Source organism: Cricetulus griseus, chromosome 4, assembly GCF_003668045.3.
Source record: "Cricetulus griseus strain 17A/GY chromosome 4, alternate assembly CriGri-PICRH-1.0, whole genome shotgun sequence".
NCBI classification, from domain to species: Eukaryota; Metazoa; Chordata; class Mammalia; order Rodentia; family Cricetidae; genus Cricetulus; species Cricetulus griseus.
The window spans coordinates 170,143,432-170,380,106 of NC_048597.1; the positions used below are offsets into that span (position 1 = coordinate 170,143,432).

The 236,675-nt window shown below is 41.9% G+C and overlaps 2 protein-coding genes across 5 annotated transcripts; one reads left to right on the top strand and one right to left on the bottom strand.

Moving 5' to 3' along the window:
• Window positions 1-27,593: 27,593 nt before the first annotated feature.
• Nptn (neuroplastin) lies at window positions 27,594-97,086 on the top strand. Of its 2 annotated transcripts, XR_004769624.1 has the most exons (10): window positions 27,594-27,920; window positions 62,589-62,936; window positions 67,840-68,008; window positions 70,603-70,697; window positions 84,820-84,953; window positions 87,500-87,773; window positions 88,074-88,166; window positions 94,605-94,626; window positions 95,499-95,573; window positions 96,079-97,086. XR_004769624.1 is itself a non-coding variant. In XM_027414907.2 (9 exons), the coding sequence occupies exons 1-8, from the start codon at window positions 27,830-27,832 to the stop codon at window positions 95,557-95,559; spliced, it is 1,194 nt and encodes a 397-aa protein (XP_027270708.1). In that variant the 5' UTR covers window positions 27,594-27,829; the 3' UTR covers window positions 95,560-95,573; window positions 96,079-97,086. The 2 variants fall into 2 exon arrangements, 1 of the variants encoding a protein (XP_027270708.1); XM_027414907.2 differs by lacking the exon at window positions 88,074-88,166.
• Window positions 97,087-97,152: 66 nt separating this feature from the next.
• On the bottom strand, window positions 97,153-180,416 carry Rec114 (REC114 meiotic recombination protein). Of its 3 annotated transcripts, XM_035443743.1 has the most exons (8): window positions 180,261-180,416; window positions 154,210-154,299; window positions 108,336-108,419; window positions 102,392-102,589; window positions 101,587-101,606; window position 101,441; window positions 99,091-99,159; window positions 97,153-97,315 (listed from the first exon to the last, which is right to left on the bottom strand). In XM_035443743.1, exons 1-8 carry the CDS (start codon window positions 180,414-180,416, stop codon window positions 97,157-97,159), a joined length of 777 nt encoding a protein of 258 aa, XP_035299634.1. In that variant the 3' UTR covers window positions 97,153-97,156. The 3 variants fall into 3 exon arrangements, with proteins under 3 accessions (XP_035299634.1, XP_035299635.1, XP_035299633.1); XM_035443744.1 differs by lacking the exon at window positions 108,336-108,419; XM_035443742.1 differs by lacking the exons at window position 101,441; window positions 101,587-101,606 and having other exon boundaries at window positions 99,091-99,177.
• Between the last annotated feature and the right edge of the window lie 56,259 nt (window positions 180,417-236,675).

A 236,675-nucleotide genomic window follows, 5' to 3' on the forward strand; every position in this document is an offset into this window, starting at 1 on the left:
GAAAGGGTTAACTCGGCAGTGAAGAATTCCAGAGTTGCTGGGAGCTCTCTATAAATACAGTGTTGTGGGCGCCTGAGCCAACCGCAGGGCAATTTCCACTGAGATGGTTTTCCTCTTTTTTCTTACACCCACGGACACCAGACCAACCCTGCCCCCCCCCAGCCCCATGCCAGCTGTTGGCCAGTCCAGGTTCAAAGGGAAGAGTAAGCCTGGCTGGCCCCCAAGTCCCATAATTGCCACCTATCCACTCCCACCCCTGTGGACCAAGTCCTTAAAAGATCTAGCTTCAGCCTGCTACAAGAAGAGGACAGAGGGGTGTTTGAGCCTCCCTTGTGCTTGGATCTGTCCATCATACAGACAGGAAATAGCAGCAGCGTAGAGGGCCTTGTGAGGACTCAAGTCTAGGCAGAACCGACTTCTGTAGATCTTCCCAAGGGTCCCACCAAAGTAGATATTATTTCCATTTTGCAGATGAAAAAAAAAAACTGAGTCTTGGGGATGAAGAGACTCTAACCTTGCACTGTTGCCAGACTTACCACCAAGTGACAGCAGCTATCAGAAACGCCTCAGAAATATGCATGAATCCATGTGAGTCTCTGCTTGTGTCTGCTACTATTTTAAGCTCTTCACAATTTATATCATTTAATCTTCAAAATTCAGTGAAGTGAATGCTGTTATTCTCTTTTTTTACAGATAAGGAGATTTAGACACAAAGAGATTTTATAGCAACTTATCTGAGGACACCCACCTAGTAAGGAAAGAGCCAGAATTATTCTACATCTTGGAGTTTATGTGCTGAGGTCAAACATAGCTATATCTATGCTTCTGGATATAAATTTGGCATTTCAAAGGATGTGTGTGTATATTCCTGCCCGTGTACCACAGCTCTCATGTGGAGGTCAGAGGATAACATGGCTATAAGTCTTTCTTTGACTTTCACCTTGCTTAAGACAAGACATCTTTGGGTTTTTTTTTTTTTTTTTTTTTTGTTTTTTTTTTTTTTTTTTTTTTTTTTTTTTTTTTTTTTTTTTTTTTTTTTTTTTTGCTGTGTGCACCAGGCTAGCTGGCCCATGAGCTTCCCAGCTCAGCCATGATAGGTGGAGAAGGAACACTTTATACTGAGGAGGTTTTTCTCATCCTTGCTCAAGAGCACCATCCAAGAGGGAAGAAAATGGACCACACCTCTTCGAGTACACTGGATCCAACTTGCTTCGTTTCAACTGACACTCTGGCCAGAACTTCTGGTACTGACTTCAATCAACACAAGAACTTCAATCAAGATAAGGACTTCAACCTGGACCTTCAATCAAGCATCTTCCACCGGACATGGACTGGATATTGAAAGACCCCCGAAGAGGCACTTTCGTAGAGGGAGACCCACACACCCAGGAATCAGCGAGGCCACGAACTGGATGCAAAAAACAAGAGGCTTTATTGGAGACACGGGTACCGGGGCGACTTAGCCTTTGTGTGGCTAAGCGCCCCGAGCCAAGGGAAAGGGGTCCTTATATAGGGAAAAAGGCGCAAGCTAGGAGCAGGGATTCTATTGGATAATTCTAATGAGGCATTATACAGAGCTATTCCCATTGGTCAATGTATATGAGGCGCTATACAGGGTTATTCAAATAAGGCAAAGTACAGAGTTATTCAAATGAGGTGAAACACAGAGTCTTTCAAATAAGGCGAAATACAGAATCATTTCCATTGGATGGTTCAAATGAGACACAGAGCCATTCCAGATCAGCATATTCTCAAGGTCTGGTGTCTGGTGTCTGGTACAGCAGACTCAATTCCCCCCCCCTTCCTGATGGCTGACCTTGGGGGCGGAGACCTTGGGACGGAGTGTTTCTCTTCGGGCGGGGCGGGGGCTCAGGGGCAGGGCTCCAGGCCGGCTCACTCGGTGTTTGTTCTCGTGCTGACCCACCTGGTGCTCGCCCTCGTGCCGGCCCACCCGGTGCTCGTTCTCGGGCTGGCCCACCTGGTGCTCATTCTCGGGCCGGCCCCACCCGGTGCTTGTTCTCGGGCCGGGCGGGGAAAGGCCACCGGGGGTGGGGATCGGGGAAGCCGCCGACAGGAGGAAGAGGAGACAAACTTGAGAAAGAAAGGGCTAAGGGACAGGGGTCTTTCAATATAACCCATTCAGGACTTTCATTACACTAACATTTCTTCCCACAGGACCCCACGAGGCTGTCGTCATCCCAGTGCATGCCTATCCACCTGCCTCCCTGCTGCCAGGACAGTCATGGACTCTACTACCCTCTGTCCTTGAAACCTGTCCTCATTCCTTCTAAAACCAAGAAGAACCTGAGACCCAAACCAGGACTCAATCTATCCTGTTCTTACCTCCTTACAGTCAAAACCCAGACAGACCCCAAACATCTCCAAAATCTGTCCCTCCTCTTAATACCTTATCCCCTGCTCACTCTCTTCTGGGTCCCCAGTATTCCTCACTGGATTGCTGTGGGGTCTCTTCACTGATTCTCCTGACTTGACTCATCAATTCTCATTTGCCAGAGGTTTTTCTAAAATATAAATTCTCCTACAGTGTTCCTCTTCAACTAGCAACAGTTCCCCTGTTCTTATTTGTCCTTAGGCTGCTAATTGTCACCTAAGATTTATTCTCCTCTTCTTCCTTAAAATTGAGTACAGTTTTTGTTCTCTGAAGTTCTAAGTCAGGCTTGTGGATGTAGGTAAATTGACACAGTACTTGCTTACTGTACACAGAATCCTAAGTTTAATCCCCAGCATTAGATAAAAACCAAACGCCAGTCAGGGCAGTGGTGGCACACATCTTTAGTCCCAGAATTTGGGAGGCAGAGGCAGGAGGATGTATGTCAGTTTGAGGCCAGCCTGGTCTACAGAGAGATTGTCAGGACAGTCTCCAAAGATACAAAGAGAAACCCTGTTTTGAAAAAACATAAACAAAAACAAAAACAAACAAACAAAAAAAGCCAGCACTGGTGGGGGAGGGGATCAGAAATTCAAGGACATCCTATTCCTTGGGATAGCAAGTTTGATTCCCATCCTGGAATACATGAGATCTGAAGAGGAGAAGGAGGAGAGGAGGAGGAAGAAAGAGTTCTATACCTAGCTAAAAATGTTTCTTTTCTCAGACTCCCTTGCAGCTAGAAGTGAGCATGTGACCCAGTGTAGCCAATGAGATGAAAGAAGTAGGTTTGTATTTTGGGGGAAAAGTTTCTTTATCAATGGAAATAGGATTACCATAGAATCCAGCAATTCCACTTCTGAGTTTATTGAAAGCAGAGTCTCAAATCAATGCCTGTGTATTCATGTTCACAACAGCATGGTTCACAATTGCCAAAAGCAAACCACATTTCCACTGATGGTTAAATGGGCAAACTAAATGTCATTCCACACTGCGAAACCCACTCTTGTTACTTTCCTCAGATACTTTCTTTGAGAGCTTGAATGTCCTAGAAATGTCCCTATATTAAAGGTTTAGCCTCTGCCTTGGCACTATCGAAAGTGATGAAAACTTTCAGAGATAGATCATGTGGGAGGTTTATATTCATTAGAGGCAAGCCTGTGAAAGTGATAATGGAATTTCCTCCATGCACTTACCACCATGATATGCTGTACACAGGGCTCAAAAGCAATGGGCCAATTGACTATGGACATAAACCTCCAAGACTATAAGCCAAAATTAACCATATATCCCAGGCTGGCCTCAAACTCCCAATCCTCCTGCATCAGCCTCCCAACTGCATACACCATCACACCTGGCAAACCTTTTCACTCTGTAAGTATCTCACATGTTTCTTATGGTAACAGAAGGTTAACACACCAAGGCAGGTATTATGAGTTAATGGTGAAACTACGAAATAGCTTCCCTTGGCATCACATATCCTTCAAAAGGACAAATACCTCCCTTATCTATTTAAATTTACTTAAACAAAAATGGGTTCCTTTACCGAGCTTTAAAGTGAAGGCTGTAAAGATGTTTCTGTCTCTTTAGAACACCTAAGAATCCCACCTTTATTTGTTTGGTTGGTTGGTTGACTGTTGGTTTTTTGAGACAAGGCCTCATATAGCCCATGCTGGCCTCAAACTTGCTACGTAGCCAAAGATGACGGTTAATTTCTGATCCTCCTGCATTTGCTTCCTGAGTTCTAAGATCACGGATGGGCATGTGTCAACATGCCCAGTTTTATGCAGAGCTGGAGAGCAAACCTAGGATTTTGTGCATGCTGGGAAAGCACTCTACTATTGAGCTACATCCCAACCCAGAAGCAACCCATCTTAAAAAGTCTCAGTACTCAAAATCTATTTGTTTTATTTGCTTCTATAAGAATGTAAAATCAAGCCTTGGAAATGCCAGAGCCCAAGGCCCTGTCTGGGCATTTTCTAGAGAATCACTGTGACACTTAGCCAATAACTTGGCCCTGGCCTCCAAACTCAGCCTGGAGTTGTTTATATTTTCAGGCCCACATCCTTGGAGTTTTGGCTGGCAAGGGCCACCACTCCAACCTGTCAGCTCAAGTAGGGCTCACAGGACTGCCCACCAATGTCCAACCCAGACCAAAACAAACATATTTCTCCAAATGACCAAGCCACTGCAGGCTCCTTCTTTCCGGCTTTCTATTCCTGGGACGTGAATCTTGGAAAAGGCTTCAAGTGTCTTGATCCAAATGCTTCCAGCTGAAAGCAGCTGGAAGGCAAAATAGCAGGAACAACCTCAAGAAATAACTGATCTACAAAGAGGATCATCTGAGACACTCCACTCCACCTCAGGACATACACTCAAAACAACAAACTATAACCCAGCTCATATAACTAACTGCCTCCATCTGACTCACACTATCCCCTCTTCTTCCTTGTTCACCCTCTTCTATTCTGTCCTTCCCCATCCTCTGTGAAACCAATCATTCAACTCTCTCTTGCTTTCCCCGAGAGTTTTTCAGAGCCCAGGATGACAGCACTCCCCATACCAGGAATCTATTTTAGAATATCTTAGAGGTTCTAGCACTGAGGGCTTAGGGCATCCTCCAAATCAGAGGCCTATGACAGCGTTTTAAAAACAAAAGGACAGGGGCTGGAGAGATGATTCAGCTGGTTAAGAGTTTGCTGTGTAAGCATGAGGACTTGAGCTTAATCCCCAGCACCTACATGAAATCCTGGGGACAATATTGTACACCTGTAATTTCAATGCTAGGGAGATGGAGACAGAAGGACCCCTGGGGTTTGTTGGACATTCAATCTAGATTAATCACTGAGCTTCAGATTAAACAGGAGACCCAATCCCAAAATATAAGCTTGGAAGCCAGACATGGTGGCACACACGTTTAAACCTAGCACTGAAGAAGCAGAGGCAAGCAAATATCTATGAGATCAAGGTTAGCCTGGTCTACATAGAATTCTAGGCCAACTAAGGCTACAGAGTGAGACCCTATGTCAAACAAAACAAAACATAAACAAACTGTCTTAGTTAAAGTTTCTATTGCTGTGAAGAGACACCATGACTACCACAACTCTTATAAAAGAAATATTTAATTGGGGCTGGCTTACAGTTTCAGAGATTTAGTCCATTATCGTCTGGCAGCATGCAGTCAGACATGGTGCTAGAGAAGGAGCTGAGAGTTCTACATCTTGATCAGCAGGCAACAGAAGTGAAAATGACACTAGGCCTAGCTTGAGCATCAGAGACCTCAAAGCTTGCCCATGCAGAGACACACTTCGTCCAACAAGGCCACACCTCCTAATAGTGCCACCCCCTATTAGCCAAGCAATCAAATACAGAAGGTGACTGATATTGATCTCTGGCCTCCATTGGCATGTGCACACAAGTACATGCACAACCCCATGCATAAACATACATACACAAGCATGTACACACACAAATACAACCAGACCAAAGTGAAGTCCATACTATGGTGCAGGGATGAAGCTTCCATCTTACCACTGTTGGTTTCTAGTAGCGTCTATGAATGAGTGGAGTTATTTAAAACAGGCTTCTCACTTGACCTGAAAGTGAGAACCTTCCTTGATTTTGAGTTCTAAGGGTTCTCACTTACTTCACAGTAGTCTTGCCCTTTTTCTTGGGATTGATCCATTACAGGATCCAAACAGACAGCACAGACCAGAACAAGACTAAGACCAAGTGGCTTGGAGAACAGAGGTCTAGCATCTGACACCAACAATGGTGATCCTTTTATAGAAGGCAGTGGGCAAGCCACAAGAAATCTAGAAATTCTGACCTCAGGCCAGGTGCTGGGAGCTCAAGGGCTACTCTTGCTGTGTGTGGAGTCACGGGGTCCCTTTGTGTTAGCTGTTTCCAGATAGGTTTGAGATATTGTGCTGAGGCATCTTTGGACATCTTATCACAGCCTTGGCCCTCAAAGGAAGGCAAAAGTCTATCCTAATTGGGAGAATACTCCTAGTCCTCTCTAATGGAACACTCCTAACCTGCCAGCCTCACACACTTTCCCTCCTACCCTACTCTGCCACCAGCAGTGGGACTCTCTGCTCACTTGAAGTTACCACTGCAGATGTGGGGCGTTCGTACTTAACTGCTTCTTCCACTGTTGTGGTTAGCAGTTTACAATGAATAGACTCTTATGCTTGTTTTCTTAAAACATAACTTTTAGCACAATAGTGAATTTGGCATTTCTTCCCCTTTCCTCATTTCCCATGAGATCATCACAAGCATACCTTCTAAAATTCTTACAGTCACTCTTTCAGAGGAAACAGAGCACTCCCCCAGGCAAGCAGTGGGCTTTAACTGTGTTGGACCTTTCTCTCTTAGCTCTAGACATCCCCCAATTAGGGAAAGAGATGCAGCTCAGTTGGAGGACTGCTTTAGGGAAGGCCTGAATTCAATTCCAAGCACTGCATAAACCAGATTGCTAGCATGCCTGTAACTTTGGCACTTGGCAGGAGGATAAGAAGTTCCAGGTCATTTTTGGCTACATAGCAAGTTGAAGGCCAACCCCTTTCACAAAAAAATCCCTAATCAGTGTCTCAATACACTCTTGGCATCTGTATTGCTGTCACAATGTGGCTTTTCCATTATCCCTCAACATCCATACCCCACCATAAATAACACAGTCCATTTCCTCTCCTCTCAGGGAGGAAGTCTATCGTTGGGTAGTCTCACTAGCTGGATAAATTCACTCCCCTCGCAGTCTTCAGGGCACAGGTGCTGTAATGCTACTTGTAAAAGAAAGCCTTTAATTGAGATTACAACTTCAGAAGGCAGAGTCCACGGTGGCAGTGTAAAGGCATGGTGGCAGGAGCAGCTAGAGCTCACATCTTGATCTGAAAGCCAAAGGCAGCAGTGTGTGGGGGAGCACCTCAAAGCCCACCCCCAGTGGCACCTCCTCCAACAAGGCCACATCTCCTACTCCTTCCCAAGCAGTTCCACCAACTCCTTACTACATAGTCAAACTCACGAGCCTACAGGGGCCATTCTCATTCAAACTACAACAACTCCTAAGTTTAGTTCTGCTCTGTTAAGATATGTTTTGTCCAGGGTTTTCTGTTCTATACTATTCATGTGGCTTACCTTTCAGCATTTTTATTTATTTATTTTTTGGTAAAGGTCTAGACACATAGTTCAAGATGATCTTGATACTCACTATGTAGCCCAAGTTGGCCTCAAACTCACAGTGATCTTACTGCCTCTGACTCTTAAATACTGGGATTACAGGTGTGTGCCAGTATACCTTTTGGCATTTTAATAATCTCCTGAGGGTACTGGGGCTGGCAAGATGGTTCGGTGGGTAAAGCTGTTTGACATTAAGCCTGACAACCCAAGTCTGATATCCTGAATCCACACGGTGGAAGGAAAGAACTGACTGGCAAGTTGTCTTCCAGATTCCACATGTGTCATGGCACAGATACATGCTTACATACTAGTACATGTGCTCCAATCCAAACACACACACACACACACACACACACACACACACAACTAAACCACTAAATAAATACATAAATGTTAGAAAGAAGGAAAGAAAAGAAAGAAAGGAAGGAAGGAAGGGAGAGAGGGAGGAAAGCCTTGAAGGCAGGGACCCTGGCTCATCTCCTCCATCCTCACACTCCACTGTACCCTTCCCTTCCCCACTGCTAATGCTGAAGCTGCCCAAAAGCTCAAACTCTGGAGGGAACACCCTATCCTTGGCTGGTGGAAATAGAGTGGAGGGTAGGTGGTTCAGCAGGCTGGAGACCAGGGTAATGGGCTCACCTCTCAGATCTGCTATGGAGGAGCTACACTACACGGTCAGGAGAAAGAAGTGGCCCAACTGTTCTGGAGCCCTGTCTCCCTTTCTTTTGTGCATTCTCCCCAGACTTGCCTACAGCCTGTTGAGCCACTGACCATTTCTCACCAAGGGTACCAGGAGGGTCTTTTTCTTGGCCCTGTAGTATAAGACCTAAGAAGCAGGGTAACACAGTGGGCAGGAAGCTTGTCAGGCCAGGACTAGACTAAATTTGCTTCTACCTTTCCCTCCAAGTTCTTGCCAAGATTGACCAGGGCACTAGCTCCTGTGAGTCCCCTAGTGGTGATAGGTGGAAATGCAGCTGAAGAGGGCTCTTTCTCACCCAAGTGTTGCTCCTTGCTCCCTCAATCTCTTACCAGCCACTTGAGATAGTCACATCTAGACTGCAGCACTTGCTTGCTTTTCCATTCACCTTAGTGGTAGCTCCTTCTAGTTTCCTACACTGGGCTCTTCTCTCCATAGTCTCTTAATGTTGGGGAATGAGTACTCAGATTTCATTCCTTCTGGGGGTTTTGCCCACTTCTTTGTCATCCTGTTTGATGGCTTTGATTGAAGTTACATGAGACTTCTCTAAGGAAAATCTCCAGCTAAGACGGAGTCCTTGAGATTTGCACATCTAAAGACCTACTTACACCTTCACTTAACTTTTGTCTCCCACAACTTTCTTCCAACCACTGTCCACAAAACAAAATGAGCCATTTGCAGTGATTCTTCCCTGCCTGGCGATGGAAACCCCATTTTTCCAGCAGCTCAGACTAAATATTTTGCAGTCATTCTCACAAATGGCAAATTCTCTTTCTTGGCAAACCCACATCTGCCACTGTACCTTAAGACTCTTAGTGGAGAAGGGGTGTGATGATTAGCATATAGGTCATGACCCAGGACTGGGAAGAACCTCTCCTTCCATGGGGTAAAGAGAAGGATAGAAGATGGGTAATAGAATACAAAAATGGAACTTAATGGATACGAATGGTAGCTCCTTTTCTTCTTTCACCTCCGTGACATGTAAGGTAAGATGATCATCTATTAAGGTAAGATGATCTTCTATTGAGAGCAAAAGACAATATAGGTTGAGATTGGGAAAACATGAAGATTTGGGGTAGCAGTTCTAAGAGTGGAAGAAATTGATCTTCCACTATACATAGCATGTTCATTTTGTTTTGTTTTTCTGAGGCAGGATCTTGCAATGTAGCCAAGATTACTCAAATTTACTATCCTCTCTCCTAAGTCTTCCAAATTGCTAGGTTGATAGGCATGTGCTACTGTCCCATCTCATGGCATGGGTGGTTGTATGGGTATTTTTCACCCATGCCTGTGCCCAAGATAGCCAGATTGCTTGCCTAGCATTCAAAATACATAATTTAGTGCTGACTCAGTCTCAGCACTAAAAGAGGTAGCAGGGGTAGGGGGGAGGGACACATTTTATAATATATGAAGACAAAAATACTAGTAATGATAATGAAAAAAGAACATTATAGGCTGAAACTTGATGACTTGGAGATTAATAAATCCAGTACATCAACAGTCCACAAAAGCATAAATCAATTAATAGAGATAGCATTAATGTAGATACATTCAGAGATTTAAATAAGTTAGAGGCTTTTTTCTTTGTTTTTAGATTTATTTTGTGTGGTAGTTTGAATGTAATTTGCCCCATAAGCTCATAGTGAGTGGCACTATTGGGAGGTGTAGCTTTATTGGAATAGGTGTGGTCTTGTTGGAGGAAGTGTGTCACTATGGGGGTGGGCTTTGAGGTTTCCTATATTCATGCTACACTCAGTGTCTCAGTTCACTTCCTGTTGCCTGAGGATCAAAGGAGCAGAAATCTCAGCTCCTTCTCCAGTACCATGTCTGCTTTCAGGGTACTATGTCCCACCATGATGATAATGAACTGAACCTCTGGACTGTAACCAAGCCACCCCAATTAAATGTTTCCTTTATCAGAGTTGCCATGGTCATGGTGTCTCTTCACAGCAATAGAACCCTAAGATATTTTATATGTTTTGATGTTTTGCCTGAATATATGCATGTTCCTGATGCCCATGGAGATAAGAAAATGTTATTAGATTCTCTGGAACTAGGGTTATGGATGATTGTAAGCTACCATGTAGGTGTTGGGAACCTAACCTAGGTCCTCTGCTTTTAAATGCTGACCCATTCCTCCAGCCCAGCTTCCCCCACCCTGCAAAAAAAAAAAGAATTTCAAGGATCAGTAAGGGCTAGAAACGAGTAGAACCTGGGGTCATTAATTAGAGTTCTGTTCCAAAGAGCTGGCCAGCCCTTCCCTTTCCTGCCCTTCTGTTGGGCAATCGGCTAGAGTGTGACCAAGACTGAGCAGTCTCTACTCAGATTGGAGACTCTGCCTGACAGGCAGTCTTCATCAGCTCTTGAGACCAAAAGAGCTGAATAGGCCCAAGACAATTCTGTGATTTCAAAATATAAGTGGCAGAAAGGAAGAAAGAGGAGGGGGCAGTTCCTCCCCTGACTGACTAACATAAAGCACTTCCTTCTCTGTAAAGCTGTCCCCTTCTCTTCACACACCTATTGGGAGCTTAAGGACTGCTTCTGACTGCTGAGAGCCCTCCCTCAGTCTTGCAATTAAGAAAAAATTCCAGTCACAGACCTGGAGCTTAAATCATTGAGAATGAATCAATGGAAATGAATTATCAGCCTAGTCTGACATGTATGAAATATAATGGGTGAGGACCAGTAGATAGCTGGGTGTCATGCCTATCATCTCAGTGCCCCAGAAGCCAAGGCAAGTATATTGACCCAAGTGTGAGACCAGCCTGAACTATACACTGTGAGTTCCAAGGCAGCCTGAGCTAGAGTGTAAGGTCCTGTCTCAGAAAAGCAACAAACCCAGAAGTGCAGCCAACAGTTTAAGGTAACCAGAGTACAAATGAGAAGAACCAGGGTGAATGAGTAGGGTCCTCAACTTAGAAAGACCCAGAGCTAATTCAGTGAAATGAAGAACTTTTTTAAAAAACTTTTAAACTGGGGTTGGAGATGTAATTCAGTTAGTAGAGCACCTGCCTATCTTGCATGAAGCCCTCGGTTCAGTGCCTAGCAGTAAATAAACCAGATGTAGTGACAAATGTCCGTGATCCTAGCATTCAGTAGGTAGTCACAGGAACATGAAAAGTTCAAGGTTGTCCTCAGTGACATGTCAAGTTTGAGGTCAACCTGATACACATGAGACTGACTCAACAAAATATTTTTAAGAGAATTAATATCAGGGAGAGATTTGAGAGGAGCTTGCTTCTATGAAAACGTAGTAATGGGAAAACAGAGGAAATACTGACATTTATAAAGTGAATTGCCTAACTGACCTAGACCTGTAATACCAGAACTTGGGGGAGAGTACAGAGGCAGAAAGAGTTTCAGCTAGTCCATATAGCAAGCTCCAGATTAGCCAGGACTACACAGTGAGTCTATGTCTCAACTCCCCTACCCACTACAAGTAATTAACAGATAAAATTTAAGGTTAAGTATGAGGGGTCAATAATATAATAAAAAACAGGACTTGGTAGTACATGCCTATAATGCCACACAAAATTTGAGAGTTGGAGGCAATAGATGAGGAATTCCAGGCTAAAACCAACAGACAACATGCAAACAAACCAAACAACTGGGCATGGTTGAAGACCAACTGAATGTCTGATGGTAAAGCCAAAGACATCTCTCAGAATGCAGATCATAAGAGCTAGAGAGGTGGCTCAGAGGGTTAAGTGCTTCTTGTCTAAGTGTGAGGCCCTCCCACCAGGCAACATCCTGTTGTTTGTTTTACATCCAAACAATGGAATTTCATTCAGCCATAATGAAGAACAAAATTAAGTCATTTTGAGAAGATGGATGAAACTGGAGATCATCATATTAAATGAAACAACTTAGCCTCAAATATTACATGTTTTTTTCTAATTTGTGGAACCTAGATTATGTATATGTGATATTATATGTATTACTCTATATACATAAAGTACAATATATATGTCACTTTTCAAGACTGATGTTTTAGCCTTCACAATGTCGTACCATAAAAATAAAAAACAAGCCAAGAATTTGTGGCACATGCCTTTAATCCCAGCACTTGGGAAGCAGAGGCAGGCAGATCTCTGTGAGTTCTAGGCCAGCCTGGTCTACAGAGCGAGTTCCAGGACAGTCTCCAAAGCCACAGAGAAAGCGTGTCTCAAAACAACAACAACAACAAAATTAAAAAACAAATCAAACCTGAAATACCCTCTAATTTTATTATATTGTTTTCCATCAAGTATATGTGTGTATGTATATATATATGTATATATATATATATATCCATTAATGTAAGAATTGACACAACCTTTTATATTTTTGATATTTTCTTTATTTTTATTTTTATTTTATGTGTATGGGTGTTTTGCCTGCATATATGTCTGTGTGTCATGTGCAGGCAATGCCTGCAGAGTCCAGAAGAAATCTAATCCTAGTACTTGTGTGATGGAAGCAGAAATATCAGGAGTTCAAGATTAGCTTTGGTTACATAGCCAGTTTGAGGTCAGACTGGCCTATTTAGTGAATACCAGGCTGGCTAGGGCTACAAAGTCAGATCCTATCTCAAGGGGCTGGAGAAATCACTCAGCAGTTAAAAGCATTGTCTACTGTTGCTGAAGACTGGGGTTCAATTCCCAGCACCAATATAATGACTCACAACTGTCTGTAACTCAAGTTTCAGAGGTTCTGGTGAATTCTCCTTGCTTCTGTGGGCTCCAGGCACATATGTGGTATACAGATGTAAGGAAAGTGCCCATACACAGAAAATTAAATTAAAATTTAAAAATTCCATCTGAAAAACAGAAGTCAAAGGGAGAGAAATGGAGGGAGGAAAGAGAGAGGAGAAGAAAAGTTAAAAGAACTGTATGTTCTCTGTCCTACTTTCCTCCATTAATTTTCATGTCCCTAAAGTTAGTTATAGGCAAATATTTTCATGACTTCAAAAAAAAGATAATCTCTATAATATTTATACTATACTAATGATTTCCAAATACAGCTACATGCCTGATTTCCTAGGTCCACATTTATGTACTCATTTATTGATTGATTAATTGTTTAACTTTTAGTGCAGAGGGATTAAACCTAAAACTTATGTAAATCTACTACTAAACCACACCCTTTTCCTAGGAAATGTTTTAAAAATATATTTACTTCTTGGCTTCTCAAACTCAGTGAACTAAAAATCTCCAAAATTTGGCCTGGGAATCTTTCCCTTAGGATCTTTTAATTTCATTTCAGAAGTTATATTTAGTGATTATTTTAAAAATTGAACAATGTGAGCTGGGCAGTGGTGGCACATGCCTTTAATACTAGCATTTGGGAGGCAGAGACAGGCAGATCTCTGTAGAAAGAAGTTTCCATCCCACCTGGTCCTGCAGCCATTTAATCCCAAACAAACACACAGAGGTTTATTTTAATTATAAATTGTTTGGCTGATGGCTCAGGCTTCTTATTGTTAGCTCTCTCTTAATTACTAACTCATTTCTATTAATCTATGTTTCTCTATGTGGTCTTAGCTCACTGGAGAATGTCCAGGTATCTTACCTTCCTGGTAGCTACATGGCATTTCCTCATGACTCACTTTCCCTGTTCTTTCCAGTATTCTCCTAGTCTGATAGCCCTTCCTATACTTCCTGCCTGGTGACATCCTGCCTGTCCATTGGCCAAAACAGTTTTATTCATCAACCAATAAGAGAAACGTATATCCACAGCATATAGAAGGACATCCTACATCAGATATCTGTAAGTTCAATTCCAGCCTGGTCTGTAGAGTAAGTTCCAGGCCAGCCAGGACTGCACAGAGAAATACTGACTGTCTCGAAAAACAAAACAAAATGAAACCAAAAAAAAAAAAAAAGGTACAAGGAGAGAAGAGATCTTTCCATAAACAACTTCCAGTGACCGCTGCCCCTGCTACCTCTTCTCACACAGAGCTCAAACAGATGGGATTAAGAAAATTAAAGTTTCTAGGTGGATGTCCTGATTTCATTTCTGTTGCTGTGATACAATAGCCAGTCAAAAAGCAACTTATGTGAGGAAGCATCTGACTGTCTTACAATCCTGAATAATAGTCTATCATCGTAAGAAAGTCAAGTCAGGAACTTGAGATAGCTAGTCACATCATATCCAAGAGCAAACAGAGAAGAAATACATGGGTGCCTTCTTGTTCTCAGCTAGATTTCCCCACTTGTACACAAACCAGGACATATTGCCTAGGGTGTTGTCCACACTGGGCTAGGTCTTCCCACATCAATGAACTTCTCCTGCTGCCCCACAGACAGTCTAACCCAACTGTGGTACACATCACAATGGACACATATATTTCAGAATAAAGCCTTCTCCTTTTTGAGGCATTCCCTGTGTGAGTAGAATATTGTCTTGTCTGTCAATGGATTAGATGAGACAGAGTTCCATTTTAAACAGTTGCAGCAGACTAGAGAGGTAACTCAGAGGTTAAGAACCCTTGTTGATCTTGCCAAGGACCTGGTTCAGTTCCCAGTACCCACATCAGAACTCACAACTCTCTGCAACTCCAACTTTAGAAGATCAGACGCCCTCTTCTGGCTCCATGAGCACCAGACACTCATGAGGTGCGCATACATACACATAAAATAAAAATAAATAAATCTTCAAAAAATTGTGAAGAAGCTACTTTGCAGAAATTCAGGCCTTGCCAGGTCAGCTCTTCTTGGAATCAAAACATGCTTGCTTGATGGTTTCCTAGAAACCGCACTGTGTTGTATTAGGTCAATCACATAAGAATGTAAGGCAGAGCTCTGACTGCTCAGGGAGGCACAGGACATTTCTTGTTAGGAATAAAGACTCAGAGGGACTCCTGTGTGTGCTCACTCAACTGAGTGTGATTAGAACTTTCCTGCATAAATAAAACATTTTTCCTTGTCAAAATACTTTGGACTGTGTAGACATCTTCTGGAGATCCCAGATCCACTTTTACACCATCACCATTCAACCCCAGTGCCACTCTTTCAAAAATGACAAACCTTAATCAGAGAACCTCTGGGCAGTGTTTTCCTTACAGTGATGTAAGATAAAAAATAGAGCTAGACTTATAGAACATATAAGGAATGCATACCATCAACCCAGGCAAATCAATGTGGCTTCTCTTTTGTAAATGTAAAACAACAAATGTAAACCACTACACAGACAAATAAAAGAAAAACTCTATATTGAAAAAACTTAACTTCTAGCCCAAGAGAAATGAAAAATATGGAGAATGGAAAACCTTTACACATTCTACTTCTAGAAAGATTTTAAAGTGATAGCATATCTACAAAATGGCACAAACTGTTATGCTAAAAGAACAGTAATGGAGTAAGAAATTGCTCTTAGAATTTTAGGAATAACTGCTGAATTTAGAAATTTCTCTGGGTGGTGGTAGCGCACACTTTTAATCCCAGCACACGGGAGGCAGAGGCAGGTGAATCTCTCTGAATTCAAGGCCAGCCTGGTCTATAAAGTGAGTTCCAGGACAGCCAGGACTATTACACAGAGAAACCCTTTCTCAAAAAAAAAAAGAAAAAGAAAAAAGAAAAAACAAGAAATATCATAGAAGAAAGGGTTGCATCAGTCAGTGAATATACAGGAAACGGTGGCCATTGCAGCCAGAGGCAATCTCATCAACTGTCAGTGAGCCTGGTGTTGGATGGCCTTGAGTCCCTCAGGTCAGCAGGTGGATCAGCCTCTGGATCCCCCATCTGCTGTTTCCTGCTGCAGAACCTGAAAATTCAGAAGCTACAGTGGACTACTTGATATCCACAGCTGCATCAATCCAGCAGGGCAATTAACATTCAGTGGGTTTTGAAAGCACGGAGAAAGGTTCACAACTTCCAAGAACCATGTAATACAATCAAGAGACCAAACCTAATAATCTATGGGACAGAAGAAAGCAAAACAAAACAAAATTCCTATAAGCACAGTGAATCTGTTTAATGAAATTACAGCAAAAAGTCCCAAATCTATAGAAATAGACACATAAACACAAGAAGCACTTAGTGTCCCAAATACGCTTGACCAGAGACGAGCCTCTCCGTGACATATGATAATTAAATGTCAAATAAGCAAGCCTCCAAGATTCTGGTTTAATTGATGAGGTGTAGGGATTGAGATTGGTTTTGGTTTTTTGTTTGTTTGTTTTTCCAGACAGAGTTTCTCTGTGAAACAGTCCTGACTGTCCTGGAACTCACTCTGTAGACCTGGCTAGTCTCTGCCTTTCAAGTTCTGGGATTAAAGGTGTGGGCCACCACTGTCCGGGAGATTGTTTTTAAAGACATAGACTATATTTTATTTATTTATGTGTTTGTTTCTTTGTGTTTGCATGTGTGGTCTATTGCATGTGTATGCATTTTCATGTGTACATTGTAAAGGCCAAAGCAGGATACTGGGTGTCCTGCTCTATCACACTCAGCCTTATTCCCTTGAGACAGGGTCTCCCACTGAAACTAGAGCTAAGCTGGCAGCAGGTAAACCCCAGAGCACCTCCTGTCTCTGCCCCACAAAGGTCTAGGGTTACAGACATAGGTGCATTCAATGTCTGGCTTTTTATGTGGATTCTGGGGATCTCTTTGTTGTCATTTGTCTAATTACGTTTTTTAATTTTTTTTTGTTTTTGATTCATCCTGATTACAGTTTCTTCTCCCTCTACTCCTCCAGCTTCCCTTCCCACCTCCCCCCCCAGATCCACTCCTCCTTTGTTTCTCTTCAGAAAAAGAGCAGACCTTCCGGGGATATCAACTGAACATGGCAGAACAAGTTACAAAAAGACTAGGCACAAACACTCATATCAAGGCTGGGCAAGACAATCCAGTAGGAGGAAAAGGATCTCGAGCAGACAAAAGAGTCCAAGACACCCCCACTCCCACTGTTAGGAGTCCCACAAAAATATGAAGCTAACAACCATACCATGTATGCAGAAGACCTAGTGCAGACCCATGAAGGCTCCACGACTTCTGCTTCAGTCTCTTGGCCCCTATGAGCCCTGCTTAGTTGAAATCTGTGGGCTGTGTCCTCCAGATGTCCTTAACCCCTCTGGTTCCTACATTTCTTCCTCCCCTTCTTCTACAGGGTTCCCTGAGCTCCAATGGGAAGGGCTCAAGGGAGATGTTCAATTTGGCTGTGGGTCTCTGCATCAGCTCCCATGAGCTGCTGCCTGCAGCCTCTTTGATGAGGATTGGGGTAGGCACCAAGTTATGAGTATATAAGAATATTGTTGGGAATCGCTTTGTTGATTTTTTTCTATCATAGTTCTCTGGGCTATACAGCCTCCAACTCTTGGTCATCCAGGTAGGGTTGGGCATGGGCTCCCTTTCATGGTGTGGGCCTCAAGTTGATCAGTCATTGGTTGGTCACTCCAACAAGTTCTGTGCTTCCATTGTCCCAGCACATCTTGCAGGTGGGATAGATTGTAGATCAAAGGTTGGCAGCTGGGCTGGTGTCCCAGTCCCGCCTCTGGAAGCCTTGCCTGGTTATAGAAGATGGCCAGTTCAGGATCTGAACTAGGACTTCTCGACAGGGTCACCCTGGTAGAATCCTGTAGGATAATGTTCTTGTTCACTGTAAAGATTTGTCACTTGTATTGGTTTAATAAAACACTGATTGGCACTTTGGGTGACTGTCCAGGTAGCGGATGTCTCTGTCAATTCTAGAGTTTATATATTGTCCTTCTGTGGTCTTTGATAGAGTTGAAGACAGATAGTTAAGGTTATAGTTTTCTTCAGTTATTATAAAAGATAAGTTATCCTTTTATTTAGACAGAAAGAGGAGATGATGGGAAATGTACTGTGTATGTTTATCTTATTGATTGTTAAATAAAATACTGTTTGGCCAATGAGATAGCAAGGTAGACGGGACTAGGAATCAAAGAGGATTCTGGGAAATGTAGTAGAGAAGTGGTGATCCAGGCAGGAAGTGACATAGCAAGGAGACTCATATTTAAAGAAGCAGAAACAGGAAGCATCCCTCTTTTCCCCTCTGCTCCTGCTCCAGCGGCACAATGTGATCCATTGGCAAGGAGGGACACCAATAAGGCGTCTGATAAGTTAAGTCTTATAGAATATATAGGTTTATGATAGTTAAGACTGAGCTAAAAGATGAGAATCCTAGTCATTGGCCAAGGAGTATTGTACCTAATACAAGTTTCTGTGTATTCATTTGGGCCCTAATTCAGGCGGGTGGTGGTGGGGCTCAGGCGGCTTTTGTCGGAAAGATTTATCGTAACAGTTGGCAGCTGGGCTGGTGTCCCAGTCCCACCTCTGGAAGCCTTGCCTGGTTATAGAAGATGGCCAGCTCAGGATCTGAACTAGGACTTCTCAACAGGGTCACCCTGGTAGAATCCTGTGGGATAATGTTCTTGTTCATTGTAAAGATTTGTCACTTGTATTGGTTTAATAAAACACTGATTGGCCAGTAGCCAGCCAGGAAGTATAGGTGGGCTGCCAGATTAGGAGAATTCTGGGAAGAGGAAAGGGAGAGAGGCAGTTGCCAGTCAGACACAGAGAAAGCAAGATGAGAATGCCTTACTGAGAAAAGGTGCCAAGCCATTTGTCTAAACACAGATAAGAAATATGGGCTAATGTAAGTTGTAAGAGTTTGTTAGTAATAAGCCTGAGCAATAGGCCAAATAGTTTATAATTAATATAAGCCGATCTATGTTTATTTGGGACTGAGCAGATGAAGGACTGGGCTGTACACAGAAACTTCCACCTACAGAATCCTGAGAGTTCTACTGGACTAGGTTTTCACATCACCCGCACTCCTGAGATGCCCTCCAATTCTAGTCATCTCTCTCAGTACTGTCTCTCTCCACCCGCAACCTTCTGGTTCCCATTCCCACCCGCCCCCAGTCCACCCACAAATATCTATTATTTTTCCCTTCCCAAGGAGATCCATGTGTACCCGCTTGAGCCCTCCTTGTTACTTAGTCTTTCTGGGTGTGTGGATTATAGCATGATTAATATTAATTTAACAGCTAATATCCACTTATAAGTGAATACATACCATGCTTGCTTTTGGGGTCTGAGTTACCTCACTCAAGATGATTTTTTTTCTAGTCCCATCCATTTGTCTGCAAATTTCATGATGTCATTTTTAAACAGCTGAGTAAATACTCCATTGTGTAAATATACCATATTTTCTTTATCCATTCTTCTGTTGAGGGGCATAAGGTTCTGTTAGGTTCCAGTTTCTGGCTATTATGAATAAAGCTGCTATGAACATAGTTGAGTAAGTGTCCTTGTGGTGTGATGGAGCATCCTTTGGGTATATACCCAGGAGCAGTACAGCTGGGTCTTGAGGTAGATTGATTCCAGTGTTCTGAGGAACTGCCATATTGATTTCTACATTGGCTGTATGAGTTTGCACTCCCACCAGTAGTGGAGGAGTGTTCCCCTTGCTCTATATCCTTGACAGCATGAACTATCAGTTGTGTTATTGATCTCAGCCACTCTAACAAGTGTAAGATGGAATCTCAAAGTAGAGAGGACATTGAACAATTCTTTAAGTATCCCTAAGCCATTTTTGTTTCTTCTGTTGAGAATTCTGTATAGAACTATACCCCATTTTTTAATTGGATTATTTGTTTTCTTGATATCTAGTTTCTAGAGTTCTTGGTATATTTTAGATATTAGCCCTCTATCTGTTGTGGAGTAGATAGGTGAGAATCTGTTCCCATTCTGTAGGCTGCTGTTTTGTCCTATTGATGGTGTCCTTTGCCCTAAGGAAGATTTTCATTTTCAAGAGGTCTCATTTATTGATTGTTGATCTTAGTGCCTGTACTATTGGTGTTCTGTTCAAGAAGTTATCTCCTGTGCCAATGCATTCAAGGCTATTCCTCACTTTCTCTTCTATTAAGTTCAGTGTGTCTGATTTTACATTGACGTCTTTGTTCCACTAGAGTTTTGTGCATGGTGATAGATATAGTTCTATTTGCATTCATCTATATGCCGACATCCAGTTACATCAATACCAATTGTTGAAGATGATTTCTTTTTTTTCATTGTGTATTTCTGGCTCCTTTTTTGAAAATCAAGTGTCCATAGGTCTGTGGGTTTATGTCTGGGTCCTCAACTTGATTTCACTGATCAATGTGTCTGTTTTTTATTATTGTTTTTAGTTATCCTGTTTTTTTTCCCATATGGAGTTGAGTGTTGTCCTTTCAAGGCCTGTTAAGAATTGTGCTGGGATTTTGATGGGGATTGCAATGATGATGGGGATTGCACTGAGTCTGTAGATTGGTTTTGGTAGGATTGCCATTTTTACTATGTTGATCCTACCGGTCCATGAGCATCCTTTCTTGAAAGACTTGAAGTTCTTTTTTTGTTTTGTTTTGTTTAATCATACAAGTCTTTGCTTTCTTGGTTAGATTTACTCCAAGGGAATTTTATATTGTTTGTGGTTATAGTGAAGGCTGTGTTTCCCGATTTCTTTCTTGGTTCACCTGTCATTTGTATGTAAGAGGTTACTGATTTTTTAAAATTTTATCTTGTATTCAGCCACTTCACAGCAGGCACCCTTACATACTGAGCTATCGCCCCACCCCAGGACTGAAATTGTTTTACAGTTCTCTGGTTGTTCTAAGATGCATCAAATGTTGAAATGCAGAACATTTGCACTATTGAACATTATAAATTATTATTAAACTGGGAGCCACCCCAGACAATGGAATTGAAATCTCCTGAGCCTGAGATCTGAATGTTGGTGTGCCTATCTCTTTTAGTGCTCTAATTTTATTCATGCTCCCCAGTTGATTCTAATGTGTAGCCACAAAAGATAATTTCATTATTGTAATTCTCATGGCTTCCTTTTACTCAATTTTCCCACTGTGGGCTAAAGTGAGGTTTCTGGTAAGCCATTGTGGGAAGAAATTGAGCAAGTTTGAGACCTGCTACCATCAGAGGATATATACTTGTTTGTTTTTGCTTCTCCGTCATTCCCAGGTGGTAATGGGAAACTTAGGGTTTTCACTGCTGGTGCCTGTGAATGTACATATACATGGCCACATTCAGGAGCAAACTGTTCGTTCGAAAGCCAGTGTGGCTAGCAGACTACTGGTAGTTATCCAATGTAGCCTTTATAAGGGAGATATTTTAATCTCTATAGGCATACACATCTATGTCTTTCATTCAAATTATTTCCAAATCTGAGCAAGGATTAACCCCTAAGATCTGGCCACAACCACAGAGAGCCTATCCCAGCTGTTTGGTTACCCTCCCTCATCCCTACATTAGTCATCAGAGTAGGTATGGTACCCAAAGTTCTTCCTAAAGAAATGATAAACATCTAATGTCACTGTGAATAAACATTGCTCTAACCTTAGCAGATCCTGAATGAAGAGGTTGCCCAAGGAGGTTCCTTTACTCAGGCAAAATTCATGTTGCATGAAGAGGGCCATTCATTGCAAGAAACTATCTTCCTCTACATCAGTGGTTCTCAATCTGTGGGTCATGACCTCTTTGGAGAGGTCACTTAAGAGCATCAGAAAACATAGATATTTACATTTCGATTCATAAGAGTAGCAAAATTACAGTTATGAAGTAGCAGGGAAAATAATTTGGTGGTTGGGGGTCACTACAACATGAGGAACTGTGTTGAAGGAATGCAGCATTAGGACGGTTGAGAACCACTGCTTTAGGTTGTGTCTTAGTCATCCTTTGGGTTCAAAAGGACTTTAATTAGAATTCTACCTCCATTTCGGGCCAGGTAAGAGCTGAGAAGTTATTCTCCTTCCTAAGCTCTTGTTGTCTTATGAAAATGATCATTATTATAACTACATAGGATAATATCTCTCTCTCTCTCTCTCTCTCTCTCTCTCTCTCTCTCTCTCTCTCTCTCTCTCTCTCTCTCTCTCTCATTTTCCAGACAGGTTTGCTTTGTGTAACAGCCCTGAACTCTCTTTTCAGACCAGGCTGGCCTTGAACTCACAGAGACCCACATGCCTCTGCCTCCTGAATGCGCATGACACATTACCTCCTTTGGGTGCTAATTTTCATAATAGAAGGAATAATGTGAAACTTATACCTAAAGGATGAGAAATAGATCAGGTACAGAAGGTGGAATGGTGTGACTTCCATGCAAAACAAACAAACCAAAATATACCAAGGCTTCAAGGTGGGAAGAAGTAAAACAATGACAAAGAACTGACAGGGAGTGGGGTGTGGGGCGAGGCAGCTCAAGGGTTGTGATGGACAGCATGGAACCACTTGCCTTCAGGGGACTGTGTGGATCTGGCAGTGCACACATCAGTAGAAACCAAATTAACAACAACAAAAAAGTAAATGTCAGGGCTGAAGAGATGACTCAGTTGTTAAGTTGTTAAGAGCAATGCTGCTCTTCCACAGGACCCCATTGTGATTCTCAACACCCACAAGGGAGCTCACAATCAACTGTAACTCCAATCCTAGGAAATCCAATGCCTTCTTCTGGTCTCTGTGGATACTGTATTCACATGGTGCACAGACCTACATGTATGCAAAGTATCTACATGCATAAAATAAAAATAAAAAGGTAAATGTCCTACAGATTGCATAAAAATCAAGGAATAACCAGGACTGGTGGTGCATGAATGTAATTCCAGCATTTGGGAGACTGAGACAGGAGGATTGCAAGTTAGAGACCAATTTACAGAGCAAGACCTAACTTTTTTTTTTTTTTTTTTTTTTTTTGAGACAGGGTTTCTCTCAGGGTAACAGCTCGAGCTGTGCTGGACTCACTTTGTAGATAAGGCTGGCCTTGAACTGACAGAGATCTGCCTGCCTCTGCCTTCTGAGTGCTGGGATTAAAGGCATGCACAATCACCAAATGGTGCAAGACTGAATCTTTTTTTTTTTTTTTTATCGTTTTGGTTTTTCGAGTCAGGGTTTCTCTGTGTAGCTTTGTAGACCAGGCTGGCCTCAAACTCACAGAGATCTGAATGCCTCTGCCTCCTTAGTGTTGGGATTAAAGGCATGTGCTACCACCTCCTGGCTTGCAAGATTGAATCTTAAACTGCCAAACAAAACAAAATAAACCAAGCCAAACAAACACATAAACAAAAAAACTGGTTGACAACTTCAAACCATTGAATGAACCTATCAAACAGAAACTCAGGAATTGCTTATTGTCCTATAGGAAACAGGGAGGAAGTCTCATAATGACCAAAATAGAATCTCTTGTTTTCTCAGCAAACGGTTACTTGGAACTGATTAAATTTGACTTGGGATGGGGTAGAAAATAAAGCATTCCTTGTATGTGATCACTGTGGGTGCAAATTCAGTTTACCACATATGGAATAGGTTTGCTGGACAAGGGTGAGTGCCATTTGGAGGTATGAGATTGTGCACAGAAAGTAGTTCAGAGTCTGGAGAAATGGCTCAGCCATTAAGGGCACTGTTGTTCTTTTCAAGAACCTGGGTTTGTTGTCAGCACTGACCTCTTGGCTAACAGCCACCAAGTTCCAGAGAATATGGCACCCTCTTCTGGCCTCCATGGGCACTGCATGCACATGGTACACACAAATGCACATAAAATAAAATAAATTAAAAAATATTTTTCTTGAAAAAAAGAAAATGAAACCATGTTCAGGTGCAAGCATGAAGTCTCATTTCAGACGTCAGTTCTCATTCAGATTGTGGTTGTCTCTGGACATTACTGGAGGATGAGACGGGGAAGTCAGTGGTCCTAGCCATGAACCATCGGCTCCATCCCAACTTGACCGAGAGGGAAAAGTAGAATGGAAGAAAGAGAACTTGGTGGGATTTGTGAATCAGCAGTCTCGGTGAGGTTGAAGAATTATAACAAATGGGGTACTAACAAGGGAACCAAAGTGTAGGTGTCAATTTGTAGAGTAGAGCATTACACTTCATAGCACCCTTCAAAAAGGATGATTAAAGTGTTCACGTAGAACCTCGGTTGTTCCAGGGAGAAGGCTGTTGGAAATGAGAAGATAAAAAAACCGAGACACCAAAGTACTGAAGAGGCTGTCAGCATGGTTGTTGGATTCATGTATGGAGTTCAAAGACGGTGCAAGGAGTTGAAAAGGTCAAGGAAGGTCAGATGGACGCAATCAAGATGAGTGGGAAGTATGTATGAGGAGAAAGAGACCTGTGCAGGATCAAGAGAGAAAACCACTAGGAAGTTTAAGGTCATCTCTAGGAACCCCACTACTGTGTCTTTTTGACCAACCTTCCAATGACAACAGAATGAACCAGTCAAACCAAACCAAAGGAAGCCTTTCAGTTGGGAATTGCAGGCCTTCCCACCAGAGGGCGCTACCAACACTGGGAAGAAGACCTCCAAGGGAGTCCCTGGAGGCCAGGAAAGTGTTTCAGCATGAGCTCTGAGGTCCCCTAGGGTTCTTCCGAGGTATTACAAGGAGCTTAAAAATGCCCAGACATGTCTGCAGTTGTAGTTTTCTTAGTGTGTACAAATAATTATTGGTTCTGTTTTAAGACAGGATTTCACCTCTGAGGCTTAGCCTGACCTTGAACTTGGAGCGATCCTCCTGCCTCAGCCTCCCAAGTATTAATGTGAGCTATTATGCCTGGTTTTAGCTAGTTTTTAAAGCCACAAACAACAATAAAACCCCCACATTTCTAAATTCCTTTAACACAGTTACTGAATCAATAGGAGATTTTAGTTATGTATTTTAAGACAGAAGGAAACCAATAATACTGCTACTGTCATGTGCAACCTGATGGCATTTTTTTCTAGGTAAAAGGGTTCTTCATAGCTGAGTGTTTTGAGAGTTGAGTGGTAGTACTCATAGTTACAAGGTTGTTCCTGATTCACTTTCTGTAATCATGACATTGCAGCAGTGGGGAGGGGAACTGTAGGCTGGAGTCTGAGTTGTAGTGGTGTCATGATCAACATTGGAGTCTTGCCATACCAGAAATGATTTGAAACATTGCAGACAAACTTAGCTAGTTTTTCTTATCACAGTCTTTTGAGGTTGCAATGATCACTGTCCCTATTTGATGGATAATGTCAAGAGAAATTATTAGGTCACTTGCGCAAGGATGCCTGACTTGTAGATACTAGTGATACAATGTGGGTGGATTTGTTCAGGTTGTGCTTTAAGAATAACCACTGAAGGCTGGAGAGGCAGCTCAGTGGTTGAGAACACTTACTGTTCTTGCAGAGGACCCAGGTTTAGTTCTCAGCACTCAGAAGCTTAGAACTATTTGTAACTCCAGTTCCAGGGGTTCCAGCACTCTCTTGTGACCTCCACAGGTACTGCATGGTGCACATACATACATGCAAGCAAAACATTCATACATGTAAAATAAAAAATGTTTAAAGGGGAAAAGAACAAACATCCTTGACGGTCAATAGTTTAACTCAAGAGATGTGTGGGTGGATAGGAGAGTTCAACTTATTGTGCTAACTCAAGGATCCAAGTGGCTATACATTTCCTGTTGACATGTATTTTCACTGTCATAATCACTACTCATTGTTGCCAAGGCAAAAAAAAAATTGAAACCCTGGAAATAAATGCTTCAATTGGAAAATGATGCATGCCACTTCTCAAATTTCATTGGCTGAGTCAGTCACATGCCACTCCCAAGTTCAAGAGGCCCAGGAGATTTGCTTCTAAAATAAGCCTAGAAGCAAGTAAACTAGACTGCCTGGCAGCAACAGTTAAGCTTGGAGACCCTGAGCAAACCATACCATCTCTTAGCCTCAGTTTCCCCTGCTACAAATGATAATGTTATAAGGATTCCTCATTGTAAGGATAAAACATATGTTTCTTATGGTTTCTAGGAGGCAGAATGGTTGCATTCAATCAAAATGTCCATCAACTGAGAAACTTGGCTTCACTAGTGACAGCCGGTAGTTGTTTTTACAGGATGGCCGCAAGAATGGCCTTTGTTAAGAAAAAAAAAAAAAAAAAAACACCAAAAAACCTGCTTAAAACAACAGCCTTTCCTCTTTGTGCATACCACAGTTGTAGCCCTAGCCCTTACTGGAAGACTCAGTCTATAACCACTAGTTGTCTAGTTCCCAGGAAAGCTGGAGAGGCTGTGAGGATCTCCTTCCTCCAGATTCACCAAAGCCTTTGAAGAAAGTCAGGTCGGCAGGCCAGTTTACCATTCCTCATTTTTAAGTCATAGACACACCCGAGGATGCCTGTTCTGACTCAGGGATGACCTAAGCCACAGAGAACACTTCTTTGTTAACCACAAGTGCTGAGGGTGGTACAGGAAAAAAAAAAAAAAAAAAAAAAAAAACAATAAGCCAAGTCCCCCAAATCTGTGTTTGTGTGTGAGCAAGCCTGCATGCACTCGGAGGCCAGACGGCAGCTTCTGGCTGTCTCCCTTAACTACTCTCCACTTCAGTAGAGTGCAGGGTTTCTCACTGAACTTGGAGATCACCAACTGGCTAGGCTGGCTAGCCAGCAAGCTCCAGGTCCTCCTGTTCTCCACCTCTCCAGCCTGTGATGAAAGCCACAGGCCTGATGGCCATCTTTTCCCTTTTATGCTGGGGAAGGTCTTCATCCTAGTGCAGCAAGCATTTTTACCAACCATGGCATCTCCCCAATATCCTCCTTCTCCCAAAGGAGGCATTTCTCAAATTTCCATGCAACATGGCTAAATTCCCCCCCCCACGCCCCCCGGCCTTTTTTTTTCTGGCCCCTTTCCTATGGGTCATTTGACTCTTCCTAATCCACTGTGAACTGACTGGAAACTATTTTCTACAGGTTTCTCTACCAAAGATTCTGTCTATCACTTGACATATGACTTCCTTGTAGAATTTTTTCTATGGCCCTACAACTAGGCTAGTTAACTTCGGGCCCTCAGAGTCTGTGAAGCTAAAATAAGGCCAAAGGGGGGTGGGGATGGCACAGGTAGGGAGGAAAAGGAGGACACTTGAAGGCAGAGGGAACAGATGTCCGCGCAGGAAGGCACAGCAAGCGTGTAACACTGCCCGGGAGGGGAAAATGTGGCAGAGAGGTTGTGGCCAGATAGCTCTAGCGGTCTCTGGTCAAAGTCCAGAAGCAAGAATAGCAAGTTCTTGATAAGGGACGATGACAGGAAGCTTATTAGCGGGGTCTGGTGTATCCATTTCTGAAGTTTAGAGCGGTAACGCTTGAAAGGCAGTATGGGTGGAGGAGAGACAGTTTACTCAATGCTTCCTCTCATTTACGGGCACTAGGATTCCACCGAGGGGAAAACTGTACTCCGCCGTGCTCTCTGACGGCCTCCCCCGCGGGAGAGCGGGCGGGCGGGTGGAGTCCCCGCCTCGCCCCATCACGTGGCCAGAAGCGCCCTCTGCATGTGAGCTCCCTTGCGCTAGGCCAATCAGCCTCCGCAGGGGCGGGGACTTCGGGCGCGAGCCTCTTCTCGCGAGCCTTGCCGCCGGAGCTCCTGGACCGCCCACGGCCGCCAGCGGAGGTCTCGCGAGGCTTGGGCGCTGCGGCGGTAGGAGGAGGACGGGGAAGGACGGAGCTGGGGCGCCGCTGCCTCGCTCACTCACTCCCTCGCGCGCTCGCCCGCCCCCTCCCTCCCTCCCCTCCCTTCCCCGGCCCCGGCCCCGGCCCGGCCCATTCGCTGCGCGCTCTCCGGCTCGGGAGGATGTCGGGCTCTTCGCTCCCCAGCGCCCTGGCCCTCTCGCTCTTGCTGGTCTCTGGCTCGCTCCTCCCAGGGCCAGGTGCTGCTCAGAACGGTAAGCCGAGGGGCCGGGGGCGGGCCGGGCGGGGGCGCCGGGCTCCGGCAACCAGAGGGGCCGGGCCCAGGCCTGAAGGGGATGCCGGAGCCGGGAGCGGGCGGCCGGGCGGCCGGGCTGAAGCGAGGAGGCGCTTCGTGGAGAGTGGAGGCGTCGCTGTGCTGCGAGCCCGGGGCGCTGGAGACAGGTCCGCGCGCGGCGTGGGGCTCTGCGCTCACCAGGAGCTGGAGTAGCGGGGGCGGCTCTGGAGAAGGCGTTCGAGTTCGAGCCGGCAGAGGGGTGTTGGCGGCGAGGGAACCGGGTTCTGCAGGCGCTGACACCGGGATTCTACGGGGGCCCCGGAACCCTAGTGACATCCTGGAAAATGGGAGGAGGGGGAAGCTGGGGTGAAAAGGATCCTGAAGAACACCTAGCGGGAGCCACTACTTGAGTCTCCAAGGAGAGGGGTTAGTAAGGGATTCGGGGAACCTTGGATTTGGGGGTAGAGGGAAGGTGGGCGGAAAGATGATGGAGTGGGTTGACTGCAGTGGGGGACCTGGAAAAGAGAAGCAGCAGTGTCTCCAAACGAGCTGCTGGGGGAAGAGGGCTGGGTTTTGCCAAAGAGGGTGGAGTGCTGGGCATTCTAGGGTAGCGGTTGGGAAAGCAAAAGGGAGTTTCTAAATAAGGAGAGGAAAATGAGCAGAGGATGGGGGGAAAGCATTAAAACTGAGGTAGAGGAAGCATCAGAGAAGTAAAGGGTGCCTGGGTATAGAGGTGGGTGTTGGGGAAGACGAAAAATAAGGGAAGGGAGTAAAATGCAGGAAGTCGGGGGTGTAATGTTGCTTTGCAGCGTGGTGGATACATTAGGGAGGGGATGAGTTGTGGCAAATGCTGTATGATGTAGGTTTGGCCTTTGGGGAGGGCTGGGACAGTTACATCTGCAGTGGTGGGATTGAGGGCAGTTGAGTGATGGCAGGGAAATGGAGGAAGTGGGCTTTTGAGATTTAAAAGTTTCAAGACTGAAAAGATGTCATTTCTGTGGAATATGAATGTGGCCTCTGGGATGTGTTTAAGGTACAGTGGAAGCGAAAATTGGGTTTCGAGCTGAAGCTTTTTAGAGAAGATGATGAAGGATAATAGGCATGGGGGAGCTAAACCTGACGGATTCTGATTGACAGCATTGCCACAGTTCTGTTGCTGAACTGATCTTTCAGAAGCAAACTTAAAAGGATAATGAGCCTATTTCAGTTATTGTGGAAACAACTATTAAGAGGTTTAAAGATTTTTTCATATGAAAAAATCATAAGAAGTCGGTTGGGGTAGGGAGACATAAATTAGTTTTAATCTCCTCATTCTTCGTTGTTATACTAAAACAATTAAAATTGCTCTTGTCTGAAATTAAAATGGCTTTCATTAAAACAAAATCACGCAGAGTCCGTGGAGTTGAGGGTTCTGAAGAGAAACCGACCTTAAAATGCTAGAGGTTACAGCGAAAATACAGTATTGAGACAAAAAAAAAAAAAAGCGCTATCATTCTACTTAGGGAATTTTATGCCCTATGGCTTTGTTTCTTCATGGGTCAAAAGGGAAACATTTTTCTGTCTCTTACATTGAATATCCTAAGGATGTGGGCACCCCCACCCCATTTTCCTTAAGTACAAAGCTGTGGAAGGGAAATGGTAGAGTTAGCCTGATTTGCTTGCTCTACCAGTCATTTATGTGATATGACTTGACTCTAATTCTGATTTCAGTTATTTGTGGAAGTAGCAGTTTCATTTTGTGCTGTAGGTGAGAGATTCTTGATGGTAGATGTTTAATCTGTGCTGGCATAAGTTGTTTTGGATGATTTATAATATGGTAAATTGTAGTTTCTTAGCAACTAAGGCAAGGCTTTTGGATAGGTCTACAAAGACTCATCTGGCTGCTCTTAGTGATAATATGTTCTAAATACAGCATAGTACAGCCTTTCCCTTGAAATGAGCTTGGATTTAGTCACGTGACAAGACTAGTAAAGTGACGATGAGTCCATAGTTGACCCAAATGAATGTAAATTGAATTCAATAAAGAAATGGTTACTTTTGAGTTTATATGGTTAAGGATGCCATTTTAAAACTTTCTGTAATGTGTCTCAGTGGAAATATTTAAGCTTTCTGTTGATAATAGTCTTGCAATAGTCTGATTTCATGTCCTAAAGGTTTTACTTTTTGTACAGTGTTTCAGAAAGAGATACCATGTTCCATATGATATTGAAATGTTAGACATACAGATTATCTCTTTAAAATAATGCTTTGGAAAATCAGTGGTAGAGTCACTGCTTCTGGACGGAAAATGTGGCCGTTTAGATTAGGAATGTAGAACTTTCTGAAAAGGCTTCTGTTTTCATTAGTCCTCAAATGAAGATTTTGGTCTAGATGACCCACAGCATCTCTTTTAACTCCAAAAGGATTCTGACCCATTACCATAGGGATTCAAGTAGACTTCATTTTTCATATAAATATTTAGATTTGTAAGACCACAGTTTTAGGTAAAACCTTTTTTTTCTTTTTTTGGGTATGTATGTACCAACAATACAATTCTAAGGCAAAAATTTGAGATATTCAAAAGTGTTAGATTAAAATTGAATATTAAACCAAAAAGTAAAGTGTGATCTAGAGCATAAGCTTTAAACACAGATACAGCTAATTTTTTTTTTTTTTTTTTTTTTTTTTTTTGCTGTGTGTATGTGCGCGCGCGCGCGCCCGTGAGTGAGAGACAAGACTGTGTGTCCGTGGTTGGTCCGAGGGTTCAAACCTTTGTACATACGAGTATACTGCCATTGAGCTATATCTTCCCAAGAACTGGGTTTGAATTCTAATTCTGCAGCTCAGTGACCTTGAATAAGATCTGTGCAGTGAGGATTACAGTGTTAGTCCCTTAGGGATGATGTAAAGATTAAATGAAGTAATGAGGCTAGTTGGATTTCATTTTGGCAATATTGCAAGTCTCAATGTTAGCCATTACTATTATCCTTAAAAAGTAGCATGATTGTTCTTCCTGTGTGTATTAAACACTTGTTAAGGCTTCTGTCATCATGCCAGCCATATGGCTGCAATTGAAATTCTGGTGAGGAAGTTCATATTTCCATTTGTTGTCTGGGAGATTTCATGACGTTCATTTCTCCTGACCCCCACCAACCCAGCAAATGAACACATTTTCATAAAATACCATTGTTTTAAGAGAAGTAGAATGTAGTACCTGGAAGATACTCAAGAGCTTTACAGATGTTAGCTGAGTGCATGAGGGTGGATGGAATGTAAAACTGTAGTATGTTCATCCTGAAACTTATCAAATTTGATAATTAATACTGTTCAGTGGGGGCGAATAGAGCATCTAATGAATTTTATTGTTAACAGCTGCATTAGGTGATTCTAGATAGCTGTGAACATTATGTTAATAACAATGTAATATCTGCACTAGGTGATTCATGAAACTGTCAAATGCTATTTGCTTCTCTTGTTTGACAATTTGCTATTGACTATCTTCGCACTTAGGGTGAACTAAAATGAACAGCAGAAAAATAAACCCCATCAGTGGTAGCCATGGCACAAATGATATAACAAATGTCAAGCAACAGATTTAAACATGATTCAAATATTATTTGACCAGAATAAGGAACCTGCTTTTGAATAAAGCCTTTCCTAAGGAGACCGTATGTCTTTAATCTCTTCAATGACTGAATGGAGCACCAGACACAAATTTGCCAGGGGTCTGGGAGGAAAGACCATATGACTACTGTCATTTAGATAGTAGAACTTATTTAGATATCAATTAGATATCAATTAGAACTTATTTCTTGGCTTGTTTTATATAGTTACTGGGTCCATGTTAGAGAGACAGATTTTTGTGTGCATGTGTTGGCAAACACAAAGCTTAACCTGTAAGACAAAGTTTAACAGAAAAGTATAAATGTGCTCCGCAGTTAATTTACTTCCCACAAATTAAGATTTGATTTTATTATAGATTGGATTTTGCATGTATTTTATTTTCCTGAGAAATTAGATTTACAAGAAATTTCTTGCTTTTATTTCAATATAGTTTTGCTGTGAAACATTTCCTTGTAAGCTTTAAGGCAGTGGTTTGTGGGTAGCAACCTCTTTGGGAATCACATGACCCTTTCACAGGGCTAACTGTGTATCTGATGTCTTTCATATCAGATATTTACATTGTGATTCATACAGTAGTAAAATTACAGTTATGAAGTAGCAATGAAAATAATTCTATGGTTGGAGGTCACCACAACATGAACTGTATTAAAGGGTTGCAGCATTAGGACGGTTGAAAACCCTGCTCTAAGGTGATGTTACTGTACTATCATCATTTTCATTTTATTAAAAATTTTTTTAGTGGTGGTCAAACCCCTGATCATATTTGAGACTTTCTTGGGACTGGATTGATGGTTCAGCAGTTAAGAGCACTAGCTCCTCTTCCAAAGGACCCATGTTCAATTCTCAGCACCACATAGCAGTTCACAACTATCTGTAACTCCAGTTCCAGGGGATCTGGCATCCTCACACAGACATACATGTAGGCAAAACCCCAATGTACATAATACATAAATCTAAAAAAAAACTTTCTTACACTTATTTAAGTGTGTTTCTGTGTATATGTGTGTAGATATTCCTTGGTACACCTGTGCGAGTCAGGGCAACCTTCAGAGTTAGTTTTCTTCTACCATGTAGATGTCTTGGGGATTGAACTCAGGTTTTCAGTTCTGGTGGTTTGATAGCAATGCCTTTACTCTCTGAGCCATCTCCCAATTTTACTTTTTAAGTAAGAGTTTAACTAAGCTGGGCAGTGGTGCTGCATACCTTTAATCCCAGAACTCAGGAGGCAGAGGCAAGCGGGTCTCTGTGAGTTCAAGACCAGCCTGGTCTACAAAACTACACAGAGAAACTCTGTCAAAAAAGTTTAACTTGACTTTCAAAGATGTGATTGAAAAAGTGCTCTGTGAGTTTGGGTGTTTTTAATTAAAGTGTTCTTTGGAATTGGGAGCTAGGTAAAGTGTTTTCCCTTTGTTTCATTTTGCCTTTTTTTTTTCTTTTTTTTTTTTTTTTCTTTTTTTGGCGACAGGTTCTTGCTGGGCAACCTAGTCTGACCTTGAACTCGTATCCTCATACCTTAGCCTGAGTGCTAGAATAATGGAAAGATTTGTATGCTTTGGAAAGGAGATGGGTGCTGTTACCTGTTAAAAAGAAACAGAAAAATGAGTGACCATTTTGGATACCATATAAAAGGTGTTCAGTGAAATTTTGGTAAATAGTTTGATAATGAAATTACACAGTGAAGCTTTGGAAAATGGAAAAAAAGCTTTGTGAAATAATTTCTGATGTTTTAACTCATTCTGTTTAACTCATTGTTTACAACGAGAGCACAATCTGGATAAGATCAAACATAATGAATGAGGTTTGAGAGAAAGGAAAGCCAGAGTCTTGCACTAGGACAAGGAGAAAAGTTAGATGTACAAATAAGGAATGGATGGATCTTCATTTGAGGAGTATCTGGAGTGATAGAAGCTGCTGAAAGAATAATAGGATAGGAGCTAGAGAAATGACTCAGCAATTAAGAATGCATACTACCTTGATCCCAGCAGAGGCAGGGGGATCCCTGTGAGTTTGAGGCCAGCTTGGTCTACAGAGCGAGTTCCAGGCCAGCCAGAACTAAGGGAGAAACCCTGACAAAAGAGAGCAGAGCATACTGCTCTTCCAGATAATTGCAGTATCTCACAACTGCTTCTGACTCTTACTGTAGGGGATTCAAAACCTTTGGCTTCCGTGGGCACAAACCCCATAAAAATAAGAATAAATCTTAAAAAAAAAGAATAGTAGAGACTTTTGAAGTAAATTGACACATCAAAATTGTGTAAGTGGTACAAAAAAGACTTCCTGTTGAAAACTTGATTTTAATAATGACTCAGTGAACAAAATTTACATGCATGAACAAATGACATTGATACTGTGGAGTTTAATTTTAACAACCTTAGATTATACATTTTAAAACTCATTTGTGAGGCTTTTGATGACTACCTTTTTAAAGTTCCTAATTTTAGTTGGTAAGCATTTGTTTCAGGAAAACAGGAAACCTCCCTATAAAAATGAATTGTTTATAAACTGGTACATTTTATAGGCTTATATACATAAATAAATCACTTATTTAAAAGTGATCATGTGTAAAAACATTATGTCTAAATTTAGAAGTGAATACGTGGCTCGATCTTCTAGTGATCTTTTTGTTTGCCTTTTCATATCTACAAAGACAAGACAAACTATCTCCCACCTTTCCCCCCAAGCAGGGTTTCTCTGTGGCTTTGGAGGCTGTTCTGGAACTAGCTCTTGTAGACCAGGCTGGTCTTGAATTCCCAGAGGTCTGCCTGCCTCTACCTCCGTGCTGGACTAAAGGCGTGTTCCACCACCATCCGGCTGACAAACTGTACCTTAAACCTAATTAATTAGAGGTTAGTTTGAACTGATTCCTCAGAACTTTTAATTGGTATGTGTGGGAATGAGGTTTCCTAATGTTTAAAAGTGTCTACATTCTTGGTCAATATAGTAAGTTAGGGAACAGTATTTATGTTCCTTAGTACCCAGTGACTTTTTGTTTTGTTTCTTTTATTTTTCAAACTGAAACAAAACAAAAAAAGCTCACATCTGACCTGTCACTTAGAATATGATCTACTTTATGGTAATAACCTGTGCTAAGTTTCTTATGCTAATAAGTACTAAGTATCTTTGCATGAAAAAGTTACATAATATGTTTAAAAACTAAGCTTACTAAACAATGTTAACTTTTAGTGCTTTATATTTTTTCAGGTGTGTATCAATTTGGATGTGATTTTTTTTCCTTTGTATAAATATTCTTTTAAATTGATCAGACATACGAGATGATGTGAAATCACTTATATAAGATTATTTTACAAAACATTAAATATCAGATTACACCAACAGTAGTTTTAATAACATCCAAGCGTATTCTTACATTCTAAAAATAATTTAACAAAATACATGTCAAAACCTCAAAACCTTTTCTGATACAATGCTTGACAGTTACACTGCTGCTCATACAGAAGAGTTACAAGTAAAACTATAAGAATGTTGCATGTTTGGGTTATTGTTACTGGTTCTTCTTTCCTTCACTGCCATGCTTTTTAGATTGCTGGATTTGATATCTCAACTGTCTTCCAGTTCTAAAAATGACTCAGTTCTGTTGATTTTTGGGTGTAGGTACTGCCTCCAATGGGTTTTTATAAGCTTTTAGAAACTTCCTTTAAGGAAAGATAATAAATACTAAGACATGTACTGTTTTGAAATCTTACTTTCTCCGAGTATACTTCAAACATTACTTGCAGTTTTTGTTTTTAAGGAAGACAGGGCAGTGTCTGTTGTAGAGATTGCAGCTTAGTGCAGAAATTGCTGGTGTGAGTTAAAAACAATTAAACAAACATTCTTGCCAGGTAGGTATTTTGCATTCCTTTCTGTTGGTTGAAAACTGTTTGGCTAATGAAGAGACAAAGAAATAACACTTAACTATTGTTATTGTTTAATGTTATCTTTTGAGGAGGTCTGTTTTTATATATGACTTATTTTCACCAATTATTTATATATCTAAAATAGACCCAAAATCTCTTTGTTGTGGGTGATGATGGTGACCCAAATATTATCTGAATTAAATCTGAGGAGATTCCTAAGTTAATAGGCCTAGAAACAACACATAAAACTTAAAAAAAATAGTATTTGTGTGTATGCACATGTTTAATGTATGTTTAATGTGCATTTATGAGCACTCACGTGCGTCAGTGTGTGTGTTCAGGTCCGAGAACAACTTATAGGAATTGTCTACATTCAAGTAGATTTCTGGGATCGAATTCAGGTTGTCAGGCTTGTTGAAAGTACCTTTACATACTGAGTCATCTTGCCTGTCTAAAACATCAAATTTAAAGGATACAGTTTACCACCTTATTTATCATGCTTGTTAGGTCTGTTTCTTCTTTTACATTTTTGTTAGAATTCTAAACATACAAAAAATAAACTACATGTAGTGGCACATGCCTGTAACCCCAGCAATTGGGAAATGGAGGTGGGAATATCAGGAGTCCTAAAATCTTCCTTGACTATATAACAAGTTAGAGACCAGCCTGGGCTCAGAAAAACAAAATCAGTTCAACAAACAAACCAAAACTAAAAGAGAGCATGTAGTAAACTCCTATGTACTGAACTAGTGACAATAGTTGTCAGCCACATCTTTGTTGTTTATTAACTGAAAATAATCAAAGAAATGCAATTTTACACTATAAACTAGAATTTTCATGATCTAAAATATAGTTAGGATTTAATTTGTAATACAGCAGTGTATTTGGCTCACAAGATGTTGAAATAACTTTAAGATTGTACAAATTACTGTTGGTAGGCATGTTGGTATATGTTTGTAATTCCAGAATCCAGAATTGAGACTAGCCTAGGTTATATAGCAAGACTCTGTCTCCAGGTGTGTGTGTGTGTGTGTGTGTGTGTGTGTGTGTGTGTGTGTGTGTGTGTGTCTGTGTGTGTGTGTCTGTGTGTGTGTGTCTGTGTGTGTCTGTGTGTCTGTGTGTCTGTGTGTGTCTGTGTCTGTCTGTCTGTCTGTCTGTCTGTCTGTCTGTCTGTCTGTCTGTCTGTCTGTCTATGACTCAGAAGAGAAGTTTATTAGGCTGGTGAGATGGCTCATCGGCAAAGTTGCTTCCTACCAACACTAGTAACCCGAGTTCCATTCCCAGAACCAACTCCTGCAAACTGTTCTCTGACCGCCACATAATGTACACTATGGCACACATGCCCCCTCCCTCATGCATGCACCCACATAAATAGTATAATAAGTTCACAACTAATGCAGTATATTTAACATCTGGTGAAGTAGTATCTTGTAAGAAAATTGTAGTGATCGCCTCAGTTGATTTAACAGTTCATTAATGAGCTATGACACTCAGTTTGAAAATAATATTTTCAGTAGAAATTGTGCCTCCTTGAATACTGTCTTTACTTGTACTCTTCAGGACATCAAGATTCCTATATATTTTAGAATATAATAAAGCAGATGTGGGTTGTGTTTAATGAATAATGCATTTGTATTTGTGCATATTACTTAAAAAATCTATAGTTTCTAGGGCATTGACTACTAGATTTTAAATATTTTCTCTAAAATACTTAACAAAATTATAAACATAATCTCCATCTTTTTATAATATAAAGAAGTGATGAACCCTTCCTAATTAATAGTGGTAGAATGGTAAATATGCATTTTATAGATCATAGACTACAATTTCTTTTGTGTCTTAAAAAAAATAAGTGAAAAGGATTCTAATAGTATAGGATATGTGTGCTTTTCTTTCTTTTTAGGAATTTTCTTCTGAATTCCCTGAGGAAATTTTCTGGAATCTCAGAATTGAAAGAGACCTGAGGTTCATCCAGTCTAACCTATTAAAAAATGCAGGCGTCCCTTTTCCGAGGTTGTCTTTCCACCTTGAACACTTGCAGTGACTTTATAAGCAGTGCCTTTATTGTTAAACAGCTGTTAGGAAGGCTTCTTAATGGACTTGATCCCTCCCTCCCTTCTTCCCTGTAACTCTGTCAGCTCTGTCCTCCAAGAGAGTGTTAGAAGGATGACTCTTCCATCTTCTACCACACCTCTCTTACTAGCTGTTGACTACTTTGCTGAAGTGATTTACAGAAGGACTTGTTAGACACATTGTCTCCACATCTAATGAAATCCAAGGTGTAGTTACAAACTCTTAATTTACCCTCATGTATGTAGAAAAGGTATCATTTAATATTAATGATGCCATAACTGAAAACATTGGGGAGATGGTATGTGTTGTTGTTGGCCAACTAGAAAACCTGTTCCTTTGCTTTGTGGTAGTTTGTCCCTGGCTTGAGCAGCCCACTTTCTTTGGTGTGTACCAGAAGAGGGAGTTTCTGAAACTTTGTTCCAGAAAGTGTTGACTAACACCAATATTTGGAATAAATACAGGAGCAAAGCACAACACCATAAATTACTTTATAGTTACAAACACCTAGTGTGGGAAAAGCACTGGACCTGATTCTGTGGTGATTTTACCTCACCTGAAGGGAAAAGCCTGTCAGCCTTTAACTTCTGTGTGAAAAGTGACATCTGAGATGTGTGTGTATTACAGGAATGTCAGCACTTGCTCAAAAAAACAACTTTGGGAAAATAGTGATAATAGGTGACTTTAAACAATGTCTTTCAGTTCAGGAGATCTCTAAATATAGCTGTAAATTTGGGGTTAATTTGGCCTTGTATATTGGCTCTTTAAATTCAGTGGTTCTCAACCTGTGGGCCTGGACCCCCTTTGGGGTCGCACATGGGATATTCTTCACATCATATATTTACATTACGATTCATAACAGTAGCAAAGTTATAGTTTTGAAGTAGTAACTGTAAGGATAAGTCTTTACTTCATCCGCCCGAGCCCCGCCACCACATGGGCACTTTCCGCCAGCCACCTGAGTTCTGCCCTCCCCTTTAGGGCCTCAAATAATACACAGAGACTTATATTACATTATAGTGCTGCTGGCCAATTGACTAGGATTTCTAATACGCTAGCTCAGTCTTAATTATCATAAATTTATGTATTTTATAAGACTTATCGAGCATGTCCTCTTCCTGGGATCACATGGTGGCTCCGTAGAGAAGAGAGCAGGAGGAAGAGAGAGCAAGAGCAAGAGAAAAGGAACAACTTCCTGTTTGTTCCTGCTTATGAGTCTGCCTGCTATATCACTTCCTGCCTGGATCACAACACTTCTTTACTACATTTCCCAGAATCCTCCTTGACTCCTAGTTCCACCTAACTTGCTTCTTCATTGGCCAACAGTACTTTATTCAACACTCATTAAGATAAACATAAACAGAAGTACATTTCCCATCAAGTAACTAAATAATTTTATGGTTGGGGGTCACCACATCAAAAAGAACTGTATTAAATGGTGGAAGCATGGGGAAGGTTTAGAACCACTGTTTTAAATGAAATAAAGATTTTTAGTGCAAAAAAAGTCAGGCTTGGAACTTTTTATCCTTCTCCATTTCTTACCCCCCTGATAATTTCAGAAGTATGCTACCCCGTTAGTTTTGTGTATTGTTTGCTTGTTTTTTCAGACAGCAAAGTGTTGCTGTGTAATCTAGGCTGGTCTCAAACTTGTGTGATCCTTCTGCTTTAGCTTCCTGAATATTGGGATAACATGGATGTCCCTTCATCTTTTATTTATTTATTTTTTAAAGATTTGTATATTTCTATTTTATGTGTATGTGTATTATGCCTGCATGTATGTCTGTGTACTGTGTGCATGCCTGGTTACCCACAGAGAATTCCTTGGACCTTGAGTTACTGCCATGTGGAATACTCTTTTAACTGTGGAGCCATCATCCCATCCCGTTTTTTATTTTTTATGTGCCATCTTAGTCTTGAACAGTCTGATGATTTTCACAAGGCATTTATCAGTACTATCAGCACATACAGTTTCTAGTATGTTTCTGGTAAAGGATTGTAAAAGTTGGGTTTTCTACCCTCCTTTATTTGGACTTGGGTCTGGGAAGGTAAAAAGTGTAGCCATAATACTTTGAGTATTGCAGTGAAAACATAACTTCCAGTATGTTTAGTTGTCCTTAAGTTAGGGTTTGTGCTCCTTGCTCTGTAGCACCCCCGCCGTTTTGTTAGTGATTGAGTGCAAGACTGGAAGCACTACTGTCTTTTGAGCTGCATGCTCACTGGCTGCTGCTGCAGAGAGGCAGACAGAGACAGATGGGCACCTTCAGTTGTCATTGAAAGGTCTTAAGTGGAGGATCTTTTTCTTCATTTTAGGTGTTGTTAACTTGTAGGGGGAAATACAGTAAGATGTCCTCTCTTCTGTTGGGAGCTGTCAGTGAAATGCTTTTCAATGTATAGTTTGAAGGAATGTGTTAGGTTTACCTTTTTTTTTTTTTTTCTCCTTCCCCGAGACAGGGTTCTCTGTGGCTTTGGAAGCTGTCCTGGAACTAGCTCTTGTAGACCAGACTGGTCTCGAACTCACAGAGATCTGCCTGCCTCTGCCTCCTGAGTGCTGGGACTAAAGGCATGCGCCACCACTGCTGGCTTTAACTTCATATTTTTAAATTATACAAGTTTAGCTAGTTAGGGGAACATTACAGGGCAGCAGGAAAAAAATAGCACAGCAGTTCCAGCATTGAAATTATATTCATTAATGTTGTCTCTCAAGTCTTTCACCAAGGGAGACGAGTGAATGGCCTTAATGCAAACCAGGAAACTGCTACCTGGAAAAGAGCTAGTACAAAGAGGTTTCAAATAGCTGGCAGTGAACTGTCATTGAATTACCCTTAGACGAGCAGCATAGTGACCACATAACAAAAAGATGGTACAGTAACAGAGAAACTGTTTTCTTAATAAGATTTAACTACAAATAATTAAGGATACCTTCTAGACACATTAGGAGAGAGTGTGGATAATTCTGCATTGATGATAGTTTAAGATTCAGGAGCTAAACTTAGGAAAAGGGAGCACTAGGGGGATGTGGTTGTCTATTAATACCTTCAAGGTAGCAGTGTAAATGAAGTAAGGGAATTAAGCAGTCTCCAAAGATGGATGGGCCGTATGAAAGGGCAAAGGCCTAGAGCTTGGGGAAGAAAAACAGAGGTTTAGTATTTGATGGTTTTTTTTTTTTTTAAGTGAAACTAGCAGAATATAGTTATTTGCACTTATTATTGCAAGTAGGACAAAGAGCTGCTTGAAGGGGGCAAGTAGTATTTGTTTTGGAGCTCAGTAGGAGAAAAATAATAAAAATAAAAACTGAATATGAAATGAAGTGGGCTTTCCCAAAAATTTGAAGGGTCAAAAATCAGTTCTAGTTCTAAAGCTCTATGCCTGTGAATTCAAGAAAATATTATTAGTTTGTAGGAAAATTGACAGTATATAAAAACAGGATTTTGTTTAAGCAACTTTTTTTGTTTAGTTACCTTGTAACTTGATTTGTGTGTGTGTGTGTGTGTGTGTGTGTGTGTGTGTGTGTGTGTTAAAGAAATCCTGTCTGTAGGTGGTCTCAGCATTTGTAAGGAGGCAGCCAGGAAGATTAGAAGATCAAGGCCATCCTCACTTTTGTATATGGAGTTAGAGGCCAGCCTAGTCTACCTGAGACTCTCAAACAAAACAAGACCAATCCAGAAAACTCTCTAAAGTAGATTAGTATGGGCCAAATTATGTTACATTGAATGCTTTATATGAGAAAATACAGAGATATAATCATGCATATTTATTTAGGTTACACTGTAGTTCTATATATGTTTTCTTTAGATACCTTGTTTGACAGAGTTGTTAAATTCTATGAAAATTAAAGCTGTTTTCATGAAGATAAGCAGACCTCAGTGAGCTCTACCCACACTCTACCAATTCTGTCTTTTGCTTACCTAAAATACTTTAAAATTTAGAACAGTATTGCCTGAGTAGTTGATAAGGCTGCTTCTGGGGCTGTTGGCTCAAAGCTTGCCCTTTTTCATATTTTGTATAGAGGTTGAAACATGCCATATTTATATTACTGACTTGGAGAAAGAAAAGGTTTCTATATGTGACTGATCACACCCCTCTTCTTTTTGAGGGTACAGAGTAATTTTTACTTGCTAAAATATAACCATCTGATCTAAAGAATCAGAGAAAGTGGAGTTAGCTCTTGGAAGACTAGGAATGTAATTTCTTTGTAGTTAAAATTAACAGCAAGAGAAACTTTGGTTTCTGAGGGTGTGTGTGTGTGTGTGTGTGTGTGTGTGTGTGTGTGTGTGTGTATAGGGAGGATGGAGTTGGTCTTTGTGGTATTGGCCATTGAGACTAGAGGCTTGCATATATGGGTGTATTTTCCTCTGAGCTGTATCTCCAGCCCTTAATGGTGTGGTTAGTAAGGTCTTTTTGAGTAGTGGCATGTCACTGTATGTCAGGACTCTTAAGATTCTTCTGGGAGCCAGGAAGAGAACGGTGAGTATAAGAGTAAGTAACATAACCTTTCAGGAAGAGCAGAATTCAGCTTAACATGAAGCATAATCACAGCTGAACTTACACATGGTTTTTTGAAATTTACTTAATGTAGTTTTAAATATTTAGCTAAAATTGTGTTTTCATGAAACTGGGAAATTATATTCAAATTTGTTGTCTAAACTTGGGCGACAGTGTTATAGAATAAATAGGTTGATACACTCCATGATCATTGTAAATACAACATAAGTTAAGAGTTCTGTCAAGAAAGATCAACCCGTGAGGCCAAGTGAGCTTGAGTAGAAAAGGCACCAGGCAGGCATGGTAGGAGTCTGAAATTTTCTTCTTCACTTTAGTTTCTACGTCACTTAAAACAATTAGTATAATACATAGTCTATAAAGATTTGTTAGAGCAAATGATAGTGTATAGAAAGGTACTTGAACCTCTCTGTGTTGTGATATGGCTTATTTGTGTGGTTTTAAGATTTAGGTCCTGGTAGTTATAGCTCTCCTATGTCTAAGTTCACTCTAATGCTGATAGCTCAGAGAAAACAGTGTATTAATGAAAAGGACCAGATTATTTCATTGTTTGTGTTTTGAGACTGGGTCTTACTATGTAGACCAGGCTGGCCTCAGGCTTGCACCAATCCTACTTTTGCTACCACATCTATTTTTTTTTTTTAAAACAAAATGGTGATGGTATAGGGGTACACATTTTAGATGGTTGTTGATAGACAAATAGACTTTCCATTGGATTATTATCAACTGAGAAAGGTTCTTAGGATTTTTTTGCTTGTCTTTGAGCCAGGATCTCTCTACGTAGCTCTGGCTGTTCTGGTACTCCCTTTGTATACCAGGCTGTCCTTGAATTTACAGAGATCCATATGACTTTCAAATGCTGGGATTAAAGGTGTACACCACCTCAGCCTGTATGAATGTCCATAATCTTCAAAGTATGTCTGCTGTTGTTATGTCAAGTTAAATGTAGTTCTTCTAAAGACACACTGCATTGTCCTTCTCCCCATATTTTTCTATCATCCAGGTATGTACAAAAGTAAAATCTCAGGCATTTGTCTTTTATCTTTTTTTTTTCTTTTTTTTTTTTGGCCAGTTTGTGTATAGTTCCCTTTTATTATCATGAAATAAAATTCATGTTTTATTATACCTAGATTATTTTTTAAAAGCCAAACTATATGATATTCTATAAGGGAGACAAACTTAAAAGATTTAGACTAATCTTTCTTAAATACACACACACACACACACACACACACACACACACGCACACACGCACACACGCACACACGCACACACGCACACACGCACACACGCACACACGCACACACGCACACACGCACACACGCACACAGGCACACAGGCACACACAGGAAAACAAAGGTGGCAATACCAACTGTGTGCTAACTGATACAGTTGTGCCCTGATGGTGACTTACATTCTACAAGTAGCATCATTGTTGATAATGTGATTTTTTGTTTCTTTCTTTTTTTGTGTGATAGTCTTGACCTCACCTCACTCAGGAATTTTGTTCCTGGAAAACTGAGTGATGATTAAAACCAAGCAAGAGTACTTGTATTTAAGACAGGGGTAGGGTCTAGGCTCCTAGCAAGGTTTTCATCTTCTTGGCATTCATTCAAAGTTGTCAATAGTAATTTTTTGTTGCATAAGAGGTTCCCCACCCCCAGCATGTTGAGGATCCTTGAGGAATGTCTGCAATTAAAAAAAAAAAAAATCCCACACTTTCCAAAATACTCTATAAAAGGCAGAGTGGGTCCTATTGATAATTAACTATTTTGTCCCTGTATTTCTAAGTATCTGCCCATGTAAAAATCACAACACCTAGTCCCCTGCACTGCCACTTGTCAAAGCTATACCTTTTTTAGGAACAGAAAGACAAGGATAGTTGTTGTTTGCTTGTCTTTATTCTCTTGGTAAACTGCAGTGAAGTAGAAATTGCAAATTCATTTATCTTGGGATCAAAACATAAATGCCATTTGATATGTTGGAAAGTGCTTGCTTTGACTCAAAGTATAAGTTAGACTTTGTCCTGATTTTTGATAAATTCCCTAATCTCTCTCTGATTCTTTTCTGACATACTTATTAGGCATGATGTACATTTCATTGGATGGTAAAAATAATAGTATATACATAAAGTACCTTGCACAGTGTCTAGTACACGTGTGTGATACTTTCTCTTTGCCACTGGTAATGCTTTTTTATTTTTTAAAATTAATTTTTGAATGCTAGCTATGTGTTCCATAGGGAAATTATTAAGAAAATTTGAGGGCTGGAGAGATGGCTCAGTGGTTAAGAGCACTAACTGCTCTTTTAGAGGTCTTGAGTTCAGTTCCCAGCAACCTCATGGTGGCTCATAACCATCTGTAATGAGAGCTGGTGCCATCTTCTGGCCTGTAGGGACACATGTAGGCAGAACACTGTGTACATAATAAATTTTAAAAAGGAAAGTTTGACAATTTAATATAGGGAGTGTTAGTCACTCCCATTTAAAAAATTAATTTAGAAGACAGGGTCTCATGTAGACTAGACTGGCTTTGAATTTCCCACGTAGTTTTCAAATTTTAACAGCAGAAATTTTTCTTTTTACTTCAGTAAACAAGACAATGATCTAAATGATAAAAGCAATGAACACATTTAATCCTTGTTTTCATAGTTCTATTGTTCATTCTCTTCCACATGATTTTTGAGCCCTATTTAAGAGCTTTCTGTGCCTTAGTTATGAGTATATTTTATTTTTTGGTTGAGACAGGATTTCCTGTATTGTTTTGGAGCCTGTCCTGGAACTGACGATGTAGACCAGGCTGGCCACGAACTCACAGAGATCCGCCAGCCTCTGCCTCTCGAGTGCTGGAATTAAAGGTGTGCATCACTAACACAGGCTATATTTTATTTTTAAAAGTATTTTTCCTATTTTAATTTTCTTTACCCTTTCCATACTTAAGCAATTCTTTTCTGTTATTTTCAGTCATTTCTAGGTAAGCACTTGGAATTACTTTTTTTTATTTTATTTGGCTGTTTTAGGTAGAAGGTGACATGTATTACAATTGTAACAAACATTTAGTTTGCATCTTTGGATTTTTTTGAGTAGAAGGTAACATTGTACTATACCTGTAACAATGGTTTAGTTTACAAGATTGGGTGTTTTAAACAGGAATGTTTGGGCCTTGAGAGTTCACTTTATTTTCTGTTTTGTAATGGGTTTTTAATACTTACTTTTTTGGTACATATTTTTCTAACATACTTTTAATCTTTTAATCCCCACAGGGTCATAATGTTCATATTTCTCAGAAACAGCTCAGCTAGTCTTCGAGGCCTAGTCACAAAGAAAATTAATTCCTGATGGAACTAAGGACATCAAGGCAGAAAGAATTCCAGGCAGGCCGCTAGAAGTGACTATTGATTGTGAGCTGTGAGGTACTTGCTGTGGGCTGGTCAATTATAGTGTTTTCCTATAAGGTCACTATATACTGTACTGTGAACTGCCTGCCACATAGCATATGATTTGCTACCTGTGGCAGGTAGATGCAAAAATTCAGTTATGGGATGGGGTGACAAAGTAACCCACTTTTACAGCTGGAAGGAAAACGGGGCAAATTCTGGTTTTCATTAGAGGAAAGAAAAATCCCCTGGAGTGTACAGAGTGGTACTTCTTGTGCAAATAATCAGAGCTGAGTTCTTTAGCATTTGTATTTCAGTAGCAAGTATGTACATTTTAGCTTCTTTCCAAAGCCAGAATGGAAAGAGTATATGGATGTTTTAGTGGTAGATACTAAGGTGTCATTTACCCTTCTGTAACATAATATCTGTTTGACACTGAAAGAGCTCAAGAATTGTATCAAGTCTTAAACTCTTAAAATAACACCACCGGAAAACTTGACAGACCTGGCAGTACCAGGTGAGCTTTAGGTAACAAGATATACAAGCTTGCCATTAAATTCCGTGCTTAGAAAGAACTCTAGGGTTTCCTAAGGGTGAACTTTTAGAGTAGATGGAACTAACTGGAAATATTAACAGACAGCAAGGATGAACCCTTCTGCATTGAGTAGTGGTGAAACAAACTTTCAACATGGAATTATTTCACTTTTTCAAAACAAAGGAGAAAGGTTATTGGATTTCTAAAAATTATTAATGCAAACATAAAAAATTCAACATGGAACTTAACAGGGAAAACTGCTAGTGCTTACAGTGAAATAATTGAACTTCTCCACTTTCCCCTCATTACCACTCCATGGGAATAAACTTTTGCAGTCTGTTGTATGTGCTTACAAAGCTTGTTCTGTGTTGACCTATTATTTATATTACATGATATTTTATATTTGGTAGTATTAACTATGTCTTAGTTCATACTGTTACATATAGTATTTTGAATACAGATTTGGGGTGATGTATACACACGTACACACATACACACACACATATACACACACAGGGCAACTCTAGTATACTATTACTGAAAGGGAATTATGTTGGTGAAGAGTGCATTCTTAATACTGAAATTGGCCTACTGAGAAGGCCTTTAGTACCTCAAGCAGAAAGGCTTCATTTATTGGAAAAAAACAATATAGTGCTCTGATTTTATTTGTACTTTTGGGCAGAAATTTAAATGTTCATTCACACATAACTTAGCTATGTGAATAATTTCTGGGGTAACTGCTCATTTTTAGTAAAGACATCCTAGAAAATATGCTGTTCCTTTTCAAAAGAAACAGTGATATTTTGCTTATGCAAATAATATTGGTCATAAATGATCAGAACTGAAAGTTCCTTGGGTTTGTATTTCAATAGCAGGTATTCATGCCTGGGACACTAGATAAGTAATGCAGCTTGACCATCTACCTCATTGTAGAGGTAGAGAGAGATTCTAGTGTGGTGATGAATGAAGTAGTGAAGTCCCAAAACAAGTACAAATAAGTAATTATGAAAGAAATATAGACTTTGGTAGTTGACTGGGTTTGGAGATTCCCAATGAATCCAGGAGTCAACAGCAGGTTTTAGTACATTTAGAATGTTAATGAATGAGAGTATTTAGATGTTATGTAGGGTTTTACAACTAAAATAGAACCTGGGCACTAGGTTTTCTCTAAATATTAAACCTTTAGAGTAAAAAGTGTTTTTTTTCTTTATTTTATATAGAATTTCACTTTGTTAGATAAAAGTATATTTGTGGTATTATAGTGTTCCAGAGTTTGAGGAATTGGACTTTTTAATTGTAGAAATGATAACTCCATCGCAGACTTACTGTAAAGCCATTGGACAAGGATGTTTTATATTTGGTTTATGATCTGCTTGGTCAGTCTTGATGCCTTCATTGACATGGTCATAGGATATTTTTGCAAAGTCAGTGGTTAAAATACTTATGTTTATGAGAACAAAAGGGTAAGACAGACCTTTAAAGCTAAGGCAGAATCTATAGAATAGCATGAAAATAATCTCATGCAATGGATTCACTACATTCGTTTTAAATTTTGGTGATATTGTAGATTTAATTTGAGGCCTTGCACATGCTAAGCAAGCACTCTTATACTGCTAACCTGTGTCCTCACACTCCCTCCTTTTATTTTAATTAATTAGTTAATTAATTTGGTTTTTCAAACAGCATTTCTCTGTGTAGCTTTGTAGACCAGGCTGGCCTCAAACTCACAGAGATTAGCCTGCCTCTGCCTCATGAGTGCTGGGAGTAAAGGTGTGCGCCAACCCTCCCCCCTCCCTCGTGTGTGAGTCTTTTGTTTTAAACTTTAAAAACTAGAGTGCTTGAGTGCTTGTTTGAGTTCGAGCATGTGGCAGTCAGAGGCAATTTTATGGAGTAGTTTCACTCTTTCCACCATAATGTGGTTTTTGGTATTGAACACAGTACTTGCATGGCAAGTACTTCTACCCACTAAGTCATTTATCTGATTGGCTTTTTTTTTTTTAAAGATTACTTTATATGTATAAGTGTTTTGTGTGTTTGTATGAGCACCACATGTGTGTAGTGCTTGACGAGAGCAGAAGGAGGTATTAGATCTTCTGAAACTAAAAAGTAGAGCTGCCATGTGGGTGCTAGAATTCAACCTGGGCCCTCTGGAAGCACAGTCATTGCTTGTAACTGCTGAGGCACTGCTCCAGCCCTATTTGTTTTTTAGACAGGTTCTCACTCTTAGCCCAGATTGGTTCCAAATTTACTTTGTAATCCAGAGTGGCTTCAAATCACAGTGATGCTTTAGTGTCCTAAGTGTTGGAATTATGTGTGCGCTATCATGCCCACTCCCAGCCCCTATTTTCTTGTTTTTGAGAAAAAGTTTTGCTAAAGCACTTGGGCAGGCCTTGAGTTTGTTGTCTTTGGCTCCCAAGTAGTTGGGATTCCAGGCCTCTGCCACCAGGAATGACCAACCTGACTTTGAAATCTAAGAATATCCACATGATAGGAGACTACAGAGACATATTATTAAGTCTCTGCTTGGGAAAGGAAAGAGATATTATTTTTATCCTTTCTTAATGGGAAGAAAATCATTGTGAGTATACTTTTGGCAACTTTCTGGGAGATAAGCCAGTAAGAACTAGATGGAGATCTAACTAAGTTCTAGTTTACTGGTTAGGAACACTGGTTCAAGAAAATTGGAAATAATTGGTAAGAGGGCATCTGAACTCTTGGAGCTAGAATTATAGGCAGTTGTGACCTGCCCAGTGTGAGTCTGGGAACTGAATTTCGTCTTCTTGAAAAGCAGCAAGTACCCCTAGTTGTTGAGCCAGCCCTACATAATGTTTTAAAATTTAGATAGATAGATACAATGTTTTAAAATTTAGATAGATAGATAGAAAGAAAGAAAGATAGAGACAGACAGACAGACAGACAGACAGACAGACAGAGGTGTGTAGTGGCTTCACTCTTGTAACCCTAAAGCTTGAGAGGCAGAAGCAGGAGGATCATCAGAAGTTTAAGACCAGTCTGGTCTACATTGTAAATTTAGGCCCACTAAGGCTATATAATAAATTGTTGTCTTAAAGAGGAAAAAAAAATAATAAGGGCTAGGGAGGTGGCTAAGACAGTAAAGTGTTTGTCAAGCAAGCATGGCAACCTGAATTTGAATTACCAGTGGCCAGATATAAGTCTGGTGTGGGAGCATACCAGTAATGCTGGGGAGGCGGAGTCAGGCAAGATCTAGCTCATTAGCCAGTTGCCCCAGCTGAATTGAACAGCTCTAGGTTTAGTGAGAGACCATATCTCAAAAATTTAAGGAAGAGACTGATTGGAATCATTTTCAGACTGGCTTCTTCCAGTTAATACTACACACTTAAGATTTCTCCATGTCTTTTCATGGCAGCTGTTTTTCTGTGCAGCTCTGGCTGTCCTGAAACTCGTTCTGTAGACCAAGCTAGCCTTGAACTCAGACATTCTCCTGCCTATACTTCTTGAGTGCTGGGATTGAAGGTATGTGCCACCACTACCCGGCTGTATTTAATTTTCTACAAGTGTATTAAGTTTTTAAGGAAGTGTTATTGTCTCTAGATTTGAGTAACAAATTTTGCAAGTAGGATCTGTTTAATTCTTTTAACAGTAGGATGAACTTTTGATAAATTCATATTTAATAAGGATGAAATTGTTTTATTCAAGCAGGACTTGCCATATTACTGAATGAACTGTAATTATATAAATTGATGAGGCTGAAATTGTATATACTTTATTTCTTACAAGTTGAGAAGATTTGTAGCCCATGTCTTTATTCTCAGCACTCAGGAGGATGTCTGTAACTTCAAAGCTAGCCTGGTCTACATAGCAAGTTCCAGGCCAGCCAGGGCTACATAGTGATATCCTGTCTTTAAAAAATAAAACATTTCCAGAAAGGAAATGCTTTTCTGAGAGCTTAAGGATTCTTTATAAATGCTAATTATCTCATCATGTATTCTACTTAGGGGAAGTTCAGTGTTGTTTCCAGTTTAGATAATAGGCCTTATATCTAGACATGGGCATCAAGTACATGAAAAGAAACAGAAAAAAAAATGTAACTTAAGTTATTAAAAGTGTTGTCCAGAAAGGTAATTCTCATTTTGATGTACTTTTATTCTAGAGAAAGTATTTTGTATTTAGTGGTGAATCTTTGTTTGGAAAGAATGGCTATATAAAAGTTCCATTCTGTATTTCTTTTCCATCCTCCCTGTCACCTCTGCTGATGGCTTCAGCTGCTGCTAGAGCTGACCATTTGTTAGCATATTCTCGACTGCTTCTGCATTTTAGGTCCTTTCTACTACTGGGCATCTCTGGGATAACTTGTCTTACATGCCTCCACATAACCCTCAGCCTCCCTTCCTTTACTCCATATATGCTATAATGTTCTATTCAGTGCTCACCAGATTCATTTGATTCTGTCTTGTAAACATCTCTCACATTTCTTATCTTCTTGACACCTGTGCAGCTACTCTTAATTTAGTTGTGACTTTTTTTTTTTTTTTTTTTTTTTTGAGACAGGGTTTCTTTGTAGCTTTGGAACCTATCCTGGCACTCACTCTGTAGACCAGGTTGGCCTTGAACTCACAGAGGTCCACCTGCCTCTGCCTCCCAAATGCTGGGATTAAAGCTGAGCGCCACCACTGCCTGACTGTGACTCATTTTTTTCATTTGGATTATTGAAGGAGATTCAAAACTTTTGTGGCATTGTTCTTCATTTTGACATATTTTGTGTTGTCACCATTCAGATCAAAATCTTTGTTCTTGGGAAGTAATTTCAGGCTTTCTTCATATTCTACAGGATGCTTTTATTCTTATTTCTGAGTAACAACAACTAACAGGTACTTGGGATGTGACAGCACTCAAAAAATGATGACCCTTTGCCACCTTTCTTTAAAACTGGACATCCCTGATTCCTTTTAACACTGCTCATGCTGCTATCTCTCCTCAAGTCAGTCTTACGTCTCTGCACTGACAAGGCGCCACTCAGATTTTATCACATTTAAAATTAAAATCTTGGTTTTTTTTTATTACATACACTTATTCTAAAATGGTCATTATCTTTTGTATCATATTTTGATGTGTACTGTGTAATGTAGAATTTTTTAGACTTTTTAAAAAGTTCTTTTCATAGTTTCATAGATGTGTACAATATATTTCAATTGTATCTACTCCTAATTCCCCTCTTCTACTCTCCTGGTATCCCTGGTGTCTCCCTCCCACTTTTATGTCGCGCCCCCCCCCCCCAACAGTCCTCTGAGTCCAATTGGTGCTGCTAGCTGGAATGTTGAATGATAATGTTGGCTTGATTTTATGCAGATAACCATAGTTTCAGTGAGTTCATGAGTTTGATAGTTCTATCTTGTCCAGAAGACAGCATTTCTTAGCACTCCTCCCTGTCCTCCCAACTCAGACAGTCTTTCCATCCTCCTTGGGGGGCCATGATAAATATGTCCCATTTAGACCTGAGCACTCAGCAGTGAATCTCAGTACTTGGTATTGTAGCATGTAAGGTTTACCATTGATGGCTTTTCCCCCCTAGCTTCTAGCACTATGAAAGCTAGTCAGTAGGAAGCAAGTTTTCTCTATGATTTGTGAACAAAGTGTGTTGAGTCTTTAGCAATAGGGTCTTACCTTACCTAGTTATGGTAGACAACCAAGACCAATAATAATAGCCTGTGTTGTTTTGGAGGCCTCTGGGTCCCCTCTGGTCAATATGTTATAGGGCAGTCTCCCACACCTGGCACTGAAGTTTTCATTTGATACCTGTGTCTACCCAACCAAGCAAGGTACTTGTGTCCAAACTCCTTTTACACACACACACACACACACACACACACACTCTCTCTCTCTCTCTCTCTCTCTCTCTCTCTCTCTCTCTCTCACACACACACACACACACACACACACACACACACACACACACATTTTTAATTGACTTGAAAAGTGATGAGCTTTCATAGGGATTTCCATAGCACCTGACTCAGCTATCTTCAGCAGTTGGGTTTTCCTGTCAGATTCTTGGGTAACATTGGCATAGTCTGTGATGATGAGCACTTTTTAAAATGTTTATTAGCCATTTTTGTTTCTTTTGAGAACTCTGTTCGGCACCATGACCTAGTTTTTTTTTTTTTTTTTTTTTTTTTTTTGAGTTGTTTGTTTTTTGATGTTAGGTTTGACTTTTGTATATTTGAGATACTCATCCTCTGACAAATAGCTGGTGAAAATTTTTCTCTCATTCTGTAGGCTGATTGGCAGTTGCCTTTGTTGTACAAAAGCATTTTGATTTCATAGTATCCTAATTATTGATTACTGGCCTCATTTCCTATTCCTGAAGTCCTTATCTGTGCCTGTATCTTGAAGTGCACTCCCTATTTTCCTCCTCTAGCGTTGTCAGAGTTTCAGTTCTCGTTTTGAGGTCCTGATCCCTTTGGAATTGACTTTGTGCAAGATGAGAGTTAAGGATTTAATTTCATTCATATATGTAGATGATACTCAGTTTTCCTGGCATCTTTGCTAATGTGGCCTTATGTCTAGGATTTTTTTGGTTTTTGTTTGTTGTTGTTGTTGTTATTATTATTATTATTATTATTATTATTATTATTTTCTTGAGACAAGATCTATCTATGTAGCCCTGGTTATTCTGGAACTCACAGAGATCCACCTGCCTCTGCCTCCCAAGTATTGGGATTAAAGGTGTGTGCTACCATACCCTGTTATGTCTAGGTACTTTATTCTGTTTCATTGATTCATGTATTTGTGCCAGTACCATGGTATGTCTGTAGTAAAATTTGAAATCAGGTATACTGAATCCTCCAACAGCATCCTTTTTGTTCAGGATTTCTTTTGCTATCATTTGATTAGGATTACAATGAATCTGTAGATTGCTTTTGTTAAGATTTCACAATTTGTGAGCATGAGAGGTCTTTATCTTCTAGTGCTTTCCTTAATTTCTTTTTTCATTGTTTTAAAGTTTTCATTATAGAGTCTTTCATATTTTGGTTAGGTTTATTCTACAGTTTTCATTTTTGTTTTTGAGGCTATTGTGAATGGGATTGTTTCCCTGATTTCTCTTTCAATTTGTCATATTTATTTTTGAGACAGGTTCTCACTGTGTAGCCCTGGCTGTCCTGGAACACATTATATATTATATACAGACTGGTCTTAAACTCAAAATATATCTGCCTCTGCCTGCAAGTGCTGGGATTAAAGCTGTGTTGCCCTGCCTGGTCTCTAACAGAATTCTTATGAAGACAGACCAGAGTGATCAGACCTTACCTGAGGCCTGGTAGAGGATGCTTGATCATGTACTATGTCTTGGCAGATGCTGAAGATAGGTGAATTTTTTTGGTAAACTAACTTAGCAGAATTCTTTGCTAAATGAATCTTAAAAGGACACAAGGATGTACATAGATGATCCTGGAAGAATCAGAAGTGTGTTTTAATGTTAGTCACGCAAAAAATTGTCAAATTGGTATATTCAACTGTTAAAGTATATCATTCACATCTTGCTTTTAATAAAACCTAACCACAGGCCTAGGTGAAGTTTATTTAAAAAATGCTCTTCATCTGCAATTTTTTCCTTTGTTTTTAAATTGCTTCTGTTTTCAAAGAGCACCAATTTGGTCCATAGCTATATTTATTGGTCTTTTGGAATGAAAAAAACTTTTATGATAAGTATAATATGTGAGCCAAACCTTTCATTATGAACATTCTTTGGCTTATTAACAGATCACAAAACAAGCTCTGCTGGGCTCGAGTGTACCAGCTGCTTGAGAGTTATTTGTGAAATTAAAAAATGAATCACCTTTCTGCCAGGTGGCTCACACCTATAATCCCACTATTCAGGAGACTGAGTCAATAGGATGGTGAGGTCAAGGCCAGCCTGGGCTAAACAAAACAAAACCTCCCAAGAAAGTGGGTTGCTTAAAGTTTCCAAGGGAAACTAGCTTGGCAACTGCTTGTGGTTGCTTCATTTTCCCACCTGGACATGTTTTAAAAGGCCAAGATCAAAGTCAGATAGGACCTGATTTATATTTGGTCTCCCTTTCTTTGATCCGATTTTCTTTGTTTTCTGGGTTAAAGAAGACTTGTTTTTTAGTCTCAAGGTGTATGAACCTGTGTACTTGAAGACTGTAAAAGCCTAGACGAGGTGCCTTTGCTGTTTTGGTAACTTATTAAGGAGAACATTCATTCTCTTAGAACCCACACCAAGGCTGTTGGATATTGAGGTAGCCCTTGGAACTGTAGTTATAAGAAAAATGCAAGAGGTCACTCCAAGCTTCTGATTCTTATCTTTGTTATTAAAATCTTCCAGTTCAGCTACATGTAAAGCACACAGGTAGATTTCCATGAATTCAAGGCCAGCCTGGTTTGCATAGTGAGTTCCAGAGGAGCCAGACTACGTAAAGAGACCCTGTCTCAGGAAAAAAAAAAAAAAAAAAAAGAAAGAAAGAAAGAAAAGAAAAAAGAAAAAGCCCAAACCAATTCACTCTTTTCCTTAGATTTGGTGTCAAGGCCTTTATTTTTGACATTTTATTGTTTATGTATATTGGTGGTATGCCTCCATGGTTGTCTGTGCCACATATGTGCCTAGTGTCCATGGAGACTAGAAGAGGACATTGGATTCCTTGGAACTGGAGTTATAGACAATTGTAAACATCCATATGGGCACTGAATAATTGAAACAGAGTTCTTTGGAAGAGTAGCCAGTACATTTAACCACTGAGCTTTCTCTCCAGCCCCACAAGACCAAAAAACAAACAAACAAGCAAACAAACAAAAAATAGCCAAAAATGATTGTTTTTATTTTTACTTGCAATCTTACTTGATTTAAAGTTGGCCAGTTTCTGTTTGAAACATGTTGGAATTTTTTTTTTTTTTTTTTTTTTTTTTTGTTCTGGTGGCTTTCAATGCTCTTTTGGAAAATTGAAAAATGAAATGATAGTCAGGCCACTGGGATGGCCCAGCAGGTACACTTGCCACACAAGCCTGACAACCTAAATTTGATCTCCAGAACCCTTCAGCTGAAGGAGAGAACTGACTACTCAAAGTTGGCCTCTGGCATTTGTGTCATGGTGTTCACACTCTCAAACACACACTGAGTAAAGGTTAAAAACATTCAGAGTTGGGCATGTTGGTGCATGCCTTTATCTCTGCATTCAGTAGGCAGGTGGATCTCTGAGTGAGTTTGAGTTCAGTATGGTAGATAAAGCAAGCTCCGGGCTAGCCAGGGATACATAGTGAGGATCTTCCACACAACACAATCAGATAGTCTAGGTAAGTTTCCCCATTCCCCAGTGAGTGAGTCTTGAGTTAAGATTGCATTCTTCAAACTTCTTTTAAAGTAACTCCACAGAATACCTAGGACTGGTTTGGGCTATTCTTTTAAGTTATAGAGTAGAATGTTTGTATAATATGCCATTTTATAATATATTTGTAGCTTCCCATGTTACAGATACTTTATATACACGGTTCATGTGAACTTCACTTTACCATCACAGTTAAGATAGGAATTATTGCTCCCATTTTCCAGATGAGGAATTTGAGATTGAAGAAATGGAAGACTCCCATCCATTTTCCTATAAGGTGAGCTCTTGGCTTCATAGAGAGACCTCTAGATGTCCATTTATCTAACAGTTGTACAGTGTAGACTCAGGGTGTCAAGCCTTGTGTCTGTAACACTACAGAAATTATGTGCTTATATTTTTCTAAGATGAGAGAAGCCTGTGGTCTTTTAGTCCTACTTGTAACTTTTTCTTTGTTAGTGACTTTTGTTTTATTTTGTTTTGACAAAGGGCCTTATTGTGTAACCTGGTTGGCCTAGAACTCATTATGTAGACCAGGCTGTCCTCAGACTTCCAGATCTGCCTGCCTTTGTCTCCTCAGTGCTGAACCACACCTGGTTTGTCTTTGACTTTTTTAATCCCACAGATCTCAGAAGATTATGCTTGCCTTGTCAGTGGGAATACTTACTGAAGATCACTTCTTTTCAGTGCTTTTTTTTTTTTTTTTTCCCTTGGAGTTATTTAGGATGTGCATTTTCTTTACAGTTTTACAGAACTCTTCCACAAGTTACATGATCTTAGCATCATCCATTTTGAAGAAACTGTTACAAGTGAAGAGGATTTACATTGTGGAGACACTAATTTAGAGTGTCACACTGTTTTCAGGCTGAAGTTAAACTAACTGATCTGAATAAAAATTTTACAACTCTGATTTTTATCTAAGGTTTTTGTGAATTTACAGTTTGGCTTACCCAATGTCCAGTGTTTGCCTGTATCTCAATTGTGAAGTCTACTTGTAATTAATAGGTCTTGTTCTGAGTTGATGAGATGGCTCAGTAGGTAAGACGCTTGCTTCCAGGTCTAATGACCTGAGTTTCAGACCTGAGAGCTACATCACAGGACAGAACTCTGATCTCCACGTGGCACATGGCTGCCAGCATATGCATATTCCTGCATGTATATACTCAAGAGAGAGTGAGTGTGTACATGCACACGCACATGGGGGAGGTGTTTATATGTGTATCTGTTGTTACCACTCTATCAAGTCTAGTTTGCTCTAAGAATAGGAAGGATTGAAGAATTCCCTTACTTTACATTGTCTTTTAAACATTTCCACAGTGATCTCATTTTATTTGAAAAGTTACAGCTAAATGTTTTTAAAGTTGGATTCTAAGTTAAATTTGATATATGTGTGAAGTTCTGTTTCCCAGGCTGTTGTAAAGCAATGGGGAAGGTTGCTGTATGTGGCCTGTTCAGCATTTATTTCTTTGGAGACATACAATAATAGGTAACACTATTGAGAGCTCAGTATGTGCCATGTGCTGTTGTAAGCTGTGTCATTTTGTTTAATCCTCACAGTAACCCTCTAAGGAAATTGCTATTATTAGCTCCTTTTTAACAGATTAAGCAGATGAAACTCAGAGAGGTTAGGGCACTTGCCTGAGGTTAGACAACCTGTTAGTAACAGGACCTCTTGTGAACCCAGGCATTCTGATTTTATTGTTTTTTAAATTTAATCACTACACTGTGTGGACTTTTTATTTTTTGGCATCAACTAGATTTTCCCTATTTAGGCTAACCAAAATCTGATATTTTGGCTGATAGAATTTCAGAATTAAAGATGGGCTTTGGCTTATAATGATCTTAATACCCATACTTCTGACATGTTTGCTTGATTGAAAGGCACAGGCTTGAATTTGGAAATGCTTTCTGATGATTGCCATCTCTACCTAGTACTAGTGACAATCCAAGAGTTCATCACCACTCCCACCTTCCCTAATATCTTCTGTTGCAGAGAACGAGGTTGTCCTATTTCTAGTGCTTTGAGGTCTTCAGGACTGCCTTACCCTTGGTTGGTGTATACGGAATTAGTGCCTGTGGACTTATGATCAGTTTGTTGTTAATTGATAGTAATACTTGGTCTGCTTAATTAACAGTAAAGATAGGCAAAGCTATGTAGGCTTAAGTCCCATTTCTTTTACAGCAATTCCATGCAGATTTGAAATACTCATTCCCTGTAACCACATTGAATTCTCAGTAGATCTTGCTCAGTATTTTTGAGGTAAATGATTTGAGTTTGTGTATGTGTGAGGAGAATAAAGTTTCTTTAATCTTTTGCCATCATTTCTTTTTATTTTGGGATAGGAAAGAGAACAGCGTGAGCCACACACAGGAATCAGTGGTAGAGGGGCTTGAAGGGAACAGCTATCCCCCCCCCTTTTCTCTCTTCCCCTCCCTCCCTGGCAGTAGTTAGCTAAGGGAGAGAAGTTAACGTTACCTGTACTGTGGTTGCCTTGAAGAAAAGTGAGAATTTGGTCGTAAAAATTTCCTTCTTTCTTAAGGTGTATGTGGAGATAGTTTTTTTGAGATTGGGTTTAGCTTGGCTCTTCTGTGTTCCCTTTCTCTTTACACTGTGCTCATATCTACACATCCAGTTTTTTTTATTACACTTTTCTGGATTTTACTGCCTCCATTTTTATCCCACTTTAACTCCAGTTTCTATTCCCTCTCGCCCTAAAAATCTTGTATCATTGTTCAAGTAAGTGCTTCTGAAGGTGGTCCCTAACTTCAGGCAGTTGTGTACTTTCATGTTGAGGGCACAGTTTATTTGAAAACCCTTGGTAATGAAAGGCAGGGCAGTGAGTCAGGTTCTGAGCTCCTTCTGAAAGCTGGAGCTAATTTTGGGTAGATAATGAGGTGGATGATTGCTAATAACCTTCCCTTACTAATTGTGATTTATTTCCCAATGCTGTATAGAGAAATTCTTTCCCTCTGTTTGGAGGGGAAATATTTACATGCTTTTTTTGATAAGTGTTCCACTATCAAGGAATCTTGTAGTTTCTATAGAGGCAGTACACTTTATGGGAAAGAGCCTCAGAGTAGTAATATTAGACACTTTAATCCTAGGTACACTCTGGCTTAGCCACTAAAGTGATCTTGGTTAAGTTATTCTAGTAGATGATGTCTACTATTTTTGTGTACAAGAATTAGCCAGCTAATTTACTAAATTAAATGATAAAATATATCTTTAATTTGCTTTTAAATGATTATGGAAACTTGTCTAGCCTTGTAAGACACATTGGCTGCAATTATGGACAGTGTTAAGAGACCATGCTTCGACTTTGAACATATCTGGGTTCTATGCTAGACTCTCATGATGATGGGCAAAATACCCTTCCCCGGCTCTTCGTGCAAGGGATTCAAACCCAAGCAAGGGTTGTGTATACTCTTAACACAACTACACCTGCAGCTTGTAACACTTAACTCTTTTGGGACTATAGTTCTGTTTTTAAGGGTTTCAACAATACCTATCTTATAAAGTAGGAAAGCTGGGTGTGGTGGTGCATGACTTTAATACCAGCACTCCGGAGTCAGGGGCAGGCAAATCTCTTAAGTTTGAGGCCAGCCTGGTTTACAGAGTGAGTACCAGGACAGCCAGAGCTACACAGAGAAACCCTGTCTCAAAAACAAGCAATTGGGAATAATGCAGATAGAATGCCTGCAATATAACACACACTTAGAAAACGTTGCCTTGGATCAGGGAGGAGCTCATAAGCTTCTGTCCCTGACCAAGGAATTAATGAAAGCTAATGGCTTCTGGAGGAGAGAAAACCCCTTGGGTTTTTGTTTGTTTTAAGAGTGTGGCCACTTGTTAGCTGGACCACACTCCAGTAGATGGCCCCACATCCATAGTCAGCTCAAAGTGGACTCAGTGGGGGTATTAAACAAGAGGTGGAGATGGGGTAGGGTGGGTGGGTGCTGGAGAGATGGCTCAGCAGTTGAGAACTCTGGCTGTTCTTCCAGATGACCTGGGTTCAATTCCCAGTACCCACATGGCAGTTCACACCTGTCTGTAACTCCAGTTCCACGGTTTCTGATACCCTCACACAGACATACATTCAGGCAAAACACCAGGACATAAAATAAAAAGTGTATAAAATAAAGAGATAGGGGTGGAGCTGGGAGATTTAGGGAATACAGTGAGGATAGGTAAGTAAGATTAAAATGAAATTTTCAAGGAATTAAAATATTAAGGAAAGAAAACATTGCCTATTAATATGTCTTAATAATAAATTATGATAATAGTGGCCTTAGACTGTAGAAGGATATCCCTTGTTGTGGGAGATTTGTTTATGTTGTCGTTCCAAGACTACAAGTGGAGTGGACCATAGAATTTTCTGGCTAACTCAGAAGAAGATAGAGGGATACTCAGAAGGAATAAGGAGGGCTTAAAGAGACACAGCCACTTCTATCCAATACTCTGTGAATCCTTCAGGTTTATTCCAAGACTTTATTTTTAATATAAGAATAAAAGAAGCCTCTATAAATCCCTTGTCTGTTTTAATATAGTTGCATTTAAAAAATTATTTTATGTATATGGATGGTTTTGTTCACATGTCTGTACAATATGAAAGTGCAGTTCCTGATAAGGTCAGAAGAGGGAGTGTGATTCTCTGAATTCTCTGAAACTAGACCCATTTGGTTCTGGGAACTAAACCCAGGCCCTCTGCAAGAGCAACAAGTACTCTTAACCATTGAGCCATATCTCCAGCTCCTTCAATTTTGTTTTTAAAATTTTGCTTTTAAAATTTTGCATCTTATGATTTACCAGTTCAAATAATAAATTTAACTTGAGCTTGATTTCATTGATACAGATAATTTTTTGTTTGTTTTTCTGATATGGGGTTTCTCTGTGTAGCCTTGGCTGTCCTGGAACTTGGTCTGTAAACCAGGTTGCCCTTGAACTGAGAAATCTGCCTGTCTCTGCCTTCTGAGTGTTGAGATTAAGGGCATGTACCACCAAACCTGGTTTAAGCCTGACCTACAGGTAGGCATTTGAACTAAATTAGATTAACATTTTTCCCCCCCATTGGTGGGAAGTCTTGCCTGGGGTGGCAGGACCAGGCTGAATAATTTGCTTTGTTTTGTGCAGTGGGAATCATGTTTATATCCTTTTCTCAATACCTTTGAATTATGTAATATTGAGATTTGAGATTGCATTGGAGTTTCATGGGTTCTTTTTGGATCATCCTTTTTATATTACCTTGGTCAACAGATTTTTAAGCAGGGTTTAATTTAATAACTTTGTGCTATTTAGAAGAAAGTAGGAAATATGCAAGACCAATAATAGTTTCTAGGACATTATCAAGTACATAATTACAGTATCTGAGGGATATAAGAGCCCCATGTTAATGGACAGTGCCAGAATAAGATGTGATTTCTATTAAGTGGTCAGGAATATGATTAAAACAATCTTTACAGTGTTTCAAGAACTTAATGATAACTGGTTTTCACTGGTGATTACACTAATAGTAAAAACCATCTTCCTTAACCTCTCCTCTTCTATTTGTAGGCATTGACTTTTTGACAGTAGCAGTTTATGAGGCTGACTGAGACATGGCCGTTTAGATCAGCATTTTGTCTAGCAGTAAGCTCAGCTCTATTCAGGACCTTTGGGGTTCTTTTCTATATTTATTCAAACAACTTCTGTATCTGAGACTGATTGACATTTGTTTGGCCTGTTAGGGCTTGTATCAGATAGTTTATTACAAGTAGTAAATCCTTCATTCAAAGGGGAAGTTTCAAATAGCATATTCAAAGTACATTTAGTCTGAGCCTGTTGATTACTCTGAAAGCTAGTTGAAAGGCCATAATGAATTTAGAGGTCTTTACCTGTACTTAAATATAGCAGTCAACAACTCCTTAATATTCTTAGATGCACAGCATGGGATTCATTTCCAAAGGTAGATAGTGTAGTGGTTATAAACAGGAATGTTTCTACTTACTAACCTCCATTTTTAGTTAGCTGATTAGATCCCTGGTTTCTAGACTTTAGAGAAACTTTCATTTTTGTTCTCCCTGTTCTCCACAGTGTTCTTAAGTCTAATATGGTAAGATTCTGACCTGGTAATTTGTTCATTGCAGGTGAGCATGCTTAGTTCATGAGCCAAGCCACTCAGAATGCCCTCCTCTAAATTCTTGACTTACACTTTAGGACATTGCCTGATTGGTAGAAATTCCAACACATGGTGTCTTTCTCACTATAGGCCTTACTCCAGGTGTTAAAATAAGACTGGGTGATGATATTGATTAAAACAAAACAAAACAAAACTCTTTCTGCCATTACTAGCTTGCCTTATAGACAGCAAGTTATGGGCAGGCAAGTAGATGTAGGCATCAGCTCTAGTTCTGAGCAGTGCCTTGAATACAGGTTGAGACATAACCTTCACCCTACAGTTCAATTCATCAGTGTCATTTCTCATCCTTTTTGGATTAGCAGCCAGACAAACACCCTTTGTAGGGAGAACCTGTCAAGAACTACAATTATTTCAAAGACTGGTTGTTGAGATTTTACTAGTAGAATTTATAGGATCATGAAGAGCATTGTCCCTCTTTCACTGGCATTGACTGGGCCGCTATTAGTGTTGGTTTAACTCTTGAGCTGAACTCAATAGTTCTTGCAGTATGAAGTACAGACTGTGCCTTAGTTTTCTCTTCCTGAGGGTCTGTATTCAGATAGGTGATGTAGACAGCTGGGTTGTTTGTTTACTAGGTGCCCTAGGAAGATTAAGAGATGGGAAAAGACTAAGCTAAGGATAATATCCTGCATATGAGAATTTTGCTGACCTTCAGCTAAAATTTGGACTCTGAATAACAAGAGAAGGTACCAGTACATTAGTTAATACTTCTTGTTGAGGCTTAGGATACTGCATTTCTAATGAAATGTTTACCCATTAAAAAAAGATCCTGACTTGGCATAAAAACCCATTACCACTTCCTGTTATCTTCCATCATTTGCCTGAGTTTGGAAGGGTAATGGTTTTGTGCTCTATGGAAGGATGCTCTTCCCAAGACCTAAGGCTTTTTCTCATTTCCTACCAGCTGGGCCCATTGCTAAAATGCTTTCCAGTGGGCTTGCTTCTGCCTGGCCAGCACCTGGGCTGCCCCAGCTTGTAATTGGCCTGCCTTTGCTTCATAAGCTTCCCAGGGTGGTTCTTCTTCTAAAAGCTTGTATGAATTGCTATTACTGTCTCTTTATAGTTTAAAAATGAATCCTTTTTTTTGTTCTCTGCAACTCATTTGCTTTTTTTTTCTTTTCTTTTCTTTCCTTTAAATTATTAACACCTGTTGATTCTTTTGTTTTTTTTTTTCTGGTTGGCCTGTCACTGCATTCCTGCTCCCCCTCCCTCTAGCTGGGTTTGTCAAGTCGCCCATGTCAGAAACTAAGCTCACGGGGGACGCCTTTGAGCTGTACTGTGACGTGGTCGGGAGCCCCACGCCAGAGATCCAGTGGTGGTACGCAGAAGTCAACCGGGCAGAGTCTTTCAGACAGCTGTGGGACGGTGCTCGGAAGCGCCGTGTCACCGTAAACACCGCCTACGGGTCAAACGGCGTGAGTGTGCTGAGAATAACCCGGCTCACCTTGGAGGACTCTGGGACTTACGAGTGCAGGGCCAGCAACGACCCCAAGAGGAATGACTTGAGGCAAAACCCTTCCATAACATGGATTCGAGCCCAGGCCACCATAAGCGTCCTTCAGAGTGAGTCCAGCACCCTACAGTAGTAGTACTGTAGTCTTTAGAGGTGGCCCAATGACCCTTCCCTTCTGCTGCCTTTCCCTCTACCCCAGTATGATCGCTTACCCCACTCCTTGTCTTTGTTTTTTCAAATTCATGACCCTTCTGGTTGTAGTGTATGAAAACATTTGTGGCATTTTTTTTTTTTTTTTTAAATTTGCTGTCATTTCTACTTCCCTTATCCCCAACCCTTCTCTGTGTCTTTCTCCTCAGGAACAAAGAACTTGAGGAAATCCATGACTGTCCAAAGTCAGCTGCGCTGGGAAGAGGTTGGGAGGGAGAGCTGGGGAAGCAAATTTTTTTAAAAAGCACAAATGCCAGGCAGTCAATGAGGGTAGTGTTGAAACTGTTTCTTTCCCTCCTCTTGAATTTTGTAGTAGGTTTCCTGCTATCCTCTTGCTGATTGCTTCTCTGGTGCCTTTCTATTTTTGTTTTTCTCTCCACTCTAACTACTTTTTATTTCCCCTGTTCATCTGTGGAAGTTCTCTGAATAGCTAGTGGCCTTCACCTCTGTGGTTTTAAGTTTGTGTCTGCCCAGCCTTTTCCCCCTCACTGTGACTTGGTGTTATTCTGTTCTGTTGATGGGAATGTTGCCATGGTGCAGTGTGGTGGCGTGTGTTTTGTTGGGTGGCATGTAAGCTTGGATATTCCATAGCTCCAGCTCTTTTTCTTTTCTAAAGCAGTGGCATGTGCTTCTCTGACAGCAGCCCTCCAATGCAACAGCACAGTTCTTACTGAGTCTTTTTTTCTTAAAAATAGCTTCCTGAGATTCTCTCCCTTAGTCTTGCTATCAGGAGCTAGGTGGTCTGAAGCTGCAAATTATATTGTCTTTAAAACTCTTATCACATGCCTGGAGGTAGTGGCTCAGGCCTTTAATCCTCTAGGCCGAGTGCAATGGTACTTGCCTTTGATCTCAGCACTCAGCAGTACTCAAGAGGCAGAGGCAGGCAGATCTCTGTGAATTCGAGGCCAGCCTGGTCTACAGAGTGAGGGACGGGACAGGTTCCAAAGCTACACAGAGAAACCCTTTCTCAACAAACAAACAAAACAAAAACTTCAAAAAACAAAGCTTTTATCGTGATGTGTTGAAAGTCAGAATTGCATTTGATTCCTGGTCGTAAGCAACTTGACTGATGTTTGCCAGAGTTCGTTATCCCAGTGGATGATAAATCCCAAGATAAACCCATTCACAGTCTCTGTTTTTGTCTTCAAAAAAAAAAAAAAAAAAAAAACAAAAAACACATAGATGCTAAATCCCAATCCCAGGTCTCTTGAGTCCTTTGTCTTTTGTACAAGTTAGGTTTGGGTGGCCAGTTCTTTTTCTGAAACCTGAATGGTAGAGAACAGAGAGCCCACTACAAAAATCAGTGCTCTCACCAGGAAGGGTTCTAGTCCTGCATCTGACTGGTTTATGACTGAGGGACCTCTTATACTGTTATATGATCTTGAATGGCTCAGTGAGAGATGTGTAGCCATTTTTAGTTCGAAGTGACTGATTTAGAGGGAATGAAGTTTAAGTAGTAAAATATGCATTTTTTGTGAGCAATTTGATGATAACCCAGCAATAGGAGAGGGGCTCTGAATATATATACTTATAATAGAAAAATAGCAAATTAGTGTCTGTTTTGTATCCACTTGGAAAACTGGGGGTGGTGTGTGAAAGGAAGACAAGAGAGGCTGTTGCAGTTGGCACTGCTGAATCAGAGAACCTGCTCTGTGAAGGGGAAAAGAAAACCTGTTTATGTGGAAATGGGGAATATTAACCCAGCAATTTTTTCTTTTTTCTTTTTTTGTTTAACACTCCCCTACCCCCCCCACCCCCCACCCCCGCACGCCTCCTTCTCCTGCCCCCTTGCTCCTTTCCTTAAACAAAAAGCAGAATTATCCAATTGGCCACAAAGGTCTGTAGAAGTTTATAGTCATAGGCTGGGCATTTGGTAGTTTTACTTCCAAGAACCTTAACTTGTAGATAAAAAGACCATGTCTAGGGAGTATAAAAGTAGGACTTTGGGGTTACCTGTGCATACCTAAGAGCATACAGACTTCCCAGTTTACTTAGAAATAAGTTTATTAGCTTATGGGTCTCTACATATACTTGAGCCACAGCCTGCCTAGTTAGTTTCTCCCTGGATATCCACATCAGTTGGTTAACACAAATTAGCTGTAACATCCTGAATTTAACTTTAATTGTTTTATGATCTTAGATCTCCCTAGAAACATTTCTCCACAGGGAGGTTGGAATCTTCTAAGACTGACATAGCAGTAGTACTTTTCCCAAAGGTCTTTGAATAATGTAAACCAGAGAGAAATGGTTCTAGAGTTTAGGCTTTCTTTGCCATAATATGTTCTTTACGTACACGGTGGCTAATGTACGGGTCCTACCTAATGCTTCTAAATAGGAGTCAGTGACAGGTAAAAGTAATTGAATTTCTAAATGTTCATCTCTCTTGGACTTTTCACTGGGTAGCACTGGGCCACAGAAATAAATGTCTCACCTTCATCCTGGTGTAGAATACAAATGGAGTACAGCATACAACAGCCAAGGAACTCAGTAACCATAGGAGTCACCCCACCTACAGTCCTCCTCTGATACAGAATCATATTTAAAGCTAATCAACTTGCTCCCAGCTGACTCTCACCTGGATCCTTAACATTTAAGGGAAAAAGTACTTTCTTTTGCCTTCTAAGATTTCTTGGCAGAAAGTCTACCAGATTGCTTTCATCACCTTCTTAATCTCCCTGAACTGCAATGGTCATTTGCATCGTCACAGGTAAGAGTAGCATTTACTTTGCCTCCTTGTATATAAACATCTGGAAACTCTTGGCCTCATTCTCAGAGTTCACCCTTTCTCAGTGCAATCTGAGAGGAAGAACCGGGAGATTCCCAAGTGGGACAGAAAATGAAATTGGACAATAAAAATTCAGTGAAAACTTGAAAGTGTGTTTGGGTTTAATGTTGCTTTTGATATATATATATATATTTTAATTTCTGTGGAGTACTGGTTCTATCTTTTTCTCTTCTGTTTTTGCTTGGTTTTAATTTTTCTTGGAATTGTGATGCTTTCTGCTGATGGTGTATGTACGCCTTCCATTGCAGGGTTTGCAGCTGTTCTGCTCAACTTACTAAAGCCCAGGGAATTGGCTTCTGTCCAGTGTGTCTTGAAATCATGGGACACCACTGCGCTAACATGTTTACATGCATCTGCTTTTGTGTTAGTGGCTGCTATGCCTCCATTATTTGTATATAGAGACCCTGTTTGGTGTTACTAAATAGGACCAGTACTGAATGGAAGATAACCATTATCCTGTTGTCAGAATTGGAAATAAGTTAGAACCAGTTTGTTAATTGAGGCAATTTCAAGATTTGCTTTATCAACAGATTATAAAGATACTACTAACAATATAAGCAGAAATGTTACATGGGTTAGGAAGTCATTTAGGCATTACATTTTCCAAGTATCTTGTGACTTCTCTATCCTTTTCCCTCCTCTGAACTATAAAAAGAAGCAGTTTCAGAAGAGGGAGGCAATTCTATCCTCAAGATTTAGAACCATTCTTTATAAAATGATGAGGGAAGCTGCTGTGGAAATATATACTAGAAGTAGCCAGAGACAGGGATGTGGGAAATCACCCATGGGTGTTTGAGAATGGGTGTGGGGAGGAGTCACATAACTCCTAATGTGAATCGGGAAAGGTGATTGGTTGAGACTTCACCTGAAAAAAAAAAAAAAAACATTTGATCCAAAGTAGAAAAAAAAAAATTAAACCTAAGAAAAGATAAAAAAAAACAAGCAACATAGTTCTGATTATAATATAGAAATGAAAATTTCAGAGTTCTTTCAAGATAAATCTTCCAGAAATGATTCAATGTGATTTATAAATTTTCTGCTTAATGGGTTCTATTTAACTAATTGTAGATCATTTTTATAGACAAAGTCCTATCTTAAGTTGTTCAAGCCCAGAATAGAATAGTCTATACCTTGTGTTAAGTGAAGGTTGGGAGGGGGGGCTAGCAGGTGTTTGGGAGTGGGGGACAGGATAGGAAACTCAGTCAGTTATAGAGACATTTTTGCCACTGCTGGTAACTATGGCTTTTGTACAAGTCATTTCATGTTCTAGCCCATAGAAGAGAGGAGTAAAGTCTAAGATCTTACAGTTCTATAAGTTTCTAGGAGCCCACATGCCAAGACATATTACACTCTAGTATAATTGTGTTGTCTTGCAGTGAGTGTGTGTTAAAGTGCAAATCTGAAAAGTTTGTTTGGGAATATGGGCTGGAGAAGGTTCTTTAAGAAGTTACCCTCCTCAGAATTTGAAAGAGTGCAAGAGACTTACAATGGGAAGTTTACTTTTAAATCTAGTACCTTTTCTGTATGAAGGCCATGGTCGGTTTGCTCTAGGTTAACATTCCAATGAGAGAACAATCATACATGTATTATGTGTTGCTGTTCCAGTGACTCCGTAAGGAGTCTGTCACACAAATGACACACTGCCTTTGCATTCAGAACTGCAAGGTAGAGCTCCATTTTTTTTTATAGACCCTGAATTGGCTGGTGGTTCTTCATAAAATTGTGATATTCAAAACTGTAAGTGGATTGTTGCCAGTGCAAGCACATGTAATACTCCCATTCTTTCACGTCTAGGCCAACTGGTCTTCAGGTTGTTGTCTGCGCTAGTGGTCATTTGCTTATGATCATTGTTTTTCCTTTTTTAACTTCCTCCAAAGTGGTAAAGTGAAAGTCCTAATGTAGTCCTGTCTGCCTTCCCTCTTTTTCTAGTCTCCCTGTCCTACCCCATCCAACTCTCAGGTCAGGGCTGCAAACATTGGAAAGCTATGGCACTCTGTCATTGTGTACTCTAATTACAGAGCCAAGAATTGTCACCAGTGAAGAGGTCATTATTCGAGACAGCCTCCTTCCTGTCACCCTGCAGTGTAACCTCACTTCCAGCTCTCATACCCTTATGCACAGCTACTGGACAAGGAATGGGGTAGAACTCACTGCCACTCGTAAGAATGCCAGCAACATGGAATACAGGTGAGAGATTCTTAAATGATTCCAGTGGGCAGTCATGTTGAGAGAGCCATAGATGGTTCTCTCACAGTGATAATTAAGAAACTTACACTGACAACAACAGGGAATTATTTGCTCAAGGAGTCAGTATTAGTTAATAGTTGAGTCACAGTCAGAATATAGACCTCTTGACTTACTTCAGTAGTTTGAGAAGCAAATTAAAGTCAGATTTGAAACTCAATTCTTGGGACAAGGACTCATTCCTATGGATAGATGTCCTAATGAATTGTCTTCTAGTAGCAACACAACCATAACCTAATTAGGACCAGTAGATAAAGTGAACTTTAGTGATCTGGGGGGAGGTTGGTAACCTAGACATATACCCTCTGAATAAAGGATATTACCTGGAACTCCAGTGACTTGTTGCCTTTTAGAGTGTTGAGAACATTTGGCAACTCATGTTTTAGAAAAGTTTGTTTGTAAAGAGACCTGGAAAAGGATCAGCTAATCCCACTTGGCAGGATGATACACATATAAAGAAATAGTACTGAAGGGAGACCAGGAAAGCCTGTGGACTTAGCAGCAAGGACATTCTGTAGTATTTCACATCACTTAGATTTTCATGTCCCTTATTTAATTGATCTACATGAGTTTGTAGGTCTTCATCTGTTTTTTAAGCCTCAGAGACTGCCTTTAAGATCCAGTATTACAGTATATTTATTTCACTACCAATGTTAGAATCTGCATCTAATTTGAATTGTTTCTGGAATACTTTCCTGCCTACACTTAGTGGCAGCTTAATATCTCCACTGTGGTTTCTTCTGATGATAATTGAGAATTTAGCCTCAACTGAATTTTCATAGTTTGCAAAGTGTTAACCAACCAGTTGGAGCTGTTGGGGGTATTTACTTCATAGATATTTGAAGGAAGCAGGTATCCAGTAATCTTTCCCTGGGTTTTGTGTTGCCCACAGAGTTGTCAGCTGTTAAGTAAATGAAGTTTCTGCTTGACTTTATCAGCTGTCTTTTGGCTATTGCTCCCTTTTGTCTTGGTGAACTTGGTATTTTTCAGGTTATGGAATAGCCGCTTAAATATTCTTGGGCTACTCAGGAAGTCAGCCATTGAAACAGCTTGGGAGTCTTCTCCCCCCTCTCCCTCCCAGGTATTGCTTACAGAGCTTAAAGTCAGCCAAAACCTGATTGGGCTGTTGCTTAATCCTAAGACTCTGGAATACTAAAGAACAGCTGATTTGTTTGTGTTTTCCTTTTGAGAGCATAGATTCAAGGTGGGATATTTGTGTCAAGTTGAGACATCTCGACTGCTCCTTTTAGAATATTGCACTGACATAGATATGCTGAGTCAGTTGTTATGTGTGGTTTCTTGTGTTTCTTTTTTTGTAAAAAAAATGAACAATAAAATGGGTAAATTCATTGGATCAATAAATAGTTAAGATTAGGAGGTTTTTTTTTTTAATTAAACAAAATTTCCGCAGTGGAGGTTTGGTTATCCTTTAAATTATGTTCAGAAGAATAGTAGTATAGCCCTGTATTAGCATTTTTTTTTTCTAATCTGGGAGCAGTTGATTTTTTTGTTTGCAGCAGTTAATTGCTGTCTTCTCTGTGTGCCCGCCCTAGGTCATGTCCCGTGACACACACACACAGTCACACACACAGACACACAGACACACACACACACACACACACACACACACACACACACACACACACACACACACACACAGACACAGACACACACACACACACACACACACACGCGCACGCGTGATGGTGTGTATTCAGGCTGTGTACCAGTTACACAGTGTCTACTTGTGTAGAACTTGGTCTGTTGTGGATATCAATCAAGCAATATCATAAATACACGAATACGCATTGTGGCAAGTGTTATGAAGAACCAAATGTTATAGTAATGGAGGAGGAAATTTAGATGGGGTGGAAGTGAATGTGAGCCCAGACCTGACAGCAAAGCACTTACCTGTGTTAGGTGATGATGGGAAGAGCAGTAAAGGAGCATTGTATGAAGATTTTGAGGTAGAAACAAGTTTAGTATATTGAAACATTGCAGAGTGCCTAACAGAGCTAGAAAATAGCATGGCTTTTTTTTTTTTTTTTTTTTTTTTTTTGGATCTCAGTAGGTTTGATTGTTTGGCTTTATAAAAGAAAACTATGCTTGGTCTCTTTCTGTGTTGACTTCCTGAAATGCATGCTACAAAATCAGATCTTCAGAGAAGCTCAGAAAGGCTTATGAAACACCTTACCCCTTTTTCTGTCTGAAACCTCCAGAAGGGCAAATTTTTATTGATGGTTCTTCTATATTTCAATATAAATTGTGCTTGGTGAAGCCTTCCATTTTTGATTGCTTGTTTGGTAGTTTCTGCCAATAAAATGTAGCATTCCATTTATAGTACTGGCACCTAGCAGGGAGTAAGACATTAGTATTTGGGAGTATATAAAGGAAGGCTTTTATGAGGAAGAGGTGAGTTATACTGAAGAGCAGGATTTGGAAAGTGTGGTGTCATCTTGTTATCCATTTGAATTGCCTTCTGTTATATTTTGGCCATTTCCATTTGTCTCATTTCACTTTTCTTCTTATCTTTTCAGGATCAATAAGCCAAGAGCTGAGGATTCGGGCGAATACCACTGTGTATATCACTTTGTCAGCGCTCCTAAGGCGAATGCCACCATTGAAGTGAAAGGTACAACCTATCAAAGGCTTCAGTGTTGGCCACTTGTTTTTCTTGAGATACTACCTTGTTCTGGATGCCTGGTCTTCAAATTCTTTTTATTTCCATTTTGAGGAGCATTGTAATTTATGGCTAAGAACACAGGATTAAGAGCCTGGCTGCCTATTTTTAAATCCCAACTCTATTATGTACTAACTGTATATTGGCAAGTTCCTAACTTCTATGCTTCCATTCCCTTATTTGTAAAATAAGGATGTCAGTTGCACTTGATACATTTGGTAGGAGCATTAATTATAGTATACTGAATATATGAAATTACTGTTTCACATGTCAAAATATTTAAATAGTAGCATTTTATATAACCCAACATTGTGTAAGCTCTCGAACCATACCTTATAGGTGTGACTACATAGGTCTTCAGTGGGCCAGGCCACATTTGTGAAGTACATTGTGCAAGGTTAATATAAAGCTATTTGTTTTTAAGGAAATCCTGTGGGTGCATGGCATCTTAAAGATGAGGTTATAGCAGAAAGTTTTATGGGCAGACAGAACTATACAAGTTGGAGCTACCTAATGACATTAATCTCTGTTTTCATACATTATTCACAAGGAGAAGCTGAGACCCAAAAAGTGAAACCATTGTGTCCTGTAACGAGTTTGTGTCAAAGCTAGTCTATAGCCCAGGTCTTGACTCTTCAATACAGCATTTTCCCCATTGTTATAATGTCTAAGAAGAGGCAGAACTACTGTTTAAGATCCTATTTAGGAAACAGGGTTTTAATTTATTTTATTTTGTTGAGGAAGGACTATAAAAAGACAAACTTGTTCTGGAAGGACAGATTTGGGAAAAAGAAAGACCTAAACAGCTACTTAGCTCTTTCTTAAAATATTTGGAAGATTAAAAATGCAGATTGAAGAAAGGGTTGCCATGTTCAGATCCACTGAATATAAAGGGAAAATAGTGTTGTGATGAAGTCCTGACTTAGGAGCTGATAAAAGCACTGTAGATTAAATTCTGACTTGTAGAGTTAGAATGGTTACAGCAGGTCATAACAGGCCAGGGCTTGTTGCTTGATTCCATGCTGCTTTTGAAGAATTCCACAAGAGGATGAAGGTGTGGGAAAACATTTTCTCTATGCCAGTAATGGATCTTCCCAACTGCAAATGAGCTGAGCTATGTGGGAAGACTTTCACTCTGTAGTTGAAGCCCTGCATCATTCCTGTTGAACTCTTGGTAAAGAGTCCCAAGAATTGTGGGACAGGAGAGTATATTTAGCTGGTGGTCCTCCTCATGCCTTTGGGGTAGTCACACACAGTTGCAAGTATTGAACAACTGCAATCTTTATGGATTTGGCAATAATAATTTATAAGCAGCATTTCAAAAATGCAAAAGAAAATTTCTTTTCCTCTTTGTTTAGCCAGCTTAGGTGTAGGGTTCAGGACTGGTAAGATGGCTGAATAGATAAAATTGCTTGCTGTGCTGTGCTAGTGACCTGGTTCAATCCCCAGAATCCACATAAAGTTACAAAGAGTGCACCAGCTCCACTTACCATGTTCCCAATGCACATAACAAATACATAGTAGTAAATAAATCTTTTTTGTTGTTGTTGTTGTTGTTGTTGTTGTTCTGTTGTTTTAAGGTGGGGTTCATCAGTCCCAGAGATATCCCCCTTCATATTTCTGTAGCAGATAATGAAGCAATAGTGAGGAGGAGCAGGACATAAGAGGGCTGCTGGGTTAGTGTTTTGAGACAGAAGTTACAACTTGTAGGTTTGGGGAGGGTCTCAGTACAAACATGAGGATCTGAGTTTGACTCCCCAGAACTCAAATGAAAAATGGCATGACTCTGCAATCCCAGCTCTATGGAGGCCAACACAGCAGGATCCCTGGGCTTTGATCCTGTCTCAAAAAATGATGTGGAGAGTAGTTGAGGAAGAAGCCAACATTGACTTCTAGCCTCCACTTGCATGCACACACTTGGGCATGCATCTGCATGTAATTCTGCATGTTATTTCATGTGCTGTCATGTTCAAGTTGTTGACTTCACTGTTAACATTTTTACTGAACTATATCCCTGTGAGGAAGACAGATGGTAGCATCCTGGTTTAGAAGACTGAGACATTTCTGTTATGTGAAATTCTAAGGCATTGTCTGTGACTACAGTGGCTAGATAAATATATAATAAACAACCCACCAACAGTGTATCAGAATTCCTAAGGAGTTTTAAAAGTTTTGCATTCTCATCGTTATGGATAGAAAACAGAGTGTGTAATATGTTGTGTTTAAGGTTGTTGATAATTTGGTCTGGTAAAGATTAGGAATGTTGAGATTTTCCCATTATAAGTTCAAAAAGCTTTGAATAAACCCAGGATCATATTCTAAGCTGGCTTCGAGTTGTGGTTAGGTATGAAAACTGACTTAAATTTACAGAGGAGTGTGCTTTAATTCTAAACCACTGTCAAGTATACTGTGTTTTTCATCAGTGCCTCTGGAGTAGGGTTAGAAATAGTTGCTATTTTATAGCTTTAGAGGTGTGAACATCTGTGGAACAAACAATAAAAGATTATTATACTTGAAAACCTCAAGGTTTGGGGGAATACAAGTGATTTCCTTGCTGACAGAATTTCTGAGGTTCTTCGTCATGCACGGATTTAACTGAAACCAGCACTTCGGAACAATGGAATTCAGACCACACATAAATATTTGTTCTCTGAATGACAGTCATTTTTCCTCACAATAAAGGAAGGAAATATGCTTGGGTGACCATGCTTTTTTTTCACTCTAGGACTCAGTGGGTAAAGTGCTTGCTGCATAAGCATGAGGACCTGAATTTGGATCTCCTACTGTACTCATATAAAAAGCTGGGTGTGATAGTGTGGATCTGTAACCCCAATGCTGGGAGATGGAGACAGAAAGATCCTGGTCACTTGTAACAAGCAATTCTATGCAGTCAGCAAGCTCTAGGTTTAGTGAGACAAACCCTGCCTCAAAAAGTAAGGTGAAGAATTATAAAAGACAATACCCAGTGTTGACCTCCAGCCTCCATATTGCTAATGTGGACATACACTGATGCATACATCACCTACACCCAAACACTCAGATACACACATACATAATGCATCCCCCCAAAGTAATATTTATTGCATCTTGAACAAAAACAGCGTTTTCATGGCCTTTCATTCAGGAGGCTGCCCAGAGGTATCCTTTAGGCTGCATTGATGGAAAAGCTGGTTTTGACTCCTAAGTTGTGTCTACATGAGAAATCTTTGAAGGCATATCATAGTATCGCTGTGGCGTTAATGAGCATCATCTTCAGCTCAAATAACAATTTCTGCTCTACTCTCAGCATTCTCTTGACCTTTCATAATGTTGTATACTTAACTGTGTGCCAGGCATACAATAGTGATTGTTTCTCTCCTCTCCTTTGGTTCACAAGTGTATGGAGTAAATATCTATTAGCCATGTGAGAAAATGGATTTTTTTTTTTTTTTTTTTTTTTTTTTTTGGTGGGATTAAATCACTGGTCTAGTGTGTCTGAGTTAACTGGTAGAACCAAATTTTCACCCAGGCTATGCTGCCATGTTCAGCACAAGATAATTGACTGAGAGAGGAAATGAATTTTAATCTTGTTCTGTCATTAAACTACCACAAGGTTGACCAGTTCACATTTCACCTCTGGGCCCCAGTTTCCTCTAGTGTTAGATGAAGTAAAATTAAAACAAGTAACCTTTAAGGTTTCCTTATGGCTTTCAAGTCTGTGGTGCCCTCACTTGGACACAGGGGAGAGTTTAATACTGAAGGAAATGAATTCTGATCCTATTTTCCTCCTGGCAATAACTAGCTTCTCAAGATGGGGAGCACTTACCTCAGTGTACCTTAAAACTTTACCTGTCTAATGGGACATTTCTTTCTTATAGTCCTAACTTCTAACACTGGTACCAGAAATTATTTTATTTTTATTTAATTATTTGTGTGTGTGCACTGTGAGTGAGGGGTAGACAGATTCTCATGTTAGTTTAGCCTCTAACTCCCTGTGTAGTGAAAGATAACCTTGAACTTGTGATTCTCCTGTCTCCACCTCCCACAGTGCTTAGATTATGGGCATTCATCACTGTACCTGGTTTTAACGTGCTTGAAATTGAGCCTAGAGCTTCATGCATGCTGAACAAGCAGCCTGCCGAACTATAACTATTAATAAGGAATAGTTAGACTAGTGTTCTCAAACTTAATTTAGTTCATCTGAAATGCCCGGACATCAGACCTTTTAAAGCATGCTGAGAAGCCAGTCGTGGTAGCACATGCCTGTAGCCTGAGTTGCTTAGGAGGCTGAGGTAAAAGAGTCACTCAAGTTTACCAGTTTGAGAACAGCATGGGCAACATAGTTTAAAAAAAAAAAAAAAAAAACCAAGGTTGAAGAACCACTGTCTTAGAGTGTGTTATCTCACTGGTGTTTTAGAAGGCAACACAGACCCTAGGCTGGTTTGAGTCTTCATACCAATAGAGTCTAATGTGGAGAAGGCTGGTTGGACTAAAGCCTTCATCTTTGCTTCCATGGGGGTTCTTGGCCTTAAGTTAAATCTTAACTCTCCCTCTGCTTTCTGTCAAGCCTTTATTTTGCTTGTGGCAGAGATAAGATGTTTCTGGGATTGGTTGGATAGGCTGCATAAAGGAAGCAAAAAGATTGTTTATGTAGAAAGAATGTGTTTACTTGGAAACAACTCATTCATTGACAATACCTAAAAGTAAATTGTCTTTGAAAATGAGCTCTTGGTAGGTTAAAAGTTTACTTTGAAAGGAGAATATAAAAAGGTCCTATTTATGTAGCCTTATACCTTTCTCAGGTCTGTTGAGTTAGTTAATGTGCATCTCATCTAAATGTGCTTCCATTGCCTGAATTGACACTTTTCTCCAGCCTGCTAACCTAATATAATAGAGAACCTGGTTGTCTTACTCTAAGATCAGGCAGGTTGGGCAGCAAAAGATGCGAAGAAAGGTTTGCTTTCTATTAAAGGCACAGACTACCAAGGTAATGATATCATGGCAAGTACTCTTGGGTAACTAAGTCTCTTTTGAGACCCAGTAAGTAGAACATGTGACTAAGAAAGCAGAGAGAAAGCTAATTCCCAAGTTGGGTCAGAAAGCTTTTCTAAGGGAGTTTTTGTTGCTTTTTTCCTCTTGATTCTTGCTCCTCAGTTTATACTCACCTCAGACCAATAGGAACTAGTTAAGTATTATTAAATGGCAAGCTCATATAAGTAAGATACTACAATAAACTGCAAAATACTCCAAATACTACAGTAGTTTGTCAGTGTCTGGCTGGAATAAATTTTATTAGAGCTACAAAGTCCTGTTTCTGTGAACGAATAGGAATAACACTTAAAACTAGCATCTCTTTCATCTTGCTAATAGTAACAACTCTGAAGTCCAAGGCTTGGCTTTTTCTTCTTGTAATGATAGTTCAGTCTAAGGGATTTTTTTGTGCTGTTGCTCTTTGCTTTCTGGTTTTGGAGACAGGGTCTCATTATGTACCTTAGTAGCTTGGATATTTACTGTGTAGACTAAGCTGGCCTCAAATGTGGGACCATCCTTTTGCATCTGTTTCTCAAGTTCTGGGATTATAGGCATGCACCATTATGCCCACCCTTAGAATTTATTTCTGACTGAGTTCTCACCTTCTGTTAGGTTATTGTAGAGATGTGATTTAATCTTTTCAAGGCCTCTGTGAAATAATGTGTAGGTATTGGTTTCAGGAGGAAATGCTGAAACTAGAAAGATTTTAAATGACCCATGTTAGGTTGCTCAGTTAGTAAACTAATAGAGGCTTGGTAGCCTCTAGGTATCTTTGATTTCCAAATTCAAAACTTTGCTTTTTATATTAAGTGTCGTAGTTAAACTCTGAGAGGTTAATCAGTTTCACTTTATATTCAGAATATTTCAGCATATATACAAGTAAGAATAATGTCAGAAATTGGTTTTGCAGTTTCACTTATTCATATAATATATTGTAATTTTTGTAATACTCTGTTTTGGTTTTCCTCTCAGTACAGTACAAAATGCACAGTCTCTGGAGTTAGTCATGAGTTAGATTCTAGCTTTGCCTTTTACTAGCAGACAAATTGGAGACATCAAATAACTTCCAAACTTGATTTTTCCAATTCATGTATATATTGTATGGGGTATAGTTGTTATCTGTTACTTGTTCTGGAGTTTCCTGAAGGCTTGACTGAATGAGACTTAAGAACTGTTCTCAGAGTGGCTCACTCACATTTGTTTTCCACAAATGACTATTCCCTATCATGGCACTAGTGCCCCCACCCTCAGACAGCAAGCAAGGAGAAACACTGTGCCATTTGTAAGTAGTTTATAGAACTGTCTACCTTACTAGAAGGGAGTCATTAAACCCAGTCCCAGGTTCAGCAGAAGGGAAATGAAATTTCATCTCTTGAATGGCAACATCTGAGAGACTTGGTTGGGCCTGAATAGGCTCTCTCTGATACTCTCACAGACTACTTGGGTGTCTTGCTGTGGGTGTACTATCCTGCCCAGCAGGTGAAGCTGAAGCAGGCTCCCTTATTAAGTTGGCTCTATAAAAGATAAGTGATAGGTCTTTGTATTGATCCAAGGTTAAAGTGAACATTATTATAGTAATTGCCTTCAGGGATAGAATGGTTTAGATTGGATTGACTTTCTCTCTTCCCAGTGTAGTAGTGATGCTTCTTCCATCTAAAGGGTGAATAAGGGCCTTATTCTTTGGAATACATTTTTATGCAGTAGTCTTTTGTAAGATGAGAAGAAAGCAACAATAGGTCTAACCATTAAACAGTCTTTTTTAGTAGGCTTGTATCTATAAACATGACCAGTAAAGCACAGTTGGGGTAATAGCCTTTAAAGTCATGTTCCCACGTGTAAATAGAAACCTCTATAGAATACCCTTACTAGGTGAATGAAACAGAAAGTGATACTGTCCTTTTTTTAAACATGAAGGCAGAGTGAAGACCATTTTTATCCTTCTTCTGTTGAGACCATTTAAGTTTGAGGCCTTTCAGAACTGAGATTTGATAAGAGGCTGTGGAGCTATCTACCAAATCAACTTAGTCTTCCATGTCAGTGGTTCTTTACCTGTGTGGGTCATGATCCCTTTGGGGGTCAAACAACCCTTTCACAAGGGTCTCATATCAGATATTTACATTATGATTCATACTAGCAGCAAAATTACAGTTATGAAGTAGTATTGAAAATAATTTTATGGTTGGGGGTCACTACAACATGAGGAATTGTGTTAAAAGGTCACATCATTAGGAAGGTTGAGAACCACTGTTCTAGATGGTTTTGATATGTTCTTTAGAAATGAGTTCCTGTATAGTTATTTTTGTGTGGCTGTAACCAAAATCGCTCATATTTTCAGAGGAATTTCAGTGCTTCATGACAGAGAAGTCAGGGTAGATAGTTCCATTTGTGGTTTTGCAAGCTTGAGGTATTGGCTTGTTCACATCGTGGCACACAGGAAGCACAGTATATAGGCCAGAACCATGGGTGGTTAAGCCCCACCCTTAGTGATCTATTTCCTCTAGCAGTGTGTCCTAAAGTGTAGCCTTCAAAATAGTGTCACAAGCTGGAGACTGAACATTCAGAACATGAAAAATATGGGGAATATTTCAGAATCAAACCACAGCAAAATCACTGAATTCACATATCTAAGGGTATTAGGCAATATAGACAATAATGGTCCAGAGCGGAGACCAAGTCAAAGATGAATAAAGATGATAAAGTAAATATATCCTGCTTTCTGATATTTGTCTGTCTTAGATCATTTCCATAAGCACCCGAAGATCCTACTTGATAACTAAGTTTGGATATCTTTAACAAATTTTAATCTTGAGTTCCTGGTTTTCATCATCATTGTTGCTCTCTTCCTCAACATAGCAGCAAACATAAAACAAGTTTCCTCCTATGGTCTTCCTTACCATAGTAACTGGCAGCTCTGTTTATAGAGTTAACTCAGGGCAGAGATCTTGGCTTTACCCTGAAGCCTTTTTTCTGATGTCCCACATTCAGTTATTAACAAGTATATGAACTCAGCATGTAAACTATACCAGAGTCCCCTACCTATCCCCACTTCTGCTACCACCATCATGTGAATCTCATTCTTGTCTGGATGCTGAGTACCCTTCTGATTGGTCATATATGCTCTTGTTTACTGTAAATTGTAAACTCTTAATGAAACAAGTATATACCTGCCTCAGGGCATTTATTTTTTCCTCTACTACAGTGTTTTTCCCCTCAAGATACTTATGACCTATCCCCTAATTTTTTTCACAGTGGTGCTAAGCAGAAAGGTCTTACTTGACTTCCGTAAGACATGCCTTGGACTTGTAGGAGGTACTAAATAAGTGTGTCCAGTCAGCAAAACACAGCTGGAGAAGATGGTAGCCCTTCTGCTCCTTATATATGTTGGTCTCTCTGGTGGTGTCTTGGTTGACATATCTATTGATTCTTCCTTGCCTTGGAATGCTTTTTTATTTTTCAGCTTGTAATTTAATTACAACATTTCTTCCTTTCCTTTCCTCCTTTAAAGCTCTTCCATATAACCTTCTCCACTTTCTTTCAGGTTCATTAATTGTTATTGTATACATATGTGTATTTGTATATCATATATATATGTATTCCTAAATATAACTGGTTGAGCCCATATATTGCTACTTATATGTTTGTTTTTAGAGTTAACCATTTAGCATGGACAATCAGTTAGTGTGCTTTTCTCTGGGAAGGACTACCTTTCCAGCTTCCAGTTTTACTCAGTTATCTGTGGTTCTTTGTGTAGGGTTGAGGCCTTGTGGGCTTTTCCCCATCCAGTTTGGCATGTTCGTTGGTATTGTCCTTGTTCAGCTTAAGTTTGGGTGATCATGTTGGTGAAGACTTTACAGTTACATCTTTTGATATTCTTAGGAGACACAATATCATAGCAAATTCCCTGATCCTCTGGCTTATAGAACCTTTTCACACCTTCTTCTGCTATGTTCCCTGAGCCTTAGGTGTGGGAGTGTTTTGTAGATGTATCTGTTGGAACTGAACTCTACGACTCTGCATTTTGATTGGTTGTGGTTTTCTGTGATGGTCTCTGTTGCAAAGAGGTTTCCTTGATGAGGGGTGAGAGTACACTTACCTGGTTAGACCCTGGAGGAGGATGTGGAAAGTCTGAGTATGAAGTTGGATGGTGGAGGTAGCACAGTTGGTCTTGTGCATGGATGCAGGTCCTTAATATTTTTTGACTGAAAAAGAATCTGTGAGAAAGAGTGGTCAGTAGACCAGAGAAATGACAGACTTAGCTGTGGAAAAGTGGAGCAGTAAAGACACCTGTTACTTTTGGGTAGTGAAGAATTTTTCATGGAAAAACAGACATTTCCTTTATAATATCCAACCTAGAAAGTATTTCACAGAATAGTACCAAAGCAGACTTGGGTTTGGCAGGAACCCAACTCAGTTTGGGGCCTTACTTATTCTATTCACATCCTAGGTGCCTTTGAAAGTTGCAACCAAGTCCAATCTGTCTGGGAAGCAGTCTTTGTACTGTAGGACTTCGAATTGTTCTTAAACCAAAAAATGCCAAGCAGTTCAAAGATGGTATGTGGTATCAGACCATGAAGTGATACAGTTCTCTAAGATTCTACAGTGTCAGTGGATATTGGACATCTTACCTACCTGTTTAAGACTACTGGGAACTAGGGAGGTGCAAGAACTATCTCCATTTGATAAGTATAGATCAAAGCATAGAAGAAAGCTTCAACTCAACTGGAATTTGGATCAGTGCCTTTTGATTCTTTTTCCTAACCTGGCCAACAAAGAGATAGCTGGCCTACTTTGAGTTTTATTGCTTTCAGATGTCTTGTCATGCCCTAGTGGAAAATATAATTAGGATAAAAGAAGTTTAAATTTAAAGAATTAGCTCCACATCAGGCTTCTTGGATCCTTAAAGCTGATCTGAAACAGTTGCTATTTATTTCTTAAGTGAGTCCTAAAAGTGGAGAATAATAGTCTCTAGCATATCTAGATCTTGAAATTCTCCAAATATTGGGCTTAAGGTTGTTATAAATTGGCTAGACGTGGAGAGTCATCTTTGTTTATTTGTTTTTTTTTTTTTTTTTGCTTTCCTTGCCCAACATGTTCTCATGTAGTTGAGGCTGGCCTCAAATTCCTTATTCTCTTCTCTTCCATTTCCTAAGATTGCAAACATGAACCACCATACTCAGTATTAATATTATGTTTTGTTAGTTTCTTTTTTAAAAATTTTTCTGAGATTATAATTATGTCATTTCCCCCTTTCTCCTTGCTTTCTTTCAAACTCATGGCCTCTTTTTTCATTAATTGTTGTTATATACAAGTATGTACAGATACGTATGAGTATATATTCTCTCTATATATATCACACACTCACACACACACTTGCATATATAAATACACCCTATTCAGTCTATATAATGTTACTTGTATGTATGTTTTCAAGCCTAAGCATTTGGAATAACCAAATGGTGCTCTTTTCCCGGGGAAGGTTATTTCTCCCACTGTTAGCATTCCTTACTTGCCTTTAGTTCTTTGTGTAGGGTTGAAGACTTGTAGAATTTTCCCATCTACTTTGGCATATCTGTTGTCCTTGCTCAGCTCGTGTTTAGGTAGTCATGTTTGTGAAACTTTATGGGTATAGCTTCTGGCATTACTATGGAACACAGTCTCAGCAAATTCCTTGATCCTTTAGCTCTTACAATCTTTCTGCTTCCTTTTCTGCAATGATCCCTGAGTCTTAAGTGCATGGGTGTTTTGTAGATGTATTGGTTGGGACTGGGCTCCACAGCTCTGCACTTTTATCAGTTGTGATTTTCTGTAATGGTCTTTATCTGTTGCAAAGAGAAGTGTCCTTGATGAGGAGTAAGGACTACATTTATCTGTAGGTATAAGGACAAGTGAAGTGGTAGTTGTGGGTTCTCCTTCAAGACCCATGACTTCACTAGCACTGTAGGTACTTAGCTAGGTCTCCAGTACCAAACTCAGTGCTCTTGTTGAGTAGTTCTTAAGCCTTATTAGAGAGTTGCTGGTTAATGCTAAGCCACCACTGCACCCTTATGGTTAGCTTGCCATGCTGGTTGTGTTTCATAAATATCATAGCTGGGTAGCACTGTTAATGGAAATTTGCATGGTAGGCTAATTTTGTAGAGAAACATTCAGGTTAGTTCCAGCTCAGGGGCCTCTGGGCCTTGTGTATGAAGTCTATCTTCAGCAACAGTCACAGAACTTCCACTTCTGTGGGACAACGAAGAGCAGTAGCCATAGCTTATATATGTTTTGGGAGTCACTTGGACAACCCTGACCTCATGTCTGGTATTGGAGTTAGTCTTAAGTGATCTTTCACTTTTGGACGGAGAATTGTCAGCCCAGGTGCTAAAATTTAATTTAAAGTATGTATGTATATTTAGACTTACATGTATTACAGTTGTTTTTGTTTGTTTGGTTGGTTGGTTTTGGTTTTTTTGAGACAGGGTTTCTCTGTGTAGCTTTGGAGCCTATCCTGGCACTCGCTCTGGAGACCAGGCTGGTCTCAAATTCACAGAGATCCACCTGCCTCTGCCTCCTGAGTGCTGGGATTAAAGGCGTGTACCACCAACGCCTGGCTTGTATTGCAGGTTATTTAAGGTAGTTTAATATTATGATTTCTTACAACCTTTTCAGATATCCTTACTATTATTTTACCCTCCTCCCTCCTTCTGTATTTATCTCCTTCCTCTCTAATTAGAATGCGCCCCTCTTTCCCATTTCCCTGATCATTATCTCCCCCCCCACACACCCTACTGTTCCCTACCTCCTTCACCACAATGGTCCCTTTTTGCTTTTCTGATTTCTTCAGTTACTCTGGGATAAGTCCTCACATCTGGAGATGTGGAGCTAGGAGCTTCCAACGAGAGAACTCATGTGATGTTCTCACTTAATAAGATCTTTTCTAGTTCTATCCATTTACCTGCAAAGTTCATGATGTCATTTTTATTTACAGCTGAGTAGTATTCCATAGTATGTATGTACCACATTTCATTTTTGGTCATCAGTTAAAAGACATTTAGGTTGTTTAGATTTCCTAGCTGTAGTCCATAGAGCAACAATGAACATGGCTGAGCAAGTGTCTATGGAGTAGGATATCAAATTCTTAGGGCATGTATGCTAAGGAGTGGTTTTGTTGTTTTGGCCAGCCAGGGTCTTCTGTGATTCTATATGAATGCTAGAACAGTTTTTGTTTGTTTTTAAACTTTATTTAGCTGGGTGGTGGTGGTGCACGCCTTTAGTCCCAGCACTTGGGAGGCAGAGGCAGGCAAATCTCTGTGAGTTCGAGACCAGCCTGGTCTATAAGAGCTAGTTCCAGGACACTAGAAAACCACAGAGAAACCCTGTCTTGAAAAGCCAAAACAAAACAAAACAAAACCCAACCAAACAACAACAATAAAAAACTTTATTTAAATTCGAGCATGTGTGCATGTGTGTTGGGGCAGTCTGGGAGGCACTGTGTGGTTCTTTACTTCCATTATGTGGACTGCAGGGATCTAAATCAGGCTGTCAGCCTTGTTTGTTTCCTTTTTGGAGAGAGGATATTGCTGCTCGTTAAATTTCCATATACCTGCCTCTGCTTCCCAGTAAACATGTCTCAAGTCACGTTTTTATTCTGCTATCAAAACCTTTGGGGATGTTGGTTTGAGGTCTATGATTATTCTTTACCTCCTTGTTAAGCCTAGTGGGCTCAATGTTGGTTTTCTAGGAAGAGCTCTGGTCCTTGGTTCTCAATGAATGATTAAGCTCTTGAAGCATTCACTCATTTTCACATATCTTATATAGTAGTTTGATCTTTCTTTTCCTTAAGAAAATATATGACATTTGACATTATGTATAGTTACTGCAGATGTTTGAAGAAGAAAACTTGGACTAATATAAGTTAGTCTGTTTGTATGTCTTCTGAGTAAGGTATTTGGGCAGTTAGGATAATTGAGCTTGTGTATATTTCCAGTAGATTCTACACTGGTAGAAATTCTTAAATCAGTAACCGTGATATTTTCTTGTCGCTTTGGTAAGTAAGGGTAGGGAATGGAATTGGTCCTTTTACCCAATTCTGACCTGAAAGGCTCTTTAGACACACCTTCATATTCAGCTTTGATAAAAACTGATAGTTGTTGTGGGATATTTTGATCACACTCTGACACTCCTGAGACTGCTAGTAAAGTTTACTTTGAGTCAGAGGACGGAGCCATAGAGATTTTGGAGGACTGAGGATGTATAGACACATGAAGTGTAGTAGGTTGTTAAGATTTTCTGTGTCTAGTCTCAGTCCCACTGGATGGTTTCTCTCCACCCAGTTGGGTCCCTGCAGCCAATATGAAATAACCACCCTGAGACTTAGAATCTATCTATAATTGTTTAGCCATTGGCTTGGGCTTCTTACTGGCTAGCTCTTTTTTAATTATTAACCCATAACTTTTTTTAAAAAAAAGATATATTGATTTATTGCATATACAGTGTTCTGACTGCATGTATACTTGCAGGCCAGAAGAGGGCACCAGATCTCCCTATAGGTGGTTGAGAGTCACTATGTTGATGCTTGGAATTTAACTCAGGACCCCCTGGAACAGCAGCCAGTGCTCTTAACCTTTGAGCCATTTCCCCAGCCTCCTAACCTGTAACTATTCACCTGTATCATCATGTGGCCTTACTGAAGAATACCTGGGCATCCTACCCACCTATTACCGTTCTGTATCCCTGTTCTGGATTTCCCACCTGGCTAAATCCTGCCTGTCCATTGGCTGAAACAGCTTTATTCATCAACCAATAAGAGAAACATATTCACAGCATACAGAAGGTCATCCCCCATCAGTAGGGAATGGCTTAGAAAAATTCTTGGCCTTTTAGATTGAGAGAGGTTACTGGTCACTTCTCTTTTACCTCTTTGATCAGTCAGGTTCTTACCTTAATATCTGACTCCCAAGTTTTTATTGATAAAGAATAATTAAACAAATGCTTCAGATGATAGCATTGGAAACAGGGATTTGAGCCAGTAGGTAAGACCTTTGGTATCTTACTTAGGTGGTAACATTTTAACACCTTTTTACAGCGGCTCCTGACATCACTGGCCATAAACGGAGTGAAAACAAAAATGAAGGGCAGGATGCCATGATGTACTGCAAGTCAGTTGGCTACCCCCACCCAGAATGGATATGGCGCAAGAAGGAGAATGGTGTGTTTCAGGTGAGTAGGAGGTAGTCCTGTACCTATACCTAAATTTCTGTGCTTACTGGAGTTTTCCTGAGGATTTCCAGACATCTGGACTAGTTAACTACAACAACTATTTCTTTGAATGTAGGATGGCTTGGGCCATTGTAGAGTGAATTACCATGAACATGAAGGTTTGTCTGTATCCAGCATTGGCTGGGTACATGATTTGCTAAAGCTGTCTGGTAAGGGATTAGATTGCTTGATTTCACAGTGGAACACAGAGCTAAAGCTAATCTGTTTTGCTATGATTCTCAAGTGGGTTTTTGTTTGTTTTTTAGAAGAAAAGGGACCAAAAGATACTAAAAAAAAAGTCAAAGAACATTTTTTTCCAGTCTGCGGAATGATTTCTTCATTTATTTATTTATTTATTTATTTATTTATTTAGCGTGTGTGTGTGTGTGTGTGTGTGTGTGTGTGTGTGTGTGTGTGTGTGTGTGTGTGTGTGTGTGTGTGTGTGTGTGTTTACGCATTTGTGTGGGTACCCTCAGAGGCCAGAAGAGGGTGTCAGATCTCTCAACAGGAATACAGGTAGCCGTAAACTGCCTGTTGTGGGTGCTGGGAACTGAATTCCAGTCCTCTGCAAGAGCAACAAGCCCTCATAACTGCTGAGCCATCTCTGCAGTCCCAAATAATTCTTAAGCTTTTTTGTTTGGGGTGGGTTCACCCACCTGTGCATGTTTGTGGCGTCAAAGAGGGTGTTAGGTATCTTCCTCTATCAGTTTCCGTGTGTTGAGGCAGTGCCTCTCCCTGATCATGTTTTCTTGGATAGACTGGAAGCCAGTAAGCCCCACAATCCTCCAGTCTCCACCCCTTCTCAGCTGGGGTTACAGGTATGTACAGGATACCCAGCTTACTACATGTGAACTGGCATCAGAAATCTGATTCTCATGATTGCACAAGTGCTCATAACTGCTGAGCCATCTTCTAGCTCCTGTGGAACAGTTTTTGACAGTGTTTAAATAGTGCCTTGGAGTCTTTTATTCTCTGATTCAGTGATTTCTAACCAATTTCTTTCCTGACAGAGGATTTTCATACATCCACTTCAGCTTTTATGTCCAGATTATACTTTATAGACAACTTTTTTATTACCATCCCTCAGAGTCAGAAAGGACCTTGTAGTTCACCTAGTCCAACTTCTGTGGAAAAGTAAAATATTAAACAGCATAAATTATTGGCAAAATCAAGGATAATATGTACTTTTATTTCAAGTCCTGTATATTTCCCACCTTATGTCTTTTTGATAGCAAAATGTGAAGTATTGATGACTGTTTTGTCAGCAGTGATTTAGAACTACCTTAGTAAAGAGGATCAGTATGAGGAGCTGGGAGGTGAAAATGCTGAATATTTTCAGGGAAAACAATTGTGTTTTCAAGGTGCTAGGAATATGTTTCTCTTCTGGTCACTGGAAAGGATGACTCTGGCTTTTGCCAAAATTGATTGTAATTACTTTGTATTTTCATCTCTTGAAAGATGAAAGTTGGAATTTCACACCCACAATGCAAGCAGGCTGTAACTGGGATAATATGAAAGATGATCTTCTTTCTCTGTGATATTTTTATATATTGTTAGTTGTTGGTGGTGCAGGGTAAAGATGCCTCGAGTGTTCCATACCTGTCACAGCTATCCTTCCTCCATGACTCTGTACTAAGGCCAGCTCTTTGAAGCTCTTCCTGACTTTCCTGCAGTGGCTCCTCAATACCTCACAATTCGCCATCCTGCACTGGTTTTTGCTCCCCCCCTCCTGTTTTTTGTTTTAAGCCATGTCTTCCCTACCTTCTCATACCATTTCACACATATTGAGGTCAGAGGACAACTTTTGGGAGTTTGTTCTCTCTTGACATCCTAGGTTCCAGGGATGGAACTCAAGTTGACAGGCTTGCATAACAAATGCATTTGCCTATAGTGCTCTCTCCTCCTTTTTGAAGCCAGATTTCTAGGGTATTTTTGTGTCACAATTTTCCAGGTGTATCTTCCCGTTAGTAGGATATGGGATGTATAGGTGTATATTGATTAGTAGGTTGGTTGAATACCTTTTCTTTAATCCTAGAGTCTTGGAAGGGAAGTTAGAATTTCTCCCTGCTCCCTCCTGAGAGCATTGCTTCTGAGAGAAGTTAAAAGACTTGTCAGGACTGATCAAGTAAAGAAGTAAATGTACTGGTTCTGAAGTTACCAGACAGGCCTGAGGATTCTCAGACATGCCAGACAATGGGTTTCTTCTTCCCAGCTTCTTATTGCTGCAGTTTTTCTCCCTCCTGTTTGAAGCAGCATTTGTTAATTTGTCTGTCTGTGGGGGTTTGCAAGCAGCAGGCCTCTCTATTCAGTCTGAAAGTTGGAGAAGTTCAAAGGATCAACAATAATGGAAATTTATACCCCGTGTCTACCAAGTGTATTGAACCCTGAAGGGGAAGCCTTTGAACAAAGATTGTGTCTCATTCCAGTCATTATCCTGATAAGAATGAGGACATTGTCATTCTCCCTTGGGTAGCTCATCTACTCTGACCTGCCTTTTTCCCCCCCAGGAAATTTCCAATAACTCTGGTCGATTCTTCATCATCAACAAGGAGAATTACACTGAATTGACTATTATGAATCTCCAGATCACAGAAGATCCCGGCGAGTATGAATGTAATGCCACCAACTCCATTGGCTCTGCCTCCGTTTTCACCGTCCTCAGGGTACGGAGCCACCTTGCCCCACTTTGGCCTTTCTTGGGAATTCTGGCTGAAATCATCATCCTTGTGGTGATCATTGTTGTGTATGAGAAGAGGAAGAGGCCAGATGAGGTTCCTGATGGTAAGAGCATCCCAACAAAATAGTAAAGTTGGGGTTGGTTCCTTGGGTAGTTTCCAAGTACTGAAAGAGGAATATAAGGAGCTGGTTTAAGTACCAAAAGGAAAGAAAGAAAGACAACTTTCATACTGGTTACTAATCTGTGCTTCCCACTCCCCACAATTTTTTGTATTAGCCACCTAGAGTATAATTAGCTCTCTCCCTGTTTAGGTGTTCTCCAAACCCTAGGCCTTGTCCTTCAGGCCATGTGGTGAATGGGCAGCTGTCAAACTCTTTGTTCAGCTCTGTCCTCCTTCAATACAGATCATCAGGCAGATTGAGCTTGAGGAGAATCCAAGTCAAGCCTAGAAGCGACCCCAAGATCACAGGCCACCTGTCCTTTCAGGCAGATTTAAGGTATATAATTGGTTGTCACATGATTGCCTGGCATAGTTCCATGTAGGTAACTGTCCCAGCCCAGTCTAGACTGTTCAGAAAGCCATATGAAGAAGCCAGACTTTGGTTCCTTTTGTTGGTCTCTTTGATAGGTCTTCAAGGCTCTCTTCTGGCTTTTCTGTTTGATGTAGCTTACTCCCTAGGTTTAAGAGTGCTAAGTGCTAACTCCTCAGCCCACACTCCAGGGCATGTTCCCCAGCTGGCCCAGAGTTATAGAAGATACAATGGGAGTAGAACCACCTCAAACCATTATTAGAAAGCATAAAACTCAAAGTGGGATATGCTTAAAATCAGGAAAGCTTTGGGGAAGTCTTGTATATTTGGTTATAGATTTTTCATTTCTGACTGTAATTAGAACAGAGAACTTATAGAAGCTTGTATCACTAGTATTTCAGATTCCTAAAAAGCTCCTCCTCCTTACCCCTATGGGCTCAATACTGTATCAGCAAATAGAAATTGATTGGTCAGCTAGCCATAACTACCCTTTGTCTGTCACTGACTAGACTATAGGATGTACCCCAAGCTCAGTGCACACTGCCTGGGGCAATGGTGGTGCTAGCTACCATCTGCACTTGTGGTACAATGTCCTCCCCCAGGGTTGATGGAACCATATTGCTGAGCAGTAGGACTGCCCTCTCTCAACAACATACCATATCTGTCAGTAGACAGCACCAAATAAAATCTTGTACGCCCTTGGAGAGACTACAGCCTCAAAGGCATGGCATGGCTATAGACTCTGAAAGGACATGTTTGAGAGCAACAACCACCTTTCTTTCTTTTCCTTTCTTCTCAGCAGCTCTAAATCTCTTGCCTGGACTAAGTAGAATCTAAGTAGAGTGAGTACTGAGATTGGTTGGCGATCTTTGGACTCATCTCTGCTGGAAGACCTGGTGGGCTCCCCTCCTGATGTACTTTTCTTTAGTAAACTGCTCAGAAAAATGGGAGAGACTTGAGCTGGAAGCAGAAGGGGCCTTTGTCCAATTCCTTGCATCAAAGAATGTCCGCAGTTTAGCTTTCTCATTCTGTAATGTGAACCTGCATTCTTGGGATTTTCATGTATCCCTGATGCCCCTTTCTTCAAATTTTTCTTTTTCTTGTTAAATGTTAGGACTCCCAACATAGAGTGCTGTACCTGTATTTAGACATGAGAATAAGGGAGGGAGAAGGATGCCTACCTTCCATATGTGTACAGCTTGGCTATTTGGGAAGTTACACTTCATTCCTAAAAGGAACCATCATCCCCTCAGAATGTTTCAGACATTGCCAGTTAGGAGCCTAGGGGCTTCGATTTAGGTCAGTGTTAGAGCCCAAGACCTGGAGTTTGTTCCTCAGCCCTGAAAGGGCTGGGATCCCCAAAAGACCAGAGAGACTGAGACAGACACAGCACTAGCTGTGTCAAATGCCACCTTCAACTTCTATAAAGCCGAGGAGCCAAAAAGTTAGCTAAGAAAAGGCAAAGATAAGCTTTGAAGCCTGGTTTTTAATTTAAGGCAAGGATGGCTTCCATTTTCACAGCAGTTATACCTGGGTCTAGCCTGTCCCCATCAGAGGCACCAGTCTTATAAGCCACTTGCGTCAATGTTTCTGTCCCAGCATGTTTCAGGTTAAACTTTAGAAATGATTAGTTAGTGGTGGTTCTGTCTGACAAGCAGATGCCCGTGCACGGCAGCAGCTGCCCTCGTAAGAGTTCCTTGGTGGTTAAACTGAAGTAGGGGGTGGGCAATGGCAGCAGAGCCAGTCTTAACAGCTTCCTGAATGGAAAATAATAAGCTAAATTTCTATATATAGTGAATGAATTCTACACAAAACAGATGACTGCAGGGTAAGTGCAAAGTAAAATCTCCTTGCACTGGTCTCGGGAGAATATCATCATGCAAGCAGTTTTTACTTCTTTGTTGTTGGATTGGGTGGAAATCTGGGATTCTGAAATGATTGTAGTATTCACCATCTCTCCTTTCCTGACAGCCAGTATGGTCCAGGGTCCATTTTCCATCACCACTTCCCTAACCCTGACTTCCAGATTCTTAGATTTCTCCCTGCTTCCATCTTCCCTTCAGTTTTTGGCTTTTCTTCTGGAAGAGAGTTGTATGTTGATCTTCAGTGAATTTTCCTTATGCTGTGGCCTTTTCTTTGTTAAGTTTCTCCTCGACTCCATCTCAATTCATGAGGACAGCAAACTCACTGATAGGCTTTCTTCCCGTTTGCTCCTCCCTAAGTTTACTTGTAGATGCACACACACACTCAAACACACACACACACACACGCGCGCGCGCGCGCGCGCGCTCGCGCACACACTCTTCAGTCTGTTGAGGATGAATGAAAAGGTGCACTCTATCTGATACAAACTCAGAATGTTTCTGTGAAGAAATCTTAGCTATAATGTCTGTTAGCCTATTTATGCCACTATGAAAACGTGAAGTTTTTGTAGGTCTGGTGTGCTTTTTCTTTACCCAAGTAGGTGGTTTATTACCAACATCTGTGGTTGATTTGAGCCACAGTGAACTCTCTAAATAGTTATTGGTAACTTTTCTCCTTAAGTAGAAAAGCATTCAGTGAACAGTGCAGCAAAATAAGAACACAAACACAAATTAGGAAAGCATGTGTCCCTTTAGATTTCTCACACTGAAAAAATATATGGTTGAGGTTAACTGCTTTCTTTAAAAGCAGCTTTGGTCCTTTTATCTGAATATTCTGGCCATTTCACAGAAGAAATCACAGTCCTTTAGTCCCCTGTTAGATCTTTCTGAGGACCAGTGCCACATAAGTTATCTCATAGGTAGACTATTTACACACAGACTTTCACTTTTAGTGTTCTTAGTAACAAGTCAATAATAAAGTCACATCAGAGCTTTGCCTTTTCATTGAGAGTATACGTGTTAAGTAGTGCAGTTTTCCTTCTGTTACAACTGGACTCCTCCTTGGAGCCACATTTGTGTTAGTCCCTTTCTGACTCAGGTCAGAGTGCAGTTAGTGTGCCCCTCCCAGGATTCCTTCTGCCCACTGGGAGATAGAGGCTGGGGTAAACCTGTTCAGTCTTGGGGCCTTCAGCTCTACTAGATATTTTGGTGTCCTCCCAGGCATTGAGTTAAAATAGCTGATTTAAGAAAAAGAATATTAGCATCCGAGAATCTTCTGTTTTCACACTGGGGTAATTTTGTAAGTTGGCCAAAAGGAGACAGTACTAGCAAGTTTGTGAGGGGCAGAGGAGGGCAAGCAGTTTTGTAACTATAATCTTAGTTCTTCTAGACACATTGAACTGAAGCGTTGTTCTGATAATCCAAAATCTATTAGCTGATCAAAGTATTTGGTAGCATATGGAGCTTCACAGCAGGCTGGAGATGCTGGAAGAGAGATGACTTTTTAAAGTGACACCAAAAAACATTCAGCTCAAATAGAGTCAGTCACAAGTACCTTACAAGAAAATACAGATAAAACATGGAAAATGATTCAAAGAACCACATCTCTCTTGGGTTTAGTGTTAACCCTGTTGAAACCAGGCAAAAATATAAGTGGGTTTAGAAACCATAATAAATTCTAGCACTTGAGGTAGGATGTGAGTTTGATGCCAGTCTAGGCTAACTAGCAAGTCCTTCTGCCAAGGGAGGGGAGGGTGGCTGAGGATGCTAACTTACTGGGTAGAGGGCTTGCCTGGCAGGCATGGTTCCAACTTTGATCCTCAGCAACTTATAAATATCCATGGCAGTGCATGCTTTGAAGCCTAGCACCTAGGAGGTGGAGGCAGGACCCTAAGTTTAAGGTCATCCTCAGCCATGTAGGGAGTTAGGCCAGTGTGGGATATAAGATCCTATTACCCGACCCCACCAAAAAAAAAAAAAAAGAAAGAAAGGAACACACACAACCTACCCCCAGTGACGTGATTGAAGTGGCACAGGGGCTTTGACCAGAATCAGCTCTTGACTGTTTTGAATCTAAAGCCATCACTTTATGTTGTATAGTGGGTGCCGTATATTATTTACCTTATTATGAAATGTGTGTCAGGGTAGGGGCCTCAAGAGCAGTCATACTTCAGTAAGGAAAGAGCATGAAGGCAAATCAGTATGTGCACCACTCCATCAGGAGTTTCATATTCATCAGGTGGATTCCAGAAGCATCTTGTTTCATTCTCCCTCAGTCCTCTTCCTCTCATCTAGCCAGTGGCTGTGAGTAATCCCCAGGTGGAGAGAACAGTCTTTGTTTAAAGCAGCTTTGACCTGAGGGTTTGGGGGTATGTTGATATTTGTCGGTTACTGTGACTTCTTTTTTTTCCCCCTTCAATTGCATCAAACCCTTAAAACATGGTGGTAAGTGAGCGATATGCATGCTTTTGGAGTTTGTTTAATCTCCGCTTCAGTCTATACAATGCACAGTTCATAATGTTAACACTTTTCTTCAAGTTTACTTCATTCACTTTCACAACTAATTTGGATTTTTAGTTTGCTGTTTAGTCCTCATTTACTTTATTTTGTGCCTTTCTCTGTAGCTCTGTTCTCTCCTGACCTTCCTGTGGAGGTCAAGTTGTTCTTTTGTCTGACCTGTATGGGAGAGTGATGCTGCAGGCAGTGGCTCAGCACAGGAGAGGAGGGGGGGCGTGTCCTCTGCTTTGTGGTATCCAAGTGGATTTGGGAATGAAGCAGGGTTTCTGAGATTTAGACACAGTGTGAGTCACAGCTGCTCCCACTTTCAGGCTTGGCAGCTGCACCAGAAACACTGTTGCTCACATACTCATATGCAAACCCTTGCATGTGGCCAGCTTGTTAGGTTGGAAAGTGACATTTAGACACCAGGGTACACCCCATGCCAAAAGAAAGGACTGTGGTGTGAAGTGTGCTTGGGGTAGTCTAGTGTCCTATTAGGAGAAGACTGGCCTTGCTATTGTGATTTCCCCCCTCTCCTGTCTTTTAAAGTTGGGAGTAGATTTGGCTGTCTTGCATTAGAATTTCGTATTTTGGGGTGCACACTAAAATTAGTTTGTTCCTGTGTCGTCTTTAAATTCTCAAGGTGCTTAGCTTCTAGCATGTTATCTGATTGGCCTGCCCTGGGTGCTGAGCAGTAGGCTGTGGAGAGGGGAGGGTTCAGGCTGGGCTTGTGTGTCTTAGTACTTGGTATGTCCTTGTATCTTTCCACTGCATATACAGCAAACAGATGTCTTGGGTGTCCTGAGTCCTAGTTTGTTCTCTGTACCTGTGTTAATAGCACTGTTAGTAGTGGACTCCTATGGACACTGGTATGTTGCTAGCCTCTTGTTTTGCTGATGAGTCATTGGTTTGTGGTTAGTTTTTTTTTTTTTTTTTTTTTTTTTTTTAATCCTGTTTTGTTCCAGTCACTGTGTGCTGGCGGTGGCTTTGCGTTGCCTGAAAGGAACAGGTGGAGCAATGTCTCCTTGACAGACATTACTCCTGACATGTGCTCCTGCAGATGCCTACACCAAGATTGTAATCTCCATAACTGCTTCATGTGCACCAAGCCCCCTTGTGGAATCCTGCTGAGAGTTTTTCTAGATGCCTTCAGTAAAAGCACACAACTGTTGTACAGTAAAAACAAGGGTGCTTATTTGTGCCCTCCCCTTTGTGGGTTTTTAAATAACTTTCTCAATGTATGCATATCTACTAAGAGAACAAGATGTCAGGATTATGAAGTATAATTAATAAGACTTCTAAACACTAATAACAAAACTTTTTTTAATTAAAAAAAAACAAACATCTCATGGCTTTTCTTGTTTTGGCCAGGGCACAATAACAAGCCCATCTTTTCATGTAGTTTTTTAGAGGGGTGTCACTGTTTAGCTGTCCCTGTGATGTCAGAATACCCTCTGCTTCTCGTGTCTCTTGCTGGCCAGCCAAGGATTAGGTTGAACTATTATGGCTTCATCTTCCTCAGTCTCATGCTTCCGATCAGTGACCTCATAAAGATTGTAAAACAGCAGGACAAACAGTGCCCTCTGGGGAAATGAGGATGTGTGGTTAAATGTATATAAATGTACACATCCATTTACATTGAAGAACTGCATACATTCTCCACAAGAAAACAAACAGCAGGATTTTACAACTGAAATGTTGGTTTGTCTTCTCATCTATTTATGAGTGAACCACTGGAACTTGGGGACAAGATGAGTACAATGATATTGCAGCCTATCTGTCCGCTACAGTTGCAGTTTTTCATGATGAGCATTCAAAGTGTTAACTAAAACCATTGAAAGAACATATCTGCCATTAAAACTGAATCTAGAAATAACTTCATGAGTGTTTTGCACCTCCAGATGGAATGGCCTTTAATAAATGCTATGAATAGCCATGTTTGCCACTTGCAGTTTACTGTCCTATTCATTCTTATGCAGAGTCTAATGGTTTTCTCCTTTCTTTTATATCTCATGGATTATTAAAAACTGAACACCTGATGTAGATGATGAACCAGCTGGACCAATGTGAGTACTTCATTGGATATGATTTTACAGTTTGATTGAATTGCGTTGTGTTTGCAGTTTAGTCAAAAGGAATACTAAAGATTGTAAGAGAAGGCAATTCCCTTACAATAAAAGTTGCAGTGTATACTTTTTAAGCCTGACATAATTCAACTGGTGACTTTGATTCTTAGGCCAGGTCTTATTTTTAGCCATACAAGTAAATAGTATACAAAAGAAGTTGAAAAGAGTTTATGTATTTGACATGCTTAAGCTGATAAACTACTGTCTAGTTCTATTAACAATTGCTGACAAGAGATGGAGCTGTATCATGGAATGAGTCCAAAGCTACCAGGCTTTCCTAGAGTTGGAGATTATGAGAAGGCAGAAGGGCAGCTGGTGGGTTAATGGCCAAAGGGGTCAGCATAGCTAGTTGCTGGTCATCTTTTAAGAAATTAAGTGTTCAAAGGATTAAGTCTCTTACTTTTGTAAGTAACTATAGTTTGGAAATCTAAGGGAGCTGGGTGTTGGTGGCACACACCTTTAATCCCAGCACTCGGGAGGCAGAGGCAGGTGGATCTCTGAGTTCGAAGCCAACCTGGTCTATAGAATGAGTTCCAGGACAAGCTCCAAAGCTACAGAAAAACCCTGTCTAGGGGGAAAAACTAAAGAACTCTAAGGGAATGTTACCTGTGTGTTTTCTGCCTTGGGAGTCTGAAGAATCTAATCATTGAAAGTAAGAGGTACTTTATGTAAGGAATGTTGTTACTTACTAGTGTTAGAAGTAGAGTTTGCTGCTACACCAGGGATGGAAGTGAAGAGTCTCTGTTTCCATGTGTTGCATTTTCAAACAATATGACTAGTTGAACTCACACAGTGCAATTTTTCCTCCAAAGGAAAACCAACTCTACCAACAATCACAAAGATAAAAACTTGCGCCAGAGAAACACAAATTAAGTACTGCTTATAATGTAAGTATGGCCTTCTTTAGAGATTTAAAAGTTCTATTCCAATGAACTGTGCCTCTGCTCACCTTGCTCCAAATTCAGTAGTAGTTATGTGGTAAGACCTTATTGTTAATTTCAGAATAGCTAATACTGATGGAACAAATTCTTTCTGTTCACTACAGTGTATGGAAAGGAATGTAATTCAGCATATTTATATGTCACATATTTGTATTCGGTTTGTTTCACAATAAATAACCTTGTATTGTAGTCTACTTTTAAGAGAAATAAATTATTATCTTCTTAGGTAGAGTATCCCCAAAGGCCTATTAGTACCATGTGTGATCTCCGCTGAAGGCAATACATAGACAGTGGCCATCAGGCAGCATACTTACACACATGGAGATCAGAATTTCATACCACATCCCTGAGCATGTTCTTTGAACCAAAGCTTTATTTGATGTGGCACTGACATAGCTGTAACAGTAACAGTGTCTATTCTCTTAATTTCCAAATATTTCTTTCTTTACAGCTCTTTAGGTTCCTGAAAATGGTGGCAACACGACCTGCTAAATTTTCTGCTTGGACCTCTTTGGTCTCTCCCTTTCAAGTGAGCAACACCACAATGACCGTCTAAAGCATGCCTTATTTAGCCTCTCCTATAAGGGTGACCTAGCCAGGTACATTTTAAACAATGCTTCAGTGTAGAAGGTGTAAACTATTTTGGGCTTGATGTGCTGTGAATGTTGCTTCCCTTCCCTTTGTTAAAATATTTAAATAGAAGTGGAAAGGTCCTCCAAGGATCAGATCATGCATGCGCCATTTTTTATGCAGCTGTTAAATTGGCAAAGCTCTAAATGCACTGCTGCCATCTAGTGATCATTTTGTAAAGTACAGCAAAACATACAGATATATACAGTATATAAATATATATATATATTTATATTTTTGGGGGTGGGAGAAATCCAAAATAAAGTAAATGCTTGTTTCATTTTTAAGCTGCTGATACCCATTCCTTATTGTCTGTTGTCAGATGAGGAAGCTGCAGTTCTGTCTGGTACATAAAGATGAGAGTATAAACTTAAGTCTGTCATTCTAAGGGCTTACCCTATAATTTTTAAGAACCTGGAACAGTCCACTGAACGACTATAATGAATTGCAGTATATATGTATGATTGCTTTTTAAGTGACTATTTTTCTTTTGTCAAATCATGTAAATTCTGAAATCTTTTGCACTGATGTGTTGAACCTTATTCTTGTATATTCAATCAAGGCAACTTTTATAATTTCCCTTTTGTTTCCAATGACCCTGAAATGTTAATAGCATGGTGATATTCTATGCAACTCTAGTTACACTTTTTGGTTTGACACTGTATTTTTCACATTGATTTAATGATTGATGATAGATTTTATAACCTGACTGGGTTCTCATGCGGTACTAACTGTAGATGCATGTACTTGTGTAATTATTGAAGTGCAATGGTGTACAAAAAAAAAGTGGATTCACCTGTTTTTAACAATAAAACATTGATAAAAGGTGCTTGGAATAATATTCTTTATTCAAATACCTTCAGTTCCTTAATTGCATGTGTGTACAGGGCTTTAGTTTCTTAACTCTGTGTGATCTTTTTAAGTTCTTTCTCCACCTCTTCCACAAACGCTGGGAAGTTTTGATCCATGAGGCATAAGCGCAGAAAGGGGCCCAACTCTTCTGCTCCCCATGAAGATTGTTCATAGGCTAGGGGCAGCTTCTCGGATGCCAGGATAGTCTGCAGAGGTGCCAAAAGAGGTAGGAGTTGATTGTAGGTGGGAACACTATCCCAGATGATATAACACAGGAAACAATGCCTTAAAATTCAGAAACACATACTGAAAACTGAACTGTTACTGGCTTTATAAAAGTCCTTTTCTACACATAGGTTTCACTTTGTTTGTTTTGATTTTTTTGTTTTTTGAGACAGGGTTTCTCTGTGTAGCTTTGGAGCCTATCCTGGCACTTGCTCTGGAGACCAGGCTGGCCTGGAACTCAGAGATCCACCTGCCTCTGCCTCCCGAGTGCTGGGATTAAAAGCATGTGCCACCGACGCCCGGCTAGGTTTCACATTTATAATTTTGTGTTTACATTTCCTTCTCCCCCCCCCCCAAAAAAAAAAACAAAAGACCAAACCAGATGACCCAGGCTGTCTCAAGTCCATGGTCCTGCTTCTGTGTCCCAAAATACCTGTATTATAGACAGGTACTACTTACTGTGCCCAGCTCTACATTTTCTGGATATACACAAAGTGAGATAAACTTGGATCCATTAGGAGATAGATAAAGTTGAGATCTGGATAACAACCATTATGCTACTAACATTCTTCATTGGAAGTTGGATTCTGAATGGAAGAAATAGCTGTCTACCTGGGGATGTAGCCTAGTGGTAGAATACTTGCCCAGCATGGATAAAGTGCAGAGTTTGATCTTTAGCATCACCAACAATAGCAGGATTGGGGGAAGTCATTGTAAACGGACCATCTAAAGGACAAAAATCATGCACTTTTTTTGGGGGGGGGGTTTGGTGGGCATCTGAGTAATTTTACAAAAACACGCAACCTCTCCTATAGTTAAAACATAGGATATTTTATGTTCTAAAAAAAATCTCTTGTGCTGCTGTTGATTGTTGTCAAACCCCTAAGGCTGGATAACTATGAGTCTCTCCTCCAACCTTCACATTGTCTTTTCAAAAATGTCATTTTGTATGATAAATCATAGTGCAAAAAACCATAGTGCAAACAGTCCCTTTTTAATGAGTCTCAGTCCCTTAATTTCTTGACAGTGGAATAAAAGTAATATGTATTCAGTAGATATTGCACTTCAGCATTTGTCCTTTCCTTAGACAGCTACATGAGAACTCTCTCTGGTGATGCAGACAACGTGGTGAGCTCTGGCTTCCTGTCCCAGGCACAAAGGCCAGCAGCCTGTACTCCACGCTTATGGTGCTAAGCTATATTATTCCAGGGTTAGATGTTCGGAACATTTTAGCTATTTCATCTTAGAATGACTTGTGGGCATGCAGCTCATAGTAGGCTTTTATACTCCTCTGTGCTTGAAACTAGGATGTTCATAGTAAATGTTCTGGAAATGGTTCCAGGGCCTTCTTTACCAGAGCCCATGTTTAGAAAAATAGCAATAGGGATTTTTTTTTAATGTCTTCCTACTTTCTAAAACTCCATAGTTGAGACTGTAGCACTGGAAGTTGACCCTGCAGGAATTGTAGAGTCCAGATTTGATTTGGTTATTTGTTGGAGAATAATTTACAATCTTAATTCAAAAATTAAATAATTTCTTTTATTCTTTTGGGGAGGTGGTGATTTAAATTCTTTATAGCACAGTAAGCCAGTCTCCTTCATTTCCTTAGGTAGCAGGCAGTCTACACAGTGCTCCAAGGGCAGGGTAAATGGTATAACCCATCCTTACTTTATGTTCACTAAGCAAGAGAAAGAACTGAGGAATACAAATTCTTGTGAACTACCATTTTTAGGGACAAACCCCAGCACAGAAATACCTGAGCTAGATGCATCACTGAAGTCCTTCCTTCCAGAGTGCCAGTACCCGCTGCCACACACATCTGCTGCTCAAGGTTCAGGTAGGACTGCAGAGAAAAATGCAGTTAGAGGAGGGGGTTAGAGATTTAGCTTAGTGGTGGTGGGGTCCTCAGCTCTAAGGGTTCACCTTCAGAGACAAATATATAAAGAAAAGTAGTTATTAATCACACTTAGGGACAGTCCTGGTGAGGCCTTACTTGATCTACCACAGCACTGGGCGGTCTCAGGCTGATAGGCAGTCAGGGCCTTGGTAGCCTCCACAGCACACTTCTGTCCAAAAGACCCATGCATGACTCAGGATTGTCACCCAAGGAAGCAAGAGTACTGTGTGCTGCCCTGGGTGTATCCTGTGGGTATGGAGCCCCTTGGGTTTGTTCATATGAATCACAAATGCAAAACAGGGAACCCCTGTATACTAAGAGAAGAATGTTCCTGTACTAGGTGGGAACTGAGGCTGTAATAGAGAAAGGGAACAAATTGCTCTCTGAGGGCTCCTCTTGTCCATCACAAACATGTCTGTCTGCTAGAAGTAGGTTGTTAAGCCTGCCTTCTGTTCTATGTGGAAGCTGACTTGCTAGTGAGTTGGTTATAGAAAACCAGACTTGGAAGTACTCCCTCCCCTCTCCAAATAGGGATGGATGCACAATGAGAACTAGTGGATACCAAAATCAAAATGAGAAAAGGACAAGGCGGGTGTGGGGTGTGGGTGGGGGATGGGATGGGATGGGACTGTATAGTCAGGAGCCCTTAGGTAAGCCTGGTTCACATGTCCCGTGTCTCTGTTACAGAAGTCAAACTCTGGTGCTTGATGACCCCCCCCCCCCCAATCTCTGGTGTCAAAGCTTTCCTAGCACACCTATCAGTTCAGCTCACAGGGTGCTGTACCAGTGAGAAAGGTCAGCCAAAATACCATTCTCCAACTGAAGAGCAGCTGAGGGTGGCCAAATGCTGTAATCTGCCGGACTCTTGGACTCAGGTGGTCCACCTCACCAGTAGAGACAAAGGCTTTGTGCACATAGTAACACTTCATTCACCGATATGCTCACTAAGAGGAAAGGCCGTAAGAACTACCCTTTCCTGTCTGCCCCTGCTCCCTGCCCAGCCCTCTCCTATGGTCCAGTGGGTTACCTCAAGAGCCCTTGGGTTGAGAAACACCTGGTGAGGCCACAATGGACAAAATTACAAGGCTGAGGGAAAGTAAAATCTACAGCATAAGCCAAGAAATGACTCAAGAACTTTAAATAGAAAAGACATAGAATTATCCCTGTCTCCAAAGAAGGGAACAACTACCTTCGGTTAAAAAGACATGGTATTGGTGGATGATACACCTGAATGCAGCAATAATCTGAACTTGGCCATGCCTCAACTTTTCAGGTAGACTACGCATGTATCTAGATTTGTGTGTCAGAAGTTGCTGGTCAATTTGGGAAATGTTTGTTCTAAGATAGGATTGCTCTAGGCTGTGCTTGTGCTCAGTGGCTTTGCCTTGCCTTCTGCTCTGCTGCTTCAGTGTGTTTCCTGTTCCTTCTGGGTTCTGGAGGTTCTAATCTTTGTGCACTGGCAGGAAGAGCACACTGAGACAGTAGTTCTGCTGGCAGCAGTGGTTGTGATGGACAGTGTGGTTTCTGTTTTGTTTGCCAGGCACTGTTTGGTGCTCCCAGCATTTCTCGCTCACCACAGAGGAAGTTCATGGCTTGTATGAGATCACAAGGCTACCACAAAACCGGGTCAGAACTCTAACCCAGCTCTGTACAGATACCAGAGCATATGGCTTTTGCATAACATCAGGCTGTTTCAACTATCCAGAACACCAAATTATAGATGAAACGAGTCTCTGAAAATAGACTTAGTACTTTTAGGATGTTTCTACCTAGACAGTCTGGACCAGCCTTTAAAGTCAGCACACTGGAGACTTCACCTGCTATCCAGCTCACAGCCAGAGTCTGCATGTGTCCCCATATGGTGTAGCCATAACTTGCCTTACTTGTTTATATGTACATAGGCAGCACAGACCGAACCGTAGCAGTGAACTTGAAATACCTGACACCATAGCCACTTATTTTGTACTTGGATCATTCTTCTCAGCTATTCAGAATCTTTAGGCACCATGCATTAGTCAGCCTATAGATATTGGTTCAGTCAGCTACACCTTCATGTGAACCAGCTACACATTCTGTCACTTGTTCAGAAAGGGTAAATCTTTTGGGTCAGGAAAGCCTGACACCTGTGTGATACTCAAGTTTTCCAAGATTCTAATTGCCACTTAGATTTTAGGCCCAAAACACTGGCACAACCCTGTAATCTTAGCACTCTGGGGGCTGGGACAGGAGGATCACAGGTTAGAGGGTAGGATCCTAAAACCAAAACCGTGTCCTGTTACTGTCAGGAAGCAATGTCCACTGTTGCCTGGACCGAAGGGCCTACCTTCTCTCTGAAATGCTCACTAAGAGCTGCACTGCTCTGGATGCCTGTGGCTCTGGGAAGCACATGGCTCGAGGGCAGAGGCAGTGTGGCTGCCAGTGCTGTGTCTTGCCCGGTGCTTTCCAGAAACAACCAACACTCGTCCAGTGTGGGCCCTTGTAACTCTGCATGCCTTGTGAAGGAAGGGTGCAGCACTGTTTGGCTTGTAGTGTCAGGAGCCTGAAACTCCCCAAGTCTTTTGGTCCTATCAACGCAGACAGTAAAAGTGGCAGATAATGTTTTACTGTGATGAAAATGGTCTTGACCTTGAAGGTCCCAGGGATCAGGCTTTGAGAGCCCCTGTTCTGTGATGACATTGGAATATAACTAGAGCTCCCTGTCTTACTTCTTCACATTTTAGGCAGGTAGTTTAAAAGTATGAATCGAATCTTGCTGGGTGTTGGTGGTGCACGCCTTTAATCCCAGCACTCGGGAGGCAGAGGCAGGCGGATCTCTGTGAGTTTGAGGCCAGCCTGGTCTCCAGAGCGAGTGCCAGGATAGGCTCCAAAGCGACACAGAGAAACCATGTCTCAAAAAACCAAAAAAAAAAAAAAAAGTATGAACCTTGACATTAAAAGACCACTCGACATTAGATACTTTTAAAACTGCGTGCCTGCATGCATGTGTGAGTGCGTGCGTGTGTGCACTCAAGTGTATGTGAGTAAGGAGGCTAGGAGCACATACTGGATCTCCTGGAGCTGGCGTTGGAGGTGACTGAGTAGCCTGGTGGACCTGACAGTTCCACCTACATCTTCACTGCATTAAGTCATGTTCCTTGTGTAGCCAGCTCATGACACTCACCCCTTGCTGCAATGGGTCCTTTTCTTGGCTTTCGCCTGCCTGCAGTGGGCCCGGGCTCTGCTGAAGCTGCTGGACGATGCTGTCAGGTGCCTGAACAGTGATGTACTGGGCCAGGGTCTGCACACAGCTGCAGCAGTGCTCCAGCGCCTCTTCCTTGGACTCCCCACTGAACTGTACACGGAACATGCGGCTCTTGTTCTGTGGGAAAGTCAACTATCATCACTGAGTGTTGTTTGCTGTGGGGTCTTGTGGTGAATGTGTTCTTGCTTGTTGGGGGCAAGCAATTACAGAAAAGCCAGGAACTTGTTTCTGTGCCTTGTTAGAAGCCTTTCCTCATGCATTTTCCTCAGGCAACCGACACTAGCAAACTGGATGGTCACTCTTCTGACTTGACGGTAGACTGGTGTTTTGTCTTGTTTTCAATACAGATTTTACAGCTGATATTTTTTAACTTTTAGGATAGCATATAAAATAGTAAGTCACAGCATCTAATTCCTTAAATAGGAAAATCTGAAAACAATATACGACAATCTTGGTTCAACATAATGTTTCTGAATGAGAAGGGAAGAGCGGACAGACTGGGGGATGACTCTGTGAGTAAAGAGATCGCCGTGCAAATGTGAGGACCCACACTGGATCCCCAGACACTGCAGCTCTGCCTGTAATCCCTGCACTGGGGACTGGAGGCTGGAGGATCCCAGGGTCTCGGTGGCCAGACGACCTGGCTGAAATAGTAAGCTCTGAGTTCAGTGAGAACCTGCCTCAAAAAAAAATAAGGTGGAGAGGGACTGAGGAGACTGAGCTCTGACCTCGATGAACATCCTGTACACCTGGGTGCTTACACAGGAGGGAAAGGAGAGGAAGCTGGCTGCCATAGTAAGTGGGGTAGTGAACTTCCGGGGAGGAGGGCACAGGCAGATGCTCAAAGCCCGTGCACCTCACTAATAACTCTAGTGCCCTTTCTCCTTAGGATACCTGACTGCTACACAAGTCACATAGGGGAAAGCCTTTCGTTTCCAATATGAGTCACATCCTCCAGCAAAGTGACAAATGTGGGACAGGTGTAACTATAAACAAACAACCCTCCCTCCCAAACCTAGATGTGACAGTTCATCAGAGTTAGGATGGTAAGCTTAAAAACAGACCTGGGTTGTAATAACATGAAACCATTAGTAACAGTTTCCTTCTTCCAGGCTAGTATTTTGTCTGGATGAATCAACCTGCATAAAGCTACTGAATGCATTTGTTCAGCTTTTTTTTTCCATAAAGAAAGCAGGTGCTGAGAGGAACACCCTTTTTACTATATGTAAATATGTAAAACACATGTGTTAGTGTGAAAACACTTCTGACCTCAGCAAAATTATGAAAGTTCCTATAAGCCAGTTGTTGCTTTTCCCTGGATCAATTTATTCTGTTTAAATAAAACTCATCAAAACAGAGCCAAAGTCTTGGACTCTAGGGGGTGTGTAGCATGCTCTACCCCTCACCACCCTGCTTCTATTGGTATTTCCATTTACTTTCTGAGTGTGAGCTAACTGTCATCACTCCCCTTGGACATCTTATGAATCCGGATCTGTTAGAAGACATCTTAGAGCTCTCCTATATAATACATAATATACAGGTTGTATTTTGTGCATATTTTTAAGCTACAGTGCTGTAGCCTAATTTTCTATTCAATGGGTGTATAAAAATAGAAGTATAGCTCTTTACTTCTGAAAGCTGGAGCCTATCCCTTTATTTAACTGGCCTCCTACTGACAGATATTCAGGTTGCCCCAGCCTTCCCCTATCACAAACCACACAGAGAGCTTTATAAACTCTCAAAGTGTCTTGTATTAAAATTGCAGACTTGTCCATGTGCCTATTCCCTGTGCATTCCAGCACTGAAATATTTATTCATTTTCATCACATACTAGGTAAACAGATTTTGAAACTTGCATGTCTCTGGTTATAAATTGAGCTTGAAGATTTTTCTTAAACTTCCTAGCTAATTTGTCTTTTTCTTTTGTGTGTGCTTATTACTGCTTTTAGCCTTTGAGTCTTTTGGGGTGAATAATTCCCAAAGTATCAATTCATTAGAAGCAGCCTTCCGTGAGGAAAGGAAATGGTATGTTAGCCACCCGGTTTCTCACTTGGTTATTTTGAACTCTTCCTATTCTAGGTGCTGTAGGAAGATACCTGTGTGATCCTTTACCCTAAGAGTCACAGGCACCAAACCCAGGAACTTTGTAACTGCTGAGAAGCTGCAACATAAACACAGCAAGTGAACAGGCACAAACACCTTCAGCATTTGTGACTCTGGATGGAGCACATGCAGGAACCGGTTTAGACCCTTAGGGCTTACTGAGAGGGAAGACCTTATGAGTGATGTCAGTGCCTGCCTTCCCCATCTACATCTATCAAGTTCTCAGGAGGAATCCGAGCTTAGTCTGGAGCCAGAAATGCACCTCAGTGCACATAGACCCAAGCTAAAAGCAGCACACACCGGGGAGACTGTTAAAAAAAAAAATCAAACAAAAAACCCCTCACCACATCTTACATCCTCACTGCCAACTGGCCAACCAAAAGGTGTGCTAGGATGAGACTCTTCACATTTATTTTCAAGGATCTTTCTGGGAACAAAAGGGTCTTTAAAAAAGTTTGTGTAAACTGGGCATTAGTGGCACACGCCTTTAATCCCAGCACTTGGAAGGCAGAGGCAGGCGGATTTCTGTGAGTTCAAGACCAGGCTACAGATCTACAGAGCAAGTGCCAGGATAGGCTCCAACGCTACACAGACAAACCCTGTCTCGAAGAAACAAAAACGAACAAAAAGTTTGTGTATACACATCTCTGTGTGTGTGTGTGTGTGTGTGTGTGTGTGTGTGTGTGTGTGTGTGTGTGTGTATGTGTTTGTGTGTGTGAGAGAGAGAGTGTGTGTGAGTGTGTGTTTGTGTGTGTGTGTGTGTGAGAGAGAGAGAGAGAGTGTGTGTGTGTGTGTGTGTATGTGTGTGCGCGTGCGCGCTCTTGCACGTGAGCCCACAGAGGCCAGAAGAGGGTTTCAGATCTAGAGCTGCAGTTACAGTAGTTGTGAGTGAGCAGCCTGGTGTGGGTGCTGGGAACAGAACTCTGGCCCTCTTCAAGAGCAGTAAGTTCTGTCTACTGAGCTATTTCTCCAGCTCCAAGAAAAACATTCTTAAATTCACAAACTGTCAAGACAGTCTCTGCTGTCAGTCACCTGGGGAATTACAGTATTTGAATTGGTTCTGATGGGAAGTAGATGGTTTCAAGTTAGGTAATAACAGAAACTCCACCTTCCACAGACCTCCTGAGGACAGGAAGTGAGGCTGAATGCTGGCTGTCTCCACTCAGCAAAGCAGGGGCTTTTCTTCCCAGGAGGGAGCGGGCTCAACCAGTGCTGACACCCTGATAAGCCACTCTACAGCAGCTAGTTGTCACCCTGCCGGGATGATGTGCTACCCCAGTGCCACACAGAGCCAGGGAGGCATCAGAGCGCTCACACACCCATTGTACTTTCCTATGAGGGCCTAAAAATACAAAGCCACTACCAAGGACTCTGACCTGACTGAATACCTGAACTGTCAGAATGTTCAGGAAGACAGAAAACTTCCATGCTGAGGGATCATCTGTTCAAACTGCAGCCTGGTCTTGAGGCCCAAGAGGTCAGACACTAACCCTGGAGTGTTGAGAGGTCAGGCCTTTAGGAGGCCATTAGATTACAGGGAGAGGTTCTTGCACTGTACCATTTTGAGACATTTTTCAGCAAGAGGGCCAGTCCCTTGAGCCTCAGAGACTGCAGGCTATATAAACCCTTTTTCTTCATGAAGTAACCTAGCTGGTTATTTCATTATAGCAATGGAAAATTGACTAATACATTCCAAGAACAAGTTTCAGTGCATTTGCTTTGAAACCTCAAAGCCCTGGCTTGACAAAATCAACAAAATTTCTTTAGTGAGTCACTGGGATGAGAAACAAAGTCCATACTGGTTTAGACTGACTCCTCTTATCCAAAGTGCCCTCCTTCTATAGGAATTAATGTCTGCTGTAAGCCAACTGGCCATTATTCTCTCTAGTGATCAGAACTGTTCACTGGAGGGAGACCCACCTCACAAGCCTATTTTAGTCTGTATATCCTGCCCGAGGAGAGAAAACAATGTTTACTATCTGAAGAATCTAAATAATGTTAAATTTCTGCTACAGGAGTTTGACCTTTACCTCTATTTGTCAATTTAAACAATAGTACATATTGCATAGTACTTAGGAATTGAAGTGATCCAAAGCAAGAAGCCAGCGAAGACAGAAGGTGGAAGTCGACAGTTGTTATGTGACATTAAGGCAGCAGAGAGGAGAAAAGAAACATGATTTTGCTAAGTGCAAAAGCATTTGGGGAGGCCTGCAAGATAGGTTAGTGTAAAGGCACCTGCTGCTAATATACCCAAATGATGCTCCACCACCCCACAAGGACACTTGCTCAACTATCTTCATAGCAGCTCTATTCATAAGAGCCGGAAACTGGAAACAACCTAGATGTCCCTCAACAGAAGAATGGATAAAGAAAATGTGACACATGTACACAGTGGAGTATTACTCAGCTGTTAAAAACAATGACATCGTGAAATTTGCCATTGGAGTGGATCTGGGAATGAGGGAGAGAAACTGGGAGGAGGGGAAACTATATGATGCAATACATGAGAGAATAATAAATAAACTGACTCAGAACACTACCTGTGAACTGGTCGTGTGGGCTTTCTTATTAATGTAAAATGTTAAATGTCAGGACTGTAGCCATCTTGAGGTACTATGAGCATAAATGACATCTGAGATGAACAACTGTACTGTGACAGGGAAGTATTTGTAAGTCCACTGTGGGAAGTTCCATACTATGGCAATTTGTCAACCAGATCACAGCAGAAAGAACTGACAAGTTAGAGGTCACTGAAAATCCCTGTAGGTTCATAGACCCCCTGAAATCTGTGAGGCTTTTTGGGGTCTGTGCTCTAGGCTAAGGTCTGTCCACTAGATGTTCTTGAGCTCTCCTTTAATTCCTAAGGTTTGTGAGTTACGTGAAAATTAGCACCTTTCCCCTAGATGTCATTATTATATGCTCAGTGGATGTTAACAAACTGGTTTCCATGGTCATTTTTGAAGGGGCATCATCTAGGTGATGAGTTTGCATGTTTCTCTCCCGAGGATTAGCCTTCATGTTTAACACAACTAGCAAACAAAAAGGAGTTTTAGGTTTTAAAGATTTACTTGAATTATTTATTTATGTGTATACGTGCGTGGATGCCCACAGAGGTCACAAGGGAAAGTAAGATCCCCTGGAGCTAAATTACAGGTGGCTGTGGTCTGTCTGGCCATCCCATGGGGGTCAGAGTGTATCTTATGGGTGTGGGTTCTCTCTGTCCATTTTATGGGTCCCACAGATTGAACACAGGGTATCAGGCATGGCAGCAAGCACCTTTATCCACTAAGCTGTCTTACTGGCCAGGGACTTTTTTGTTTTGAGACAAGGTTTCTCTACATAGCCCTGGCTGACTTGGGACTCACTATGTAAACTATGTAGTCTCAGAGATCAGCCTGCCTCTGCTTCCTGAGAGGTGGGATTAAAGGTGTGCACCACCATACCCAGATCTTATTTTTTAATATTACACTGAGAAAAAATGAACATACATATTCAGTGGAATGTCAAAAATACTGCTTTAAACATCTAACTCACCAGACACATAGTGCCAACCCAGTGCTCAGAGCAGAGAAGCTGCATGGTCCAGCGCCTTACCGACCGGCCAGGCAGCCCTGGGCAAACCTTTCTTCAACACGTCATCTTCCCATCACTGGTTCCCCCAACCCAGAAGCTCCCTATACCCAACCCTGCCAAACACACAGCAACAGGAGGAGTGAGATATTAGTGTAAACACGGCTGGCCATGCTCTGGGTCATCTTACCTTTATCGTTGTTCCAAACAGAAGACAGTCCACTCTTCTTACAATCTTCAACCAGCTCTTGCTGCCAATGAGTGAAAACCCTTCCTGAAACAGCAATTAGGTGGAGTTAGTGACAGAAGCTGAAAGGGTCACTGGAGATACAGCGTTGCTGCTTCCTAGGAACAAGCTGGTGCCTGTTCTTAATTCACACCCATGGAAGTGACGCCACCAAATGCTGAGGTGAACACCCCACCAGTGCCATTTAAAAAATGGTTCTTCACCCCTTTGTATTAAAACAATACCAGAGTAGCAAACATTACATTCATACTTGCTGTAAAACACATTTCTAGGCTTCTGGCTTTGCCTGAACCACCTCCTATTCCCAAGAAAAAGGCTTTGCTATTCTTGTTTTTGAGTTTATCAGACCCAGTGCTACCATCATGGTGAGATTCCTCATCATAACAACCTTATTTTCCCAATAATAGAAAACATAAGGCCATTTTTTTGAGTATTTACTTCTTTTTTACATATAATAGGGGTGGCAGCAGAGGACACACAAATCTCAGAATGCTGAGAGGGCCTCGCACTGTCTGCAGAATGGACATCAAGCTCTTAACCCTGAGGTAGAAAGAACAAAAATTCCTGTGGACAGTTTCTTCACCTGAGAAAGTCAAGAACTTAAAGGTCAAGTAAACAGAAGAAAATGCCCTTGGTCATTCCAGCCTCCTCAGTTTCTCTTTCAAAATCCCTAGTGATAAAGTTTCCTTGGAAAGTCACCAATATTTTCTTTTTAAAATCAGAACAGGAAGTCAGGCAAAGCATTTATGGTTTCCCCTTAAAACTTCTTCAGTCTTGCATGGTGGTTCACACCTGACATACTCAGAAGGACTGAGTAGGGAGGGTGGCTACAAGTTTGAGGCCTGCCCAAGTTTCATAATGAGACTCAGTTTCAAAATAAAAACAAAAATTCTCAGATTAGTAAAAAGAAATGTGTAATTATGACATCCCAAATGATAAGCTGTTTCAGGCGGCAGGCTGTGGAGACGGTATAGAGTACATATTAGTTCAGTGCTTACGGGGATAATTTGATAATGCTGATACTGCAAATGTGTTTGTCCTTTACCCTAATAGTCCAAGTGTTGAGGACACATTTATAGGTCAGCCTGCATTCATTCTGACATGATGCATGGACAGGATAGGCATTACTGCATTAAGATTGATTATATTTATTTATTATTTAATCTGGCAGGAGGGAGAAGGTGGAGGGGGCCATCATGCAGGTGTGGAGTTAATTACAATTGTGTGGCCAATACTCAGATCTATTACTGGCTACCTCTAAGAGGACATCTTGCAGGGATCAATCTCCTTCCAACGCGTGGGTCTGGGGACTGAACTCATGTTATTAGACTTAGTGATAGACACCTTTGCCCACTGAAATTTCTCATCAGCCCCTGCTGCATTTTAAAGGTTTTATGTGTATGAGTGTTTTGCCCGCATGTATATATGGGCATCACATGGCTGCAGTGCCTACACAGTCCAGAAGAGGGCAATCAATCCCCTGGAACAGAAATTAAAATAGGTTGGTTGTGAGCCTTGTGAATGCTGGAAACCAAAACCCAGTTCCTCTGACAGAGCTGTAAGTGCTCTTAACTGCTGAGCCATCTCTCTAGGACTTGTCCTCACCTGCATTTGTAAAAGGTAAGAAACAACTCAAGCATACACCAAAGATAGACTGATTGAATTGTGGATGCTGTGTAAGGTAATAACATACAGCTATAAAAAAGAATGAAAACTCCATCAGTGCTGTCCAGTAGAAACAAAATTTGAGCCACATATGTAACTTAAATTTTTCTAGTTATTATTTTAGAAAGATACTGATATATGTCATTTTAATATTTTGTTAATAATTTGATTTATTATATTTTACATAAAATATTTAATAATTTAGCCTAATATATGAAAACGTCAAATATGTAGAAAAATAAACAGTTAAATAGTATTTTTTAAATAATTAAAATTGGTCTGTGAAATCCAGCATGTTTCTTTAAATAATTTATTTGACCTTTATTTTATGTGCATTGGGGTAAAGGTATCAGATCCCCTAGAACTAGAGTTACAGACAGTTGTAATCTGCCATGTGGGTGCTGGGAATTGAACCTGGGTCCTCTGGGAGAACAGTCAGTGCTCTTAACCACTGAGCAATTTCTCCAACCCAATCCAGCATTTTTACACTCACTGTGGGTACTATATATTTTTCTTTATTATTGGTGTGTGTGTGTGCACATGTGGAGGTCAGAGGTCAGCCGACAGGAGTGTTTTCCCTCCTTCCACCTTTTACGAGGGCTCCAGGGGTCAAATTCAGGTGGTTGGGCTTATGCAGCAAGCCCTTTCCTGCTGAGCCACATCACAGCCCCAAGTTAGTAATGTGAAATGCAGCTCTAAAAACAAGAGTTTAAAAGGAAAACATTTTATATCACATCCACTTTTAAAACTATATATTGAAATTAAATGATATTTGAAAGCCAGGTCTTTTTGCTGTTGTTTTGCACTTCATATCCAGCCTGTCTGCAGCACAGAATGGAGGGGCAATCTCTGGCCTGTGCCTGACTCTCCCCTTGGTCCCTTCACACTCTGACCACCTTTATTTTGCTGGCCTTGGGCAAAGTATCCCAGAGGTTCTTTGGCTAGAACGGCAGTGGGTCCCAAGGGGCCTTACAGTGCCCATCACTGTAAGGGCAGTTGTACACAGTGGCTCTCCTGCATGCTGTACTGTGCAGCTCATTTCCAGACCCCCCCAAATCCCACCTAATACTTGCCATGGTAGATCATGTCATAATCTGAGTACCCGTGAAGCTAAGGCAGAAGGATTGCCATAAGCTCAAAGCCAGCCTGAGCTACACAGTGAAGTCCACAGTGAGGCCCAATCTCGAAAAAGTCAACAATAAAAACTCTCCATAAACAAAGAGGAAGCCATCAAGAGAGGTAGCAAAGGACCCAAAGACTTGGGTGCTGAGTCCAGCTGTGAATAAGCTAAGTCCAAGGATGGCCACAGGAACACCTTTGTCCTCACCCTCCCGTGTTTCTTTCCCTCACTGAATGCCCCACCCCGCCCCTTTCCAGGGTCTTCCTATGTAGCCCACACTGGCCTCCAACTTGAGGTCCTCCTGTCTCAGCCTCCCAAATGCTGAGATTACAGGTCTGCTTCTCCACACAGCCTCAGGTGCCTCCTGGCTCCAACTTTTCTGACCAGTGTAAGCCAATTGCTACTCAGGAGGACGTCATGGCAGGTAGGGTCACTGGTACTCAGCAAGATAAACCAACTTTAAACCCATGACAAGTGTGACTTGATGAGCTTTGAAGTGAACAGGGCACGTCACTTTCAAGAAAATGATAAAGCATTCCCACCTGCTACAAAGACCCTGAATCCGAGGAAGCAGCATAGAGACTGTAGTTACAAAAATAGCTCGATGACTAACCGCTGGTAATCCTCTCAGTTCCAAACTCTGGGTGCCAAAGGCTTCCTGATGAAGGGGAGCAGGCATTTAGGTGCCAGGGAATATATTTTAAAAATGAGATCCTGCCGAAGCTTCGGGGATATGTTTCTACTCACTTAGGAAGCTCCTAGTTTATGAGGTTCAATTTACACTGAAAACAGGAAAAAATATCCACATAACAGAGTCTTTGTAGAATGCAATGTGAGGGAAGGAAAACAAAGCAAAAGGAATTTGGGTCCTAAAAATGTATACTTTCAACAGTATAACCAATGATTATCAAGGTAATAAAAAAGAGCAATGAGATAGGCAATAAAAACAATTTGTGACTGAGTCAGGGTTAGATTTTAGTCTAAGACTTGAATGTGGATATTTCCACTTCATTAAAAAATTTGCAATGTTGTGACAGAGAAGGAATAACGGTCTAATTCCCAAGGGCCAGCCATCCCATACTTCCCACGAAAACAAACTGCATGCCTCAGACTGATGGTTACATCCAAGCTGAGATGCCACACAGGAACCTCCTGGGTTTGGATGCTGTGCCTGATGTCTCTGTCTCTGTCTCTGTCTCTCCCTCTCTCTCTCTCCCTCTCTCTCTCTCTCTCTCTCTCTCTCTCTCTCTCTCTCTCTCTCTCTCTCATCTATCTATCTATCTATCTATCTATCTATCTATCTATCTATCTATCTATCTATCTATCTATCTAAAACCAGTTGGTCTCATGCTGAACTACAGACAATTTAAAATTAAGATAAATAGTAAATAGCAGCCACAATATAAGGCCCACTACGTGGCACTGATTACACCAGTCATTCCTGTCAATTATTGGACCATAGTTAAGAGGCTGTTGTCATAAATACCTACCTGCTGCGCATGCTTACCCCAATAAAGCCACCAGCTATGCCTCTGACTGGCATCACATGGTAGGTTGAACCAATCAGCTCTCTCTCTGGTTCTCCACAGGCTGTGTCCACAGGCTTTCTTTCCAAGCACCGTACAAAGCTTTTATCTTCCCTAATAAAGCCTGGAGACACCAGAGGCCCCTTGCACTGAGAGTTTTCCAGACTACAATCTCACCCTTGTTTATTCCCAAATGAAACCTTTTGCCTGGAGATCTATTTTCTGTTTGCATTTTTTGAGACATGGTCTCATCACACAGTCCAGACTGCCCTAAAACTTCCAACCCCTGGTCTCCACCACAGATTCTTTTTTTTTTTTTGTATCCTGTAATGTAAATTTTCAAACATGCATACAGGAGTAGAGAAAAAATAGCACAGTAAAGTGATCTTCTGGCTACAACTTCATCACACAGCCCATGTTACTTCATTTACACCCACTCGACAGCCACCCACTCCCTGGATCATTCTATTCTGAAGCTAAGACAGATATCTGTAAATATCACACAATATATATTTCTTCAAGGCTAAGGTCTCTTCTTAAAACATAACCACAAAACCAATCCTTAAAAATTAACAACTCTGCCAGGTGGTGGTGGCACATCTCTTTAATCCCAGCACTCGGGAGGCAGAGGTAGGCAGATCTCTGTGAGTTTGAGGCCAGTCTGGTCTACAAAGCCAGTTCCAGGATAGCCAAGAACAGCTAAAGCTACATAGAGAAACCCTGTCTTGAAAAAACAAAACAAACCAAAAACAAACAACAAACAAAAAAACCAACCAACCAAAACCAAAACCAAAACCCAAAAAACTCTTTCCTGCTATCAAATGCCTTTGATACTTTCACATTTCCCTATCTTCTGGGGTTTTTTTCTACATTCCTTCATTTTCTAAAAAGGTATCCAAAAACCATCCACACACTGTGACATGGGAGAATACCATCCACACACTGACACTAAGTGACATAGCATCCACACACTGTGACACTGGGCAGAATACCGTCCCATACTGTGACATGGGGCTGATGTGTCCTTTCAGTCTTGCAGACTTCTCCATGTCTTTTCTCATCTTCCCTTGCAACCTTTGTTGAGATGTTGATCCCCAGGTCTCTAGATCAATGATTAACAGCCCTGTAAAGGGCTGCTGAATAAATACTCAAGCGTGTGGGTCTTGCAGTCTTCAGGCCCCATGTGAACTCAGGCCTGTAGTGAAAGCAGCCACAGGCAAACAAGTGTGGCTGCAATCTAACAAGGATTTAGCCAAACACTGAAATAAGAATTGCATACAATTTTTCATTGCTCACAAGGTATTATTCCTTTCTGAATGCTTTTTAACCACTGGGAAATATATAAAGTAGGGGCTGTATAACAATTTGATCATGGGGCTGGAGAGGTGGCTCAGAGGTTAAGAGCACTGACTGCTCTTCCAGAGGTCCTGAGTTCAATTTCCAGCAACCACATGGTGGCCCACAACCACCCGTTATGAGATCTGGTGCCCTCTTCTAGTGTGCAGATATACATGGAAGCAGAATGTTGGATACATAATAAATAAATAAATAAAATATTTTAAAAAAACAATTTGATCATTAGAATCCACATAAAAAGCCAGGCACAATGTTACATTATAACCCTAGTCTGACAAGAAGCAGACAAGTGGACCCCTGGGCTAGCTGCCCAGTTATTCTAGCCTAATCAGCAAACATAGATTTTTTGAGGTAGTAAGACACCCTGCCTCAAAATTAAAGTGTATGGCTCCTAAGGAATAACAGTCACGGTTGACCTCTGGCCTCTACCTGCAGATGTGTGCACTCACACACATTAACACACATCCGCACACTGCAGAAAACAAAGGCCACTCAGCCCACTGTTTGTCACTTCCCTAGACTCACTCTGTTCTTGTACCTCCATGGATGCTTTTCACATATATCCTATCTCCAATATTCTTTATAGATCAAGAAGTCTGAGCAAATTCGGGCTTATCATCTTTCTTTGGATTTTGTTACTACAGACACACCATGTCTGTCCTTGTGTGTGTGAATTAACAGTTATTGTGAGCACTGCCTATACTCATTCATTCTTCAGAATCTGAAAAAGTGGTATTTTTGTTCCTTCTTCACTTACGAACTTGAATATCTCTGATGAGGAACTTTCAGCCCAGCATGGTGGTGCACATCCATCATTCCAGCTCTCCAGCATGTAGAGGCAAGGAGGGTTTCAGATTGAGGCCAGCCTCCGCTATATGGTGAGACACCATCTCAAAAATCAAAACCAACCAAACAAAAACACAGAAGAAGAGATGAGACCTGTGGAGATGGCTCAGACAGGACAGTATTAGTATTAGGACCTGAATTTGATCACCAGCACCATGGTGGTGTGTGTTTGTAATACCAGTGCTGGGGAGGCAGAGACAAGGGGTTCCCTGGAGTTCATTGGCCATCCAGCCATCCAGCTGAATCAGAGCGCCTCAGGTCCAGTGTAAGACTCTAACTCAAAAAGTAAAGTGGGTATCTTTCAAGGAAAGAGACCCAAGGCTGACCTCTGACCTCCACATGCACACATGCAAATGTATGCACACATATATACATTTTCAGAAGAGTCTTCATCAACTATTCTGATATTCTAGGTAATGACAGGAAAGGCAGGATAAATGCTTACTTTATCTCTCATTTTTGTTGGATTTCAAGATAATGGTTGTGGTTCCTTAGTATTCTGCAGAGAGCAAGGACTTCCACACTCTGAAACAAAATCCAAATATAACTGCTGTTTCAAACCACTGTAGTTATTGATGCTCCAGTGACCTGTGTGGTTAATAAAGACCTTTTCAGAAAGGTTGACTCCTGCATCCTATGGGTGTGACTTTAGTGACCTCAAGGTATGGGAAATTCAGCTGCCTCTGCTGCTTCCTATAAGCGATGACACAATGCAAGTCTTCTAGCTGTCAGCGATTTGATTCATCCGCTCATACCTGGAGAGTCACGGGAAGGCCAGGCCATCTAATTGGTTGAAGGCATAGGTCTTTTCATTTGCAGTTTCACTGACAAACTAGTAGAAATTAAAATGCTATCGTGCCATTTCTGCCTAAGAGGGACAAGAGGGTCACACATTCTACTCATTATAAACAACTTAGAACTGAACAACTGCTGGAAGCATTATGTATATACAGAGATGACAACAAGTGGAGCAGGATGTCAGGACCTGAAAGGGAAACAGGCAGAGTGAGTGAGCCTACGCTCACTAAGCCTTGTGCTCGGAATCAGTTTCCAGACTAAAGCCAGGCATGCTGGTTCACATCTGTAATCTCAACACTTGGGAGGAAGGAAGATCGGAGTTCAAGGTCACTCTTGCCTACTTACCAACTTCAAGGCCAGCCTGTGCTACATAAGACCCTGTCTCAAATATTTTTTTTAAAAAAAAGACTGATAGATTTTATTTTATGTATATGAGTGTTTTGCTTGTATTTATCTGTGTGCATCATGTGTTATGTCTGGTGTCCAGAGGTCAAAAGAGGGCGTCAGAGCCCCAGGAACAGGAGTTACAGAGGTTGTGAGCCACCATGTGGGTACTGGAAATCAAACTTGGGTCCTCTGTAAGAGAAACAAATGCCCTAAACTCCTGAGTTGTTGCTCCAGCCAATCCAACATCTCAAAAACCTTTAAAAATAAGAAAAAAAATTCAGACTGACAAAGAAAAGCAGAACCTACTGAGCTTGTAGCCTTGAGTTGAGAAAAAAGATGGGGAAAAGACTGAAGTGGCTAGATCTGGCTACAGGATTGCTGGAAGAGCAGACTGCTCTCTGGCAGAGCTTCAGAAACCTGCCTCAGAGGTCCTAAAGCCTCTGGCTGATCCGCAGTCTGGGGACTGCAGATGTGATACAAACCCTGTTCAAGAGTAACCTTTCGGTGAGAAACAACACCAGGGAGACAGCCAGGCAGTCCCAGAGTCCCACAGGCTAGAACTGTTCTGCAGTTAGAGTTGAGCAGCTTCCCGGAATGCAGAGGCCATTCAGGATACAGCACACCTCAAAATGCTGCTGAATTAGCTGCAGGGTGAAGGCCTCTCTACACCCACCCCAGAGAGCATCAACACTAGTTTACTAGTTTCCAAACCGTCAAACTGATAAATACTGTAACTACTTGCCTAAAACCCCCCAGAACTCTTTTAAGGGGCGCGCGCGCGCGTGCGCACACACACACACACACACACAACACACACACACACACACACACACACAAAAAAAAAAAAAAAAAAAAAAAAAAAAAAAAAAAACCCAGTTAGCACTTCACAATGATCAGAAATCACTGACAAATGAAATATCAGATAGCTTAACAGGCTAACAACAATTATTCAGTCAAAGAAAATTGAGCCAACAACAAACTGAAATTGTAGTACTGAACCCATAGACAGAGAAGGGTGCTTAAAAAGCTACATGAGCTCAAGCATTAAAAACAAACAAAAGGTGATTGTGGTTAAGAGGGCTACAAAATGCAAGATCTAAAGTGTGTGTGTGTGTGTGTGTGTGTGTGTGTGTGTGTGTGTGTGTGTGTGTGTGTGTGTGTGTGTGTGTGTGTGTGTGTGGTGTATGTGTGGTATGTGTGTGTGTGTGTGTGTGTATTTTGCTGCCTTCCAACTTGGAAAGGGTTACCTCTGAGGATAATAAATTATTTATATTGCTGGTGGGGTGGAGGGCACCCAGATGACTTTCAGTATATGTAAATTAGACATTAATAAAGAGAAGCTGCCAACATCTTCCCCAAACCCTACACTGTCATTTAAAGGACAAGTGTAAGGCCTGGAGTGGGTGAAGGCAGATATGACTGGGAAAGTGCAGGGCACCCCACATGGCTGTGGTGCAGGCTGAACAGAGAGACGTTTCTCAAAAAGGCTTCCTGTTATGCTAAAAGGTTTTAGAGACCAAAATGATATCATTTTTTTCTATCTTCTGACAATGTGATACAATATTTTTTAAGTTTTAAATACTAAGTTCATTGACCCAAATTTGTCTTCAAGAGTACCTTGTTCAGCTCTATAAATAAGTAGCAGAACGCACAGCAGATTAAGTACAACCTCCCAAGGATGAGAAGTAGACCTAGTGCTCCTAGACTACAACAGCACACACAACCATGTTTCCTTTGGGCCAAAAAAGAACGCACAGAGCCCATGCAGAAGCAAGTGCTCGAACGCACTGGACTGAAGGATTTTCACAACAAAATGAACATTGTTGGTTTTGCCTCCACAGCACATACCTTTCTTTATAGGAACATCTTTCTTTTCCTTTGGGAAATCAGCTGCCCCCATTATAGGCTCCAGACAAGGCTAGGTTCTTGCTTGCCCTTGCTGCAGAGGTAGATGGGTGACTGTCAGCATATGTAACTGCTTTTGACCACTGGGCTGAATTTATAAGGAGGCATATAAGCTAGTAAATGTTGGGACCTTTGCTACAACTGTGAAGGAGAGGTTCTTCCCATTAGGGTTGTTTGTTTAAAGGATCAATAAACCAGCCATTGCTGGGCCCCACAGGAGCAAGCCTTCCTTACAGGAAAGCAGAGCTGGGAGAGAGTGATAATGTGTGAGCCCCTGGGTCCGCTGTTGAAAACCACCCCAATTTCTGTATATTGCAGTTTTGTGAGGCAGTCAGTCTTACTTTTACAGTCTTATAAACTTTCTGTTTACAAGAACAGAAAGAAGATGGGTTTGTGTTACTTGCAATCCAGTGTTTACAGCTTTAGAAGCACAATATCCATCCAAATTTCCCTGTCCAACTGCCACAGCATTTTCAAAATTCCACATCTCATTTAACACTTTATCGCAATTATTATTTTTATCTCTTCCTCAATACCATGGTAGCAGCATAGCTGACCACTTGCCCGTCCTGTCACAGCACTTCTGTCTTGGCTTCTGTGACTCCCTTGCTCCCTTACTCAGTGTCCTGTCTTCACCATACCTCAGGCTCAGTCACAATTTAAACAGCAGGTCTCCAACAGAGCTTTCTAACACCTTTAAAGAAGCCTGAGGCTAACAGCAAAGACCAAAGAACTGATGGGATAGACAGACATCCTGCTTGAGTGGCTCAGAGCCACCTCCAGCTCAAACCACCTATGACCAGAGCCGTGGTCACCACACATACCTGCTTCCAGCCCTGGCTCTTTTCTGAATCCCTAACCACCCAGAATAAGGGAAGGAGGCCACCTTTGGAAGGCTGAAGAGACCAGAAGCCTCACATCTCTCATACCTCAGACTCATTTCTGAATTGCTGCTTTCCCCATAAAGCCCTTTCACTGGTGTTGACACTGTCATTTTCTTTCTTGATTTACTGAAGTGGCCTTCTCCACCTTCCATAGCTCTCTTATGTCCTCTTGCCCACCCCTCCTATCCTTACACAACTTCAAAAGGTAGTGTTTCTTTCTAAAATGTAACAGGCTGTCACTCACTGGCTTTGAATCTGTCCATAGCTTCCTATTTTTCTTGATAAAAATAAAATCTCTCCTACGACCTGCAAGGGAATACACACAAAGAACAAAGTAGATGAACCCTGCACACCTAATCAAAAATGGGAGATGTGGCGATCATAAACTTCCATCAGATCCCAGGAGCCTTCTCAGCCTGATATCGCTTAAGACAAGGAAGGGCCAAGGTCACAGAACAACAAGTCTAGTGCTGTTCTCAGTTCCCAGAAAGAATGTGAATCTAAGGGGTAGTCTCATAAAACACCAGGGTGTTGGCTGTCAGCATCTTCCAGCACATTCCCCCGGCACGACTTTCCTGGTATTGAGCTCTCCACCTGCACATTCTCTAATGCTCTGTACTGACCTTGGTTTACTTTCTCTCAGGCAACCTGAGAGCAGTCTGACCTCCTGGGGAGACCTTTCCCTATCTTGGCTTTGACTGTTACGGTTTAGCACTCCCATGGAAATCTAGTTTTCTCCAGACTTCTAAGATCATAAAAGTTCATGGTAGGCTGTTTTCGGGCTAACTGTGAGTGTCTATCTTAAAGCCCTCAGAATCAGAAACCTATAATCAGAATGCTAATTCTGTTTGTAGCTTAAAGCTATAGAAAGCCATCTTTATGTTCAATTAATTCCTTCTTAGTACACAGATTGGGGGAGGGGACTGGGAAGCTAGCCCACTCATCAGTTAAGTTCTTGCTGGGCAAACAAGAAGATCTGAGTCCAGGTCACCAGCACTAACTAACTACATAATAAGGTGTGGCCGTATGCAACTGTAATCCTAAGACCAGGAGATAAAGACAGGGGGATCCCTAGGACTTTCTGGCTACATAGACAGTCACCAGATTTAGTGAGAGATCCTATGTCAAAAAGCAAGGTGGAGAACAATTAAGACACCCAAAATCAACCTGTGGTCTCCACATGCACACATGTCCAGCTCATATACATGGATATGCACATATACACAAAACAAACAAAAAGGATTGTGGGAAATATAATAGTAGATATTATTTGCCCTTAGCAGCATTTTATATTCATCAAGAATTGACAACACTTAGTTCAGTGGCTGGGTGTCTTAGATATGTTTCTATAGCTGTGATAAAACACCATGACCAAAAGCAACTTGGGGAGGAAATGATTTATTTCATCTTGCAACTTGTAGTCCATCATCCAGGGAGGCAGGGCCTTAAAAGCATGAACTGAAGCAGACACCATGAAAGAGTGCTACATACTGGCTTGCTCTGCCTGCTTTCTTATAGCACCAAAGCCCACCTACCAGTGAGCTGAGCCCTCCTACATCAACAATCAATAAAAAAAAAAATGCACCACACAGGTTTGCCTGAAGGCCAATATGGTGGGAGTATTTTCTCAATTGAAGTTCCCTCTTCCAAAATGATTCTAGCTTTGTCAAGTTGACATAAAAGTAGCTAGCACACTGGGTATGCCAAAGGCATTTCTTCTCATGGTTCTGAGGGCTGAGACATCTGAACCAGGAGCAGGCAGGCTATATGAAGGTCTAGTAAAGGTTGACCTCTTGACTGGTGGACAGCTACCCACTTGCTGTGGTCATATGGTCTTTCTTGGTGCATGCTTGAGAGAGTAGAGTTCTCTCTCTCCCTGCAAAGTCACTAGCTTCATTAGAGGCTTCCTTTCATGACATCATCCATACCGAGTCATGTTCCAAGGTCTGACCTCCAAATACCATCACACTGACGTTTAGAGCTTCAGTATATGATGAGACCTGATTCAGCTCATAACATTCCCTAAAAGTCAAATGCCAATAGACCTTTAGCAATCCAGCAAAACTACAGATCTAACTATATTTGTTGAAATGTGGAAACATTATTAAATTTAAAAATATAAACATAAGAACTTGTTTTAAAAAAGAAACTCCAAGAGCTAACTCCAAATATACCATATATTAATGTATTAATATATTTTTAAAATAATCTGGCCACCTCCAGACACACATGACCCCATCACACAGGAGTGCTATAAGCCAAGCCACAGCCAAGAGACCCTGTCCCTCTCCTGCTCTGGAACTCAGCTATTCAGCCCCTGGATCCCAGGGGCCCTATGTGCATCACACTGGACCCCAACCCACTCTACCTCTGGACCCTTATGCTCCAGCTGCTCTATGCAGATGCTGTTGCCCTGGACCCAGACTCAAACCAGTAAGAAACACCACCCCCACTCCTGCACTGAGGCTCCTGCCCCTTGACACTACCCCCAGAAACTCCCCAAAATACCTGTCCCAGAATGTGGCCCTGCCTTCAAAATCTGGGACATAAATTCACATCAAAAGACAATCAATATTCTAACTCCATATGTCCAGGTTTCATAGCAAAAATACAAACAGTATGATAAAATAAGACAATATATCGGCTGCCCAAATCACCAATCGCACAGTAATGTTCCTCAAGGAGAACAATTTAGACCAAACTCAAGACACATAATTCAAAAGAACAACTGTAAACATGCTCAATTCATTCAAAGCATTCAAAGAGGGCACAGACACCAGAACTGATTTTAAAAAGATGGGAATAAAATGATTAAGGGCCAAGAGAATTAAAACAAACAGCTGAATGAGGCAGTAAGGACAACCCAGGAGTTTTCAATCAATTCAATAGAGAGATAGAAAGACTAAAGAAAATGCAAGCTGAAATGAACCAAGGGGTGAAGGACTCAGTAAATCTAATGAAAAGTTCAGTGGAAAGAGTCACCAACAGAACAGAGCATGTGTAAAGCAGGCCTGAAGGCCTGAAGACTGTGTATAGAGAACTCAAGGCCTGAAGACAGGGTATAGAGAACTCAAAGAAAATGATTGTTGCTTTTAAACTCATGAACAAAATATGCAAAAACTTGGTAGTACTATGAAAAAGTCAACCTATGAATTATAGGCATAGAAGAAGGAAAGAATTCTAGGCCAAAGGTATAGTTAATATTTTGAATAAAATCATGAAAGAAGCAGGGTGGTGGGGGCTCATGCCTTTAATCCCAGCACTCAGGAGGCAGAGGTGTGTGAATCTCCTCTGTGAGTTGGAGGCCAGCCTGGTCTACAGAGTGAGTTCCAGGACATTCAGGGTTGTTACACAGAGAAACCCTTTCTTGAAAGCTCCCCCTACAAAAACAAAAATCATGAAAGAAAATTTCCCAAATCTATAGGAAGAGATACTCATTTAGGCAGATAAGGCCCACAGATCATCAAACAGAACCAGAAAACAAGCCTCCTACAATATACTATAGTATAAATATATAGTATAGTAATAAAATACTAAATGCACAAACTAAACAAAGGGTTCTGAAAGTTGCAGGGGAGAAGTGCCAAATCACATATAAAGACAAACTCAGAGTAACAGCTGATAATTTAATGGAAACTTTTAAAGCCAGGGGTACCTAGAAAAAAGTGTTCCAAGTTATAAAAGATCACAACTACTAGCCCAGACTATTATACCCACCAAAACTATCCACTAAAATTGAAGCAGAAATAATGTCTGGTGTAATGACACAAATCTTTAATCCCAGCACTCAGGAGGCACAAGCAGGCAGATCTCTCTGTGTGTGAGTTCAATACCAGCCTGGTCTACTTAGGGAGTTGCTGGCCACCCAGGTCTACATGGTGAGACTCTATGGGGAACCAATGAAGCTCTGAGTAAATGTATATTATTGATATGGGAAGGCCGTGTCAATGACCCAATGCCTCAGATCCAAGGAAACGGCAAAGCCATCCCCCAGGCTGAGGCTCAGAGGTATGGTGTCTTAGTTCTTTTCTATTGTTGTAACAAAACATCATGACCAAGGCAACTTATAAAAGAAGGTGTTTAATATTGGGCTTAGAGTCTACGATGGTGGAGAAGAGACATGGTGTCAGGAAGAGCTGAGAGTTCACATCTTAATATGTAAGTAGGAAATATAAAGAATTAAAATTGGCACAAGTCTTTTGAAACCTCAAAGCCTGTCCCCAATGGCATTCATACTTCCTCCAGCAAGGCTACATCTCCACCAACTGGAGACCAAGTATTCAAACCTATGAACCTATGGGAGTCATTCTCATTCACACCATCATATACTGCAAAGCTTTCCTCTGGTTCGAATTTGAATGTTGACCATGTGTACAAACACTAGCAACCACAGCTGCCTCCTCCTACATGGCTGAAACCTGAGACTGCTCCCCTATAGAGACCTCCTATCAAGACTAGCTAACCCCTCCCGATGTGCTGTGTGTAATGAAAGTGCTGAGGGTCCCAGTTTTTGTTGCTTAGTTGATACTGCTCCATTAGAGCCAGCCCACTCACTCCCACCGTTTCTGTATGTGTTTCTGTCCTTTCTTCATTCCCTCACCACCCTAGGCAGGTTTCCGGGGCCAAGCAATGCAGGACATGATAAGACCCTACCTCAAAACAAACAAAACAACAACAAAGAAACTGAAAGAGAAATAAAGACTTGCCATGATAAAAACAGACTAAGTTCATGTGGCCATTACATATATCCTTTACAGAGGATATTGGAAGAATTTTACTTTTTATAAGTTTATCCTTCTTTCATACATTACATCCTAACTGCAGTTTCCACATTTCCACTCCCCCCATAACTCCCATCCCCCCACCCCCAAGCCTCTCTTCCCCAGATCAACTCCTTCTGTTTCCTTAAAAAAAAAAAAAAAAAAAAAAAGTAGGTCTCCCAGGGATATCTGGCCTAACAAGATACAATGAGACTGGGCACAAGCCCTCATATCACGACTGGATGTGGACCAGTAGGTATTAGGAACTAGGTGTTCCCTTAGCCTGCCTTCAGCCACTCAGAGCTAGCAGTCGCATCATCACCAGCCACCAAATTTGACACATTTAAAAAGTCCCTGTCATCACAGCTCACTCTCTGTCTCTCTTGTCTGTTTCTCTTGTCCCCAGAGGCGGCCTTTCAATCCCTGTCCAATAAATCTCTTTTGTGAGATCTGTTGTGTGGTGTGATTTCTGTGGCATTCCTTGGCCAAGGTACTCTTCTGCTGCTAAACCCTAACAGTAGTAGAAAAAGGTCTCAGGCACAGGAAGAGTAAAGACACTGAGATATTCCCCCACTCCCACTGTTAGAAGTCTCACAAAAACACCAAGCTACACAACCATAACATATATTCGGTGATCTAGATCAGACTCATAGCGGGTCTGTGATTGTCACATCAGTCTGTGACTCCTTATGAGTCCTGCTTAGTTGATTCTCATGGTGTCCTTGACCCCATCTGGCTCCACCTAGTGTTTGGCTGTGGGCCCCTGAATCTGGTCCCATCAGTTGCTGGATAACATGCCTCTGATGACAACTGGGCTAGGCACCAATTTATGAGTATGGCAGAATATCATTAGGAATCATTTCATTGACTCTTTTTTCCAGTCCTGTTTAGCTCTATCCTGGGTCTCTGGGCTGTCCTGCCTTTGGGAAGGGGAAATAGAATAGATTTTTTCAGGTGGGTATGGGAACAGGAGAGATCATTCAGGGTTGGGGGGTGGAGAGGAGGAGGGAGAGAGTACTAGGAGAGTCTACTGGAATTGAGGGGCTCTTGGAGACAATGCAGAAACCTAATACAGTTGTAACTCCTTGGTACCTATGAGAGTGACCCTAGAAAACTCTACAAGGGGTGATATAGAGCCCAAACTGGCCATCTTCTATAACCAGGCAATGCTTCTAGCAGAGGAACTGGGACACCAACCACCAACCTAGCCACAAAACCTTCAACCTACAATCTGTCCTGACTGCAAGATGTGCTGGGATAATGGTGGCACAGAACCTGTGGGAGTGACCAACCCACGACTGCTCCAACCTAAGGCTCATGACTCGAGAGGGAGCCCACGCCTGACTCTGCCTGCATGGCCAGGAAGAAATTCTTCAGACTAAAGAGAAGGATAAATATAACCAAGAGGCCACAATAAAAATAGACAATGTTGGGGCAGTTAATAAAAAAAGATATAAGAAAAACACTACAAATTTAACAGAACAAGAATAGAGTTTTTTACATTTGTGTGTGTGTGTGTGTGTGTGTGTGTGTGTGTGTGTGTGTGTGATGCACACATGCTACAGCATGCATGTAGAGGCAAAGACACAATTTATGGGAGTTGGTTTTTGCCTTCTATTACATGGGTCCTGATCCAAACTCAGGTTTCCAGGTTTGCCAACACATGTCCCCATCTACTGAACCACCTCACTGGCCCAATACTTTTTTTTTTTTTTTTTTTGAGACAGGGTTTCTGTGTGTTAACAGCTCTGGCTTTCCTGGAACTCACTTTGTAGACCAGGCTGGCCTTGAACTCACAAAAATTCATCTCCTACCTCCTCTGCCTCCAGAGTGCTGCGATTAAAGGTGCCACCACTGCCTGGCACCTTTTTGTTTTTAAACTTAACGTTTTATTGATTATTTGAAAATTTCACTTAATGCACCCCAATCCCATTCACTTTCCAGTCCTTCCATGTCCACTGCCCATTTATGACCACCCCCAAAGCAAAAGAAAGAAAAAAACACCAAGTCTAATTTGTGCTGCCTATATACTTACTGGAGCGTGGTCAAACTCCCAGTGGCCAGTTCCTTAAAGAAAACTGATCCCTTCTGTTAGTTTCCACTGGGGCGGCAGCCTGCCTCTGCTGCCAAAGCAATTAAGTCTCATCATCATCACCTGTTGCTGGGTGCTTTTCCACTGTAAGCTATGCCACATGTGCACCCCTTACAAGTGCCTGCCAGGCACAGTTCGCTCTTTTGCCTCTTGTTCCTCTCTTACCTCTCCGCTGCCTCTTGTTCTTCTCTTACCTCTCCGCTGCCTCTTGTCTCTCCCCTGTTCTGTCTTCCTGCCTCTCATGTCTCTACTCCTGTAGGGCCTTTCTATCTTTCACTCTCTTCTTCCCCTCCCTCTCCCCAATAAACCTCTTGCACTAACTCTGTTGGGAGCGGTGTGTATGCTTAGTGGCATTCCTTGGCAGGTAAAGGTGCCCACTTTGCCTTTCTTTTTTTTTTTTTTTTTAATCATTACACTTTCCCCTACCCCATCCCCGCCAGAAGCCATCATCAATTGTGAAGAGCTACACTTCAGCATCCTTTTACTTTAAAAAAGAGTTCTCATCAATGGCTTCCCGTCAAACTGTTTCTTTTGGGGGTGGAGAACATTGTCCCCGAAGCCTTCTATGTCTCTCATTCTCAACTGTGAGTCCGAAGTCATCAATACCACTGCAAAAAAAAAAAAGCTTTCTTGTTCTTTATAATCAGCAGCAGCACAGATCATGGTCTTCCACATGGTCCCTGGCTACAGCATGGTCATGGCATCACCATCTGTAGTTCGACCTCTCGATCCCCCCAGCATCCAACTCTATTCGGCTATCTTTCCTCTGTGAGCTCACTTTTTAAAAGCATCTTCCCATAGACTGCCCTTCTCTAGTTTTTGCAGGGACACTGTGGGCTCTGCAGACTCCTCTGAGCCTGCATGGGTCTCTCAGGCTCCTCGGATTTGCTAGTAGGTGGCATGTGCCAGCTTCCATCACAGCCATGCTTCAGGTTTTCATCTTTAAATAGTAACTCGGAGTATTAATGGTCCCAATTCTCCAAATAAAAAGACAGAGTAGCAGCTTGGATTAGTAAATAGGACCTGTCTTTATGCTGACTCCAAGAACCATATTTCATCATCATAGACAGATACCACCTCAGGATAAAAGGATGGGAAAAGGTATTTCAAGCAAATGGAACTAGAAAACAAGCAGGCCTGGCTTTTCTAATACCCGAGAAAACTGACTTCAGAATAAAACTAATCATAAGAGATCTTGAAAAGGTCACTTCATAATCATTAAAAAAATCAAGAGGATATTATAGCTACAAACATTTATGAACCGTAAACGTTCCATAAAACAAATACTATCAGATATAAAGCCACAGATTAATTCTAACACAGGAGATTTCAATACTCCACTCTTACCAATACACAGGTCATCTGATCAAACAAAACAAAACAAAAAAACCCCCCAAAGAAACATGAGAGTTAGATGAAATTATAAAGCAAATGAATCGAACAGATATCTATGGAAAATTCCACCCAAACATTGAGGAATATACATACTTCTCAGGTGGTCACGGAACCTTCTCCATTATGGGTCATATGTTAGGACACACAGCAAAGTCTCAGCAAAGTTAGAGAAATCAAAATAGCATTCCATGTGAACACAACTGAATAAAGCTAGATACTAAACCAAGAGAAACTGCAGAACACACATAACTTCTTAGAGATTACCAATGGATTCACTGGACAAGGAATAAGTCACTAAAGAAACCAGGAAAATAAAAAAGAATTCCTATGATATGAATGAAAATAAAAACACAACATACCAACATTTATAGGACACAATGAAAGCAGCTCTGAGAGTAAAGTTCTTAGCACTAGGTGCTTTCATAAAAAAAAAAAAATTACAATGCTCTCAAATAACTAACTTAATGATGCACCTTAAGGCCATGGAAAAATCAACAACAAATCAAACCCAATACAGTAAATTGGGAGAACTAATTAAGATCAGAGACTAATGAACCAGAAATATAAAAAAAAAAACAAAAAATTGCTGAAACCAAGAGGGTTTGTTGTTTTTGTTTTGTTTTGGAAAGATAAGGGAGACTGGCAACCAAAGGGAAAGAAAATGGAAATAAAAAATCATAGATGAAAACAGAGACATTACAGCAGACATCAATGAAATTCAGAAAAGCATAGGAACCATACCTTTAAAACTCCTGTTTCACAAAATTGGAGAAAAAAAAAAACTAAAAGAAATGAGTGCAGTTTTAGATGATTAAATCAAGACAAAATAATCTAAACAGATCTATAGCCAGAAATAAATAATCAGACTGAAGTGGTAATAAAAAGTCTACTGAAAAATAAGCCCAGAGCCAGTTGAATTTGCTGCAGAGTTCTAACAGACCTTTGAAGAACTAAAGTAAAAATGAATGCTCTCAGATGTAAGGAAGATAGTACTACACTAATACCACAACTAGAAAAAGGTAACGACTAAATAAAAATTAGACCAGTCTCCTTTATTGACATAGATAAAAAATGTCAATAAAATACTCGTAAACTGAATTTAAGATTATAGCAAAAAGATCATTCACCACGATCAAATTGGCATTATAATGGAATCAATGATAGAAATTACATTATCTCAACAGATACAGGAAGGGGTTTGATGAAATCTGATACCCCTCCTGATAAAAGTTGTGGAGAGGCAAGGGAAGGAGGAAGCACACCTTAACATTATAAAGGCTATATATACAACAAGCCTAGGGCCAATGTGATAAGTAGAGCAAAATTCAAAGCATTCCCAGTAAGATCAGGAACAAGACAAGGATGTCCACTCTCCCAACTCCTAGTCAATAGAATGCTTAAAATCTTAGCGAGATCAACAAAGCAAGATGGAAATAAAGACCTAAGTAGAAAAGATTCGTTGTCCATGTATCCCTATCTGCTGATGACACTATTTTTGCATACAAGACCCTAAAAATGCCACTAAAAAACTTCTAGAAAGTGGCAAGATACACAAAAGCAACACACAAATCAGCAGTCTTCCCATATACCAATGATAAACAAAATGGAAAAAAATAATTAGGGAAAATCTCTTTTATAACACTGAAGAGAAGAAAGAGGAGGAAGAAAGGAGGAAGAAGTGTAACACAAAAAATAAACCACCAAGAGATTGATACAAGCAACCATGTGGTTGCTGGGAATTGAACTCAGGTCCTCTGGAAGAGCAGTCAGTGTTCTTAACCTCTGAGCCATCTCTCCAGCCCCTATTTTGTGTTTCTAACAGCAAAAGTATAAAAGCTAAACTGACTGGCATCCTTGCAAACAAGATTGGAGTTGTGTCTAATCCTGGCCACTCTAATGATCTGTAGTGGTGAATTTCAGTAACACTGAAACACACTTGTAGTGATACTTTGTTTATACTCTAACAAAGCTTGCCTGAAGATCAGAGGGCGGAGCTAGCTACTAGCTAACCATAGAGGTCTGGAGGTCTGTAGAGACAGTCAGGAAGTGATATGGCTCGGCAGAGAAAGGTAGCAATAAGGCAGGAGGAGACAAGGGTTCAGTATCTTTTTGGCTGGGAAATTAGTGAGGTAGGGTGTGGCTGTTGCTTGCTCCTTCATCTCTCTGATCTTTCAGTATTATCCCCTGTATCTGACTCCAGGCTTTTATTAGTAAGAACTATTAGAACTCGTGCTACAAACACTGAACAACATTAAAGAATGTCAAAGCCAGGTGGTAGATAAGAAGCCCTTTCTTTTCTCTTTTGTTTGAATAATTTTCTAATAAAATATCTTTAGCCTTTAAATCTGCTTTTGTAGTTCTTTATAAATGGCTTTAAAAAGTTATTTGGCTTCAGTCTTAGTACATGCCTTAAAGAGACTTCATTCTATACAAATCATCATTCATGAATGGTTTTGGGGGAAGGAACTGTATTCTGAAGAATGGGCTAAGATTTTACAAAGTCATAAAATTTCAAGTATTTATGCCATGATAAAACCTTAATCAAATTTAGTCAAATGAAATCTAAAGCTAATTATAATGATAAGGTGAAGCTACTGTAGAAAATTAATCTTCAGCTTTGACATTCTTTTCCACAGGACTTTCTATTCAATGACATGGAGAAAGCAAGGTGTACAAGCATTACATTCTATATAGACTAAAGGCACTGTCTCTCCTTGCTAAGACCTTCATTCTCAGAGCTATACTTCTGACAGAATTTGTACTTCTCTCAAATCCCGAGAATATTTACAAAGGAATATACATTTAATGATATCACATCAGCAACAAGCATATAATCTTCACAAGAAAACAAGCTCAGCATATACAGTTTGAGTACCCACAGCTCTCATCACAGAACTGCCTCTCATGCCCTGCTTTCTGGAGAACACAACAGAAAACCAGCTGTGTAGTTGCATTTTTCTTTTGTGACCACCAGCTCACAAACAATAGACATGGAGACTATTAATGTTGAAAGCTGAACCTTAGCTTAGGCTTAGCTAACTAGCTCTTATAACTTAAATTAACCCTTTCTTTTTATAATCTACCTTCTTCCATGTGGCTCCTGACCTCATTGATGTACTTACTGCCCATCCTGCTTCCTCACATCTTGCTGGTGGCTCTCCTTTTTCCCTCCCAGAGTTCTCTCTCTACCCAAAAGTCCCACCTATATTCTCCTGTCTAGCTACTGGCCATTCAAATTTTTATTACACCAATCATAGCAATACATCTTCACACCGTGTACAAATATCCTACAGCACAGCTGTCTCTCCTCAATAATAAAACTGACAAAGACCCTTGAGATACTTAAAGACCTTTCTATGAATTTGCTTTTACCACCTTTTCTTCATCAGAAGGAAACTTAGTATAAAATGCACCATACCCTAAGCTGTACTATAATTTCCATATGGTGTGTACAAACAAACCTGTTTCTTTTAAGCTCAGTTAGCAGTGACTTACTCAGCTTACATAATATATCACCATGAATATGTTGCAATAAGACAATGCTCACCAATGCATGTTTGTGGCTATCTTTTTACTTTAAGCAGTACACTTTTTTTTCACAACATCATACCTTCTTCACACGGATATACTTATCTACTGTATTGGTCTTTGTCATTGTGACCAAATAATGGATAGAAACAAATTAAGGGAGGAAAGGTACCTTGTGACCCAAAGACTCAGACAAGTTTGCCCATGGTTAGTTGCCCCGTGCACTATGGTGGCGACAGGGGTGTGTGCAGGAGGCACTTCATCCCATGGCTGACGGTAAGCTGACAAAAAGGAACTCAAGAAAGGGAAAGGACAAGATCTAGCACCCATCAGCACATCCATGTGACTGACCTCCTCTGCCTAGGACCCACCTCCTACTTTCTAACACTCCAATAGTGTTATCACCACCAAAGGATTCATCCACTCAGCAGGTGTGAGCTCTGGGGAACACACTCAGAACACCCAGTGTTCACTAATCTGGGAACTTCCCTATCCAGTCAAGCTGAAAATTAAGGTTAAATATCATATTTAGGTACAAACAATTACTGGATGCTACTAAAGCCTTATGTAACCCCTATTAGTGGTGTTAACTCATCACCTTTCCAAAGTATTAATTTCTTAGAGTCCCATGTCACTGCAAATATATAAAACAAGCAGTAAGGCAGTTGACTTCCTCTCCAAATCTTATTTAAAATTATTTATTTATTTTACATCTCTATCAAAGTTTCTACTCCCTCCTCTCCTCCATCCCCCTGCCCCAATTCATCCTTGTTTCCGTTCAGAAAGGGGCAGGCCTCCCATGGGTTTCCACAAAGCATGGCATATCAAGTTGTGTTAAGACTAAGCACCTCCCCTTGTATTAAGGCTGGGCAAGGTGACCCAGTATGAGGAATAGGTTCCCACGAGCCAATCAAAGCATTAGGGACAGCCTCTGCTCCCACTGTACAAGAGTCCCACAAGTAGACAAAGCAAAAGCAAGACAAGTGTCACATATATATATAGCACAACATGAGCTGTCCACAGGCTGGTCTGCACTCAGAGGACAGAGGTGCTGTGGATGAAAAGGAGAGAAGGGTTATAAAATGGACTCATACATTGAGAGGAGTGAGTGAGTGTATGGAGGGCCGGCGATGGCTCAGTGGTTAAGAACACTGGGAGTTCTTGTAGAGGACTGGGGTTTAGTTCCTTATACCTACACTGAGTGGATCACAAAAGCCTTACAGTCCAGAGTGTTCCAGGAGGATTCAATGCCCTCTTTTCCTGTCCTTCAAGGGCACCCACATGTATGTGGTGCACATATAGGATAAGCAGGTGTGTGCAACCACGCAAGCACCCACCCACCCACACACACACACACAAGAAACTAAAAACATTATTTTAAAATGACACAAAATGAAGGCAGGAATTCTAGGCTTTCATACCTCTTAAAAAGTAGAACCTCTTAAAAAATAAAACCTCGAGAGGTGGTGGCACACACCTTTAATCCCAGCACTCAGGAGGCAGAAGCAGGTGGATCTCTGTAAGTTTGAGGACAGCCTGGTCTACAAAGCAAGTTCCAGAACAGCCAGGACTGTTACACAGAGAAACCCTGCCTCAAAAAATCAAAACAGAACACTTTAAGTATGTCAGCTGATAACATTTCATGCACATATATTTAACTATCATCTAAATAAAAGGGGGAATACTTTGTTATGACCTCAACCACCCCACCTAACCTACTGCCCATATACATTCTACAACCAGAGAGAAAATTCCTAACTTGTTTTTATTGTTGTTGTTTCAGTTGAGTTTTTTTTAAGAGATTTATTTTTTATGTACACAGGAGCTTTGTCTGCATGTATGCCTGCAGACCAGAAGAGGCCATCAGACTGTGAGCCCCCATGTGGGTGCTGAGAATCAAACTCAGGACCTCAGGAAGAACAGCCAATGCTCTTAACCGATGAGACAATTCTCCAACCATGTTTTGAGTTTTTAAGGCAGGATCTCACTCTGTAGCCCAAGCTGGCTTCACTCTCAGGAACCTCCTGTCTGTTTGCATCACCATGCTTCAGTTCTACTTTTCTTATGACAATGGTACACACACACACACACACACACACACACACACACACACACACACACACACACACACACTCACTCACTCTTGGGAAGTAGAGAGAAAAGGATAAAGCAAGATGGAGATGGGTTTTCATTTTCCTGTTTATTAGACACCAGTGTCCATGTCAGGTACAGAGGATACCCCGTGAAAGCATACTGTTACAGCGCTTGCAACCCAGAGGGGCAGACAGCTGAGTAAGTCATGGCATCCAAAACAAAGGACTGCCAAGGTGCTAAGGAGAATACAGCAAAGGGGTGGCTTTGCTTAGTGAAGTCCTGGAAGCCTCCAATTGAAGACTAATTAGAAGAAAGAAGGAAGAAAGAGAGGAGAGGGGAGGGAAGAGGGAGGGAGGGAGGAGGAGGAAGAGGAAGAGAAGTCCAGTTGAAAGGTTTGCTAAGGCTGGGCGTTGGTGGCGCACGCCTTTAATCCCAGCACTCAGGAGGCAGAGGCAGGCGGATCTTTGTGAGTCTGAGGCCAGCCTGGTCTCCAGAGGGAGTTCCAGGATAGCCAGAATGGTTATATGGAGTTTTCCTTGTCTCAGAAAACAAACCAAAAAAAAAAAAAAAAAAAGATTTGTTAAAAATGTTGAGACTAAGCAACTGGTGAGGAATTCATAAGGGATCATTATATTACTCTGTATAATCCCGTGTATGTTTGACAGAACCTTGATAAAAAGGTTTTTTAGAAGTTTTAACTTGTGTCTTAAAGCATGACAAGGAGCTTTCAGTAAGACAATAGAGTGCCAGGCAGAGAACCATTGAAAGCAAAGATGAGAAGGCAACTTGCAGTCCCTGGGAAGCCTCACATCACACTGGGAGGAGGCAGGGTTTTGACCGACAACTCAAAGAGGGTTAGATCACAGAGGGCCCCTCGATCCAGGCCTTGTCCTACAGCAACTGGAAGCCACAAAAGAAAGGGTAAGCAAGAACATGATTTTACAATGGTTACTCAGACACCAGTTCATATGAGATAAAGAGACTAGGGAAAAGTGGTCAGAGGGCAGTCACTGCAGTTGCCTGGACAGGAGACAGTAAGGACCTAAACTGAGGTATGGAAATGGAGGCCAAAGGACAAGCCAGTGTCACGAACACTTAGTTTCAATATGACTAATTGAAAGCTATGTTGTTCTTTGTCAACCAAACTGGAAGACTTAGCAAGAAGGGCTAGATTAGATGTCAAATAGGAAAACTGAGTTTTGGCGTGCAGATATATTTAATTTTGCTTTTTAAAACATTCATTGGACTTCGCAGCAATCAAAAATATTTTTCATCATACTTGCCTTTCATAATTTGTTCAGCCCAATTAAGTAAAAGTTCAGCTTAACTGATTCAGAAGTGCTAACACCTTCAGAGTGGTTTCATGAGAGTGCCCACTCACCTGCTGTTGCCACCATGAGAGATTAGTACCTGGTAGGCCAGTAACAAGGGGGATGGGACTGGAGGGGTGGGGTGATTTGAGCAGCACACAGCAGATAAGTCAACAGCCAAAAGACAAAAAAAAAAAAAAAAAAATTCAGTTCCAAACAAATCACAAGCTAAGCTGAACTTGTCTCAAGTTCACTCACAGCATTTCTTGCAGACTTGTTATCTCAGAGGATTTTACAAATCCACACCAGAGACCGATATCCTCAAGATTACTAGCATACAACTCTCTTGTAATAGCCTCAGTACCTTCTCTTAGCTTTTACACACACATACAAATGGCTTTCTAATCCTTTACTATATTAGGGCACAAAATAGCTTAGATCCAGTCATATAATTATTTTCTGTGGTCTGTTGGGTTGTTTTTCCCACACACTGGTTCCATGCCTTTATTTGGCCATATTCATTAAAATGAAATAAAAAATAAAAACCACAAAAACCCCACGCTATGGTGCAAAAGCTGTTTCTTCAGTTACAAATGTTGAACAAAGTAGAGACTCACTTACTCTCCTTGGATATTTGAGTCAAGTACGTTATTTCTACTCCCTGTTCTCATCACTGACAACTGCTGAAGTCAGGAAACCTTGTCAGGATTTGCCACCTCATGGTGCTCAGGCAGGCCGACCTACTTAGCAGCTTAGGCGACTATTTTTTGCCTGATTGTTGTGACAGGAAGAAATAAAACCTTCTTTTCCAAAGACAGGCAGAAGAAGAAAACAACCCAACTTAAATTACAAATTTAGTGTTCAATAGATCCTCTAAATATCTACAGCAAACAGGATGGAGACACAAATGATCTTAGTCACAAGGATATATGTATTGATTCAGAAACTTAATGAGAAAAAGTCACATCAAGGACTTCTACACACAGTGTTGTCACAGGTATCTAAAAAGACTCACAAGCAAAACTTGGAAAAAAATGCAAAGAATAAGAACATTCACAACACCATATGGCTTTGTGTGCTTCATAAATCCTTAATGAAGTACACCAGAGGTAATACTTCAAACTAAGCATCTGTTTAAGACACAGGGAAAGTCAAGGCTGGGGGCCTGGGATATAGCTCAGTGAAGTTTCTGCTGAGCAAACATGAAGACCCGAGTTCAAACACTGAGTGTGGAGGTGTGCATCCATAACCCCGGCATCAGAAGTGGAGAGAGGCACTGCCAGCCTAGCCAAACAGATGAGCCCTAAAGAGACCCCGTCTCATAAACAAGGCAAGACACCTGACATCAACCCCTGGCCTCATGCACACATACATACATTCACAAGTACATACACCATATCAACCCCATGACAGATTTTTAAAAACTGCATTTTCATAAACCACATTTGGTTTGGCAATTTGTTATTATATGAAATAAGGGAGTTTTTGAAACTAACATTCAAAGAAATCAATAACTGACTGCATTGATTCCTAGGGAATTCAGAAAGAAGTTTTACAGCAGAATGTAAGCATTTGTGTGCTCTATCTCCGAGACCTGGGCTTTCTTCTGCCTCTGACTTTTATACATCTGCTTCTCCTTTCATCTTGGCCTTCTGTCTTAAGTCAAGGTTTATACTGCTGTACCAAAACACAATGACCAACAAGCAAGGTGGGGAGGAGAGGGTTTATTTGGTTTACACTTCCCGATCACTGTTTAAGCAGGGCTGGAACTTGAAGGCAGGAGCTGATGCAGAAGCCAAGGAAGGGTGCTGCTTACTGGCTTGCTTCCCCTGGCTTGCTCAGCCTTTCTTATAGAACCCAGGACCACCAACCCAGGGATGGCAGCACCTACCACATGCTGCCCCTCCCCCAATTGCTCACGAAATGAGAAAAAGAAGATACTAATTTCAATGGGACATAGAATAGCTACAAAATGGAGGGAGATAGTAGATGCCACCTTAACTAAGTGACCAAGTTCAATGGCACCAGCAACAAGGTGCCCTGAGATGAAAACTAGGAGAGGGTGAACAGCTATTCATTATTCAGAGCTATTCAACAACATAACTGGCCAGTACTCTTTGAAGGTGTCAAGATCACAAAAAGAAAAGACCAGGCAACTGCCACAGATTGGGAGACCCCCAAGGAACCATAGAAATGAAACATATATATATATATATATATATATATATATATGTATATGTGTATGAGCATCACATTAATCCACTCTATGTATAACTTGATATCCAAATGCTACTCAGATTCAGATAATAAAATAACTGCTAAGATTTGAGTGACATCTATAGGTTAGTTACCATGTGCAACACCTCTTCATTCAGCTATCCACAGTCAAGGTGGGTCTTTTCACTTCAATTAACCTAATTGAAACAATTTCACAGCTCTGTCCAGAGGACTGTCTCTTAATTGGTTTTAGATCAACATTAACCATCTCAGCTTTTCTTCAATAATAATACAAGATTCACTATTTTAAAATAACTCAGATAAAACTAATCCAGTTGGACCTGATGTACATTTGAATACTATGGGAGGTGATACTCTTATTTAAAAAATGTAAGTTTCATACAAAAGACCCCAAATCTGTAACTTCCTAATAAAAGCAGGACTCTGGAAGCCTTCCCATGCCATCTAATTTGATAAGAGCAAAAAGGGAATAAATACATCCAAGAATCATCTCAAAATAGTAAGAGAAACATGAAAACATGTTTAAAAGATGTATTTCATTTTTAATCTTGTGTCTGCTTATGCATCTGCATGTGGGTCTGTGCGTTTGAGTACAGGAATCCACAAGAGGGCATCCAATTCCCTGGAGTTGGAGTGACAGGCTCTTGTTAACAGCTGAACATGGGCACTAGAAACCAAACGTGGGTCCTCTGCAAGAGCATCAAATGCTCTTCATCACAAATCATCAGCCCCACAAGTTACCTCTTAAAGGAGGACACTGCAAGGCATCTTTAATGCTCTAGTATTTAGGGTGTTCCGTTTTGGATTATGATATAAATAAAACGATGGCGAGTGACCTGCACACTATGCAAGGTTCAGGAGACAACAAATCAAATAGAATTTAGCCTCAAAAGAGACTAAATTTTTCCGTCCAAGCCACAAACCCAGTAAACTAAACAGGAGCTCTGAAATAAACACTGGCAAGTATGTTTGACTCCAGTATATTAGTAGATGAAAATAGGAAGAGGGATGTCAAGTGTCAGAACTATCACTTTCTAAAAGCATTGCGAAAAGTTACACTCACTTTAGAGAGATAAGAAAAAGAAATGAAACAGCCACTATTACTGGCTTCCCATTCTTAAAATTTACATACTAAACACAAAGTCTAAAAAAATTACAGTCCTTAAGAAAAGGAGGACCAGAAGTGCACATAAAGGTCGACATGTGAGTGCAACAGAACATGCAATTACAGCCCGCAGAGTGGGGAAGATAAGGCCCTGAACTGCTTATCAGAGCCATTACCCATCAGTGAAGCTGGATGTGGACACTTTCTTTCCACAGAACACTTCGCATAGCAAGGCGTGGGTCAAAGGTCACTGTTTCAGCTTCTCAATTAGAGTGCCTGTTATCTGATTATGGTGAGTGACTTATTTACATCTCCATAAATGTTCTTGATTTATATTTGATTATATATACTCTAGCCTACTCACATTAGACTGCCCACTTAAATTAAGAATTCATCTGAGATACCATGAGTTACTAAGCCTCACAGAAAGCAGACAACTTTTAACTTTACCCTACAATGAGAAAAGGGACATGTTAACTAGGGAGACAGCACAGGTGGTAGTGGTTGCTGCATAAGCTTGGGACACCAGTTCCATTCCCCAGGCTTCACATAAAAAGGACATAGGGGTGTGATAGCATAGTTTGTAATTGCAGTGCTGAGGAGGGGAGGACAGCTGGATTCCTGGTTTACCAGTTAGCCAGCCTGGCCTACTTGCATGATCTAGGCCAATGAGAGATCCTGATTGATGACTCATGAGGAATGACACTTGAGATTGTCCTCTGGCCTTCACACATGCAAACACATGAGTGTGCACATGTACAGATAAACAAAAAGTATTTTAGTTAAAAAGAAAAAAATCAATTTAAATGTTTTGGACTCTCAAGTATAAAAACATCTTAGAGGGTGAGGGAATCAGGTCAGTCAGTGAAGTATTTGCCATGCAAGCATGGGAACTGGAGTTTGGATCTCTAGCCCCAGGTAAAAGCTAGGCACAGAAGAGTGCCTCTGTAACAGTAGTATGTGGAGGTGAAGACAGACAGATTCCTGGAACTTGCTGGCCTGCTAGCCAGCTAAATCAGCAAGCTACAGGTTCATCAAGAAATCCAGTCTCAAAAGATAAAGTGGAGAACAATTGAGGAAGATATAAACAAACACAAACACACTGTAACACAGGAAAGAAAAGCACCTTAAACATATTTCTCCTAACAAAATTAACATGCTGGAACAAATATAAAGCAGGAAAACAATTACATCAGTGCTAGGAACTGATGTCATTCATGTGACAGAACTGTTGAAGAATTTATGGCAAACATGGTAAGACAAACCTAGACGCAGCAATGATGTCAAGAGTCAACTAGTGACCTAGGCTTTAGGGGAGGGGAGTTTGCTGAGAAGGGAGTGTGGGGAGACGCTGGCAGGATACTGGTAAGGAGAGTCAGGGAAGAAGGGAATGGAGGGGCATGGGAAGTAAGGAGCTCTCCATTTGCACTGACAGTCTCCTGTGGTATTACTGTCAATCATGAACATTTCAAACTGTGTCCTACGATGTTTATAATCTGAGATACCAGAAAGAGTCTCTGGGGCTGGACGGTGGTGGTGCACACTTTTGATCCCAACACTCTAGAGGTAGACGCAGACAGACCTCTGAGTTAAGAGACCAGCCTTGTCTACAGAGTGGGTACTAGGACAGCCAAGACTACACAGAGAAATCCTGACTTGAAAAACAACAACAAAAGTCGATTTAAAAACAATGGGCAGACACTAGAAACATGGATAAAGATTTACAGTGTGCAACTGGCTTCATGGTTGGGAAATATCTTTACAGAAGGAATGAGAGACAATCCTCTGCTATGACAGGCTCTCAGTCCATTCCTCAGAGGCTTCTGGGTTGGTGAGGAACATAAATTTATACTAGAAATGTAATATTTGAAATGAAAATCTATTAGTGTTCAAGGACAGTGGAGGTTATTGCTGATGAACCTGCCCACAAGTCTCTCTAGCTGCGATATCCCCATCATCAGGATGAATGATGAAGAGAAAGGGAGGAATGGGAGAAGAAGCAGGGAAAGAACGGCATGCAAGAATGCAAAGAGGAGGCAAAGAAAATGCAAAACCAATGCAGGGCCTCTCCTGAGAGTTTGAAACAGAAATGGAAGAGAAAACATAACAGCCAAGTTGTCTTTTTTTTTTTTTTCTTTCCTCTTTCAGTGCTGAGGACCAAATCCGGGGCCCTGTACTTGCTTGGCCTGCACTCTTATCACTGGGCTAAACTGCTAACTCCAAAACTCAGTTTTTAAAAAAATAAGATGGAAAATGGATATAAATTAAGATTATACTTTATGAAATTAGATAAATCTGTAAAGGTACAGTGTTTTGAAGCCATAGAAACACACCAGCTCTTGAGCAACAGAGTAAGGTTAGCCAAGAACGGAGAAAAGCAGAGATGGAAAATTAAGGGAAAAAATAGCAGAAGTAAAAACTATACCAAACATAACCTGACAGAAAAATTACTGGAAGATTTCACACAAAAACGATATTTTTCTGGTCTATAAACATCAGAAGTGTTCATTCCATTCCCATCTTAGTGGGTTTTCTGTGGCTATAACAGAATACCTGAGATCAGTAAGTAGCACAGCAGTTTGTTTGGGCACATGATAGTGGCTGGGAAGTGAAAGGGTGTGGCATGGGAATCATCTTGGATTTTGGAGAGGACCTTGTGTTGCTTCACTTTGTGGCAAAAATGTGAGGCGACCACACTCATGTTACAACCACACCTGTGGGAACCAATACTGTCCTTTGAGAACAACTCACACAGAAAGACATTAAGCCATCAACCAGAGTTCTACCCAAGACCTGAACACCTTCACGGGGCTTTGTACCTGAGTTTTCAAAGTAAAAGCCTGGGCTCCAGAGGCCAGACCAAACTAGGCTCAGTCACTCTCCCCAGCCTGCCAACTTGTTGGTATAGTAAAGATGGGCTAGCCCATATGGCCATGTTGGAAAGAGGTACAAATACAGGGCTCCAGTGGCCCCTAAGGTAGTGACTTGAGGGTTAGGCTTAAACAGTAGTAGAGTTGGGGTAAGGAGAGGAGCTGTGCAAGTGTGGCCTAGCAGAACATTACCTCAGTTTTGGTTCTGCAAGGCAGTCTAAGTAAGTCCTAAGCAGTACGGTCCTCAGGAGATGACTTCTATTCCTGGAGTCTAAGGTTTAAGATAATAACTTGTCCCTGAGCCTCTTCAGCCTTGAAGAGGACTGAGACTGGTTTGGCAGATACTCCATAGTGATCAACAGGTCTATGTGTAGGTTAACAGGTGGCCAAAGAGACAGAATGAAAGCAGAAATGTCAGGCTCTTATCCTGTATTTTCTCCTTGTGGACCCATGTGAAGAGTTTTTTTTTTTTTTTTTAAGCAGCTTCTATTAAATGTCTATTTCAGTTCTACCTCACAACTCTGACACTCTAGGGACCAACTCTCAATGTGTGTTTTGGTGGGGACAACCCAGCTTCAAACAACAGTAACTTTCCTGTTTAGCTAAGATATAAATTACAACCAGAAGGAGGAATCACAACATAGCTACCAAAATGGCCAAAACGAAAACAGAAAATTTCAGGAATGGATTGCCAAGAATATGGAGAACTCTTTCTGTGACTCACAGGAATATAAATTAGGCACAATACTTGGGAAGATTCTTCAGCAGCATCTACCAAAGCTGAAAACAAGTACATCTACCACCATGTCAGATGGTGGGCTCTTGCCTTGGTGGCATTGGCATAACCCTGGAGTTTGCCAGACACATAGCATCTCAAAGGATGTGCAGACATGCCCTCAGTATCTAAAAGGATGTGCAAACATGCTGGCTCACATTCAGCATTCTTTAAAATTTTTACTTTGTGTGTGTCTGCGTGCGTGCATGCATGCGTGTGTGCATTTGTGTGTGCGCATGCATTTGTGTGTGTACATGAATGTGTGTGCGGGCAAGTGCATTTTACACATTCATGTGGGAGATGGAGGATAACTTTCAGGAGTTGTTCCTCTCCTTTTACCTTGCTGTGGCAGTCTCTTTTTGCTCTTTCTGCTGCCACATCACTGTGTATATTATAAGCTAGCTGGCCAGCAAGCTTTGGGGCCAATTTTCCTCTTTGCCTCTTATCTTGCTATAGGAGTGCTGGGATTACAGAAGTGTGCCACCACATCCAGCTCCTCTCACCCCATTTTATTTTTGTGGGTGTTGGCCTCCATGTATGTGTGTGCACTTTGTGCCCAAAGAGGTCAGAAGAGGGCATCAGATCCCCTGGAACTGGAGTTACAGACAGTTGTGAGCTGCCATTGGGTACTGGCAATCAAACCCTGGCCCTTTGCAAGAGCAGCCAGTGCTCTTAACCACTGAGGAATCTCAAAAGGCCCCACATCCAGTTTGTTATGTAGGTTCCAGGGTGTAGGGAGCCGTCCCTGCATTCTCCATTACAATGATGGCACCTGCAGGCACTGAATGTAAATTATTGCGCAGGCGCTGGGTAATTTTCCATTTCCTGTCTGCCTATTCCGTGGCGTCATATGGCCTGAGGAGCTGAAGCCAATCATAGGGTGACACGTCCCAGGCGGCGGCTGCCAGCCTTTATTAGGGGACGGGATTCTTGGCTCGGGGTCTCCGCTCTGGTAAGCTTATGCTCTCCTCTCAAGACGCATTAAAGCTTTCCTACAGAAGGATCCGAATGTCCTGTGTGGTTCTTGCTGGCGAGGCCATAGCGCGGGACATCTGGTGCCGAAACCCGGGAACTTGTTAACATCGCCGGCACTGCAGAGACCCCCTCGGACGGGGCGGATTCAGAACTGCAGGGTGGTAAATTCGGAGAGGTATGTCTTTTCTGGACTTTGGCTTGGGATTGTTGATCTTTTTCACTGTTGTAGCAATCTTAAAGAAGTCCAGAATTACATGTCAGAAACCGAATGTAGTGAGAGATGGGCGCGCCCAACAATAAAATATAAGGAAAAAGGACCTCCCGGGATGTCTAGTGACAAGGGAGTATGTATAAAAAGAGAAACAATAAATAAGAAAAAAGGACCTCCCAGGATGTCTAATGACAAGGGAGTGAATAATTTGTTAGATGATTCTGTAAATAAGTTTAAAGCTTTAAATCTTGATAGCTCTGATGACTCTGAAAGCTCAAGAGATAAAGTTTTAAAGGAAACAGCTCAGCTAGGTGAAAAAGAAACAAAAAAGGAGGGAGAGAAAATAGGGGATAACCGGTCACACCCCGGTAAATTTAAGAGACCTGTTAATCCAGTGGGTGTACTTCCATCAACACCCCCAATTTGGTACTGACTCCTTTTTACCATTAGAGGAGCGGAGATGGCTTTCCCAGTCTTTGATAGGGGAAAAGGCCATGCATGTTATTCAACACTTCTTGGAGGCCTGAAATGCCTGGGGCTTTAAAGCCTCATAAACATTGAGGCTCGGGGCCATACTGCGGCCAAACGTCACACCTCAGAACCTGAAAGGCCAAAGGAAATGATAAAATGGAAAGATATCTTAACTGGTCTTTGGAGAGGCCCGGATCCTATTCTCATAAGATCCAGGGGAGCTATATGTGTTTTTCCACAGGATGAAGAGAATCCCCTGTGGATCCCGGAAAGACTCACACAAAGAGCCCCTTCGGACCTTCAAAAGTTGAAACTCCACCCTCTCCCCGGGAGTTGAGAGCCGCTATTATCCAGATTAACTCCTGTCCTTGACGGAGAGATTGTCATCATGGATCGCTTAGTGGGTGGGGATGGGATTGTTTGGTGCAGCCGTTTGCTGCGGATTGGTGTTGCTTCTCTGGCTGGTCTGTAGGCTCAAGGCTCAAACTAAGAGAGACAAGATGGTTATCGCCCAAGCGCTTGTAGCTTTGGAACAAGGGGCTTCCACTGATATTTGGCTAACTATGCTTAAGCAATAGGCCGCCGGCCAGACAGCTCTTGCACACCCGGAGCCTAGGCTCATTGCACAGGGTAGAGTGTCTGGTTTGAGCAGCCCATGAGGGATGTTGAGCAAGGCATCGCACAGAGAGTTGCCCAGTATGCAGGCTTCTCTGGGAGGCATGTTGTCCTGCATAAGGGTTGCCTGCCCTAGTCTCCCTTTCCCAGAAAAACGGCAGAGGACAGGTCGAGAGCACTTCGGGTCAAGCTAACAGCCTGATGGCGACTCTTGTACACAGTCTTAATGTTTGATTGGGAAGGTACAACCTCTGCCTCTATCCCTCAACATATGGGTGACCTATTTGCTTGTAAAAATATAAAGCCTTATCATTAATTAATAAAAAAGGGGGAGATGTAGGGAGCCGTCCCTGCATTCTCCATTACAATGATGGCGCCTGCAGGCACTGAATGTAAATTATTGCGCAGGCGCTGGGTAATTTTCCATTTCCTTGATCTCTGCCTATTCCGTGGCGTCATATGGCCTGAGGAGCTGAAGCCAATCATAGGGTGACACGTCCCAGGCGGCGGCTGCCAGCCTTTATTAGGGGACGGGATTCTTGGCTCGGGGTCTCCGCTCTGGTAAGCTTATGCTCTCCTCTCAAGACGCATTAAAGCTTTCCTACAGAAGGATCCGAATGTCCTGTGTGGTTCTTGCTGGCGAGGCCATAGCGCGGGACACCAGGGCTGGGACTCAGGTCATCCGACTTGGATAGTGATTTCCTCAGCCCACAATCAGCATTTTCACAGCACCCACAAGTATTCAGCCACTTCACTCTCAAGTCATCCAGTTGACTCCTAGTTAGTATCAAGAAAACAACATATAACATTCACCAGAAGACACACACCGAAATGTTTATAATAGTGTTACTTGATAGTTAAAAACTAGAAATCACCCAAATCCCAGCAACATAAAGTGTTGGCCACTGTGACAGATTCATTAAACAGAGCAAACAACTGTACACATCAATTTAGAAAAGCCCCATAAAAGCAGTAAAGGGTGAAAACTCAGACACAGACGAGCCCTGTACTATCCATTGCATATAAAGTCCAAACACAGGGAAAGCTAATCTTCCCTTAGAAGCCTCATTGCTGGTTGTCTTGCTTTGGGCTGGCCTCTGGGGAGACAGAGATACAGCTGTCACTGACAAAACACAAGAAAGGCTTCTGGGAGACAGAATTAGTAAAGCTAGCCAACATCCCTATGAACAATGTGCTTCATTTGGCCACCCAGGAAAAGGGAATTAAAGCACAAGGGCACAGCACAGGCAGCAGGGCAACTGAAACTACGAAGACTGACACATCACACAAGTAGGCAGGCCTGGTGGGAGAGCAAAATCCTCCAATCCCTTTTAAAACGGCTCACAAGTTCCTTGTAGAGTTAAATACTCATTTACTATTTGATCCAGTAATCCTACACTCAGGTATTACCCAAGAGAAATTAAGGTAACACATGAAAACTTGTATGTAAATGTCCTCAGTAGCTTTATTAATAATCGACCCAAATTAGAAATAACCCAATATGCACCCACAGGAAAAGAGGGTAAACAAATGGGGAGGTATACCATAAAGTGAAATGTAGTTGACAATAAAGAACATGACCCAAGTCACCTCACTTCTACCAAGACAGCTTCCTCGAACTGAAAAAGGAACTTAATCCCAATTCCAGGGCACTGAGTGTACTTTCTCCTTCTACCCTAAAACGCCACGGTCAGCATCTGGTAGTGCCACCAGCAAAGCCATCATCTTCATCACCAGTTTGGAAGGAGTGCTAGACAGGCACATAAGTGACTGCTCTGAGGACAGCTGGGTGCCAAAGATTAGGGACGAAGCAGTAAGTGGAATGTTGTTGTTTTTTGCTTGTTTGTTTTTCCTGAGTTCACAGATTATACCCCTCTATGATCAGACTGTGTGCTCAGAAATTCAAATCTTGGAATTACATCTCCAACATGACAGTAGAAAGAGGTGAGTCTCAAAGTGGGAATTAAGTTTGGTCACAAGAGCAGTGCTTGCGAATGAGATTAGGTCCCGGAAAGACTTAAGTGGGTTCACTTGCTTCCGCTCTTCCTCCATGTAAGGACACAACATTCATCCCTTCACTGTGTAAGGACACCGTGCTCCTCCTCCTGGAGGATGTTGCAACATAACACCATCTGGAAGCAGAGGGTGAGTGACCCTCACTGTACAACAATCCCCTACACCACAAGAGGGAAACTAGGACCATCTATGATATTTTGTTACAGCAGCACACTAGTGGTGAGGATGATTTCAGATTCCAAAAGTGAGCTGAAAGCAAGACAGGGGGTCATGTCACAGGGCCCTGAGCTTAGGCACCTCGAAGACAAATAGCTGAAGTATCTATTGCATGAACTCTGAAGCTTGCTCGGGAACAGGAAACTATAAATGCAGACTAGCAAAAATGGTTTACTCTTATTTACCCAACCGCCTCTCAGCTGCTGCCAATGGTTGTTCATGTGTAAAAGAATATAACACTATGGAGAATTGTTTCCCTTTATTTTCCTGGAAAACACAGCCAAAGAAAAGTTGAGTACTGTGGTGGCATTCATAGTACGGGAAGCTGAGGCAGGAGGACTGTGAGTTCAAGGCTAGTCTGGGCTACATAGTGAAACTGTCAGAAGAAAAGAGGAGAGAATGGGGAGCGAGTGGACTGGCATTAATTTAAAGAGTTTAACTGTGTGAATAACTTAATTTCAAAAATTTGTGCTAGATCTTCCCTTCTTAGAAAATTCTCAGATTGAGACAGGAAGACTTAAAAATAACTAACTGGAGCAAAATAACATTTGTAGGCTACAGAGTTCACATAAATAGGAATGTAATATTCCTTGAAGGTAAACAGAGAGATGATTTCCTTTTGAAGAACATTAGCACTGGGTGTGAAAAACAAAAAGGAGATAAAAACAAAACCCTGAGAATTCCACCATCTCTAGGATTAACCAGTTTTCCCAAGCAAACAAACTAAAATTGCCTCAGAACTATTTCATTTCTAAGTTTAAGGCAGAATTTCATTTATGTGAAGACAAACAAGATGGGTCAGAACTAACTGAAATAAAAAGGAGTGGCTGGAAACAGTGGCCAAAGTTTTGGGAAATAATTTCCCACTGGCCATTTCTAGAATGTTGGCTTGAGACTTAGGCTTCATAACTTCTAAGGTGAAGAGGGAGATGAACACAGTGTTTTTAAACTAGGAGAAACAGCCCAAAGGAGTTACAAATTATCTCAGTTATTTATTTTAGATTCACTGTGTGCATGTGTGTGTTTTGCCTGCTGGATGTATGTGCACTGTGTATGTACCTAGTGTCCACAGAGAGCAGAAGAGGATGTCAGAGCCTCTGAAGCCGGAGTTATGAATGCTTGTCAACCACAATGTGGGTGCTGGGAGATGAAGCCAAGTCCTCTGCAAGAGCAACAAGTGCTCTTTAACCACTAAACATTCTCTCCAGTCCCAAACCCTACTTTTTAAACATATAGGTTTGTGATAAAGGACAAGATGACAGCCCACTGAAGAGATAATCACTATTGTTAGGCACTCTGCACCAGGAAGGGAGAAGCCACGTAGGACTGAGCAGACAGCAGTGAAATGGGCAGCAGGAGCAATCCTTACTATCGTGGGACTGGGAAAGCATACAGCACTGCACAGAGCCCTGATTCCACAAAGCCACATTTACAAGTCTCTCCAGTAAAAAAGGCTCTTGGTGCTCAGCTCATACACCTTGTTCGTGCTGCAAGAATAGGCATGTAGAAGAGACCTGAGACAAATGTGGCCAAAAATTTCCACAGATGCCCTGTCCCTAACTTTCATGAGAAAAATTTTAAAATTCTTACACAACTGAATTAGTATGAAGGCAGACGGTGTATAAACATAATATCACCATAAAATTGCAACTTAATTATAATCCAAATGTGTTTGCTATGTTATATTCTTATTTTATGGATATATAGAAAACTATGAATAAATTGACAAATATTATTCCTTAATTAAGGAGTACAATATTCTTTAAATATGTATTCTTAAGCTTTCCCACACTTACACATGTATGTAATTTTTGACAATCAAATGTTTCTATGATAAAGATGAATTCAATAAGAACTGAATACCTTTTTATTTTTTTTTGTTTTTTTGAGACAGGGTTTCTCTGTGTAGCTTTGGAGCCTATCCTGGCATTTGCTCTGGAGACCAGGCTGGGCTTGAACTCACAGAGATCCACCTGCCTCTGCCTCCTGAGTGCTGGTATTAAAGGCATGAGCCACCAATGGCCGGCGTGAATATTTCTTAATATTTTTGTTTATTGAGAAAGGATCTCTCTCTCTGTAACTGCAGCTTAGAACTCACTATGCAGACCTGATTGGCCTCAAATTCACAGAAATCTGTCTGTCTCTGCTTCCCAAGTGCTGGAACTAAAGGTATATATTACCAAGTCTAGCAAGAACTAGTGTAATATTAGCAGAATTTTTAGAAGGACCATCTCAACAGATGCCTAAAAGCATTCAACAAAACTCAACTTATATCAAGGATTAAAAACACAATAGGGAAAGCAATCAAGAAAACAAAAAGGCAACCTATACAGTGGAAGTAAATGTTTGCAAATCACAATATCTGACAGTAGGTTAATACCCAAAATATAAGAAACTCAACGTAATAGCAAAAGCTAAATAATTCCTTTTAAAAATGGGCAAAAGACTAGTGTCAGATTTCCAGCATAGGCAAATCCCTGAGGTAATCAGTTGGAGGAGGAAAAGGTTTCTCTGGCTCCATCTTTTGCTGATTCAGTCTCTGATCAGTTGCTCTCACTGCTTTGGGAACATCATTGTGGAGGCAATAATCAGAGGGACAAAACTGCTCATCTGTGCCCAAGAAGCCAAAAAGAGTTAAGAGGAATGGGCTGGGGTTCTGCTATGCCCTTCAAGGTGCTCCCTCAATGCCCTGAAGACACCCCACAAAACTCTACCTTGTAAAGATTTCATAGCTTCCCAATAATAGCACTATGGTAAAGCCTTTAACACAGATGTCTGAAGGATCCTGAAGCAAATGCTAAGAAACACGAATACAATTTCCCTAACAGACTCACAGCATATATATTTGTGAGCCTAGCCTTTAACGGCTGAGCCATCTCTCTCTCTCTCATTTATATAATCAACTGTAATGAACTGCTATGTCCCGCTTCTTCTAAAATATTATTTTCAACAAGATCTGTATGTGTGTGCGTGCATGTGTGCTTGTGCCTGTGCACACACATACACTCACCCATGTGAGTGCAGGCACCCTAGGGGGGCAGAGGCAGTAGATTCCCCTGAAGCTACAGTGATGGGTGGTTGCAAACTGCCCAAAGGAGTGCTGGATGCTGAACTCAGGCCTCTCTGCAAGAGCAGTATGCACTCTTAATCACCGACCTTTCTCTTCAGCCCCATACGATATTTTTTAATATGTGGAATATAAAAAAGATTTAAAACATTGTAAGAATACAGAGGAAAAAGCAACCCTTAGACACTGTTGGTAGTGCTGAAAACATACGGTCATGACATAAAATAGTATGAAGTTTCCTCAAAATGTAAAGAATTACTGCATGATCCGGCAATCAGTTCCATTTTTGTATACGTGGCCAAAGAAATGAAGTCACCACTTGGAAGGGCACCTGCACTCTCATGCTTATTGTAGCGTTATTTATGACAGCAAAGAGATGGAAACATCCCAAGTGTCCATTAGCGGCTAAGCAGATGAAGGAATTGTGACATATACACATGGAATGTTACTAAGCAGAAGGAATTCTGACATCTTTAACAACATGCATGAACCAAGAGTCCATTACACTAAGTGAAATAATCAAAATGCAAACATAAAAACACTTCAGGCCTAGAAGGACAAATGTCACATTTTCTCTCTCATGTGGTTCATAGCTTTGAAATTTTAGATTTATATGTTTACTTGGAATGTTTACAGCAAACAGGAAACTATAAAAGGGCTAGGGTAGGGTCAGGAGGAAGCATATATGTAAAATCAGAGGGGAATTCTGGAGGTAGTAAGGTATAATGGGAGGGGCATGGGGGAGGATGCGGAGAGGGCTAGTTAGAGATACAGTTGGTTTTTTGTTGTTGTTTTGTTTTGAAGTTTGAACAGAAATACCCTGCATGGGTGGATAATGTCAATCCCAGGAGACAGGGGTGACCAAATGGAAGTCGAAGAGCAAGGGGTGGGATGCCTTTCTATACGAGTTGCTGGTCAGGATGGTTCCAGAGACCTCTCAAAACACAAGCTATTGCCATTGCTCTTGATCACCTACCATAACTAGATGGTAAGCCCCTGCTGCAAAGACAACACCTGGAACTAAAGTGGAAACTTCCTTTCTGCTGACTAGCTTTCATAGTGCTGTGCAGGCAGCTGGGGGAGAAAAGTCATCACTGATCTTACCCAGTGCATACCAGGCTAGACCTTGCTTGTGCTCACTGGGATAATAGTGGAATGACGCTTGTGGGAGTAACCAATCACTTTCTGCTTTGTTTTTGGACTTGCTCCTTAGAGAATTCATTCCTGGCACTGTAAACCTGATTTAAAAAAAAAAAAAAGGGAGCCATCATAAGCTATAGGGAGGGAATTTACTACTGTTGTTTTGACAAATGGATGTGGTATTAAACTGCCTTCTGTATTAGTCAGGGTTCTCTAGAGAAACAGAACTTATAGAATAAAAATATACCAGTTGGTGGTGGCAGCACTTAGTCCCAGCACTTAGGAGGCATAGGCAGGTGGAGCTGAGTTCAAAGACTGAACTACAGCATGGACTACAAAGTGAGTTACTGGACAGCCAGGGCTACACAGAGAAACCCTGTCTTGAAAAACCAAAAATTAAAAAAATATCCATATATCCATATATACGTATGTATGTAAAGGGGATTTATTAGGATGGCTTAAAGACTGTGGTCCAGAATGGCTATCGATAATGGAAAAATGGAAGGCCCAAGAATCCAATAGTTGCCCAGTCCACAAGGCTAGATGTCTTAGTCTTCAGTATATGCCAGAATCCTGAAGTAGGCTCCAATAACAGTGAAGGAATGGACTTACCAGTGAGAGCAAGGAGGTAAAGGGGGCAAGACTCCTTCTACCATGTCCTTTATATGCACTGCCAGTAGAAGGTGTGGCCCAGATTAAAGACTCATCTTCCCAATTCAGAAGATCTGGAATAAAGTGTATCTTCCCAACTCAAAGATCAGGATTAGAAGTGGATCTTTCCACTTCAAATGATTTAATTAAGAAAAAAAAAGTCCCTCACAGGTGTGCCCAGACATTTGGGTTTTAGTTATGTAGTCAAATTGACACCCAAGAATAGCCATCGTACCTTCTACATATTTTTATTTAGGAAAGTGCTTCTTTCAGCTTTGATCAGAGAGCTCCTCCCCCTCTTTCTCCCTCCCCGTCCCCATCCCGCAAATGGCAGTCAATGCAGAAGCTTATGGCTGCTCAAGATGATAAGAAAAAGTGACCGGTGAGTGTTCAGCCCTAAATGAGACATCTCTGTACCACCCCTTCAAAGCACAGGGAACATCACAGCAGTGGGTGTGGAAGGATTGTAAGTGTCAGATGACAGGGAGGAGGGGCGAAGAATGCTGTCTTCTGGGCATGACCTAGCCACTGCAGTCATGAACTCACAGAAGCTGTGGAGGCCGGCACTGGGACTGCTTGAGACTGGGGGCCTGTCAACATTCAGTCATGGGTGGAGAAGGGGCTCCCAGGCCCTATTTCTCCCTGAGGAAATACTGGCTGTCAACAGATGCCAGGGAGGGGTCAGTTAATGTCTTCAGTGGTGTAGCCACTGGTGAACCTCTCATGCTCCAGGGGATAGCTCCACATCCATGCTCCTACCACAGGCCATGGTGAGACTAAGTAGGTCACAAAAGAAAAGAGAGTAGTATCAAAGTGGGAGGGACTGTCAGGGATGGAGGGAGGAGGAAGTATGAAGTAGATAAGGGGTCAGCTGTTACTGTAATCAGAATGTACTATATACACAGATTAAATTCAAATAATACATTTAATAAAAAGGACAGAGGTGAGGTGAGCCTCACACTAGAGGTGAGGCTTCAGGGTCACTAGCTGTCGGTGGTGGAGGGAGCAGCAGCAAGAATACCAATGCCTAGGTTCAGAAACCACTGCCCAAAGCTGAGGAATCCTGACTTCCAGAGCCTATACACAAAGCTCTAACACTTGTCCAAGATTAAGGGTACCAGTATCAGAGCCCTATACAAGAACTTTAACACTAGAGGGCGACATCTGCTCCTGCTGCTCCTGCCTGTAAACTGCTCCTGCTTGCTGCCATCAAACCCTGAGTGACACAATGGAAGGGCTTTTTATTTATGCAAGATTTGCATTCCCATAGCATTAAAAAAAAAACCGGGCAGCTGATTAGTTACTTTCTACACATACCCAGTGTGCACACTCACACACATGCATGGAATCTCTACCTATTATAAGACACTGCTGTGAGAAATTAAAGCAGCTATAAATAAATGCGGAGTTAAAATGTGCTCATGGGTTGGAAGACTCAACAGCAGCAAGTAAATTCTTCCCAAATTGATTTACAGATTCAAAGCAGCTCTAAACAGAACTTAGCAGGCTTTCTGATAGGAAAGCTCACTCCAAAATTCACACGGAAACCCAAATATGAAAACAAAACAACTTTGAAAAAGAACACTGAAGAATTAAAAATATGGTTGACCACAGAAACAGCTGACCTGAACATCAGGGAACTCTTGCTCCCCAGACTGATAACTGGGATACCAGCATGGGACTGATCCAGACCCCAGGAACATGGATTTCAGTGAGGAAACCTCGGAAATCTATGGGACCTCCTATAGTTGTTCAGTACTTATCCCTAGCACAGGTGTGGACTTTGGGAGCCCATTCCACATAGAGGGATATTCCCTGAGCCAAGACACACCGGGGTGGGCCTAGGCCCTATCCCAAAGGATACAATAGACTCTGATAACACCCTATGGAAGGCCTCACCATCCAGGGGGAGCAGAAAGGATATGTGATAGATAGGGTTTTAGTGGGGGGGGGGGGGTGGTAGAGGAGGAAGGGAGGGAGAAGGGAACTGGGATTGTCATGTAAAACAATCTTGTTTCTAATTCAAATAAAAAAATCTGCAAAAAATATGTTTGAAATTATGGATTACTGTAACCTGCATCAAATCTTTGCAGGGCTAGAGCTCCTCTTACATTTCTTAGCAGAGGTTGTTTTGAATTTGGTAAGTTTGGTTTTGTAACTTCAGTGAAAAAAAATCACTCCATTTATAATAGAAAGAAACCTCGACTAGATTTTAACAACCCCTGTAAAATGACAGATGAATAGAAAGCAAGCATGAGGTGGTGCCCTACATCTGAGGAAATCACACTGCATTGATACCACCATTCAGCAAGATCCATGACTCTGACAGGGTGAACTAGCCAGGCATCTCTCAGAAGCAAGGCTACCAGCTAGAGTAGTCTTCATAGCAGCCACAGAAGCCTACTCTCTCGCAATGGATGCCAGCCCTTAGTGTAGCAGGTAGAGCTACACATGCTGTGCCTTTTAAAGGCACAGAGGATGCAAAGCTAGCTTTGCAGATCTACTCACATTCACTGATGACACTATTTCATTTAAGTGGAAAAAATGAACCGTCCTAACACACACATGTGGGATCCTGCCATTGTATTATAACAGAACTTGGAAAGAAGTATGTAGACATTAAGGTCTTTAAATACACTTGGCCTGTTTGCTCATTATGTTCCTCCTCATTAGAGTGATACTCTGCAGTGACAGGACTTTGCCTATGCTGTGTGCTCTGATATTCCCAGCCTCCTCCAACAACAATGAAAAAAGTAAACTAACTGCAGAATAAATATTTTTAATGAATAAATTATACCCATGCAAGTATTTGTTATATAAATTTATGACATCTATATAGACACTATGCCCAGGAAATAATGTAACAATCTCATGTAACCTTCTCTTTCTAAAACAATTTCTTTGATCAGATTAAGAGTTAATTATCTTTTCTTTATTCATACTGTTCATACTAAACAGAACCTCAACTTCCCAGCAAAGTGATAACTTATTGGATGATTCCCCTCCCTCTCTTTGTTCTCACTGGTCTCTAACTCTCTATGTAGACCAGCCTCAGGCTGCCTTCCAATCTACAGTAATTCTCCTGCCTCTGCCTCCTGAACACAGGACTTACATGCATGTGGCACTGCATGCAGCCTGTTTATGTCCTTTTTCTACAATTTCCTAAAATCCACACATACTCAGAATATAAAGGACAAGTGCTTTTTTAGAAAGCCAGCATCCTGGGGGCTGGAGAGATAGCTCAGAGGTTAAGAGCACCACTGACTGCTCTTCCAGAGGTCCTGAGTTCAATTCCCAGCAACCACATGGTGGCTCACAACCATCTGTAATGAGATCTGGTGCCCTCTGCTGGTGTGCAGATATACATGGAAGCAGAATGTTATATACATCATAAATAAATAAATAAAAGAAAGCCAGCATTCTATAAATTAATTAGAGCATGCTTTGCTTTCTTTTCACTGTTTGACTCTTTTTTTTCTCTACCTGGAAATGCACCCACAGTCTTCTCTACAAACTAACCCATCTTCAATCAATCTTTCCAATTAAGAATCCTTTATCATATTGGTCATTGAAATCCTTCGATCTACTTTGATCACTAGATCAGAAACTCTTTCAAGTCAGGAAAAAAAAATCAGTATGTTTTTGAATTTCCCACTGTTAAAAACATGATAGAAAATCCTTAGATGGTTGAACATAATGAATTTTAGTAAGACTGAAGAAGCTTGAAGGTACAAAACATGATATAAAGCTACAAACATGAAGAAAAAGGTGCAGATTGAACTATCAAGCAATACATCCTACCAGCAGTGTCTGTCCTTGGGAAATGAAGAAGTGACCTGATACAACGATGGTGAGAACGAGAGACCCAGTTTCTTTACTGGATTCAAAAACCTTGAAGAGAGAGAAATGTGAAAAGTATTTCCATGAAACATATAAAAACAATTCTGAAAACATTCTGCTTCCTCTCATTGATGTTCCCCTCTGAACCCTCCTTTGCATCTACACTGTAACTGGTTCTCTTATATTTTTAAGCTTCCTTCCTCTCTCTTTGTGTGTGTGTGTGTGTGTGTGTGTGTGTGTGTGTGTGTGTGTGTGTGTATGTTTGCTAAAAGACAAAATTAAAAACCAGTATTTCAAAAACACAAAGACCAGATTATTAAGGAAGATGGGTCCTGAGCTATACCTTTTTCAGTTGTATTTTAGTAAATCATCTCTTCTAAGGGTCTAAATTTCCTTCTTACAAAATGAAGATGACTCTTTCCAGAGTCTATGAGATCTCAGAGCTGCAGTGTCCTCAGCAAAGTCATCCACCTTAACCACACCACAAACCCATTGCCTTCCTCTCCTGACCTCCTGTGTGTCAGTGCCACTTAAAGCAGGAGCCACAGGTACAGCTACCACCCTCTGGGTGTGACCTAGTGATTCCTTGGGGCCTACATTAATCTTCTCAGAGGTAGGTCCACTGAAGAGTTTGATCTGAAATCACTTATGTTGGTAAATCTTATTCTCTCTTTCATCTTGAGCCTAAATAAAAGGCCCTGGATTTACCCCCATGGTAGATTATCTTGTTAGATTTACTTGGTATACCTTTCCAGACTACTGAGTTATGGAGAGAAAACTGAGGCACTTAAACCAAAGTGTCAGGGAAGACATGACCAAACACATCTAAGACAATCAATCAATCGGGTCTTAGGGGACTGGATGAGTAAAACAAAACAAATAACAAATAACACTGTCAGGTAAACAACCTTGTACAGCAAACTTTAAAGTTTAAGTAATTAATATACAAATAACTCTAACTAGGAATGTTTCTATAAGGTCCTGCAATCTCTACTGCTTCTTATGTAGGTTTCAGAATTTTAGTTATATAATTAAATTCACAATTTCCCAAGTTCTAATTCATTTTAAACCCCACACTTCAAAAGCAAACATTTCAGATATCAAGAGAGATGCTGTGAACCCTGCCTACTTTCCCTGGAGCTGGAGCTACAGGCATTTGTGTGCCACCTGACATGGATGCTGGGATGTGGACTTAGGTCTTCTGGAAGAGCAGTAAGTGCTCTTAACCACTAAGCCATCTTTTGAGCTCCAGTTTACACAGTTTTTATGTTTGGCTTAATCAATGTTGCTGCATGTGCATACAGGAACATGGGTGTGACTAGACATGTACACACAATTTCATTACTGTAGAATATTACTCTACAACTATGCCATCTTTCTTTTTCCATTTCTGTTAGTGATTTTCCCCCCAGGTGTAGTTTTTGTGCACAGTACAGTTATGAATGTTTATGTTAGTCTCTTTTTAGACAGGAATGTTCATTTTAAAGATGTCAAACTACTTTACAAGTGATGACTATGGGCTTCTAGAAGAGTCTGTATAGAATTCTCTTTAACTTAATGCCTACAACTGCTCAGGCAACGTCTCTATATAAACGGGTCACAGTGTGACAGACACCTCAGGTTAACAGTCCAAACCTTGAGTTCCTTATCGTCTCCTACATTACACTGATACTCTCTGACTGCCAGTCTTCCTGCCTCATAAAACAAGTTATCCTTCCAGTTCTTTAGGAAAAAAAACACAGAATCATCCACCTCTCCTTTTGCAATATCCAAATCCAATCCATCAGTAAACCCTTCATTTCAAAACACATAGAAGCAGACAATTCTTCTCAGGTCTGGTTGTTTATTGTTATCATTGCCAGCTGGACTACCATAACAACCTCCTGACTGCCTTCATTTCTGTTCTTACTTCCTCCAACATAGTTTATTTCCAACTGATAAAGTAGCCAGAGTGATCCTGTAAATACTTAAGTCAAATCTTGAATTTCTAGCTCAAAACCCTTCAGTGACTCTCCCCATTCCAAACCCTCATTGCCTCTCTGCTCTTCTGTCTGCTCTCTGCCCCACCCCCCATCGGCTCCTTGTTGCTTCCTGAACCTGTTGGGCATGTTTATAGTTACAACCCTCCATGCTTTCAGTGTTGTGCTAGCTGGGGATCTCTTAGATTCCTGCATACTCTCTTCTCTAGATCTAGCTTCAGTGTTACCCTCCAGTCCACCCCTCCTCCCCAGCTTTATTTTTCTCCACAGCTCTTACCGCCCACCTTAAAAAACTACTCTATTGTTATTTATTATTAGTTGTCTACCCAAGCAAAGTTTAACCTCCTAGAAGACTGAGGTGGACCGCTGCTACATATCCTATATATCCTAATGTCTAGGACAGTGCCTGACACTTAGGACATATACAGTACCTTTTTCAATGGATAAGTAAGTTTGAAATTCCCCCAAAAGGCACCATATTAAAATGTACCATTTTCAAGGGGAACAAAGATGTTTTTAAAAAGAATTCATCATTAGAAGAACTGCACTAGGGGAAAGGAGTTAAAAGCTATCCTTCAGGCAGAAAAAGGAGAGCAGATGAAAACAGTTCTCCAAAAAGGAGTGCAGAACACTGGAAACAGTCATCACCTGGGTGGTTATATAGGAATTCCTTACTCACAAATCATTAAAAGCTGATAGCTGACAATGTAAAGAATACTTAATCCAAATGAAGGGAGAATAGATAGGAAAAAGACCGTGGAATGGCTCACTTGGTAAAGGCACGTGCAGCCGAGATGGAAGACACTGAAGTTCAATGCCCAGAACCCACATGACGAAAGGTGCAAGGTATCTGCCTTCCACACACACAGTGTGGCAAACCTCCCCAGTGCCTCCACTTCATCAAGTGGAGGCACATCATTAAATGTAAGCCAGAAGCAGTGGTGTATGTCTTTAATCCTAGCTCTTGGGAGGCAAAGTCAGGCAGATTTCTGGGGGGTCTGAAGCCAGCCTAGACTATGCACTGAATTCAGGTCAACAAGGGCTATACAATGAGACCCTGTCTCCAAAGAAATTGTTTTCAAAATAAACAAAAATAAGGAATTGATGGTCCAAATAAATAAACAAACAATAAATAGCAAATGACAAACTTAACTATCAATAACCACAATAAATGTAAATGATCCAAACATCCCAATTAAAGTCAGAAGCTTTAAAAACTTTTTCATACAATATATGTTGATCATGGTTTCCTCTCCTTCAGTTCTGCCCAAATCCTTCCCATTTCCCTACTCACCCAACTTTATGTTCTTTTTGTTCTCTCTTTCAAAAAAAAAAAAAAAAAACAAGAAACAAAACTAAAAATCAAACAAGCAAAAGATCTTGTCTTACTTAGGGCTATTATTGTTGTGATAAAACACCATAACCAAAAGCAACTTCAGAAGGAAAGGGTTCATTTGGCTTACTCTTGCACATCATTGTTCATCCAAGAAGTTAGGGCAGGAACCTGGAAGCAGGAGATGATGTAAAAGCCATGGAGGGATATTGCTTACCAGCTGGCTCCCCATGGGTTTCTCAGCCTGCATGCATGCATCCATCCATCTATCTGTTCTTCTCTCATACATTACATCCTGATCAAAGTTTCTCCTCTCTCCACTCCTCCCAGTGGTTCCTCCCAACTGCCCAACTCTCCAGATCCACTCTTGTTTCTCTTAAAAAAAAAAAAAAAAAAAAAAAGAGCAGGTCTCCCCAGTGACATCAGCTGAACATGGCACAACAAATTATAATAAGACTAGGCACAAACTCTCATATCAAGACTTGACAAGGGAACCCAGCAGGAGGAAAGAGTCCCAAGCACAGGCAAAAGTGTCAGAGACACTCTCCACTCCCACTGTTAGGAGTCCCACAAGAACACCAACCTACACAACCGTAACTAGTATTAAGTACAGGACCTAGCTCAGACCCATAGAGGGTCTGTGATAATCTCATCAATCTCTATGAGCCCCTATGAGTCCTGCTTAGTTGATTCTGTGGGCCATGTTCTCATGGTAACCTTGAACCCTCTGGCTTCTACAATCCTTCCTCCCCTTCTTCTGCGGGATTCCCCTGGTTCTGCCTAGTGTTTATCTGTGAGCCTCTTTCTTACAGAACCCTGAACCACCAGCTCAGGGACAGCACCATCTACAATGGGCTGTGCCTTCCTCTCTCAATCACTAATTAAGAAAATGCTCTAGAGGCTTGCCTTCAGCCCCATCTAATGGAGACAATTTCTTTCTTTCTTTTTTTCCTTATTTTTTGAGACAGGGTTTCTCTGTGTAGCTTTGGAACCTATCCTGGCACTCACTCTGGAGACCAGGCTGGCCTCGAACTCACAGAGATCTGTCTGTCTCTGCCTCCTGAGTGCTGGGATTAAAGGTGTGTGCCACCAACGCCTGGCAAGACAGTTTCTTAATTGAGGTTTCATCCTCTCAGATGACTTTAGCTCCTGTCAAGTTGACATAAACTGTCCAGCACAGTTGACCCCTTGTCAACCTGACACACAAACTCATTACTGATAAACCACCTTTCCTTTCTTGTTCATCTCCAAGATCACATATAATATCATTAATACCAACATCACAATATAAAACATTTTACAAACTTAACTTCCACAGTCTTTACAAATTAAAACCCTTAAAACTCGGTCTCTTTAAAAATCCAAAGTCTTGCCAGGTGATGGTGACACACACCTTTAGTCCCAGCATTTGGGAGGCAGAGGCAGGCAGATCTCTGAGTTTGAGACCAGCCTGGTCTACAAGAGCTAGTTCCAGGACAGGCTCCAAAGTGACAGGGAAACCCTGTCTCAAAAAAACAAACAAATAAATAAAAAATCCAAAGTCTCCTTTAAAACCTAAAATCTCTTTAAAAATTCAATCTCTCAACTGTGGGCTCTTGTAAAATAAAATAAGTCAAATACTTCCTTACTTCAAGAGGGAAGTACCAGGACACGGTCACAATCAGATCAAAGAAAACTCGAAAGTGCAAATGACTCAATGTCCAATAGCTGGGACTCACTCACAGTCTTCTGGGTTCCTCCAAGGCACTTGAATCACTTCTCTGATTCTGCCCTCTTTGCACACACAGCTTGTTGTGTAGACTTCACTCCACAGATTGTTGTTCTCGGTGGTTATCTGACAGACTGGGGTCCAAAATGTTGAGGTCTCTTGTTCCACTTGGGTTGCACGTTCACCAATTGCCTCTCCTGGGCTCTCTTCATGGTGCCAAGCCTCAGTTCCTCTCTGTAGCCTCTTCAATCCTGGGGTTTAAACCACTGTTGAGGCTGCACTTTCTCCAATGGCCTAACCTCAGCTGTTTTTCATGACTACTTCATCCCTTCAAAACCAGTACCACCTGGGTGACTATTACACATACCAAGTTTGGCTGCCAGTCTGAGGTACAACCTTGGTGGCCTCTGAAGAAACACTTCCCAGACTATTTCACATCAATGCTTGTCTTTTGTTAATCACCACTAATGTCTTAGCTCCAACTGACTAGTATCTGTTGGCCCAGTAAAGCAAAGGTCCTGGTCTCCTGTTATTCACAGCCCCAGATGACCAGAACCACAACTTCTCAACTCAAACTAGGAAACAGTCCTGACTTAAGTTTTTTAATTACTCTCAAACGGCCTTGTAGAACAGCAGTTCTCAATCTGGGCTGCAACCCCTCTGGGGCTGAACGGCCCTTTCATAGGGGTCACCTAAGACCATTGGAAAACATAGATATTTTAATTGTGATTCATAACAGTAGCGAAATTACAGTTAAGAAGTAGCAATGAAAATAAAGTTATGGTTGGGATCACCACAACATGAGGAAGTTTATTAAAGGGCCACAGCATTAGGAAAGTTGAGAACTACTGCTCTAGAACTACACATGCCAGGCCTCTATCATCTGCATTGCTTTCAATAGCCTTATCTTCCACAGAAAAGCTCACCAAACTTTTGAACACTTCATGGCTTTTCTAGTCCAAGGCCCCAAAGTCCTTCTACAATCCTCCCCAAAATAACATGGTCAGGTCTGTCACAGCAATACCCCCTTATCCTGGTACCAATTGGTCTTAGTCAGGGCTACTATTGATGTGATGAAACACCATGACCAAACGCAACCTGGAGAGGAGAGTTTAATTTGACTTACACTTCTGTATCACTGTTCACAATCGGGACAGGAACTCAAGCAGGGCAGGATTCTGGAGGCAAGAGCTGATGCAGAGACCATGGAATGGTGCAGCTTACTGGCTTTCTCCTTGTGACTTTCTCAACCTGCTTTCTAACAGAACCCAGGACCACCAGCCCAAGGATGGTACCACCCACAGTGGGCTAGGCCCGCCCCCATTGGTCACTAATTAAGAAAATGCCCTACAGGCTTGCCTACAGCCCAATCTTAAGGAGGCATGTTCTCAACTGAGGTTTCCTCCTCAGTAGGTCCCATTATGATGAGCCAATATATGGTGGAGAAACGGGAGAGAGAGAAGCAGAGCTGTTCATGTGCTGTGGAAAGAGGCGGAGCTGAAGAAGTGAGTTTTAGAATAAGAACCTAGAAGCACAGACAACAAAAGCAGAAGGAGGCAAATGTAAATATGTGACTAAGAGCTGCTGCACAAAAAGCAAACAATTAGCCTACAGAATAGAGGAAAATATCTACAAACTGCACATCTGATGAGGGGTCAGTTATTCAGAGCACACAAGAAAAACAATCAATTCAGTATAAAAGTGGGCAGAAGGCCTGGCTAAACATTTCTCAAAAGACACACATGGCAAACAGGTACATGAAATCCTTAACATCCTTAATTGTCAGGGAAATCAAGTCACTCCTCCAGAGAGGTACCACCAAACTCTAAGAAGAATGGCTGTCATCTGACATGACCTAGGCCCTCTGTACATACGTTACAGTGTGTAGCCTGGTTTTCTTGTGTGACTCCTAACAGTGGAGCACCTGACTCTGTTGCCTGCTTTTGGGACTCTTTCCTCCTATTGGTTGCCTCTCGTCCAGCCTTAATAGAAGAGGAGGTGGGTGCATAGTATCACTGCAACTTGATATCACTGCTAGTTGATATCCACAGGAGGCCTGCAGTTTTCTGAAGAGAAATGGAGGCAGAGTGGATGGGAGATGTAGGCTACTGGGAAGAGAAACTGTGGGCAGGATGTAAAAACAAATAAATTACAAAAGGAAAAAGAGAAAGAATGGCTATCACCAAAAGAACCAAGTGACAGAGATGAGGAGAAGGAGACAACCTTTTGGTGCAAGTGTGAATGAGTGTGTCTGTTGTCATTGTCAGAAAAGGCAGGCAAGTTCCTTAAAGAACTAAAACTAGAACTCCACTCATGATCCAGCAATCCTATGACTGGGTACACACTCAAAACAAATGAAATCAATTTAGTCAGAGAAGTGGTGCACGCTCCTGTTCACCACAAAGCTCTTCATGGAGGCCCAGCTGTTCACCAGTGGGTGAACAGATAAAGAAATAACACAACCTCAAAAAAGAACTAAGTTCTTGTGGCTATCACTCTGTGGTGGAATACTCACCCAGCATGTGCAAAATCCTGAGTTCAAACCCCAGCAAGACAGAGCAAGGACAAAGTGACTACGGTTAATACTGTATTGAAATTTTCAATATATCTATAATAAGGGATTTAAGTTGTTCTCACTAAAAAGAACTGATAAATGTTTGCACTGATATACTAAATACCCTGATTGATTATATTGTGTATATTTCTCAAAGCATCACACTATATCCCATTAAATGGATATATGCCCATGAAAAATAAATCAAAGAATATTCTCTGAGCACAGTTAAGTAAAAAAAAATCAGTAACTGGTACTGAAAAACTGCTCAAATATTTTAGAACTAAAGAACATTTCTAAATAGCATAGGAACAAAATAAGAAACTAAAAGGGATATGAAATATTTTTGAACTCTATGTCATATACCATGCTAACATGACAAAAAGCTGTGTGGTTGATAACTGAGATTGCAGAAAAGCATGTAGCAAACTCCACCACCTGTTTCTGATTCTAAAATCCCAGAAAACCAAAAGCTAGATGGAACTTTCCAGATGACAGGGCATCTGTGCGAAACGGCAGTTAAGATGATACTTCATGGTGACAGCATCGCCTAAGAGACAAGATGAGCAATCCACTCTTCATTAGTCAACCTTCTTTACTGGGAAGTTGTAATTACTATGAAAAGGCAAGAATCAAAAAGCACTCAGACTGTAAAGGAAGAATTAAAACCACATTTAATCACAGATAATTGGTCTATGCAGACAATCCAATTGACTTTACTAGTGTGTGAATTTTGAAAAGTTGCATTTACAAGCTAGCCCATGAAAACACATTATATTTATACGCGCCGTTGCTGTGGTTTGGGTGTGCACTATTTCCCATAGGCACACTCATTCAAATGTTTGGTCTCCAAGTGGTGCTGCTGGAAGAAACAGGTCGCTAGGGATAGGCCTTCAGTTTTAGTAGCCAGACCCACTTCTCATCTGTTCTCTGGTTCCTCACTGTGGACTCAGTGTGCCTCGCTAGGCTCTTGACAGCATGCTCTCCTAGCCACAGTGAACTGTAGCCTCTTGAACTATGGCCAAGGCAAGCCTCCATCTCTTGAATTGGTTCCAGAAAGAAGGAAAGTAACGAATATGATAGTAAGAAACTGGAATTTGGTTTTAAAAGTATGAAACTTTATAATATCATCAAAATATAAACTACTTAGGAATAAATGGCAAAATCTGTGTAAAAATGGCACATTACAAGTTGAGATAAACTTAAACCATAAATACATGGAGAGAGCTTTGCTCATGGACAGAAAGATTTAGTGTTATTAAAATGCTGGTAGGCAGGCTAATAGCTAAAGGTGTCCATGTCCTAATACCTAGAACCTGTGAATGTTATCTTACACAGCAAAAGGGACTTGGCTAATGTGATTAAGTACCTTGAGATAGGGAGATTATCCTGGATTATCCAAGTGGGCCCAGTGCAATCATGCGTGTCATTAAGGGAAAGAGGGTGTCAGCCAGAGAAAGGAATAGTGTGACTGCTGCTCTTGAGGTAGAGGCCAGGCACAAAGGGCAGGCAAAATATGGATCCTTCAGAGAGCTTCTACACAGAATTCAGTCTTCCTCACATTAAATTTAGCTCCATAAAATACCATTCAGATTTCTGACTTGCAGAGTAATAAGCTATATTATGCTGGTTTGGGCCACTAAATTTGTGGTAGTTTGTTACAGCCACAATAGGAAAACTGGAAAAGATGGGTCTTTTCAGATTGATCTAGCCAATCCAAATCAAAATTCGGAGGCCTTGGAGTGGTTCAGCGGGTAAAAGCACTTGCTATACAAGCCTGTTGACCTGAGTTTGATCTCCGGAACACATGTAAAGGTGGATAGAGAGAACTGACTCCTTTCAAAATTGTCCTGACCTCTATTCATGGCTGAGTGTCAGCACTCTCACACATGTATACACACAATACAACACATAATAATAATACAAATTTAAAGCTTAATTCCTAGTTTTGTAGACATTCCACTAATTCATATAGACACACAAGAGTCTAGCGTACAGAGAACATGTACCAATCATTTCAATTTTTAATATTTAATTTTTGTGTACGTATTTATACATGAGTGTAAATACATACACACGTGTGCATGATCACATGGTGGTCAGAAGAGGGTGTTGGATCCCTTAAAACTACAACTACAGGTAGTTGTGAGCTACCATGTGAATGCTGGGAGGCATTCCATGTAAGAACAGTAGGTGCTCTTCCCACCGAGCCATCTCTCTGGCTCCTGTCTAAGCATTTAAATAAACCAGTTAGCATTAACAAGGTACCCACCACATACAGACTGTTCTTATAAATTATTGGGAAAGAAAAAAACAGGAAGGCCCCTGACCTTAAGCTTCATTCATTCATCTGTTCATTCATTCATTGTGAAAAGCCACTAGATGCCAAGCATTATTCAAGATGGGGGACATCACTGAACAAAAAAAACACCCTGCCCTGGTGGAGCTATGTGGCATAGACTTGTACAGCAAGGCAACAGACAGTGATAAAGGAGGAGTGTAACTGGAGACACGCTAAGCGTAGGTAGGGAGCAGTCCATCCCAGGAGTAGGCAACAGGAAGGGTTTTGTCTATAGGGAATTGACAAATTCTCAAACTGAGTAATCCACCTGATTTTATTACTACTATGAGTCACCAATTCTTATCCATGTCTGTGATAAACGTATCCCTTTGTTGGCCTAAGTCCTAAATGCTGTTAGGCTTTGAATGAGGGTTAAGGGAAGTAAGAGGGGCCTTGTGCCTGCACTTCCTTTATCCTTTGTATTGCTGTCCTCCGGGCCTGTCCTCTGTGCCCATTAGAGATCATCGTTCTAACATCTACTGCACCCTGTGCTGTGTTTAAATGCAGCCGCCCTTACTTTTGCCTTCGCAAAAGGTTTGCAATACTTTGATCAACACTCCCAGGGTCTTGACAACTGGCAAGGTGGGGATTTTTCCTAAAGAAGGGTAAAGTTGTTGGCCTGGCCTTGAAAATGCCCTGAGTCCTTCATTTTTCTCTATATCTGCCAATCTTGCCAGTAATTATGTAGAATACCCCTTAGCATGTATGGATAGCATTGGGAATGGCCATGGTCTGTTTATTGTGCAAGTTTATTGTCATGAACTAGAGCTCCATTAGGGCCTGTCTCATTTGCTGCTTCCATACCTTTTCCCCTTCAGCAATCTCAGACTCCAGCCTCTCCATCTCCTATTCTTTATGGCAGCCTGGTGTACACATACATCTCCCTTGGTATCCTTCCTATTGATGAAACCATATCCATTTCTCACACTGAACCATTTTACCATGCCTGTGGCCTGCTTGTCTCTGCACACAGGCTCAGCTGCTGTGAGACCACAGCGTCTTGCTCTACATACAGAATGAAGCTTGATGTGGCCCTGCCAAGAGCAGCTTACGGGTCTCAGAAGAGGTGAAGGTGACTGCACTGGTAGGAGCTGCTCAGCCCTCTCTGAGTCCTGCTCTTGGTTGATGACTAAACTCTGTCTGTAATTTCTAAATCCTTCAAACTAAACTTTCTGCCAGCCTGTGTTGACCAGAAGCCTTGCCCATGACACAGTTGGATAACACATATTTTGAAAGCCACACATAGCCGTTTATGTGGGACAACCTGAGAAATCACTTTTTACTGAGAAAATCATATTTCTCATGTGAAAACTGTGTGGGAACTGGCATATCACTTTTCTTGTGATAGGCAATTTCCTGGCAGATGAACTGCTCATACAGCAATGATCAGCATCGCACTGGGTTTAAAGTGGACACTGGCGCTATCTGAGCTCACTGCATGGTAGCAGGAGGGAGCTGTGGAGTCACGGGGTACAGGACACAGTGCAGTTCATTTTAGACTGCTCTGATTTCATGTTACATCTTTATACTCTCCACCATGGACACTGTCATATATACATACTGTTTACATTTTAATGAAGGTTTTTGCTTTTAAAAAAGTTTCTTATGTATACCTTTTTACTTATGTGTGTCTGCCGTACGTGTGTGCATGCCTACAGATGCCAGGAAAAGGGTGTCAGACCTTCTGGAGCTGTAATTACAGGCTGGTGAGCAGCCAGATGTGGGTGCTCAGAACTGAATTCAGCTCTTCTGCAGGAATACTAGGCATTCTTAACTGCTGAGCCATCGAACCAGCCCCCAAATTTGTAACTTTTTATTATAGAGTTGATGTGTTTTATGATGATAAATGATAAAAATCATCTATTATCTATGTTTGTATATATATAATATACAGAACTTTTCTCTATATATTTTTCCTAGGTTTGCAGTTAGCCCACAATTTTTTTTCCCAAAATTTTGCAAATCTCTCCCAAAGACTCCCCAGCCTTGTGGTACTTACCACTCACTTCTACATTTGAAAGGTATTCTCACAATGACAAAGACAGCACAGTGATTGTCAAATTCTCACTTTAGGGGACCTTTTGGTATTTATATCTGTGTTTAAAAATTCAGAACACTGAAATTAAATATAAACAGTAAAATGTAACATCTTTGGTTAAATGTAATTTTCAATTCAGTATTTTATTAAATTTGAACATTATCTTTAATACTAAAATTAATTTCTCATTCTGTAGATCATACTAGTCTTAAACCCATAGCAATCCTCCTGCCCCAACCTTCCAAGTGCTGAGATTACAGGTATGAGCCACCATGCCCAGAGAAACACTTTCTTTTAAAATCACTAACTATTGGGCTATCGAGATAGCTTGGGGATTAAGGAACCTGCAACAAAAGTTTGATCCCCGGAGCCCAAATAAAAAGTGGATGGAGAGAATGTACTCCATGAAATTGTCCTCTGACCTCTACATACACGTCACACACACAAATTTTTAAAATTTGCTAAGTGTTTTAAAACTAAATAGAGAAAAAAATTGTGGTTTTATGAGTAGTTACCTAAACTGTAGCTTTCAGAGGTATATAGTTTTACTAAATAGTAATTCTATTCATCAACAAGCAAATAAATATGTGAAATACATCAGCTTGTAACCAGGGATCACAGTTCAAACAGCTAACAGCTGCCTACACAGTTGTGAGCACTTTTACTATTTTATACTATAATGTGCAATTTGTATTTATTTAACTAGCATGATTATAATAAAACTAAAAATCTTCAGCTGGCATAATAAATGAATACCCAATTGCTTTCATAATTATTCCTGAATATGATTTTATCCCTTGGGGGAAATACAGTGTCAAAAATTATCCATTCTGGATATCAAATATTCTGGGTACAATACTGAACACAGCAACTAATTGTCTAGTTTGTAAGATAATGTTAAGAGCTAGGAAGAGAAATAGAGCAAATGAAATGAGAAGACAAGAAAGGACCTGAGTGTCAGTATGAATGCAAGCTGAAAGGTAGCTCAAGTTGGAATCCCAGGAACCACTTCAGATGGCTCACAATCACCTGTAACTCTATCTCTGGGGTACCCAAATGCCTCTGGGCTCTGGGAGCACCTGTATTCATTTGTACACAAACGCACGCACGCACGCACGCACGCACGCACGCACGCACGCACGCAGCATGAATAGGGAGGTGAGAGTGGGGGCCTTGTTGAGAAGCATGAGAGTTAGCCAGGTATAAGGAGTGGATGCCAAGTTGGCCTCAAACCCACAGCAATCTTCCTACCTCAGCCTCTCAAATGCTAGGATTATAGGCGTGAGCCTATAATTTCAGAGATCTGCTACAATCCCTCATTTTAAAACTCTATATAGTAAGTTTATACAGCTTTAAAATGTCTAATTTAAGAACTTCTACAGGGTTCAGGGGGAAAGCTAGATTCTATACTGTGGTCTTCCTTTTCTCAGTGCAATCCAAATACCAATTACCTTTCTGGAGCACGATTAAGATCAGTGTTCAAGTGGTTCTAAAGAGTGGTATGAGACCCCCCCAGGGCCACATTAAGGAGCAGACAAAATGCTTTCTTCTCTACAAGAGAAGCTGTGAGACTGAGCATGGAACCCTGGGGCAGCACAATATTGCAGTGCCTGGGCAAGCCTTGCCCTAAAAAACAGCACTGGACAGTGTGCTCTCAAGTTCAAGCCACCCCCTCTGCAGGGGGATGAAACCCATTATTTCTGTACAATTAATATATGTGGGAGGGGAAAAGAAAACCAAAATAAGACAACAGAGAAGAAAAAACAGTTCCAGGAGACCATCAGCCTGAACAAAAGTAATTATTACTAATAATATTAAGTAAAGTTTTGGAGTTAAAACTATGCTTTATGCAAAGAAACATTCAATAGGTAACTGAAGAATTGCCTGGACACTGAGGCCAATTAATGGCCAAAAAGGGGAAATACTTAGAATTGCAGGAGAAAACATGAAGAGGGAGAAACCATGAGTGACAGTGTAAGACATAGGGGACAAAGATTCAGATTCAGAAGAACAAATGTTAGTGACTGGGGTGGGAAACAGACCAAGGGAAGGCGAAGGCGCTGACTAAACAAGAAAAAAATTATCAAGACCTGGACACATCCTAGTGAAATTCCTAAATCCCAGGCATAGAGAAAGCTCTTCAAAGCTCCCGGTTGAACACAAGAAAAATTCAGAGCTTGGGGATCCTAGGGAATCCATTTTTTAAGTGACAAATTAAGGCGAAGAATCAAGCGCTGACTTTATTTTTTCTATGTAATGTTATCATGGGGTTACCTAAGGCAAATATGAGGGTGGGGTGGGGTACAGGACAGTCCAGAAAAAAAATCAGAACAGTAATTACTATATCAAAATTTTACAAATTCCAATTTATATATGTAGGCATCATAGATCAAGAACAACAACATGACGAGAAAATTAGACATAACATTCTCCTACAAGAGGAAAATCAAACAACTCTAAGCTGGTCTCAGTGCAATCAACTTGAGTTTGATCAACCTCTAGAAGTTACTCCTAACTCACAGGAGGAGTGTGCAAACGGTCCCAGGAAGCTGCCCTTTTGCTCAAGATTTTATTTAGGCTTGTTTGTGCTTCCATGATAAATTTTATTTTATTTGTTTTTTTAATTTCTGAGAAGAATGACTTCAGTATTTTGCGGGTGATTTATTGTGGAATATTAATTTGTGTTACACTTGTTTATGTTGTGGAATGTTTGTTTAGTGATACAAAGATGTACTGCATTCCTTTATGTTGCATTTGTTTAACTCGGTGAAGCTGTGTTACTTCACCTGTTTTAAACACCTGATTGGTCTAATAAAACATTACAAAAAGAAATTTAAAAGAAAAGAAAAGAAAAGAAAAAACTTAAAAGTTTCTCAAACTGAGCTAGGGCCACAGTTCATATGTAAAGTGATTGCTATGCAAGCATGCAAACTAGAGTTCAGATGCCTAGAACACACACTAAAGTTGAATATACAGGGCAATTCACCCACAATCCCAGAGCAGAGAAGAGGGGGACAGAGATCACCAAAGCAAGTGATCTAGTTTGCCAGACAAGCAGAGCTCCATATTCAGCTAGAGAGCCTGCCTCAGTATAAAAGGTGACAAGTCTTTCTTGATCCCTCATGGTAATGAATATATATACATGAACACACACCACAACACATACAAGAAAATCTGCACAGACTAGTAAATTCTACAAAAAACAAAACAAAACAAACAAACAAACAAACAAAAAAACAGGTATCGGCTGCATGCCTGTAATCACAACACTTGGGAAACTGAGGCAGAAGTGTAATGAGTTAGAGGTCAGCTTCTATTACATAATGTGACTTTGTCTCATAAAAAAGAAAAAGAACCAAACAAACCAAACAAACAAAACCACCGCCACCACCAAACATCAACTAGACCAGGAAGTGGTCCTTGCCACTGGCACACTTAGGTTTTGGTAACTGTCACATTTTCCTTTTGTATCTTCTACCCATTCACAAAGCTAGGGAAGCCCTAACACTTCCAATATCCAAAGTATATTCTAAATGGGAATTCAAAGTTTTAAAGCAAGTCTCAGGAGCAGGGCTGTCACTGGGGAACTGTAAGACCCCTGGATTCCACATAATCAGGCAGTGGAAGGCTGCCCGGTGGCCAGCCTTCTCTAACAGAGCTTTACAGTGTGGGGTGGTAGGGGGAAACTCCCCAAACTGAGGAGTTTTTAGTACTTGTGGGCCTCCCTCTAAACTGTAACTTTCAAGACTCCTTAAACCACCACGCTAAAAACAGTCTTCTTCACTGTATCTGTCCAGTTACATTCCACCTTAAATAATGTTATGCAAACAAACCACGGCCTCCATGGAAACTATGTCTGCTGTACAAAATTAAGCTTTTGTTTTTGAAGAAAGAGAACGAAGTCTGACCCCAAGGTAGAAAAATGTATTTATAAACTAGATTTTCTGGAGTAAGAAATTATTTTGTCATAAGAAAAAAATGTTGGGACATCACTTACAAGGTCCTTTCTCAAAATCTGAGGCAACCTACAATGTGTGTAGCATATGATCCACTTAGACAACACCACAAGTATGAAATACTGTGTCAGCCAGTATGTGCTGGAGCATTGACACGGTGCTCCAGGCACTGACATTCCTCCAAAGGTCCAAAGTCGTGTTTCTCGCTCACTGCCCACCCTTCCTTTTCTGTTCTCCCATTCTATCTCCCACTGCCTGCCACTCTGACTGCAGCACTGGCAAGTGTGCCCAAGGAAGAAGGAAAAGCAGAGCCCTGGCTCTTCAAGCTTCTGCCCATGACACATAAATTATATTCACATTTCACTGCCCCAAACCAGTCACATCCCAGGCACGTGTAACTTAACACGGGCCAAGTGAAATTACAGTATATGTGGATAGCACCAACAACTACCTTTTTACAAAAGATATTAGTGGCATCAGGTAGACCTAGAATAAAATCTCAGCCTTACCACTTACAAATTATTTTTTTCATCTGTAAAACAGAAATAGCACCCTCTACCATGTAAACTTTTACACAGCTTGTTAACTGTGGATTATGGTCCCATAACTGAATACGGAGATCAGAAAGAAAATCAACAACAGCAGAATGTTTCTGAACACCAACAGCCAAGAAATGATTCTAAATCAACCACATCATGAATCTGAAGTTTTGGCAGCATTCACCCATGTTGCATGATGGGACTTCATTGCAGCTTCATTAATGAACACACAACATGTACATTTTGCCTTCCACATGTATTTATGCCACACACAAGGAATACTCTGCTTGAAACACCCTGGCTAGGATTTGAGACTACTGTGTGTTCTGAATTGCAGAGTGTTTACTGTACATACAAAGTCTTCTGTTCTTACAGAAATATGGTTTAGTAGTGGGAAACAATCACTTTTAGTATTTTTCCACTGTCGGTCCTCAGTACACCTCTCATCTATATTATGTTAGAACGGTTGGCTTTTAAAATTGCTGTTTGCTTGGGAGGCAGAAGCAGGTGGATCTCTGTGAGTTCAAGGCCAGAATGGTCTATATGGCAAGTTCCAGAGCAACCAGGACTATATATAGAGATTGTGGGGTGGTTTGAGTGAGAATGGCCCCCATAAGCTCCTATTTGAGTGTTTGGTCTCCACTGGTGGACTGTTTAGGAAGGATTTGGAGGCATGGCCTTGTTAGAGGAGGTGCATCATTGGGGGCAGGCTCTGAGGTTTCAAAAGCCACACTAGATCCAGTATCATTATCTTGTGGATCAGATGTGAGCTCTCAGCTACTGTTCCAGTGCCTTGCTTGCCTACCTGCCACCATGCTTCCCGCCATGACAATCATGGACTAAGTCTGTAAAACTGTAAGCAAGCCCCTAAATAAATGTTTTCTCTTATAAGTTGCCTTGGTCATGTTGTCTGATCGAGGCAATAAAATAGTCACTAGGATAGAACCTGTCTCAAAAATCCAAAACAGAAAAAAAAAGTGCTATTTGAGGGGCTAGAGAGATGGCTCAGTAGTTAAGAGCACCTAAAGTTTGGTTGCCAGCACCCATATCAGGGAACTCACAATTGCCAGTAACACTAGTTCCAAAGAGAGTCAATGCTTCTGACTCTGGCCTCCATGGGCACCTGCACTTACATGCACACACCCGCATGCACACACACAATACATATAATTAATTTTAAAAATTAATTCCTGTTTGAGGGCTGTAGAGGTGGCTCCGAAGTTAAGATTACTGACTGCTCTTACAGAAGACCTGGGTTCGATTCCCAGCACCCACATGGCATCTCATAATCATCTATAACTCCAGTTCCAGAGGATCTGATGCCCTTTTGGCTGCCATGGTACACATGCATAGATCCAGGCACACACATGTTTATAAAATAAGCAAATCTTTAAAAATTGGCATTTGAGTTGCTGGCTTGGGCTCCATAAAAATCGTTAAAGAAAAAGTTTACTAAATGTATTTTGGCTTGGGATTAGAACATAATTTCCAACAAGTTTTGAAATGGCCTTAAACATATTTCTGCCATTTTGTGCTGCTTATTGATATGAAGTAGCATCCTCACCACTGACAATTATAAAACAAAATACCAACTCTGAAAAACACCAATGATGCTCTACATCATACAATTTAAAAAACTGCTAACATCTAAATCTATGTATACAATTAAACAAGCACAACCAAAGAGTTGTTTTAAAATAATGTATGAATTATCATCAGTAAATGTTTGATTCCTATATCCATCCTGTATACCTATGCACCCAAAGTTGCATAAAAAGTGCTTGATCCCAAAGGGCTGGGAGTAGAGAAAGCTTAAGAAGCCCTGCGTACAGAATTTTCACATGGACACTGTGAGGTTAGATGCACAACAGAATGCTTGGCTTTGGCTCACCCACTCAGGAAAGCTTCATGGAACACCAGCCAGGCACCACGCCAGGATGAACATACAGTATTTACACACTAAGTAACAGTTAATTTTGTTACTTCTACTAACCCATTTTCTGTTGGTATAATGAAATTCCCTAGACTGGGCACTTTATAAACAGACTTCTTAGCTCATGGTTTTGGAGGCTTAAAGTCTAAGACTAAGTTGTTTCCAAAAGCCTGGACTCTGGTGAGGGCTCCCCTGGTCATATTGTAACACAATGTAGAAGCAGAAAGGAAACATGGTCAAGTATAGAAGGCATTGGATAGATACACAGGGTGATAACCTTTAGTTCTCATGAGAACTAACCCATGCTGTGACATCAGCATTAATCTCTTCCAATTAGGGTACTAACTACCATGCATATGGCCTAATTATCATGCGCTAGACCTCATCACGCTAGGGGCCAGGCTTCCAGCACACCAAACTTTGAGGGACACATGTAAAACATACTATCATTACAAATGCCTTTTGAGTCCCAACCATGGACTGAGAAATAAATCATCAGAGTCAGAAGTATGTTAACTAACTCCCAACTAACTTCAGATATTCATTTTCCTTTGATATGGTAAGAAGACACGTGACCTTTCGGCATGCATCAGTAATCCATGTGGGGTTTAAGCTCTGTCTACCACGTTGTAAGCTGGAGCAACACACAGTGGCTTACAGAAAACTCCTTATGAGACCAAACTCTGTCCACCCCAACCCTTTTTCAAGCTTCTCTCTTAGACTGATCACAGTGTCTTAGTTTCTGAGACACTGAGACAAAAGCAACAGAAGGAAGAAAAGGTTTATCGTGGCTCATGGTTTATGGGTCCATTACAGCAGCACAGCAGAGAAGTCACAGGGAGATGAGCTCGTGGTAGCTGGTCATGCTGCATCTACAGTCAGGAAGTTGAAAGCTGTGAATGTAATCCAGGATCCAAGTTCATGAGATGGTGTAATCCACATTGGGAGTAGTCTTCTCACTTTAATCAACTGAATAGAGAAAATCCTTCAGGGATACACCCAAAGGCTACCCTAATCTAGATAACTCCCCACAAGTGTGCCCAGAGGCTTGTCTCAAGGATAATTCTAGATCTTGTCATGCTGACAATATTCCATCACAATAGTCACAATAGGGGGGTAGAGGGGGGACACCAATCCAGGCACAAAAGCTTCAACTTAAAATTTATCCTGTCTGCAAGATGTGTTGGGGGAAAGGTAGTGAAGAACTTGTGGGAATGGCCAACCAATGACTGGTTCAACTTGAGACCCAAGTCATGAGAGGGAGCAATGTCTGATATTGCCTGGAGGGCCAGGAACCAGAGGCTAGATAGCTCAGAGTCATAAGATAGAACAAAACACAACTGGGAAAAAAAGAGTAAATGAAATGATTCCCAATGCTAGCATAATCATCATCAGAGAGGCTCCATCCAGCAACTGATAGGAGCAGAGGCAGAGACCCACAGTCAAACACTAGGCAGAGCTAGGGGAATACCATGGAAGAAGGGGAGGAAGGATTATAGGAGCCAGAAGGGTTAAGGGCACCACAAGAAAACACCCCACAGAATCAATTAACCTGGGTTCATAGGGGCTCACAGAGACTGGAGTGACAATTGGGCAGCCTGTTTGGGTCTGACCTAGATCCTTTGCATATATATTATAGCTGTGTATCTTGGTGTTCTTGTGGGAGTGAGGCTGTCTCTGACTCTTTTGCCTGCTCTTGGGGCCCTTTTCCTCCTACTGGGAAAGGGTTGCCTCATCCAGCCTTGATATGAGGGTTTATGACTAGTCTTATTGTACCTTGTTATGTTGTGTTCAGTTGATATCACTGGGAGGCCTGCTCTTTTCTGAAGGGAAATGGAGGGGTGGATCTGAGGGAGAGGAGTGGTGGGGAGAGAGAATGGTAGGAAAGAAGGAAGGGGAAACTGTGGTCAGGATGAGAGAATAAATAAATTAAAAAATTTTTGTTTTTTAAGAGAATAGTAACTCTTGACAGTAATCCTACATCTTCAGGAGAAAAGAAACAAACACAGGAAGTAGCAGCATGTGGCAGAATGAACAAGATCAGGGCTTTAGAATCTATCTTTCCACTTCCTGTGTCAACCTTTGGTAAGCTATTGAACTAGCCAGGCTTTAGCTTCTTGTCTATACCATGTAAGACCCAAAGACTTATGAGAAGTACATGGGATACACATGGACAGAGGTGCATGGAAAATCTCTGGTGAAGGCTGTCTGCCTACCTTGAGGACAGTGGCTCCAGTGGGCCACTCTACTCTAACTCAACACTGAAATACCAAATACAGTCATGGCTACAGAATGGTGTTTCAGTAAAAACAAGCCACTGGGCCACATACATAACAGCCGTCCCATAAAAGCGGTACCATTTAATGACATGGTACTCATTTGGGTTTGTGTAACTATAGACAATGATGTTAGTTTAACAACAAAATTGTCTAATGATGCTTTTCTCAGAATTTATATCATTAAGGTTAACATGATATATTTTAAGATTGTGTGAGATCAGGCATGGTGGATCACCCCTGTAATCCCAGCATTGGAGAAGCTGGAGTAGGAACACTGAGACCAGCCAAGGCTACACGGTAAGACCTGTCTCAAACAAACAAGAAAAAGACTGAGTGAATTCCAAGGACAATTCCATAGCATCTCCAGGGAAACAATCAGTGGTGAGGGGGTGCCCTGCAGTGGAGAAAGACAAAGTGGAAGCAATCCTAAGGGCCCACTAAGGACTTCCTTTTCAGGCTAGCATGAAGTAACAGGAGTCGAATTTCCTTTCCTGCCTAAAACAACTAAAATACTGAGTAAGTTAGAGGGAGTATATGCCATTTTCAAGTTATTGGGTATAGGAAATGAAAGATAGAATTTCTGAGAAATTACAAGAAATGAAGTGATTTCTCCAACTATTGCCCCAAAGACTTGTAAAATGTAAGTAGGAAGAAGTTAGAAAAATGCAAATTATAAAGTGCCATATAGACATCAACAATGTCTCTCGATGCTTGGAGAATTTCCATAGTGAAGTGCAAGAAAAAAACAACAAAAACCAACCCAAGCAGCATCTGAGGAGGTCTTCCTGAGTTTAGGAGATGGAGCTGCATGGCTAAGGAGGCCCGAGAGGCAAGAAAACATGGGACAGAATTCCAGAGTACACCCGGAGTGGACACCAGTCACTTCCAAAGCCTGTCCTTCAGTGCAGCCCTGCTCAGCACACATGGCTGGGGAAAGAACCACCTCCAAGTATTTAAGGCAGCATTGCCTAGACCCCCCCCACACAGTAACAGTGTGGTGGGGGTGTTACTGGAATTATTTATAAGAACACAAATTTTCCTGGAACCAACAACTTAAAATCCACAGCAATATGGACCTACTAAAAAATCACTCAGCATACAAAGGAGAACTGCTATTTTGCTATTTCTTTAAAATAATTTTCTTAAAATTACACTGAACCTTAAATTGTCCTTAAAACATTAATGAAGTCATCTTAATTGTGTTCACCTTACATGCTACTTTGAAAATTCCTGAATTAATAACATTTGTAAGGTGAGCAGCACTGTAATTAAAAGCACAAGTTTCACAGACAAGAAAACTAGAGTCTAAATTACTCCCAACATCTTTCCAAATTATTAGAGCACCCCTCAGTTTCAGTTGATTCATCTGTAAAATAATATTGCTTCTTAGGGCTGCTGTAACAACTGTTCCTAAATAGAAACAGGCCTAATGCTGCAAGCCTTTGATCCCAGCTCTTGGGAGGCAGAGACAGACAGAGCTCTGTGAGTTCAAGGCCAGCCTGGTTTACGTAAGTTCTAGGCCAGATAGACCTACACAGTGAGACCCTGTCTCAAAAACAAAACAGAACAAAAAAGTTGCCATGCTACATATTCAGGCAAACATTACTAAGGATTTATCATGTCTCATGAGCAGAGAGACACTAGAAATATGAAAGAGAAAGGGCCTCAAAGCACACTCTACATGGAACCCACATTAAAGTTCAAACTGCATATTCCATTTCGTAGTTTCTAAGTAGGGCAATTATTTTAAGGTTCTCCTACAAAAATTAAAGGATCACTCTTTTCTTCTTTGAAAAACTAATCTAAGATGTTGTCAGGTTCAACCAATTAAGGAATGTCTGGGAAAGATTTAGAATCTGAAAAACATGCTAAAGGTTTAACTGAAAAGCAACCTGAAATTAACATCACCTTCCAAAATTCTCAAATTAACAGACTAAATTATATACAGACATAAAATGGACCAATCTGATATTATGACAATTTTTGTCAGAAAGGCTGGACCAATAGATATAAGGAACAAAAATCAAGTTTGCATTTCATTTGCTCATCACTTAGATGATGACATATGGCTTAAGTATTAACCTTCTTAATACAATATTTTCATATTCATTTTGAATTTAACTTGGTCATACTGCTACAAATTCATTTTATTAGTTGCACTACATAGCTTCTCATTTCACTCAAGGTCTTCTGAATCTCTACCTCTCAAAGTCCCCAAAACCACCACCAGCGTCACCCTGAAGCTTAATATAAGGGCAGAGTCTCATTCCCCACAACAGTCTATTCTGATTGAGTCAGAATTTGAATTTTAACAAAAATCTCTACAGGATGGCTATGAACACTGATGCCTGATTAGCAAAGCTGTAACCTGTGCCAGGTTCAAGAGTTTTATTTTGTTGATTGTTACAAAAAAAAAAGTTTATTTGCTGCCAAATTGTATGACATGTAATAAGAATTCAGAGAACTAAATGGAATCAGCATGGTGGACATTCTCTGTATAGCATAATCTTGATGTCTCCCCACTTGACCTTCCCTCTCAACAGGGCCTTGTAGTAAGAAATCTTGTACTATTCATCTTTCTCTTGGATGGACATTTTGTCAGCCACTGTGACGAGCGTCCTCTTTGAAGCTAAATAGCTACACATAAGGGATCAAGAGAACAGAGTCTCCATAATTTCAGGGACAATTTTAAAAAAAACCAAAATGGGTTTATCCACAGTTGAATTTAAAACATTCCATATGAAAAAGAAAACTACCGGAATGATAACTACTTTATCATTATAAATTTCTGTGCATCACCTAACATACAGTTTTACTGTAGGTACCACATGCCTTAAAAAGGAATTCACCTGGGATTTGGAGAGTACAGTATTACTACTATTATACAATAGTCGTGGTATTATTATTACTATTATACAATAGTCACAGTGCCTATAAAATAGAGCAAATCTTGTTTCTCTTCCATTTAAAAGAAAGATATGACAGACCTAAGTTGAAACTGATCACAGCAGGCAGGATGGCTGGGCACAAGTTCAAAGCAAGGTACAAATGTTCAGTTTTCAAAATCCCTGCAAGTGCCAGCTTCATCTCTTGTCACTAAGGCCATGGTGTTATGCCAAACATTTGAAAACAGTTGAAGAATGCTGTTCCTTATAAGCAATTATGAAGAGCTTTGCAAAAAGAAGGTAAAAAATTGTAATAACAGTTGACACCTTAAAGTGGTCAAAATGTCCATACTCTGGGATGCAATATAAGAGTTACCTGGCTTAATCTGAGCCAATGCACCCAACACAGAGAAAAGGATTGAAAAGGATTAAAGAGTTGCTAGGAGAAATTATCAAGGAGCCTACTGAAGTAGTCTTGTAAGTTAAATATGTCCTCCAACATTCCTGGCCTTTTGTAAGATCCAATTATAGATCGGTCACACTTGCATTTAACTCTACCTCACTCAATTTTGCATTTTTGGCCTATATCTTCTTCTAGGATACAGAGTTCTACAGAGCACAACAAGGTGTTTAATGATTTTTTAAATGGGCCTAAATATAATGATTTCCAGTTTTAGAGTACCATTTACTCTAATATTTCAGAATGTCATGAATAATTCACAATGCCCTAGTTCTATTCACATCCCCATCCAAAGTTCTCAAAACTGTGCACTTGGCTCTATTTATTCACCTATCAGTCACTTTTCAGTCCACTTCTGGCTGCCTTCTACACTCTTCCCTCACTCGAACCATGAATAACCCTTCACGTGGCTAAATACAATGGTCACCCTCTAGTTGTTATTTTTCTTTTTCTGACAGTATCATTCCACAAACTTAATCAAGCATTCTCTCTCTCTTGAGAGAACTCTCTTCATTCTCCCAGGTACTTTGTAACTCTCTAGCTCTTGTCAATCTGAGAGCTTCTGACATTTTCATCTGAACTACAGTCAGTCACTGCACTACCTTGGGAATAAGTCCTGGGATCTCCTCTAACCTCATGACTGTATCACCTTCATGATGCGGACTCACGCCTTCACATACCCAGCCCAGACCTGCCCTCTGAGTCCAGAGCAGTACACCCAGCTGAGTACAACTGGAGTTTCACACACGCAACTCTCAAGTCTTAGATTTTCCCATTCTTCCTCCAGTGCATCCCATTACCCTATAGTTGCTTCTGCCAGAAACCAAAGCCCTTTACCCTCACTGCTCACATTCAACCAATCACTAAGCCTTTTCATTTCTATCCTCCAAAGTATATGTCCCATTTCCCCATCTCTACCATCCCTTCCCACCCCGGCAGGCCTGAGGTGTCATTATCAAAAATTTTGTCTTACTGAATTCACTGATACCTTCCTCTAATTTCATCTACAAAGACAGAGTGACGTGCTAAAGAAGAAAATGATTAAAACCCTTCCTATGGCTTCTCTGTGGGTTGTAAAATAATATTCACAAGACAACTGTCCTCCTCTCCAGACATCAACACCACTTACTATCATTCCCTTGGTTCCCTAAGAGCCAATCTTTTGGCTTCTCTCTATATATCAGACCTGCTGCCTTTTCTCAGGTGTGAAGCCTTTCACATATTATACCTTCCACCTGGAATATATGTTTCACTCTTATCTCACCCATGGCGATCCAAAAACATAAACAACTCAGTGTACACACACACATGCCCTATGACGTAAGATTGTTATTTTTATTCCTGTTTTAAGATTGTAATTTTTATTCCTGTTTTGTCTCTACTATATTTATTTCAATACAACATCAAAATATTGTTTCTATTTTACCATAAGTGAGATTCAGAGAGGCCAAGTAGCTTAACCAAGAATGTGGAAATTCAGCATTAAGTGGGGTTTCAGGGACTGGCAGTGTGGGTGAGTGGTAAAGCACATGCTCAGCACACAGGAGGTCTTGTTCCAATCCCCAGCACCAAAATTAACAGCTAGAATCTAACTTTAGTCTTGTGGATTACCAAAGAGCATGGTAGGGATGAGGCACTTAAGATTCCCCAGTACCACAAAAAAAGCAAACAAAGCCATGCATGAGAACAGGGTCCATTTAGGCCTTGCTCCATGCTTAATCCTTAGCAAGGTGAACAGTGTCCAGCATGCAATCCATGTTGAGTCAGTAAAGTTGAATACAGGGATGTTTAGCTCAACCTTGCATATTTAGTTTGAGAATGAAATCAATTACAACTATGCCTTGTAGTCCTATTTAGACACAAGCTTCCTATGTTAGCAGTCACCCCCTCTGGTCCTTGTAGAGGTGTGAGGGTGGGGCACTAGTCCTGTGTGGCTGCCGGCCAGGATTCCCCCTTCCTTCCCTGGGGATCTGGCAGCTGCCTGTCCTTCCTACCCTCAGGCCTCACCTTCCATGTGGGCGACGATCCTACATCAGCTTCGGAGCTAGGCTCAGGTGACTCTCCGGTGTGCAAGAGCATGAAGCGGCCATAGCGCTTCAGAGGCCACTGGGAGACTTCTCCTGGAAGGCCGAGGCCGGAGGCCACTTTTCCCGCCTCAGCCATGCTTGTCCACGGTCCTGGAAAGCCACCTCCACGTGACACCTCACGACAATCGGCTACCCAATCAGGAAGCGCGGTGGCTCAAGGCCCACCCTTCCCCTAAGCGAAAGCGGAGGATGCTTCTACCTAGGGACCGGAAGTGTGGTCTTCGCTGAGTTTTTTGTTGTTTTTTTGACATTGGGTAGCCTGGAAACGAAGCTGTTATGCTTACAATTTGGAAGATTTCAGTACCAGCATGGGCGACTTCACCTTCCTTCATGGCAGCCCACATCATCGATCATCAGCCCCGAGCCTCGAGACTTCCTAAACTGGCCGACTTCCTCATAACCACTAAACCACAGACAGGGCTAGGCTGGCTTTCTAGGGTGTCTTCGTCCTCATAGCAGTTTCTCAGATCATGGCACCCTCTTCCCATCCTACCTCAAATCCACCACAACCATTCAGGAACTATTCAGGAACCATGACTACTTTCTCACCATCCTGTGCCTCTGAACATATTCCCTCCTTTTTTCATCTGTAGAGAGGAACAGATGGATGGGGGGTGACCCAGCAGTATAAGGTGTGCCTCCATCAAACAGCAAGCAAATGACATTTCTGGGTGATTTATAGCCAAAAAGGCATCTTCACATCTGTTAGTTCATTTATCCTCCCAACAACCTTGTGTTGAGTTACAGAAACACAACAGGGATTACACACACGCACACACGCACGCACGCACACACGCACGCACGCACGCACACACGCAGAACTGATGGTTGCAAAATGAGGTCCGGAGAGCAGACGTTATTCGGACATAGCTGGCAAATGGCAGAGCCAAAGTAGAACTGTGGACCCCAGAGTCTCTTCATATGTCTGCCACACTTAACAAAGAATTTAAGTACTTATACAATCTGTGTCAAGTCAGAACAATGTATACAGAGAGAATGGAGGCTATGTTAACCAAACACAAAGTAAAAATAAACGGAAAACTTGAAAGTTTTATTTTTTTAATTGGGTTTGTTTTCTTTCTGTTTTGAGACAGAATCTCATTCTGTTGCCTATGCAGGTCTCAAACCTGTGGTGAGGCTGCCTCAGCCTCCTGAATGTTGGGATTATAGCTAGCAGCCATCAAGCCAGGCTCAATGCAAACAGTTTTTAAACTACACAGTAAACACCTAGAGAATGTTTGGAAGGTGGTCATTTGTTCAGTACAATGCACCAATTATCTATAGTGTGCAAAAAAACCATGCTAGTCAGCAACTGGCTACAGAAATGCTAACCCATTCTTAGGATGCACAGTTAGCCTCTGGGGCCTCAGGATCTGATAAGGAAGAATGAAGCAAGGTACAAACAAATTCATCCGTCTAAGGTTGCGTGCCCAGCGAACGAACAGCAGAGCCTCCGAAGAACCATGGGCTCCACCACAGCTCCACGAGTCAACCTCACTCACAAAGAATTTAAGTATTTCTTTTTTTTGTTTGTTTGTTTTTGTTTTTTTTTTTGTTTTTTGAGACAGGGTTTCTCTGTGGCTTTGGAGGCTGTCCTGGAACTAGCTCTTGTAGAATTTAAGTATTTCTAAGGCTTGGCCAAGTCAGGAGCTTAATCCATATAGCTGACAGGAAATGCTGTGTCATGATGTCATAAGTCTACCAAGAGGGAGTGGTGGTGGCATTTGACTTAGGGCTTGAAGGGTGAGGAATTGAAGGGACCAGCTCCCCATTTTGGCAGCCATAACAGCCGAAACACGTACTTGCCATGACCTTGTCTTAGTCACTACGAGGTCAGATGCCTGCCTCATGGCAAGGAACCAATCAGAAGTTAGCTGGTGCTGCTATGCTTTACGGCTCTGGGTGTGCTTTACAGACAAGTGCACAGCAATGACACGCAGAGCATAGCAACCATCCTGGGAGGGCCTCTGGGTCCTAACAACCAGTTAACCAATCAACACAGGGCAAACCCTCCAAACCTGGAGGCACACCAATCCTGAGCCTGTGCATACCCCTGGACACTCCCCTTACGCTGCCCTATAAGGTCTCTATGCAGACACTTCGAGCCGTCTTTCTAGCCATCCACCATGGCGGGTGGATGAAAGACTCGAGCTAACATGGGGTTAGCTCGTTAAACAACTACAATAAAGCCTCGTGCAGTTTGCATTAAGCTTTTGACTCTGCCTGGTGATTGGGCTGAGATCCTGGGGGCCTGAGCTTCTGGGGTTCTTACAGAATGATGAGGAAACTGGCATCCCATGGGGGCAGAGGGGATTGAAGATCAGAGATATAGAGGTAACAGCATAGCTGCTAGGAAGCAAAGCTGTGTTTTAAGAAAGAAGGGAGTTGGTTAGAAGATTACCCAACAGCCATGAAGGAGTGTGCGGTTTTTCTTGGCAGGTGGTTAAGAATGTGGAAAATTTGCATAAGCAAGTGACACTATCCTATCAGGTGGTCCAGGCAGATTAATCTGGGTCGGGGGTGATGTGGTGTGGGGGGGAGATGAGATAAATTTGATCAAAGTCTTACCGTTAAAGTTTCTTACCATTCCATTTATCCAGTAAAGTTTACTGAAAGGGTCAGGTTTCAGAAACTGCTTCTGAAAGTCCTGACGTGACACAGCAGTACTGTACTTAGTGTGGTAGCAAAGAGTTAAAAGCTTGGTTTGAATCTCAGGTCTATGGCTTGCCAGCTGTGTGACCTTGGGGAAATCACTCAACCTCTCTGTAAAATAGGGTCATTAAACAACTACCTTAAGGGATCACGATAAGAGCATATGGGAGGAAATACTTGGTAAATTGTAATGTGATACACGTGTTGATCCTTTCTGTTTCCAGGGTTAAAGTGACTTTCTATGAGCTAGGTTCAGGAAGGGAGGATGGGAACAGAAACCTGACATTGGGTCTCTGGGGCACTCACCTTCCAGGCCCAGGGTTGCAGCTGCTGTCAGACACCCTTCACAGGAACAGATGGTGCTCACAGTTGGGACCCTGTCAGTGTCCAAGGACACCCAGAGTCCTGCTGAGTTCCCACCTGCAAGCTTCCTTCCTAGACAATACACCTGCATCCAGCTTCTGGGGCCACCAGCATCTGCCAAGAGCAGGTCATGCCTGCAGAGGGAGATATATGATAAAGCCACAGCTCAATGCATGGAAGCTTGCACAAACTTACAGTATTAATTAATTAAATTACAGTAACTTGAACACCCAAGAAACCCAAGCATTGTAGAGAGTAAAACCCACAAGGCTTCTCCCTTCTAAGACTTGGATTAGTAGGGGTCAGAACATTGAGAAAACCACTGTATCCTAACTGCTAAAGTGTCTTCATTTTTAAAGACACAAGTGAAATGATTATTAAAGTACAGTATTATATAACAAAAAGCACAGATCTCCAGTGTTTAATTAGGTAAGTTTGGGTTTCATGTTCTATTTTTTATTTTGGTTTTTGAGATGGGGGCTAACTATGTAGCCCTACCTGACTTGGAAAGTCTTAAGTAGAAACTCACAGACCCACCTATTTGTTTCCTGAGTGCTGGGATTAAAGGTGTGTACCACCACACGCAGCCAATTAAGTGAGTTTTAACACCAGTGTATATTCATGTAACTACCCAAGACAAGGTATAAAACATTTTTGAAACTTAAATCCCTTCCTCTTCCCAGTTGATGGGTGAGCCCATTATATCTACCATTTTCTTTTCGTTTTTTTGAGACAGGAGCTCATATAGTCCAGGCTGACCTCTACCAAAGGTGACCTTCAACTCCTGCTCCTACTGTCCCCACCTCCCAAATGCTGGTATTACAGATACGCACTTCCAAGCCCCCTGGCTTAGATCTGCTTCTTTTGTTCTTCGTAATTTCATTTTTAGGCGATATCAGGAATTTACTCTTTTTTTTTTTTAAAGAACCAAATAGCATTCTATGTTATGACTAGTTCAGTTTACTTTTTAAAAATTCCAGTGCTATGAGGATGAAGCCAGCGCCTCATGCACACTAGGGAAGCATCTACTGCTGACCTACATGTCTAGTCCATCTTCACCTGTAGGGTTGTTTTCAACTGGGGTTTTTTGTTTGTTTGGTTGGTTTTGTTTTGTTCTTGTTGTTATAAATATTCTCACTCAAGTCTTTTTCCTAGTATATGCTGTCATTAACCTAGGGATCTCTAACCATAAAGTGAAGCATGATGGAAGAAGACAACATCAGCTTCAAGCCTCAATATCATGTTCCCTTACACAGTGTGCCCTCACACATACATATGCAAAAAAGGGTTCGTTTCTCATGGAAGAATAGGGATAAGTGACTGGTTCATCTTTGGGATGAGCAAGTGCCCACACCTAGAGAGTTTGACCCTGAGATAAAAAGGATAAAGGGAGGGCATATTGAATAAGAGGAAGACATATCCTGTACATTGGGGACAAGATGGGATTTAAGACTTCGGCTTTTAGAGGGTAATAAGTTATTGATTATGTCCTAAGAATCTATTTGTCTCTTTTCCTCCTCACTCCTTGAGTGGGATAATGCTGAGATTTGTGTAATGCTCTGTTTCCCAGCATTCCCCAGTGAGATTCTTTTATGTCTAACTCCCTTCTCCCTCCCTTTCAGTGTTCCTAGGATCACCTCTCCCTTCCCCCTCCCTCTCAATGTTCCCTAGGATCATCTCCAAAATAAATTGTTTGTATTTGAATCCTTGTCCCAGGGTCTGCTGCTGAAACAAAGATGGCAACAAACAAGACCAAAAGAGCTTCAGATTTAGTCTTAAGATCATTGTAGAGAAGCAGATAGTGCAAGAGGTATTTAGGAGAGGAGGAATCATTCTCAATCCGAAGACCCTCCCATGCCTAAGTACTGAATGGCAGGTGACTATTGGCTAATACATCACCCTGTTGCATGAACTCATTCTGCGGTGGTGGTGGTGGTGGTGGTGGTGGTGGTGGTGGTGGTGGTGGTGAGTAATAAATAAACATCCCCCCCCCACACACACACCATACAAGGCACTAATGACAGACTAAAATTTGAGTTGGTAAACCAATGATTTTATTGTGCTTTCTTGCAGAGCATGGACAAGGGGATATTTACCGAGATGTGGGCAATCCCAAAGCAGCCACACCACTGAAAAGTCCCACCCCATGATGGATGAAAATTCCCCATAGCTGCATAGATGGAGTGCTCTCTTCATTTACCTTTTCACAATCTTTTACAATCTTCACAATTCCAGCATGGGACCATAAATCCCCACATGGGACCCTGAGCAATTACAGGCAGCTAGCTGGGAGGAGCAGAAGGGAGTGACTGAGATAACGGGTGAGAGTCTAATATCCCTTTCTGTTCTTCCTTTTACTAGGGAATCTCAACAATCTACAGGCCCCATTTCTAGGGCTGCCTGCAGAAGGTCACGACTGCTGTGATCAAGAGAGTGTTTATTTGGTTTTGGAGGCTAGCTCTCTACAGCACTCCCTTTCTAAGATGGTTACCAGACAGAAAAATTAAATCTCAGAAACTGAAAGAAAAAAAAGTATTTCATTAAACATCTTTTTAAAAATCCTTTTTATGTGGAACTATTTTGCAGGTGACATTTGACATAGGGAGATGCTAGCTGCTTGAGTAGTTGTCATTATTGCCCAAGATTGGTGCAAAACTGATTGTGGAGGAATGCATGTGTGGCTTACTGGAGCCTAGCCTAGCATGCTCAAAGACCTAGGTTGGATTCCCTAGCCCTGCAAAGGTTGAGTGGGCTTGGTGGCATATGCTGTAATTTCAGCACTCAGGAAGTAGAGGCTAAGGTTATATTTGATTACATGGTGAATTTGAGGCCTAGACTACACAAGACCTTACAGAAGGGAGGGAGGGAGGGAGGAGGGAGGGAGGGAGGGGGGGAGGGAGGGAGGGAGGGAGGGAAGGAGGGGAGGGAGAGAATAGTTTTAGCATCTGACCATGTCTTTTCAAAACAGACTTGGAACTCTAGACATCCCTTCTCCCTAGGATATTAAGTTGGCAAAGGAAACGATGGCTTCAGTGTCCTCAAGTCCCTGGCATTGCAGAATGACAGACATATGCACTTTTGCTCTGCCTGCTGGGTCCCTCAGCTACAGCACACACAGTCTCTGAGAAGAGCAGAATACTGTCCATGGCAGGGGGGGGTTTCCAGAAAATCCCTGTTCTCATCAAGATAGCCAAATGATGTGTCTCCATGTCAGACCCCAAGTGGCTGTGTTGGAGGGGATGTTCCCGTGGAACTTCACGCTCACAGCTAGAAAGCATTATGTTCATTTCTACTCTATCCTTCACGTGCAAAGGCCAGCTGTTCTATTGCAGGTAACTGAAGGGACTTCAATGTGACACAGACAATTCCAACTTGTTCTCAGGCTACTGCTCATTGACACAACATGAAATGAGATTAAGACTGACTTTTCCCACTCATTAAAAGACCCAAGAATAACAAGCTAGTTAGAAACATGTTAGCCAGCTGGCAAATTTGGGAGCATGCTTTGCAAAGCTGTGTTAGAATCAGAAGGAGGAACTGAAAACAAACCTTACAGGAAAACTACAAACTCAAGCCCATATCTTGAAAAGGACTGTTTTGTTAATATTGGAGTCAGAGTTCCTGGCATAGTTTTCTTCTTAGTGAAGGGCTGCAGATATTAATATGGAAGAAATATATGATTTAAGACACCCAGAATGTACAAAGGGCAAACCTGGAGGGGAAAAAAACTCTCCTATCCTAATACCCATAAGTAGTGGAGCAATGGGAAAGTAGAAATTTAACATCCCCAAAATCTGATCCTGGTAGTTGATCTATTTGGGACATTTCTAACTGTAACACCTGCAACTACACTGTCAAATAGAGGAGTATAGACCCCTCTAGAAATCTATTCCAATTTGATGCATGGCTTATTTCATCCTTGTTCCTTCCCCCAGAGAAATCATTTTATCCACCTCTGCAGACAGGGGCAGTGAGATTTGCAATTCACACTTCAGAAACAGGTGAAAGTATCATGAAGAAAATGCTTTGTATTGGACAGTGACTCAGCAAGAGCATTCTGAGTTCCATTGTTGAGATAATTTGAATAAATTAGCTGGCAGCCAGTGAAGGCACATCTGCAGTAGATGTTAGGTTAGGACTGGATAAAGCTGGGAGGGTTGTAGGGTGACCTCTGGGAATGGCCAGGGATACTTACACTTTCTCTTTGAAGGCATCACAATATACTTTAGAATGAGAATCACTTCTTTAGGGAAAATTTTTTATATATATTTTAAATGATATTTTGTTTGTTGCATGCACATACGTGTGCATTTGGAGGCCAGAGGACAACTTTCCCAGTACATTATAATTGTAATCTTTAAAATATGACCCTAATGCTGTATGAAATAAGAGTCTACCCTTCCACACCCTCCATTTCATAAGTCCTCTGCTGCCACACTGGGGACATGTAGTCCCAGAGTTTACAGGAGACAGGGTTTGAGTCCTGCTCATGTAACTGTGCTTGTCCTCATTCAGCCCTTAGGCCTTCTTGGAAATAATCACACTAAATAGCAGGTAGGCACCTTTTAATCTCCTTCAAGGAGAGTGTACAGTCCCCCAGAAAGGTCAGACAAAGGATTTTGCCTGCATTTGTAAGCATATGTCTGTTTTACAGTGTGTTTACTGCTATGTTTTGGGTTTTGTTTTTTTGTTTTTTGACAAAGAACTCACTGTTTAAAACAGACCCTGATCATGGAACTACTGTGTATTAACTACAAGACTATGGTGTACCTTGCAGAAAAAAATATGTATGTCAGTTAAACTTCATTCAGGTAAGAATTATACTAAGTTCAAGTGAATAAAAATGTATACTAGACAAGACGTAATTAAACAGAAATGCACATAAAACAAAGTATGTATTACCTGGTTGGTGAAATGGGCTTGTAGCAGCCTAACCGTACATTTCCCCCAGGAGTAACAACTCAGTGTTATAAATTTGGTATGCATGGTGACTGTACAGAACAGAATTCTTCAGATAGCGACAATCAACCCTTTCTATGTAGCATTTTCACATTGTATATGTTACCTTACAACAAGAAAGTTGTGCCTTTGGGACCTGCGGAGAAAAGCTCAAGTCCTTACAAGCATAAGGACTTGAGTTGAAGCCCAGCACCCACTTGCAAAGCTGTGCAGAGTGGCACATGCCTGACTCAATTCGTTAAGATAGCAAGATAGGACATAAAAATGGGGGGTGGTTGGGGACATGGTTCAGTCAGAAAAGTGCTTGCTGTGCAAGTGCTGAGAAGCTGAATTTAGATATCCAGTATGCACATTCAAAAAAAAAAAAAAACAACAAAGCAACAACAACAACAAAACTGGGTTTAGTAACATGTGCCTTTAATCTCAATGTTGGGGAGGCAGAGACAAAAGGATCCCTGGAGCTCACTAGCTAGACAGTCTGACTTAATTAGTGAGCTTCAAGCCGATGATGAGAGACCATCTCAAATGAGGTAGATGGCACTCCTGAGGATGACACCTAAGGCTATCCTTTGGTCTCTTTACTCATATGCACAGTAAAACACACACAGAAACACACACACACACACACACACACACACACACACACACAGTATAAACAAGAGAAAAGAAAATATAAAATGTTTTTAAAATACCTGTATAGACTTTTTTGTCATCATTTCATAAACAATACAGAACCACAACTGTTTACATAATCTTCACATTACATTAGGTATTATAAGTAACCTAGAGATGGTTCAAAGTGTACTAGAGGATTTGCATATGCAAATGCTTCAGCAGTTTATCTAAGGGGCTGAGCATCTGTAGAGTTGTCATCTGCAGGGATCCTGGCAGCCCTCCTCAGTGGTTAACAGTATGGCTGCAAGTGATACAAAAAGACCCTGTTTTGATCTTTGCTTCAGGGAATATAAGCTAAAAGAAAAAAGTTCTCAAACTTTTTTCCTATTACAGAAAGGAAAAAAAAACCCACAAAACACAAAAACACCCTGCTTTATTCTTTTACTTAGGTTTCCCTATATCCACAAGTGAGTTTTCCCCTGGGATATGACTCTAAAGGGAGAGTGCTGAGTCATGTGTGCTCATTTTTTTTTTATCTTATTTGAAATTGCCAAGTTACTTCCCCATATATGTAACACACTCAACACTTTTCCTCAGCGTGGAAAACTCCATGTTTCCATAATCTCTTTGACAGTAATGACCTGTGATGGTTTGAATGAAAATGGTCCCATAGGAACTGCTGGGAAAGCATTAGGAGGTATGGCCTTGTTAGAATAGATGTGTCACTAGAGGTGGTCTTTGAGGTTTCAAAAGCTCATGCCAGGCCCCGTGTCTGTCTGTCCCTCTGTCCCTCTGCCCCCACCCTCTCTCTCTGCCTGCTGCCTGCAGATCAGGATGTAAAGCTCTCAGATGCTGCTCCTGCATCATGCCGGTCTGCTTGCTGCCAAGATAATGGACTGAGCCTCTGAAACTGTAATCAAGCCTCCAATAAAATGCTTCCTTTTATAAGAGTTATCTTTGGTCATGGTGTCTCTTCACAGCAATAGAACAGTAACTAAGAAATGGCCCATTATTATTTCTGACATTTATTCTCTTACACATTATCTCAGTTAATCATCACATTATAGGTTCACCATTTTGTCGTTGTTCCCCAACCATGTGGATTGCTTATTCATCCCCTTCACTGATTTTCTATTGGTTCTATATTTTTGTTATTTGCTTATAGCAGTTTTTCATACATTCTAGATATAATACCTATTCATTATATTACATTTTCTCTTCCCCCAATGTTTTCTCAGTTTTCTGATGCTTAGATTTTTCAAATAGCTTTTTCCTTCGACAACTGCACACATGTGTACAATATCTTCATTCTATGTACTCCAACTTTCTCTCCTACTCCCCCCATGCCCTCTACATCCCTTTTCCACCTTCATTCATGTTTCTTTACTTTAACCCACTCAGTCCAGGAAGTGCTGTCTGTGTTCACCGATCCTGTTGTTTGCTCATGTGCAGATAAGCACAGAGGCAGTGAGTTCATGAGTGAGACCTTCAGGCATGTCCAGAAGACTGCATTTCTCAGCACTCCTCCCCACCTTCCTGCTCTTATACTCTTCTCAGATAACTTTTGTTTTTAATGAGACCCAACCTTTCCTCTTGACTGTGTTTTTTGGTATGTGTGCACATGAGAAGAAGGTGTGTGTGTGTGTGTGTGTGTGTGTGTGTGTGTGTGTGTGTGTGTGTGCTTGTGTGGGGGTACAGAGGCTAGATGTTTTCCTCCATCAATGTCCACCATGTTCCTTTAAGGCAGGGTCTCTTGATGAACTGGAGCTCATATTTTTTGGCTAGGCAGGCAACTGGCCAGCTCCAACAATCCTATCTCTGTCCCCCTTAGCGCTGGGGTTACAGGTGTGCATGGTACCATGTCCAGCCCATTACATGGGTACTGGATATCTGAACTCTTATTTGCACAGCAAGCTCTCTTAACTGCTGAGACATCTCTCCAGCTCCTACCATGATTTTTTAGATGTCTTAGGAAATCTCTTCTATGGAAGTTTATCATGATATTGACTATTTTCCTTTTCATAGCTTTACATTTCAGTTTTACATTTGTCTTTATTACATTTGGAATTTATTTTCAAACACAGTACAAGACAGAACTGTTGTCTAGCTAGCAAGCATTGAGAAGAAGCTTTGCTTTGCATTAAAATAAAATGCTTCTCGGGTGACATCTTGGCATTTTGCTTAATTACATTTTTTTCAGTCCCTGAAATGGCAGAATGGTAGAAAAAGAAATAAAAGGTAGAGAAATTTCACATTTCATCCAAATGTAAAGACCTTATTTGGGCAAAGCAGTCAAATAAAAACTGCCTTGGAAAGTTTGTCATGGGTCTCAGTTGTCCACAGGTGGCACATTAGTGAGTGTTTTTGGATTCCCTCTCTTCCATTAGCCAGTTGAAACAGGCTCTAGGAAATTGCCAAAACTACAAAAGAAAAATGAAAATAAATACCTTCAGTCTGAGCCAAACACAATGGGAAAAGGTTTGAGGTAAGAAAACTACAGTTCAAAGTCCAAGTTCCAGCCCTGGGGAGGTTCTGCTGCTTTGGAATAGCTACTTGACCTGTATTCTTTATTATATGCTGAGACCCTGCTCTGTTCCAAAGACCATCCTGGGAGGATGGGAGCTATAGAAATGAGTAAGTCTCTCTCCTTACCCACTCCCTTCTAGGCAAAAAGACATAGGGATCTCTTTTCTGTGGAATAAACATGAAAGTGGTCATGGTCTGTTTTTCAGACTTACACCAAAGCTGGAGAAATAACAAACGGCCAGGGAAGGGGATGGTCTAGGAGTTGTTCCTGGAGAACTCAGTAGGGGATTAGACAGACGAGGCAGTAGTATGGGTGCCTTCAAAGGACATTTCAGTCAGAGGGAGCAGAGAAATCAGACATGTTAGAGACTGATACCCCTAGGGAAGACCACCTCGCATCAGCTTCTTCTGATATTCTATCATTACTCATCTGTTGCTGTGATAAAATACTCCAACTAAAAGCAACGTGAGAAGGAAAGGATTTACTTGACTTATGCCTCCAGGTCTCAAGCCATCCCTGAGGGAAGTCAGAACATTGCTTAATGGCTGGTTCCCGGCTTACGCTTTCTTCTCCAGCCCCGGACCACCCGCCTAAGGATGGTATCGCCAACAGTGGGATGGGCCCTCACCTCAATCATCAATCAAAACAATTTCTCCTAGACATACCCACAGGCCAGTCCGATTGAGACAATTCTTCAGTTGGGATTTCCTTCTCTCCAAATGACTCTAGGTTATGTAAAACTGACAATAACAAATATTCTCTTCAGTTTGAAGTTGTCTCAGTTTTGAAAAGGAATCACACTCCTGACAAAGAAAACAAATGCGAGCTGAAATCTATCACCTTTTAATATGTACCTAGGTGGCTTTTATTCGTCTGTTAAACAATTTTTGTTAATCATTCACTGTACCAGATACTAGAGATGCTGAGGAAGGCATAAGGATTAATAGTAGGATTGTACCTAGGTACTAGCTACATAAAGAAAGTGCCTGGTTCTGCCTGAAAAAAATCAAGGAAGAGATAATGAACAGAGACTTGGCAGGAAAATAAGCTTGCCAGGAGAGACACAGGAAGAACACTTGTCCAGATAGTGGCTGTGAAATGTTCTTCTACAGAAGCATCACCATGCCCCCTCAACTTGTCACCGGCTCAGCTACAAGGGAAGCAAGGCCAGCTTTTAAAGGATGGTGGCTTCCTCCTCACAGTTAGTGGTCTATAAAGTAGCCATACACACAGGGGCTTCCCCCTATTAGGAGGCATTGGATAATAGATTTAGTCAATCAGAATGGGTTCTTCAAGAATTTAGAGAATGAAAATAAGATCATCTACTCTTCAGAGTAGAAGGGTGGTGAAGCCAACATTCAGAAAGAAGGAAACTGGTTGCAACACTGGTGCCTAGGGTTCTCTGGAGCCCTGGACAGCTCTGTGATGCAGGATCTTGTCTCCACACGTTCCTACAATAAGGCTTCTCCCCTCTCCAGCGGCCAAGTCCTGTACCTCTGACCACACATGTATACAGTGTGCATGTAACAGAGGCTGGGCAGCTTCTGATTTCAGGTCACTTGTAGACATTTGGAGCAGTTCAAGGTCAAGTGTAAGCAAGGTCCCAAGAGTTAACATTGAGAGTGATTACTATATACCAGGAGCCATACTACCCTAAGTGCTTCACAAGTACAAGCCCGGCTCATTTTCAAAAGAAGCCCCATGAAGTATTATCAAGCCCACAACATTAGCATTAAGGAAACCCAAGCCCAAAGAGGTGAAAGAATGTCCATTTGCACAGTTGGTAAGTGAGAAAGGATTTGAATTCTGTTTGGTTCTAGACTCCTCAAACTCAGCCTGTTTCCTTCTGTAAGGTCAGAAATGGTGCTGTGGAACTGGAGAGAGGGCACAGTTGATAAAATATGCCTTGCAAGAATAAGGACCTGAGTGTGAACTTCTAGAGCTCAGGTTTGGGGGGGGCAGACATGGTGACTATAGTAGTACTGGGGAAGAGGAAACTGGACACTCTGGCTGGTTGGTCTCTATTTAAAGAGTTCCAGACCAAATGAGAACAAAAGCTGAGGTTGTCTCTGGCCTCCACACACATGAATACACACATACTTGTGCACCTGTATACTAACGAACACACACACACACACACACACACACACACACACACACACACACACACACACACACTTTTGTGGAAGTAGACTGGGGAAAGCCTCACATGCCTTCCTAAGGAGGCTGCACAGTTAACAGACCAGTTCCTCATCTATCTGCTGTGCGTATGGTATTTCTGTTTGAAGACTGCTGAGATCCCGGGCTCTGCTTCTAGAACCACTAGAATGACAACGACTGCAGAATCGTGAGGCAGGGAGTGAGTGACTCGGTCTGATTTGCCTTTCAGAAAGGTCCTCCTGGCAGTGGTGAGGACAGTGAGCTGGCCTGTCTGCACCTAGAGGCAGGGCTGCTGCAGTGCCCAGGTGAGAGATAGAGAGGTTTGATACAGGGAGGTGAGCAGAAGAGGGTGTGGGTGAGGGTCCCTGAAGTCATTAAGGAGGGAGGTCAGCAGGACTGAAGAGACAGGATGTGGAGGGGAAAAGGTAGGGGTCTTGGACTTCTTAAACCTGCGCACTCCTACGCACACTCAAGGGCACACCTCATACACCACATCCGTTGGCACGTGCGTGCTGCACGTAGAGGGAGAGTTAAGAACTGGATGGGAGCGCACATCCTCAGGCCAGCAAATGTGTTTCCACTCTAGAGGACATCACTCCCAGCTGCATTTGCAAATTTTCTCCTCTTATTCCCTAACAGAGACTCTAAGTAGTTCTGAGCCCATGGTGTGCTTCCCTGCCCCACGCTTATCCTAGGCTGAACTTACAGTCCTCCTACCCCTACTTTCAGAGAGCTGGAATTCCAGACATGCACCACCACACCCTGCCAGACAGGTCTAATTGTTATAATGACCTGGACATGCTATTGACCTTTACTGCTCAGGGACCAGAGATGCTAAACATTATTCTATTTTTAAAAATGTTCTGCTCCCAATACTAATAACATCACTTCTGAGAAATACTGGCAGAACTTTGTAGTTGAAAATCCTAGGTTTGAACCCAGCAGGGGCAAGTTAGTGTCTTTGAGCCTTAGTTTTCATCACTTGTTAAGAAGTACCTGCCTTCTTTTTTAAAACAAAGCAACTCTGTGTGTGTGTGTGTGTGTGTGTGTGTGTGTGTGTGTGTGTGTGTGTGTGTGTGTGGTCTCTGTGAATACTGTTACATGCATAATACGATGGTGACCAGAGGACAAACTCTGGTTTGTCCTCACCTTCCACATTGCTCAAGACAGAGTCTCCTATTTTCTGCCTGGGATCTTCAGTGGCTCTCCTCATAGGAATGCTGGATTACAGCTCTCAGGGCCAGCATTACACAGGTTCTGAGAACTCACCCACTGAGCCATGTCCCCAGCCCTGTTATCTGATGACTTAGTTGGGGTTACTGTTGCTGTAATGAAGCACTATGACCAAAAAGCAAGCTGAGGAGGAAAGGGTTTATTTCACTTCCACTTTCATAGTGTAGTTCATCATTGGTCAGTCAGGGCAGGAAATTAAAACAGGGCAGGACCTGGAGGAAGGAGCTGATATAGAAGCCATGGAGGAATGCTGCTTACTGGCTCGCTCAGCCTGCTTTCTTAGCACTCTGGACCACCAGCCCAGGGTGTCCTCACCCACAATGGGCTGGGCCTGTTTCCATCAATCACTAACTAAGAAAAATGCCCTAAAGGCTTGCCTATACCCCTATATTATGGAGGCATTTCTCAACTGAGGTTCCCATTCTCTCAGATGACTCTAGCTTGTGTCAAGTTGACATAAAAACTAGCTGGCACATTTGCCTTCTTTCAGGGATTCAGCAAGGTTGCATGGTGCCTGGCGTACACTGGGGTGGGTTTTAGATGGTTCAAGAGGACACTGAGATGGATTGCTGGGGAATAGAGTTCATCAAAAGTACTATTAATTCCATAGACATACAGGCAGAGATGCAACAGCATGGCTGGGGCTCTGAGAAGAGTTTGGGCTCCAGCACAAGAGACAGCATGGCAGGGTCTCTGAAAAGTGGAGGCAGTTGTCCACAGATGGAAGAAGGGGTTGACAGCTCTTATAGTTCTTTGAGGATGGGCTTTCACAGTAGGGCCCTGCCGTCAGACACCAATTCCCAGTCAGGAGGTAGGAAGGGGGTGGAGAGAAGGGTGTATGCTTTGGTGTAAACCCCCTAGATAAGATGGGATCCCAACTCAGATGGCTTTACCCTTGAAGCCATCTTCCAGCCCTGCGGCCTGCCTTCTGGCTAGGACTCAGGAGGTGGCTCAGTGACTGATGAAGACAGGGTTCTTGGTAAGAATAGCTTCCTCCCTGTTAGCAGCAATGTCTTTTCTCGGCTTCCTTTTATGGGTCATGAACCAGTGTGCTAATTTCCAAGAAACAAATGTTGTTTCCACCCTCTCATGATCCCCGGCGCAAGCCTAGTCTGTGCAGTCCACTTGAGGGGTATGTGATTGACAGCAAAATGTCCCTCGAAATAACTCACGAACAGCTTGTAGAGGTTGGGCTGTCAGAAACTCCAGCTCAGAAAGAGCTGTTGCCAGCATTGGTGGCTGTCAGCTTGCTATATTTAGAGACAGGGGCAGTGTGGATGAGTGGATGGTTCAAGCCCAAAATGGGGGTGAAATGATAGAGGCTCTTTCCATACTCCAGAAATTAGAGAAGCTGATCACCCTTCAGAGGCATCCATAAGCTCCTCAGTTGTCTGAGGTTTTTCCAGCGGTCTCTTGAGATAATGATAAGTGGTCCTCAGTATCAATTAACTCCCCACTATGTGCAAGCCCTGAGATAGACACCTGTTTATACTCCTGTGCTATGGTTTAAATGTGTCATGTTCTGGAGGGTTCATTGGACAGTTGGTCTTCCTAGTGGTGAGCAGAGGTGGTGTATTCTTGTAAAAGGTCCACTCTAGTTGGACAGGGTTAGATCATTGAGACTCCGTCCTTAGAAGGGATGCAGCTGTTCTTCATGGGCCCCGCTAGTGTCTGAGAGTGTGAGCTGTTACAAAATAGTCTGATCTCTAGCTCCCTTTTTTGTCTTATAACCCATCCCTCTCCCATGTCCTCCAGTTGTGATGCCATCCTTATCATATGGCACAGCTAGGAAACCCTCACCAGAAACTAAAGAAGGTTGCTGGATGTTGGGTTTTAGACTCTTAAGATACAAGCCAGATAAATCTTATGTATTACCCAGTCTCTGTTATTTTTATATAGTAGTGGAAAACAGGTTAATATACTCTAAGTTTTCAAACTGATTTTAGAGGCAATTGTGGATTCATTTTATAGGTGCGAACACTGAAGATTGGCAAGGTGGGTTTATAGATAACCAACCTCATTTTGATACTAGCTTGTCTTGTCTTCAGTGAAGTAAAACTTCACTAAATGCCACAGAGGACCATGGAAACTTTGGGCGAATTTTAGTTTCTTGAGTCCATGCTTCTGATAGTAATTGATAGTGATGGCCCTGCTCTCCCTTGAAGCTCTGTGTCTGGTGGTATAACCTATGTTTTGGCATGCCGATGGGTTGAGGGTACCCTACAGATTTATGTGATAATGGCTGTGGCTGTGGCTCAAGTCACCACTACAGTGCAATGGCAAGTGATACCTCCCACAGATTTATAACTGTGGGAGGTATATATTACTCACTATATATTTTTATATCACCCCTAGTTGATTATGAGTTTAAAGCTGATTTCAGAATGCTGGCTTTGTTCTACATATGACTACTATGCCAAGGACTAGCAAGCACAGTTTTTTATTTTTATTTCTTAATTAAATAATGTATTTTCCGCGTGTGAATATATGCATGCCACAGCACACGTGTAGAGGCCTGAGGACAACTGTGGGAGGCATGTACATGATAGGGATCAAACTTAGGTCATCAGCCTTGGTGGTCAGCACCTTGAGTGGGCTGTGCTTGGACTTCGATTAATCACAATGGTGAGTCAGAGGTGGAGAGGAGGCAAGGTATGGCCAAGGAGACCCAAGCAGTAGTTGTCTGGTGCTTATTAAGACAACGGTCAGTATGGCACGGATGGGCATTTGGCTCTGCTGTTGCCCTGCCGTCACCATGCAGGGAACCAGCCTCGGAGGTCAAGCTGTGCCCATGGAGGAAGGGCAGAAAGAAGCACCTACAAGCCCCTGAAGGCCACTTCTGAACTGAATCGACCCTGAGCTCACCTCACCTCTGGTCTTTTCAGTTACAGGAGCCAAAAAAATTACTCCCTTATTTTTTGAGAGAGTTCAAACTAAGTTTTCCATTTCTTGAACTGAAATCCTAAGGGACAGATCACTAAAACAGGTTTAGAAAAATAAAGTTCATCACTCATAATCCTGCCAAACATTTTAGTTAGTATTTTAATGTGTTTTCCCAAACTTTCCCTTTCCATTGTAGCAATAGAGTTTTCTCACACATGAGATGAGATGGTTTATAAAAATTTGCATTCTCCTTTCTCTCTATCATTTTGGAACAAGCATTCTCCTTGCTTTTAAATTTTCTTTGTATCTTTTTTCAGTGTAATAAAGAATACAAAACATAAAACTTACCTTCTTAGCCATTTTAAGTATGAGGCTCAGTAACGTTAGGGATATACACATAGCTGTGGGCCACCAGAACTTTTCCATCTTGCAGAACTGAAGCTCTATACCTGTTAGACACCCCCCCACACACACACACACACATCTCTTTTTCCATGGCCTGGCTGTATGAACCATTTAATTTAATTTATTTATTTTCGCAATTTTATATGCATTGGTGTTCTGCCATGGGTGTCGGGTCCCTTGGAACTGGAGTTATAGACAGTTATGAGCCACTATGTGGGTGCTGGGAATTGAACCCGAGTCCTCGAGAAGAGTAGTCAGTGCTCTTATCCACTGAGCCATCTCTCCAGCACTCTATAAACTGTTTTAACAGCATTATGTTATACTATCTAGCTTCACTGAAAGTCATTCCTAGCCAGTCATGGTGGCGCACACCTTTAATCCCAGCACTTGGGAGGCAGAGGCAGGTGGGTCTCTGTGAGTCAGCCTGGTCTTACATAGAGTTCCAGGAGAGCTAGGGCTACACAGAAAGAGGCTACCATTACAAAAAAAGGAGGAGGAGGCAGAGGAAGAAGAGGAGGGGGGAGATGGAAAGAAGGAAGGAAGGAAGGAAGGGAGGAGAGGGAGGGAGGGAGAGGGAGGGAGGGAGGGAGGGAGGGAGGGAGGGAGGGAGGGAGGGAGGGAGGGAGGGAGAGCCATTGCTCCTTTTCCAGCCTGTCTTTGTTACTTTTCTTGTTACTGTGACAAAATATCTTTACAAAAGCAATGTAAGGAAGGGCTTATTTTGGCTCACAGTTTGAAGGCAGGGTCCATCAAAGGGAGGACATGTGGCACACACAAGAGGCTGCTTAGAAGCAGAGAGAGATGAACGCTGGTGCTCAGCTCATTTTCTCCTTTTTATTCAGTTCAGGAGCAGGTCACAGGTTGTCACCCACATTCAAGATGGGTCCTCTCTTTTCAGTTAGACTTTTCTAGACACACCCAAAGATGTGTTTCTCAGTGACTGTAAACCTGATCAAATGGACGAGATTAATCATAAAACCTCCTTATTTGGGTATTTTAAGCCGTATGAAGACTTTTTCTATTGCCTCATGTGCTTCCACTGAGCATTCCACAGGTATTACTGGCCTGAGACAATTTTTGTTGTTGTTGTTTTTTGTTTTTTGAGACAGGGTTTCTCTGTATTGCTTTGGAGCCTATCCTGGCACTTGCTCTGGAGACCAGGCTGGCCTCGAACTCACAGAGATCCGCCTGCCTCTGCCTCCCGAGTGCTGGGATTAAAGACATGCACCACCAACGCCCAGCGGCCTGAGACAAATTTTATGCTATTTTCTTAGTTTGGGTTTCTGGAGTATTCAGGAGAATAAATTCAAGCAGCAAGCCCAATGTCAGGTACAGACAGTTACAAATTCTCAAGGGATGGTTCTCCCAAGTAAGGAAAGACAGGCTTCCTTGACACCATTCTTTGTGTGGGGGCCTGGGGGTGAAGAATTTTAATCTATTATACCAAATATACACCGTCAATGACACACTCAACTGCCCTCAACATTCACCAAGATTACACAAATGAATGGCACCTTACTGTGAACTCCTATGACTCGCTGCTGAGGGCTTTTACTTTTTATGGAAGAAATGAGATGGAAGTTCTGGGAGTAGTAGCCTTTAGAAGCAATTCTGTACCAGTGATGAATGGGAGATCAGGGCTTGGCTCCTCTACTGAGTTCCTTCCCTTGCTGTCTCTCTCTTCACTTTCTTCACCCTACTCCAGTTTGGGAACATCATCAAATAAGCTATTCATTCACAAATTCCTTTTTCACTGTAAGAAAGCTGGTGCCAAAAGTGATCCAAGGAAACGGATTATATCATCTGCCAACCTGAGAGCATTTAGTGTACATATCTAGTGATACACAGGGTGGGAGTGCCTGCTGTTATATTATCACAATAAGTAAAACTCTTGCCTATAGACAGGGTTGGGAGAAAAAGGAGATGTTATGCTTATTCAACAGCTCTAGCATCTGAAAGACACAGGGACAGTGGTAACCATAGGGACGGCTGAGTTGGTTGTCTATTGTCATCTGTCATAGAAACCTAGAAGGAAAAAAAAAAGTAGCAAGCTTTTATATCTGCCTCGTATCACATCAGGACACATTGTGAAAGCGACAGGGCCTGCATAGCAATCTTCAAAGTGATCCTCATCTTCTGTAGCTAGAGGACAAATTGTGCTCAAAAATCAGGCCAAACTTTGATTGCAAGAGTGGTAAAATTACCAAGGAAGATGAGGACTGGGTATGGCTCAGAGGTAGAGTACTCGCCTGTGTGAGGACCTGTGTTCAGTTCAGTCTAAGCACAAGAAAAAAAAAAAAGATGGATTCATAGTCTTAGCAAGTTTCCTAAGCGCCAAGGTTCGTATGGTGGCAAGACCAGGGCCTGGCAGTGGACAGGGCTTTGTTTAAGTGGATGACTTTAAGAACCTGAAACAAGGCTGGACAGGTGGCTCAGTGGTTAAGAGCACTGACTGTTCTTGCCCAGGACCCAGACTCAGTTTCCAGCCCCCACTCAGTGGCTCACAGCCATTTGTAACTCCAGTTCAGGGTATCTGACACCCTCTTCTGGCCTCCACCATGCTTGGCACCAGGCATGCTTGTGGTGCACAGACAGGCAAAACACTTAGACACATTTTTTTTTTAAAGTTTGGATTTTTAAGAGGAAAAAAAAATGACTGTGTTTCTTCTGAGCCTCCAGATGTGCCCCTTTCCCCACACAACCATTTGCTAAGATAACGACCTCCCACTACCACCTCTTTGCTTCGACACTGACAGCGAGGGTCAGGCTTCAGCATGGCTTCAGTGAGGCAAGATTGGAATAAAAAGGACCATTAACCACAAGTGCTGCAGGACATGACTCACATGTGGGAAAACATTTATGGCATGGCTTCTGAGCTTGCTGGGCCAAGGAAGGCAGACCATAGGCTAGATATGGACGACTTCATGATATGGAGACACCATGTATTGTTCAGAGCTCTCTAGAGAAACAGAACTGATGGAATATATACCACACAAAGAACTTGTTTCACTGGCTCACACACTGATAGGGGCTGAATAGTACAACAATGCTGTATGCTGGAGAGAGGTTGCTAATCTACAAAGCTGGACACCCTACTGGCAGTCTGGCGCTAAAGACCTAGAGGATTCCCGCAGAGTCACCGGAGTCCATGGCTGAACCCAAAGAAGCTGGAGTGTGATGCCAATAAAGAATGGCTGCTGTGGGGGCTGCAGGGATGGCTCACCAGTTAAGAGCACTGCTCTTCCAGAGGTCCCAGGTTCAATTCCCAGCACTCACACGGCAGCTCACAAGTGTCAGTAACTCCAGTTCTAGGGATGTGCTACCATTTGTCCTCCACTGGGCACTGTACACATGTGATACACAGACACACACACAGGCAAAACATGTATACACATACAATTAAAAATAAATAAACAATAATAAGCAAGCAAGGAAACAACTCTGTTTTATCCCAGCCCTCTTCATATCCACTGCACAGAGGCACTGCCCACTCTAGAAGAAGGTCTTCCTGTCCAGAAATGGAGACCACAGAGGTGCTTCTCTTAGTCACTTACAGGTCCAAGATTAACCATCACCCACCTCTATGGTTTTGTATTTAATGTCCTGTCCTGTTCAGGCTAGCTGGACCTGATGCTAATGTAAAGATAGCTCCTTGAAGCTTGGAACCTAGATGGTCTGTGGGAAATAAAGTTGAGATATCTTAGCAGAGTACTGAGGAGGTGGTCAAAGCCTCAGAGCACTAAGCATGTCAGAGTGAATACATTATAAAAAAACCAGAGAACCCTCCAGCTGATTATGTTCCCTGGGAAATTTCAGCAGACACTTTTCTCATTAAAGTAACAAGGAATGTGCTGGTGAGGTTGCCCAGTGGAGGCTGCCTTTGGTCCAGGGTTAATGGTAAGAGATGTTCTGCAAAACCGGGGTCCCTAGTGTCGATGAGATGATAGAATTCTGGAATAGCACAAATCAAGGGATAGTGCCTCACCTGTCAAAGTCTGGGTAGATGTAATTACCACGACTCACAATAAGACCGCAAGGAAATGAAAGCCTGAAACCTCAGGGATCCAGAGCAGTGCTGTTTCTAGGGGTGAGAGATGTGGATGGCCAATGAGAATGCCGCTTTTTCTGTGTGATCAAAAGCCACCAAGAGAAGGTGAGTAGAAGGTTGATTACAATGGGAAATGTCATAATTTCACATCAAATTTCCAGGCCTGGGCCAGGTTTCAGGGACTTGATTTAAGGAAAGTATGCTACTTTAAAGGAGGACCCTACAATGTCCTCACTCCTTCCCCACCAGAACCTGGTGTCCTTACCCCTCCCTCCAAAGGGACCTAGTGCCCTCATTCTGTCCCCAGAATGGGCCTAGAGACATTTATCAGAGTGCTGTTAATCATAGGAACATCTAGATATTCTGAAAGCTGTTAGACATGAATCTGAGTTGACATCAATACCACCGGACACAAAATATTGCCATCGTCCTTGTGCTTAGAGTGAAGAAGCTTTATAGACATCAACTGTTACATGGAATTCTAGTCCAAATTCATTTTCCAGTTCCTAATGCATAGTTGAGATGGATCTACCTAATAGTAGGTTTCCTAGCTTGTGAGACAAGGGTCATAACAGTATAAAAATGGGAGTTCCTTAAGCTACCTCCCACTCAAATTGGAGAGAGACTGCATCTTGGGCAGAGTTGTATAGATTAGCACCACTCTCAAGAGCTTAAAAGTCAATTGGTGGGTTAATATAAGTTCCAGAAAGTGGTAGTCTCAATCTCAGCTGTGTGCCAAACTAAGCATTTAGTTTTTTTAATGTGCTGTTTTTATTTTATGAATGTTTTGCCTGTGTGTATATAAGTCCCTGTGTGCATACATGCAGTGCCCACAGAAGTCAGAAGATGCCATTGTATCCCTATGAGTTATAGACAGTTGTAAGCCACCACATGGATGCTGGCAACATTCCCCAGGTCTTTTGCAAGAGTAGCAAGTGCTCTTAACCACTGAGCCATCTCTGTAGCCCCCAAACTTGTGTTTTTGCTAAACAGATCAACGCAACCTTTGGTAACTGATGGTGCCTTTTCATCTAGAGAATGTGTTATTTCCAACCTGTTAGTAAAGCAGGTCAATAAGTTTGTAATTGTCTAGGGCCAAGAACAGTGCTCATCCATCCACAGCCAGGGAAACTCTTCTGTTTCCTGTCAATATGGCCCTGCCACAAACAAATACAGCCAAAAATATATCTTCTTAATATTCTGGAGAAATGTACGCTGGTTCACCATATGGGTAAAATCACATTAATCAAATCTAGGAGGGGGAGTTGACAAGCATTCTGGAAGACACTGGAACCAGAGAGTAAATGAGAACTCCTACAAAAAAAAAAATCAAAAGGCCACCCACACTGATGAAGTAATATTTTAGCTGCCCAACAGTGTGGAATATGCTGAAACAGTCTCATCAAGTAAAGGGGAAATGACTGTATTTTACAAGCCTTAGCATTAAGAAAGAAGCCAGTCATACCTGGAAGGTTACTGGATTCTGAAGACAGCGCAGACACAGCTGTAACACTGTTCGATTCTGTTTATCAGATGAACTGGAAGACTGCTGGTTTCAAGCCAACCTAGAGTGGGCTCCTCAGCTGGCCCAGGCCACCTTAAGGCAATGCTGCCCTTGAGCTCACAGAGATGGGTTAGAGGATAAGGAAGCTGCACAGGATCTCTGAGTTCTTTTAGGACAGTTGCAGCACAAACATTAGGTGCTGAGGAAGGACTGGTATCTATAACAGACAGCCATCATTTCAACAGCAGTTCTTGGTACAGAATGAGTACATGGCCATCTGGGACTGTGTGGCTTGAACTGACCTTCTAAGTTGGATCTTGTCACTCCCACCAAATCATAACTGTGAAAGCCACAAGGAGCAATCCATTATAACCTAGAACTGATGCATTTGAAATTGTGTCAAATAAAACGGGAGAGCTCAAACTATTTATACCATCAGGTGTCCCAATACCACCTACCTCAGTTATACCAATGAGGCGTTCTGTGCAACCAGATAATGCAGGCATAAAACAGTCTGGTTTGTGAATGGAGTGTCTTGATTGGTTGAAGTTTAGGAGGTCTACTGTGCCATACCATCCACTCTGGGCTGTAATCTTCCTAGACAGCTAAGCTTTGTACAGAACATCTGCTCATTAACATTTGAGATGAGAAAAGGTGGCCTGGGATAAGAGTATTGGTGTTATTAACAATGGAAGATGTTGCAAGCTCCCAGAAACGAAGCTGACATGAATTACCCTTCAGGTGAGCTTCATCAGGAAAGCTACAACATCGTGGCCTGACCCGGGAGAGTGAGACATCCAGGAAGAGGCAGCCATCACTGGTAATGTGACAGGAGTACTAAAGGGAGCGAGCCTTCAGTTCCTTCCAGTTTCCAGAATATTAGAAGAGTTATAGTGTCACACCATAGGCAGCCTTGAAGGGAGAGGGAACCTTCGAGTCTATAGGACAAAGGCAGTTTCTGATTCTTAGTGCTTTTTACTGGAGTGTGGGGTGTTTAAGTTCTACACTATTTCACCTAACCTATATGCCATGAGTCAGGAGGGAGACAGGTCCTAGATAAGAGTCATAATCCAAGGCTGTCTGGGGTCTAGGCACCAGGAAGCTGGACTTTCTCACAGTTGCAAAGGGGAGGAAGAAGTTTCAAGTCTTTGTAAGAGTTTCAAGGTCATAGCAACTCTCTGCAGTTAGGGAGAGAGAGGGAGGGAGGAAGGCAGAGAAAGGAAGGGGGAGAGAGACATTGCAGGAGGTGGGGGTGGCTGATGTGGGGGAGAGAGCAGAAGCCAGGAGATGTGTGATCTAACAATTAGTATCCTGCTGTATGGCCATACTCAACTTTGTTTATCTGCCCATCAGTTAGTAGGAAATTGTGTTGTTCCACTTTCTGACTGCTACATAGAATGCTGTTCTGAATGTTCATATATACATTTTTGTTTGTTTTCAGATTTCTTGGCTGGGATTGCTATGTCACATGATAATTCTATTCAACTTTTTGGGAACCTGCCAACCTTTTCCTGGTTTGCTATTCCATGTTATGCTATCACTGTTAGACCTCCCAGAAAACTCAGGTATCTGGGGTCCCAGGCCACGTTCTCGGTCACCCTAATCACCAGGCAGATTCGTGAACTTGCTGCAAACTGCACGAGGCTTTATTGTAATTTAACGAGCTAACCCCATGTTAGCTCGGGTCTTTCACCCACAGGCCATGGCGGATGGCTAGAAAAGACGGCTCCTAGGGCCTCCCAAGAGATCTTATAGGACAGCGTAAGGGGAGTCTCTAGGGGTACGCACAGGCTCACGATTGGTGTGCCTCCAGGCTTGGAGGGCTTGCCCTGTGTTGATTGGTCAACTGGTTGTTATGGCCCATAGGCCCTCCCAGGGTGGTTGCTATACTTTGTGCATCATTGCTGTGCGCTTGTCCGTAAAGCACACCCAAGGTCGTAAAGCATAGCGCCACCAGCTAATTTCTGATTGGTTCCTTGTCACGAGGCAGGCATCTGACTTTCTAGTGTCTAGGACAAGGTCATAGAAGCATGTGTTCGGCTGTTATGGCTGCCAAAAGGGAAACTGGTCCCTTCAATCACCAGTAATGTACTATATTAGTGGGTAGGAAGTGATGTCTCCTTTTGGTTTTGATTTTAACTTCCCTGGTGGCGGGCAAAAGGTTCAGTTGTCATACTTGTAAGTGTAAGCATCTGTTAAAATCCTATCTGTTGTGTTTTATGTCTAAGTATTGTAGTGGGCACATTCAGTGTGCTTTTCTTACCATGCTTTGTTTAGAATATAGTCCACAGATTCATATGTTAGAGGTATTTGGAAGTACAACCTGTAGGAGGTTAGTAGATCAATGAACAAATAAATTCATGCATTCATAGATCAACAGCTCTGAGGGGTTTGGTTATCTCATGTGCTGTGTGAACAACTCTGGGACACTTTAAAGGACTCCCCTGCAACAAGAAAAACCTCCCCAGATGAACACCCTCAATCTTGCTTTCCCATCCTCTGGAACCATAAGAAATAAAGTTCCATTTGTTATACACTACCCAGAATCTTTCAGACATGGCGATTTTTGCCTAGAATCCAACTTCATGGGAGAGGAAACTAGTAAGATCAGAAGTTCAAGGCCAAGTCCTTGGTCATAGGTGAGGATCTGTTTAGCCTGGGATACAAGATAATCTGTTTCAAAATAAAATAAATGTTGTACTGGTTAGTTTGTATTGTCAACTTGATACACACTAGAGTCAACTGGGAAGAGGGAACCTCAATCTAAGAATCTGCTATGTCAAATTGGCCTGAGGCCATGTCTGTGAGGAACTGTCTTGATAGTTGATTGATGTGAGAGGGCTCAGCTCACAGTGCCACCCCTGGCAGGTGGTCCTGGGCTGGACAGGAAAGCAGGCTGAGCTTAAGTCAGAGGGAGCAAGTCAGTAAGCATATTCCACTACTGCTCCTGCCTCCAGGTTCCTGCCTTGAGTTCCTGCCCTGACTTCCCTTGGTGACAGACAATGAGTTGTCCCTTTCCTCCCCAAGTTACTTTTGATCATGACATTTTCCACAGTAACAGAAAGAAACTAGGACAAGGCTCTTGGGAGATGGCTCAGTCACTCTTGCCAGAAAAACATGAGGACCTGAGTCCAGATCCCTAACACCCACAAAAATGTCACACGCAGTACCACATATCTGTAAGCCTGATGTTGGGGTGACGGACAGAGACAGGTGGACCCTGGGGCATCAAGCACCCAGGATAGGAAGCAGTGGCAGCCATTGTTTGAGCCACAGGATGGATGGTAGCCTATAAATCTGAGCCAGACCGTTTTACCAATCTCATGTTACAGCCATAAATGGAACTGAATAGCCCCTAAGTGGCCCTGCTCCTCTGCCTCTTACAGAGTTTCTACCCTCAGATAGGACAGAGCCTTCTTCAAGGCAGCTCCCATGGTCCCCTCAGAATGCAATTAGGATGATCCAGCTGGAGACTGTCAAGTGTGTACTTTCACAAAGAGACAATCTGGATATAATTAGGGAGAGGATTCCATTAACCCATTATTCAATCAATTGAAAGGCCCTCTAACCTGAAAATTTGGAAATGCAAATGAAGGCAGACACAGTCAGAGTGATTTTTAATATCTAAGTGTCCAAGGGCCAGATTACAGCTCACTCCACATGCACAGCTAATTCTCTCAAAGCCTTTTCCCAGTAATTACTGTAAAAGGCTTTGAGATACCTTGAGCATAATCACAGTTCCAGGAAAACACATTAGACAGCACATTAATTACATTGGTTGCCGAAAATACGGGGGGCGGGGCACACAACTCCATAAGGGTTAGGGCTGTGGGACAGCCGGATGAAATAATGTAAAACTGCAAAACCTGCAAAAGCAGGGCATCTGGGGGAACCATCACCTAAAACCCAGATGGTCACAGGAGAACACTGCTGACGGCCTTATGGTCACAGGGGGATTCAGCAAAGCTGCTGAGCACAGCTCAGGCTGAGGCCCAAGGAGAAGCACCGCCTGGTCATGCAGGAGCCCCTGCAGTGATGGGGGTGGGGTGAGCCATAAAAAGACTCATGCAGGGATTGGGGAGGTAGCTGGTAAAGTACCTGCAGTGTAAGCATGGGAACTTGAGTTCAGATCCCCATCCTCCACGTAAAAAGCAGTGGGGTGCTAAAGTCAGATCCCCGGAGCTCCCTGTCTAGTAAAAAGTGCTGTTTTAAAGAATAAAGCTAAGAGCGATTGAGGAAAACACGCCACATCAACCTTTGTTTTCCACATGCCACTCACTTCATCCAAACAGCTTCCTGAACATAGGCACATGAACATACACGTCACATACCCGGACACAAAGCTTCACAGCATCTTAAGACAAAGCTCACAAACGGTCATCAGCCTTGGGGTGGTGAGATAGCTAATTGGGTAAAGGTGCTTGCAGACAAGTCTGAGGACTTGAGTTCGATCCTCAGGATCCACGCTATGGAAGGAGAAAACTATCTCTGGCAAGTATGTCTCTGGTTTCCATATGTGTCATGTGCCCCTGATATAAATGAATAAATGTAATTCTTTTAAAGAGAGAGTTTTGGATATACTTGCACATGAACTCTGTACTGAGGACTGTCCCTAGCAGCAGCCAGACGTTTCCTCAGAGTCCTACCACTGGCTATGCTGGAAAACCTGCTCTTTTTCCACTTATCAATTCCCATATGTCATTTAAGACTCAGTTCAGGTGTTCTCTGATGGAGCAGCCAGCCTACACTGATGGAGTGGACCTGAACCAGAAGGCTTCTTGTGTTCCATTCCAAATCTAATGTGCATTGTTTTATACTGTTTATTCTGAAATGCAGCACTACAGAGAAGAAGAGAGCATGAACAGGTACTTTACTCATTCCCACAGACTGGCCACCCAGGTAGTCAGTGCAACTCATGGAAGACAGTCTCCGTAGCTCTGCTAAAGCAAACTCATGCACCCCTTCTATCCACAACCCCAATTCTTCCCTAACAGGTATACTCTACCCTGGTGACTATGGCACTCACATTCTACCGAAGTATGCAATTCTGTTTAGACACAGTAGTGTGGCTTGATAGTCTTCAAAATAGTATAGAGAGTATGGCTTATTTTGTATAAAATTGTATTTGTGGGGTTCAGCTGGCTTCATTTTGTTGCTATATAATGCTCCATTATATGAACATATCACAGTTTATATTTTCTACTACTGAGGCCATGAAACCCAGTCCGAGGACATTGAAGGCAATACTGTTATTGGAACTTTTGCCTTCATAATTCTTCTAAGGAATTTTGGGGTCATTGAATATGACCCCAAATTGAATATGTCCACTTCATATGCAAATATAAATTATCCAAAGCATGGTGTGCTGATATCTTGTTTATACTCTAACAAATAAAGCTTGCCTGATGATCAGAGGGCGGGGCTAGCCACCAATTACCACAGAGGTCTGGAGATCAGTACAGACAGGCAGGAAGTGATATGGCTGGGCAGAGAGAAGAATATGAGGTGAGAGGAGACAGGAACTTGGTCTCTTTCAGCTGAGGAGTTAGCAAGGTAAGAGTTGGCTGTGGCCATTCTTTCCTCTCTTTGATCTTTCAGTATTTACTCCAATATCTCACCTGGCTGTGGGTTTTTTATTATTGAGACCAATTAGAACTCGTGTTACACAGTCATGCCTATTTACACTCCCATAAACAATGCAAGAAAATTCCTCATTGAATAGTATGGCCTGCATAGACGCATGTGTTTGAAAACTTGGTCCACAGAGGATGGGATTATAGGAGGTGTGTCCTTGTTGGAGGAAGTTTGTCACTATGGAGGTGGGCTTTGAGGTCTCATAAGCTTGCCAGTGTGACCCAGACTCCTTCTGGTGCCTGCTGATCAAAATGTAGAACTCCCAGCTTCTTCTCCAGCACCAAGTATGCTTGCACGCTGCCATGTCCCACCATAATGATAATGGACTAAACCTCTGAAACTGTAGGTCACCCAATTAAATGTTTTCCTTTACAAGAGTTGCTTTGGTCATGGTGTCTCTTCACAACAATAGAAATTCTAACTAAGACACTGCCCAATGTCAAGTGCTGCCAGGCCTTTAAAAGCTTCATTCATATGATAGCTAGAACCCCACTGTGACTTTTCTTTTGTTAAAAGGTTGGATCTTTTTCTTTAAATATATTTGATTTGGGGGCTTTGTGATATTCCTAGTTTTCCTGTTTTACAAAACTTATCATCGATCTTCCCCCTTCCCCAAACTTCCTCCCACCAACTCATTGCTTTATTCTAGCCCCCAACTCCAGCAGGCACTCACTGGAAACTCACAGGCCACTCAAGATCCAGCTATACCACTCTTAAAACATATCCAGAGGATGCTTCATTCTCCCACAGAGACACTTGCTCAACCATGTTCATTGCTGCTCTATTCATAATAGCTAGAAATTGTAAACAACCTAGATGTCTTTCAACAGAAGAACAGATAAAGAGAACCTGGTACATTTACAATTGTTGGGAAAAAATGAAATCATGAAATTGGCAGGTAAATGAATAGCACAAGAAGAACACCATCCTGAGTGAGACAAGCCAGACTCAGAAAGACAAATGCGGAATGAATTTGCTTATATGTGGATATTAGCTGTTCAACTAATGATAACCAAGCTACAATACATAAAACCACAGAGGTTAAATAGAGTAAGAGACTAGTTTGGGGGAACAGATAGGTCTGCCTAGGAAAAGGAGATAGAATAGACAGATATGAAATGGGGGTGGAGGAGGAAGAGAGAGAGAGGGAGGAAGAAGGGAATATGGGGTGAGAGACAGTTAAAATTAAGGGACATTTGAGGGGTAATATGGAAACCTAATACACTAGAAGTTTTCTAACACACACACACACACACACACACACACACACACACACACACACACACGATCTAAATAAAAATTACCAAGTAACAGGAGATACAGAGCCCCAACTGGCCATCTCTTGTCTCCAAATGAAGCTTCCACTACTGGGATTGGGCTACATCTAGATGAGTTGTTGGCCAAAAGGGTCTCATGGGAACCCCCAAACAACCCAAGCTGTTGCCAAGTCTATGAGTTGCTCTCCACAAACTGACAGCAAGGCCCCATTGGTGAAGATAACACCTACACAACTCATTGAACATGGAGAAGTCAAACTGGTGTCTACATCAAACCTTTACTCCTATATTCTATCATCTCTGGTACAGGAAAATACTCTGTTCTCTACCAAAGAAGAAATGTAAACACTACCCCAGCCACAAATCCTTTGATCTACAATGGTGTCCTGCCTGAAAGATACGCTAGTGCAATGGTGGCATAAAGCTTATGGGAGTAACCAACCAATATCTGACGTGACTTAAGGCTCATTCCACAAAATGGAACCCATACCCAGCACTGCTTGGGTGACCAAGAACCTAATACTAGATAGCCCATGGTGTTTATCTAAGCAATGGAAACTCTAACTGAGACACTGTCTGAAGTCTAGGAATGTCTATAAGTATTGAGGCCAAGGAAGCTAGAATGGACATTGTCTGCTGTCACCTCTCTTTAGGCAAAGCATGTGTCACACAAACAGACTAACATATTATCTAGGCCTATAGATAAATGAATTCATTTAGGCATATCATATCTTCTCTCAGTTTGAGAATGCTCATTTGGGATAACACTTTTCCTGGCAGATAGTATAGATCAGCTGACTTAGCACCTGTTTTAACCATATTTTCTCCTACTTTACTCTAAAACAAAATATAACAAGTGGAGTTCTTTGTGTGTGGTGTAAGGATGTGTGTAGGGGGATGCACAAGGGATTCAGAGAGGAGACAAGGAGAGAGAGAGAGAGAGAGAGAGAGAGAGAGAGAGAGAGAGAGAGAGTTATAAGAGCATTTGTGGGACCAGGAAGAGATGGGTGCAATGCAGATGTTTCCTGTGATTGTTTTTTTTTTTCCCAGTGAGGAAATGATACCAACAAATGAATATTTTCTAATTCCTGATGGTTTCACAAGAATCAGTTCTGACAGGCAAGCTGACAGCTTGTGGGGGAAGGAGAAAGGAAGACCACATGTCCACATGGGTCTCATTCTCTTAGAGAAGTAGAAGCAGTTACAGATGAGCTGGGGGTAGCCACACTAAGTGGGCAGAAGTCAAAGTCAGATGTTTCCCTCAACCTTACTGTTTGGGACAGGGTCTCTCACTGAACTCAGAGCTGATGAATTCAGCAAGACTAGCTAGCCAGTGAACTCCAAGGCTCCTCCTGTCTCAGTGCTAGGATTGCAGGCATGCACCCCCACACCCAAACTCAGGTTACTCACGTGTGACAAGCACTTTATTGACTGAGCCAGCTCCCCAGTCCCATAATTTTAAAATAGTTGTCAAAATAACAAAACTAGAAGGTAAATAAGCCTAACATAACTGAAACCTACCCAGCTTTTGAGGAGATCATTTAATAGAGATAATCACATAACATCATTGAAGTGATTTTAAAAAGAAGGAAATAATGGAAGGATGGCAGTTATCCTTAAACTAATGTATAAAATCATTACTATCAGCCAGGCAGTGGTGGTGCATGCCTTTAATCCCAGCACTCGGAGGCAGAGGCAGGCAGGGATCTCTGTTAGTTCAAGACCAGGCTGGGCTACAAGAGCTAGTTCCAGGACAGCCTCCAAAGCCACAGGGAAACCCTGTCTTGAAAAACAAAACAAAACAAAAAATCATTACTATCCTAGGCAATAGGGTTTTCTGTAGAAAACAACAGTGTGATTCTAACATTTATATGGAATAGTGAAGTATCAAAATAGCCAAGACCCCCTGAGTAGTACCATGGTGTCAGGCAAGAACAAGGGCTTCAAAGGGGAGGTGAGTGAGGGGGGAAGACAGTAAGGCAGTCACTGATCCATCTTCTAAGGATTAAGGGCTGGTTTGATGGCTCAGTGGGTAAATTTGTTTGCCATGAAAGCTTGAGTTCAATCCCCTGCAAGCCCACATAAAAAAGCCAGAGGTAGTGAGTGATACACATCTGTAATCTCAATGCTCCTATGGTGAGATTGAGGGGGACTCTGAGAAGCTCACAAGCCAGGAGTATACAGTGTGGCAGAAGAAACAAGAGAAGAAGCCCTGCACAAGCACAAGGTGGAAAGAGAATAATTCTCAAAAATGCCCTCTGACCACCACACGTGTTCCAAGGCCTGCTCAACATGCATAATAATAATAAGCCAAATAAATTAATTAACATTTAAAACATAACTACTGACATTAAAAATACTATGCTTAATGCTTATACTTGATGAAAATCAATTCCAGACAGGCTAAAGATCAAATTGTGAAAGTCACAATTTTTAAAAACTCTAGAGAAAAACAAGAGAGAGCATTGTATATCACCTTGGGGTTGGAAAGTGTGTCTTACATTCAAGGAGAAAGATTCAATCACAATGTTTAAAATAGATAAGTTCAACCACCTTAAAAATAAAAACTTTCCTAAAGATATTCACCAACCCCACATCTGACAGAGGGCTGATTACCAAAATATACAATGAACTCAAGAAGCTAGCCACCAAAACACCAAACAACGCAATTAAAAGATGGAGTGCAGAACTAAATAGAGAATTCTCAACAGAGGAATTCAAAATGGCTGAAAGACACTTGAGAAAGTGCTCAACATCCTTAGCCATCAGGGAAATGCAACTCAAAACCACTCTGAGATACCATCTTGCTCCTGTCAGAATGGCTAAAATCAATAACACCAATGACAATCTATGCTGGAGAGGATGCAGAGAAAGAGGAACTCTCCTCCATTGCTGTTGGGAGTGCAAACTTGTACAACCACTTTGGAAATCAGTATGGCGGTTTCTCAGGAAAATGGGAATCAGTCTACCTCAAAATCCAGCAATCCCTCTCTTGGGCATATACACAAAGAATGCACACTCATACAATAAGGGCATATGTTCAACTATGTTCATAGCAGCATTATTTGTAATAGCCAGAACCTGGAAACAACCTAGATGCCCCTCAACTGAAGAATGGATAGAGAAAATGTGGTATATTTACACAGTGGAGTACTACTCAGTGGAAATAATGGAATCTTGAAATTCACAGGCAAATGGATGGAACTAGAAGAAACCATCCTGAGAGGGGTAACCCAATCACAAAAAGATAAACATGGTATGTACTCACTCATTTTTGATTTTTAGACATAGAGCAAAGGATAACTAGCCTGCACTCCACACTGCCAGAGGAGCTAGGAAACAAAGAGGACCCCAAGAGAAGATTGCATAGTTCCTCGAAGAAGGGGATGGGGAAAAGTACCCCTGACCAAATAGGAGCCCGGGGGCAGGGAGAGGAAGGAGAGTCTTCATCCAGTTGCTGTTTGAAGCAGAAACAGACACCCATAGCTAAGCACTGAACCATACTGCTGGAATTCAGTTGTGGAGAGGGAGGAGGGTTGAGCAAAGGAGCCAAGACGGGGATGGAGAGACCTGTAGAAAGAGTGGACCTGACCTACTGATAGAATGGAGACCCTAACCATAAATCTGGGAAAACAGCATTGGACCAAACCAAACTCTCTGAATGTGGGTGCCAGCTAGGAGCCCAAGACAGTCTATGGCTCCTCTGACAATGGATCCAGTCTTTATCCCTAGCGCACAAATGTACTTTGGGAGCCCATTCCCTATGGAGGGATACTATTGCAGCACAGATACAGCAAGGAGGGTCTAGACCTTTCCCCAAACAATATGACAGACTTTGAAGGTCCTTGGTAGAGGGCCTCACTATCCCTGGAGAGGAGTTGGGGGGTGGGTTGGGTTGGGTTGGGTGGGGAACATGGGAGGAGAGGAGGGCAAGGGAATGGGGGAGATGGATATGTAAATATGAGTAATTAAAAATAATAAAAAATAAAAAGTAAAAACTTTCATGTATAAAATATACTGCAACTAAGAAATCAAATTATTGTTTAGGAGGCAACTTGTGTGACCATAAAGTTCATAGAGAGTCAGTGTACAGAATATATAAAGAACCTCTATGAGTCATTGAGGAAAGGACCAACAATGAAAAGGGGTATGGTGGTTTGAGTAGAAATGACCATCCCCATAGGCTTATAGATTTGCGTGTTTGGTCAACAGGGAGTGGCACTACTTGGGAGGGATTAGGAGGTGCAGCCCTGTGGGTGTAAGTGTGGCCTTGTTGGAGTAGGTGTGGCCTTGCTAGAGGAAGTGTGTCAGTGGGGGTTGGGCAGGCTTTGAGATTTCAGAAGCCCAAGGTAGCCCAGTGTCTCACTTCCTGCTGCCTGCAGATCTGGATGTAGAACTCTCAGAAACTTCTCTAGTACCATGTCTACCTGTGTGCCACCATATTCCGTGCCATGATGATCATGGACTAAACCTCTAAAACCGTAAGCCAGTCTCAATTAAATGCTTTCTTTTATAAGAGTTGCTGTGGTCAGCCTGGTGGTGGTGGCGCACATCTTTAATCCTAGCACTTAGGAGGCAGAGGTAGGTGGATCTCTGTGAGTTCAAGGCCAGCCTGGTCTACAGAGTGAGTTCCAGGACAGCCAGGGCTACATAGAGAAAGCATGTCTCAAAAAACAAACAAACAAAAAAAAAATAAAAGAGCTGCTGTGGCTGTGGTTAGTGTTTCTTCGTGGCAATAGAACACAGACTAAGACAGGATGAGAAAGCTAAATAAGGAAGTCACAAAAAAAAGTAAAAATCAAGTGGTCAGTAAAAAGGAAAAGATAAATAGTTCACAAGTAATCATAGATATACAAGATTAACAGAACATGATACATTATTTCATGCCTAACAGATGGGCAGAAAAATCAGAATGTGGTATAGCGGGGAATTTCATATAACCACTTTTAGAAAAGCTGCTAAACATAATATGTGCATACCATAGAAATCAACAACATTCTACTGACAGCTAAATAGAAACTCTTATACATGTGCTTGGAAAAACAGGCACACAAATTGTTGTTGGTGGGACTAGAGAGATGGTTCAACAGTTACGAGCACTTGCTGTTTGCAGAGGACCCTGGTTGCATTTCCAGAACCCACATGTTGGCTCACAGCCATCTTTAACTTCACTTCCTGGTGATCCTGACAACCTCTTCTGGCCTCTATGGGAACTGCACACATGTGGTATGAAGACAAAACATCCATACACATAAAATAGAAATAAATATATCTTTTTTAAAAGAAAGAACAAGAAAGGAAGTGAAGAAGGAAGGAAGGGAGAGAGGAAGAAAGAAAGAGGTAGGTTTGAAGAAGACAAAATGTTAAATTTAGAGGCAGAATAGTAGGTACTTAGGTGTTTGCTAAAATGTTTGTTGCTGTTGTTGTTTGTTTTTGTTGTTGTTGTTTTTAAAGATTTTATTTATTATGTATACAAAATTCTGCTTTCATGTTTATTTGCACACCAGAAGAGGGCACCAGATCTCATAACGGATGGTTGTGAGCCACCATGTGGTTGCTGGGAATTGAACTCAGGACCTCTGGAAGAGCAGTCAGTGCTCTTAACCTATGAGCCATCTCTCCAGCCCCTTGTTGTTTTTTTGTTTTTGTTTTTCAAGGCAGGGTTTCTCTGTGTAGCTTTGGAGCCTGTCATGGAACTCTCTCTGTAGACCAGGCTAGCCTCAAACTCAAAGAGATCTGCCTGCCTCTGCCTCCAAGTGCTGGGATTAAGGGCGTGTGCCACCACCACCACTGCCACTTGACTTAAGTATTTTTTATACATTGTTTGGTGCCTAAACTGCCTCCTGAGTTTAGGCTAGAATTGAAGTTGAAAAAAACATTGAGGTCAGGCTCTGTCTTAAGACCTCACTTGTCAACACAGGCAGGTTTCTTTGTGGAAGGGAGGGCAAAGACAGAGTAGTTCCAATCAAAGTACCAGGCCGTTTACTGATGTTGTGTACAACTAGAATCCTGGAGATTCAATCAGGTCCTTACTTCAGGTCCAAAATATATCATATCATTGTGTGTGTATGTATGTATGTATGTTGCATACATGCAAGTGCATGTGTGTGTATGCATGGGCAGCATGGGCATGAAAGTCAATCTCAGGTTTTATTCTTATATTTTTGGTTGTGAGCCTAGCCTTTAACGGCTGAGCCATCTCTCCAGCCCAATCTCAAGTTTTATTCTTTAGGAGCCATTTGCATTTGCTGCTTTGAGACAGAGTCCCTTACTGGAGCTTACCAAGTAGGCTAGGCTGGCTGGGCAGTGAACCTCATAGACCCACAGCCTCCATCTCCCAGCACTGGTATTACAAGAGCACACTATCACTCCCAGCTCTTTATATGGGTTCTAGGTATCTGAGCTCTCCCCAGCCTGACATCATACTAATTTTATAAAGCTGGTTTATCATAAAGGTATTTGCACTGGGGTTCTAGCACCCTTCTGGAGTGTCCTGTATTTCTCCTTGACTCTCAGGGAGGAGCAAGTCAGGGATTAGGGAATATCTCTGGGCCTTCCCTCCTTCCCTTCCTGGGCTTCCCCATGTCCTACAATCTTTTTGTCCTTGTCCACTTCATTATTTTTAACTTTATATTATGAAACGTTAGAGACATAAAATGTAGAAAGAATGGTTAAAGGAACTCTCATAAATCATCACCCATTTCAACAATTATGAATATTAAATACTTGCCAATCTAATCTCATAAATCTCCCTGATGCTTTTTGCTGCAGTATTATAAAGCAAATTCCAGGCATCATTTTATCTCAACCATAAATACTTCAGTGTTAGCAGACGACTTTTAAAAAATGACCATAACAGCATTATCACACCTAAGAAGATGAATAACAATCCCTCAATATCTTCTAATACAATAATGCAGGCTGGCTTTCAGACCTGAGCTAAGTCCCAGCCCTGCCACCCACAACCCATGGCCTAACATCCACTCTGTGACTAATGTCACTCCAGTCCCAGAGAATTGCTTCTCTGTTCTGCTTACCCTGAGGCTGTCCAAGAAAAGGTGTCTACATCCAAGTGCTGAGTAGGCATTAGAGCTGTGCCGCTCCTGAGGTTGGAGATGGGTCCACCGCCGCGAGCCTGTGGATTTTAGCAGCAAAGCACTTCAGTAGAGAAAGACAAATTAATTAACTTGTCAAACCTTTCGCTCAGAGAATGTGAATGCAGTATTTTCTTGCATAATGAAGTGTCTACCCCAGTAGTGTCAAAAGCCATTTTCTTGCTTCTCTTTATAGTCTAGTTTGGAGACACTGGTGAATTAACAGTGCAGTCATTTGTGGTGACTGAGAAATGTTTTACAAAACCAAACAATCCATGTTACTCTCTAACATGCCAGACTTAGAAGTAATGTCAGCTATGCATGATGCTAATTCTTATACTGGCAACCACTGCTCATTGACAATTGGTATAAAATTGTGTGTGTGTTTGTGCCTCTGTGGGTACACATATGTGTGGAGGTCAGAGGTTGACATCAGATGTCGCTATGGTCTCCCAGCTTATCTTGTTTGGACAAGATTCTTTAGTGAGCCTGGGGTTCATTGGTTTGGCTCCTTTGGCTGGTTGACAAGCTTCAAGAGTTCCTTCTCTGTCTCCCCAGTGCTGGGGGTGCAGATAATGCTGTTGTGCCCAGTTTCTTATGTAGTTGGACTTTTGTGGGACCACTAGCTCACAAATAGTGATTTGGAGGCTTCTTATTAAACATGAGTGCTTGGCCTGCAGCTTAGGCTTGTTTCCAACTAGCTCTAGAACTTAATTAACCCATAGTTTTTAATCTACGCTCTGCCATGAGAATCTCTACCTTTCCTCAGTACCACAAGTCTGACTTGCTCCTAGCCAGCTAGCAAAATCCACGAGCCTAGATTCCTCCTCCCAGGTCCTCTCTCTGCCTGGAAGTCCCACCTATCCTCTCCTGGGGCTCATTTATTTGGCAACACTGGCTGGTTAGCAAGCTTCAAGAGTTCTGTCTCCCAAAAACTGGGAGTACAAATTCACATTGGTGTGCCTAGCTTCTTATGTGGTAACTAGGGATCGGGACAGTTCCTCATGCTTGTACAGCAAGGATTTTACCAACTAAGCAATCTTTTCAGCCCCAAATTGTGATTATTTTTAATAAAAATATTTAAAATATAACTAATGTTTTTAAAAATTCCAGCATTAGCTAAATAATTTGCATTTAAACTTTTGATGTTAACTTATTATGACTATGATTTTAGTTTTCCCTCTTAACTCAATAGATAACTTAGGCCAACATTTGGCAAGTGAAGAGCTACATATTAAAGTGTGGAGGCTTTGGGGCCACATAGGGCATGAAAAACACAGAGGCTTCTTTGTGTTTGATTTTACAATCTTTTCAAGATGTATATGTCAACCACAGTGAGGTACCTGTCATAATGACAAAGATGCCTAAAATAAGGAAGGCAGACAATAAGTGTTGGCAGGGATGTAGAGAAATGAAAGTGTCCAGGACAATGTGTAACACGAAAAATAAAAGCCCCAGAGACAGATATTAGGGTTCAAACTTAGGCTGAATATTAGAAAAACAAAGCATCCGACCACTAGCTCTCACCTCTACCTCAGGCTGAATGGGCTGCTCCATGCCCAAGCTCTTCACCAAGTCTCAAACTGCTGCCTCTCCTCAGTGTGGCTGGAGAATGCCTCTACTGAGACCTTGCTTCTGTCTTATATACTTCCCTAATGTTAGGATTAAAGGTGTGAGCTATAATTCTCTTTTAGACTGATTCACTCTTGTGTAGATCTGGGTGGCCTTGGACTCACAGAGATCCGTCCACTTCTTAATCCTGAGTCCTAGGATTAAAGGTGTGCACCACCACCTTCTAGCTTCTGGCAGCTGGGATTAAAGGTGTGTATCACCACTGCCTGATCTCTATAGCTTGAGGCTAATTTTGCTTTTCTGAATCCTCAGTCAAGCTTTAATAAATCATAGATAATATATGTAATTATGTAATGTAAATAATAAAATGTAAAAGGTACAGCCTCTTTGGAAAACTGGCAGTTCCTTACCAAGGGAAACATGTGACAGGGCAATTATACTCCTAAGCCTATACCCAAGAGATCTGAAAGCATACGTTCATACAGAAATGTGTCTGTGCATATTCAAAATAGCAAGACTGTGGGAACAACTCAATTATCCATCAACCAATGAATGGATTTCAAAATGTGATCAGTATATATGGACAGTAAAAACATATATTTGATCTCTAGCCTTGATTTCTGGCACTTAGGTCCTAAAACCTTTGGAATTTCTCAAGTTAGGAATGTCTTTGTTGTCTGTAAGATGTCCCTTTGATCACATTTGGGTTTATGTTAATGACTCAAAGGTCCCCCTAGATAGCCTTCAGGTGAGGTCCAGTAACCAGAAAGGCACCCTTCCTATTGGCTTGCTTCTCATGCCTTGCTCATCTTGTTCTATACAACTCAGGACTACCTGTCTATCACCCACAAGGTGCTGGACCCTCCCACATCAGTCATCAGTCAGGAAAATGCCCCGCAGATGTGCCTACAGGCCAGTTTGATGGAGGTGTTTCCCAGATGATCCTAGATTGTGTCAAGCAAAATACTGATCAGCTCACCAGCTTTGTCTGGGGTGATGGAAGTGTTCCAGAATTAATGTGCTCATAGTTATGCAACTCTGTGACCACTCCAAAGTCCTCTGAATTTTGTGAAGAAGACTTCTACCTTAATTGTTATTTAAAATCCATGAAAATCATTTTCCACCTCAGGGTGGATTTAATCTGCAGGTAAGTTTGTCAGCTGCTACGTTTGATGGCAAAACTGCTCACTGGAAATAAGGAAACAACAAAGGTAGTTCTACTCTTCACCCAATCTCTATTCACACAAGGATTATTCCGAGGTGTCTAACATCTAGTTCACCTTCACATTTATCAGATTTCTAAAAAAAGTTTCTTAAGACATTTATTCTCCCTTCCAATGGCCCTGTCCTCTCTTGAATATCCCTCTATACTCACTGGTCCTTCTGTATCTAGCTGCAAGAGATCTTTATCACTGTGATGACTCAAGAGTGGAAACCCCAAACTTCCAATATAATCATGTCCTTTGAGTGACAATGACAAAAGAGGTATTGATGCTATGGGTGGTAATGGTGGTGGAAGAGGCCAGTCCTGCTGCAGCTCGTGCAGTCTATAATGCCATGAGCAAAAAGGAGAAGTTTGAGAAGAAACCCCTTTTTGTTAGCAATTATGCTATTTTCTCTCATTCTTGAGTTAGCCTGGAAAATGAGTCTCTACCAGGATCTGGGCAAGCAGGAGACTGCAGTAATATTTAGAGTTCTATTTTGTGATTTTATAGAACCACTGAAAAGGTCAAAAACATTTCTTTAAATGTCAATGGCCTGAGGGTCCAATTACCCAGGGGAGGACATTCTTGGAAGAGGAGCTTTGTAAGGCTGGCAGGATGAATGGTGTGGGAAGAGCTCAGTGAGTCGGAAGCCAGGGGGTAGCCCCACGCTTCCAGGAGACAGAATCCTAAGTGGACTTAGAGGGAGGGCAGGGTGCTGTAGACACTGTTGATGCTGTCTTCCCTGAAAAAGAGGGCCTGGTAGAGTTGCCCTCTCCAGACAGAGCTTGATGTCCCTTCCATCCCTTTCTGGAAAACTGACTGCCCTAAACTCCAAACTGGGTTCCCAGAGTCCTCTGGACAGAATTGTGGTACAGACTGGACAAGAGAAGAGTTAGTGATAACTGTCAACATGAGACAACTAGAAGCACGAGGTGGAGAATCTCAATGAGGGATTAGCTCAATCAGGTTAGCCTGTGGGCAAGCCTGTGACAGATTATCTTGAGCACTTTAGCCCATGTAAGAAGACCCAGCCAGAAGGTGCACAGCACCTTTCCCTGTTTGGGGAACTAGAATGGTGTAAGAGCAGAAAACAGCACCTGAGTGCAAAGCATTAATTTTCTCTCTGCTCTTGACTGGGGATGTGCTATGACTAGCTGTCCCGATTCCCTGCCTCTGTGCCATCCCTGCAATAAAGGACTGTAGCCTGGACTGTGAGCTAAACTAAACTCTTTCTCCTGTAAGTTGCTTTTGTCAGGGTACTTCTATCACATCAACAGACATGAAGCCGGGACAGCCAGCATCTGCCTCCTAGACTGTGTGGTCAACCCCCTGAGCAAGTGTTGGCAAATTCCATTAATGGGGGTGTCTCCCAGAGGACATGTGGAAAATGTAGATTCCCAAGCCACCCTCTATAACAATGTGGTGTCAAAGATCTTAAAATCAATAACATTTTTTAAATAGTGGGGAAGGAAGCTATTTTCATAGGAGAAAGACTATTTGCTAGAATGCAGTTTTGATAGCACTCAGAAAAATGGTGTGTGGGAAGAGGAGGAGGCCCAAGCACTGGCCCCTCAGTAACTGGCCTACATTATAACTTTGAAGATGATTTTCCCCAGGCCTCACTGCAAAAACCAGTGCCCTTGCCTGGAGAGTCTTGTGTCCCCTGAAAATATCCTTTGGAAAGCTTTCACTACCCACATGGACAACTGAACAGGTCTTTGATTGAGCAGACAGTCGTCAAGCAAGTTATCAGGCTCTGTTACTGTTATTTGGCATGTTGGAAGTGTCAGGTAGGGCTTCTGGTTCAGGCCATCTGTTTCCATCTGTACCTGGGAATGGCTTGAGTGTGTCTGTCTGAGCATGTGCTTGTTATATATGTATCCTCCTTGTGGTCCTGGGTCATCACCATAATCATTATACCACCAACCTGTAGTTCATAGGCGCTGACCCAGATAAGGAGAAGGGAAGCTGAGATGGGCCTGCTCATATCCCATACATGATCACGGCCATCACCTTTGAAAGGAAAGCTGGTATTGGCATAGGAAGATGTAGGCACAGATGCAGGCCAAAGCCCCGTGGACCCTGTCTTTAGATTCCCCCTGGGTGGCCTGAAGCATTTAGAAGCTGGTGCGGGTGCTGGCACAGGATGAATATGGCCAGGGTTCTTACCCTGCTATACTCTAGGAATCAGTCTTTCTCCTAAGGGGCAATGGTAGATCTTCAAGCTTTCACCGGGGTCTTCCTAATTCTCCCAGGGAGCAGAGGATTCCCAGAGTCACCTCATGAGATATATGTGGTTCTAACTAGGGAGGGACTAAGATTCCCTTCTCCAGACCACTCTGGGGGACTGCCTTCAGCAGCACCCTTGTCTAGCCTGTTATAAATAGTTCCTGCTTAGTGACTTTGCTGCTTGAAAAGGGAGCTAAGAAGATTCTATATGTTTATGCAACATATTCAAGCCATAATTTATTGAGTACCTACTATGGGCCAAGAACTTAAATTCTCCATCTCTTTGAACATGCAATACAACCTGTGGTTTAGGTACCATTATCTGTCCCATTTTACAGATGAGAAAGCAGGACTTTATGCCACAGTAAATGTTGGGCAACTAACTAAAACCCAGTTTATACATGACTCCAAATCCTGTCAGGATCTTACCTTTGGGCTCTGTGATGGCTAACCTTTGTGGTCAACATGACCATATCTGAAATCAACAAAAACCCAAACAGCTAAGCACGTCTGTCAGGGATTTTCTTGATTGAATCATTTGAGGTAGGGAGACCACTATAAATCTGAGCCATATCTTCTGGTGGCAGCCTATATGAAGGACATGGAAGCCTTTGCTTAATGTCTGCTTGCCTTCATGCTCACCGGCAAGTTCATCTATCCTGCTGCTGATGAATTCCTTTACTGGCATTAGAATGTACTTTGGGATTCCAATGTAGACTGAAGATACGTAGATTTCTAAGACTTCCTGGGTACTCCAGCAACAGAGAGGGACTGCTGAGAGACGTCCAATCTCTTGTAACAACTACTGGACTCTTGGCCTTTCTACTGGAAGTTAACCATTGTTGGGCTACCTGGACCATGACTCATAAGCCACTCTAATATATCAAATTCTATCAGTCTTATTACTTTAGATAACCCTGACTAACATAGCCTCTACCTCAACCACTAAGTAAATCTACCAAGACAAGAGGATGCCAGAAAAGACAGGAGATGTGGGTTACTAGGGCCCAGGATCTGAGGTGACAAAGAACAGTCCCTGAATGAGGATGATGAGCCAGAACTGCAGCTGAGGGGAGGAAAGATGTTCTGCTGCTGTGTGTGCTCCCAGAAACCCAGAGCTGACTGAAGAGAATACAAATAATCATGGGCTTCTCAAGTGGGATGGCAAAAGTGACCCCTCAGTCTTCTCAGAGAGACAGCAAAGAGCACAGATACCCACTCACCGGCTGCCCAACATTCCTCCCAGGTATGCAGAGATCCTAGTCTACCCGGCTTCCTTCTCCTCCCTCCTTTCCTCCTATCAGTTGTTGTGGAAACAGCCATTTTGTTTTATTGTTGGCTTTGTGTTTATGATTTGTGGTATTGGGACATTAAACCCATTGCCTTATGCTCAGGAAGCAAGACCTCAGTCACTGAGCTGCAGCCTCAGCCCATTACTGTTTTGTTTTGTTTTTGAGACAGGGCCTTACCATATAGCCTAGGAAAGCCCTGAATTGGTGATCCTCCAGCCTCAAGCTCCCAACCAGTGTTTCCCACCACAGCCAACTGGAAACAGTTATTGTATCACTCCATTCTCTGATCACAGTTGATAGATCCAGAGATGGGAAATCAGTGCAAGTTGAGCCAATATGACTTCTTTCCTGGAATTTTTTTTTTTTGAATTAGTACAGAGACAGAATCCACCTCTCTTCAAGAGTTGAAGTTGTGAGGAAGAGCCTAGGAGGTTTGGAAGCCAATCTTTAGTTAGAAGCAGGGACAGGAAGAAGGAGGAGGAGGAGCATGAAAAAGAAAAGAAGAGGAGGAGGAGGAGGAGGAGAGGGAGAAGGAGGGGGAGGAGGAGAAAGAGGAGGGGGAGGAGGAAGAAGAGGAGGAGAAGGAGAAGGAGAAGGAGGAGAAGGAGAAGAAGAAGAAGAAGAAGAAGAAGAAGAAGAAGAAGAAGAAGAAGAAGAAGAAGAAGAAGAAGAAGAAGAAGAAGAAGAAGAAGAAGAAGGCGCTTGGCAGCATTCAAGAGGCATTCAGGCATTCGTGCAGCCCACCAATTACCCTTTGTTCAACCTCAACCTCACAGAGGCACTTTTACATTCTATATGAGGTGGTGTGGGAGGTAGTGGTGCTTATCATTCCAGTGTCAGAGACAGGAACAACATAGCCCCTCCATAATCTCAGGGAATCACTCTGAAAATCATGGCACTTTCCCCAGGAGGCCAGCACTAGGCAGAGGTCCTTAGAGTCAACAGCGATTAGGGAGGTAAGAAAGGAGGACAGGAGAGGGGAGTGTTCTGGGAGACAACTGCCAGGGACCTGCTGAAAGATCCATCTTTCTGTTTTTTGTTTTTTGTTTTAAAGACAACGTCCCACTATGTAGCCCAAGCTGGTCTCACTCTTATGATCCCCCTTTCTACAAAGCAGTTCCTACTCAGAAGGTGATGGCAGATGCCCAGCCGAGCAGCCAGACTGCAAAGCTCCTGGACAGCCTTTCTGGGTCTTGATTCCTTTTTAGAGGCTTCTCTGACCTGAGTGAGGATCTATGAGCATGTCCATTTTAGGATGCAGAGAGCTGGGCCCTGAGGCTCTGCAGCTAGCTCTGCTATCTTTCTGGAGACACAGGAAAGGACTGGCCTGGCCTCTGTTTGCTGACTGCAAAATGAAGGTGCAGAATGAAAGAATGGATGCAATGGCAGTTGTGTGGCTGGTTGGAATTCACAGTAGAAACAAACATGGCACCCCTCCTTTTCCAGACATACACTACTCGCTGCGGTCTCTTTCTGGCTTACAATGCACTTGCCCTTCTGCCATCTCTTGGTAGAGTCTTCCGTCTTGTTGGCTGAGACGATGTGGCAAAGGTCTGAGGGTGTTTTTGATGATTCTCTGTTTCTCTCTACCCCTTCCTTCCCCCTCTCTGTCTGCATACCACTTTATACTTCCTGGGGACCAGCTCCTGCCCCTGGTGCACAGTGGCATTCTGAAGTGTTAAAGGGAATACAGACTGTCCTGTGGGTTTGCAGTACTTAGAGAGTTGCTTGAGCCCCATTTTAGTCCCTCCAGCCCCCTCCCCAGACACCCCTAAGAGCCCTTCAAGGCATACCCAGAGTTAGATAACCCCCAGAATGTATGAAATCCTTCAAATTCGATTTGAGAGAAGTAACAAATCAGAGCCATTTATTGCTTAATTCGTTTTAAACTTAAGGAAGAATTCTCATTAGCCTGGGGGTGACCTCCAGAGAGCAGTCCATCTGAAAAGGAAGGATTGGGGGCAAAGGCGAGGCCCCTTTTCCTGCCAGCTTCCCTCTAGTCCCCATCCTACCTCCCAGTGAGCTTCAGAGCCAAGCTTTGTATGGCTCTTCTTCCCTCAAGGTCTCTTAGGAAGCTTGAGACTATAGTCTCAATCGCTATGCTCTCCCATGATCCAACCCCTAAGATGACAGTGGTAGGGCTGTAGGAAAAAAGAAAGGGTAATTAGCTCGTGGCAGGGGGCGGGGTCCGTAAAACTATCACCATCTGGAATGGTGTTCTCAGAAAAGAGGCCCGAGTGAGCGGCCCTGTCTGTCCCCTCTTCTGTTAAGACACAGCTGGAAACTGTCAGTCTGCACTCTGAAATGGCCTCCTAGACCATGCTGGCATCCGATCTTGAGCTTCTCAGCTTCCTGACTATGACAAATCAACTCTTGTTATTTTTAAGTCAGTCACACAGTCAGTCACAAGTCGGTGTATGGTAATTTGTTATTGTAGCCTAAACAGACTGACCCTTGCCCTGACTACCCAAGGAGATGACTTCTGCACTATGGCAAGCAGCACACAAACCGGGCAGTGGTTAAAGCATGCTGGTGTGCTTCCCAACCTGAGAGTTTAGGCTGCCTTCCTGCTCACCGCTCCCCCCTCCCCTACCTATTCTCCCTCTTCCTTAGCCTCCTCCCAGCATCCACCTATCCCTTCCTTGTCTTTTCTTCCTCCATAGTGAACTGTCCCTATGGCTAAAGGGACCCTCGACCAGTGGCTGGAAACAAGACAACCCCTCATATTGTCAATCACAATCCAATTGCTAATCCTCCACTCAGGGCCCCATTCCAGCTTCCAGAGCACCTGGCTGCTTTCTGAAAGGGAGTAGAGATACAAGGGGACCGTGAACCCGTTTTATGCAGGGATGGAAGAACCAAGAGCTAAACTTAAAGAGAGTAAGATAGGAGAGGTCACAGTGACACTTCCTATTCCTATAGGGCTGACTCAGCTGAGAGAACAGCCTTGGCCTGTGCAGGCTGGACAGAGCTAGGGCTGGTACTGAGCTAAAGGCTATCCAGAGAAGCTGGCGGAATATAAAACACTGGTTTTGTTTGCCCAGACTTACAGAAAAAGCATTTCTCTCATAAGGAAACCTGACCTCCCACCCTCCACATGGCTCCAAAATGGCAACTACTCATAGTCTACTATTTCTCTGATCACAAGACATGACCCAGCCAATCAATCCTAACCTCCCACAGTCCTGTGCACAGTGATTGGCTCAAGAATGAGCATGTGACTCAAAACCTGTCTGTCTTAGTCCTTCCCTGGGGATTTATGTGTGGTCACTAGGAGAAAGATGACTCTTCCAGTTCACCACTTACCATGATGTGTGTTGGGAGTTGCCGGCTGCCTTGCCCCATAGACAGACAGACAGACAGACAGACAGACAGGAAGAGAGAGAGAGAGAGAGAGAGAGAGAGAGAGAGAGAGAGAGAGGAAGAGAGGGAAGGAGGGAGGGAGGGAGGGACGGAGAGAGAGAGAGAAAGAGAGGAAAGGAGAGAGGGAGGGAGGGAGAGAGAGAGAAAGAGAGAGAGAGGAAGAGAGGGAAGGATGGAGGGAGGGAGGGAGAGAGAGAGAGGAAGAGAAGGAAGGAGGGAGGGAGGGAGAGAGAGAGGGAAGGAGAGAGGGAGGGAGGGAGGGAAGGAGAGAGGGAGGGGGGAGGGAGGGAAGGAGAGAGGGAGGGAGAGAGAGAGAGAGAGAGAGAGAGAGAGAGAGAGAGAGAGAGAGAGCTGACAACATTAATTCCCTGAGTCCTTGGAGTCACCTCCCTTCCACCTTTCCCAATTTCTTGGACCAATGAATACCTTCTCTGGTGAGCCAGGGTGTTGAGTTTCTGTCACTTCAACTCAAAGAGTATCTAACTGACATGAGAACTTTCTCTCGGTCCACACGGCCACATGGGGGCTGGGCCACCTCAGGAGGTGACAGCTCCTCAGGGGAAGAGCTGGACAACCTCCTGCTAGGGATACTGCAGAGGAAATTTCTGGATCCAATTGTGCCAGCTAACAGCTAACATTCATCAAGTGCCCGGTGTTTTATAACCATTACCTTTGCTGGTCTTCACAACAGTCCTGGAGGAAGGTGTTGCTCCCTCCATTTTGTAGATAAAGAAACAGAGTCTTAAGGGGGCTCATTAACTGTCAAGATAGCACAGTCTGGGCTTAAGTATCTTTTTGACCCCAGAACTCAAGCTCCACAAACACAAAGATATGGAAGCCCTTGGCTCCCAGTCTTCCTCAAAGCTTGGACACCTCTGGAGGGGGCACACACAGACCTGCTTTCTGCAGTTAGCTCAGCAGCTCCTAAATAGGGCAGTCGATAGAGACACAGCAGCGCTGTGTCCAGGTGAGCACAGAGGCACATGGCCCCAGCTGGCTCTGGGGACAGGCTGCCTGAAGAAGCACAGGAGTGGAAGAAACCTGGAGGGTGGAGGAGACCTCTGGGGAAGAAGCAGATGAACCGTGCCCTGGAGAAGGGGCTGAGCCTTTCTGTGTGGTACGGATGCTTTGGGAATCTGATGGGCTCTGTAGACTTCCTAGAAACAAGGATATGTATAAACGTAGGAGGCTCTGCACACAATCTCAGGGATGTCTGAGACTCCCCCTGGAACCATGTGTGGAATCCCAGTTGGGATTCCCACCGGGCATTAAGAGCCCCTTGAGAAGCATGCAAAGTACATAGTGGCCTGCCCCAGCCCAAGGAGCCACGCCAACAGAACCTTAGAAAAGCCCAGACCTTCACCACCCAATTGTCTTACCCAGCCATGTCCAGCTGAAGAAGCTGGTGGCATTTCCTTAACCCTTGCACAAGTTTGCTGACCCAGGACTCCCCTGCCTCTATTTCCTGCAAGGCCCCTGACTTATACATGGGTCCCTGTCTGTGCTAGCCCAACTGGAAGTGCTTGGATGAAGAGCAGGAGGGGAAAAGCTATAGTTATCCCACTCTCCATTTCTAGCTCTATCTCCCCACATCTCCAGAAGAAAGTGAGTGTCACAAGCTAGCAATCCAATCAAGAAAGATGGGAGCTGTGACTCAGGATGGGCTGCTGAGGAAGGAGGGGTGTAGCCAGTGAGGTAGCTGTAGCAGGTAAGAGGCAGGAGGTGGCAGGAATGGAAGTACTTGGAGACGCTCTGGCTTCTCAACAGGGCTAAAGTGGGAGGACCTGCTGAGGGCGGCCTGGAGCTCAGGCCCACACACTGGTCCTCCACATGCTTTCCCAATCCCTTCCTTCCCCCCATGCTCGAGGCCCCTTCCATCTGAGCAGCCTGTCCTGCATCTGTCTCCTTGGCCTCTGAAGTGTGACTTTTATCTGGAGAGCAGGGCACTCACAACAAGTAGGAGACAGATCAGCCCAGAATGCTTGTGGGAGAAGAAGAGAGGTGCCTGGGAAAACTCCAAGAGGGGCATGTGAGATGTCTGTTTCCCATCTCAAGCGCCCCCACCTGACTTTTAGCCCCATGCTTCCTATGGACTCCCAAAGCTGGAGGCCCTTTCCTCACTGGAATTGCTTGATTAATTGCCTGTCTGCTTCCCTGTCAAGTTAATACATAGTCCACAATCCTATCACCAGTACCTAGCATGTTGCTTGGCATAGAGTACGTACACCATATCTAGAGATGCTTCACCAACATTTGTTTATAAGGACAACTGGTCACACACTCTGCATCTAGGGAGGAAGTCCCATGTGAAGTGGCAGTGGTGTGGGAAAGCCCTCTAGAACCTCAAGACAGGATACCTGAAGCTTGCTTTAATCGCCTGCACCTTTGGATACCTTCTCTTTCTGGACCTCATTTTTTTTTTAATCTGAAATTTAGACTTACTAACCTGTGATCCTAGCACCAACAAGAGACTTTTAAAGTATCATGATTAATGCACAGGAATTTTGACTCACCACCACAAACATTGGCAACTTGTCCTTTTCTTTTCTGTTTGTAGCCTGGCACCATGGGTATTTTTATCTGTATGTTCCTGGTCTAAAAAGGGCCCATCTCCTCATCCAGCCATGTAAGGGCTCCATGCTCACAAAACCAACTTATTAATCAATATGCTCACTCATTTGTTCATCCCAAATATTTATGGAATGCCTACTGTGAGTCAGAGATAAATCATATTTCTTTCACTGTCTTTGTGGGAGGCTCAAGGAGAGCTGGATGGTACTAGTAATGTTGTAATATAATGTAATGCAGTCTGAGCCACCCATCCTTCCTCACCTGCTCCATGTCACTCTGCTTCTGATAGCAAAGGTACTTCTCTCCCAACGGCTCTTCCCAAGGCACATTTAGTGACACTGGATGAAGAGGCCACCAGTTCAGGGCTGTTAGCAGAGTTAAGCTCAGAGGCTGGGTTCAGGTATCACCACACACACACACACACACACACACACACACACACACACACACACATGCGCATGGCTGCTTGTTCTCATAGGTCAGTTAAAAGGCAAAAGCAAAAGACAAATCTGATTTACTTGATATGACCACACCAGGAAGAGGAACAAAGAGGTCCAGTGGCTGCCCATGTCTTTCTTCTAGGTCTTAATGTGAAGGTTAGGTTTAAATAAAGAGCACAAGGCATCTGCAGCAGGGCAATCCTAGTTAAGATGTGGTCCCACCCATCATTGCCTTAGCTCCAGTATCTTCTGAAAAATGGTCTGACAGGTTGTCAAACTGTGTGAAATCTCCTTCCAGGAGACAAACTCACCCTCTGGCTGACATCAAGGTTCAGCCTGTTCCTTCTCCCAGAATGAGATTTCTAGGGACATTCCAATTTCTTGGGGTCTGTTGATTCAATAGTCTGATAGTCAGAGGGAGAGCACGGTGTCTCTTCACTCCTGCTAGGAAAGGTACATCAAGGTGATTGTGCTGACGATCCCGTCTGAGGTTAGGTGCTATCTGGAACTCCTCGTGGACTCTGACCTCCCACTGAGGCCTGAGCCCATGCTTTGGCCATAATATCTGAACTACTGGCCGTGTCCACACGAGTACAACCATAGCTTTGTGAGCATAGCAAATAGGACATCCACTAACACAGAGCTATAGCAACAGCCAGGTCCTACTTCCAATAATCCCCCAATTATTCCAGCCTTACTAAACTTTTGTTTCTTCCTTTTGGTCTGGGGAGCAGATAGGGGGTCAGGATATTGCTGTGCAGGAACCAGAGAAGGGGAAGGTTTCGTTGATGTCCTCCAGACCAGTTCATACCAGCTCTAGGATGGTCTGCAAGCCTTAGAGAGGAGGATGCAGATCAGCTCTCCCCTGGCTGTGTCCTCAGGGTGACTTCTGAGCCCTGCTGGGCTGGGTGAAGTGATAAATTTGGCCAGCCTGCTTTACCCTCTGCCGACACATCTATAAGCTATTCCCGCTAAGCACCCCTACCTTAAGCACTGACTTCACAGCTCCCTCCTCCAATTGCAGCTGGGATCCCCTAACTGCACAATAATCCTTATAAAAAGAAAGGCAAAACAAACAAACAAGCAAACAAACTTTGCTACTAAACTTCCTAAAGGCAGTACAAACATCTTTTAAAAAATTAGAAAATAATAGTTGTTTAAAAAAAAAAAAAACTGCCACTGCTAACTGATACACATTTCACAGTCTCATACAAAGAAATGTTGTGTATTTTTTTTTGCAGATAATAGTCTTTATGTTCATATTAGTTTTGTTTTTGTTTTTTGAAACATGGTCTCATTTAATCCTAGGGTGGTCCTGAACTAGCTATTTGGCTGAAGATGACCTTGAACTTCTGATCCTTCTGCTTCCACCTCCTGAGTGCTGAGATTACATGTGGGCGCTGCCACTCCTGTTTTTATGCAGTGCTGGGGATTGACCCCAGGGCTTTGTGCATATGAGGCAAGTGCTCTACTAGTTGAGTTACAATGCTAACCCTTCATACTTAGGTTTCAATTGATATATCCCTAAATAATTCTTTTGTTTTCCTGAGTGTCTATTCATTGCTGATACTGGCTTCTTCCTTCCTCTCCTTTCCTTTATCTCCTTTCTTTATTTCCCCTGCCTTTTCTGTCTCTTTCCAGAAAACCAATTTTCTTTGTCTTTTCTCTGCCCAGACACACAAATCATTTAAACCTAAACAACGACAATCAAAGTTTCTCCCTTTCGATCTTAATTCCTGTTCATCTAAGAACCAACACACTTGAGCTTTCTGGGTAAACTTCTAAAGACAGCAGACAGGGTACAGTGCTTACCTAACATGCTGGAGGCTCTACTTTCAATACCCAATACCCAAGAAAACACCACCAACAACAACAACAAACCAGTCTGCTCCAGCTGTCTTAAGTCTTCACTTATGCTGTCTAAACACTCTGGCCTTCCTTCTACTGAGACCACTTTCTTGGAGTCTCCTCTACCTGGCGACATGCCTGTCCTGTACAATAGGAGTGCTCCTAGGTTTGCCTGCTTGCTGAGAGTCTTTTCTCTGCACTGATGATACATGGCCTCTTCACCTCTTGCAGGCTGCAGTTAACCCTGCCTGCAGGTCCCTCACAACCACTCCCACAACTTCCCCACTGTTAGTAAAGTCTACTGACTTCAGCGGCTCTGCAGCACCCACCTTCCCAGGGCTGGCTCCTCATTCTGTGTGCTTTCTCTCATCCACAGTCACTTTCCCCATAAATGTTGGCACTTCATTAAGTTCTGTTGCTCTGGTTTAGCATTTAACCTCTTCTGAGTTTCACCCACACCCACAGTTCCAGCTCATCATCCCCGCCCTCACCCTCAATTCAGGGCAAAAATCTAAAGACTTCTGGGAATCATGGTGGCTTAAATGCAGGTTTACAAAACTACCCTCCCCGAACTTGACAGAAATGAACAAAAAGAAACAAAAATGAGAGAAAAGGCTGCACCAGGGCTGAGACCATGGTACGGTTCTCCCCAAATACAAAAGGAGATTTAAATAGAGGCAGGTCTTCTTCTTAGAAGGGAAGATGCAGTCATATGAGGATCAACAGAAATGAACTGATAAACTCAATGTAATCCTGATCAAAAATTCACTTTTTTTTATTACAAGTCATTTTAATGAGATAGTTAGCCTGGTAAGAAATCTAGGCAAATTCTGAAAGAAATGGCTAGTAGCAGAGTATGTGTTGTGACTGAAGAAATTTCACCTTGCCCTGCCCTTACCCTGACTCCATATTGTGTCTGCTCAGGTGCCTCTCAGCTCTAATCCCCTGACAATCATGTCTGCCTTGGCGGTGCATTCAGGACTTTCCAAGACCCTGACCATGGCCCAAATGCATAACCAAAATATCTGCTGGATGGATAGCCCAAACAAGATGTTAGCTACCAGGTTCCCCTGACCCGACCTGACAATGATCTCATGGAGGGTTTTGCCTTTAAAAATTGCTGTGTCCCTGAGCTTTGGTGCCAGTTTGGAACAAGAGCCCACTCTCGATTGCCATATCAAAACAGGACTTCATTTTGTCCTTTCTGTGTGGTAGTCTGTAACTTTCTCAGCTGGACTAGAGCAGTATGTCATACTACTTAGGGGAAAGTATTATAAGAATTGGATGCTCGCACACACACAAATAAATGTAGTATGTGAGAATTATCATATTGTAGTATTGCAAATTAATGATGGAAAGATGGGTTATATACAATGATCTATATAAAGAAAGTCTAAATGGGTATTTTTTTTTTTTTTGTGGTGCTCAGGCAGAACTTTGGGCTTCACGAACGTTAAATGAGCGCCCTACCACCAAACTTGGCCCCTAACCCTGCATGGGCGTATCTCCTATGGTGAGGTAAAGCTGAACAGTGTGAAATCTAAGTCAGAGATCATCCCGGAAAAGGCTGGTATTGAACATTCTGAATGATGGACAGTGCATAACAGTGACCACTGGGAGGAAAAGGGTGTTTGTAGCAATAGATGACAGAGAAAGGGACAACTGGCTCCCACATAGAACATGCTCCCACACCTCAACAAGAAAAAGATAAAAACTGCTGAAAATGGGGGAAGAATGGAATCACTTAGCATCCTCCATCTGCTCAGCTAGCTTGTGGAGGGACACGGGGAGGGGTCGTGGGCTAGGAGAGCAACATAACAAAATGCTATCAGACCCTCTCAATCTGTGTCTATAAATAAAGTTCCATTAACACCTCTAACCCAAAGCCCCTGCTGTTTCTCTCCTCGCACCTACAGAACCTCTGCCCTCTTCCTCCTCTGCCACAAGTATTTCTGGGAATTCCAAAAACAGAGTGCAAGTGCTGAGTCTCACCCGTCTGGAATTCTTCTGCCCTAGTTCAACTCTGCTGCCAACAAAGCCCCTAGAAATAGCCTCAGCACATTACCCTGATGGTGACCTGTATGTGACTGCCACCCCAAGAAGGCATTACCTTGAATGTTTCCAAAGCCACCATCCTTTGGCTCAAGTAGAGATAAAAATGGTTTCTCTACTGCTCAGTGACCAGCTTAACCCAGGGCTTAATCCAACTAGAAGCCAGCCGCAGAGAGGGAGAGCAGAAGGGGACTGTGTTTGTTTCTTATTGATGGCTTACCCAATTACTACAAACTTGATGGCTTAAAAGAATATGTATTATACCTGGTACATGTGGCACACACTGTCACCCCACTATTCAAGAAGCTGAGGCAGGAGGAGGAATGCTATGTATGCAAGGCAAGGACTGGAGAAATGGCTCGTCAATTAAGAGAACTTGCTGCTTAAGGTCCTCACTGCCACAGGACCTGAGTTCCAATCCCAGTACCCATGTCAGGCAGCTCATAACTGTCTGTAACTATAGCCCCAGGGGCTCAGATGCACTCTTTTACATAACACACACACACACACACACACAGAGAGAGAGAGAGAGAGAGAGAGAGAGAGAGAGAGAGAGAAGTAAAAATAAATATTTGAATAAACAAATAAAAATAAATAAAATGAATAGTAACTTTTAAAATAGCACAAGGTTTAATCAGGGATGAGGGAGACTAGGGAGTAGGGGATGACTAACAAGAACTAAAAATGCATGAAAAAAATATGGAAACATACTGCTTTGTAAGCTAATAAAAATATAATTTCATAAAAAAGTTTGTACAGAGGTACCCTACATGGGTGGACAATGTCAATTCCAGAAGACATGTGTTATTAAAAATCCAAATGCCAGGTATGGGCTACCTTCCTATCTTGCCATTATTCTCGGTTGCTACCAGAATTGGATGTAAGACCCTATTGCTTAAGACACCATACTCCGTGGTTACAGGACATAGAGAAATCAAACTGATACTGAACTAGAAGCTTCTTCCTAATGCTGGAAGGTGCTCTGAGAGCATCTGGGATGGGGGAGTCATCAATGATCTTACCAGTATCGGACTATGCCACAAAACTAAGCACTGGTGCCACAGTAGCACAGATGTTACAGGGGTAACCAACTACTTTATGCTTGGATTTGAGGTCTTCTTCACAAAAGTCAAGAATACTTGGGACTGCAAACCTGAGCTTTTGATAGCTCATGGCTAGGGGTGTCATAGGTGCAGGGGGAACTTACTACTGCTGTTTACATCTGTAGACCGGTCAGAGAAGTTTCTTTTCACAGTGGCCAGTGGTTAATGCAGAGACACATAATTGGTCAAAGCACTGAAAATAAGTAACCATTGAGCACTCAGCCCTAGACAGGTTGTCTAAATAACTCCCTCCAAGGTTCAGAGAACACTGAGAAATAAGGAGAGCAGAAAAGGGTGTAAGAGCTGGAAAATAAGGGAAGTATCACAAAAAGCTATCTTCGGGAGAAGGCATGTGGGATGGCTGTTATTGGTTGTCAACTTGACTATATCTGGAATGAACTACAATCCAGAAATGGAAGGCACACTGTGATCTAGATCTTGGGGCAGGAAGATGCGTTTGATCTGGGTCTTGAAGCTGGAAGGCACAGGCTTTTTGTTCTGGATTTTGAGGCAAGATGACCACACCTTTAATCCAGATATTGGAATGAAAAGATACACCTTTCATCTGGGCCACACCTTCTCCTGGAAGCCTATAAAAGGAAATGGAAGAAGGAAGAGTTCATTTTTCTTTGCCTGCTTGCCCTCCCCTTAATAGCACATCCATTCCTTCACTGGCATTGGAGCCTACTTCTTCAGGATTCCAGCATAAACAGAAGGCCAGCTGAGATACCGAGCCTTGTGGGACTGAGAAACTACTAGATTCTTGGATTTTCCATTCACAGCTAGCCACTGTAAGTCATTCCAATAAATTCTATATATGTATACACACACACACACACACACACACACACACACACACACACACATATATATATATATAATTATATATTATATAATATATATATATATATATATATAGAGAGAGAGAGAGAGAGAGAGAGAGAGGGAGAGAGAGAATCATTCCATAAGTTCTGTGACTCTAGAGAACTTTGATGAATACAGCATGTCTATTGTACTCATGAACTCATGGCAGCTGTTACCTGAACGAGACCAGTACAAGGTTGATCACATTAACATTCAATCATATCTAGGTGAGGAGCTCATGAGGCTCCATCCTAGCTGAGGAGCTATTGGCAGCAAACAGCTTCTGGGGGGAGGGGAGCCACTTTTCTTCAGTGATATAACAGTGGGTAAATTGCCCATACTAACCCTCCATTCATACTCAGGCAAGCAACTCTAATTAAACTCAGTGGGGCATGGACACACATACACACACACACTCAAGCACATACATACACATAAAACA

Coding starts and splice junctions, on each gene's coding strand:
- Nptn (XM_027414907.2), top strand. CDS start 27,830: ATGTCGGGCTCTTCGCTCCCCAGCGCCCTGGCCCTCTCGCTCTTGCTG. Junction 84,954..87,499: donor AGGAGAATGGTGTGTTTCAG/GTGAGTAGGAGG, acceptor TTTCCCCCCCAG/GAAATTTCCAATAACTCTGG. Junction 94,627..95,498: donor GATGAACCAGCTGGACCAAT/GTGAGTACTTCA, acceptor TTTCCTCCAAAG/GAAAACCAACTCTACCAACA.
- Rec114 (XM_035443743.1), bottom strand. CDS start 180,416: ATGGCTGAGGCGGGAAAAGTGGCCTCCGGCCTCGGCCTTCCAGGAGAA. Junction 154,300..180,260: donor GATCGTCGCCCACATGGAAG/GTGAGGCCTGAG, acceptor TCTCTCTTCAAG/GTTTTTGAATCCAGTAAAGA. Junction 102,590..108,335: donor TGTTTGGAACAACGATAAAG/GTAAGATGACCC, acceptor ACTTTCCCACAG/AACAAGAGCCGCATGTTCCG.